Genomic DNA, 288,358 nt, shown 5'->3' with positions numbered 1-288,358 from the left:
AGTATTGTACAATCAGAAATAATTATTTTGAAAGAAATATGAATAGAATACAGGAACGAGGTATAGGTAGGATTTTCTTGGAAATAAATGTTGAGGTAAGAAATGTGTGAACATATAAATACAGAAAGCATGCTTAGATAGAATTTTTTTTGGTGGAAACAAAGGATGAAATAAGAGGAAAGATATATGAAGTTTTGGGTTGGACTGCAGTACCAAATGTTACACTGAAAACGAACCCTGTCCTTTCCTATTGGTGTTATCCCACTATGTGTTTGTGTACCCTTGAGTATTTGTTTTCTTCCTGTCTCTGTGTACTGTTTCATAGAATTTTTTTTCTCTTCTAATACTAAGCTATATTCACTATGAGGAGGAATACTGTTATCCTCAAATATAAGTTGCATTAATAATATGTTATTTTCTTTGTAAAGTTGTTTACAATTCTGTTCTGTTTCAATGTTCATGTGTGAAATTAATGTTTCGAAAACTATTCTCATTATTTTATGTATGTACTTATGTCACTATTTTTGTAACACTCATGTATATGTTTATTTCTATTCTTTTGTAAAGCCTGTACTACAAATGTTATCTGTATTATTATGTTTTTAATGATGTATTTTGTACCTTTGTAATTGTATTCTTATGTTATAAAATTGTAATTGTCACCAGTTCATGACATTATTAACTTGTTAGTTACATTTCACTGCACACGTTTCTGTTGGTCATAGTATGTGGACAATATATGAGAAGTAGGGACTGTTAGTGTTTGCACGTGTGTTAATAACTCAGCAAGGGACTGGATAACAGCATTGCTGGTTCTAAGGACAATTTCAAAAACTTTGTGAGTGCACAAGTGGTGGTTTATGGACTTGCTATATTCTCCACAAGACTCTTCGATGGTGAATGTGCACCTGCACAATCGCAACAGATGGCTGCTGGCCATTTCTACAAGGACTGCAGTGGGTCTGCACCTCTGGTGGCCCACCAATACCACAATCTCTACCAGGACTACAGTGGGTCTGCTCTGTGATGACCTACCTACCAATATTCTTCCAATCTACGACTGACTCTGCTGTGGGTTTGCTCTGTTGTGGCCCATTACCTGCATGCATGTCGAGAGTCAGCACTGTCTTTCCATTGGAAGGACAACACTACTTCTTCAAGACTGCATGGAAATCCACTACTTCTGTGTGCATTTTCTTTTACTGCTCAGACTTTGAGAAAAACACTGCTATTCTCCTGTTATGTACGATTAGGACTGTCTTTATGGACTGTGAGACAATTTTAGCTTTTGACCAACATTGTATCAATAAGTGTGTGCATTTGATTTCTTTGTTATTGTAATTATGAAAAATTTTATCAAATCATTATTGGCCACTGCCCAAAAAAAATTTTGTAAAATTTTTTGTGAGGAGCATGGGGGCTATGTAAGTAGGCTGTTTATGTTTTCTCTATGTAAGTAGGCTGTTTATGTTTTCTTATTGGCAACGTTACGTAGCGCTCAAAATGAAATCACTGGCTGTGCTGTGTGCAGTCTGTGGCTAGTTTGCATTGTTGTAATACTCGCCATTGTAGTGTTAGGCAGCTGGCTGTGAACAGCGGGTAGCGTTGCGCAGTTGGAGGTGAGCCGCCAGCAGTGGTGGATGTGGGGAGAGAGATGGCGGAGGTTTGCAGTTTGTCATGAACTGATATATATATATTATGATTTGTGATGATATTAAGGTAAATACATTGTTTGCTCTCTATTAATATCTTTCATTTGCTAACTACCCCTATCAGTAGTTAGTGCCTTCAGTAGTTTGAATCTTTTATTTAGCTGGCAGTAGTGGCGCTCGCTGTATTGCAGTAGCTTGAGCAGCGAAGATTTTTGTGAGGTAAGTGATTTGTGAAAGGTATAGTTTAATGTTTGTCAGGGCCATTCTTTAGTAGGGAGTTTTGAAAGTCAGATTGCGTTGCGCTAAAAATATTGTGTGTCAGTTTAAGGACAGTCCTATATAAATTGTTCAAAGGGGACGTTTCAGATGTAAAACATCGTGAACGACTAAGATTTTGAGACGACATATCGTTAATATCTAGCTCACTACACCAATATAACCAACGGTTTGTAATATATCTTCCTATCTTTATATCGTTCGGTATCTTTACTGGATTAAGCGAGAGTTAGAAAACATACGCGCTTATTTAGTGTAAATAGCTGACGTTATGCACATAAACGAATTTCCTTTCTTACAAAAGCTTACTAAATCATTCCACACATATTATTATGGAATCGTTAGAAAAATAATGCTGCGTTCGAAATTGTCGTTTTGTCTTCCACTTCTGTGGAAGTGGTGAACTACAAGAATTCACAGTGCAAAAACAAACAAGTATTCACTAAAGAACAGTCATTCTGACGCTTATTAGAAGAACTGTCAATACGTTTCAGCTTGACCATATGTAAAAACGATAACCACTGCTTTATCAGGAATTTCAGATAAACTAGGTCAACTGCACTACTAAATGTGTAAGAATAATACTACAGTTCGTTGAATTGTCAAAATCAATGCCGCGAGAAGTGACCACGCGGTTTGAGGCGCCATGTCACGGCTTGCGCGGCTCCTCCCGCCGGAGCTTCGAGTCCTCCCTTGGGCATGGGTGTGTGTGTTGTTCTTAGCATAAGTCAGTTTAAGTTAGTTTAAGTAGTGTGTAAGTCTAGGGACCGATGACCTCAGCAGTTTGGTCCCTAAGGAATTCACACTCTTGCTTGATTTTAGCTATAAATGAGAGGAACTGTAACTGTAGTTCCACTTCACACAGCGCGTAGTGAAAGGACTCCGCTTTCTGCCCCGAGGCACGTTACTAAGATCTTGGTTTCAAGCGTTAACACGGCAGAGATAGGGATATGCGCGGTCTATGTTATATATGGTCCATGGGTTTGACAGTTCAGCTGTCACATGTTTTCATAACAAAAAAAGTGACATTCACTTGTACAGCTCTGCTGTCACATGTTTTCATAGCAGCAACAAATTTCGCATTAAACATAGAAATTTTGCGAAAAGGAATACATTTGAGAGCGATACTTTAGTGTTTTATCGGTGGTGATCATACCTTTGGTGAGTAGCAAAGTTTGGTTTGTTGTCAGTTCGTGGTAATTTGATGCGTTAAATACTTTCAACTTACTTCAATTCGAGTTAATTTCTTTGGAGAAAAATGCCACGAGTGGGGCGTTGAAATATCGCTCGGCGTACGCACAACTCGGGCCAATACATAATCGTCGAGTCAGTGAGACTAACGGAGAGCGTAGACAACGTCTGGAATAAGAACTTCTCAAGCGCCATCCATTATGACTCCGGAACAACGGATGCATTCTAGTTCGACTCGCTCAATTGGAGTTTACGCACAAAACAAACAGTCAAACATGACAATTCTAAGTTAACGTGTCGCTTTCAGATATGATCCAACAGTTGATTACGCCGCGTATGTAGATTTACGTTTATGTTCATAACCTACAGTTCAGTAAATAATTGTTCTTTGTGTTAACTTTCTTTTGCTTTTCAAAACAAATGACATTTTGAAACGCACAGAGTGAGAGGTCTAGAATGCAGTTGTTTTGTTGTTGGAGGGTGGTACTGGTCCTGTAACAAAAAGTAATTTCCAAATAATAATTTTGAATCTAAAATACTGTGTTTTTGTGGTTAACTGTAGAAGAAGACCAACAACTGGTGACCCCGACGTTACCTAAAGAAGAAACAAATATGATGGCAGATGGAGGGAACGGTAATATTCTCGAAAGTGATATGAAAACTGAAGTGGACAAAGTTAGTGTGAAACTTCCTCCGTTCTGGACTGAAAAGCCTGATATGTGGTTTAGTCAGACTGGAGCACAATTTACAGCACGAGAATACAGAACGAAGCAACAAAATTCAATTATTTGTTAGCACAGTTAGAGCCCCGACTTGTCGAAAATACGTGTATATGGGATCTCATGAACAGTGACGAAAGCAACAAATATTCTTTAGTTAAAGAAACACTGTTAATGAGTAACTTAAAACTAGATATTCTCGGAGTAGTGAAGCAAATTAAATCACTTAATAAAAGCAAGTCTTCTGATCCAGACAGTACAGGTTCGTTTCAGAGTATGCTGATGCAATAGCTCCATACACAAGAGTCATATACGAGGGCTATTCGGAAAGTGAGGAACGATCATCCGCGAAATGGAAATTACTGTGAAAATCCAACGAGGCTTTTCACAGACGTTTTGGGTAGTGTCTCTAGTATGCCTGTCGATCGCATCAAGAGGCTCTTTTCAGTTTTAAGCGCACTGTGAACGAGTAAAGGTGCCTCCCGCCAAGTAGGAGGGCCCGCTGAGAGGCTTCGCCTTAATGAATGCAGCCCACCTAACACATCCGCCACGCACTTCCTTCTTCATGGTAACTCTCAGCCGCGTTCTGAAGGGGCAATGAAGACGCTCCTGCAGCCTTTTCGATGGGAAGAAGTGTTCGATCACCCACGACACAGCCCTAACTGGCTCGTCCTGAGTATCATCTCTGTTCGCATGAAACGCTGGACACGAAGACAACACTTGGGCGCAGGCTACGCGCTATAGACCAGCGTAGAGAATTATCGGAAAGCACAGGCGGCTGCTTCCTATGACGATGGTGTTGAAAATTTGGTATAACGCTCCGAGAAATGTCGGAGTCGGAGCGACGACTAAGTAGAGAAGTACCTGGAAGGTGTTGCTAAATGTGCAAAGAAAACAGTTTTGATTTTCACTGTGGTTTCCATTTCGCGACCGGTCGTTTGTTACTTTCCGAATAACCCTCCTACAACAGCTCGCTCGACGAAAGATCTGTACACAAAGACTGGAGAGCTGCACTGGCCACACCAACATTCAAGGAAGGTACAAGAAGTAATCCACCAAATTACAGGCCCATACCATTAACGTCGATATGCAGCAGGATTATGGAACATATATTGCGTTCGAACATTATGACTTACATCGAAGAGAAGTCTATTGACATACAGTCAACACGGATCAGAAAACATTGTCCCTGCAAAACACAACTAGCTCTTTACACACACTAAGTGTTGAGTGCTATTGACTAGGCAGTACCTTTTGATTCCGTATTTCTAGATTCCCAAAAGGCTTTTGAAACTGTACCACACAACCAGCTTGTAGTGAATTTGCGTGCTTATGCAATATCGTCTCAGTTATGTGACAGGATTCGTGATTTCCTGTCAGGAGGTCTCATTTCGTACTAGCTGACGGAAAGTCATCGAGTAAAACAGAAGTGATTTCTGGCGTTCCCCGAGGTAGTGTTATAGGCCCTTTGCTGTTCCTCATCTATATAAACGGCTTAGGAGACAATCTAAGCAGCGTGTTAGGTTGTTTGCAGATGATGGTGTCGTTTATCGTCTAGTAAACTCATCAAAAGATCAAAAGAAATTGCAAAACGATTTAGAAAAGATATCCGTATAGTGCGAAAGTGTGAGGTCATCCAAATGAGTGCTAAATGGAATCCGTTGAACTTCGGTTATTTGATAAATCAATCAAATCTAAAGGCCGTAATTTCAACTAAATACGTAGGAATTACAATTACGCAAACTTAAATTGGAAGGAACACACAGAAAATGTTGTGGAGAAAGCTAACCTCAGACTGCGTTTTATTGGCAGGTGACTTAGAAAACGTAATATATTTACTAAGGAGACTGCCTACACTACACTTGTCTGTCCTCTTTTAGAATACTGCTGTGCAGTGTGGGATCCTTACCAGATTGGATTGACGGAGTACATCGAAAGAGTTCAAAGAGGGGCAGGACATTTTGTATTATCGCGAAATAAGGGAGAGAGTGTCACTGAAATGACACGGAATTTAGGATAGACATCATTAAAACAAAGGCGTTTGTCGTTGCGGCGGAATCCTCTCACGAAATTCCAGTCACCAACTTTTTCCTCCAAATGCGAAAATATAGGGAGAAACGATCATCATAATACAATAAGGTAAACCAGAGCTCGCACGGAAAGATATAGGTGTTCATTCTTTCCATGCGCTGTTGGAGAGTGGACTCATAGAGAATTACCAGAGGTTGAAAATACCGCTACAGTTGTAAGTTTCTTTTATTTAACACACGACTGGTTTCGGGCTCTTATACGCCCAACTTCAGTTGTCGTAACTTGGTGCTGTGACCCTGAGCGCAGCGGTAGACGTGTACAAGACGCGGTGTGCTACCGACGACCGAAACCGGTCGTCTGTTAATAAAAGAACCTTACAACTGTAGCGGTATTTTCAATCTCTGGTATAATGCTCAGTTGTGGAAGTTCCTCCAACAGGATTGTTTGTAATATAGAATTATTATGAACCCTCTGGCAGGCACTTACGTATGATCTGCAGAGTATCCATGTAGATGTAGGTGTAGAAAAAAAGTTGTTTAGCGAATTAGAAATTGGTGATATGAAACACAGTCAGTTGCTTCGGAAAATGAAAGGCTACGGAGGAACGAACGTTTCAGATAAAATTTTAAAGACTCTCTGGCTAGACAAACTTCCTGTTAGCTTCAGAAGTATTTTAACAATGTCTGAAGAAAATATGGAAAAGCTAGCGCAAACGGCTGATCGGATGACGGAAATGCCAAGCATTCATGAACTTCAGTCATCGTTAAGGGAAACGTCCCGCGTGACACGTGATTCGTCTGTATCAGTGAAAGATTTCCGGTAAGGATTGGAGAGCTGGAAACTGAAGTACGAAAATCTAGATCGAGGGAGCGACAGTATCAATCGCGGCGACGTTTTCGTAGCAGTGGCCGCAGAAAGCCGAGATACACTAATTCAGGCAAGTACTGCTATTTTCATTTTCGTTGCGGCTCAAACTGCAAACCTGAGAAGAGTGTCCAATCTTGTCAAAGGAAACACCAGTCGGCAGACACAGCAGCGGCTGAGCGTTCTGACGCGACGATTACACCAGGCCGCCAACAGTTGTTTGTGAGAGATAAAACTTCAGGGTTGCGTTTTCTGATTGACAGCGATGCTGATGTTTCCGTTACAGCAGCGTGTCCCAAGGATAAGGTTAAAGAAGCTTACTACGAACTTCACGCTGCAAATTGATCTCAAAATTAAAACTTACGGATCAAGGTTATTGAATTTTGATTTAGGTTTAAAACGAAGCTTTGAGTGGCCTTTCATTGTAGCTAACACAATAAAAGGTATAATTAGCGCAGAATTTCCTCATCAGTGTGACTTGCTGATAGACCTGAAAAGAAGATTATTAGTTGACAGCAATACTCAGTTACATGTGGCAGCACTAGTGTGCGGTTAATTTGTCTGATACCATCAGTTGGCCCCATGCAAACCTGAGAAGAGTGTCCAATCTTGTCAAAGGAAACACCAGTCGGCAGACACAGCAGCGGCTGAGCGTTCTGACGCGACGATTACACCAGGCCGCCAACAGTTGTTTGTGAGAGATAAAACTTCAGGGTTGCGTTTTCTGATTGACAGCGATGCTGATGTTTCCGTTACAGCAGCGTGTCCCAAGGATAAGGTTAAAGAAGCTTACTACGAACTTCACGCTGCAAATTGATCTGAAATTAAAACTTACGGATCAAGGTTATTGAATTTTGATTTAGGTTTAAAACGAAGCTTTGAGTGGCCTTTCATTGTAGCTAACACAATAAAAGGTATAATTAGCGCAGAATTTCCTCATCAGTGTGACTTGCTGATAGACCTGAAAAGAAGATTATTAGTTGACAGCAATACTCAGTTACATGTGGCAGCACTAGTGTGCGGTTAATTTGTCTGATACCATCAGTTGGCCCCATGCAAATTGTAAATGCTCTGAACTACTTAAAAAATTTCCTGCCTGTCAGAAACCACCCTTACGATAGGAGAAATTAAGCTGCCGGCCGTGGTGACCGAGCGGTTCTAGGCGCTACAGTCTGGAACCGCGCGACCGCTACGGTCGCAGGTTCGAATCCTGCCTCGGGCATGGATGTGTGTGATGTCCTTAGGTTAGTTAGGTTTACGTAGTTCTGAGTTCTAGGGGACTGATGACCTCAGAAGTTAAGTCCCATAGTACTCAGAACCATTTTGAAAAGAGTGCTCTGATTGCCCCTTTTGGATTTGAACTCAGTTTCATGCTGTTTGGCCTCAGCAATGCGCCCAGTACCTTTCAGAGATTTGTTAATGACGTTCCGAAAGATTTACATTTCTGTTTTGCATATTTAGATGATGTACTGATAGTTTCTAGCTCTCCAGAAGAACATACTTAACATTTAACTATCATGTTTGAACGACTGAACAAATTGCGTTTGAGGATTAATATTGAAAAATCCTTGTTTGGAGTTCAAGAAATTAATATTTTAGGTCATCTGATTGCTCTGAAAGGTACCAGAACAGACCCAAAACGAGTACATGTGATAACTAATTTCAAACTTCCAGGAAATACAGGATTATTACAAATGATTGAAGCGATTTCACAGCTCTACAATAACATTATTATTTGAGATATTTTCACAATGCTTTGCACACACATACAAAAACTCAAAAAGTTTTTTTAGGCATTCACAAATGTTCGACATGTGCCCCTTTAGTGATTCGGCAGACATCAAGCCGATAAGCAAGTTCCTCCCACACTCGGCGCAGCATGTCCCCATCAATGAGTTCGAAAGCATCGTTGATGCGAGCTCGCAGTTCTGGCACGTTTCATGGTAGGAGAGGTTTAAACACTGAATCTTTCACATAACCCCACAGAAAGAAATCGCATGGGGTTAAGTCGGGAGAGCGTGGAGGCCATGACATGCATTGCTGATCATGATCTCCACCACGACCGATCCATCGGTTTTCCAATCTCCTGTTTAAGAAATGCCGAACATCATGATGGAAGTGCGGTGGAGCACCATCCTGTTGAAAGATGAAGTCGGCGCTGTCGGTCTCCAGTTGTGTCATGAGCCAATTTTCCAGCATGTCCAGATACACGTGTCCTGTAACGTTTTTTTCGCAGAAGAAAAAGGGGCCATAAACTTTAAACCGTGAGATTGCACAAAACACATTAACTTTTGGTGAATTGCGAATTTGCTGCACGAATGCGTGAGGAATCTCTACCGCCCAGATTCGCACATTGTGTCTGTTCACTTCACCATTAAGAAAAACTGTTGCTTCATCACTGAAAACAAGTTTCGCACTGAACGCATCCTCTTCCATGAGCTGTTGCAACCGCGCCGAAAATTCAAAGCGTTTGACTTTGTCATCGGGTGTCAGGGCTTGTAGCAATTGTAAAGGGCAAGGCTTCTGCTTTAGCCTTTTCCGTAAGATTTTCCAAACCGTCGGCTGTGGTACGTTTAGCTCCCTGCTTGCTTTATTCGTCGACTTCCGTAGGCTACGCGTGAAACTTGCCCGCACGCGTTCAACCGTTTCTTCGCTCACTGCAGGCCGACCCGTTGATTTCCCCTTACAGAGGCATCCAGAAGCTTTAAACTGCGCATACCATCGCCGAATGGAGTTTACAGTTGGTGGATCTTTGATGAACTTCGTTCTGCAGTATCGTTGCACTGTTATGACTGACTGATGTGAGTGCATTTCAAGCACGACATACGCTTTCTCGGCTCCTGTCGCCATTTTGTCTCACTGCGCTCTCGAGCGCTCTGGCGGCAGAAACCTGAAGTGCGGCTTCAGCCGAACAAAACTTTATGAGTTTTTCTGCGTATCTGTAGTGTGTCGTGACCATATGTCAATGAATGGAGCTACAGTGAATTTATGAAATCGCTTCAATCATTTGTAATAGCCCTGTATATCAGACTTACGTCGCTTCCTTGGCATACTGAATTTTTACCGAAGGCATTTGGAACATGCCTCAGAACATCAAGCCATTCTAAATGATTACTTAAATAGTACCAAGAAAAACGACAAAAAAGCGTATGGTGGACAGAAGACGCAATGAAACAGTTTGACAAGTGCAAAATGCACCTTGTAAACGCACCTCATTTAACATTCTCGGATGTAAACAATGATCTTGCTTTACTTGTAGACGTTTCAGATTTTGCACCCGGTGCAGTACTGCAACAGAATGAAGAAGGAAATAGGGAACTTCTCAGCATATGCATGCCAATAGGTATTTTCAGTACCTCCTCGATGGACGTTCATTTGCAGTGTACAGTGACCATGCTCTGACCATGCTCCTTTGACACTCTCTTTTAAACAACGAAGCAATATATCATATCATAGTTTACCTCAGATATCAGACAAGTTTCTGGAAGAGAAAATAATGTGGCTGGCAACCCATCCAGACTGGAAGAAGCAGTACCAACTGATTAGGAGAAGATAGCAGATGCTCAACTGAGTGATGAGAACACGAGAAACTTCGCTCTAGTTCTCATACCTCAACGAAATTTTAACAGCATGAAACCCCCAGTGGAAGACTGTTATTGTGTGATGTATCAACAAATAACATTCGTCCTTATATTCCTCAACGATTTAGATGTTCAGTTTTTCAACATTAAAACAGTATGGCACATCCTGTTATTAAGTCTTCTGTGAAATTACTCATGTGCAGATTTATTTGGTCAAACATAAAACGAGATATCCAAAACTTGGCTAAATCGTGCATGCCATGACAAAAGAACAAAGTGACTAGGCATACTAAATCTGCTATTGGCCAGTTTCCAAGCACAGATGGATAATTTAATTGGCCCCCTGCCTCCCTCAGATGAATTCATATACTGTTTAACGTGCATCGATCGGTTCAGTAACTGGACAGAAGTCATTACATTACGTGATATTCGATGATAAACTGTGGCACTAGGATTTTATAACTCGTAGATCACTAGCTTTGGAGCACCTAACCAAATAGTGATTGACCAAGGAGCACAGTTCCAGTCAGAGCTGTTCCACGCACTAGCTAAGATTTGTGGTTCTAAATTAACTCACAGTCAAATAGGAAAATATTGAACATTGAAGGAGCCATCAGAACACAGTGTAAAAATAAATGGAGTAACATAATTCCAACAATTCTCCTGGGATTGCGTTGATGTGTGAGAGAAGAAAATAACAGCTCTAACATTGCCTAGTGATTTCATTTTGAGGTCGGGAAACAAACTAGATCTATCAGCATTCACTTCTCAGTTACGCCAAACATGTGGATAAACTACGCTCTTCCGAATCTTCCGACAAGTTGAAGGATACACCCTTTGTTAGTAAAGATTTGCATAATATAACTAATATATTTGTAAGGAATGACAAAGTGAAACCCAAACTAGTGCCTCATAATGAAGGCCCCTATGAAATCCTAGAGCGAAAAACAAAATATTTCACTCTAAAAATTAAGGATGTGCCAATGAACATGTTTGTGAACTCAAACACCAGTCGTCTACAGGAAAACCTACAGAGCACTTCTCCAGTGGATGAGTTACCCACACCTCCAACAGTCTCATCGAGGAATCTTAGCCGATTTGCTCGAGTTGTGAAATTCCCTGGAAAGTTCAAATAATTGACTTACAAACTGAGTGGGGGATGATGTAGGGTTATGTTTACGTACATAGCCTACAGTTCCGCAAATAATTGTTCTTTGCGTTAACTTCTTTTTTCAAAACAAATCACATTTTTAAACGCACAGAGTAAGAGAGCTAGAGATCAGTTGTCTTGTTGTTGGAGTGTGATACTGATTCTGTAACAAATAGAAAGTTTCCATAAAATAATGTTGAATCTAAAATACTGTGCTTTGTGATTAATTGTACAAGAAGACAGTAGCGGATGTATTGGTCGACTTCGGAACAGTGAGCAATGTTTGTCAACATTGCAATGGTTTGAGGTTTCGGCATGAACCGTCAGGATTATGTTGTGCGAGCGAAAGGTCGAATTACCACAATTGACACCGCCACCGAAGATACTGGCGTCATTACTTTCTGATCAAGCACCTCGATCGAAGCATTTCTTGCTTAATATATAAAAGTATAACAGTTCCTTAGAAGTGATCTCATTTGAGGAGAATATTATCGATGAACCGAGTTTTAACCCAACTTTTGAGGTAAATTCTTATTCGACTGCATAGCAAATCAAATACAAAAACGTGTCATACAAACCAACGTTGAACTGCCGCGTTTTACCCATGTGTAGTTGTACTTGGTGTCCTCAAGAGCGGTAAACTATCGGTGCTACTCGTTTTCCCTTCTCAACCAACTGACTGACTGACAAAGACCACATACAGTCTAAACTATTTGAGATATGGACATGTTATACAACAAACAATATAAGTTAAACCATCCGCGAGAAGATAAACAACAAGCTGTGCTGTCAAAATGTGCGTTTTTTCCCTTTCGTAGTTATTTTTAACAGAAAACAGGAAAGTTGTGTTTATAGCTAACTTAATAATGCTACCTGTTCGTAGATTAAAACCGTGTGAAGTACTGTCATTAAAGCTACTATTCTCACAGATCTAGCAGTTGGAAAGGTCTCTCTCATACTCTGCGTACTGATGATTCACACCGATTTACGCTTTCATTTTCACTTCTTTACCCATTCAAGGTTCCATTGGCAATAACAATAAATAATGTCAAAGAGAATGGGGAGGAGGCGATGGACAGAGACGGGGGAGAAAGTGGACATAAAGAACAGGATGGAGGATATGGACAGAGAGATGAGAGAGGAAGAGAGAGTGTGGGATAGGAGACGTACAGGGAGCGGGGGCAGGGTGGTGCACAGCGATATGGGGGAGAAGGAGGTGGATAAAGGGGGAGGAAGAGAAGGTTAAAGAGAGGGGGGAGAGAAGGACGCATATCCCGCTCTCGTGCATATTTAATATGCTCGCTGGTAAATTAATAAAATATGGTACTCATCGCCCACGGTAAAGGAACAGGCGAGAACACTGCTGAAAAACCAACGAAAATGCATGCCAAATTTAAAAGAACGCAAAATCCCCAAGATTAGCGAAGTTTTACAAAAACTCGAAATTTCGCACGAACATTAATGCGTGATGCCTTTAATAGTTTCCGCAACGAAACTTTGTCTTGAAATCTGACTGAAAATCCAAAGAGATTCTGTTTGTACGGGAAGTATGCAAATGACAAGACACAATCAATACCTTCAGCGGGCGAAAGCGAAGCTAATGTTATCCATGACTGTGCACTAAAACGGAGTTTTCCGAAAATCCTTGTCCAAAGAAGATGAAGTAAGTATCGGCCACACCGGCAGGCAGATGGACCTCGCCATGGACGTTGGTAGTGAAGTTGCGCATCATGCAGCCCATTGCGCACAGTCGTAACACGACATCCTGTAGCTGCACGAAAAGCATTATTCAACATGGTGGTGTTGCTGTCAGGGGTCAGGAGCCATAATCCGTAGGTAGCGGTCTTGCACTGCGGTAGTAGCCGTTGAGCGACCTGAGCGAGGCATGTCATTGACAGTTCCTGTCTCTCTTTGTCTCCTCCATGTCCGAACAACATCGCTTTGGTTTATTCCGAGACGCCTGGGCCCTTCCCTTGCTGAGAGCCATTCCTGGCACGAAGTAACAATGCGGACGCCACTGAACAGCGGTATTGACCGTCTAGGCATGATTGAACTACAGACAACACGAGCCGTGTACCTCCTTCCTGGTGAAATGACTGAAACTGATCGGCTGTCGGACCCCCTCCGTCTAATAGAGGCTTCTCATGCATGGTTGTTTACATCTTTGGGCGGGTTTACTGACATCTCTGAACATTCAAAGGGACTGTGTATGTGATGCAATATCCACAGTCAACGTCTTTCTTCAGGAGTTCTGGGAACCGGGGAGATGCAAAACTTTTTTTGATGTGTGTAGATATCCTCCGTGCAGGAAAGCAACTTAAATCACTTAATAAAGGAAAGTCTTCCGGTCCACACTTTATATCAGTTAGGTTCCTTCCAGAGTATGTCTCTATGTGTAGAAATCACACAGTGGGATCTCAAACTAATTCCATGATATTCAGAAGACTATTGACACCATTCCATAAAAGCATCTCATAATCACATCTCTATCATACGACTGGATTGATTTCCTATCAGAGAGGCACACTTAGTAGTAATTCACAGAGTCATCGAGTAAAACAAAAGTGATACCTGACGTTCTCCAAAAAGTGTTATAGGCGCTCTGATGTTTTTAATGTATACAAGCGATTTAGGAGGAACCTAAGTAGCCATTGTTTGTAGACGATGGTGTCTTTTACCATCTGTTAAAGTCATCAGAAGATCAAAATCAATTGTAAAATGATTTAGGCAAGGTATCGGTGTGGTGCAAAAAGTGACAATCGACTCTAAATAATGAAAAGTGTTATGTCATCCACACGGGTACTAAAAGGAATCCGTTAAATTTCTGTTACGCGATGAGTCACACAAACCTAAAGGCTGCCAATTCAACTAAATGTAAAGGAATTACAATTAGTGCCAACTTAAATAGGAAAGGTCATATAGAAAATCTTGGAGGAAAGTTGAACCAAACACTGCTTTTTTTGGCAGGATATCTAGAAGATGCAACAAATCCACTAAAGAGACTTTCTACATGACGCTTGTATCACTTAGTGGTGCCAGAAACACCATCCATCACACACAGGTGGCATGAAAAGTATTGGTGTAGTTGTAGATGTACATTTACATCTCCATACATACGTCGCAGTCACCATAAGGGGCATGGAGGACGTTTCCTGGCGCCATTACTAGTCATTTCCTATCTTTGTACGTTCGTAGATATAGTGGGGGATAAACGATTATCTACGCGCCTTCACAGATATCCTAATTTCTCTATCTTAGTGCTCCTTATCCCAAATGGACGTTGACGACAGTGAAATCGTTCTGCAGATAGCTTCGAAAGTCAGTTCTCTAAATTTCCGCAATAGTGTTCCTCGAAAATAACATCATCTTCCCTACAGGGGTTCCCATTTGGATTCACAGATCATCTCCATAACACTCGCATGTTGATCAAACCTACTGGTAACAAATCTGGAAACACACGTCTGGATTGCTTCGATGTCTTCCTTTAATAGCACCTAGTGCGGATCCAAAACACTGAAGGATCTCTCAAGATTGGGTTGTACTAGTGTCCTATATTCTGTCTCCTCAAATGAGCCATACTTTCCTAAAATTCTCTCAATAAACCAGAGTCGAGCATTCAAGTCCTCTGCTGCAATTCTTAGATGCTCATTCCATTTCATATCGCTTTGCTATGTTACACGAAGATACTTAATCGACGTGACTCTGTCAAGTAGCACACTGCTAATGTTGTGTTCGAATATCACAGGCTTGGTTTTCCTACTCATCTGCACTAACTTACATTTTTCTACATTTAGATCAAGCTACCATTCATCTTACCAACTATAAAATTTTTCTAAGTCATTTTGTATGCTCTTAGAGTCACTCAATGATGACACCTCCCCGTACACCACAGCATCATCAGCAAATATTCAAAGATCTTTGCTCATCCTGTCTGTCACACTGTATCCCGCGGCACCCCTGGCGATACATTTCTCTGAGGAACACTCGCTGTCGAGTACAGTGTAATGGGTTTTATTGTTAAGGACCTTTCGAACCACTCACTTATATAGAAACCTATTCCGTATCCTCATGCCTTTGTTAACAGACTGCAGTGAGGCACCGTAGGACTGGATGGCTGTGGGTTATGAGTCAAATCGCTGACTTAGCATCTGTCAGCAGTGTCATATCATAGTAGACACAATCGCGAAAGTCGCCCTCCCCTCCCCTCACCTCTCTCTTCCCTCCCCTTTCCCTCCACCCAATAGGGATCATTTGAGAACTATATACAGTCGTGGAAAGAACGTCACAAAGTGCTGTAAGCATAGATCGGCCAAAATACAGAAGAAGACTAAAAAGAAGTCTTTACCCATGAATTATTATTGTTATTTTTATTAACATACTAGATTATACCTACATATTTTTTCAGCAGAGCAGTGTATAGAGGAATAACTAGAGAGATGTCACCCAGAGCTTGAGGCAAACAGCAGTCAGCGTTTAAATGTTAATAATGAATTACATATAGTTACAGTAACTCAGTGGTAATGTGTTACTGACTAAACTGCTGTGTCTACACGTAAAATTGTCAATTACTTTTTTTACAGTGAAATTTAATATTGAACTCACTTTATACTGACATGTAAAGGCATCTATTTTTGAAGAAAAGACGTATGTAATGCAATACTTTGTAAATGAGTAGCCACATCTTACAATTTTGTTATAAGGAAATTCTCCTTTTTTATTATTTACATCTGGCTAGTCAGTTCTAGGGATTAAGACCTTTTCTAAAAGATAACAATGATATAACAAAAAATAAGTAATAGTTTTTTATTAACTATCATCTTTTGCAAAAATGATCGATGTGTATTTTTTAATCTATACATTTCCTATAGCATTTAATCATATTCAATATTTTACATTTAATTCCATACACATTTTTAATAAATAACCTGTTTTCTTTCATTTAATTATGAACCATATTTGCATTTAATTCCATGTGCAAATTAATAACTGATAGTAAGGAATCTGTTTCCCCATCAATCATTTTTTTTCTGACTGTTTTTTGTATGTACCGATGACATGGGTAGGCTTGCAGCAGCAGGTGAAGAAAAAACCACACAAATACATATGCTCACACAGATACAATGTACACAAACATACAAATTGTGCAATATATTCTTTGTACAATTTGCATACACGCATAGTGTGCAATCTAGTAACACATACAAAGAGATACACACCTACGGCAAATGCTTCATCTATTTCACACACACACACACACACACACACATACATCACTGTCAAGTGAACAGTGTGAACATGGACGGGTCCTGATACCATCCACACAGCTGAAGCATTTGTTGTCATGGTGCAATGCAACAGCTTTCAGGCTGCAGTGTGTAGCACATGATCCTACAACTGAAGACAGCTTTGTGGACCGTATGTGGAGCCTTGAGGCTGTACAATGCACTCTCTTTGCTCGTCTTTGGGTGGCACCTGCTTCTATTTAGTATGCATACATTTTGAATCTAAGCCCCACAAACTCCATAGTCTTGAACTATTCGCTCCATGTTTCATCAGGCTGATTAACGTTTTCTTCTGGAGTACTATGCAGTAAGGATTATCAGCTGCATATCCGGATCTGTCAATCTTCTTGGAATTGTACGTAATTACTTCATATGGGTCGCAGCCTTTTACCCAGTAGATGAAATGATCTGTATCCATAGAAATAAACTTCCGATCAGCAAAGTGGAATCAGTAAATGTGAAATTTTCAGAGGTCTAGAATGCACGAATGGATATAGACAGGCTTCATAAACACCACTGAAACCTTACAAATCTCCACATGATTAGTCCTTCCTTGAAGATCGTGGTCCACTTAAAATTTAGCCTGGCGATGTGATCTCTTGTGCCATAACGCCCATCCCAGCCGTAAACTAAATGTACACTCCTGGAAATTGAAATAAGAACACCGTGAATTCATTGTCCCAGGAAGGGGAAACTTTATTGACACATTCCTGGGGTCAGATACATCACATGATCACACTGACAGAACCACAGGCACATAGACACAGGCAACAGAGCATGCACAATGTCGACACTAGTACAGTGTATATCCACCTTTCGCAGCAATGCAGGCTGCTATTCTCCCATGGAGACGATCGTAGAGATGCTGGATGTAGTCCTGTGGAACGGCTTGCCATGCCATTTCCACCTGGCGCCTCAGCTGGACCAGCGTTCGTGCTGGACGTGCAGACCGCGTGAGACGACGCTTCATCCAGTCCCAAACATCCTCAATGGGGGACAGATCCGGAGATCTTGCTGGCCAGGGTAGTTGACTTACACCTTCTAGAGCACGTTGGGTGGCACGGGATACATGCGGACGTGCATTGTCCTGTTGGAGCAGCAAGTTCCCTTGCCGGTCTAGGAATGGTAGAACGATGGGTTCGATGACGGTTTGGATGTACCATGCACTATTCAGTGTCCCCTCGACGATCACCAGAGGTGTACGGCCAGTGTAGGAGATCGCTCCCCACACCATGATGCCGGGTGTTGGCCCTGTGTGCCTCGGTCGTATGCAGTCCTGATTGTGGCGCTCACCTGCACGGCGCCAAACACGCATACGACCATCATTGGCACCAAGGCAGAAGCGACTCTCATCGCTGAAGACGACACGTCTCCATTCGTCCCTCCATTCAAGCCTGTCGCGACACCACTGGAGGCGGGCTGCACGATGCTGGGGCGTGAGCGGAAGACGGCCTAACGGTGTGCGGGACCGTAGCCCAGCTTCATGGAGACGGTTGCGAATGGTCCTCGCCGATACCCCAGGAGCAACAGTGTCCCTAATTTGCTGGGAAGTGGCGGTGCGGTCCCCTACGGCACTGCGTAGGATCCTACGGTCTTGGCGTGCATCCGTGCGTCGCTGCGGTCCGGTCCCAGGTCGACGGGCACGTGCACCTTCCGCCGACCACTGGCGACAACATCGATGTACTGTGGAGACCTCACGCCCCACGTGTTGAGCAATTCGGCGGTACGTCCACCCGGCCTCCCGCATGCCCACTATACGCCCTCGCTCAAAGTCCGTCAACTGCACATGCGGTTCACGTCCACGCTGTCGCGGCGTGCAACCAGTGTTAAAGACTGCGATGGAGCTCCGTATGCCACGGCAAACTGGCTGACACTGACGGCGGCGGTGCACAAATGCTGCGCAGCTAGCGCCATTCGACGGCCAACACCGCGGTTCCTGGTGTGTCCGCTGTGTCGTGCGTGTGATCATTGCTTGTACAGCCCTCTCGCAGTGTCCGGAGCAAGTATGGTGGGTCTGACACACCGGTGTCAATGTGTTCTTTTTTCCATTTCCAGGAGTGTATTTCATGCTAGTTTTTAACATTCTCCATACTTTTGCCTAAAACAGAACTATTTACTAATTTACAAAAATCTTTTTCAAAACCACACACGTAAGAGCCCTCTTTTAGATATTAACATCAATGTACTCCTTCAACCGAGGATGCTGGTTAAAGGAGATGCCGCAGGTGATCTAAATAAGTCTCATCCCCAAACTGAGACGTTACTGCTTACTCCCCAGTGTTCTCACCAATTTGGGGGAAGACCAATCTTGCAGGGCTAGGTGCTCTGGATACAGTGGTAAATCGCAGCACGCATCATGCACAAAGGGCGGGATATGCCAGGTTTACCTGCAAGATATACTCCTTGGCAGCATCTACGGCCACACGATGGGTCCCTGTTTCCAGTCTGCCGATTTTCTACTTGCACAGCCATCAACACTCTCTGAATGGCAGAGATAGTTGTATTGCATGCCCATAAAGATTTCTTATATCTTAGTAAAGAATGTAACTGAAATTATTAGATGGCCTGTACTCCTTCTCAGTCACTCACAGGTTATTCACATGGACATAACTTCGCACGTCCTGGTAAATCCCATGTGAGTCCCATATTCTAAAAAAGCAGTATGTCAATATTGGTCCACAGTTCGGTGTTGATACCTGTCTTTTCTAACAACGTGTCCCACAAAAGTCCTGGCATGGTGTAATAGGCGGTGTGATCCAGTGTGTATGTGCCCAGGCATATAATCTGGACATCTGTGTGGTAGTGTTTTGTGTGCTGGTGTGTGAAGCTCATGGTACCTGTTTCCATAATTATTCAGTGATATATCTTTCTCGAACCTCTGAAATGACTGATACAATTTCATTCATGTGAAATGTATTCCCATCTTCAGCTGAAACAGTGAGCAGTTGTAACCATTCTATGATTTTGTTTGGGTCTTCGCAGTAAAACAGTGATTTGATAAGTCTGGTAAAAAACCAATAAAATGTTTGTTTCGTAAGCAACTCACCTTACTTCTCAAAATAGTCTACTTTGAGGGATAAACTCTTGGTCCAGCGATCCTCCAGCATTTTCATCCTATTGGAAAAATAGGTTGTCAAACTCTGCAAAACGCTCATTGACTGCCATTATCATTTTCTAATTTAATGAAAATTTCTTCCCAACAATCCAGTTTTAATGTAATGAACAGGAAGAAGTAACTTGGGGCTAGGTCCGTTCTACAGGAATAATGAGGAGCCAGTTTAAAGCCCCATTCATGCAGATTCGTCTTTGTTATCACTGATGTGTGGGATTGTGCATTATCTTGGTGAAAGAACACTTTTTTGCATGCCACATTTGATCCATTTTTCATCCAATGCAAGTTTCAGACAATCCAGCAATGAAGCATAATAGGGTCCAATTACTATTTTGCGATTTTTCAAGTGATCTATGAGGATTATTCGATGGGAATCCCGAAAAGCAGTGGCCATCATCTTACCAGCTGACAGTGGACTTTCACCAGCCTTTGCCCATTTTTTGGACTGCAGTTTTTACTCTGGTGTGCAATGATGGGTCCAGGTTTCATCAACAGTCACATATTGGTGGAAGAAGTGCTGTAGACCGCAATTGAACATCGCCATGCATTGTGTTGAAATGCTGTGCCGGATGCACTTTTTGTTGACGGTGAGTCACCCATCCCTCAGGCAGCTTCTTCATAATCAATTTTCCATGCAGTATATTATGCACTTGTTCACTTGAGATGCTTACTGTATCAGCAGTCTCACGGATTTTTATTTGGCGCTCTTGCGTTACTATGTCATGTATTTTGTCAACGATTTTCTTTATTGTGACAGTAGGACACCTTCTCTGACCACATTTAAATGCTACAGTCCGAAAGTGAATAGTCTTCAGTAATGATGTAAACTCCACGTGACTTCATCCAATTCTGTTTTCATCTGTGTGGCAGCCATATATTCAAATGAAAACGTTTAATAACAGTACAAACTCGGTTTTCTCCATTTTCAATCCTAGTCAGCATACTGACCAATGCACACGGCCATCAATAATGAACTGCATGCTGTACAGTGTTGAATTTCTGTATATGATTCTTCGCATAATCAAACTTACCAATCACGAGGCACAACAATAATGTTCCATTCTTTCAAAGCAATTTACCAGACTACCCGGACCGTCGTTTTATATACTTGAAGAGCCAAAGAAACTGATAACATCTGCTTAATATCGTGTAGGACGGCTGCAAGCACGCAGAAGTGCCACAGCACGACGTAGTATGGACTCTACTAATGTCTGAAGTAGTGCTGGAGGGAATTGACATCATAAATCCTGCACTGCTGTCCATAAATCCGTAAGAGTATGAGGGGGTGAAGATCTCTTCTGAACAGCACGTTGCAAGGCATCCCAGATAAGCTCAGCAATGTTCATGCCTGGGGGTTTGGTGGCCAGCGGAAGTGTTTAAGAGAAGAGTGTTCCTCGAGCCACTATGTGGCAATTCTGGATAGTGGGGTGTCGCATTGTCCTGCTGGAATTGCGGAAGTCCATCGGCATGCACAATGGACATGAATGGATGCAGCTGATCAGACAGGACGCTTACGTATGCGTCACCTGTCAAAGTCGTATCTAGACGTATCGGCGTCCCATTACTTCATTTGCACACGCCCCACACCATTACAGAGCCTCTACCAGCATGTACAGTCCCCCGCTGTTATGCAGGGTCCATGTATTCATGAGGTTGTCTCAATACCCATACACATCTGTCCGCTGGATACAATCTGAAATGATACTCGTTCGACCAGCCAACGTGTTTCCAGTCATCAACACTCCAGTGTCGGTGTTCACGGGCCCAGGCGAAGCGTAAAGTTTTATGTCGTGCAGTCATGTTGGGTTCACGAGCGGGCCTTTGGCTCCAAAAGCCCATATCGATGATGTTTCGTTGAGTGGCTCGCACGCTGACACTTGTTGATGGCCGAGCACTGAAACCTGCAGCAATCTGCAGGAGGGTTGCACTTCTGCCACGTTGAACGATTCTCTTCAATCATTGCTGGTCCCATTCTTGCAGGATCTTTTTCCGACCGCAGCGATCTCGGAGATCTGATGTTTTACCGGATTCCTGATATTCACGGTACATTCCTGAAATGGTCGTACGGGAAAATCTCCATTTCCTCACTGCTTTCAAAGATGCTGTGTCCAATAGCTCGTGCGCCGACTAAACACCCGTTCAGACTTACTTAAATCGTGATAAGTTGCCGTTGTAGCAGCAGTAACCGATCTAACAACTCCGCAGACACTTTTTGTCTTATTTAGACATTGCCGACCACAGCGCCATGTTCTGCCTGTTTCCGTATCTCTGTATTTGAATATGCATGCCTATATCAGTTTCTTTGGCGCTTCTGTGGGTTCTTCAGAAGTAGTGCATTCAGTCTTTTATGTTGAGCATCAATGCCTTTGCCTGTGCTTTATGCAGCTTTTAAAGCACGTTTAATAATATCATTGCCTTTGTTAGTTCTATACCCTTTTATTCTTCCTTTTGGCTCATTGCCACGTTAGTCATACGCAATATTTTGACTAGCTTTTGCACCTTGTCCTATAGGCACTTTTAAGGACTTGAAATTTTGAAAAATATTAGCTCAAATAAACCAGATGTTGTCTCAAAGTTCTTATTCCCAACCTGTACTGCATATCTGCTTAAATGTAACAGGTGCCTGCCTAACATACGAGGCGTGATTGCAAAGTCTTAAGAATAGACTTGTAATTGTACAATGGTGGTACTTACATGCTACTGTGATGCATCTCCTTCAAAATAGTCCCCTTCTGATTGAACACACCGACTCCAACGGTGTTTCCACTTTTGGAAACATTCCTGGAAATTTTTTTCCTGAAGTTTGTTAAGGACGCTGTCCGTATTTGCCTGGATGTCTTCAATCGAGTCAAATCGCTCCCCTTTCAGTGAAAATTTCAGTTTAGGAAACAGGTAGAAGTCCGAAGAGGCCAAATCATGGGAATATGGCGGTTGTGGAAGCACAGAAATTTTGAATTTGGTCAAAAATTCAACGATGGAGAAGGCACGATGAGCTGGAGCATTGTCATGGTGTAGCACCCACCTCCTGTCTTTCCAAAATGCAGGCCTTTTCTACCGCACATTTTCGCGCAAACGCTCAAGGACACATTAGTAATATTCCTGGTTAATTGTCTGTCATTCAGGGATAAATTCATGATGCACAATACCGGTAGATTCGAAAAAAAATCACCAACATTGTCTACACCTTCGACTGACTTTGTCATGCTTTTTTTGGTCATGGTGAACATGGAGTGTTCCACTGCAAAGACTGCGCTTCGGTTTCAGGATCATATCCATATACCCACTGTATGTCACCTGTAATTACCCTATTCAACAAATCTGGGTCATTTTTTAGTCCGATCAATCAGTTCTTGGCACACTTCAAGTCAGTATAGTCTCTGGTCACTTGACAACTCTTTTGGAATGAATTTTGCGGACACTCGACGCATGTTCAGATCTTCAGTTAAAATTGCCAGAATTGCATAAAAACTTAAATTAAGTTCATCAGCCATCTTCCTAATTGTAAGTCTACGATCAGAGTGCACTAAGTCGCGAACTTCCACAACATTTTCATTCGTTTTTGAGATGGAAGGACGGCCGGACCATGGTTCATCTTCAAATGATTCGTGGCCATTTTTAATTCTGTTGGACCAGACAAAGACATTTGACTAGCTCATACAATTATCTCCAAAAGCTGTTTTTAATAGTTTGTAAGTCTCAGAAACTGATTTCTCGGTTTCAAAACAAAATTTCACACAAACTCGATGCTCCGTTTTTACGTCCATTTTCACGCAGACAGAACTCGGCAACAATCCCTAACAGACCCGCGCTCAACCAGCTGCCACAACAAACTGAATAAAGGAAACGCAGTTTTCTGTCAGAGGGCATTCAAGGACAGGGCAATGACTCACTACCCAACCTCAGTGTACCTGTCCGCCAAACCAGTAAACAGTAGTGGATCCATTCTTAAAACTTTCCAATCACACCTCAAATATGGGTCATTCTTGCTGACCCCATATGTGGTGTCTAATTCTCTATCGATGCGCTTGTCAATGTAATCCGTAAATCGGAAATAGTGTTTCCCTTCCTTTACGTCTTCTGACTCCATCCACAGCTTTTGAGAGCCTTTTCAGACCTTGGCACTGATTTAAACGTTTCTGGGAGAGATTGATCTCGTTGCAACTCTCCTAAATTTAGCAATGGGAATTTCTGTTGAGTTGTTTTCCACACTTCAGTAACTTTACGTTTCTTTGTTGAGATGCTGTGGTATATTAAACCCATTTTGTGATGGCATTCAACTTATATGTACTCTGAGACTACTTCACATTAGCTGCCATGATGAAACTAAGCGTATCTGTTAACATTGCATCGGCATTTTTGTTCTGTCATTGAACATCTCACCTTTTGTATCTACTGCCTCGCTAACACTTCTCAGTTCTGTTTATTTTGGGTTGATTGTTTCAATTTTCTGTCAATGTATGCACATAGGTTTCATCTTTGCTTTGCCCCCTCAAAATGAGTATACGACAGTATACCAATATAGTTGTGTGCTGGCACACTATCTTTTATGCAAAAACTCCCGGCAGTTTTGTCTGTATCGACTATTGTACTGTTTTCCGGTTTTATCAAGCACCAAAAAATCATACTGCATGTGATTTCAGCAATCCTTATATAATCTAAGAAATCCACTGAACGTCGTGTCAGTTCCTCCATGTACCTGGTAAATAGGTTTTAAATTCATATTGCCCTGTTTCACTGCGGTAATAAGGTTTGCATTAGCCCTTACCATCTGCTTTGGATTTCTGGGATCTGTCTGCATCAAATAAAATACATCAACTTTTATATGACAGCCAAAGCAAAAATATTTGTGTATCAGATCCGGGATTCCCACTATGATATAGCCAAATATGAATACACTGTTTGGCTTTACTTTCTCATGTGGTGGAATACACTGCAGAAAAAGATTAGTATTCCCGCAGTCTGGTGGTTCCAACAAACATAGAACATATTGTTGTGTACATAGTTCCGCGTAGTCAGCGCGTACAGAACTTTCCCACTAGAGCGCGCCCCGCTAAGCACAACAGCGAAGGCGCTGCGTTCGTCCGCCTCTGCACTACAAGATGGCGCTGTCTTAGAGACGGACCAAATTCTGCTTCCGCCGATCCGCGTATTAATATGTAACGCAACCGATGAGATTGCTGCTAACGTAGAACCTTTCCTCCTCGCGGATCACACTCGCGCAGTGATACATGAACGCGTGAGGTATTATAACGAGTGTACAGACCTCCGATTAGTCAGTCTGCATTACTGTGCATTAGTCTGTACCAGTCTATAGTCAAGTTTCAGTCTGCGCCTAATAAGATTACCATATTCCTGTACATAGCCATGAAGATAAATGTATAGACACTTTGTCAAGTATCAGAGATATGTGAGAATAAGAGTAACGTACCAAGACCAAAGGAACTTCAGATTGTCAATTGTAAACAACATCCAGAATCAAGTTACGTAATATCTATGATTTTTATTATTTTAATAAATGTGTGTGAAAATTAATCAAGTTCTGTTTAAAGTTAGTCACCGTCAATCTGCTACTCTAAGCGTGCAAGTGGCATTTCTATCGTCTGATCTAACGGCAGAAGATAAACACGCCACGATAAGACCACGTGACATGTTGCTGACACTCGCCTACTTCGTTAGAACGACAAGTCAAATAATCTGGTGGTGTGTGTACCGAAGGTCTTACAGTACGCACACCACACATATATTTTTGGGGAATAGCGAACTATTCCTCTTCTCCTTCTCTCTGTTGCTAGTATCATTGCGCGACCAATCAGTTACTACAATAGACTTGTGACAAGGTTGTTTCATCCACTACCTCATGTTGATGATTATTTGATTACACTAGCATGCAGGGGACTTTTACAAAGAACACTACACTCCTCTGCGCCTAATAAGATTACCATATTCCTGTACATAGCCATGAAGATAAATGTATAGACACTTTGTCAAGTATCAGAGATATGTGAGAATAAGAGTAACGTACCAAGACCAAAGGAACTTCAGATTGTCAATTGTAAACAAGATCCAGAATCAAGTTACGTAATATCTATGATTTTTATTATTTTAATAAATGTATGTGAAAATTAATCAAGTTCTGTTTAAAGTTAGTCACCGTCAATCTGCTACTCTAAGCGTGCAAGTGGCATTTCTAGACTTGTGACAAGGTTGTTTCATCCACTACCTCATGTTGATGATTATTTGATTACACTAGCATGCAGGGGACTTTTACAAAGAACACTACACTCCTCTGTTCATACACTCCTACATGTAGCAGGGATATGAAGGTACCTAAGTAAGATCGTAGTTCTATGCCTACATCTAGTTCATACATTTCTTCTCCTTGTATCGATACACAACATGGATCGTAGAGTTCAGCGATGGTTTCTTCTGATGGGTGAGAGGTTCTGTGCGCCATCTTCAACAGACTGCTAGACATTCTCTCATAGGATCGACAGACATTTGATTGCTAACTTCAGCAATAGTCCAGAGCATGCTGAATTGCATGATTAGGTTCTTAAAAGTGTGCTCCTATAGGTGAGTGCACTGTCTCCTCCAAATTCTTTACCTCTTCATGGGAAGTCTCCTACTGTGATAGAATGGTCAGTTAGTATCACTGAAGGAGAGTGAATGTTTCTGTAGAATAAAGCAGAAACCTACATCGAGACACTACATAGATGATTCCACTCGTCTAGAGATAATATTACTTCAGTGTCATTTAACCATAGATTTTTCCATAAAACTCATGATCCGGCAGCTTTCCCACAATGATGCTTTTACAGGCGCTCTTCTGTAAGCTGCAACTGACCTGAAACTGCATTACTTGCACACTAGGCGGGTGCAGTGAGTCTGCCACACACCTACATCCCATGCACCTAAGGATGCTTAGGCTGTGACCCCTCCCATATGACTGGGTGAGAGATTTATCGTCAGCTGTTGAAATATTTTATTCATTAGGAGCAATGTATGCAACATTTACATGAAAATCTTGTGCGTAACACTATGGTTTCGATGACCTTTTGGTAATGTCCGTTAGTAGAACTATAGAATAATTCTTCTTCTCATGGTAGGTGCCGGAGGAGAGTAGCTGACACACTTGTCTACATGTTTCGAATGTATCAGAGGTGCCACAACACGTGTACTCGGGCTAATGGAGAGTGCTGATACCCCCAGCTGCTATCAAGATTAGAACGGCTACAGCACTCTCTGGCACTTTTTTAACAGCACCTGTCCTCACACATCTACCAGATATCAAAACCAGACTGACCAGAGTACACTCTGGTGTTTGTTTGATATCAGCTGCAGTATCCTTACACACATATCCAGCAGATATTGACCAGATTGGCTAGAGATTCCCTGGGCTACAACAATAGCAAAAATCTAATTGCGTAGGCTTCCACGGCCAGAGTCAGTCGACATAAAAGTTTTCTGGGTACGGTACCGCGTCATAATGTCTCCCAGAAGAAGGCCGCTGCAGTCGTGGCCGAAACGTTGCTTTTTTCTCCAGCAGCATTAGTTTTTACATTATGACGCGGTACCATACCCAGAAAACTTTTATGTCGAATAGCAAAAATCCTTCGCAACTCCCACACATCACACAGCTAGAGGAAGAAAACAATTACTAGTCAGGTATATATTCTTTCTCAATACCCTCATGGTGGCTTGTCGTGTCCTGACATAGGTGGGAGAGGGAAAAACGGGTTGCTGGGCAGTCTGCGCTCCGGAGCAGGTCAGAGCAGAAGGCAGAAGGACAATTCACACTGAAGGCATTTAATTGTTTTCTTCTATCTGAGCCAACACTAGTACAGGCATTCACTAGAAATGCAGGTGGTGAGACTCGGTAGGGAATTCGTTGTGGAGACTCTTGGACAAACAGGGTTTTGAAATAGTAGTTTATTCCTGACGTTGCTGTTCTCAGGGATGGTATCCAGCTGGCTTTATACACTAGTACGTGCCTGTTGGTTCTACGGTGACAACCTACTACAGCGTCTAGACAACATATGAAGTTACATGTTAATTGCTTGAAGAGTAACTAACGCCCCGGCACCGCATCTGGGGGCGTCTGCATTTTCGCAAGGCTCTCCCCTTACTGTTTACTTCATGTAACAATATCTCTCCTAGCTTCGTCTGCCCTCAACATCGTCTCTGCTTCTGCGCCTTGGAACGCCTGTCCTCGTTTCTCACAGCTTCAAGATAACACTACAGTAGCAAGGAATAATCAATATATTACACCTCCCCTAGTGGGAGAAATTTGTTGACAATCACTTGTCAAATTTGTAAACTGGCTTCTGTTGTGCTTAAAACATCTTATCACTAGAAATGATATTAATTATATTCACTTTTTGCTAAATAATTAAGTCTATGAATAGTCCTTATATGTCTTGTCACAACATAAAACACCTTTCGCTGCACACGTAGATCATCACTATAAAGTGGTTCTCTTTTACACGAAAACATCTTTGTCACATATTGTTTTACAAAATGTTCACTTTACAAGTACATCACATATACATATACATCCAAAATTTTATACATTTACTTACTTAATTGCTATCCTTGGTTAATTGTTTTTATTTATTCCATAACTTTTTTTTCGTCACAGGTACACAACAATACAGAAGTTGTATGTTACATTTAATACAAGCAATATCAAAAGAGTATACATGTTTACATTATTCAGTTTATATAGACTGACATGAATTACAAAATTGGTTTCTTATGTACTAAGGGGGGTTTTCTGCAATGTCTTGTTTTATCTTTGATCCCTACGCGGAATTGGCATCGGTAGCGGAATACTTTCTTCATTGCGTGCTGAAGTAGCAGAGTCCTCATTTCGCTCGTCACTACTTCGACCGCTGTTTCGGAGGGGTCGTCTACAACGGATGCGTGTCATTTCTGACCCTTCGCACGTATTTACTATTGTTGTTCGCACACATATTCGGCCACAACAATCATCTCCAATGCCTTTCAACACGTATTTGAAACAATCTCGGAAACATTTGCAATATCGGTACAAACAACATATAAACAAAATAGTTAGTATTACAACTCCTAAGTAAGACCAGAATGAATGATGATACCAGGAGATATCAGAGAAACTGTGCTGTTCTTGGAATGCTATCTCTTCCTCTGTTTCGGCTAATTTATGACCAGCGACCTCGAGGTCGTCTAAATGCTGTACTACATGCTCTAACGGCATGTCTAACTTCAGCTCCGATATGTTTCTTTGATCTTTGTTAATTATGCAACAATCAGTCTGCATGTTTAGAGCGGGCACTATATCCTCACTGGTCACGTTAGTTCTTATGACATGTTCAGACTGTATGAACACTTGTTCCGTATCCCTTGCACCTGCCATAAAAGATCAGTTTTCCTGTAACTTTTACCAGCACATCTGTGGGCTTGTTATTGCTACACAAAACTGTCAACCCTTCCTCTTTCGGGGCAACGAACAACCATTGATCCTGACTGAAGGGAGTCCATATACTATCATTCAATTTTACAAACTTTTTAATGCAGTCGCATGTCGTCCCGAATTAATTGTAAGTATACAACTATTTGAACTAGATTAATTATAAGAGGTCCTAGTATTCCTTTTTGTGCGTTTACGATTGCAGCAATTAACAACTCGTATATCCGTTTTAATTCCATATATATTGATACCAACTGTATCAGTTGTTCATTAACAGTAGTAAGAACAGCTAAGTGTTGTATTTTTTGATCTGTGCTATTAGCATATTCATTCATGTATCTATGAAGTTTCTCCATGTTCTTGACAATAATTTCTTCGTTACGTGCAAAGCTAGATACTGTGTGATTAAAACTTGTCAAAGTGGCTTTGACTACGGTAACTTGCTCTTTTGTAAGCTTAAGCAACTGCCTCTGTTCGCTTTCAATTAAATCAATCTTTGACTTAAAAAACGAGGTATCATGTCCGTCTAAGGTTCCAAACAGGATTTTACTAACTTCTCCCACAAAATTCAAGACACATCTTTTTTCTACGTGTCTCATGCCTTGTTAATTGCCCAATTAGAGCTTGTGCAGTTCGTATCTTTCGGACATGCCATTCTAAAGCCTGTTCCACTGCTATGCATTCCCCATCACCAACTCCCAGACTGGTAAATTTCTGTTTACAATAACTTATAGATAAATGTGCAAATTTCTCTGTTTCATCAGCTTTAGCTTGGAGTTCTCCTAAATGAATATAACTTACGATTTTCCATGTCAGACTGTAGTCTGTACCTTTCCATTGCTGTCATAATACAAGCCTGGGGACGAAGGAAATTTTTCCACACTAAAATCTTGATAGTGCCCGAGGGTGTACACGGCGGCGATACAGCTTACCAGATACAATACTCCCGTCAGTTTCCTCATCTGTAATTTCAAGAAAATCCGGTGAAAATCCGGTTTTAGTAGAATTCCTTTAATCTGTTGGCGTGTACTGTTAAAACTTTGTTTCTTCTTAAACGGATAACTACATTCGGTCCTTTTGTCCTCACTACAGTGAAGGGACCACGTCACTGGGTGTCTAGCTTACGACTTCTACCTCTTTTGACACTTTCATCGTACAACAGAACCTGATCACTTGACTTGAAGTCCTTTGGGTTCTTCGTTCTGTCATAGTATTCCTTATTTTTCTGTTTACACTGTTTGTTATGATCCCTTGCGCACTGGTGCATTTGCCTCTTTTTCTCTTTTAATTCAAGAACATAATCATCGTAATTATACGCAACACCTGTGGGATCTCTTTGCAGTGTTCCAGGTATCTTGCATTCTCTACCCAAAATCAACTCATGTGGTGTATAGTTGGTTGCACTATGGGGTGTGGTGTTGAACACGAAGACAGCGAATTGAAGGCAGTCGTCCCACCGGCCGGTGTGGCCGTGCGGTTCTAGGCGCTTCAGTCTGGAACCGCGTGACCGCTACGGTCGCAGGTTCGAATCCTGCCTCGGGCATGGATGTGTGTGATGTCCTTAGGTTAGTTAGGTTTAATTAGTTCTAAGTTCTAGGCGACTGATGACCTCAGAAGTTAAGTCGCATAGTGCTCAGAGCCATTTGAACCATTTTTGAACCAGTCGTCCCAGTCTGTTTGCTGTCTGTTGATATAGTGTCTTAGGAATTCTGTTACGGTGCGGTGCGACCTTACCAATGCGCCGTTAGACTGCGGATGGTAACAAGAAGTTTGTACTCTGCCAATCCTTAACATTTTGCACACTCTCTTTAGCGTGTCACTCAAGAAGTTGCTGCCATTATCACTGAATGTTACCGAAGGCATTCCAAACTTCAAAATTATTTGTCCCACGAAGACGCGAGTCACAGTGTCTGCGTCCTGTCTTTCTATGGGTTCGGCCACAATGAACTTCGTTAGCGCCTTTTGAAATGTCAGTATATACCTGTTGTTTTTCTCGGTTACCGTTAATGGGCCGACAATGCCAATATCACACCGATCGAATACGCCTTGCGGCGTTGGTGTTATAACCAAAGGCATTTTTGTCTTATTCTGTGTTATTTTGTTTTTCTGACAACTGGGGCATTTTCTAATATAGTCCTCAATGTCCTTCTTCATACCGGGCCATGTTCGGTATTTTCGTATACGATCGTAGGTTCTCACGATCCCTTGATGCCACCTATGGGCACGTCATAGAATTCTCGCAAAATTTTCGCCTTTTCTGCGTCAGTTATTTCCTGTTGTTCGTCTACCTGACCTACCGGTGTTTCCTCACTTTTGTTTATACCTTCCACCGTAATTGACTCCGCTGGTGAACGGTCTCCTTGGGAGTCCGGGACCTGCTGTATGGCTGCCTCTTCGGCCGTACCGTGACCTAAGCTACTGTCGCCGTCCGGGCGGTTATCAGACGCCCTCAACTCTCTCGAGAGCGCGTCAGCAACCTGATTATTCTTTCCCTTTTTATACACAATTTCGTAATCGTATTCTTCTAATTTCAGTCTCATCTTCATTAAACGTGATGACGGATCGCTAATATTTCCGATCCACTGTAATGGCTTATGATCAGTACAGATTGGTGTACTTGCGACCAAACACATACGGTCTGAAATGTTTGACGGCCCAAACCACGGCCAATAATTCCCGTTCAATTGTACTATAATTTCGCTCTGCACTGTTTAGGGTTCTGGATGCAAAGCCCACGGGGAGGTCTTTGCCTAATTCACCTTGTGATAGAACAGATGCTATCGCAAATGAACTCGCATCAGTTGTAATGATAAACTTTTTTGAAAAGTCTGGATACTGTAATATCGGGGGGTTAAGTAGCTTCTCCTTTAGCATTCGGAAAGCATTTTCTGCGCCCCATTCATATTTAACACCCTTTTTCAATAATTCATGGAGTGGTTTTGCCACTTTGCTGAAGTCACTCAAGAAACGCCGATAATACCCTATTCATCCAATAAAAGATTTCAATTCTTTTGCTGTTTGTGTCTGCGGAAACTCCGCCACTGCTTTCAACTTGTTGGGATCCGGTTTTAACCCATCTGCAGTCAAAACATGCCCCAAATATGTGACTTGTTTCCTTAAGAATTCGCATTTATCAACCTGCAACTTCAAATTATATTGTCTTAGTCTCTCGAAGGCTTCACCCAATCGGGAATTGTGCTCTTCCAGAGATGGACCAAAAACTACTATGTTATCTAAATAAATAAGCATCTTGTCACCCTGCAACCCAGTTAATACAGTATTCATCAATTTTTGAAAGGTGGAAGGTGCTGAACGATGTCCCATGGGCATCCTTTTATACATATAATGAGCATATGGTGTACTAAAAGCTGTAAATTCTCTATCTTTTTCTTCTAATAACACCTGATAATATCCTTTGGCCAAATCAAGTGTTGAAAAATATTTCGCTTTGCCTAAGCCATTCAGAATTTCATCAATTAGCGGAAGTGGAAAGACTGTGTTGACAATAATGTCATTTAGCTTGCTGAAGTCCGCAACTACTCGCCGTTTCTTCTTACCTGATGCATCCATCTTTTTTGGAATCATAATAAAAGGAAAGTTGAAAGGACTGGTGGAAGGAACGATTACATCGTCCTCTAACATTTAATTTACCTCTTGTTGCCACGCTTCTTTCTGCGCTTCCGGGATGCGGTATGGGCGGGAACAAATAATTCGCTCCTGTGCCTCAGGAATCAATTGTGTCCTATGTCGAAACGTCTCTGTATATGTCAACTTGTCTCCAGGCAGATGGAAAATGTCATTATACGCAGAACACACCTCTATTATGGACTGTTCTTCTACATCATTTAAATGATCCAATCGTAAATTCTCCTTAAGTAAACTGATTCTAGACTTTTTCTTGCTCGAGACTTCTACGTTACGCACGGTCTGCTGCGGTCTAGTGCTGAACTGTGGAACTCCCTCCACTTTAATCGGAGGCATCTCAAGAGAGATCACCTCCTCTCGTGTATTTAACACACTAATTAAACAAGAGCCCTTTCTTATTCTCACCTACGCTTCTGGGAAGTACACTCCTTCTTGCAATTCTTCCTTTTCCACAATGCCTTCCTCTAGGTTAGTATCTGCAACATCTATCCTCAAAATCCTCTCCCCGCGAGGACCTAACTATATTTTTGCCACGTGGCCTGTCCTAGGCTCGGTAGCGACTTTTTCTTGTCGGCGACACGTCTGTCTACCGCTATACTGTGTACTGCATTCTGTCTCTACGGTTTCATATTCCATCGGTGGCTCCTTAAGCCCTGGCTCTTGTGTACGTGGGCTTGGTGTCTCCACCCCCGTACACAGTTTAACGGATCTGCCCCTAATCCACAACGTTCCTTCTGCATAGTCAATCACTACGCCATACCTCGTAAAGAAGTCTCTTCCAACTAAACCAGCGTAGGGAATATCCAATTCGCCTCCTACCAGATGAAACTTATGTTTCACTCTCAACTCGCAATCTGTTTCAAGATCTAAGACCGCTGTCCCGTACTTGTGCATGGCTGGGTTCTTAACACCTTTAATCTTTATACTTTCCTCAGGTCTATGTCCGACCTGGTCTTGCACATACTTCATATTAAATAAACTAATCTAAGCTCCATTATCTAGAAGCAATTTTAACGGACTTTCTGTACTCTGGGGGAACCTCAATTGTACAAACTCATTTTTACTCTCAGAGTCGACTTTAAATACCTTCCCTAGTTCAGCATAAGGAGACTGTAATCTTATGCTTTCCGGTCGTTTCCCTGCTTCTTACTTTTCACAGGTGACCCTGAGTTCTCAGTACATTCTCTAGCCATTTGTCCTGGCCTATGACACGCAAAACACACAAGTGATTTCGCTTTATTGCAGGGACCTCGACGTCCGAATAAATTGCAACTTTCGCATCTAACTGTTTTTGACGTCTCTGATTCTCGACACGCTCGTGCCGATTCGACTTTGCGAATCGGTTTCTCATGTTGGCAGTCTCGCGCTAAGTGGCCTAATTTCTCACAAGTCTTGCACCTGATATTACACCTGCAATCCTTTGAGGTATGCCCTTCGCGACTACAGGTAAAACACTTGAGAGTACTTTTCCCCATTTTGCCCTGCTGACTTCTGTCATTAAATCCTTTTTCTTGGTGGACATAATTGCTGACTCTTCCGTCAAAGCGACCTCGACCGCTTCAGTCAGAGTAATGTTTTCGCCCCTTGCACGCATAATTGTCTGTATACGCTCATCATAGATCCCCTGGATGAATACTGCTCTGCTTCATTTTCCTACTAACGCCACAGATCCCGCCAGTTCTGACGCTGGCATGGCACCGTGTACAGCTGCACAAAATTGACGTTGAAGCGAATCTACTTTACTAGCCCAATCTGCAATTGATTCTCCCTTTGATTGTCTACTCCAAAACATAGAACAGGCATAGAAATCTAACGTGCGCTTGGATGCGTAATTTTCTAACAAAATGGCTCTTACTTCCGCCCATGTGGAAGATAGTTCGCGTACGAGCAATTTGCTTCGTGCAGGACCCTGGATTCTTGTTTTGACAAATTTCAAAAGGATAGGATGATCTGCTTCACGTACTACTTCAAAGACTGTGTCCATATTATTTATAAATTCATTTAATGTTGACTTAGTGCCATCAAAGGCCTGAGGGACCAACTTTAACGCGTCGCTTATTGAAATACTAGCCGTAGCCAGTCCGCTCTCAGTATCGGCAGAGTTAAGGGTTGTCATGACTCACTGTGCTTGTCGGTAGTCGTGAAAACAGGTTGCCCTGTCCCCATCTTCCAGTGTCCGGCTTCGACGTCCGGCCTCTTCTTCTTTCTTCTGTTCTTCCCGCTCCGTCTGCTCTCACTGGAGTGCCAATGCTGCGTCTAACAGAGTCTCAAAGCCGTCAGTCCAGCCAAAACCTCGGGCTGAGCAGGAACGAAGTGTCTCTACCTATCTCAGATATCAGTTCCACCGAAAACAACCCCACACCTGGCACCAAAATATTGTTCCTATGTTGTGTCCTGACATAGGTGGGAGAGGGAAAAACGGGTTGCTGGGCAGTCTGCGCTCCGGAGCGGGTCAGAGCAGAAGGCAGAAGGACAATTCACGCTGAAGGCATTTAAGTGTATTCTTCTATCTGAGCCAACACTAGTACATGCATTTACTAGAAATGCAGGTGGTGAGAGTCGGTAGGGAACTCGTTGTAAAGACTCTTGGACAAACAGGGTTTTGAAATAGTAGTTTATTCCAGATGGGACTAACTAATACACTGGAGGCTAGTTGTAAGGTTAGAAAATGCATGAATAAAACTGCTACAACAGAAGCCAGTGCAGAAGTCCCAGGAGTGGATGCTAACCACTGTAGCAAACACTAGCAGCATGTTAAGGCAACAACTTAGTTGCAAAACAAAACATACTGAATGTGACACTGTTCACTGAGGCACTCAAAGTGAGAGAGAGCAGGCTTACGCGGAGCTGGACCGAGGCTGGAGCCGACGGACGCGGATTCTGCGCCCAGTTCGTCTTACTGCAAAATGCGGAATCTAGGGGTTTTAAAGAGTCGCGTGGGGGCACTGTTTTTCCCACTTAAGCCATCCAGCCAATCCCGTAGGTCTCTTGCAGGTGCCTGCCAATCATGGTTTAGTTAGGTCCCCTCTACTGCGCCTATGGCAGGGATGTTAATGCAGTTGCACTAACTCAGTCCGTATTTGGTATCAACATTGTTCAGCTGAAAGCTAAACGTAACTTCTCTGCCAAATAAGGCTTGCAACATTATTGATATACGTCATTTAGCCCCTACCCTCGGACTCCCCGGAGTAGGGACTGCTGGGTCAACAGTTTTTGGCGTTTTCTCTCTCTTTCTAACCCTTGTGAGCATACTGACGTTGCTGTTCTCAGGGCTGGTATCAAGCTGGCTTTGTACACTAGTACGTGCCTGTTGGTTCTACGGTGACAACCTACTACAGCGTCTAGACTACATATGAAGTTACATGTTAATTCCTTGAAGAGTAACTAACACCCTGGGACCGCATCTGGGGGCGTCTGCATTTTCGCAAGGCTCTCCCCTTACTGTTTACTTCATGTAACAATATCTCTCCTAGTTTCGTCTGCCCTCAGCATCCTCTCTGCTTCCGCGCCTTGGAACGCCTGTCGTCGTTTCTCACAGCTTCAAGATAACACTATAGTAGCAAGGAATAATCAATATATTACAGGCTGCCTCACATCAGAGGCAGTACATCACATCGACTGCTTCGTAAGTAGTGAAAGTTTGCTATATTTTCTATGGAACCAACACCCCTAATTGTGTTAAAGACAGCCACATACAACTGATTAAAACAAGTTGTTTGAATTACTTTGTTATTTTAACGTCCTGCAGACACTACTTTTCTTGCCTATCCATTTTGCATTTGCTGCATTTTGATCAGTCCAAAGAATTGTATGAAAGTTTCGTCATATATATTAATGGCTTGACCAAAGGCTACTGCTGATTCTAACTTAGTGCAGCTTTTATCTCCGGTTGTGTTTCTCAAACTATATGCCTATTAGTTCCATATATTAATTTTACTAACATGTAGATTGACTGCAACAATGACTGTGTGTCTCTCCTCCCATTTACCTTACAAAGTTATTGTTTTTAGGACATATTGCATCATCACATGTTCAAACTCATGTCATAAGTTGATTGTGCTGTGTGAGTATATTTGTGCTGTAGCATTCGGATCTATTAATAGTTTGTATGAGAGTGATCACATTCTCCGTTAATGTGGTACAGCCGTGAAACTCTACTGAGCCATCACGAGAAGCTGATAGTTAAAAGGCTCTGCTGCAGCACAGTCTTTCTCTGGAATTTTTCAGAGTTCAGCTAGCTATTAACGCGGGCATACGTTTTTGTACTTCAAGTTGTGTATTATAAACTGTAAGTAAGCGCTGTTATTGACTGATAGTGTTGAAAATAAAAAAAATTATGCAACCCATCTATTACATATACATGTATCATCGATTTTCAAGAGACGTTTACAGTAATAGCCACTCACTGCCATGCTACGTTCTTCCCGATTGTTTGGCAGTCCAAACAAGGTGTCATGTCTTAGTGTAGAAGGCTGTGAATATGACTGTTGTTGCAGTTGCTGTGATGATGCATACACCTCCACACACTGATACAGCATCAGACCAGGGGGGGGGGGGGGGGGAGGATCCATTGATTCTGGATTGCTGCAGCTGTTGTGAAGGTTCAGATGATGATGATGATGACTGGTTTGTGGGGAGTTCAACTGCATGGCCGTCAGCGCCCATACACATTCTCAATCTGTACACAGTCCAATCTATTTACTCTCATGAATGATGATGGAATGATGAGGACAACACAAACACCCAATCCTCAGGTAGAGAAAATCCCCAACTCGGCCGGGAATCGAACCCGGGATCCAGAGGTAGCCACGCTAGCCACTAGATCACGAGCTGTAGACGTGAAGGTTCACGATGTAGAGGGTTATGGAATACTTTCACTAGTTCTGCTAACATTGTATTACAATAAACGACAAGTGTACAGACATGCACACATATAACAATAACAATAATTAGAGATGGACAGATACTTAGTAACAGGTATTGCAAGTAAACGTCTTGGAGGATGATAGCAGGTAATACATCATGATGTCATTAATGTAAAAACAAGCGAGTCCTTCACTGAACAGTAGTCCATTCATAGGCCCGGAGTCAAAGTCCACTCCACTTATAATGACAGTGTAATGGTAAGACCAGCACTTCCTTCTAAACAAAGAGGATCGTGGGACGAGAGGAAAACAGAGACAGGGTCTTTGATGGGGACAATGCTATGTCACGAGAAGCCAATGAAAGGCTTAAGACGCAGTGTGTGACCATATCAGGAGAAGCACCTCATCCCCTCCGCCCAGCCTCCGAAGAACTGCTGAAGAAATAACAGAAGCAGAGGCGATACGATGGCGGGAACTTTTCGACGTTAAGTCGGGCGCTAGTTAGCAGGATCCAAAGGGGAATGTGAACAAAATTCGGGAGCTCGTCATTCGCTCTTAAGCCTCCAGGAAGACCATAACACAAGCTCGTTTTTTTTTTTTTTTAACGGGTCCCCTATCATATTATTACGCATCATCAACCGACTTTCGCTGGGTAACGGAACGAGGCCGGTCGTGGAGAATCTGTTGCCGAATGTAATAGGAGCTACCACCACCACAGGGTATGCTGCAGACCAAAACGTATTCATTCCTCGCATTCTGTTGATAGCAGGTGATTGAAATACGCCCTTTGTTAAACCGATTGCAGTTTCTCATCCGAGTTGCATTTGCTATTAATATCAACAATGAACCATGGACCTTGCCGTTGGTGGGGAGGCTTGCGTGCCTCAGCGATGCAGATGGCCGTACCGTAGTGCAACCACAACGGAGGGGTATCTGTTGAGAGGCCAGACAATCATGTGGTTCCTGAAGAGGGGCAGCAGCCTTTTCAGTAGTTGCAGGGGCAACAGTCTGGATGATTGACTGATCTGGCCATGTAACATTAACCAAAACGGCCTTGCTCTGCTGGTACTGCGAACGGCTGAAAGCAAGGGGAAACTACAGCCGCAATTTTTCCCGAGGACATGCAGCTTTACTGTATGATTAAATGATGATGGCGTCCTCTTGGGTAAAATATTCCGGAGGTAAAATAGTCCCCCATTCGGATCTCCTGGCGGGGACTACTCAAGAGGACGTCGTTATCAGGAGAAAGAAAACTGGCATTCTACGGATCGGAGCGTGGAATGTCAGATCCCTTAATCGGGCAGGTAGGTTAGAAAATTTACAAAGGGAAATGGATAGGTTAAAGTTAGATATAGTGGGAATTAGTGAAGTTCCGTGGCAGGAGGAACAAGACATTTGGTCAGGTGATTACAGGGTTATAAATACAAAATCAAATAAGGGTAATGCAGGAGTAGGTTTAATAATGAATAAAAAAATAGGACTGCGGGTTAGCTACTACAAACAGCATAGTGAACGCATTATTGTGGCCAAGATAGACACAAAGCCCATGCCTACTACAGTAGTACAAGTTTATATGCCAACTAGCTCTGCAGATGATGAAGAAATTGATGAAATGTATGACGAGATAAAAGAAATAATTCAGGTAGTGAAGGGAGACGAAAATTTAATAGTCATGGGTGACTGCAATTCGTCAGTAGGAAAAGGGAGAGAAGGAAACATAGTAGGTGAATATGGATTGGGGGGAAGAAATGAAAGAGGAAGCCGCCTGGTAGAATTTTGCTCAGAGCATAACTTAATCATAGCTAACACTTGGTTCAAGAATCATGAAAGAAGGTTGTATACCTGGAAGAATCCTGGAGATACTAAAAGGTATCAGATAGATTACATAATGGTAAGACAGAGATTTAGGAACCAGGTTTTAAATTGTAAGACACTTCCAGGGGCAGATGTGGATTCTGACCACAATCTATTGGTTATGAACTGCAGATTGAAACTGAAGAAACTGCAAAAAGGCGGGAATTTAAGGAGATGGGACTTGGATAAACTGAAAGAACCAGAGGTTGTAGAGAGTTTCAGGGAGAGCATAAGGGAACAATTGACAGGAATGGGGGAAAGAAATACAGTAGAAGAAGAATGGGTAGCTCTGAGGGATGAAGTAGTGAAGGCAGCAGACGATCAAGTAGGTAAAAAGACGAGGGCTAATAGAAATCCTTGGGTAACAGAAGAAATATTGAATTTAATTGATGAAAGGAGAAAATACAAAAACGCAGTAAATGAAGCAGGCAAAAAGGAATACAAACGTCTCAAAAATGAGATTGACAGGAAGTGCAAAATGGATAAGCAGGGATGGCTAGAGTACAAATGTAAGGATGTAGAGGCTTGTCTCACTAGGGGTAAGATAGATACTGCCTACAGGAAAATTAAAGAGGCCTTTGGAGATAAGAGAACCACTTGTATGAATATCAAGAGCTCAGATGGAAACCCAGTTCTAAGCAAAGAAGGGAAGGCAGAAAGGTGGAAGGAGTATATAGAGGGTTTATACAAGGGCGATGTACTTGAGGACAATATTATGGAAATGGAAGAGGATGTAGATGAAGATGAAATGGGAGATAAGATACTGCGTGAAGAGTTTGACAGAGCACTGAAAGACCTGAGTCGAAAAAAGGCCCCGGGAGTAGACAACATTCCATTAGAACTACTGATGGCCGTGGAGAGCCAGTCATGACAAAACTCTACCATCTGGTGAGCAAGATGTATGAGACAGGCGAAATACCCACAGACTTCAAGAAGAATATAATAATTCCAATCCCAAAGAAAGCAGGTGTTGACAGATGTGAAAATTACAGAACTATCAGTTTAATAAGTCACAGCTGCAAAATACTAACGCGAATTCTTTACAGACGAATGGAAAAACTGGTAGAAGCGGACCTCGGGGAGGATCAGTTTGGATTCCGTAGAAATGTTGGAACACGTGAGGCAATACTAACCTTACGACTTATCTTAGAAGAAAGATTAAGAAAAGGCAAACCTACGTTTCTAGCATTTGTAGACTTAGAGAAAGCTTTTGACAACGTTAACTGGAATACTCTCTTTCAAATTCTGAAGGTGGCAGGGGTAAAATACAGGGAGCGAAAGGCTATTTACAATTTGTACAGAAACCAGATGGCAGTTATAAGAGTCGAGGGGCATGAAAGGGAAGCAGTGGTTGGGAAAGGAGTGAGACAGGGTTGTAGCCTCTCCCCGATGTTATTCAATCTGTATATTGAGCAAGCAGTAAAGGAAACAAAAGAAAAATTCGGAGTAGGGATTAAAATTCATGGAGAAGAAGTAAAAACTTTGAGGTTTGCCGATGACATTGTAATTCTGTCAGAGACAGCAAAGGACTTGGAAGAGCAGCTGAACGGAATGGACAGTGTCTTGAAAGGAGGATATAAGATGAACATCAACAAAAGCAAAACGAGGATAATGGAATGTAGTCAAATTAAATCGGGTGATGCTGAGGGGATTAGATTAGGAAATGAGACACTTAAAGTAGTAAAAGAGCTTCGCTATTTAGGGAGTAAAATAACTGATGATGGTCGAAGTAGAGAGGATATAAAATGTAGACTGGCAATGGCAAGGAAATCGTTTCTGAAGAAGAGAAATTTGTTAACATCGAGTATAGATTTAAGTGTCAGGAAGTCGTTTCTGAAAGTATTTGTATGGAGTGTAGCCATGTATGGAAGTGAAACATGGACGATAACCAGTTTGGACAAGAAGAGAATAGAAGCTTTCGAAATGTGGTGCTACAGAAGAATGCTGAAGATACGGTGGGTAGATCACGTGACTAATGAGGAGGTATTGAATAGGATTGGGGAGAAGAGAAGTTTGTGGCACAACTTGACTAGAGGAATGGATCGGTTGGTAGGACATGTTGTGAGGCATCAAGGGATCACAAATTTAGCATTGGAGGGCAGCGTGGAGGGTAAAAATCGTAGAGGGAGACCAAGAGATGAATACACTAAGCAGATTCAGAAGGATGTAGGTTGCAGTAGGTACTGGGAGATGAAGAAGCTTGCACAGGATAGAGTAGCATGGAGAGCTGCATCAAACCAGTCTCGGGACTGAAGACCACAACAACAACATCAACAAAGACAGGCAAATCACTTCATGTGGCAGATATTAAACGTCCTGGGAACACCCGGCACTGAAGCTACTTGGAAATAATCAAACCAACCGTTTCCAGTGTCACGTTATTTCAGGGACTCTATCTCACCAGAAAACGAGGGAAATAGGCTTTCTGTAACTTCGGTGGCATCCCCAATTGCAGGCAACATTGTTTTTGGTACAAGTAACTAAGTATGTATTTTATTTATTTATTTATCGTATCGCAATACATGTACAAAGGTTAGAAAACTACTATACCTCAACATTTAAGTGCAGCTCTCCAGAATAAAGTAACACAAATGACGAGCGCTATATATGGATATCACGGACTTTTATGTGTTCTGTAACATCACTCGTCGCTCTGAGGAAGTCTTTGAAGGGACCCTTACAGGCACGTGTTCATACGACATGAGCAACTGTCTGTCGTTCCGCACCACAGTCACACAATGCTGATGAAGATTTGCCCCACTTGTAGAGTCTGCACATCGTCTGTGGCCGGTTCGGACGCGGTTCAAGGTAGACCAAACAGCCTGAGGCTGGTCGAATCCAGAGGGTTTCCTCTGGATGCAAGGCACTTCAGCCACTGTGGGGAACAGTTTTTTTGCCAACAGTTTTTCCATTCATCGATGGTATTGAATTCAGTTTCCCTGAGTGTCCTCGTTGTGATGAGATTGGGAAGTCTTGATCTCGGTCTTTTTCGCTCCGCAGGGAATACGTCGTCCATTATTGGGAGGTCTGTGTTATTAGCAATCTTTTGGTATTCATGCAGTAGCTCGCTATTCCGCCTCACTTCAGAAGATGGAATGTCATTCAAAATATGTAACCAGTATGTGGGAGTAGATCGTATTGCCCCCTGACAATGCGCATGTCCTTGTTAAGTCGCACATCTATTCTTTTTATGTGTGGACTATTAAGCCAGACAGGCGCACAGTACTCTGCTGCTGAGTATACCAAACCGAGTACTGATACCCGGAGAGCGTCTGCTGACGATCCCCAACGAGAGCCGCAGAGTTTGTGGAGAATGTTGTTTCTCGTTTTGAGCTTCGCAGATGTTCGCGTCAAGTGGTCCTTAAAAGAAAGTGTCCAATGTAACGTGGTCCCAAGGTATTTTGGATGCATGCTATCATGAAGTTTGTCTCCCTCAAAACAGACATCGAGGGCTCTGGGTACCAATTTATTGGACAGATGAAAACAAGAAACTTCTGTTTTATTGGAGTTTTAACTCTATTTACGGAAACAGTGGCTTAAGATTTCTAGATCAGAAGTTAGGATCTCTTCAGTTTCCTATCGTCTGTATTGTCATGTTGCTGGATGGCGTTGGAGGGATATCAGATATGTATGTTACCGGCCAAATGGCTCTGAACACTATGGGACTTAACTTCTGAGGTCATCAGTCCCCTAGAACTTAGAACTACTTAAATCTAACTAACCTAAGGACATCACACACATCCATGCCCGAGGCAGGATTCGAACCTGCGACAGTGGCGGTCGCGCGGTTGCAGACTGTAGCGCCTAGAACCGCTCGGCCACCCTGGCCGGCTATGTTACCGGCCAAACCGGATTTTAGGATGGACTACGAGGACTGGAACTTTAATAGTGGCAATTATTTATTTACAGCTCGTACAAAATAGATACGTGTTTCAAAGTTTTACTGACCTTCAAAGTAGTCACCAGTATTGTGTATAACACTTGAGAGTGATGTGGAAGTCGTAAGATACTCTTAGAAGTGCCAGTTGTGTTGACAGTTCGAGCTGCGCTGTCTATTGCCTGACGAATTTGTAGCAGTTCTGAAGCTAATGGCCGGCTGGTGTGGCCGAGCGGTTCTAGGCGCTTCAGTCTGCAACCGCGTGACCGCTACAGTCGCAGGTTCGAATGCTGCCTCAGGCATGGATGTGTGTGATGTCTTTAGGTTAGTTAGGTTTAAGTAGTTCTAAGTTCTAGGGGATTGATGACCTCAGATGTAAAGTCCCATTGTGCTCGGAGGCATTTGGACCATTTGAAGTGAATGCTGTGAAATGTTTCCTTCAGTTTAGAAATCGAGTTGAACTTACGAGGGTTTAAGCCAGGGGAGTGCAGTAGGTGGACAGTACTTAGCAGCCACATCAGTCAAACAAATCAGTAACAGCTTGCACTGTACATGCTTGAGCATTGTCCTGCAAAATGATGGTCAGGCCCTGCAGAAAGTGTCATCACTTCTGTCTCTACGCTGTTCATTTTTGGAATTCAACCTACGGCTAGCCCATCCCTCAGTAAATCTTGACGGACAGGGCCACAGCCATACAGGGTTGACAGAGCAGCCCCTTGTCGAGATAGGTCTCCAGCAGAACAATGGCGCTAAACCTGCTTTGGCGCCAGCTGAAGGCTGGGCCGTGGGGGACGGACTGAAGGGACGCATCTACACAGTGGAGTTGTAAACCGGACATTGAGTGCAGAGCCATGCGTAATATAAATTGACAGGTTTTCGTGTTTGCCGATACTGCAAATAGGCATGTGACCCACTTGCATCGGCCGCCCCGGTTGTATAAGAAACTCCGGCGTCTGAGAAGATAGAGATAGAATATTTATTACACCTCATAGCTAGGACTGACAAACTCCAAGGCATAGACAATTTAGATAAAAATCTTTAATACTGTATCTGTTCGCTTGTTGCCTCGGGAAGCAACGCGACCGGAGAAAAACATCTTCCCCCACCGCGAAAACTAAAAAAAAAGCCAGTAATTGGCGTTTTATTCATTTTCCAGAGATGCAGGTTTCTTAATTCTTGCCCTGGTTCGACAGGAGTTTGTGCTGTCGTGTGGGAGGGAAGATTTAGCGCCTCTAGAGCCCTATGATGGGCACAAGACGGCGAGAAGGGGGTGTCGTTTGTGCACTTTGCAGGAAAACGGTTTTTTTCTGAAGAGGTGCGACGCTCTCGGGTGCTGTATTTTGGCCTGATAAGAGGAGTTCTGGTCGATGTTCTGGCATGTGTGGCTGGTACTTGGGATCTGCCCTGAGACTGCTGTTTCCACATGTTTTTGTCAGAAAATTACTGTGGCTCTGTTTTCAATATGGCGCCAGCTGGGATTATTCGTACAGATATTGGTGTTGCCATTCAAGTTATGGCATTAGAACTGCACCAAGAATGCAATAAGAAGAGAAACCATAAATTTTGGATTTGGAAGGGTATTTTACGCAGAAATAACACAGTAGCACGAAACAAAGTAGTAATGGAAGTAGCGCTGATACACAAAGACACATTCGTGAAACACTTTCGAATAACAAAAGCCACTATCAGGCACCTCTAGAGCTGTGACTCGAGCGTTATCAAAAAATCTGATACTCAGATTAAAGAAGAGTCCTGGCTCGCTCTAAAGACTCAAGTAAAAGCTAATATTTTCACTCTAGCACTGTACATAGTTAAATAAGACGAAATATTGAAGTTCATCTATACCGAATTTAGGAGTTATGCTCCCTGCAAATGCTACGAATGACAGTGTAAAGATACTACATCTGTAATTATACTGCCAGCGGAAACCTTGTTACTTTCGTTCTCAAAACCACTGGGTAAGTGTTTAAGAGCACCGAAGCTGTCAATACTAGAAACTGAATATACTGACGTTAATTTTCACCTTTTCTACAGTTACATGACCTGCTGTGAAACTACATGTCACCTTTCAGTAACTACTCGATACTATTTGCTTACTTACTCCACGCGTCATACAGGTGGCACACGAAATAATACTACATTTGTTTTGGCATTAATTTTTTAGGTTATTATCCGTTGTTACTGTGAGTTATGTTGTCAGAAGTGAGAGTAGCTCATGGAGATGGTTTCTTTTACTTCCAAGGCACTGTTTGTTTACCGTTCCAAGATCGCTGCAAGATGGGCGGCACAAGAAATCATTCAACATTTTACTTTGACGTTAATTTTTTAGGTTATCCGTTGTCATTCCGCGTGATGTTGGCAGAAGTGAGAGTAGCTCTTGGAGATTAGTTTCATTAATTTCCAAGTGCACTGTTTGGGTATCGTTCCAAGATGGCTCACAAAGGTAGAGTGAATAGCATTGTTATGACACAAATCGACTAAAGGGATGAGAAATGTGTTCATTATGAGATGGATTGTATATATCAGCTGTGTTGACAATGTTTTACGGCACAGATTGTAGTTCAACAAACTCCACGCTGTGCGTGCTTGAGAATTAACGTATCTACGGCAGCGAAGGAAAGGAACTACGAGAATAAGTTCTCTGTAGGCGATGCTACTATTTGCTGATACAGCATCCTTGACACTGTATTGATAATACTTTTCACTATGGCTTTCGACACGGAAAGGATAAGACGTGTTGTCAGAGCGGACCTAATAGTATTGTTGTATGGCAGCCATTACGGAGTTACAGAATTAAGTTTCTTTAAGCGCTGAGGCGTAATATCTTGTGAACAGAAATACGAAAGCGGTTGTCTTGTTAAAGAGAACTATAGTATAAATAGATATTTATTCAAAGGTGAGCAATTTCATCATTTTAACAACTTTGGAATCTTATGCTTTAAGTTTACATATACGCACGATTAGACTTCCGCCTCTGCGGCTTTATGATTGTTAGTTCGAGCCTGCACGCAAACCATTTCCGTCGCAATAGGCCATCCTCGCAATGGAGCTGTAATTTGCTAATATTTTCTGCCCCCAAAACTGAGACGACTGCATTCACATACCCCAGAGTGTGCTACGAGTGTAGATGGCCACGCAGTTCTAACGTGAGAAATAAGCTTAAATAAGCTTTTCAGGAGAGCGGGATGCAACAACAGCAGTGCAGAGTGCAGAGGTTTCAGCTTCATTACGGTGACTGTACGAACCTGCGTCATACGAGTGAACTTATTAAACATAGGCACAGCTGGACAGTCCTGAAAGCTTAGAGCCATTTAAAATCTCTGAATTAAGGGAAAAAACTTCTTTGTGAAGCACATCAATTTAAATTTCTCTCCCTTTATTTTTCTATCGCCATATAAAGGCACGTTAAAACTATGTTATTGTTTCATAAACCAAATAGTGTGGTGCTTTCATTGAGACGGTTTCGCGCATGTTTTAAAACTCGAGGGTCAGCCTCATTTAACACTGTCATGTCCAACATCATTCCCCAGAGACCCAAAACATTTTATTTCGCAAAAACCTCTTAGTGTTGCCTCTTTTCATAATTTCATGTGCAACTTCAACTCTTTTAAAATTTTCCACCCCAAAATTTTAATGTGGCATATTTGTCACACTGAGCAACAGACACTATAAAATACTGGATGGCAGGACATGTTGTTAAGATTTTAATTTAATTTGTAAGTTCTAGTTGCAGAATCTCTTTTATTCTCGTTTTCATGGAAAATTCTTTGTGCAAGAATGAATATATTAATACCATCTTACTTTTAAATGCATTTACTTATAATTAGTCATATAGAATGAAGTAAACGACTATCATCACGCAGCAGCAAGTCACAATATATATCTCAGTACTGCACAGTCAAGTTGCCATATACTTTAAAACAGCAGCTAATTCAGTAAAGAGTGCATTATGCAAAATTGTTAATTTATTTTCACAATAAAGTAGAAAAAAAGCAACAGAAATTATTAGTCAAATCGGTTTGCAAATTTTTATTGTGAAATCTTCTGAAACAATTCCTGTCTTTATTTAAGCACAAAAATATATGACTTTTTCACACCATATATACAGGGTGATTCAAAAAGAATACCACAACTTTAGGAATTTAAAACTCTGCAACGACAAAAGGCAGAGCTAAGCACTATCTGTCGGCGAATTAAGGGAGCTATAAAGTTTCATTTAGTTGTACATTTGTTCGCTTGAGGCGCTGTTGACTAGGCGTCAGCGTCAGTTGATGCTAAGATGGCGACCGCTCAACAGAAAGCTTTTTGTGTTATTGAGTACGGCAGACGTGAATCGACGACAGTTGTTCAGCGTGCATTTCGAACGAAGTATGGTGTTAAACCTCCTGATAGGTGGTGTATTAAACGTTGGTATAAACAGTTTACAGTGGATGGGTGTTTGTGCAAAGGGAAAAGTTCTGGACGGCCGAGAACGAGTGATGAAAATGTAGCACGCATCCAGCAAGCATTTGTTCGCAGCCCAGGAAAATCGACTCGCAGAGCTAGCAGAGAGCTGCAAATTCCACAATCAACTGTATGGAGAGTCCTACGAAAAAGGTTAGTTATGAAACCTTATCATCTGAAATTGGTTCAAGCACTGTCTGCAGCTGATAAGATTAATGGAATCGATTTCTGTGATTTTATCCTTGCTCAAATGGAAACAGATGAATCTTTCGTTTCAAAGATTGTGTTTAGTGATGAAGCAACTTTCCACACTAACGGGAAAGTCAACCGTCACAATGTCTGTATATGGGGCACTGAGAATCCGCGGGAAACAACTCAGTATGAACGTGACTCGCCTAAGGTGAACGTTTTCTGTGCCATTTCAGCCAATAAAGTTTTTGGTCCTTTCTTCTTCGAAGGTGCTGCTGTAACTGGACTACAGTATCTGGAGATGTTAGAGAATTGGCTGTTCCCTCAGCTCGAACAAGAAGCACAACAATTCATATTTCAGCAGGATGGAGCGCCACCACATTGGCACTTATCTGTCCGTAACTACCTGAACGTCTACTACTCGAGGCGATGGATCGGCCACCAGGCAGCCCGTGACAGAGCACTTCATCACTGGCCTCCAAGAAGCCCTGATCTTACCCCATGCGATTTTTTCTTATGGGGGTGTGTTAAGGATATGGTGTTTCGGTCACCTCTCCCAGCCACCATTGATGATTTGTAACGAGAAATAACAGCAGCTATCCAGACTGTTACGCCTGATATGCTACAGAGAGTGTGGAACGAGTTGGAGTATCGGGTTGATATTGCTCAAGTGTCTGGAGGGGGCCATAATGAACATCTCTGAACTTGTTTTTGAGTGAAAAAAAAACCTTTTTAAATATTCTTTGTAATGATGCATAACAGAAGGTTATATTATGTTTCTTTCATTAAATACACATTTTTAAAGTTATGGTATTCTTTTTGAATCACCCTGTATGATACCATCTTGATATATATCTTGCATCATCCTCTTGTTTCCTTCCATATAGGCCAATGATCATATTCGTCCTTTTGGCAATCTTCACCTGCAGCGAACTTTTTTTTGTGATACATGATCTTTACTTACCAACAGCCTTGCCACAGTGATAAAACCGGTTGCTGTCAAATTACAGAAGTTAAGTGCCATCGGGCTGGGCTAGCATTTGAACGAGTGACCATCCGGTCTGCCGAGCGCTGTTGGCAAGCGGGGTGCACTCAGCCCTTGTGAGGCAAACTGAGGAGCTACTTGATTGAGAAGTAGCGGCTCTGGTCTCGGAAACTGACATGCGGCCGGAAGAGCGGTGTGTTGACCACATGCCCCTCCATATCCACATCCAGTGACACCTATTTGTTGGGCCTTCATGGCCTGTTCGGGGGGAGTTTAGTTTTTTTTTATCTTTACTTGGGCGTCCTATGTTTGATTGGTCTTTCGATACCAATACTAGGCCACCATCAATTTCTGCTTGAAATCTGCACAGTGGACTGTGTCATTCTTGAATAAACTTATAGTCCTTGCGGTATTTGAGTCAAATGTTGACTACTGCAACTGTAATTGTCCGCCAGAATATGTATAAATCCTCATTTGTATAGTGATGATAACATGTCAATCGGATCAGTACCACCCATATAGGTGTTGTAAGTTAGTGCTCTTGGAGCTTGCACATGTTCTCTTTGTGATTTGGGCCATCTTCTTACCTTATCCTGGGGCTCCACACCAACAAAAAATGACAGCAGAGTAACAAGTTCGTTGTCATACCATCTCACTCAATGAATCGCCCTGTGTGATGTACTCGTTCATCATTCCTCATATCTCTTTCGTTGGGCAGGTCACAATGTTTCAACCTATTTGCTCTCACTGTTCCAACGAAATACACACTGAACAAGTATATCCCTCATAAAAAAGTTGTCGGCATATACCTTGAAACTGTTTTCTGCCCCAGCTTACAGGTTTGTTTTGCATAAAATGTTTCAAGATGGTCCTGCCTTTACTTCATCGACATCGTGGCGTTCTTCTGGAACTAGTTTCAAACAACTTTTCCTGAATTTTTTCAGCAATGGTTGAATTTTCCAGAGTCAAACCACACACAACTGATGTCTTAAACTTCATGTATGAAACTTTTAAGGCAAATGTCGTTTCAGAACAGATTTCCTTATTGTTTCGTGTCTGGAGAAAACTGGACCCTGAACAGTACTAATGTAAATCCATCTGATTTTCTTCTGTGGGGTTTCTAAAGGAAAAGATTTTTCCCTAAACGCCTTTATATGTTGATGGAACTGCAAATGCTGATAACTGATGTATGCAATGAGATAGCTGAGGATATGTGTTGATGAGTTATTCAAAAGTAGGAGTTCATGTTAAAGAAGTTGGAAGAGGTCAGGGCGGTCATATTGAACTCGTCCTAAACAGAACATAATCTTCAGATATATTATTAACACAGTGTATTTTTCATTTATGCATGCCGATTGAAAAAATTTCTTTTTTTACAGAAACAAATGCTGGATCATTTTGGGCACCACTCTGTGCAACTGAAACATCATATACTCTCACAAAATAAATTAACGATTGTGTGGTCATAACTGCAATGGTAAAACCCTTAGCAACCATCAATATTGAACATAGGGAGTTAACACGTATTATGTTCCATTTCAAATACACATTGTGTTGTCATGGTTCAGGGAATATACCATTTAGAACAAAAAACACACACATCATGCTGTCAGAGTTGGATATAAGCGTCATACATAATGAAATCATCAGTGTTCTGTTTCTAAAAGATAAGAAGGAAGAAAGTATGGGAGACTCTCATACTAGATATAATGCAGCTGCAGTTGCTCAAGTTTTCAATGTAGCTGATTATTTATTTAACTACAAAACTACAATTAATTAAAATTACCTAGCACTTATAACACGTTTCAAACGGACACTAGGGCATGGCTGCTCAGGACCGCCCATACCCAAGGGCAAGGGGAGGAGGGCATACCAGCCCTCCTAGCTCTCAGGGTAAGGAATAAACATAGTGTAGCCAGGTTTTTACTTTCAAGAAAATAATTTAAAAGTCAGTATTAGACAAGTTTTTAACAGATTTGGAACGAACGAACTTTTTATGGCTACTTACAATTCGTCATTCATCTTCTAAAATATTAAAAATACTCCTCGCTCCCAGGTCTGCAACCCCCCTACAAACTATCTATCGTATGGGTGCCCTTATGGCTGACATAAGCTTCACAGCTTTTTACTTTGTTCTTGGTATCTGCAACAAGATGCCTGCTTTTCATAAACCAAAAGTGTACATAAACCATGAATGAAACAGCTGCAGTGGAGGACCAACCAATTTCATGAACATCAGATTGCTGACAGTAGAAAGATCGAATGTGGCTCTTGCAGGTGTGATAATGAGATTCTTTTGAGAAAACCCATGTTCACATTCAGTAGTAGGTATGAAAACAAATTTCACTGCATTGAGAGGAGGAAGGTCGGATGCTGTCATTTTCTTCTCCACAAATAACTCGAAATCCTCTCTCATCACTCTCTCTGGAAGACCAAAACGACGACATAAGGTTTTTATACTTGTATCATCATATGCCAGGATTTTCAGGCCAGGTCGATGGGTCCAACGCTTTGACACATTCAGAGGTAGTAATATCCTCTGTCTGCTGAAGACGATTGTCCATCGGCTGTTTAGACAATCACAAAATCCGCTGCGCTCAAGAAGTCTGCTTTTTGTTCCCCTTTCCAGTGTAATTCCTCTGAAATTCTGCTTTTCTACTGTTTTGAAAGCTTCACAATAATGAGGACCACTGCTCAGTTTCCTTTCTTCGAACATCAACAGCTGATTTACGATCTTCTGTTGGGCAGAATACAATGTAACTCCTCGTCACTGTAGTTGAAGATGTGGTTTTGAAGATGCTTGAAAAGTATCACACATTAAAACTAAGTCGAGAATGAAATCAACTTCAGTGATGCACTTCAATAAACTGTCGCACATATCTCTGTCAGGTAATTCCCTGCTTTGATCACCTTTTGCAGCTGTAAAGCGAGCAACCGAAGTTTTAAATTTTTTCCACACTGCTGACAATCTCGATCTTACCCACCTGGACCCCAAGATTCTACCTGTCTACAGAATTTCAATCTAAGTAGCTCTGCACGCTGCTTTAATTCTCGATCGTTCTTTGGTGACTGGCAGTGCACTGAATATATCTTACCTAAGAAAGACGTGACGTGATTCACATGTGATGGGAAGCCTCCTTTTATTACATTACCAACTGACGATTCAAATCTACGGTTAGCACAATGCCAAAACAGAACGTGAGGGAAATGCTCTTTCATTAATGTAACAACTCCTTTTCTTCTTATACGGATATGGTGTCTGTTGATGACCTGCAGCTGTCTAGAACGAAATTAGATTTATATTAATACCTTCAGCTGCTGACAGGCGTTGATATATATCAACGGGGACAGGTGAAAATGTGTGTCCCAACCGGGACTCGAACCCGGGATCTCCTACTTACATGAGCCACCGAGGGCACAGATAATAGTGCGACTGCAGGGATTATCTCGCGGACGCCTCCCGCGAGACCCACATTCTCACCTTGTATGTCAGCACACTACATTCGCCGTGTCCCACCCCAACACCCTCATTACTCGTGGAAGACATTCTTACCAAGTCCTATAAGAGTTTGGGGAATATATGTGCATCCGCACAGAAGAACAACGTCATGGCCGGTGTTGCCAGAACTATATACTTATGTGGATATGGTGTCTGTTCTTTCGGACATTGATGACATGCAGCTGTCTAGAACGCAATTAGATTTATGTTAATACCTTCAGCTGCTGACGGGCGTCTTCCACGAGTAATGAGTGTGTTGCGGTGAGACACTACAAATGTAGTATGTGGACATACAAGGCGAGAATGTGGGTCTCGCTGGAGGCGTCCGCGAGATAATCCCTGTAGTCGCACTATCCTCTGCGCGCTCGGTGGCTCAGCGTCTGCCACGTAAGTAGGAGATCCCGGGTTCGAGTCATGGTCGGGGCACACATTTTCACCTGTCCCCGTTGATATATATCAACGCCCATCAGCAACTGAAGGTATTAATATAAATCTAATTTCCTTTTTTTCTTCCCATCATCACTACTGCTTCGTCTGTTAGAACCGAAAAACCGTTTTTTTTTTCTTTTTATGGCATTTATAATAAAATCCCCCCCCCCCCCCCCCCCATGAACCATGGACCTTACCGTTGGTGGGGAGGCTTGCGTGCCTCAGCGATACAGATAGCCGTACCGTAGGTGCAACCACAACGGAGGGGTATCTGTTGAGAGGCCAGACAAACGTGTGGTTCCTGAAGAGGGGCAGCAGCCTTTTCAGTAGTTGCAGGGGCAACAGTCTGGATGACTGACTGATCCGGCCTTGTAACACTAACCAAAACGGCCTTGCTGTGCTGGTACTGTGAACGGCTGAAAGCAAGGGAAACTACAGCCGTAATTTTTCCCGAGGGCATGCAGCTTTACTGTATGGTTAAATGATGATGGCGTCCTCTTGGGTAAAATATTCCGGCGGTAAAATAGTCCCCCATTCGGATCTCCGGGCGGGGACTACTCAAGAGGATGTCATTGTCAGGAGAAAGAAAATTGGCGTTCTACGGATCGGGCAGGTAGGTTAGAAAATTTAAAAAGGGAAACGGATAGGTTAAAGTTAGATATAGTGGGAATAAGTGAAGTTCGGTGGCAGGAGGAACAAGACTTCTGGTCAGGTGACTACAGGGTTATAAACACAAAATCAAATAGGGGTAATGTAGGAGTAGGGTTAATAATGAATAGGAAAATAGGAATGTGGGTAAGGTATTACAAACAGCATAGTGAACGCATTATTGTGGCCAAGATAGATACGAAGCCCACGCCTACCACAGTAGTACAAGTTTATATGCCGACTAGCTCTGCAGAAGACGAAGAAATTGAAGAAATGTATGATGAAATAAAACGAATTATTCAGATAGTGAAGGAGGACGAAACTTTAATAGTCATGGGTGACTGGAATTCGTCAGTAGGAAAAATGGAGAGAAGGAAACGTAGTAGGTGAATATGGATTGGGGCTAAGAAATGAAAGAGGAAGCCGCCTGGTAGAATTTTGCACAGAGCACAACTTAATCATAGCTAACACTTGGTTCAAGAATCATAAAAGAAGGTTGTATACATGGAAGAAGCCTGGAGATACTGAAAGGTTTCAGATAGATTATATGTTGGTAAGACAGAGATTTAGGAACCAGGTTTTGAATTGTAAGACATTTCCAGGGGCAGATGTGGACTCTAACCACAATCTATTGCTTATGAACTGTAGATTAAAACTGAAGAAACCGCAAAAAGGCGGTAATTTAAGGAGATGGGACATGGATAAAGTGACTAAACCAGAGGTTGTAGAGAGTTTCAGAGAGAGCATAAGGGAACAATTGACAGGAATGGAGGAAAGAAATACAGTAGAAGAAGAATGGGTAGCTTTGAGAAATGAAGTAGTGAAGGCAGAGGATCTAGTAGGTAAAAAGACGAGGGCTAGCAGAAATCCTTGGGTAACAGAAGTATTGAATTTAATTGATGAAAGGAGAAAATATAAAAATGCAGTAAGTGAAGCAGGCAAAAAAGAATACAAACATCTCAAAAATGAGATCAACAGGAAGTGCAAAATGGCTAAGCAGGGATAGCTAGAGGACAAATGTAAGGATGTAGAGGCTTATCTCACTAGGGGTAAGATAGATACTGCCTACAAGAAAATTAAAGAGACCTTTGGAGAAAAGAGAATGACTTGCATGAATATCAAGAGCTCAGATGAAAACCCAGTACTAAGCAAAGAAGGGAAAGCAGAAATGTGGACGGATTATATAGAGGGTCTATACAAGGGCGATGTTCTTGAGGACAATATTATGGAAATTGAAGAGAATGTAGATGAAGATGAAATGGGAGATATGATACTGCGTGAAGAGTTTGACAGAGTCGAAACAAGGCCCCAGGATTAGACAACATTCCATTAGAACTACTGACAGCCTTGGGAGAGCCAGTCCTGACAAAACTCTACCATCTGGTGAGCAAGATGTATGAGACAGGCAAAATACCCTCAGACGTCAAGAAGAATATAAAAATTCCAATCCCAAAGAAAGCAGATGTTGACAGATGTGAAAATTACCGAACAATCAGTTTAATAAGTCACGGCTGCAAAATACTAGCGCGAATTCTTTACAGACGAATGGAAAAACTAGTAGAAGCCGACCTCGGGGAAGATCAGTTTGGATTCTGTAGAAATGTTGGAACACATGAGGCAATACTGACCCTACGACTTACCTTAGGAGCTAGATTAACGAAAGGCAAACCTACGTTTCTAGCATTTGTAGACTTAGAGAAAGCTTTTGACAATGTTGACTGTAATACTCTCTTTCAAATTCTGAAGGTGGCAGGGGTAAAATACAGGGAGCAAAAAGCTATTTCCAATTTGTACAGAAACCAGATGGCAGTTATGAGAGTGGAGGGATATGAAAGGGAACCAGTGGTTGTAAAGGGAGTGAGACAGGGTTGTAGCCTCTCCCAGATGTTAATCTGTATGTTGAGCAAGCAGTGAAGGAAACAAAAGAAAAATTCGGAGTAGGTACGAGGTGCATTCACGTTCTAAGGCCTCCGATTTTTTTTCTCCGGACTGAAAAGAGATATGAACATGCGCATTGTTTTAAAATGAGGCCGCATTCATTGTCAATACGTCCCAGAGATGGCAGCACCGTATGGCAGATGGAATTTTACCACCAGCGGCGAGAATGAGAACTATTTTAAATACTTCAAATGGCGACGTTTTCCTTACTTGAACAGCGTGCAATCATTCGTTTTCTGAATTTTCGTGGTGTGAAACCAATTGAAATTCAACGACAGTTGAAAGAGACGTGTGGTGATGGAGTTATGGATGTGCCGAAAGTGCGTTCGTGGGTGCGACAGTTTAATGAAGGCAGAACATCGTGTGACAACAAACCGAAACAACCTCAGGCTCGCACAAGATGGTCTGATGACATGACCGAGAAAGTGGAGAGAATTGTTTTGGGGAATCGCCGAATGACTGTTGAACAGATCGCCTCCAGAGTTGGCATTTCTGTGGGTTCTGTGCACGCAATCCTGCATGACGACCTGAAAATGCGAAAAGGGTCATCCAAGTGGGTGCCACGAATGCTGACGGACGACCACATGGCTGCCCGTGTGCCATGTTGCCAAGCAATGTTGACGCGCAACGACAGCGTGAATGGGATTTTCTTTTCGTTCGTTGTGACAATGGATGAGACGTGGATGCCATTTTTCAATCCAGAAACAAAGCGCCAGTCAGCTCAATGGAAGCACACGGATTCACCGCCACCAAAAAAATTTTGGGTAACCGCCAGTGCTGAAAAAATGATGGTGTCCATGTTCTGGGACAGCGAGGGCGTAATCCTTACCCATTGCGTTCCAAAGGGCACTAAGGTAACAGGTGCATCCTACGAAAATGTTTTGAAGAACAAATTCCTTCCTGCACTGCAACAAAAACGTCCGGGAAGGGCTGCGCGTGTGCTGTTTCACCAAGACAACGCACCTGCACATCGAGCTAACGTTACGCAACAGTTTCTTCGTGATAACAACTTTGAAGTGATTCCTCATGCTCCCTACTCACCTGACCTGGCTCCTAGTGACTTTTGGCTTTTTCCAACAATGAAAGACACTCTCTGTGGCTGCACATTCACCAGCCGTGCTGCTATTGCCTCAGTGATTTTCCAGTGGTCAAAACAGACTCCTAAAGAACCCTTCGCCGCTGCCATGGAATCATGGCGTCAGCGTTGTGAAAAATGTGTACGTCTGCAGGGCGATTACGTCGAGAAGTAACGCCAGTTTCATCGATTTCGGGTGAGTAGTTAATTAGAAAAAAAATCGGAGGCCTTAGAACTTGAATGCAGCTCGTATTAACATCCATGGAGAAGAAATAAAAACTTTGAGGTCCGCTGATGACATTGTAATTCTGTCAGAGACAGCAAAGGACTTGGAAGAGCAGTTGAATGGAATGGACAGTGTCTTGAAAGGAGGGTTTAAGATGAACAATTTCAAAAGCAAAACGAGGATAATGGAATGTATTCGAATTAAGTCGGGTGATGCTGAAGTGTCAGGAAGTCGTTTCTGAAAGTATTTGTATGGAGTGTAGCCATGTATGGATGTGAAACATGAACGATAAATAGTTTGGACAAGAAGAGGATAGAAGCTTTCGAAATGTGGTGCAACAGAAGAATGCTTAAGATTAGATGGGTAGATCACATAACTAATGAGTAAGTACTGAGTAGGATTGGGGAGAAGAGAAGTTTGTGGCACAACTTGACTAGAAGATGGGATCGGTTGGTAGGACATGTTCTGAGGCATCAAGGGATCACCATTTAGTATTGGAGGGCAGCGTGGAGGGTTAAAATCGCAGAGGGAGACCAAGAGATGAATACACTAAGCAGATTCAGAAGGATGTAGGTTGCAGTAGGTACTGGGAGATGAAGAAGCTTGCGCAGGATAGAGAAGCATGCAGGGCTGCATCAACCAGTCTCAGGACTGAAGACCACTACAACAAACAACATTATAAAATCTGATGGCTTCCAAACATTTTAACTGTGTATTACAAATACCTTCAGCAGTAGCACTATTCAGATCAACTAAAGCAATTAAAATATTTGTGGGCTTTCTCATGTCAAGTAGTTTGGTTTGTCAATAAATTGTTAAAAATAATAACTGAATAATTAATGTTCTCTAGTGAACAATTAACGAAATGTTTGATCTAGTCTCTAAAATTTTGTTAATCACTGTGTTTTTCATTTGTTGTGCAATGTGATTAATAATGTTAGTTGCTTTGCAAGTTCTGTTTTTTTTTCTTTTAGCTTTTGCAGCTCTTAAATCACAACTATGAACATCTATATACGTGACATTCACAACAGCAAGAAATGCTAGATATCTGCCTTTGTGGCACTAGTCTTTCTGTTTCCATAAACGAGATTGCTCATGGTACAGTTCAACAAGCTGTACAGTTGTTGATAACAAAATCTCTTTGACATTTTCAGGTTCTGCAAAACACAAACACGACAAAATTGCTAACAGAATAACCAAAATATTGTGACATGCTCTGAAATTCAGCCACGAAAACACAGTTGAATGATGTTAATCAGTGATACAGGAACGAAAGTGGTCTCACAAAGTTGAAGCGACTAACTTTTGTGGCGTGGCTAAAAGTTGTATCACCCAAGTGGTACCACAGGAATTTGGGTGTTTTCACATGCAATTTCAGTGACATCACCCAGTGGCTGCCAGGAGGTGTCGCTTTTCAAGCTGAGGTTTCACATGCAACAGAAGTGATGCCACACCAGAAGTTGCTTGTGGAAATACCCAGATTCCTATGGTGATAGTCGAGTGCTGCCACTGTTAGCCAAGACACAAAAGTTAAAGTCCCTATAACTTTGTAATGCCACTATCCTTCCCTCGCTGATGATTACCATGTTTCAAATGCCATCTCACAGGGAAATTTCGAAGCACCTTCTTGATGTTTCGGTTTTCATGTAAACAATTTTGTTGTGTGTGTTTTGTAGTACTTACTGTGTTTGTTAGCAACAATTGCACAGTATATCGTGTCTGTGGGAACACAAAAACCAGTGCAGTCCGAAAGTATCAACTGCACACTGACCAGTGTAGTGCCATGAAATGTCATCAAGAAGGCATTGACCCCTGCGCCAGTGGAAAGAGTGGGTAGCGCCACACCTCCAGACCGACAGAGTTCAGCGCCCCCTGTCAATGCTGACTTAACCAGCCCATCGCTGGTTGGGCCCAATTCGATCACAGACTTCTAGAGCATCAGTACTGAGTAATAGGAAGATGATACTTAGACTGCATTCTGTGAGTAGTAATAGTAGATAAAGTAACTGCATGTTCGAGGGACAGAAAGCACATCAAGCCACTTCATAATGAGAAGGTAGTTTGCTTCCTTTTTAGAAATAAAAGAATCTATTAATCTGCAAGTGTATGTACAGATCATTTTTGATTCCTACCAGCAGCTATCGCAACTTCTCTCCTCCGTTGTTTGTGTTGGTGCTGACCCCCACAGTGTGACACAACACTACAAATATGGTAGTTTGAGAATTCTTGAAAGTTTGGATCAGATGTGGGAACACATCGCCAGTTGTGATTTATTTATTGCAAAAGCTAAAAGAAGCATTTGCAACGCCTACATCAGCAAAAATGACAAAATCTTAAAAGAATGGTGCATTTGCAGATACATCTGGCACCCAAAAAAATTGATTTATGAAAGCTATGTAGAAAATGTAGAGTCATAGACAAAATAAATTTTACTAAACAACATTTAATTATTTTATGTGTCCAGAAAAAATCTGCTGCATTCCATTTAAAATACAACTGATATAGTTTCTGAAAGTTGGATGAAAAAATTTTATTGCTATACTTTGTCAATACAAAAAAATGATCATTTTATGCTGTGACAACAAAATCATATTGTGTAAGATTTCATTCTATATTGTGATTATCAAACATTTGATGTGTCTGTTTTTATTCTAAATGATATTTTCCTAGATCAATGACAACATGGTGTGTGTTTTAACAGGGGTATAATATCACCTTTCCATATTCAATGTTTCTGGAAGTTGTAGGTTCCACCCTTGAAATTACTAGTATAAAATGGTTCATTGATGAGGTTAAAGTATGTGATACTGTTATTATCTGAAGCACAGAGATTGTTTATGTATAAGTAAGTAAGTAAGTACTATTGAGACAAATGATCGAAATTAATGGAATACTGTCAGTATATTCAGTTCTTCTACAGGCAACATAAATGCATTTAAATACCTGTTTAGTGACTTTGAAATGGAAATTACAAGTTTTCTGGTGGCAGTATAACTGCAGCTTGACTGTAACATTTAATAAAGGAACTAGACTATCCAATTACCAACTATACTACAGCATATCAACACTTTAGTTTCGCTGTTTCCCACATTTAAAGAGTTATCTATATCTGTGAACCAAATTTTTATTTAATAAAATAAACAAAAAAATTAAAATTTATTCAAATTCAGTAGCATGAACTGATTTATCTATATTTTGGTTTTTACCTCAATAAATAAATTTTGCTCCAACAGTTTTCTCTTAATTATCATCATCTTCTGAACTGATTTTAGTTTGATGGTCTGAAAGAGGAATTTCATATTTATCATCTAAGACTAATAAAACGTTTTCACTTTCAGCATCTGAAATATTCTAAGATTTTCTTTTTTAAGTTCTGATAATTTAGTGAACATTACTATTCATGTTCATCTTGTTTGGCTTCGATTTATATAGAAAAGTTTAAGTTTTCTAAATTAAAATATTTGCGAAAGTCAAAGGTCCCGAGTTCGAGTCTCGGTCCGGCACACAGTTTTAATCTGCCAGGAAGTTTCATATCAGTGCACACTCCGCTGTAGAGTGAAAATTTCATTCTAGAATTTAATATCACTTTTGTAGTAACTCAGGTTAAATATTTATCTTTGTGACTGTGAATGTTAGGTTTTTTCGATTGAATAAATTTTTCTAAATTTTTGAAACTCTATGATCGACAGGAATTTATATCGTTTCTTCGATAGGGTAAAAATTATTATTTTGGATGTAATATTTGGGATTAAAAAAGTTGAATAAAAACCAACAAGTGAAAAACTTTTTTTAAGTCTCTTTTCTTGGAACAGTTAATTCTTTTAGCACAGATGAATTATTGCTCAGTTGCAATAATAGACTCATCTATATTAGAAAAATTATGTAAATAAATGACTGATCGGGAACCAAAAATAAGAATTTCTGAAAAAATTAAAATATAAACATGGTACAGTTTCACTAATTCCATTTGATGTTCAATAATAGGAGTAAGTGGTTGTGGAAAAACAGTATTAATGATTGATAATTATATTGTACCTGCAGGATGGTTAAATAGGAAAAAATGAATCATTTGTATGTTTATTCTAAAAGTTCATATCAACAAAAACATAAAGACTTTATAAAAAGATTTGAAAAGTTAAAGGTAAAATTAATGAAAAGATTAATGATTTTATAGAAAATAATGATTAAATTATTGTATTAGATGAATGCCAAAATAATACACTTGTAGTTTTTGAAAATTCCATTCCTGAAAATCAAGACTTAGTTAGAGAATATTTTACTTGAGGTAGACATAAAGGAATTGGTGTTTTTGCTTGGCTCAAACTTATTCAAAAATATCAAAACAATTAGTTACAGATAATCTACATATTTAAATATTTTCAGACAAGATAATACAAACTTAAATCATATTAATCATGAATTTGTTGTCATTTTAAAGAGTTGTGTAGTAAATGTTGGATGAAAGATGAATTTGGTTTTATAACAGTAGATATGACTAGAAAAATTAATAATGGTAAATACAGTGAATATATTAAGGATTTTTTAAACATTAAACATAAGAATGTTGAACATAGTGTAAGTAGGCTGTTTATGTTTTCTCTATGTAAGTAGGCTGTTTATGTTTTCTTATTGGCAACGTTACGTAGCGCTCAATATGAAAATCACTGGCTGTGCTGTGTGCAGTCTGTGGCTAGTTTGCATTGTTGTCTGCCATTGTAGTGTTGGGCAGCAGCAGCTGGCTGTGAACAGCGCGTAGCGTTGAGCAGTTGGAGGTGAGCCGCCAGCAGTGGTGGATGTGGGGAGAGAGATGGCGGAGGTTTGTAATTTGTCATGAACTGATATATATATTATGACTTTTGATGATATCAAGGTAAATACATTGTTCGTTCTCTATTAATATCTTTCATTTGCTAACTATCCCTATCAGTAGTTAGTGCCTTCCATAGTTTGAATCTTTTATTTAGCTGGCAGTAGTGGCGCTCGCTGTATTGCAGTAGCTTGAGCAGCGAAGATTTTTGTGAGGTAAGTGATTTGTGAAAGGTATAGTTAAATGTTAGTCAGGGCCATTGTTTTGTAGGGAATTTTGAAAGTCAGATTGCGTTGCGCTAAAAATATTGTGTGTCAGGTTAAGCACAGTCCTATATAAATTGTTCAAAGGGTACGTTTCATATGTCGACCCTTAGCCTAGGATACCTCACTGGAATCTTCTGATTTTTCTTGTAGTTTGTGTATTTAGTGTAGCTTTTGTTTATTGCTAGCGCGTAATTGTAGAGAGAATCTCCTTTGTAGTTGTAGCCTTTCATTGTTGTACAGTAAAACAGTTGTGGCATGCATATAGATTTGCACCAAGTATTTCGCAGCTGTAATTAACTAGATATTATTTTCAGTGTTATGTTAATGTGTTCTCTTATTTTTGCTCTTCAAATTGTGTTTTTCTGTGTTGTCGTGTGAAATACTGTGATAATAATGGCGTGTGAAAAACGTAATACTAGGCTCCAAAGTAAACTGAGAAATGACAGTGAAAATGAGAGCAGTGTGTTAGCGCCACCGAGTAATGAATTAACTGATGTTCAAAGTAGTAATTTGGTAATTGTGCATAGGGAAATGGAGCGGGCGGCAAACAATGGCGTGGACAGTGAAACAATTAGTGAAGAGGGAAGCATTATCGATCGATCGGTCGGCAACAGCTCGCCTCAGGAATCCGAAATGACAGGACACAATTTCGCAAATACTGTAGATTCAGGTTTTGGGTCATCACCGTTTTCTCAAATAAGTCAAGACACATTTTCTGCTTGTCAAAATGTGAATGTTGTCGGTGCAAATGCACTGCCGAAAAGCGTAGAGAAACAGATTCCAGACACTAATACATTATTATTGCAATTAATGCAACAAATGGAACAAAATCAGAGACAAACACAGCAACAGTTAGACACAGTGGAACAAAATCTCAAAAAGTTAGACACAATGGAACAAAATCTTCAAAAGTTAGACACCACACTTGAACAAACACGTGAAGATTTAACTAGTGAGTTACATAACATTGAATCGAAATGTCAAAAAGTCTGTAATGACGTAAAATCACAAATTTGTGAGCATTTCCAACCTATTTTTTCGCGGCATGAAAATGCATTACAGAATCATGAAGCAGCCATAAAAGAACTGCAAACTATTTTTCATGAAAATCACAACACCTTGCAAGCTAAAATTGACTCAGTTGCATCTACCGATTCGGTTACGCAACTTGCAAAAACTCAGGAAAACTTAAAGGTCACAGTAGAGACGATTGCAACACAAATGGACACTCTGAAACTTGGTTCAGAAAAACATACAGAGGAAATGATTTCACTATCGGATAAAGTAGCCGAACTTTCAGATCAGTTCACTAACTTATCTACAAAGGTAGATGATGATCTGAATGACACAACACCTGTAGCCTTCACTGACACAGAAGAGTATGAACAAATTAGAAAATTCAAACAAAATCAAAATCAAATCAATACACAGTACAAAAGAGAAATCCGGGAAGTGCAAGATCAGTTGGCACAAGTAGTACAAGAATTACGTATTTTAGAGGACACTCGCGCCCCAATACGGGAAGAGGGACATACAAATACGGAACAGACACAAAATAACAACACAGGGCACTTCGGAAATTGTGAAAGAAATTGGCAAGGCGCATTGGATTTTGAGATGGAACCGCCGAAACGAAGTAACAATGACCGACATGCGACTCGCCGACATGACGATTTTGACTATAAGCTGTTCATTACTACACGTAAATTCAAAACATTTAAGAATTCTGGCAACGACATTCATCCACAAGCATGGCTCCATCAATTCTCTCATTGTTTTCCTCTCAACTGGTCGTTAGAACACAGATTAGAATTTATGTGTGGCTACTTGGAGAATGAACCAGCTGTAAGAATGCGATCGGTAATTCACGATTGCCACAGTGAAGGAGAGTTTTACCATGCCTTCCTCTCAGCATATTGGTCTCAAGCCACACAAGACCGTGTAAAACATAGCATCATAATGATGAAACGTTTCGAACAATCTGAATTTTCCAGTCTTATGAAATATTTTGAAGACATGTTGCATAAGAATCAGTATCTTTCAAACCCATACAGCCCCTCAGAACTCATCCGCATTTGCTTAATCAAACTGCCTGAACATTTACGACATATTATTTTGGCAGGACGTTGCAAAGACGACATTGAAGCATTTCAGGGACTCTTACAAGAATTAGAAATTGACACTGACAATCGCGGAACGCGAAACCAGGAACACAGCAATTACAGGTCACATCCGTCGCAATTCCGCGATGAAAGAAGTAATAACTTTACACGACAAGGCTATTCTCACAACACAAATCGTGACCAAAACAGACACCACCCGTATGACAACCGTTGGCAGAGTAGTAATAACTACAGGGAAAGATCACCTCTCCGTGGTAATGACTATCACAGAGACAATAAGAGAAACAGACAATATGGGAACCAAAATAAATACTATCAAGGGAGACAGAATAACTTTAGACGCAACGGACCAGCGCGCAGTTACGATTCAGGGAGAAATTCTCCACCATGTGACCGACAAGAAAGAAACTATGGAATCTACCGACATGACGACAGACGATATGATCGTAACGACAGACCTGAATTGCATCAGAACTGGCGGGATTCAAACAGAGCAGGGCCCTCTCGTCACGGTGAATTTGTAGAAGTTAGGTCTCCAAATCCCAATAACGACGCGCGCCAACAAAGAGACAATAGGCAATGACTCATACCGCAGGCAGCCACAAAACGCACGTATGAAACTAACGACGCAGCTGCCGTAGCTAGTAATTACGTAAAAATGGAAGACATTAGGGACATTTTACTCCAAGAACACGACGTAAAACATAACAACATTGCATATCCTGTGATTCACATTACAGTAAATGACGTAAAATTTACGGCAGTACTTGACTCTGGCAGTCCCATTTCAGTAATCAGTGAAACAGCCTTTAGCAAATGCAACAAATCGAACGATTGCCCCACACTTCCGTTACGTAAGATTAAATTACAAGGTGCAATCTTTGGAAAAAGTGTAGATGTACGCCAACAAACCAATTTAGAATTCTTTTGTCAAAGCCACAGCTTCTCTATGAACTTTCTCATTGTTCCATTATTGTCGACGGAAATTATATTGGGAGTAGACTTTTTGAATGAATACAAAGCAATCTTAAACTTTCACGATGCTGAAATAAGTTTAGAAAAAGAAGGTAAGTTAATAGCTTTGAAATTTGAAGATTGGCTCTCAAACCATGACGAGGAAATTAATCGGCTTTACCTTCTGTTAGACAACAGTTCGGACTTTTCTACGGAACTAGACACTAACAATCACTCTGCAAGTACTGACAGGGATGATATCGACGGCGCATTTGACACTAATAAGTTAATTCAGAATAAAATTCAAACAATTGAGAATTGTAATGACAATGATAGGCAAGACCTTTTTGAGATTTTACAAGCACATTCCACAGTTTTTACTCACAAAACAGGAACAATCAAGGGATTTCAATACCAATTTCGTGTTCGTGAGCATACTAAATTTTGTGTTAGACCATACGTAATTCCGGCGCATTATAGGGACCGTGTTAGAACAGAAATACAATCTATGCTTAATGAGGGCATTATTGAGCCTGCAGTAAGCTCATACAACAATCCATTACATGTTGTTGAGAAGAAAAATGGATCGATCAGGCTTGTCTTAGATTCGAGACAAATCAATACGATCATTATTCCTGAAACAGACAGGCCGCAAACGTTAGAAGAACTTCTACAAAATTTTAATGGTGTAAAAGTGTTGTCTTCCATTGATCTCAGATCCAGCTTTTATCAGATCGAACTTCATCCAGAATGTAGAAAATACACAGCTTTCCTTTGTTTCGGCGTTTGTTATCAGTTTCGGAAACTTCCCTTTGGTTTGAACATTTCTTCGGCAGCATTCATTCGCGGGCTAAATTCCATATTACCTGAGTTCTTAAAACGTCACATCACCTTATATGTAGACGATATTCTGATAGCAGAAGCCTCATGGGAACAACACAATCGCATCCTCAACAGCGTGTTACATATTTTTGCAGAATCTGGAATTACAGTTAACTTGGAAAAGTCTGAATTCGGTAGGTCAAAGGTGAGGTTTTTGGGACATATTATTTCTTCTGAAGGCATTCAGCCGGATCCTGAAAAGTTAGAAGCAATCAGAGCCATTCCAGTGCCATCCACAAAAAGACAAGTCCGCAGTTTTCTAGGTCTCGTAAATTTTTACCGTCGTTTTCTGAATATGCAAATTCTAGCTACACCAAAACTTTGTTCTCTCACTGGAAAAAATACTATTTGGAACTGGGACGAACAAGCACAGTTGGATTTCAATTCTTTGAAAGAAGCGTTACTTCACGCGCCAATCTTAGCTCATCCAGATCTGTCACAAGATTTCTGCCTTAGCACGGATTCTTCTAAAGTCGGTCTTGGTGCCCATTTATTTCAAGAAGCCATAGAAAATGACACTACCATTCAGAAAACCATTGCTTTTGCTAGCCGAGTGCTAACAAAATCTGAAAAAAATTATTCCGTTACTGAATTAGAAGCTTTAGCTATCGTTTGGGCATTTAACAAATTCCGTTTCTTTCTTTCTGGTAAGCACGTAAAAGTATACAGTGATCATCGTGCATTACTCTTTCTTATGTCTTCAAAATTAAATCACGACAGGCTAAAACGTTGGGCATTGTTTCTGCAAGAATTCCGCTTCACAATAGTCTACATTCCCGGCAAGGAGAACATTGTTGCGGACGCACTGTCACGCGCACCGGCTGGGCTTGAGAAAAGTACCACAGAAGGCAACCTCCAGAAAAATTTCAGTATTCTTTACATTCAGAAAGTCGCCTTTGAAAACTTCATCACCACATCTTTAAAGGACATTGCTCATGAACAAGATAAAGATCCGATTTGGAAGGACATCAAGAGCAAATGGCATGAAAAGACACACACACAGATTCGGCATTATTACCTGGTTAGAAACAACATACTCTTCAAACGCTGCACTGTTGATGACAAGCTATGGGTACTTTGCATTCCAGACGATTTTGTTAATAAGCTCATTTGGTACATTCATTTCAGCTACGCACATTTTGGCCCACGAAAATGTTATCATATTCTTCGAACGACTTGTTATTTTAACAATATGGAAAAAAGAATTCGAAGAGTCTTGTCTATTTGTAAACTTTGTCAAAAGGCGAAACCATCTACTGTCTCACATCGTGCTCCGTTGTTTCCTATTATTCCTTCTAAATTAAAAGAATTTGCGGCTGTTGATCTCTTGGGACCGCTTGTCAGAACATCTAATGGATTTTCGTACGTTCTAGTCGCTGTTGAACTTACTTCAAAATTTGTTTCTTTCACACCGTTACGTAAAGCCACTGGACGGTCTGTATCCAACGCCTTTGTTAAAAATTTCGTACGTGAAGTTGGACACGTTAGCAAAGTCATTTCAGATAACGGACCGCAATTCAGATCTGCTGTTTGGTCACGTATGCTTCGCAACCATAAAATCAAACCTGTTTTTATTTCATTGTACTCACCACATTGTAACCCCTCCGAACGGATTATGAAAGAAATCAATAAGCTTTGTAGACTGTCACAGAAAGCATCAGCATTGGGACAGATATTTACACTTATTTCAAAACGTGCTGAATGAAATGCCTCACGACTCCACTGCTTTACCACCTACTCTTGTACTGAAGAATGAAGAACCACCGAACAGAATCAGAGAGCTTGTACCTTTCCCGAATACACGTAAATTTCGACACAAAGACATAATTGATTTGGCTCTTAAAAATATAAAATCTGCAGCAGACAAAAGGAGAAAACTACACGGTAAAGCAAATGCAAAGAAGTTGTATATTGGTCAGAAAGTTCTCATTAAAGCTCATTCATTGTCACATAAGAAGAAACACTTGAGTCACAAATTCTTTCTAGTTTACAATGGACCTTACAGAATCCGACGTATACCACATGATAATTGCGTTGAAGTTGAAACTCTGCGTACTAGGAAGAGTAAAGGTTTACACCACATTTCTCATGTAAAACCATTTATTGACAGATAATCTGCCTTTTAACTTTGTCTTTGCCATAAAACGTTTCACTTCACGTTACTAGTATGCTTTAGAAACTGTTACCATGCAACAATGTTTGAAGTTCAATATCCAGCCAAGAACCAAGAGAAATTATTTAAACAGAAATTACGAATGCATTGTTATTGCGAACAGACGACACAGTGTAATTGTGTGTGTACATTCTTGCTTGTTAGTTGTACGATTAGAACATTTACCAGTACTGCTAATGAGATTTTAATGCAACATTTTGGTTTACTTGAAAATACATTCCGGATTTAAAGTACTTTCTGAGAGACACCAGATGACACAGAGGTTAGTTTATGTGACAGCTACACGATTTTTATCACGACGCTACTAATGAGTGACAATTTACAATGTTGCTTTTGCAGTGTATCTGTTTTATATCTGCACAGTTTTCTGAATTCTTCTAGGAAGAAAAACATGTTTTAGTAGTAACTTTTGTGGTATAGCAACAATGAGACAGCCTTTTTCGTGGCATAACAATACGTTACTGTACAGTACTTTCCTCATCACGGCAATAAGCGTAATAACTAAGATATCTATACGTAAAGCATTTCACTTTTGTGTATCATGAGGTAAGTACATTGACTTTAGCAGAACTTTGCTTACAGAGGACGATAACTACGACAGTTCCACAGAATTATCTTACAGCAAGACGCGCATTTAGTGCTACAGGACACGCATTTGAGTGATTAATCTTATACTTAAAACACTTATTTTCAAAGATTTTTTAATTACAAAGAAAGTTTTCCGTGATACATTTCATTCCATTGCTGTAATTTGTAACACCTGAGGGTATAATTACATTAATCCTCAGGGGGGTACATGCCTACTTTGTGTACCATGTGTGTGGCAACCACAAGGAACCCTAGCTAATATGGTATTTGCTTATACAACTTTACACATCGGTACCATATTTCTCTAACACACAAATTACACAGCTATCTGATCATTTAACTGAGAGAGACAAACATTTATTTTACTATATCAGTGACAGATGTTTACGTAATTACACAGTTGGATAACTTCACACTTATGAAACTGTATTTTGTCTGTACTTTGTAAACTGTTCATTTTTTTTTTGGAACCATTGTGATACTATGAGAGCTTTGAATGATGTATTTGGTACGGATTCATGATTTTTAAAGTACGTTTGAGGCAGCTGACACTTTTGACATGAGCAGAGAATTTTTTTAGGCTTGGAAATTATTGGAGGAAGTTACGACGATTTTGAGATTTGACTGAGGTGTTATGATGTTATTATTACGACGACGATGTGTATTATGTTGTTGAGGAATGTTTATTATGCTACGTATTTCTCATGATGAAATATTGAAGAAGTGTCGACGAATATGTTTATGTATAATGAGGTAAGGAATAATGAGTAGTGTTTAGGGACTCTGATTTGTGGAAAAGGTTGTTGGAAACCAAGAATCGTACTTTAAGAGTTATGAAATGTGCGTAAATGCGTGAATGTATTACAATGCAGACGAAAATTTTTTTTTGGACACTGTTATATCAATAGCATTTTGTTTCTACAGATTTGTAACGCAAATTCTTGACCTGTGAAATATCTTTATATGCGACTGTCTCTGTAGCGGAAACGGCTGTCGTAAATATTTCCGTAAGAAAGTTAACGGACCACCTACACATAATGCGTCGTGGGCACCCAGCTGTGTCAGACGCCTGGAGAAAAAGCCATTAGCGCGTGCCTTTCAGAGCACAGGAAAACACCTGGAGAACAAGCCATTAGGGTGTGCCTTTCATCGCTAATGCGACACCCTCGTTACTTGAAAACATATGATTACTCGCACTTTGTGCTAATTGCTGAAATGCTTATGAATTGATGGGAAATATTCGTACATCTGCAAACCTGATAATGACAAGTGTCTTTCTATGAGAGTTGAGAGCTACTGACTTACGAAATGCCACATGACTATTGAATGATGTTTTTATGCTTTGGTTTGCGTAATTGCTTATTTCACTTGATATCTGGTTTCCAGCTGTGTTGCAGCATTGCTTTTATAAAATGAAATGCATTTGCTAATGTGAACACTTTCTGTCAACAGATCTATTAAATAATTATTTTATGATCCACATTCTTTAAAAAAGGAGCACTTGGAAAGGAAAGAACAATAAGAAGGAACTAGTAACTGCATTCATAATTTTCTTTTCAAGTAATTGGTAACTTTTTGGTAGAATAACTTCTTGTGCTGCACCACTTTAATTACATAGACATTAAGATGTGAATATACATTTCCCTTATCTGCATTGTTGTTTTTACTGTAATATTTTTCCTTCTTGAGCTATGTCATGTTTAGATATAAGCTGCTGTTTGCCAGGCATAGTGCTACTGAACTTTAATTTGTGTTACTCTGCTAAGCCAATTTTACTACTCATTGATTTTTCATGTTGCTGCACATTGGCTCATATTAGTTGTAATTTTGCATTTTATCTGTTAATTTAGATTTACGGTAGCTTGCTTTGCAATTTTCCAATTTTTTGGTAATTGCTGTTTATATTAATTGTTATGTGATGCTGCATTGCCTCGTCCCTTAGTTTAGCATCTGAGCTCAGTAGATTTAAGTTAGCTTAAGAGGGGGTAGCCTCTAAGAGAATGAGTTGCGATGAATTGGAAGAAATGCATTGAGAAAACAGGTTCAGGTAGGATTTTCTTGGAAATAAATGTTGAGGTAAGAAATGTGTGAACATATAAATACAGAAAGCATGCTTAGATAGAATTTTTTTTGGTGGAAACAAAGGATGAAATAAGAGGAAAGATATATGAAGTTTTGGGTTGGACTGCAGTACCAAATGTTACACTGAAAACGAACCCTGTCCTTTCCTATTGGTGTTATCCCACTATGTGTTTGTGTACCCTTGTGTATTTGTTTTCTTCCTGTCTCTGTGTACTGTTTCATAGAATTTTTTTCTCTTCTAATACTAAGCTATATTCACTATGAGGAGGAATACTGTTATCCTCAAATATAAGTTGCATTAATAATATGTTATTTTCTTTGTAAAGTTGTTTACAATTCTGTTCTGTTTCAATGTTCATGTGTGAAATTAATGTTTCGAAAACTATTCTCATTATTTTATGTATGTACTTATGTCACTATTTTTGTAACACTCATGTATATGTTTATTTCTATTCTTTTGTAAAGCCTGTACTACAAATGTTATCTGTATTATTATGTTTTTAATGATGTATTTTGTACCTTTGTAATTGTATTCTTATGTTATAAAATTGTAATTGTCACCAGTTCATGACATTATTAACTTGTTAGTTACATTTCACTGCACACGTTTCTGTTGGTCATAGTAGAGGACAATATATGAGAAGTAGGGACTGTTAGTGTTTGCACGTGTGTTAATAACTCAGCAAGGGACTGGATAACAGCATTGCTGGTTCTAAGGACAATTTCAAAAACTTTGTGAGTGCACAAGTGGTGGTTTATGGACTTGCTATATTATCCGCAAGACTCTTCAATGGTAATTGTGCACCTGCACAGTCACAACAGATGGCTGCTGGCCATCTCTTCAAGGACTACAGTGGGTCTACATCTTTGATGATCCATCAATACCATTATTTCTACAAGGACTGCAGTGGGTCTGCACCTCTGGTGGCCCACCAATACCATACTCCCTACCAGGACTACAGTGGGTCCGCTCTGTGATGACTTACCTACCAATACTCTTCAAAACTTCGAATGACTCTGCTGTGGGTTTGCTCCATTGTGGCCCATTACCTGTCTGCATGTCGAGAGTCAGCACTGTCTTTCCGTTGGAAGGTCAACACTACTTCTTCAAGACTGCATGGAAATCCACTACTTCTATGTGCATTTTCTTTTACTGCTTGGACTTTGAGAAAAACTCTGCATTTTTACTGTGATGAACAATGTGGACTGTCTTTATGGACTGTGAGAAATTTTGATCTTTTGACCAACATAATATTAATAAGTGTGTGCATTTTATATCTTTGTTACTGTAATTGTGAAAAATTTTTGTCAAATCTGTATTGGCCAGTGCCCAACACCATTTGTAAAAATTTTTGTGGGGAGCATGGGGGCTATGTAAGTAGGCTGTTTATGTTTTCTCTATGTAAGTAGGCTGTTTATGTTTTCTTATTGGCAACGTTACGTAGCGCTCAATATGAAAATCACTGGCTGTGCTGTGTGCAGTCTGTGGCTAGTTTGCATTGTTGTCTGCCATTGTAGTGTTGGGCAGCGGCAGCTGGCTGTGAACAGCGCGTAGCGTTGAGCAGTTGGAGGTGAGCCGCCAGCAGTGGTGGTTGTGGGGAGAGAGATGGCGGAGGTTTGTAATTTGTCATGAACTGATATATATATTATGACTTTTGATGATATCAAGGTAAATACATTGTTCGTTCTCTATTAATATCTTTCATTTGCTAACTATCCCTATCAGTAGTTAGTGCCTTCCATAGTTTGAATCTTTTATTTAGCTGGCAGTAGTGGCGCTCGCTGTATTGCAGTAGCTTGAGCAGCGAAGATTTTTGTGAGGTAAGTGATTTGTGAAAGGTATAGTTAAATGTTAGTCAGGGCCATTGTTTTGTAGGGAATTTTGAAAGTCAGATTGCGTTGCGCTAAAAATATTGTGTGTCAGGTTAAGCACAGTCCTGTATAAATTGTTCAAAGGGGACGTTTCAATAGAAACATCGAATGTAAAATAAAATAAAATTGTTATTTATCGAGGAAATAGAAAAGTAAAAGAACAATTAAAAGAAGAGTTTAAATATGGAAAAACAACCAAGAATAGATTACGAAAAATTTAAAAAAGATCAACCTGTTCTTTATGCACCTGAGCAAGGTAGCAAGGAAGCGAAGGTTTAGGTGATAATGTTTTGGAAGCTATTGAAGAACTACTCTCCAGCTCTTCTGGAGGAATGAGCTTTATTGCGTCAACAGCATTCCCTCTAGTTGTCATCCCTGTATTGTTACCACAGGTGGTCACACCGCATAATGAGCACGTTAACCAGTTGTCAGAATGTGTGGGCAAATCCGTAAAGTTGGGAGAAACAAACAACAATTTTTGTACATCGTCTTGCAGGTTGCAGTTTTTTTCGTTTCTGTATTCTTTACATTGTTTCAACTCTACTACCATCTGCATATACTGTTATGTAGCAAAATAAATGCAACCTTGAAATATTTCCGGTTGTTTCTTTAATTTTGTACACCAGTGTATATAACAACTCGAAGCATAACTGCAGATCCGTCAGGACCAAAAAAATTTAAAAACGGCTCATGTCAGTCTGTGAGATACTTTCAACAAAAGCTCACACAGATAAAAAATTAACAATTGGGAAGTAATGGCAGAAATGAAGTCAGCACCAGATCAGGGACAAAGCGACCAAAGCAAGAAAAGGAATCCACACAGAAAAAATAAGAGCTGCTTCGAAACTCCAAAGATTGGAATATAATAGCTTTGCACGATCCGACAGAGTTCAGTCACACGTCAAAAAAAGTTTTGCATCACCCCAGTTCCCAGAACTCCTGAAGATTGACGTTGACTGTGGATATTGTATCACAGACACAGTCCCTTTGACTGTTCAGAGATGGCACTAAATCCTCCCAAAGATGTAAACAACCACGCATGACCAGCGCCTATTAGACGGAGGGGGTCCGACAGACGATCAGTTCCAGTCATTACACCAGGAAGGAAGTACACGGCTCGTATTGTCTGTGGTTCAACCATGCTTAGAAGGTCAATATCGCGGTTCGATCGCGCTCACATTATTACTTCGTGCCAGGAAGGACTCTCAACAAGAGAAGTGTACAGGCGTCTCGAAGTGAACCAAAGCGATATTGTTCCGACATGGAGGAGACACAGAGAGACAGGAACTGTCGATGACATGCCTCGCTCAGGCCGCTCAAGGACTACTACTGCAGAGGATGAGCACTACGTATCGATTATGGCTCGGAGGAACCCTGACAGCAACGCCACCAAGTTGAATAATGATTTTCGTGCAGCATGTCGTGTTATGACTCAAACTGTGAGCAATAGGCTGCATGATGCGCAACTTCACACCCGACGTCCATGGAGAGGTCCATCTTTACAACTACCACACCATGCAACGCGGTACAGATGGGTCCAACAATATGCCGAACATGGCATCACGTTCTCTTCACCGACGAGTGTTGCATATGCTTTCAACTAGACAATCGTCAGAGACGTGTTTGGAGATATCCTGGTCAGGCTGAACGCCGTAGACACATTGTCCAGCGAGTGCAGCAAGACGGAGGTTCCCTGCTGTTTTAGGGTGCATTATCTGGGGCCGACGTACGCCCCTGGTGGTCATGGAAGGTGCCGCAACGGCTGTACGATACGTGAATGCCATCCTCCGACCGATAGTGCAACATTATTAGCAGCATACTGGCGAGGCATTTGTCTTCATTGACGACAATTCGCGCCCCCATCGTGCACATCTTGTGTATGACTTTCTTCAGGATAGCGACATCACTCGACTAGAGTGGTGAGCATGTTTTCCAGGCATGAGCCCTAGCGAACATGCCTGGGATAAATTGAAAAGGCCTGTTTACGGACGACGTGACCGACCAACCACTCTGAAGGATCAATGCTGAATCGCCGTTGAGGCTTGGGACAATCTGGACCAACAATGCCTCGATGAACTTGTGGATAGTATGCCACACGAAATACAGGCATGCATCAATGGAAGTGTTACTGGGTATTAGAGGTGCTGGTGTGTATAGCACCTCTGGACCGCCACCTCTGACGGTCTCGTTGTATGGTGGTGCAACACGCAATGTCTGGTTTTCATGAGCAGGACAAGGACGGATATGATTTTTATGTTGACGTCTATTCCAATTTTCAGTAGAGGTTCCAAAACTCGCGGAACCGGAGTGATGCAAAACTTTTTTTGACGTTTGTAGTATGCAATTCAGTGCCGACTCTGGATGCAAATTGACGTGACCTTCGGGTTGCCTCCATTCATGGGGAGGGGTCAATGACCTCTGATGGTGACCACATGTCATAATCACTCCCGACCCCTCTCCTCCCTTCTCACCCTATCGACAGGCAATCATAGTGTCTTCGAGCGTACGGAGACGGCGACTTCGGAGATGACGTCTCGTTACCCGCTGGTGATTTTTAAGCTAGTACGCTGTAAACGTCACCTACTGTGCGTTCAGAGTGGGCAAGCCTCCAACCTCTGCGTTCTATGAAGAGGCGTGGGCGTCCAATACCTCGTCGTCTCTTCGTGGATCCACCGTGCCTCAGCCACTTGCCACTGATGCTCACGACAGTAGCAAGGGAACAGCTTACCAGCATCGAAGCGTCCGAGATGCTCTTTCACAGGCATTGGGCTACAACTATCAGATCAGCCCTTCATCAAAGTCACCTGTGCATTTCCCCATCTGCGGCTCGTGTTGTCGGTACAGTGATTCCCCTTTCGCCTCTACTCGACGTACAGGTTTTCCTTAAGGCACCACGTGCCCGCAACGCGGTTCTCGTGATGGGCAGAGGCGATGCAAGTTTTGTGTGATCAGTGTGTGCATCTGTTACGTGCTCACAGCGGGCAGCCTGCCAGGGAACTTTCCGCAGATCGCGTGCGGAGACGTTGCAAAATCACAGCCCGCCCTCGTCGCACGGACTCTGTTTATCGCGCCCTGCTTGTCAGAAGTGCCGAGTCAGCAAAGGGAACAGTGGCGGCCGAGCCACATCGCGTGTGGAGTTACGCGAGGTCTGGGTCTGGGTGTAGTTCAGCTCGCTGCCAGTGCAGGCGGCGTTCCAGTGCGCGACCAGACATCACGCAGCGAGAGGTCGGTCTCTGCAAACGCTTCTCTTCTATATTAATCCTGATTTCTAGTTTGCGCTGGAAGTCAACTACATTTACTATTTTCAGGGTTCCCTACCTCAATCGGTAAAAATAAAACCCTTATACAATCACGTTGTTGCTGGTCTGTCTGTCTGTCTGTCAGTCCGACTGTTAAGGCCATTTCTTCTCAGAAAGGGGTTGACCTATAAGGTCTATGGTCGCTTAGGCGTGTGTAAAATTTGAGCTACTAAGTTAGTACAATCAAAGGATACGGACTATTATGTCACATATTTCGATACAAGCCCAATCATCAAAATGAGTAGGTGGACTATCTAGCTGCGTGTGGGTGTTTGTGGTCTTTGTGGTAATCTGGTTGAGTGGAAAAGGAGAGATGGTTGCGGGATCGAATCTCGCCAAGGCCACAGATTTTTTCAGTTTTCGTTGTAACCTAGCCTTCAGCCCACAAAGATGTGTGGAGTCGCCAAAAAGGAGACGTGCTTCGGATTTTACGCTAAATTGTTGGCCCCCTGTCAGCAGGTGGTATAACTGGGGCAGGTCAGGGACACAGTCGCAATTCACTGAAGTGGTGTCCAGTAGAAAGACTTTCACCACGCCATCGAGCCACAACAAATTGTTATTATTATTATTATTACGTGCATACATAGTTACAGGATAACAATTATTGAACTACATGAAAAAACGTAAATTATTTACACACTACTTTATTCAACATGTAAACGACGCTAGAGATATTCGGATTTAGATTATGACATGTTCGGCACGCCTACCATCATTGGCGATAATGTGGCGCAGACCAACAGCGAAATTCTGCATGACCCGCTGAAGTGTCAGAACATCGATGCTGTCACTGACCTCCTGAATGGCTGTTTTGAGCTCAGCAATGGTTTTGGGCAATGTCGACGCTTCTAAACCTAAATATAAGACTCCAGTCTGAATTCCGGTGGCGATTACAAACAGTTTGCAGAAATATACTCCTAGCCCGGAGAAGACCTGTCAAGTGGCATTTCCATGGTGTTAAATGTGGATGTTGTCATTCTACGTTCTAGTCGTTACACCTGAGACCTTGCTGCCTTTCACGTGTTCCAGCATTGCTTTGAGCTGATACATAAAAGAGAGTTGCATATTGCGAGTGAATGCTTGAAAAGAATTGTGAACGGTGAACGTAACGTAGCGGTGTAGTTTGTGAGTGATGAAGCTTGGGTGCACCTTTCTGGGCATGCGAATAACCGGAATGGTCCGCCGGGGACTCTAACATTGCGTATCAAAACCCTCTTCAAGGCAAAAAAATTATTTTTGGGGCAAGGTATCTCATAGTCGAATTGGCGACCGTATGTTGTTTGATACCAGTCCAACGTTACGTTTATCCTTAAATTTTTAGAAAACTTCTGGTGTCAATTAAAGCAACATGGAGAAGAGTAAGCCATCGCATCTTTCAGCAACCTGAAGCCGCATTCACGGTGTCGCGTCAGTTGCCGTCTCGTATTCGTGAGGCCTTTGCAAAACAACGCAAAATAAACAAACGTTTGTCGCCGGCTCGTTTGCCGGGATTGTTTCCTTGTGATTTTTATCCACGTTGATATTTAAAACGAAACGTGTCCGAAAAAACATTAAAAGTATGGACCAGAATGACTCAGCTAGGAGTATTTAAACAAGTGATGGTACAGTTCTGCGTGAAATTATAATGTGATTACATGAGCACAGAAGTGAGTAGAGATGCTGAACGACCATTTTCAACATATTTATTATTTTCTCTGTGTTGACAAGTCGGATTATAAAACGTTCCTTCAGAAATGTCTGACACAGTGTGTGCTCGTGCTGTTAGGACTGCTTGTGTGAAATCCCAAACTGCAGTGCTATCTCCTGGTGAGTTATAGCGTTACGATCCTCGACGTTTCAACGACAGCTGTCTGGAACGTCAAAGTGCTACTAGCTTCACTGTAGCTGGCGGCCTGACCCCATATGTAACAGAACGTGTCTGAAACGTGTCGGAAAACAGGCGGTGGAGCAGCGTAGGAAAACAAAAAAGTTTTTTGGGTCTTCAACCGACGAAGTAACCACTGTTCGCGTTTTTGGCCAGCAAATGGATCATAGCCCAGGATCACCCCTCGTATTCGCCGGATTTGGCTCCAGCCGACTACTTGTTCCCCAAATTGAATTTGTCAGTGAAAGGATACAATTACGATGCAACAGAGGACATATAAGAAAACTGTAGTGTAGTACTAGATGCAATACCAAAAAAAGACTGTAGCACTTAAATGTGATTTGCAGAGTATCCGTGTAGATGTAGATGTTTCAAAGCACTTTTAAAACAATTTTAGCTGTGTACTGGCGCGAAACGATTTTGAATAAATACGGTGATTTTGTGAACATAATTCATTATTTTTTCCATAGCCACAGTCGTAATGGAACTGGTCACACTGTGTTTAGTATGAATTGTCATCACAGACATAGTACAGACTTGTTGTGGGAATCAAATAGTGTCAATAATAGGCGACCAATGGTGTACAATTGCAATAAAGTCATGAGATGTTCAGTTGACTCTTTTTTTAGAACATGTTACGCGTTTCGGGATTACACCCATCTTCAGACATCACAAACTTCAACTCCTTCCTATCCAACCAGGCGTACAGCCTTGACAACTCAAAATAACATCGAGATGTTATTGGACACTTTCATTGAGTTGTCATTGGTTGCCAATTATTAACATAAAAATGATCGCAGGCCTCAGACGGGATTTTATGTCCTGAATATCAATCAAATAGTGTATGCGTGTGCACTAGGAAATGTGGACAAGTATGACATATGGAGGTTTCGGATGATTTCGGATGGCGTGTTCGGAGAGCCAAAGTGTGCTGGCATGGTAGCTCAGCCTGTTCGATCAGGGGGTTAGCTGCCTTTTGTCATAATGATATAAAAAACTGAGTGAATGGATGAATCATGAAGTTGAACGGGTGTCATGGGACGTCCATCCCGAACAAGTGCAACGAACGATAAAAAAACAAGAAGTGGTTAAAGCGACCCCTCGCGGTAAGCAGGAGGTCCGGGTTCGAGTCCTGGTCCGGCAAAAATTTTCATGTGTCTCCAATAAATGGTACAGCTGAAGTCAATTTAGATTTGCAATTTGCGAATCAAATTTCTTAATATTCGTAATGTTTTCAATATGTAATTTTTATATTGTAGTAATGCTAGGCTTCATTCTTCAATAGGTAAAAATGGAACCATTATAGGATAACTTTGTTGTCCGTCTGTGTGTGTGTGTGTGTGTGTGTGTGTGTGTATGTGTGTGTGTGAGAGAGAGAGAGAGAGAGAGAGAGAGAGAGAGAGAGAGAGAGCGGGAAGGTGGGTAGGCAATTGGATGTGTGTGTCTGTCCGACTGTTCAAAACTCTTTTTCTCAGGAACGGGTAGATGCATCAAGTTGAAATTTATATCACTTACTGAGGTCTACAGTCCTTTGGTGGTGTAAAAATATTAAGCTTCTAAGTCAAGCCGCGCGGGGTAGCCGCGCGGTCTACGGCGATTTGTCACGGCCGTGCGGCTCCCCCCGTCGGAGGTTCGAGTCCTCCCTCGGGCATGGGTGCGTGTGTTGTCCATAGCGTAAGTTAGTTTAAGTTAGATTAAGTAGTGTGTAGGCTTGGGGACCGATGACCTCAGCAGTTTGGTCCCATAAGACCTTATCACAAATTTCCCAATTTTTCGAAGCCAATCGAATCAAAAGACAAGGCCATTTATGTCACATACTTTGATACTCACAAATTCACTCATTAAAACCTCGTTAAAAAGAAGGTTTCACAGTATATGCAAAAGAAAAAATTCAGAGAAATGGTGATTTGTGATTATGATTATATCACAAGGCCAATTTTTTCTTCTGTTTATTGTTTCCGACTTAGAACTTGAAACTGAAACATTCTCGAAAATCTTGCTATGCCTGGCACCGATATTTTGGCACTATCACTGTCGATAAAAGGCGAAAATCGTCGAAATCCTCGATTCCTGGGATGTATTACAGTTTGTACGGAACGCCCATTGCCCAAGTCCCGCCATTCGCACCAGGCCAGTTCCTTAAAAGTATTTTCTGCTTTCAATACAACACAGTGGTTTTCCGTGACTGAATGTGCTTATTACTGACGAAGGACTGCTTTCAGCTTGGATGCATGTGCAAGTCGAGATGCAATTCATTTTTTCGTCGGAGGTTAGGAGTATTACTACTTATATTATAAGGGGTCGTGCTGAAAAGTAGTGCTTACGAATTTCTTATTTGAAAAATCTTAGAGCTTTTTTGAAATAAAACAGACTTAATTAACATTCTATATCTTAATTGTTGATGTCTATATGGCTGTTTCTCAAAATATTCACCCTGGCGACGAATGCATTTCTCCCCACGAGACACCAGTTTGTTGATACCGTCAGTGTAGAATGTTTCACTTTGTTGACGGAGTCACAGTCTCACCCCTAGTCGCACCGCTTTATCCCAATCAACGTGAAGTCCTCGAAAGTATTCTTTAAATTTAGGAAACAGCCGAAAATCAGATTGTGCCAAGCCGGATTGTATGGAGCTCTACATCTATATGGATACTCTGCAAATCACATTTTAGTGCCCGGCAGAGGTTTCGTCGAACCACCTTCACAATTCTCTATTATTCCAATCTCGTATAGCGCGCGGAAAGATTGAACACCTATATCTTTCCGTACGAGCTCTGATTTCCCATATTTTATCGTAGTGATCATTCCTCCCTATGTAGGTCGGTGTCAACAAAATATTTTCGCATTCGGAGGAGAAAGTTGGTGATTGGAATTTCGTGAGAAGTTTCCGCCGCAACGAAAAAAGCCTTTCTTTTAATGATGTCCAGCCCAAACTCTGTATCATTTCTGTGACACTGTCTCCCATATTTCGCGATAATACACAACGTGCTGCCTTTCATTGAACTTTTTCGATGTACTCCGTCAGTCCTCTCTAGTAAGTATCCCACACCGTGCAGCAGTATTCTAAAAGAGGACGGACAAGCGTTGTGTAGTCAGTCTCCTTAGTAGATCTGTTACATTTTCTAAGGGCCCAGCCAATAAAACGCCGTCTTTGGTTAGCCTTCCCCACAACATTTTCTGTGTGTTCCTTCCAATTTAAGTTGTTCGTAATTGTAATACCTAGGTATTTAGTAGAATTTATGGCTTTTAGATTAGACTGATTTATCGTGTAACCAAAGTTTAACGAGTTCCTTTTAGCACTCATGTGGATGACCTCACACTTTTCGTTATTTAGGGTCAACTGCCACTTTTCGCACCATTCAGATATCTTTTCAAAATCGTTTTGCAGTTTGTTTTGATCTTCTGATGACTTTACTAGTAAATAACGACAGTGTCATCTGCAAACAACCGAAGACAGCTGCTCAGATTGTCTCCCAGATCGTTTAAAGATAAGGAACAGCAAAGGGCCTATAACACCATCTTGGAGAACGCCAGAAATCACTTCTGTTTTATTCGATGACTTTCCGTCAGTCACTACGAATTGTGACCTCTCTGACGGGAAATCACGAATCAAGTCACATAACAGACGATGTTCCATAAGCACGCAATTTCGCTACGAGCCGATTGTGTGGAACCATGTCAAAAGCCTTCCGGAAACCCAGAAATACGAAATAGATCTGAAATCCCTTGTCAACACTTCATGTGAATAAAGAGCTAGTTGTATTTAACAGGAACGATGTTTTCTAAACCCATGTTGACTGTGTGTCAATAGAGCGTTTCCTTCGAGGTAATTCATAATACTCGAACACAATATATGTTCCAAAATCCTGCTGCATATCGACGTTAACGATATGGGCCTGTAATTTAGTGTATGATCGGATTGTCGGCGTCAGATTGTTGCAGATGCCGCAGAGCTCGTGTGCTGTCTGGCATGGTCGTGCTGAGGGAGAGAAATTTCAATTGGAAGTTGTAACCTCCCCACAAACAAAATAATAAAATAAATATTATGGATAGTGATTGTTATTTAAGTGTAACGTCCCCACAAAATTCATTCCTTTCACATTTGTAACATCCCTACAGAAATTTATTGACATTTAACCTCCACACAAAACTTGTTTCCCATTTAATGTAAGCTCGAAACAGAAAAATTCCTAAACTTCGTAATAAAAAATAAATTCAGTAACCTGGTAGAATTTGGACGACAGCAGCGCTGCGTCATGGCCCTGTAAGATCATTCTGAATAAAAAAGCAAAAAATTCTTACCTCAATAAAAACGGCGAATATATCTGCTCTTATATAAAATTTTTCGGGGACAGCTCTGTGCAATGCTGGCCGATAGATTTGTCATTTATGAAAGCAAGCAACTGATTTTTCTTTTGTAACAATAGGAATAATCATGGATTGAAGAAATTAGTAAATTCTTTAAATTGAAATGATTTTTTTTAGAAATTACTTTATATCACAAAGATTATTATTAGGACATTTTTAAAAGATTTACATGGGACTTTACATAACATTATTAGATATGCGCGAGGCTGCTTTTTTACCTTATACAATAATACTTAGGCTCCGGCATCGCTGCACCGCGACCGGCCCAGCCAACATGATACACCAGACCAGAGCAGACAGGCGACTGCTCGCTAGCAACAACTTACTGCTACTGCTACACAGTTCGTACTGCAGTCAACACTGCTCTTTGGTCTCAGATTCTCTTATAGCTTACATATCGCAGGCAGCAAATACCTCTTACAAAGTACGTTTTCTGCGGTTAGAAACTCGATTACAGCTCGCTGTTTCTCACGCACCGGCTCAGTTATGCTAAACACGGCCATGTTACACGCCACAACTCAGAGGCCTCTAATGGCAGAGCGTTGCTACTTGAGTCAGCACGGCGAGAAATTCGACAGAGTAATATTCACGACATGTAATACCCCAACCGATATTGAGAACAGAGTACAACATTCCGAGGCATTACTTTTCAGTATGTCCTCTTACGTAACAAGTTAGAACTCCACCTCGGACCGAAAAACTGACCCTGTTCCGGGCGGATATGGATGCTCTGAAAGCTCCAACTTACCACTAGCCAGACCCCAGTTGTTATATTGTGTAAGAGGTGACGTTGCACTCCTCAAGGTATGATCATCTGTTACAACAGGTCTCATTCATTACAGAGACGCCTTCCTTCCTCTGCTACGCTTGTCGGCGATCAGAATAATACAAATTACTCACTGACGTCCCTTTCTCGTCATTCGTTGCTGCCACCACGAGCAAAAAGTGTGCTCATTTCGTAGAGTAGCCGGCAATTTTCTCCAAATGTCGTCGCCATTACAATAATCACACGTTTCCTGTTTCCACCGCTGTCGGCACACGGATTGTTCATTCGAACGTCAACGCTGAGTGTGACGAGTTCAACGTGCTGCTGAACACTCAGAAAACATGGCGGCTTGTGCACATACGGCACGCGCAGTAACGTACCTACAGCTTTGTCATGGGGGGGGGTCCAACACTATCATTTAGGAAGGTAAACCTGTCTTCGCCCACCACATAAAAAGGTTTTGCTGTTAACACCAATACAGTCAATCAAGCAGAAATTAAAAAAACCACAAATACGTTAGCATCCATATTACATGCGGGTAAAACTGTAGAGAAAGACTAATTGATCCAAGCGTCTTTAAATAAAACACATGTATTGTAGCTGTTGAGGTATTTATTTATGAAAAAGTAACTAATTGTAAGCTAACAGTGGAGGTAATTATACATTTTTGAATATCGTTATTAATCATTTATATCAAGCAATAAAATTATTATATTAGTCTTTGTATTTAAATTGTGACACTTTGACATTTTGCTGTAACTTCAGGTCGTAAGCTAATTTAAAAATAAACATTAATTACTTCAATTTAAAGTATTATATTTAGCCTTTTACGTCTTGCTGCCGACTTACTAATAATTACTTCACAATCTAGTTGCACCGCCAGATCACGATGAACACTCATTAGAGCAAGACCAGTAAGTCTTTCACCTCCCATTTTATTCCTTATGTAAGTTTTTAGCCTCTTCATAGTCGAGAAACATCTTTCAGGGGTCGCCGTTGACACTGGGAGTGTGGCTAATATGAAAAGAAGCTTTTTTATCGAAGGGAAAAACAGTTCAGCACACTGATCAATAACTTCTATTGCAGTGACAGGTTTTTCCTCTACAGATTTCCAGCGATTGTGCCATATCTCGTATTCGCTCAGAATTGTTGTGCCTACATTCTCACCGAGAAATATTTGCGCTGTCTTCTTAAGATTTTCTTTTGTCCTGGAGTCATTATTTGTTTTCTCAGGCAGAAGCATTTGAATTCCTTCGATTGTTTCTTCATGTGGTTTAAAACGAGCACAAAGTTCTGTGATCACATGTTCAATAAATGGGTAAAATACATTTCGACGATAATATTCGTATATTTCAGCAGTTTCTCCTGGTACATTGCTGCGCTGGGTTTGCCTTCCAGTCGTTCTTGAACAGTTATGTCACTTGAGCTCATCTGCTTTGCCTGCTCGAGAAGGACTGAGAACTCACTTTCATTCTGAATATTTTGTAGAGTAGTTTTAACTGTTTTCGCATAACTGCAAGTGTTTATCAGGTCAACATTGACCTTCTGCATTGCTTTATTCAGGTTCGGTGTATATGAAAAAACTTTTCGTAATATAACAAGCGACATGATAAATTGGTTATTTTCCATGGCAGTCTGCAGTTGGTATGCTTCAGTGGCGACATCCATACTAGCAGCGTCTTGAAGGGCCTCAAGTGTTGCGCGTACTACAGGAAGCATTTCTGCAAATCTCTCAACAGCCACATGCTTTTCGGTCCACCGCGTCTCACAAAGGCAGATCAGCGTTGAATGAGATGAGTCAGTTTGATCCGAAATTATCTTCAAAAGGTTGTCCCGAAGTAAAGATTGTCGAAAAACGTTTACTATACTTTTTATTGATCCAATACAGTTCCGTATCATAGGTATTTCACACGAATGCGCAAGAACTAAATTAAGAACATGTGCCACATAGTGTACAAATTGCGCTCTCGGATATTGTCCTGCAATTATTGTTCTCACGCCTCGTAACCGGCCGCTCATTACTGCAGCGCCATCAAAGCCTTGCCCTACCAGTTTGTCTATATCCAAGTTATAAGATAAGAGATGTGTTATGATCGTGTTTGCCAATGCTTGCGCTGAAACATCTTCCACGTAGATAAAGTCAAGAAAATCCTCCCTGATAATCGATTTTCTAGTCTACGTATCGTAAACATAACGCTAATTGTGAAACTTCCTGGCAGATTAAAACTGTGTGCCCGACCGAGACTCGAACTCGGGACCTTTGCCCTTCGCGGGCAAGTGCTCTACCATCTGAGCTACCAAAGCACGACTCACGCTCCTGCGAGAGCTTCTGTAAAGTTTGGAAGGTAGGAGACGAGATACTGGCAGAAGTAAAGCTGTGAGTACCGGCCGTGAGTCGTGCTTCGGTAGCTCAGATGGTAGAGCACTTGCCCGCGAAAGGCAAAGGTCCCGAGTTCGAGTCTCGGTTGGGCACACAGTTTTAATCTGCCAGGAAGTTTCATATCAGCGCACACTCCGCTGCAGAGTGAAAATCTCATTCTCATAACGCTAGTTGTTCTAGGCGTGATATGGCTTTTGTTTCGTCAGCCAGTACAGTAAAAAGAACCTGCCTTCTTGACCCTTTTCAGTACTTGTGCTTGAATAGCATTACCACACAGCATTACCACAGAGGTCAATAACTTCATTCTGAATTCCTGAAGAGGTATACATGGCTCTACTGTGGATGTTTTGCGTAAGTAAGTGATTCTTAAGTGCTTCATCACCGGATCGAGCACGAAAACGAAGTAGCGCTCTAAAATTACCGTCATTATGTGCAGGTTCGTTTATTCCAACTTCTTCAGAATGACGGCATCCTCTTAGGGCAATTTACTGTCTTCCACAGAGAAGAATTGTTTCCACAGTAGCTTTCAATCTTTTTCTGTTCTCTTCAGCAATTTTACTATTTTCCACATTGATGGACTCTGTAACATTAAGAGCTTTTCCCTCCATGACCTTTATAAAATTTGCTGCTCGACAGCAAATTTATGACATTTTGTATCAGCGTGGTGATTAAAGCTGTCTAAAGCTTTTTTCCAGTTAGTGAATGGCTTACTAACAAAGGCTCCTAGTTCCTGATGACCACGGCTGCCTTGCATTTTTTCAAGTAAAACACATATTTGCAAAATGCTCCCTGCATGATGTCTGAATACACAAGCCATGAGTGCCTGGTAGTCCAATGGCGTTGAAAGGTTCTTCATGCCGGTGACTGGAAACTTGAAAGTATCCGGTGGGGTCCAAGGCTCTTTTAATGCTCGCAGCTTTTCCTCATCATTGGCTGGAGGATACCCTACATATCTCCCAATGTCATAATCTATGTATTTAGCTGGAGACAATTCCATGCTAGCTGTAAAAGAGAAGAAGAAAATGAAACACTACCAAAACACGCATCCATTTTCGCTGGTGTACAACTAGCTATAGTAATGGACAGTAAATCACAGCCTGCTACTTTATTTCAGATGTTTTTCTGTCATGGTTATGTCTTTGACACACTTCCTGAAATACCCGTACAGGATAGTGCATACCTGTTACATAGCGGTCAGTGTCAAAACAGATGCTTTTTATTGAGCTGTGACAGACTATAAATGTGACAGTCATAAAAGTCCTCCATTAACATCCAGCATTAGTGCAATTTCTGTTTTATTCAGAATATCGCCCAAAATAACCTCCACAAAACTGATAATACCAAATAATAGCTGTACAGCTCTTCATAAATAACAACGATGGCGGTACTACAGTACATGTATAGTATTATTTGACATCTTTATATAATTAATATTCCATTTTCTGCAAAAGAATCTAAGCAATTTGTTAAAATGAGTCCTAGGAACTTTTTAGAATTTATAAGAAAATAAGTTAATTCCGCTACGAGCACATCCAAATTCCACTACAGTTTCAAATGTAATTTATGCTATAGTCTACATAATTCCTGTCGATATACAGGCTAAATAAATAATTGAAGCTATAGACAAATATATTCCATATCTTTCCAGGAGGGGCATTTAACGATCAGCGACAGCTAGGACGACAGTGTCCAGTGCTGAATATCGTGCTTCATTCAAATAGTTGTTGTTGATATAGTAACTTTAGTTTGATGCGACAGGTAATTTTCCTATTTATATGGAATCTGAACTGGCTAAGGCGTAAGGAATTAATTTACAAGTTTTTTTTAGCATTGTGTGTGTATGAAACGTTTCAATGTTTATTAAAATCACAGTGAAATGTATGAATTTGTTGATGCAGCAATATTTTGATCACCTTCAGTTCTCAGATAATAATTGATACGTTTTTCAAACTTACGGAAATGTTCCTCCGTAATTATGTACGAAATATAATAACGATCAATAACGGTTCTTGTTTTGGATGTCTAGTCATACTTTCAACAAGTCACTTAACGTTTCTGCGAGTAGCTTAATAAGTCTTTTAGTTTTAATGTCTGTCATCATGGAGAAAGACTGTTCGGTATCAGCATTCCCGTACATATGTTACATGTTTTGTACTTGGCAATGAAAATTTACGAGGGTTTTGCATTTCGCCAAAGAAAGTTGAATTCCGCTATCTTTTTAACAATTTCATAATTTCGCCGCTACGCCACGAAGGCCAAAAAACTTTAATACGCGTAGCGAAATTCCGCTACGGATGGCAATATTGCACTCACTTCCGTTGCACACATAGTGAGGGTGGGGGCAGACACCCCGCCGCAGGGCACAGCTATTTTTTGCAGCCTCATTCCTCCACGGCTTGTCACTACGTCAACCAAGCGCAGTGCCCCTGGACACCCCCATTATATACGTCCGTGGGTACGCGCGTCTCAACGTCGTATGCTAAAGCACTGAATGAAGGAAGTTCTGCCAACCCGGCGGTGGCCGCCATTTTGGGCCCTAGAAGCTGCAGCAGCGCTATGGACAGAACTTTCAAATTCTCAGCTATGAGGAAATGAACGGGACTAGAAATGCATATGATATCTTAGTGTGTGAAGTAAACAATGAACTACAGCTTTTAATTGAAGACATGCACCGAAAAACGAACTAACCCTCAAATGTAAAAACTTATAGTGTGTTTTTAAATTAGTTGTGACTTTTGACAATTCAGTACCGACCGAGTGGAGGAAAGCGTAGTTTCCAGCGAGTAACCTGTCAGGTGCGCAAGCTGGCCGGTATACAGTCTTTCTCGAACGATTTTAGAGAAACTATACGGTAATAAACTACGAGTCTCGCACACGTTATAGCTTCATTGGTCAGCTTCATTATCAATTACCTATAATTTCATTAATGGTCATAGTTATTGTGATATTTCGGTATCAGCTAAACTACTCCGAGAAATTCTTAAAGTTTGTAGTGAAAAATAGGGATCGATACGAACTTGCGTTTGGTGTGTATTAGGTCATATGTTGCTGCATTTAAAATTTAGATAACATATTGAATTATTCATTAAACGTCGAACGATATCGCTATCTATCTACAACGTTCAGAAAATGGAATGTGTGTAAAGGTCTCCGTCACGAACGCACACGCCAGTGAAAGAGCCAGAGTGAAATACTAATAAATCCCTCATATCTCATAAACTGTCTCACATACCGAAACAAGGTTTTGGCAAATGATAGCACGCAAAGAGCAGAGTATTTTGCCATACGGTTAATATGCGAAACTTCCATGTCCTCCGCGGTATTCAAGCAATTATAGATGTTTTTAAATGAAATAATGTAATTTTCAAGGACCATCGGTAGCCTATGAAACGAGGATTGCTGCGGGTTTTGCAACAATGTAAATGAAGAAGCTGCACATTTATTTTTATACTGAGAATGCGCTTCCTCATAACTAATATTTCTCGCCCTTAGTTGGTAGTTAATACGCTGTAATAGGATTCTGTCACTATTTCAACTGGAATAGAATGTTAGTCAGATGTACATCTGTAAACTGCTCTGTTTAGGCAAAATAGACAGTTATTAACACAGCAACAAGAGAAGCAACGTATTACTCAAAACTCAAGACAGTTGACAACTTGAGACCAGTCCTGTGATGTAACATTTGCAATGACTTGTTTTGACAGCATTTTAACCTCACTGAGCGTAAATTTCTTGTTTTTGTCACATTACTTTTCACCACATATATTCTCAGTCGGATTTAAATGATCATGATGCGGAGGAAGCCTGATTTAACTATGCCCTTTAGCGTTAGCCATTTCGTCGATCTGGTAGCGTGGAGTTTTTGGCTTGTACAGTACTACAAGCTCCATTAACTTCGCCTTACACAACCTAGGTTCAACTTAATCCAGTCGAACAAATCTTTGTACCCAAACAAAAAGAGTCGCTTTCCTCCATTGCATTGTTGGAGCTTTACCCAGCACAATGGAGTAGTATTGGCCACTGAGCATTGCTTTGTGCAATTCCGAGGAATATTTTTCAGCAGAACATTCTCTTCACAGCCGATGACCGTGTTCTTGAACGAACACTTACTGCGAATCTCGTGTTCAGACGTGCTGCACTGTTATTATTAATGCTATTTTGTCAAAAACTGACATATTGAGCCCGCGGTCTGCAGCGCCAACACGAAAGACTCCTTCACAATACCTGACGACTGTAGACTCTTCAACACCAGAAAGTATCACTTTACTACGAGAGCCAATGAACGCAGGTGCCTCTGAAGCGCGACACCACGTCGTACTGTTTATCCACGGCGTGGCAACAGGAACGTTTCACCAAGCGAATTGCTTGTGGTGTAGTAGGGAAAGACGGCTCGCCATTGGTGTTACCTCTGCGTTATGTCCCCACCGGTGAGCCAAACGTCATAAGTCGCAACTAATATTAAACGCATTATAGAGATAAGTGTTCCCATCTGTTGCTGCATTCGGGAACTATCAAAACTGACATTGGTCTCACCTCTAGATATCCTAATCTGACATTTAGGTGTGAGACCAATGTCAATTTTGATAGTTCCCGTACCCAGCAACAGATGGCAACACTTATCTCTAAGCATCTACATTTGAGCCGAGCCGGCCGCGGTGGTCTAGCGGTTCTAGGCGCGCAGTCCGGAACCGCGCGACTGCTACGGTCGCAGGTTCGAATCCTGCCTCGGGCATGGATGTATGTGATGTCCTTAGGTTAGTTAGGTTTAAGTAGTTCTAAGTTCTCGGGGACTTATGACCACAGATGTTAAGTCCCATAGTGTTCAGAGCCATTTGAACCATTTGAGCCGATTTTTCCACGCATATCTTCAATTGTTTCCTTGTTTCTATCGCAAACATAAAGGGAAAAAAATGACAATTATCGTAAGCTCGTCGCTAAAAACATGGCTTTTATTTTCCTCTTAATGCGGATAAAACTTCCTCGCACTTATTTTTGTGATAAATAATATATGCTCTATATGCAGTAGCATAGCTTACTGTACCCATTCAGTTCGTTTGAGAGATATTTGAGAATTGCAGACCATATTGAAACACAAATCTATACTTCTCTTTAACTTTTTAACGTCTTTAGTGTTTCTGTTTGTTTTGCAGATATAACTCTTTTTACATCTACATAATTAGCCAAAAATATACACGAAATAATTTACATGCCTGGTAACTGCCTCATAAAATAACCTTACCGCATTTATTATGCTTATACTTTTACTGCCACATTTTACAGTGGCACTCATCTCTACCTGGCGGTTACACTTCCTCAAAACAATACACGATCTTTTGTCAAAAATACACTCCTGGAAATGGAAAAAAGAACACATTGACACCGGTGTGTCAGACCCACCATACTTGCTCCGGACACTGCGAGAGGGCTGTACAAGCAATGATCACACGCACGGCACAGCGGAAACACCAGGAACCGCGGTGTTGGCCGTCGAATGGCGCTAGATGCGCAGCATTTGTGCACCGCCGCCGTCAGTGTCAGCCAGTTTGCCGTGGCATACGGAGCTCCATCGCAATCTTTAACACTGGTAACATGCCGCGACAGCGTGGACGTGAACCGTATGTGCAGTTGACGGACTTTGAGCGAGGGCGTATAGTGGGCATGCGGGAGGCCGGGTCGACGTACCGCCGAATTGCTCAACACGTGGGGCGTGAGGTCTCCACAGTACATCGATGTTGTCGCCAGTGGTCGGCGGAAGGTGCACGTGCCCGTCGACCTGGGACCGGACCGCAGCGACGCACGGATGCACGCCAAGACCGTAGGATCCTACGCAGTGCCGTAGGGGACCGCATCGCCACTTCCCAGCAAATTAGGGACACTGTTGCTCCTGGGGTATCGGCGAGGACCATTCGCAACCGTCTCCATGAAGCTGGGCTACGGTCCCGCACACCGTTAGGCCGTCTTCCGCTCACGCCCCAACATCGTGCAGGCCGCCTCCAGTGGTGTGGCGACAGGCGTGAATGGAGGGACGAATGGAGACGTGTCGTCTTCAGCGATGAGAGTCGCTTCTGCCTTGGTGCCAATGATGGTCGTATGCGTGTTTGGCGCCGTGCAGGTGAGCGCCACAATCAGGACTGCATACGACCGAGGCACACAGGGCCAACACCCGGCATCATGGTGTGGGGAGCGATCTCCTACACTGGCCGTACACCACTGGTGATCGTCGAGGGGACACTGAATAGTGCACGGTACATCCAAACCGTCATCGAACCCATCGTTCTACCATTCCTAGACCGGCAAGGGAACTTGCTGTTCCAACAGGACAATGCACGTCCGCATGTATCCCGTGCCACCCAGCGTGCTCTAGAAGGTGTAAGTCAACTACCCTGGCCAGCAAGATCTCCGGATCTGTCCCCCATTGAGCATGTTTGGGACTGGATGAAGCGTCGTCTCACGCGGTCTGCACGTCCAGCACGAACGCTGGTCCAACTGAGGCGCCAGGTGGAAATGGCATGGCAAGCCGTTCCACAGGACTACATCCAGCATCTCTACGATCGTCTCGATGGGAGAATAGCAGCCTGCATTGCTGCGAAAGGTGGATATACACTGTACTAGTGCCGACATTGTGCATGCTCTGTTGCCTGTGTCTATGTGCCTGTGGTTCTGTCAGTGTGATCATGTGATGCATCTGACCCCAGGAATGTGTCAATAAAGTTTCCCCTTCCTGGGACAATGAATTCACGGTGTTCTTATTTCAATTTCCAGGAGTGTATATGTACAGTCTTCTCTGTAACAATTTGACAAAACGGAATATAAGTTTCTTGTCTGCTTCACATCAATCTCCCTTGAGTACCTGAAACAACTTCGAATCCAGAACTTATTTTTCATCGACAGGGGAATCTGGTTTTGCCATTTGAATAATGTTTAACACTGCTTCCGATACACATTCTAAGCTGTCATTGGTCGTGTAATTTTGAATTCGGTTAATCTGCGGACTCTTTCTCATTCGCATTATTCAAATGTTGAAACTGGCTCACGGAACATATCACATAACTTGCATTTCTGCTTAACTTGTTTCACAGTTCTTCCGGCTAGATAATTCAGAGACTGTCTTCATCGTGTGAAATGTCATCTACGTCAGTTAAATCTAAATTTACACTTAAAGGTACGGCTGGATCGTTGCTGCTTTGTGACTCGCTACGAGTACGCTTGTGTTCTGTGTCGTCGATGAGGAAAAATATTTGTTTTCTGTCTGACATTTGTCATGACGACTTGGACGAAAACACTGTTTCGCAGCAATAAACCGCAGAATTGAAACTAAACTGTATTATTTGATCGAACCATGGCGATGAGTTTGTCCAGGAGGTCTTGCGAAAGCCTCCACAATAAAATGCAGTGGAAACTTTTTTCAGGAGAAGTTAATGCTGATTGTTAATTTCAGTGGCTGTTGTCAGAACTACTATCGTTTTCCAGGTACCCCATTTTTTCAATTTTCAAAAAGCGTTGTAACACTCGTGGAGAAACTGCAGTGCGTGATCGTGTTTGTCTTTAACAACTTTAGACACTGCAGTTTTTCTATTCCTCCAGGTAATTAATTTAAAGTGTCTGTTGTTCTACTGCTACTTAATTGCTGGTGAAGCACTGTGATTTAAAAGTGCATATGAAGGTAGTATCTGTTCCATTGATGACCGTGCAGCTTCTCTAGAAAGAAATGATAATTAAATCCCGGGTTCGAGTCCCGGTCGGGGCACACATTTTCAACATGTTCCCAATGTTGTATATCAACGCCTGTTTGCAGCAAAAAAACTGAATTTCAAACATCACTTATTTATAATGGTAGCTATGTAAACATGTAATATCGCTAATCCACTGTTATCCAAGCTGCCAGAAAAGCAGCTTACACGCAAAACCAACTAAAATCAGATATACATCGTGTATATCTAGGAGAAAATAACGTTTCTGGAAAAAGACGGGGCTGGCCGCTGTGGCCGAGCGGTTCTAGGGGCTTCAGTCCGGAACTGCGCTACTGCTACGGTCGCAGGTTCGAATCCTGCCTCGGGTATGGATGTGTGTGATGCCTTTAGTTTAGTTAGGTTTAAGTAGTTCTAAGTCTAGGGGACTGATGCTTCAGATGTTAAGTCCCATAGTGCTCAGAGCCATTTGAACCATTTAAAAAGACAGGACATGACAGCAACGATATTACGCGTAAGGTAAAAACAGCTATCGATGTATTATAGCTTTCCTGATCGTAGTTACAGACCATTAAATTAAGACCATCGCTGACTTACGTATTTACAGAGCACCTGATGATGCCAATATGTCGAAATGGGTCATGGTCTATGGTACGAAATAAAAACAACTTACAGAGCAATGTAGCTGGCTATTATTTATAATAACAACTTAAGAAGACTTTGGTATTAAGCGAAGAGAACAAGAGCGATAAAAAACTTGCGATGCTGGATCCTGCGAATATTGTATTAGACGTCCAGCCCGCCACCAACTACGCTAGAGGTGATGACTTGTAGGTACTACGTAATGGGATATATAAGTTCGTTGTTTAGTACTCCACAGTAATACAAATGTTTACTTATTCCACATAGACTAGCATACTCGCATGGAAACATATCTTTCCTTCCAGTTCGATGCAGCAATATTCTGCATTCTCCTCAATTCTTTCGCCTTGTGGGATTCGGAAAAACCTGCTATTATTCTTTGCCCTCGAACAGCAGTTTACTGCACAGCAACGTGGCATTCTTCATCACAGAAAGGTTGACACGTTTCGTTAGGCTCTTAAATTAATATAAAATGAGTTTATGTGTTTCTCACACCTCTATATAGCAAACAACCGCTAACTAGATCAATTCTCCCACTTATTAGCATCCAAAATGGCTGCCTTGTATCACGCGACTTTCAACTGACTCATGGCAGTGCTCAGTTGTCGGCAAACCGGACATAAAAGGTTATCGCTATTTTCTTCATTTCAGGGCTTACTGGTACATGCGATCGCACCGCGCCCCAGCGGCAATTACCGGTTGGATATGACTCGCAAATCTCACAATTCGTTTACGAAATAGACGGGCGTAAAAATTCTGCATCAGCTCTGATGAAACGCACGTTTCCTTCCTCTTCCATGTGTTAGTCATGTTCTGTCTGTAGGAGACTATACATAAACAAAAACTTTAGTGCCAACGAACATATTATATAGCAACAATCAAAGTTCGATACACAGTCAGTAAGGACATAAGCTTACAAAAATTCCATTACAAATAGTGCGATATAAATTTATAGTAGTCTTCCACATAAGACGAAAATTATTTTATCATTATCACTTTATAATAACACCCTAAGGCAGTGGCAGTCAATCTGCTCCCTGCCGCCCCCTGTTAGGCGCTCCAGCTTTCACTGTATGTTGTAGGTAGTAAAGATTTAAAAAAAAAACATTTCCGTTAGCTTTCATAAAATTTTGACATAAAATATTTGGTAAGTAACTATTTTTATATGTTTTAACTTACTGTAATTCTATTTTATAAATTTTATAAAGTGAAGTTACTTCCCACTTTACAAAAGGTCAATGTTATGTGATCGCTGTTTCTATCCAGTAGCAGAATCTTCAGAATTTACAAGACTACATCTACATCTACATCTACATGACTACTCTGCAATTCACATTTAAGTGTTTGGCAGAGGGTTCGTCGAACCACAATCATGCTATCTCTCTACCATTCCACTCCCGAACAGCGCGCGGGAAAAACGAACACCTAAACCTTTCTGTTCGAGCTCTGATTTCTCTTATTTTATTTTGATGATCATTCCTACCTATGTAGGTTGGGCTCAACAAAATATTTTCGCATTCGGAAGAGAAAGTTGGTGACTGAAATTTCGTAAATAGATTTCGCCGCGACGAAAAACGTCTTTGCTGTAATGACTTCCATCCCAATTCGCGTATCATATCTGCCACACTCTCTCCCCTACTACGTGATAATACAAAACGAGCTGCCCTTTTTTGCACCCTTTCGATGTCCTCCGTCAATCCCACCTGGTAAGGATCCCACACCGCGCCGCAATATTCTAACAGAGGACGAACAAGTGTAGTGTAAGCTGTCTCTTTAGTGGACTTGTTGCATCTTCTAAGTGTCCTGCCAATGAAACGCAACCTTTGGCTCGCCTTCCCCACAATACTATCTATGTGGTCTTTCCAACTGAAGTTGTTCGTAATTTTAACACCCAGGTACTTAGCTGAATTGACAGCCTTGAGAATTGTGCTATTTATCGAGTAATCGAATTCCAACGGATTTCTTTTGGAACTCATGTGGATCACCTCACACTTTTCGTTATTTAGCGTCAACTACCACCTGCCACACCATACAGCAATCTTTTCTAAATCGCTTTGCAACTGATACTGATCTTCGGATGACCTTACTAGACGGTAAATTACAGCATCATCTGCGAATAACCTAAGAGAACTGCTCAGATTGTCACCCAGGTCATTTACATAGATCAGGAAGTGCATAATAAGTTCAGTACTGGAAGTATTACAAGCTGACTTGTAGATAAAGCTCATCGAACACACACCCATTGTTTCGTTTATGTCACATTCCTGCCCACTCTTATTACATCTTTGTTGCTATGTTTTAATGCACAATATAGGAAGATTTTGTAACTGGAGGCTAATGAGTAGTAGGATCACAATGAACACTCATGGTAACGACGCGCCAGATGATCACAGCGCAAGAACGGTTGGGCGGTGAGGGGGCGTGGGGGCGAGATGCCTATCGTCCTTGAGCAGACAGGGAGAGACAGTGAGGATTCACCGACAACGCTGTGAGCCAAGATGCGAATGTTTTTTTATTTATATTTTGACGTTTCTTGCACTGAGAATTGTTAATAATAACTTCAGTGTCACTCAGTTCATCAGGAAATACTAATTACAAACTTTAATTACTGCCAGTGGTTATTGATGGAAAGGATGGACCAAGGACTCCCTGAAAGAGCAGGTGCTGTGGTATCGATAAGTACTATGCCACGGCGTAGGTGCAAGTTCGTAGGTTGGCACTACGACACCGACGCCACCTCTAGCCGGCGCTGTGCAGCTCTACGAGCGCCGCTCCAGATTCTGCCCATTTTGATTCCAAATCGACGACCAAGCAACTTAGCTTCTACTGCATAGGGGGCTCGTCATTACAGACTTCGTTACTTCAGTTACTTCAATGATAGTTTGTCTCACTGCTGGTAGCTCTTAGCGTTGATACCTGTACGGCTTCGCACCTCCGTGCTCATCTCAGCCAAAGTTAAGTAAAACCATTTTTATTTGCAGTACCAACTGTTCTACCTCATCTGCTCCTCCTAGCTTCGTACATTCGGCCTACCCTTCAGTTTTCAGGAGCAGACCCACGCGCCGCCTTCCAGGCGGAATACAAAAGGTGCCAAACTGTTAGATAACTCACAAGGCAGTCTGTGATCGGTTTTCGAGGTGGCAACTCGCGCACTAGTGTGTGAAGTGAAACTCCGCGTCAAGACGGAATTTATTGTTAAAACTGCATCGGAAAACATATTTGTGAGATGTCATGTTGATCCTAAGATCACCTTCCACTCTCCCTATCGACTAACTCTCAACGAACTTCCTTTCCGGAGAAAAATGCGCTCCGAAAGTGATTCGACGCGTTTTTCAGCTCAAAACCACGTGATTTCTACAGTTGCGGAATTGAAAAGTTACCCGAGCTTTGACAGACTTGTAAATAGTGCAGGACAATATATTATTGATGACAAAAGTCTCTCTTATGTGTTTATTAAACTTACGGAAAAACGCTACGAACTTATGCACGAACCTAATAAAAGCCACCAAACATGCTCTTCAACTGAAAGCCAACATGGCGTATCCAGACTCTCTTCTGAAAAGAGGTGACGTGCATCTTGAAAGGATACTGTCCTATTTGCCATGTCAATTTTCAAGAAATTTTGGCCATAAATATTAATAAAGTTGCAAATTTGACAAATTACTCAACCTCCGTAGTATCAATATAATCACAGTCTTTGTAAGTCTGTTCCTGAGACCAGAGATGCTGGTCAGAGAGGTTACTTCTCTTGGAGAGAGTAGTAGGTAGTGTGTGTTAGCTAGTCTGGCAATGTACTTGGTTTGAAAAGCGTGGAAGATGATATGCCGTGCAGTAGAGGCAGCAGCATTCAGAAAGGATTTTGATGAAAAATACTGTGTTATTGGGAGTGTATTAATGGAGGAATTACGTAAGACAGCGAGTAAGGCAATCCAGTTTTGTTATAGTTGTAATTGTGCAGTTTCTTATTGTTAGAACATTGCATACGATTGAAGTTTGGTATAGAAGTTTTATAATGTTACATATCGTTTTGTCTGATGTCTGAAAGCCGGCCGGTATGGCCGACCGGTTCTAGGCGCATCAGACTGGAACCGCGCGACCGCTACGATCACAGGTTCGAATCCTGCCTCGTGCATGGATGTGTGTGATGTCCTTAGGTTAGTTAGGTTTAAGTAGTTCTAAATTCTAGGCGACTGATGAACTCAGATGTTAAGTCCCATATTGCTTAGAGCCATTTGAACTAGCTTTGATAACGAAGAATTATGTGACAAAATTCTAGGTGCAACTCGAAGTGGTCTTAAGTTCCGCCACTCTGATGGACAAATCGGTGACGTAACTGTGGAATATGTGGGACTTGGACTGCGGAAGATCCATGTATTTGAACTCCCTTTCGAGGCGCCTTCAGAAGTAGTGGTATCTGCAATACGCCCATATGGAAAGGTGATTAGTCATACAGCTGAAAAGTGGGTTCAGCTCAGCACATACCCAGTTCTGAATGGAATACGACAGGTCCGCATAGAGCTAAGCAAACATGTTCCGTCCTACTTATATGTTGGTGGCTACCGTGCAATTATAATTTATGATGGCCAGCCGAAGACGTGCTCGGGATGTGGCCAAGGAGGACACCTCCGTTCCAACTGTCTGCAACAGAATCACACAGTTACCACCTGGGGATCTGCAGGCCACGACTGCTCCGACGACACTCCCGCTGACGTTTGTCGAAGTTCTCCGTAACGACCTTCGACCGCGATCACCACTGGCTCCTTCTACTGACACATCGTCGTCTCCAGTAATGCCTCAGGCTGTTGCGAACGGACCGACGCCCTTGCCTCCTCCTCCCATCATGTGCAGTGGCGAGCAACCTCTGGTGCTGGGGATGGCCCTTGACTCCATGGTTGTGCCTACCGATGATTTTGTGCCTGCCCATCCGGCTCCCGAGGCATCTTCGGACACTGAAGATCACGTGCGCAAGCAACGGTCGCCGAAGAGACGTCGAAAAAGGCGGATCGTCCCGTCTGACACCTGCAGGGCGCTCTCTCAAGACGATAAGGAACACAAATCTCACCATGTTCCCTCGATGGACGGTACGTTGAGCAGCAGCTGAGCCAGCACCATTCTTCCACCACTGACGCGACAGGACCTTCGGACTCGGCAGGTACTCCATTGGACGCACACCATCCACGCACCTTTGCGTGGTCTAACGCTGTAGACGACGAAACACCCACCGAAGTGACAGCATCGAATGATTCTGCTCCAACCCACGACTGCTAATCGACAGGTAAATAAATGTCGTGTCACTAGGGCCTCCCGCCGGGTAGACCGTTCGCCGGGAGCAAGTCTTTCGATTTGACGACACTTTGGCGACTTGCGCGTGGATGGAGATGAAATGATGATGATTAGGACAACACAACAGCCAGTCTCTGAGCGGAGAAAATCTCCGACCCAGCCGGGAATCGAACCTGGGCCCTGAGCATTGACATTGTGTCGCTCTGACCACTCAGCTACCGGGGGCGGACATCGACAGGTTATTGGATGGGGATGTGCAGCCTGCTGGGACAACTTTCCTGTTCACTGCTGCTCTTCGTGCCTCCACGAGCGTTCCAGTAGTCCCATTCCGCGACGAGTTTACATAATTGGCGATACATTGTCGTCGCTAGTGATTATGCCGCATGACGTAAATTAACAGATTTGAACACGGAATGGTAGTTGGAACTAGACGCATGGGATGTTCCATTTCTGAAATCTTTAGAGAATGCAGTACTCCGAGGTCCACAGTGTCAAGAGTGTGCCGCGAATGCCAAGTTTCATTCACCACGGACAACGCAGTGGCCGACGGCCATCGCTTAATGACCGAGAGCAGCAGCGTTTGCTAGAGCTGTCAGTGCTAATAGACAAGCAACACTGCGTGAAAAAACCGCAGAAATCAATGTGGCACGTACGACGAACGTATCTGTTAGTACAATGCTGCGAAATTTGGCGTTAACGGGCTATGGCAGCAGACGACCGACGCGAATGCCTTTGCTAACAGCACGACATCGCCTGCAGCGCCTCTCCTGGGCTCGTGACCATGTCGATTGGATCCTAGACGACTGGAAAACCTTGGTATGATGAGGAGATTCCTCGTTTCAGTTGGTACAGTTTGAGTGTGGCGCAGGCCTCGCGAAGTCATTGATCGAAGTTGTCAACAAGTCAGTATGCAAGCTGGTGGCGGCTTCATAATGGTGTGGTCTGTGTTTACATGGAATGGGTTGTGTCCTCTGATTCAACTGACCCGATCATTGACTGGAAGTGATTATGTTCGGCTGCTTGGAGACCATTTGCAGCCATTCATGGACTTCACAAACAACGATGGAACTTTTATGGATGACAATGGGCCATGGGACTGGGCCACAATTGCTTGCGATTGCTTTGAAGAACATTGTGGACAATTCGAGCGAATGATTTGGCCACCCAGACTGATTCCCATCGAACATTTATGGGACATAATCGACAGGTCAGTTCGTGCACAAAATTCTGCCCTGTCAACGCTTTCGCATTACGGGCGGCTATAGAGGCAGCGTGGCTCGATATTTCTGCAGGAGACTTCCAACAACTTGCTGAATCCACGCCACGTCCAGTTGCTGCACTATGCCGGGCAAAACGAGATCCTACACGGTATTAGGAGGTGTCCCATGACTTTTGTCACCTCAGTGTACAGGGTGCTACCAAGTCCTGTTATCAGCTTTTAGGGCTTGTGGAGAGGACATAGTAGTTTTGATTAGCAAGCGCTATCCGGAAATGTACTAATTTGGTTACAAAATAAGTTTGAAAATCGGATCACTTTAAAATCTCCGACCACTCTTCATAAGTACTTTAAGTCCTAAACATTTTTGGAAGGTTGGAGTCAACAGCCGTTAAGTAATGTACAAAATGGATATTTGAACCGTCAGCTGTTTTTATTTTTAACCCAGACATCTACCGGTTTCGGTTTTGGACCATCATCACGGATGGAGAGTTAAAATGGTTTAAGCCATCATATTGCATTAGTCATTACTTAAACAATGTTGTGCATGTCGTGAATGTAAATATGTGACACAGGACTTTAAAAGCAAACAAACGAATAATAAATGTATATAGAGCAGTACTGCTCGTTTGTTTGATGTTAAAGTCCTGTCTCATCTACTTACATTCATGACATGCACAAGACATTTTAAGTAATGACTGGTGCAATACGGTGGCTTAAACTGTCTTAATCCTTCAACCGTGATGATGGTGCAAGACTGAAAGCGGTAGATGTCTGGGATTTAAATAAAAACAGCTCATCGTTCAAATACGGATTTTACACGTTCTTTAAGTCCCTCCAGATCTGGAATGCTACGCTCTCCGCCTCGCCTTACGCATTCAATTACCTTCTCCCATATAGATATTTTACCAACTATTCAAATTCCCACCTCTCGTCACTCACACTCAAAACTTCCGAACAGCCTATACCATCTGTAACCTCGACTCCAATAGTCGTATAGTTCCCCCTCTACTTTCCAATTCTAGTACGCTGACGCTCATCTACCAACACATACCAGCAACCTTCCATTTGCACACACTGCACATACTCTCCCAAAGAAACTTCAACCGTCTCCCTCTCCCAGATCACGAACTTCGTTCCATCATTCACACATCCTACTAACTACAAACCGCCGCACGGAGTGGCCGCGCGGTTTGAAGCGTCATGTCACGGACTGCGCGGCCGTTCCCGCCGGAGGTTCGAGTCCTCTCTCGGACATGGGTGTTTGCGTTGTGCTTAGCATAAGTTAGTTTAAGTAGTTTGTAAGTCTAGGGACCGATGACCTAAGCAGTTTGATCTCTTAGGGATTCACACACATTTGAACATTTTTTAACTACAAACCCACCTCACCTGTTCCACCCCGTCAGGGCTCCCTCTCCCTCCCTTCGCCATATTTCACTAGTTCCCTTTTTTCGCCTTCCACCCTTCCTTCCCGAGCCCCTTTCCACCATGAAATTTAGGCTCACCAGTACCCCCTGTCCTCTGCGCCCACTCGTTCGTCAACAGCCACCCCAATCACATCGATACTCCGCACCAGTCCTTCATCCATATACCACCTCCCTTCTTCTTTCCTCTTCAACGACCAACCTTGTCCTCTTCAGCAATAGACTATCCATCCCAGGGCAGGTCCTTCTAGTTTTAGAGCCAGTGAAGTGCCTCTTTTTAACATCAACGTTCTGCATCATGTTTTTTAAATGTACTCTAACTCTGTTTCTGTTTTTACCTTTTATAACTACTGTTTTTAAGTAAAGCGAAAGAAGACATTTATTCTTATGTATAAAAATTTTCATTGTAGTCTTACCTTTAAAATTTTTTAAATTCATTCTAAATACAATTCTGTTTAGTGTTTTTCACCTCATTTATTGTCAATTGGCTGAAGGGGGGTTGACTATACTGCCCGTCCCCCCCCCTCTCCCCACCCCGTCCATACTGGGCCAGAGGGGTGAAATAACAATAAAGGGAAAAAAACCTGACTACAGCGCTAGTTGGATTACGAGATATTACGATAGAACAGAAAACTGAAATCTTTTATACTTTATGGAGAACGTGGTAGGGTCGTCGATAATGTTGTAACCCTATAGGCTCAGCGTTTTCCAAACGGCGTGTGCCCGCGTTTCTTTTAGTAATGTTATTCGACAGGTCTCCACCGAAGGAACTGTACAACGATGCGAAAGGCAGCTTCGAAGAACATTTGAGTGAGGAAATAGTGAAACTGTGACATTAGCTGTAGTAAATCATAATCCCCATATTAGTACTCTTAAGCCATGAATCAAGAACTAGTCACACCACTGTTTGTCGAATTTTGGAACGTAGGAAATATCATACGTTTCATATTTCCCTCCATCAGAAACTTCATGACAGTGATTTGCAGAACGGAGTAACATTTTACCAGTGGTCGCTTCAACTAATACAGACAGACCCCTATTCCTTTTGTCGAGTATTGTTCTCTGAGGAATCGACCTTCATCAACAGCGGAGAATTAATCGACACAACATGGTTTACTGGAATGTGGAAAACCCACACGTGTTACGCTAAGTTGAACATCAATGTCCGTGGAATATGAATATTCAGTGTGGAATAATTGGTGAGAAACTCTGTGGTCAAGTCTTTATCCAAGGCACCTTAAATGGTGATAAGTATCGAACGTTCTTGGAGGACGATATTCCTGTATTGCTTACAGAACTTCCTTTGGACTTGCGACAAACAATGTGGTTTCTACCCCATGGTTGTCCAATTCGTTATTCTGTAAGAGCGCAGGAAGTATTCGATCGCGTGTACAATCGTCGGTGGATCGGAAGATGCGGTCCAGTGTATTGGCCTGCAAGATCACCAGATTTTACTTCGTCTGACTTTTGTTTGTGCGGATACTTGAAGAGCGAAGTTCACGATGAAATGCAAAAAACGCGCGATAACGCGATTCAGCGAGGACGTCAGCACACTTCTCAGATGTGTCGAGTCATTCCAAGTGCAGATTAATAAGGGCACCGTAGTGGGCGGCTACATTTATGAGCACTTACTGCGACACTATTCTTACAGGGAAGCACCCCGTTGGCGAGAGGTGAGGGGGCGCACCTCAAACAGGCTTTTTTCTCATTTACTGAACACGTCTGGTTTCCTTTTTTTGATCCAGTACATTTTTCTCCGTATAATACCGTTTCGGAATTAAATTGCGTTATTTGTCGATTGCAGTGCCATGTAACGCGCAAAGACAAAAGTGTTAGCTATAAAAGTTATGTGTTTTCGGCCGCAGAATCCGAATGTACAATAACAATAGGATGTTTCTATTTAACATTTAAAATTTGCCTCCCGCCCCAACGACTGGGGATAGGGGAGGGGTACCAGTATAGGTATCGCCGAATAGCTGTTTTGAAAATACCGCCGGCCGAAGTGGCCGTGCGGTTAAAGGCGCTGCAGTCTGGAACCGCAAGACCGCTGCGGTCGCAGGTTCGAATCCTGCCCCGGGCATGGATGTTTGTGATGTCCTTAGGTTAGTTAGGTTTAACCAGTTCTAAGTTCTAGGGGACTAATGACCTCAGCAGTTGAGTCCCATAGTGCTCAGAGCCATTTGAACCATTTTGAAAATACCAAGCACGTATTTTTCATTTTTCTAACTCGGCGCGTAGTTCCTGAGATATTTTGTTGTCTCAAGATGGAAGACTCAACCTGTAAATATATAGCAGTATGTTAGAGGTAAGGCACATGGATGACAATTTTGGTACCTTTTGCAACGAAACCACAAACAGCACATCATTACACACACGAAAAAAGCATCTGAGAATCATGCCATTATACGAAAAATCACAACTTCTCAAAAGTATATTCCAGTTTGCAGGTGCCCTGTAGTCATAAATTTCTAATTCCATAAGTGGATATCATGCTCACCGTTGACATCTATTATCCAGGATTCGAGACAAGGTGCTAGCTGAACAGAAGATTTCTCTATTTAATAGCGGAAACAGTACACTGCGGGAAAAACTCTTCCACTTCTTTGGACGAAATGTCATGTCTGAAACAGGATAGAGGGAAGACAAGGGGTTTAAGGCCAGGCTGCAATTTCCGAGCGGTGAGAAACAAACACAGAAAGACAAATTCCCAGTGAAGGCAGGTTGATGACTTGTACCAGCGCCAAAAACTGTCACAGGGCACCTACGAGAGATGCGGATTCTGGGACTCGAAAGGAAGTTAACACTGTTTATTTGTGATCAGACTAACTACTACACTGAAGGCTAACTCTAAACGTTAGAAACACGAAGGAGGCAACTGGTTGCACAGCAGGACCCAATGTCTGAACCCAGGACGCCAGGTGCTAGCAGAAGTAGCGAACACTAGCAGCGCGTTAAGTACAAAGTTGAGAGTAGCACTCCAAGTGAGAAAAACAGGCATGTCGGAGCTTACCGAGGCTGGCCGCGAGCGACACGGGGTCGGCGCCCCAGCGATTTGACTGAGAACTCCCTCTCAATACAAAAACATGGTTTTTTTAACGAATCGTGGCGGCGCACCATTTGTCCCTTGCTATAGTCGAGCCACCAATCCACCGGCACTTTACAAGCAGTCTGGCGAGTCGTTCTGTACCTCCAGGGCGCCTCTGGACAACCACGTTTAGATTCCAGCCTACTCCTAATCGGTAGGTGGGGCGGCATCTGGATTTCACATTAACAAACTCCAAGTCTGTGCGAATGCTCACAGGTTGCCCTTACTCTTACGGGAATCGACACCTTAGTGTGCGCGAGTAATGAGTGGATGGGCAAATATCTATTACGTATGTAGATTGTGGACAACTGGGAATGTGGGTCTCACGGGAAGCGTACAAGGGATAAGTCCCTGCAGCCGCGCTATTCAACTGTGTCCTCGGTGGCTCAGATGGATAGAGCGTCTGCCCTGTAAGGTGGAGATCCCGGGTTCGAGTCCCGGTCGGGGCACACATTTTCAGCTGTCCCTATCGAGGTATATCAACAACACCTGTCGACAGCTGACGGTTTCAATTAATTATCATTTAAACTCCAAGTCTGGTATCAACAACTGTGAGCTAAACGACACTGCCATTCCTAATACGGCCAGCAATAACAGTGTTTTACGTCACTTGCCCCCGTACTCAGTATGACTCTAACCTGTGTAAACCCACTGACGTTGCAGTTCTCAGGAACAAGTATCAATCTTGCTGCCTCTGCTAAGACGTGACTTCTCGTGGCCATCTTCTACCGTGACGCTTTACAACAGCGTCTAGGCGGTGGAGTTACCAGTTAATTCTCTAAAATGAAACTTCTCCCCTGGGACAGCTGCCCAGGGTGTCTGCAATTTTCAGGGCTCTGGTGTTACTATTTATCTCCGGTAAACTAAACGCAACTTTTGCCTGCTCTCTACATTGTGTCTCTGATTTCCTACCTCAGAGTGCCCTTGATGGCTCTAAGTAGCCTTAAGCGTAACAACGTACAAGTGATTATGTCGTCAGTATTTCACGGGAATACTGCTTGAGAAAGTTACTGTGCCGGAAACTGTACCGGTGGATGGCTGTCCTGTGGAGCTAGCCAGCGCTGAACGAAGTTTCAGCGAGTTGGCCGTGACCTCACGCCATTTGCTGTTATCACACGCCTGTCTCTCATTTTAGACCACAACGGGAAAAAAGAGAAGATAGAATTCCAGCAGCGGTAGACTTCAAAGGGGCCCTTCGTAGTTGCGTGCGTGCATCTTCGCATTCGGAGTCTATAGTCGAACACGTGTGAAATACGGCTAACACTGTTCGCACAAACTCATGCACACACACATTATCTTTAAAGTAATAAGTAATAAATGAATATGAACAGGTGAAGGTACTCATGTCTTTCACCTTTAGGAACAATACAGTCCCCTAGGAATGCTTGCTGTGTGAACTGTGCGAAGATGATTAATTTCTTCATCTGGGTGCCGAGGTGGTTCTAGGCGCTACAGTTTGGAACCGCGCGACCGCTATGGTCGCAGATTAGAATCCTGCCTCGAGCATGGATGTGTGTGACGTCCTTAGGTTAGTTAGGTTTACGTAGTTCTAAGTTCTAGGGGACTGATGACCTGAGAAGTTAAGTCCCATAGTGCTCAGAGCCAGTTGAACCATTTGCCATATTTCCGTATGCTGCTCGATGAGTTGCGCCTTCGTTGTAATGATCGTTTTCTTCAGTCTTTCCTTCACTAGCGCCAATAGACTGTCGATAGGATTCACGTCCGCGCTATTCCTATGCCATGACAAAAATCTCACATCTCAACCAATAAGTGTGTCTCTGATATGACTTAAAGTCATGGTGACCCAACCAGCATGAAAATAGTCACATCAGGAAACATGTTATTGAATGTTCTGAGGGAAACAAACTTTTAACTCAGTTGACGCTGTTGTTTCCTGATGTGGCTTTGTTTCCATGCACGAAGGGACACCGTATCATAAATTCACATCAGTGACACACTTGTTGGCTGAAAATGGTGGGAAATTTTGTCATGGCATGGGAACAGCCCAGACATCAACATGATGGAGAATCTGTGCACAATAGTGCAGCAAAGTTTGAAGAATACCACCATCACGAAAGGTACAATTCTGCGAGGGGCTTATAGAAATTTGTCACTCTGATGAAGAAATTAATCATCTTTTACACAATTCCTATAGAAAGCATATGTAGGGGAGTGAATTGTTAATAAAGCTGAAACACATGCACACTAAATTTTGGCGTACCATAAATAAACAAGTATGCAACACAAAAACCTTCTTTTCGCAAAACTTATGGCAGAGTCTAATATTTTCCACACCTCTCTACTCACAATTTCTTCATATACGACTTTAATCAATAAAAGTGGTGAAGCCATAATCTACGTATACAATAAGATAAAATCGTTTACACAGAATGCTGCTAAACAAGAACGGACAGTGAGAGATATATATCTGTGTGCTGTGTTGTTACTCGACAAGACAACGAAGGAATTCAGAGTCGTTCTGCTTGCTGATGTACTTGTGCCGGATGTGTTGCACACCTTAAGTGTAGCAGAGACATTCAGGGAAGTGAAATGCCTTCTGTAGAGAAAGAGAACAGAACAAGGTGGCGCAGCAGTTATCAAATAAGACACGCGTTTGGGCAGACGATGTTTCAAATCCACTATCGAGCATCCAGATTTAGGTTTACCGCGTTACCCTAAATTATTCTAGGCAAATTCTAGGATGGTTCCTGTGAAAGGGTACGGCCGAGTTCCTTCTCCATTCTTGGAACATTTCAAGCTTGAGCTCCGTCTATAGTGAAGCTTGAGCTCCGTCTATAGTGACCTCGATATCGACGGGACGTTAAACTTTAATCTTCCTTCCTTCCATCTATGAAAAAGAGGTGATTTTGTTTCCCCAAGTCCCTGTGAGTTATGTTTGGAGAACCGATAGTCGATGAATACTGCTCGACAATTGCGTTTCATACGTCGTGTTGGGATCATCAGAATAATATAAGAGAGCTTACGTATCGAGGCATATAGATAGCTGAATGAGATTTTCACTCTGCAGCGGAGTGTGCACTGATATGAAACATCCTAGGAGATTAAAACTGTGTGCCGGACCGAGACTCGAACTCGGGACCTTGCCTTTCGCGGGCAAGTGCTCTACCAACTGAGCTACCCAAGGACGACTCACGCCCCCTCCTCACAGCTCTACTTCCGCCATTACCTCGTCTCCTACCTTCCAAACTTCACAGAAGCTCTCCTTCGAAACTTGCAGAACTAGCACTCCTGGAAGAAAGGATATTGCGGGGACATGGCTTAGCCACAGCCTGGGGGATGTTTCCAGAATGAGATTATCACTCAGCAGTGGAGTGTGCGCTAATATGAAACTTCCTGGCAGATTAAAACTGTGTGCCGGACCGAGACTCGAACTCGGGAGAGCTTCTGTGAAGTTTGGAAATTAGGAGACGAGGTACTGGCGGAATTAAAGCTGTAAGGACGGGGCGTGAGTCGTCCTCGGGTAGCTCAGTTGGTAGAGCACTTGCCCGCGAAAGGCAAAGATCCCGAGTTCGAGTCTCGGTCCGGCACACAGTTTTAATCTGTCAGGAAGTTTCATATAGATAGCTGTTTTTCTTTCCTATCATACGCGACTGACAGAACAGAAAATTGAGTACCTCCGCTACGCCTGCAAAGTGTCTTGTGCAGCAGAGTACATCAAGTACAGAACTGTACATGTGGCAGGGTAAATGAGAGAACGCTCCGCCAAATGAGAGCAGAGAACACCTTTCGGGTACAAAGCGCACTGAAGAAACTTACGGAACGCAGGCCAACACAAACTTACACCTCAATAGCAACTTAGACTCATAACAACTGCTGAAAGCGACGGCCGCTGTCCGCTGTAGAATAAGAAAGACACCTAGGCACTTACCAACCAAGTCCCCCCTGCTTCCACGGAGATTTCATGCACGCCAACAGCCAACAAATCTATGGGAGCGAGAACCAGCGAACTTGCTGACCTTGGGGCAGGTTGACGCTTAACTACTTTATATACAGCTGCCTTACGTCGTTTGAAATATTCATATCTGATCATTCGTTCTTTATCTCAAGATACTCGGTTTTGGACCATCTGTCACCTACATAATTTTGACTCTAAATTTTCGATTACCATATATTGAAATTATGCAGCTCTTCCATAGGTCTGTCATTGTTAGGCTGGAATACTGTGAGCCCCACTTTATGAACACCCTGTGTGAATTAGAAACATATGATTATCCCTCAAGCACGCTTCTTTCCACTGACTGCAGAAGCATCATCTTTGGTGACGACACTCACGACTCCAGAGAGTACTACACCACAATCGATAAGCCGCGCTTCAAACACTCGGGGCGCAGCAGTGTGTTGGCAGTAGGAACTATACCGAGGTCATTTACACTAAAAAAAAAACTAACTCCGTCCGAACAGGCCTTGGAAGGCCCAACGGTACCGACCGGCCACCGTGTCATCCTCACTCACAGGCGTCACTGAATGCGGATATGGAGGGGCATGTGGCCAGCACACCGCTCTCCCGGCCGTATCTCAGTTTACGAGATCGGAGCCGCTACTTCTCGATCAAGTAGCTCCTCAGTTTGCCTCACGAGGGCTGAGTGCACCCCGCTTGCCAACAGCGCTCGGCAGACCGCCGGTCACCCATCCAAGTGCTAGCCCAGCCCGACAGCGCTTAACTTCGGTGATCTTACGGGAACATGTGTTACCACTGCGGCAAGGCCGTTGGCTGAGGTCATTTACACTATTTGATCAAAAGTATCCGGACAGGCGAGCATTAACGTGGGATGTGTCTACCCTCCGCTTTTATGACGGCTTCAACTCTAACGAAGACATTTTCAATGAAATGTCTGAATGTCTACGCAGGAATGGCAGCCCATTTTCCCTCAAGAAGCCGAAACCAGAGAAGGTAGCGATGTTGAACCCTGCGGTGTGAAACAAACTCGACGTTCTAACGCATCCCAAAGATCCACTGGGTTCAGGTTGGGACTCTGGTCAGGCCAATCCAGTTCAGGAATGTTATTATCCAGAAACTATTGCCCCATAGACGCTGCTTTATCACAGGTTGCACTCTAATGCTATGCAATCGTCGTCTCCGAACTGTTTCTCTACTGTAAGCAGTATACAGTGGTTTAAGTGGGGATAGGACGTAAAAAATATAAAAAAATTCGATTATTCAAAGTTATGCCTATTTTGCAGCACACACCTTCCGAAATAGTTTGATGTATAAAACACATACATTTGAGAGATTATAAAGCACGTTATTTGGTCGTAAGTGTACCAAGATGCAGCACACCCCTTTTCGCAGCATTCTTCTGACATACGTAAGTGAAGAGTATCATCACAGTAATTCTCTACCAACTGCTGTAATGCAACCCATCAAACCTATACTGAGGAACCTTACAAATGAGAACTTACTGAAGAAATGTCTTCATGGCGGCACCCAAAATGCAAATGAAAGTTTTAACCAGTGTGCATGGGAAAGATTGCCAAAAACCATTATTGTGGGAAGAAATGCAGTTGCTATTGGTGTTTACGATGCAATTTCATGTTTTAATGGTGGTGTGCAAAGCAGAAAATATGTTTTAGAGAAAATGGGAATTAAGCCCAGAGTGAACTGCATCAAAGCTTTGAATGCGATAGACAGAGAGCATGTAGTGAAAGCAGATAAATCATTTTTGGGGGTGATAAAATGAAGAATAGTGCATCATAGCAATGTGAAAAGGAAGAAAACTGATTTAGAAAATGAAAAAGAACCTGTTCACGGTGGTGGACAGTTCTAAAAGAATGCCAAATACAAGCAGAAACTTTAACTGCGATTTTCCACAAAACACAAATTTCCGTACTTAGGTACATGTAACATCCAAAATAAATATCCCATTGCTTTCAAACCTGATATGCTTATTAAACACAAACTCCTTAACGCAAAACTCTACAATTTTCCAAATCTGTTAAAAATTGTGGTAAAAATTGAGGTAATTAACTATAAAATTTGAGTTTTTTCTAAACATGAAGTTTATAATGTAACAGCTCTTTCATTTTTTTCATAAATTAAATAAATTCTAGAGTTTCATACAGCTGTAAGTATGGTTTGTATGCTGTGCAAAATTCATCGAAGAGTCTCTCTCACTTATCAAGAAAAGTGTACCTATAGCAACAAATGCAGCCAATAGTAAGTGAAAAATTATGAAATTTCACATGTAAAAATTTTTATTTTGTTATGTTTTTGAGCTTCCACTGCTATGACTGTGAATCCTGACTCCTTCCTGGTCATGCTGACAAACTTTTATGGGACCACCCACTAACCACAGAAAACACCCCCATACCGCAACATTACCGCCTCCGTACTTCACTGTTGGCACTACACGTGATGGGAGGTAACTTACTCCAGGCATTTGTCAGACTCACCCCTTCCATCGGATTGCCAGAGGGTACAGCGCGATTCATCACTCCAAGTACCTGTTTTCCAGTCATCCGTTGTCCAGTGGCGCCGCTCATTGTGAAACTTTCCCTTTGTATGTAAAGAATGACAGTGCTGGAAAAACTCTCACATTATTTGATTTTCAAACAGATGAGCAAAACTGAACATACTCAGACAGTTCTCTCTTTACTTATTCTGATCATCACTAAACTGACAAACAATATCTCTAGCGCAACGAAGTCTGACATTCAATAATCCCTACAAAAGAATGTCCCTTACCAACAATAACCTATACCTTTCATGAATCACTTACTTCACAAAAATCTTCGTTACTCGAACTACTGCAATACAGCGAGCGCCAATACCGCCAGCTAAATAAAAGATCCTTTTTCTGACGGACACACGTCCAGATCGTCCGCTCATAGTAACCTCTCAAACCTCTGGCATCTCTCTCCCCACATCCACCACTGCTGGCGGCTGCAAGATCCCCTCGCTTCTAAACTGATACTGTTATTACTCAGTTTAGCCGCGAGTCCGTAGAGGGTGGTATATGTGACGTACAGTATAACTGGTCAGCATTTCCACCCGGAATTTGCGAGTGTAAGTCGGACCTTCCTTGATCCGCCTTAGTGGGTCGTGTCGTCGGATTTCTTCCTACCTGTGCGCGGTGCAGCTCTCGTAAATGTCGTCCCGTGCAGATTCTTCATTGGCGCTTTGGATGTCTCTGTTGATGGAAGCTAATTATCTGAGATTGCTGTCGATCAACTTTGGGGCCGGCCGGTGTGGCCCTGAGATCTAGGCGCTTCAGTCTGTAACCGCGTGACCGCTACGGTCGCAGGTTCGAATCCTGCTTCGGGCATGGATGTGTGTGATGTCCTTAGGTTAGTTAGGTTTAAGTAGTTCTAAGTTCAAGGGGACTGATGACCACAGATGTTAAGTTCCATAGTGCTCAGAGCCGTTTGAACCAACTTTGGGGTATCTATTTACTCGAAATTAATATTCAGAATGCCGTAATATCACTTTTATTCCTATTAGATCAACAATGAAACACTCATGTCACAAACTACTCGTAACCGAGAGCATGGCTACCATCGAACAAGACAGGAAGAGCTGCCGACTTTGGCGCGCAGTCCGTATCTGTTACTAGTTTCGTCACAGTTCGTGGATTTCCTATCAAGTTCTTACTTACTAAGCTATGCATTTGATAATGAACGGGTGTGAATTTTAACGAGGCGGAATTATGATAAATAGTTTTAAACATCCAGAGGCTCCTCCTAGTATTCATGTTGTCGTAAATGACTTTAATTATTAAATATAAATAAACAAAATCGGTGACTTTGGCGCCAGGATGGCGGTACTTCACGTCATGTCTATTTCCCAGGCTGCCGCTTGTTGCGACGGTCCAGCGCCGAGCCGACACTGGACTGCTGGCAGCACTTTCGAACTCACGAGTGCTTCCTTCAGCTGATTTCATGCGGTTGTTTACAACCGCCCTCCGCAGTGCTCTAGGCCCCAGTCTGTCAGCACACGAGATCCGCCTGGTCTTACATTAGCTGTGGTTCTTCCTTCGTGTTTACTCTTCACCGTCACATCACCAGCAATCTATTTTTCAAAATTTAGAAGGTTTGAACTGTTCTTGATGTGTCTGTTACTCAGGTGAGGTGCAATAACTAGTCCGCCTCCGAAGTCACCGAGCTCTTCTGTCACATCCATTTTACTGTCTGTTCTTCTGTGCTGTCGACACAACTTTAAGGACGGGGCCCCTCCATGCCCACACCAACGTGGTGACCAAACCAAAAGTTCTACTGTCACCTCCGTATAACATGTTAGTTTTTGAATCAGGAGTCACAGGATGCGGGCTGTGAGTTATCCATGCGCCTGGGTAAGATTACTCATTAACATGATCCATTAGGAGATAGAAAGTGGTGCTGTGCACAATACGGTTTCCCTACGGTTGCCTGTTTTTCGGCGGGTCGAGCATCTGGGGTTGCCAGTAGTAGCTGTGTTGCAGGGGCTCGCCAGTACTGTCGTGTTAGCGTGTTATGGACCATAGATGTTTAGTTCCTTGCCAAACTGTCTTTGATCTGTTATGCTCCCATCTATGGTTGTGGTTCGTAGGTACACAGAGAAAGGATAAACGGGTTGCGCGAGTGTCTCGTGTTATTGTACAGTCGTGTGGAGAGTTTTTGGAATACCTGCAAGATAGTATCTAGCCGATATTCCCGGTGAACGTCCGCGATGCGTGCGTAACGCGGAGCATTGCTTATGATTTTGAGTACTTTGTTCTGTATGAGCTGCAGACGGTGCAGGCGTGTGGGCGCAGCGTATCCCCAGACAGGGGCTGCGTACGTCATCAGGGGTCGAATAAGTGTCATGTACATGGACCTAGACACCCTCCTATTCAGTGTGCTATGCCTGTTAAGCATAGGGTAGAGTTGGTTGAGCCTCGCGTTTGCTTTGTTGGTCACGTGTTGAATGTGGTCCCCCCAGAGTAGTTTCCGGTCCAGTCAGACACCGAGGTATTTGACCTTCTCGCGGAAACGTATTAGGCGTGCGTGTAGTGTTATTGGGTTGCAGTGCTGATGTTTGCGCCGTAGTTTCGGTCTTCTAGTGAACAGAACGGCTTCGCACTTGTCGACGTTTACTCTAACACGCCATTTCACCAGCCAAGGCTCTGCCGCTCTGAGTGCAGTCTGTAGTCGTGAGTTAATGTTAGACGGCTTCCAATCTTGCGCAAGGATGGCAGTGTCATCCGTGTATATTGCCACCGTCGTGTTGTGTGTAGCTAGGAGGTCGTTAATGTAGAGGTTAAACAGTAAGGGCCCTAGGATGCTTCAACACAAGGCTCCTCGCCTCCTTTTATGCTGGCAGGTCCGCTTCTCGTGACATCTAGCGCTCAGTTCCGCATTAGAACCGGGTGTCCGGATACTGTTGATCTGACAGTGTATGCAGCTTGCGAGTAGTGATTCTTAGGCACAGACGGCTAAAAATTTGATCATCCATGTATTGGAGCAAACACGCCATTTTCATGGCACGAACTTCCACCTGCGACTACAATAACGCTACCAAAGCTGGTGGCAGTCTTAGAGGCGCTGAAACGCGCTGAAGAAGGAGCAGAAGACGCTACTTTGGTAATACCGAACTCTCAGTCACGCTTACTACTAGTCCTGTGCAGGATTCTCCTTCTCCGTGTAACTACTGCAACCTGCAACCATTTGAACCTGCTTACTGTATCCGAACTGTGTTCTCCCCGTACAATATGTACCCTTCTTCACTTCTACCCATTACCGAATTGACGCTTCCTCGTTGCCTCAGAATGTGCCCACACCTTCATTCAGTCAAGTTATGCCATTTTTTTCCTTCACAGTTTTATTGAGTATTGCCGCGTTAGTCACTCGTTCTATCCACGTAATCTTCAGTATTCTTCTGTTGCACCGCATTTCAGTGTTTTCATTCTCTCTTCGCCTGTATTGTTTACTGTCTACGTTTCGCTTAAGTACACAGCCACACTCCAGACAAATGACTTCAGAAAGTGTTTTCTAATATACACTGAAGCGCCAAAGAAACTGGATAGGCATAAGTATTCAAATACAGAGATATGTAGACAGGCAGAATGCGGCGCTGCGCCGCGCGGGGTAGTCGTTCGGTCTATGGCGCCTTGCCACGGTTCGCGCGGGTCCCCACGTCGGAGGTTCGATTCCTCCCTTATGCATGGTTCTGTGTGTTGTCCTTAGCGTAAGTTAGTTTAAGTTAGATTAAGTAGTGTGTAAGCCTAGGCACCGATGACCTCAGCAGTTTGGTCCCATAGGAACTTACCACCACGGCGCTGCGGTCGGCAACGTCTATATAAGACAACAAGTGTCTTTCGCAGTTGTTAGATCGGTTACTGCTGGTAAATTGACAGTTTATCAAGACTTAAGTGAGTTTGAAAGTGGTTTATAGATGGCCGCGCGGTGTGTACGCGTGGTTTGAGGCGCCATGTCACGGATTGCGCGGCCCCTCCTGTAGGAGGTTCGATTCCTCACTCGTGCGTGGGTGTGTGTGTTGTCCTTAGCGTAAGTTAGTGTAGTGTGTAAGTCTAGGGACCGATGACATCAGCAGTTTGGTCCCTTAGGAATTCACACACATCTGAACATTTTGTTATAGTCGGCGCACGAGCGATGGGACACAGCATCTCCGAGATAGCGATGAAGTGGGGATTTTCCCGTACTACCAATTCACGAGTGTACCGTGAATATCAGGAATCCGTTATAACATCAAATCTCCTACATCGCTGCGGCCGGAAAAAGATCCTGCAAGAACGGGACCAACGACGACTGAAGAGGATCGCTCAACGTGACAGAAGCGCAACCCTTCCGCAAATTGCTGCGGATTTCAATGCTGCGCCATCAACGAGTGTCAGTGTGCAAACCATTCAACAAAACATCATCGATATGGGCTTTCGGAGCCGAAGGCCCACTCGTATACCCTTCATGACTGTTCGTCACATAGTTTTACGCCTCGCCTAGGTCCGTCAACATCGACATTGAACTGTTGATGACTGGAAACATGCTACCTGGTTGGACGACTCTCGTTTCAAATTGTATCGAGCGGATGGATGTGTACGTGTATGGAGACAATTTCATGAATCCATGGACCTTGCATTACAGCAGGGGACTGTTCAAGCTGGTGGAGACTCTGTAATGGTGAGGGGCGTGTGCAGTTGGAGTGATGTGGGACCCGTGATACGTGTAGTCATATCTGGGATGCCTTGCAATGTGCTGTTCAGAAGAGATCCCTGCTTCCTCGTACTCCTATGGATTTATGGACAGCCCTACAGGATTCATGTTGTCAATTCCCTCCAGCACTACTTCAGACCTCAGTCGCCTCCATGCCACGTCATGTTGCGACACTTCTGCGTGCTCACTGGGGCCCTACACAATATTAGGCAGGTGTACCAGTTTCTTTGGCTCTTCAGTGCGTCAATATATATTCGGTATTAAAAAATTTTTCCTTTTCAAAAATACTTTTTTCTTACTACCAGTCTGCATATTATATTCTATCAGTTTCCGCCGTCACCACTTATTTTGCTGCCCATGGGACAAAACTAGTCGACTACTTTTAGTGTCTTATTTCCTAATCTGATACTCTCAGTATCGCCTGATTTAATTCTAGTGGAGTCCATTACTCCTGTTTTCCTGTCTTCATCATCATTTCACCCTCCCCCCCCCCCCATCCGGCGCGCAGGTTGCCCAATGTGGCGTCGAATGTAATAAGACCTGCACCAAGGCGGGCGGACCTGCACCGCAAGGGGCTTCCCGGCCAATGACGCCAAACGCTCATTTCTATTTTTTTTGTTGTTGAGATTTTTCCTCTAAGCTGTTCTCAAGACAATAACCATTCCATTTACCATACATATGGAATAATGTTCTGGGGTAACTCATTTTTAAGAAAGAAGTGTTCGTTGCTCGAAAACATGCTAAGAATAATACGAGGTGCGTGAGAACAGTAATGAGACTGATTTTTTATCTACCAAATTTTTTATTTTTTACAAACAACAATATTTTCGCATTCAATTTTGTTCCCCTCGGCAGCTATCTACCAACGGACTCGTCGTTCCCGATCTTGGTAGTACCAAGCTTCAACTGGTAGGGCGTTTAACATCTCGGTCACATTCATCTACAGAGGGTACTTTCGGCACATTCTTTTGAATATTCTCCAGAGTGTCAAAATGAAGTCCTTTTAAGACATTTTTTTTTAAATTTGGAAAAAGGAAAAAGTCACACGGTCTCAGTTCAGGTAAATAGGGGAGCTCTGGAACAACAGGAATGCCTTTTGAGGTCAGAAATTCCGTGACGGTAGTGGCCATGTGACGTGGAACGTTGTCATGACGTAGTATCCACTTGTCTGCAATGCCTAGTCTCACTCGAATCACTCTTTTCCTGAGCCTTTAAACAACAACTTCGTAAAACACTTTGTTGACAACTTTGTCCTGTTGGTTAAACGTTACTCTGATCTGAGAAGAGCACGCACACGTTCGACTTTATCGTTGGTTTCTGAAGTTGAAGGTCTTCCTGAGCCTGGTTCACCCTCCAAAAATTTTGTGCCAACGAAAAACGTGTACTCTTGATAAAGAATGTTGCCCATAGCCATGTTTCAACTTTTCAAAGGGCACACTCGCCGATTTACCACACTTAATGCAAATCGTCGTGGCATAACATTGTTCTAAATTCCGCTGTTCCATTTTCCACACAACAAAAACACAACTTTACTGATGGTGCTCTCAAAAATGACATGATGACTGAAAGGAGCAGGAACTCGCACCGAGTATCTGGAAGGATAGCCCGCCCGGTTAGCCGAGCGATCCAACACACGGCTTGTTACACTGATGATTCGGTAGTATTCACTCCCGTCAGCACCTGCCTTCTTTGAAATTTGAATTATTACATCCTCGTTAAAGACTGACCGTATTTTGCCTGTCTCATATATCATGCACACCAGGTGGAATAGTTTTGTCATGGCAGGCTCTCCCGAGCATCTAAATAGTTCTGAGGGAATGTCGGTTGCTCCGGGGCCTTGTTTCGACTTGGGTATTTCAGTGTTTTGCCGAATTCTCGCAACGGCGTATCTTCCACCTCATCTTCATTTACTTATTTTTTCCTTTGTACAGGGTGAACACTAGTAAAACCGATAAACTGCAGGGACAGTTTTCTGGCTGTAAATGGAGGAAAAAAGGTCCTATGGACCTGTGTCCAGAAATGCATCGTTGGCACGGTAGATAGCGCCGATGAATGAAAGTTCCTCTGACCACGCGCAGTGTGTTCCTTGGGTGGTGTGTGTGTACGGCCAACCAGATGGAAATGATCGAGAAGTCGCATGTCCTGTAGAACCTGGTCCTCCACATCTGGTGTACGCTCAGTCCGCCGCCTCCTTGCACGTTCGTCTGTCTGAAAGGACCCATGATCACGCAGACGCCCAAAAATGGCTTGTCGTGTGATGGCCGGCCGGACTGGCCGAGCGGTTCTAGGCGCTACAGTCTGGAACCGCGTGACCGCTACGGTCGCAGCTTCGAATCCTGCCTCGGGCAGGTTTGAGTAGTTCTAAGTTCTAGGAGACTGATGACCTCAGATGTTGAGTCCCATAGTGCTCAGAGCCATTTGTACCTTTTTTTTTGTCGTGTGATGTGTTTGGTATTTGTGGGGACACTTGTTTTAGTACAGCCGTGCTGCCTCTCGACCGTTTCCATCCGCTTGGCCGTACACACACACATCTCGGATTGTTTCCCATACGAATACCGGACCATTCTGCTGCTTGCAGTACGCTGCGTCAATCTCACATCCTGCAACACCCAAGGAACACACAGCACGCGATCAGAGGAACTTTCATTCGCCAGCGCCATCTACCGTGGCAACGATGCGTTTCTGGACACATGCCCATGGGACTTTTTTCCCTCCAGTTTCAGTCAGGAAACCGTCAATGCAGTTTGTCCGTTTTATTAATTTTCACGCTCTGTAATTCTGTCTTGAAGTTCACTTCCTTCCTATAGCCGTTCGTCTGTACCATGTTTATGACTGATGGGGTAGTCAGTTCTCTTGTCCTTGTTAAAAAAATACTTTCACCATGATCGCATTAACATTTACGTATGGAGTATTTTCAAACTGGAAGTTACAGGAAAAAAGATGTTACTCAAGACGTAATGCTAATGGACAACATCAAAGCCAAAGAGACGGCAGAGCAAGTTACAAAGCATGTGGCAAATAGGTGTCCAGAGTATGATAATGAAATCTGAACATTCTATTTCGTATCACAAAATGAAAACTTAAAGAAAAATGGCCAGGCGAATGGAAAACGTAATGCAGATGAAGTCATGTCAGACTCCAGATACGGCGACAGAAGTGGTAAATGGCGACCGTATATTATATAAGTATTATTACAGCTATTTCAATAGCGACATTTAATAACTGAGGCTATAAGAAAGATTGTTCCAAATAGGTGTGAATAAGCTTTTGAAGTTAAAAGAGTATATAAAACACGAGTTACTTAGGTGCCAAAATTGTCAACGGAAATCAACAAAGTGAGCTAAATTTGTAAACTACCATGTTATACCTGATGAGACGTTTGATTTCCAAAGACTTAGAAAAATTTACAGAATAGCGTATAATAATTTAAGAATATTGGAAGCAACGTATAATGGAGAACACTGAGTGTTGTATGTATACAAGATAAAACAACCACGTGATGTAATTGAAATTGACATCAAAATGAAATGCGATGTTATTTATTGTAATTCTAGGCGTTACTATCTAAGTGTGTGTGTGTGTGTGTGTGTGTGTGTGTGTGTGTGTGTGTGTGTGTGTGTGTGCGTGTGTGTGTGGGGGTTTAAGAAACTATAAAATATCTCAGTGCCACCCTAAACCAGATGCAGTGGTGGAATGGTAACTCCTAAACATTTTAGTCTGCAACGACGTAACAGAAGCTTTGTGTCGATATCAAGAGTTTTGGCGCTCGTGTTCATAACGCTGCTAGACACGATGGTAATCATATCGAACATGCCGTATGTTGTGAACCAAACAAATGACACTGAACATACCAAACGTAGGATCATTTCATGAACCACAATGTACTACGGTGTCTCATTTCTGAGGAAAGAATCTCCCTCTTGAATGCAGTGAATTGTCCACAATGTAACGTGAACCAACATTAGCGAATAAGAACAAACAAAATAAATAACCTTCCGAACATCAGTTCAACTAACAACAAATAAAATTCCAATCGCGAAGGGAAGAGCCTAAATTTGTCCTCACATACACTACTGGCCATTAAAATTGCTACACCAAGAAGGAATGCAGATGATAAACGGGTATTCATTGGACAAATATATGATACTAGAACTGACATGTGATTACATTTTCACGCAATTTGGGTGCATAGATCCTGAGAAATCAGTACCCAGAACAACCACCTATGGCCGTAATAACGGCCTTGATACGCATGGGCATTGAGTCAGACAGAGCTTGGATGACATGTACAGGTAGAGCTGCCCATGCAGCTTCGACACGATACCACAGTGCATCAAGAGTAGTGACTGGCGTATCGTGACGAGCCAGTTGCTCTCGACCACCATTGACCAGACGTTTTCAATTGGCGAGAGATCTGGAGAATATGCTGGCCAGGGCAGCAGTCGAACATTTTCTGTATCCAGAAAGGACCGTACAGGACCTGCAACTTGCGGTCGTGCATTATCCTGCTGAAATGTAGGGTTTCTGAGGGATCGAATGAAGGGTAGAGCCACGGGTCGTAACACATCTGAAATGTAACGTCCACTGTTCAAAGTGCCGTCAATGCGAACAAGAGGTGACAGAGACGTGTAACCAATGGCACTACATACCATCACGCCGGGTGATACGCCAGTATGGCGATGACGAATGTGCGTTCACCGCGATATCGCCAAACACGGATGCGACCATCATGTTGCTGTAAATAGAACCTGGATTTGTGGTGTGCGTACTGTAAGACCTTCGGTACACACACCATCAGGTTATTTGACTTGTCGCTCTAACGAAGTAGGCGAGTGTCAGCAATATGTCTCGTGGTCTTATCGTGGCGTGTTTATCTTCTGCCGTTAGGTCAGACGATAGAAATGCTACTTGCACGCTTAGAGTAGCAGATTGACCTTGACCAACTTTAAACAGAACTTGATTAATTTTCACACACATTTATTAAAATAATAAAAATCATAGATATTACGTAACTGGATTCTGGATGCTGTTTACAATTGACAATCTGAAGTTCCTTTGTTCTTGGTGCGTTAATCTTATACTCACATATCTCTGATACTTGAGAAAGTGTCTATACATTTATCTTCATGGCTATGAACAGGAATATGATAATCTTATTAGGCGCAGACTGAAACTTGAGTATGATGCAGACTAACGCAGACTAAGGCAGACTGGTATGGACTGGTGCAGACAAATGCAGATTGGTGTAGACTAATGCAGACTGACTAATCGGAGGTCTGTACACTCGTTATAATACCTCGAGCGTTCAGGTATCACTGCGCGAGTGAGATCCGCGAGGAGAAGGTTCTACGTTAGCAGCAGTCTCATTGGCTGCGTTACATATTAATACGCGGATCGGCGAAAGCAGAATTTGGTCCGTCTCGAAGACAGCGCCATCTCGTAGTACGGAGACGGACGAGCGCTGCGCCTGCGCTGTTGTGCTTAGCGGGGGGCGCTCTATTGGGAAAGTTGTGTACGCGCTGACTACGCGGAGCTATGTACACAACAGGATTCATCCGAAAAAATGACGTTTTGCCATTCGTACACCCAGGTTCGTCGTTGAGTACACCATCGCAGGCGCTCCTGTCTGTGATGCAGCGTCAAGGGGAACCGCAGCCATGGTCTCGGAGCTGGTAGTCCATGCTGCTGCAAACGCCGTCGAACTGTTCGTGCAGATGGTTGTTGTCATGCAAACGTCCCCATCTGTTGACTCAGGGATCGAGACGTGGCTGCACGATCCGCTACAGCCATGCGGATAAGATGCCTGTCATCTCGACTGCTTGTGATACGAGGCCGTTGAGATCCAGCACGGGCGTTCCGTATTACCCTCCTGAACCCACCGATTACTTATTCTGCTAACAGTCATTGGATCTCGACCAACGCGAGCAGCAATGTCGCGATACGATAAACCGCAATCGCGATAGGCTACAATTCGACCTGTATCAAAGTCGGAATCGTGATGGTTCGCATTTTTCCTCCTTACACGAGGCATCACAACGACGTTTCACCAGGCAACGCCGGTCAACTGCTGTTTGTATATGAGAAATCGGTTCGAAACTTTCCTCACATCAGCACGTTGTAGGTGTCGCCACTGGCGCCAACCTTGTGTGAATGCTCTGAAAAGTTAATCATTTGCGTATCGCAGCATCTTCTTCCTGTCGGTTATTCGCGTCTGTAGCACATCATCTTCGTGGTGTAACAATTTTAATGGCTAGTAGTGTAAGACTACACTGGCAACGGGCATGCCACAGTGGTAGCACCGGTTCCCGCCGGATCACCGAAGTTCAACGCCACCTGGCTTGGCTAGCATTTGTATGGGTGGCCGTCTCCTTGTGAGGCCAATTGAAGAGCTGATTGACTGAGAAAACGTGGGAGAGCGTGTGCTGACCTATGCCCCTCCGTACCCTGAGACGACACGGCTGTCGGTCGGTACCGTTGGGCCTTCCGACGCCTATTCGGACGGAGTTTCGTTAGTTTAGTTTCATAAGACTACATCACTATTTTCTTCCCTTCCTTTAGAGGAGAAGTGTGACACGGCTCAAAAGTAGGAGGAACAGCCGAGTTGAATGATAAAGACTGTTGTTTTCGTCATCGGCCCTAGAAGCAGTTTGCTACAGCTTTGTACTCCTGTTGCTAGTGAGCTGCCCTCTTTTTTTCAGTACATCGCACAACACCACCGATCTGCCTTATACACTGCCTGACAAGAGTAATGAAGCACCAAAGAGAGGAGCAGAAACTTCACATGTTGAGAGGATATATGGCGCTAGTTCTGTGATTACAAAACTGAGTCAAATTTACGAAGAACTTGGCAGTATGAGCCCACAAATCGATACGGCATTGCACCATCTCTGTCCTGGATACGTCAACTGGTTCGCTTGGGAAGACTGTAATAAAGCCGGCGTACCCTCTCCAGAGACAATTAGTCCCACAGCTGTTGTAACTGGTCCTATGTGTTCTGGGTACTAGAACTGCGGCTGAACTGATTCTACACGTGTTCCATCAGTGACAGTTCTGGGGATCTTGCTGACCGCGAGGGAACCTCAACAGCATGCAGACAGTTCGTAGAGGCATGTACCGTATGTGGGTGAACGTTGTCCTGATGAAAAACGACGCCGCGGTACTGTCACGTGAGAGGTAACATGCGAGGAGGCAAGATACCGGAGATTTACTATTGTGTTCCCTCAATCACTTGCAGCCGGGATCTGAAGTCACACATGGGGCTCCCCACACAAGGACTTCAGGAGTAAAACTGCTGTGCCTCTTCAAAGCAATGGAAGAACGGGACCTCTGCTAGGGCAGCAGCGGTTCTTCGCTGAACACAGTGCGGGGCCATTCAACGGCAGTCCACGCTTCCTGCTGATGACATCACTTCAAATACACTCCAAAAATGAACGAAAAATACACCCACTCACAAAAGCCGATAAAAATTCACTTGGCGCCTTCCTGAGAGACAATCGCCACTCCTTCCAAATTAACAATATAAATGTAGATCAGATGTGGCTTGGATTCAAAGAAATAGTATCGGCAGCAATCGAGAGATTTATACCAAATAAATTAACAAACGACGGAGCTGACACTGCTTGGTACACAAAACAGGTCAGAACACTGTTACAGAAACAACGAAACAAACATGCCAAATTTAAACAGACGCAAAACCCCAAGATTGGCCATCTATTACAGAAGCTCGAAATTAGCGCTGACTTCAATGCGAGATGGTTATAATAGTTAGCACAATGAAACTTTGTCTCGAAACCTGGCAGAAAATCCAAAGAAATTCTGATCGTATGTGAAGTACGCTAGCGACAAGACACAATTAATGCCTTCTTTGCGCGATATTATTGGAAATACTAGCGAAAAAAGTGCTGCCAAAGCACAGTTATTAATCACAGCCTTCCGAAATACCTTCACAAAATAAAACGAAGTAAATATTCCAGAATTCGAATCAAGAACATCTGCAACATGGGTAACGTGGTAGTAGATATCCTGTGAGTATTGAAGCAACTTAAGTCAATTAATAAAAGCATGTCTTCTGGTCCAGAGTGTTTACCAATTAGGTTCCTTTCGGAGTATGTAGACGCAATAGCTGCATACTTAACAATCAGATACAATCGCTCGACGAAAGATCCGTACCCAAAGACTGGAAAGCTGCACAGGTTACACCAATATTCAAGAAAGGCATTAGGAGTAATCCACTAAATTACAGACCCATATCAGTAACGTCGATATGCAGCAAGATTTTGGAGCATATATGGAGGAGAGAGGAGGAGAGTAGTGTTTAACGTCCCGTCGACAACGAGGTCATTAGAGACGGAGCGCAAACTCGGGTGAGGGAAGGATGGGGAAGGAAATCGGCCGTGCCCTTTCAAAGGAACCATCCCGGCATTTGCCTGAAGCGATTTAGGGAAATCACGGAAAACCTAAATCAGGATGGCCGGAGACGGGAGTGAACCGTCGTCCTCCCGAATGCGAGTCCAGTGTGCTAACCATTGCGCCACATCGCTCGGTGGAGCATATATGGTGTTCGAACATTATGAATTACCTCAAAGAGAACAGTCTATTGACACACAATCAACACGGATTTAGAAAACATCGTTCTTGTGGAACGCAACTAGCTTTTTACTCACACGAAGTGTGAGTGCTATTGACAAGGGATCTCAAATTGATTCCGTGTTTCTTGATTTTCAGAAGGCTTTTGACACTGTACCACACAAGCGGCTTGTAGTGAAACTGTGTGCTTATGGAATATCGTCTCACTTATGTGACTCGATATGTGATTTCCTGTCAAAGAGGTCGCAGTTCATAGTAATTGGTGGAAAGTCATCGAATAAAACAGAAGTGATTTCTGGCGTTCCCCAAGGTAGTGTTATAGGCCTTTTGCTGTTCTTTATCTACATAAACGATTTGGGAGACACTCTGAACAGCCGTCTTAGGTTGTTTGCAGACGACGCTGTAGTTTATCGACTAGTAAAGTCATCAGAAGATGAAAACAAATTGCAAAACGATTTAGAAAAGATATCTGAATGGTGCGAAAAGTGGCAATTGGCCCAAAATAACGAAAAGTGTGAGGTCATCCACGTGAGTGCTAAAAGGAATCCACTAAACTTCGGTTACACGATAAATCAGTCAAATCTAAAGGCCATAAATTCAACCATATACCTAGGAATAACGATTACGAACAACTTAAATTTGATGGAACACGTAGAATATGTTGTGGGGAAGGCTAACCAAAGACTGTGTTTTATTGGCAGGATACTTAGGAAATGTAACAGATCTACTAAGGAGACTGCCTGCACTACGCTTGTCCGTCCTGTTTTAGAATACTGCTGCGCGGTGTGGGATCCTTACCAGATAAGAGTAGATCGAAAAAGTTCAAAGAAGGGCAGAACGTTTTGTATTATCGGGAGAGAGTGTCACTGAAATGATACAGGATTTGGGATGGACATCATTAAAACAAAGGCGTTTTTCGTTGCGGAGGAAACTTCTCACGATACTCCAAACACCAACTTTCTCTTCTGAATGCAAAAACATTTTGTTGACACCGACCTATATAGGGAGAAACGATCACCATGATAAAATAAGGGAAATCGGAGCTCAAAGAGAAAGATATAGGTATTCGCTTTTTCTGCACGCTATACGAGATTGAAATAATAGAGAATTGTGAAGGTGGTTCATGAACCCTCTGCCAGGCACTTAAATGTGATTTGCAGAGTACCCATATAGATGTAGATGTTTGTGCTGTGGTGTTGCATCAGCCTTGCACGGGATAGTAATTCGCTAGTCTGGCTACTGCTAGGCTCCTACCTATGGTGTGGGATGACACAGAATTTTGCAAGAGATCCAGTACTTGTTTTCGGATGGCAGGCGAAAATGTGAAGACGTCATCGTGTGCTTAGTGGACAATACAGCGGTTATCCCTTGCGATGCTCGATAGTGGTCGACCGAAATCTTGAAGGTGTGTATGTCTGCCCTTGCCTTTCCATGCAGTCCAACATCGGGCCACTGTTACTTATGAAAGGCCCACCAATTTTTTGGACATTGCACGATTCAACTGTCCAGCCAAATGGAGACCCACAATCAGGCTCCATTCAAATTCTGTCAGGTGCTGATAACCCTGTCTCACATGAGTACGTGGCATATCTTGTGTCCTTCACAGTGACTACTCAATATCTGACGCTTTTCACACTCCTTGATAACCCACCAAGCCTGGCAACAACACCAGACACTAACAGTACTGATGCATTCTGGTACCCATTCTACCTGTCACAGAGAATTACAACTCTAATCATTTACATACCCACCGATGGTGTTTATGTGTATGAAGTTAAACTGGCATTGGACCATGTCTTATGGGAGTTTTCCGTTTTCTGTGAAGCAATGTGTACTCATATCAGAGCCTATTCATTCCTTTCTTTTGCAGTCATATAGTATTTTTTTAAAAATAACACACCGCCATTTGACTGTTTTAATGTTTATTGAAATACAACCCAGGTTTTGTCTTTTTATGCCATTTTCCGTATTTTCTAAACGCAAAAATTCCATATAATAACACCGTGTAAAATTTCGAAAGATGTAAAATGTCTTAAATAATGAATGTAAATTGGTTCATAATTACGAAATATATATTTAACATTTTATGTCTTTAACATATATTGCTGGACACTTAATATGTTAAGCTCAAAGTTGGCCATAAATTAAGAAAAATATTGGCTCCCCAAAAATTCCAGATGTAAAATCATATTCTTTTAAAGATCAGTACATAATCATGGGAGAACGTTATAATTAGTAAAAACAGGCTTACGTTGGTAAATAAAAGATGAACACATGCCCTTAAAACGTAATGATGGTGAAATCAGAGAGTACGAGTAATAGAACAACTGAATACTAAAACGACAAAGTGTCATAGATATATTACTGTTAAGTAACTTCAGACTATATACAATTATCTTTAGCGTGGCGCTGTGCATCATCATCTTTCCACTAACCATGTATACGTCAGATCGTCAACAATTGAAAGTGAACCTACATTAAGTTGGATGAGGAACTAAAGTCTAAAAGGAACGAAACGAAATAAAATTCGAACACAGTGAATCACAAATGAGAATATAGTAGGTGCCACTGATAATACAAAACACGAAAATTAACAATAGGAGATAAAATCACAGAGATGGGAGAGAGAAGGGTAAATGGATGTTGGCTGAAGAGGGATGGGGGAGATACAGGAATATACATTGTTAAGCCAAGACTTATAAAATCAAGAAAAGTAAGAAAGTAAACAGTGTAATTACGAGAGAGAGATGGGTTTCGAGTCAAATACAGGATACAGTAAGAGGGGGGCAGCAGCGTCAAAGGACAATAGCAAGATGAAGAAGTGGGAAAAGGAGACTTACAGATGGGTATATCTAGGGGATAGAGAGAGGGGCTGAATAAAGGGATAGTAGGAATATGAATTCATATTTGATTAAATACTGAAGCAGGAAGAATCAAAATAAGAGAGTGAAGAGGTGGGAGAAGGTTGAGGTGATGGATGGGGGGAGGGGGATCTCATTTCGTTTTGTTCCTTTTAGACTTCAGTCCCTCATCCAAATTAATGTAGGTTCACTTACAGCTGTTGATGATCTGACGTATACATGTTTAGTGGAAAGATGATGATGCGCAGTGCCACGCCAAAGATAATGTTAAATAGTCTGAAGATATTCAACATTAATATTCATATATCTATGACACTTCGTCGTTTTAGTGTTCAGTTGTTCTATTACTCATACTCTGATTTCACCATCAGTACGTTTTAAGGACATGTGTTCAACCTTTATTTACCAACGTAAGCCTGTTTTCACTAAATATGACGTGCTCCCACGATTATTTACTGATCTGCTAAAAGATGGTGATTTTGCATCTGACGTGGGGAGCCAATATTTTTCTTAATTTGTGGCCAACTTTGAGCTTGACAACATGCAAGTGTCCAGCAACATACGTTAAACACATAAGATGCAAGTACATATTTCGTAATTATACACCATTTTACATTCATTGTTTAAGACATTTTACATCTTTCGAAATTTTACGTGGTCTTATTGTACGCAACTTTTGCTTTTAGCAAATACTTGAAAATAGCATAAAAGGCCGAAACTTGGGTTGTACTAAAATAAAAAAATACGACAGTCAAGTAGCGGTGTGTTCATTTTAAAAAAATATTCAACTGCGACTAATACCGTGATATAAGCGCAACAATTCTATTTGATTCGTGGTGTTTTTTGCGCACTTTACGCCTTTGAATCATCACAGGACATCTTATTTCCTAAATTCACCTATCCTTGTCTTCAGTTACATCACGTTTGAAAGGCTTCTAACCGTTTCATCTGTGTCTTCCTCATTGTCCACGTTACAGACCAACACAGAGCTTTGCTCCAAAAATAGCCTTCCATTCGTCTTTTTCTTGTCTCGAGTTTTATAGCTACGAATGTTAATTAGTGTTTCTTTTTACAGAAACTTTTTTCAAAATTCTCTGCCTTCATAAGTCTTCTGACTGATATTTGTGGCCTACTACAATTTCTTCGGGGTGCACTCAGCCCTTGTGAGGCAAACTGAGGAGCTACTTCATTGAGAAGTAGCGGCTCCGGTCTCGGAAACTGACACACGGCCGGGAGAGCGGTGTGCTGACCACGTGCCCCTCCATATCCGCATCCAATGATGATGCCTATGAGCTGCGGATGACACAGCGACCCTTGACCCTTCATGGCCTGTTCAGGGTGGAGCTTAGTTTCTAGTTTTTCAGTACTACAGTTTACTTTTCTGTGTCAACCTCTTCATCTCAGACTGACATTAACAACGTATATTCTCAGTTATTTGTTGTACATATGGCTGCCTCTAGCTTCAAGTATCCTCCTGCATCAGCACACACAATGCCACACTCCAGAAATAGTTTACATTCTCAGTATCGTTTTCCTAAAATCCTTTCTTTGATACCAGTAGACTTCGTTTTGATGATGAATGCTCTTTGCTTCTTCTTGTCTACCTCTCATGTCCTCCTTGCTTTCGTTGTTACGCACCTCATTTTCTCGTAAAAGACAAGTGATAGTAAAGAGACTGTCATGTTACCTAGATTTAATGTATGACACTCTGGTTCTCATTCTGTGGAAAAGTCACGGTGTTTCTGTTTGCAGCCTCACGATGGCCATTTTCCTCGACTCGTGGATCGCCGAGCTGGTGGTCGTCTTGTCAGCGGTGGTGCTGGCAGCCTACCTGTGGTTCCAGCGCAGCTATCGCTACTGGGAGACGAAGGGCGTACCCTACGTGGAACCGGCGTTCCCCTTTGGGAACTTTCGGCCCGTCGCCCTGGGGCAAAAGTCCATTGGGGAACTCTTGCACGACATGTACAGACAGTTACCAGGTAAGAATCTCTAAGCAGCAGCAAACGTCAGACACTAAAAGATTAAGTGCAACCTTAATTGCAATCGAAATTTAATTTTGTGTATAGCCCGTCTGTGAGACATCTGTAAATACACAGTTCGCATTTTGTAACCTCCCCACAAAATAAAATAAATAATATAAATAATATCCTCATTTAGTGTAACCTCAAAACAGAAAAACTCCTTAACTTCTCAACGGTAAAAATTATAATTATGTCGTTCACATACAGTGTAACGTCCCAACAAAAAATAAATTCAGTAACCTGGTAATAATACAATGTAACTAACCTCTCAATTAAATTGTCGCTCACTTATAACTTTTCAATAATTGATCAATGAAGTTGCCGGATAACGCATATACAGGATGTTACAAAAAGGTACGGCCAAACTTTCAGGAAAGATTCCTCAGACACAAATAAAGAAAAGATGTTATGTGGACATGTGTCCGGAAACGCTTAATTTCCATGTTAGAGCTCATTTTAGTTTCGTCAGTATGTACTGTACTTCCTCGATTCACCGCGATGATTTGATACAGGATACTCTACCTGTGCTGCTAGAACATGGGCCTTTACAAGTACGACACAACATGTGGTTCATGCACGATGGAGCTCATGCACATTTCAGTCGAAGTGCTCGTACGCTTCTCAACAACAGATTCGGTGACCGATGGATTGGTAGAGGCGGACCAATTCCATGGCCTCCACGCTCTCCTGACCTCAACCCTCTTGACTTTCAATTATGGGGGCATTTGAAAGCTCTTGTCTACGCAATGTAGGGACTCTTCGTGTTCGTATTGTGGACGGCTGTGATACAATACGCCTTTCTCCTGGGCTGCATCAGCGCATCAGGGATTCCATCATGCGACGGAGGGCGGATGCATGTATCCTCGCTAACGGAGGACATTTTGAACATTTCCTGTAACAAAGTGTTTGAAGTCACGCTGGTACGTTCTGTTGCTGTGTGTTTCCATTCCATGATTAATGTGATTTGAAGAGAAGTAATAAAATGAGCTTTAACATGGAAAGTAAGCGTTTCCGGACCCATGTCCACATAACATATTTTCTTTCTTTGTGTGTGAGGAACGTTTCCTGAAAATTTGGCCGTACCTTTTTGTAACACCCTGTATATCTGCTCTTACAATAATTTTTTTTGGCACAGCCCTGTGCAATGCTGGCCGATAGATTTGTCATTTATGAAAGGAAACAACTGATTTTTCTTTTGCAATAATCGGGATGATCATGGATTGGAGAAATTAGTAAATTCTTTAAATTGAAATGAATGGTTGTTAAAAGTTATTTTTTATGAGAAAGATTATTATTAGGAGATTTTTAAAACAGTTACATGGGACTTGAGATAACAATACTACATATGCGCGAGGCTGCTTTTTACCTTATACAATAATGCTCAGGCTCCGGCATCGCTGCACCACGACCGGCCCAGCCAACACGATACACCAGACTAGACTGCTCGCTAGCAACAACTTACTGCTACAGCTACACAGTTCCTACTGCAGTCAACACTGCTCTCCGGTCTGAGATTCTCTTATACCTTACATATCGCAGGCAGCGCGTGAGCAATACATCGAAATTACATCTGCTCGGACCTCTTACAATTTCGCTTTACTTATTTTAGAAGTAACCTCGGCGGCCTGTAATAGAAGGTGGGGGTTAATAGCTACTCGCTTATTCTACTATACGAGCACTCTAATCGACAGAAAGTGAGTGATGCTGATGGCTATTGACTCCTTTCAAGTCACTATTAACTATCGTGGGCAAATAACACTGACTTTAATGGGCCACTAAATAAGATTATTTCAAACTCGATTGGAATTTAATGTGTAACAGGGTTTTCAAAAGTCTTATTTAGTGAGATCGTATGATCTATAGAAGTAACGTAGTTATGGGGCCTCCAGATCACTTAGCACTTAAATGACGAAAAGGGGCAATCCAGAGGACGTTAGGGGAAAGTTTAAAACTACAAAATGGAGGTGCCAGGAAATTTAAAAATCCCAGTGGGCACTGGTGGGAAATTAAAAAAAAAGTATTTTAGCGTCCTTTAAAATTAAACAGTCAATCAAAGTGTAGTATTTTTATCAAACACTAGAATGAAACAAAAATGGCCCTGGTGCGAAATTTTTTAGCATTCATTAAAATGAAACAGCCAATCACAGTACAGTATTTTACTAGACATTGAAATTAAACGACCAGTCAGTATGTAACCTCAATATCCAGATGTAACCAATTATTTATCGTAATACTACGGTATTTCCATATCAAAAATTTTTGTAAGATTCACCTGAAATGCATAAATTGGCGCTATTTTAAAAGTATTATATTATTTATAAAAACTTATATAAGGGCGCACACACACACACACACACACACACACACACACACAAGTTTGTGTCAAATTCTGCAGCCTCATCAGTAAATTCAATTGTTTTATTATGTTATATGCTTATCTCTTTCAATAAAAACCACTAAGTGTGTGTAGTATCATTTTACACAGATTACCTCAAGACTATCAAATTGATTTTTCTGTTGACAATATAATTTGTCCGATTAACAATTACCCTTCTGTTAAAACGAACGAATTTCCAGATGAAATAAAATGCAATTGACGTGTCACTTGTTTTTATTTTCACACAATAAATCAGTGCAAACTGCATGTGATGTGTGATTCTTCAGCTCCGATCGTCAGCTGTTCCCTTACTCGAATTTCAGTAGATTCCTTAGTGACACAGTCTCAGAATTTGGACGCCTGTGCCAGAACCTTCGGGTGGTTACAGTCCATTCCATGTAATTGTGGCAGGTAATATTCTGCAACTGCCGACTTGTTAGACTGCTGCAATCTGGTATGGCGTTGGTGTTCTCAAAAATGATCTTCGACAGTAGTAACTCTTACCACACTGATAGATGACAGATGTAGCCGCCCTCCGTCGATCTGCTGTCATCGACTTCTCTGGCGGAAGATATCGATGTTGTTATCTACTGCATATGCCCGACTGTTCGTTATATCTATACCTCAGATGGAGCAGCCACAAACATCTCCGCTGTAAAGGCGACTAAATTTAGGTTTTTTTGTACTAATAATTAATGCTAACTTTTTGCTCAGTTGATGACTCTTCATTTGTTGCTGCGTTACCGAAGACAAGATAGTTAATAAAGTCTTTGCATGTTACTTATTATTTACTAATAAACACGCTATTGTTGAAATCACTTTAGTTTTTTATTAACAACATTTGATAATAATTAAATGTTCATGAATGATAGCGTTTTGTATATAGGGAAAATGAGAGTTGATCCTACAATTACTCTCAGCTATTACGGCAAGTAAAACGTTCGTGATTTTTACAGTTCGTCATTCAAAGATATTATAGCAAGGACTATGGTCCATTACTATGCTTCGATACAGTCACTCAAACTTCGTACGCTTTTACTTCCACAAAGCTAAGTGTCCAGTTCCGTTGTTGTATTAAATTTAACGTCCCTTCGTATAGTCCACAGATCCTGCTGCCGTTTATTCGGCATGTAATAGAATTTACTACTGAACGCTACTTTTCCTCGCGCACACAATTCCTCATATATTCGTAGTCCGTGACCTTGTGGCAAAAGTCTGTCCCGTATAAATTAACTATAGTCAATTTTCTTGCAGTTTGGCAAAAGCGCCCTGATCCCTTCCGTAGCATATCACACGGAAATGCACGCTACATCGCACGCCGCTGATATATAGACTTCAGAGCGCAGAAAACAGGACAACGGAGCTAACAATAGTCGCGCATGGTTTATATAGTAGAATTTAGAAACAAAAGTAGCCACGTTAAACCCTGCAATCCACCGTACGGCGCGTGGTGGTGGGTAGCCCTTATCAATACATTTCCCTTCCTGTTCCACGCGCAAACAGAGCGAGGGAAAAGCGACTGTCTACATGCCTCGTTATGAGCCACCGTTTCTCGTATCTCATCTTCGTGGTCCTTACGTGCACTGTATGTTGGTGGTAGTAGAACCGTTCTGCAGTCACCTTCAAACGCCGGTTCTATAAATTTTCTCAATAGTGTTCCTAGAAAAGACTGTCGCCTTCCCATTTGAGTTCCTGAAGCATGTCCACAACACTTGCGTTTTATTAGAACCTACCAGTAACAAATCTAGCAGCCCGCCTCAGAATTGCTTCGATGTCGTCCTTTAATCCGACCTGGTACCGGTCCCAAGCACTCGAACAGTACTCTTTGTGTCGCACTAGCATCCTATATGCGATATCCTTTACAGATGAACCACAATAAACCGAAGTCGACATTCGCCTTCCTACCACAGTCCTCACGCGCTAAGACCTGAAACTATGGTAGAATCTTGTTCTCCTTATTTTCCCAGAACTTCTTCATGCATTGGCTGATGGCCTGCCTCTATTCATTTGACATTGCTCACCTCGGTTGTGATTTTATTGTTGCATGGGAAATTTCGCAATATTGATCAGTAGCCTACAATTATCCTTTTCCTGTATGATGTCTTCTCTGACGCTAAGTCTTCTCAAATCCCATCTTATCTCTTCCCCATGGAGTTTTTTATTCTGGAAATTGAGGTGAACATTTTCTTTGTTAGGCTATTTTAATTCATTCTGTGAATATAGGCGAAAAAATTCGATCTCCTCTGCGTTATTGTGTCTGTGATTGTTTCTGTGTTTCTATATAAATCTTCATTTCTCCTCTTTGTCCAGTTCCTGTCTTGATTCTTCTGTAGTCCTAACAATTTTCTGAGTGTATCAATGCTAATTCTATACAATAAGATTAAATTCACTGAATTGTTACAAAAACGCGCCTGCAAAAGAATTACCTAACTGAGTTTCACATTCTTCACCCAGTATATAGAAGGGAACCATTTGTTTTCCAAAACTCTTGTACATCAGAGTTATTCTGGGAACTTTGTACAGTTTTCTAGCTCTTACTGTGGGAATCTCACGTTTTACAGCTTCCCAAGCTTAAAGCGTTTGATTTTCTTCGTACTGGAGAATCTTCTTTTCGTTTTCTTTTCCCACGTCGAGCTACAGTTGGAAAACTGACACAAAATAATATGCTAAGCAGGCAAGAAGAGGTTGTTGACAGTTCCAAACAAATATGGATCGAGACTCGAAACAATATGTTCCCAAATCTGAAAGTAGGTGTCCGCTACTGAATCTTAAATAGCATTCCAACACCAGAAGCTCACAGTGTGTATGTGCACTGGCTGTCAGCTACTGGATCTCGTGGCTATAAGATCACGTAAATTTATTACCAGATCAAGTGTATGTTATGTGATGATGTTCCATCAGGCAAGATGGTGTGTTCGTTGTAAGCAATGTCCATAAATGAAGAAGAAACGAAATCATATAGATGCAGCAAATTCCATTGCGACTGAGTACTGAGTAAACCTATCAGACGAGAGAGAATAGCGTACTGTGTGTACCACCAACATCAAACTAGGACTGTTATGTAACCTTTGTATAATGCTGTTAGTTTACATTTTGTGTTAATAGGTAACTTGTAAAATTACACGTTTATTTTGCGTAGTTATTTCTTGGTAACACGAATGATGAAGTTTGAAATACTCGTACGTCAATGGAGGAAAACTTGTTTTCCATGCATAAGTAGCTGCCATAAAGATCTAAGTATTTTTATCAAAACAGTAAGAACAGCTTTATGTGATGACAAATATAGAGACAAACAGTAACAAATGGTTTATCCTAAAGAGTGTATGTGTATATGTCTGGGATCTCCTCCCAAAACCCCTGAATCGAATGCAACCAAGCTTGGCAGAAAAAAGCAGATCTTACAAGTATCAGCACTATGGGATTTATAAATGGGCAAAAAGATGATTTCCTGACCCCTGGTATGTAGGCTGCCGTGCACCACAGACCCACTGTGTCAGGCACCCGTTCTCGGCTCACACACTTCTACAGAGCGACATGTCAAATATTTTTCTTTCCCTGCGTTTTCATCGTAGTATATTTCCTAAATTTCGTGCATGTTTTCTGTTAAGAGGTTTAATATCGCGTTTTTTTGTAAGTGTACATTCATTCAGTCTATAGCGCGATTTTCATTTGTTCTGAACATGCAGCTACATGGCACATTAAAGCATCAGCGCCCATTGATGACACATCAAGAGGGCAGCAAGTTGCATATCTAGGATTATATCTGCTTTTATAGTTTACTTCTTCAGTCAGACTTGCTAGATCGATAGGATGTATGCATACTTTGTGTGGACACAGGAGGAGCCGGCCGCAGTTTGCGAGCATCTGAATGCGCATTTGGCTACGGTCAGTCACCTTTAGGCTGCTGCCTCAGGGTGTGGAGGTGGTCAAGAATCTGGCCCATCACATGGAGTGATCCCGTGTCACTTGTTCTGCCCAGGAGTTCTGCTGCTGAGGCACCTCCTAGAGTACTCGATGCAATGGATCTGCCTTCACAACAGGGTGAGAGGTGGGCGGTAACACGTTCACCTTGCTCAAGATGGAGGGCTGATGTGGAGCCTGGCCATCTGTCCCTGCCCATTCACCCTGTGAGTGGACATGTGGCAGCTGTTTCAGCAGGATCCGAACAGGCACACAGGGGAACAGGTTTACGAGTTATTGAGAGCTCCAACAATAGACGTGTTATGGAGCCCCTAGGACAGGTACCGTTCAGGGCTGGAAAGAAAGCCAATGTTAACTATATACGTGTGCCAGGGGTCTCATCCGAGATGTGGAAGCGACCCGACCTACGACTATCGAGTGTACAGGGTGCAGCCGTCTGCAATTGTGGCTCATGTCGGCACCAACGACACCTCTTGCATGGGTTCTGAACGCCATTCCCAATTCATAAAGGCGGCTGGCGGAAGTGGTGAAGACTATTGGTCTCACACATGGAGTGCCAACAGAGCTCGTAATTTGCAGCCTTATTCTCAGAGATAATTGGGGTCCTTTGGTTTGAAGCTGAGTGGAGGGTCTCAACCAAAGGCCTGTCGACTGTGCTACGGTCTTGGCTGCAGATTTCCAGGCCTGCGTTATCAGGTGGGGATTTGTAGGACTCTCCTTGATAGGTCGCATGCACTACACAAAGGAAGCAGCTACTCGGGTAGCAGGGTATTTGTGGAGTGCACATGAAGGTTTTTTAGGCTAGAAGGTAGTTTGAGGTACTCTGGTGAAAACTCGCCAGTCGATATGCAACGAGAGTAGCCAGACCACGTTTAGAGTAAAGACACTTCGACTGCCAAAATTTTATCAGTAAGTTGTCGAACTATTCGTTACAAAGTTCCCGAATTTACTGCCCTACAGGAAAGTTCTTGTGCTCAAATGATTCTTGAGACCGTGAGCTAACTGAAACTTGAAGTGGAAAGCTCTGAGATATTTCGCGAGTTGTAGAACATACTTGTATATCGGAGACACAGACTAGAGACCATAGAAGGGGGATTGTTTACTTTCGCATCAAAAATACTGCCTCAAGTGAGGTCGAAGTTGAATGTGAGAGTGAAGTTATCTGGTTGCGTGTAACAGGTGTATATGAAACAAAGTTATTTGTACGATTTTTTACCGACCATCCTATTCCTCTGTGACAGTACTAGTTATTCAAGGGAAGTCATCGGTCAATAGCGTATCAATACCCAGACCATGCAATACTAGTTAGAGGCGACTTAAACCTACGGAGTATAGACTGGGATGTCTATGGATTCATTCCATGAGGTGGAGATACAGACAGACCATCGTGCAAAGCACTTTTGAACACGATTTCTAAAATCTGTCTTGAGCAGCTAGTTCTACAGCCCATACGCAATGGAAATATCTTAGAACTCGTAGCTACAAATAAACCAGACCTTATCGACAATGTCAGTATAGAAACGCAGATTAGCGACCATGCTGTCATTATAGCAACTATGGTTACGAAAGTTAATAAATCAGTCAAGAAGGCTAGGCGCAGATAAACATTTGTTAGCATCACACTTAGGCAGTGAGTTGGCATCATTTAGTTCCAGTAATATGGACATAGAGGAATTACGGGCAAAGTTTATGGAGATTGTAAACCATAGTCTGGAGAGTTATGTGCCTAGTAAGTGGATTAAGGATGCAAAAAACCCATCACGGTTTAATAACAAAATTCGGATGATGCTGAAGAAGCAGATGCTGTTGCTCTCTCGGTTCAAAAGGGACCGCACAAATGACTACAATCAAAGGCTAGCAGAGATTCGTGCGCCTGTGAAAAGAGCTACGCGTGAAGTATACAACAACTACTATCGTCACACCTAAGCAAAAGATCTTGCAGAGAACCCGAGAAAATTCTAGTCCCATTTAAAATCCCTTAGCGGGTCTAAGGCTTCCATACAGTCCCTTGTTGACGAGTGTGGTGTGGCAGTTGAGGACAGCAAAACGAAAGGCGAAGCTTTAAATTTCAGGTTAAAGAAACCGGTCACACAGGAGAATCGTACAAACGTACTGTCATTTGATCATCGGATAGACTCCCGTATGGACGACGTAGTAATAAGCATTCCTGGCGTAGAGAAACAACTGAAAGATTTGAAAGCAAATAAGTCACCAGATCCCGACGGATTCCCAGTTGGATTTTACATAGAGCGGACCTAGAAAATTACAGACCAGTATCCCTAATTTCGGTTTGCTGCAGAATCTTTCAACATACCCTCATTCCGAATATAATAAATTTTCTTGGGGATGAGAAGCTTCTGTGCACGAATCAGCATTGTTTTAGAAAGCATCGCTCCCGCGAAACTCAGCTTGCCATTTTCTCACATGATGTACTGCGAAATATGGATGAAGGGCAACAAGCATTTCCACATTTCCGGAAATCATTTGACACGGTGCGGTGCAGGCTGTTAACCAAGGTACGAGCGTGTGGAATAGGTCAGTGACTCGAAAGCTTTTAAGTTATAGAGCACAGTACGTTGTACTCGACCCCGAGTGTTCATCAGACACAAGTGTATTGTCAGATGTGCTACACGGAAGTGTGATAGGACCGCAGTTGTTCTCTATACATGTAAATTGGCTGGTTCAAATGGCTCTGAGCACTATGGGACGTAACTTCTGAGGTCATCAGTCCGCTAGAACTTAGAACTATTTATACCTAACTAACCTAAGGACATCACACACATCCATGCCCGAGGCAGTATTCGAACCCGCGACCGTAGCGGTCGCGCGGTTTCAAACTGTAGCGCCTAGAACCGCTCAGCCACCCCAGCCGGCTCATGTAAATTATTTAACCGACAGGGTGGCCAGCAATCTGCTGTTGTTTGCTGACGATGCTGTGGTGTACAGTGAGGTGTCGATGTTTAGTGACTGTAAGAGGATACAAGATTCCTTAGACAAAAATTCTAAATGGTGTGATGAATGGCTGATAGCTCTAAATGCGGAGGATTAGGAAAAACAAACCCGTAGTGTTTGGATACAGCATCAGTAGTGTCCGGCTTGACACAGTCACGCCATTTAAATATCTGGGCATAACGTTGCAAAGCGATATCAAATAGTACGAGCATGTGAGAACTGTGGTTTTGAAGACGAATTGTCGACTTCGGTTTATTGGGAGAATTTTAGGAAAGTGTGGTTCATCTGTAACAGAGACCCGATGTAGGACACTGGAGTGACCTATTCTTGAGTATTGATGGAATGTTTGAGATCGGTAATAGGTCGGATTGAAAGAAGACATCGAAGCAATTCAGATTGGGAGATGCTTTAGGAACTCAAATGATAAACCCTGCGGAAAGGAGACGATCTTTTTTAGGAACATTATTAAGAAAATTTAGAGAACTGACGTTATTTTATGCTGACTGGCGAACGATTCTACTGCCACCTACATACAATGTTTGTAAGGAGCATGGAGATAAGATACGACAAATTATGATGGAGGCACATAGATAGTCTTTTTCCTTAGCTCTATTTGTGAGTGGAACAGGAAAGGAAATGACTAGCAGTGGTGCAGGGTACCCTCTGCCACGAGCCGTATGGTGGCTTGCAGAGTATCTATGTAGAAGTAGATGTAGAATAGCATATGTTGGCTTTATAGACCTCCTTTGCAGGGCAGCCTATATGTAAGGGCACGACGCAATTTTCCAACCCCAGTCTTATAAGCTGCCCTGCACAGTAGGTGCTTTGTATGCCACCCTACATGTCAGTAGGAAAAGTTTTCAAGCCTCTGACAGTAGGCTGCCCTGCATGGCAGGCATATTGTGGGAGTAGTATCGATCTGATTCATCGACCTGTTAGGTAGAGGCTACAGCTATGAGAAGGCTGATGGGTAGAGGAAGGGATAGAAAGGGAGAGGGGCCTGAAGGGAACAGACAGGAAGAAGGGGAAAGGATGGGAGGACAGAGAAGGTTGTAGGAAGAGATGGATAGGGACAAGGGGCAGGAGAAGACAAATAAGGTGAGCTGTGGAGGAGCAGTTGTAGGGAGAGAGGGCAAAACGAGATGGACACAGAGAGAGGTGGAAGGAGTGATAGATACAGTGATGTGGAGGAGAAAATGGACAGAGAGGATGACAGAGAGAGAGTGGAGGATATGGACAAATTCGGTGAGAGGATGACATGGACAGAGGGGAGGGGGAAATGGCCAGAGAGGTGGGAAGAAAGAGATTGGCAGGGAGGAGGCAGAGATGGGGGCAAGGAGGAGATGGTGAGAGGGAGATACAAGTTAGTGATGGTCAGAGATGGGAGAAGGATATGGAGAGAGAGTGAGATTGGGGATGAAGGAGATGATCAGTCAGAAAGAAGGGAAGGAGGAGATAGGAATAAGGGTGAGCAGGAGACAGATCCCAGGAGGGGGAGGAGGTGGTGTGTCAAATATATGTGGTGAACACTAATGTGGGCAATGCCATGAGGGAAAAGGCTATTGTGTGTGTGTGTGTGTGTGTGTGTGTGTGTGTGTACAATTCCAGTGCAGCTTACTTCATTTTCTTTGTGTCACTACTGTCATGCTGTGACAATTGGATACTGTGGCTGTTACTTTTAAATGTGAGGTACAATACTGTGCTGTGATTGGCTGGTTCATTTGCATGAAAGCTGAAATTATTTTTAAAAACTCTCTCACCAGTGCAATCTTCGTCTCCTTTAAAGTCCGAGAAAAATACTGCACTACGATTGGCGGTTTCATTTCTCTGGATGCTATAAACTGTTTTTAAAAATTTTTCCCACAAAGGCCATTTTGTTTTGTTTTAATGTCTGGTAAAAATACTGCACTGAGATAAGCTGTTTCATTTTAATGGATTGTAAAAAAAAAATTTAAAATATCACTCCAGTGCTATCTTGCGTTTAATAAATTTTCCACCACCACCATTTTGTATAGTTTTACATTTTCTGCCGGTGCCATTTTCGATTTTTAAATTTCATGCCACCAGCCACTTGTATTTTTAAATTTTCCACCAGTGTCATCTTGATGTCGTGGTTTTTTCCCTGGCACATATGCAAACTGCACTTTTCCACGTTATTTAAGTGCAAATTGAGCTATGCTCCGTGCTAGCTATACTGCTTGTGGCTATTTTGGAATGCTGGAAGAGTGATGTTGTCACCCTCCTTCCAGCTCACCTCAACACTGATGGTCAGCATTATCACTTTGCCTCCAAAAAATTTAGAAGACTGTATTAGGTTAAGAATGTTGAAATTACACATCACTTGGTATGTGGGGTGACCACAGCTGTAGTAATCGATTTCAACTATTAAAACCGCAACAATTACAAGATATTGAATTATAAATCACTCAAACACAACTTGTTTAGCGACAATAAAGTTACCTCATGAGGTGGAAAAACAGGTGAACCTTCAGTTGTGATTAGATCTTCGTGACGATAAATAATAGACATCCACTTCCTTCCTTCTTGAAACTGCCGTACAAAAGCACACCTGTCTTCCATAAAACGACAAAGGACATGAGGCACGGCGGAACCCAACAAGTGGAGTGAGCAAAGTTTTTCTAGTCAAGCTGTGTCATAAAGCGATTTTCTCCTTTATTTTATTCAGCACTCCTTTATTAGTTATTCAATCTAACCATCTAATCTTCAGCATTCTTATCAATAGGAATTAATTAGCAGCTGCGGACAAAATTTGAGTTTTGACCATCAGGTTCCCTATATCCATGGGCAGGGGCTAACATGACATCATCATGCCCCACCCCTTTCCTAAGTGATGCCCCCTTTTTCAGCCACACCGGTCCCCTCCCCTAACATTTCCTAAGCCAGTAACCTTCGCCTGTCCCCTGTCCAAAACCACACCACTTTTTAGGAGTTAGGCCAATCAAAGAGGTTCTAAGCTATTTGAGTTCCGTATTTTTAGGTAGGCATTTTCTGCCGTTTCAGCTTGTTCAATTACATTTTTCATTTCTTCCTCAAGCCACGCCTACTTTTGGTAATAGACCAACAGCGGAGCTTCTAAGCGAACGTACAACCACATATTAGTATTTTGCTGCCACGTCACCTCGTCCAGTAACATTTTACAACTACATCTAAAGCCGTGCCTCTTTCATGGAAGTAGGCCACACACAGAGCTTCCTTCGGTAAGGCTGGGCCAACCTAATACCATTCTCATCTCGTGATTCAGGTTTTGCACAATTTACTCGTGAAATTGAACAAATGCACGCCACGGCCAAAGTTACTTCGTTTTTCACACTCTAGGAGCCTAAAACGGTGAAAAATAATACTATCAGACATTTGCAATGATATTATTAGCTTATTTTGTTAGATGTTCCGTTTTTGGTATAGCTATTGTGAGCAGTATGTGCATAAACATGTTAACCTTGTAGGCCTCGCAAACAGATGGTGACTTTATTTTGTATTTTATCGTTTTGTGATAAATAAGATTTGGAGTTACAGCCATTTCCATAGTGAAATGAACAACATATTTTTGTTTTACTATATTTGAATGGGTGTCTTCGATATTTACGAGTAAAATTCAGAACGGTTTGTTTACTTAATGCACACTACAGTTTTGCACTGTTGAGTCGCTATATTTCAAGTCAAACGTAATGAATTTTGATGATAGTGTTGTCTGCGATGTTGGGTAACATCTGCCACTGTAAATAATGTTCACGCAGCGGTGGGTACAATAGCAAACAATCGTCACTTTACGGTCTTAGTTTTTCAGTAACTAAAAACCATTTTAGAAGAGAAGATGACAATGCATAACGTTCCAGACAAAAAAATGCAACTGAAGTGTTCCATTGGAGCTGATACCATTTGTTTTTATCTCCATGATAACCATAGTTGAAATAACAACTGAGGATGGCTGCAAATATTCACAATATTATTACTGCCTGTCAAATATTTCCGTCACAGACTTGTAACACATCCAATACATACGACTCCACAGGATAACAGACAATTTGAAATTCAACAAAAAGTGTAATCATTATCATTTAATTCAAAATTACATTTCTGTAGAGTGTAGTGATTATCATGTAACCCACAAAGCTAAGTTAAGAGCATTAAGATCTTGTTACAATAATGGCATTAGCTAACTGTATTCCAAAGTTTGCACCTAATGATAGCAGCTTAGCTAAACAGACCAACATTTCGAAGGCACATGATTACATAAAGCGCAACAGACAACTAAGGAAGGATCAATGGAATAGCACAAAACACAAAAAGGCATTAAATGTGGTCATGAGAACACAACAGTAGGAGAACTATGTCTCTCTCTCTCTCTCTCTCTCTCACACACACACACACACACACACACACACACACACACACACATAGACACACACACACACAATTACGCAAACAAAGAAAATCTACAGGTAAGGTGGGTAACAGCTACAAAAGTCTCACCCTAGTGTTCATGGATGTACACGTATATATGAATAAACAAAATCTTTTATAAAAATAAAGCTGAAGAACCAGAGCGTGATCAAGCTGTTACATTCCAAATGAAACTCATTATAATCAGGTATTCTCTGTAACGAACACGCAGTGCTTCTTTTCTGATAACTCCATAGTATGTGAAACAGTCATATGAACGAATTAATAATTTAAAAAACTATTAATAATTATTATAAAAATGAAATGACACAAACAACAGAAAGGGAGGCTTGCCAAGGTAATCTGTGCAGTTGTGTGAACTGCTGTGCCAAGGTGACTCATTGGATAGCGCACCTGCCTCGTAAGCAGGAGAGCCAAATTCGATTCCTGGCCTTGGTACAAATTTTCACTTGTTGCTTCAGTCTGTATGCATAAAATTATTATAAGTTGTGTTATTCTAGAAGAGGGCTGGTAATTAACAAATGCTGCTTGTTTATTCTACGACAAATGTATCACAATCTCATAGTCCTTCTTAACATTTGAGTGGTTCCATGCCCTCTTTTGCATGTCTCCCCTCATTTTCATCAATTTTATTAATGTTCTATGTCATTGCACGGTAGTAACAGACCGAATAAGGTTGTTGTAATGAGAGTATTTGTACTGAGAGCTCAAAAATACTTCTCACTCGATTCCCAAACATGTTGTTTTACTTCCCTCGGTGGCTTGTGTGAGGCGAGCATCGGAGGACGCGGCACACTGCGTTTCCGGTTGGGGGCTGCAATTCCCTGAATTCTGAGGGGTTTGTACAATGGTCTTAAGCACCTGTCGGAACATTCCCATTATATGCAGGGCGAAACGACCTGCAAGACGTCTGACTGTCGCTGCAGTTTATGTGTTTACGGTTCCGGCGCGTCCGGAACGAACATTCCTGGCACCGACTGACTGCATTGTCCTCTTGATTCGGAGAAAACTTGTGCACTGTGCCCTGTTGGGTGCGACTGTCTGGCACCGGATGGCCGGTGGTCTAGGCAGGTTGTTTTCGTAGCCCGTCAAATGGCAAGTTTAGTGCCCTCAGCTGAATAGCAGAGGCATGATTGGTCAACTTAAACTGACACTAGTTGACGTCATAAAGCCCTGTTCGAAACTGGGGGGAACAGTCGCTATTGGCGCGGATGATGTTCTGAGACAGGTGGGGGAATTTTGGAATCAGAACTGAATGCTGATTCGCAGTTTTCGAGGAGAGTAGGGAGTAGAGGAATGTTGGCTTCGCGCTTGCGTTGCGCGGGCAGTAGATTCAGGATCTGATCTTCCTCGGAGTCGGACGGTCTTGCGGCTTGGTCGCTCGTTTTCGGAAGAACTTAGAATTCTCGGACAGCCTTCGCGGCCAGGGGTTGACACAGAGTTGCTGCACGGCAGAAGTCGGCGCCTACATCATCAGGACGCTGCCTACCGATGACGTGCTGCAGATTTCAGTACTGGTACAGTATTTTGCGGCTCGGGCATTGTGGGACCTTATCAATATCATACTGAATCCCTCAGCAGCACGTGCGCTCGCTTTGCTACAAGTCCACCTTGCTTGTTTTTCCACGTGATCCCATTTGAGCTCTCACTACTAATTGTGATACTACTATATAGTCGGGAGATGAATATTTGATTCATTAGGACCTCCAGTCGTTATCGTCAATCTATTGCATCACAGAGAGTAAGAGCCCCTTGATCTCGAGCCAACTCTTATTCTCATAATATTTCAGTATACCCTATCCTTTAACCTTCTGTGTGTGTCAACAATCATGTGCATTTATGTTCTGACATATAATAAATCTCATTGTAATATTTAATCCGCATATCATTTCGTAGATATAGGCAGAATCCCATTTCCTGTTGTTTATTATGATAAAGTTCTCTTTTTTGAGTAGATTACGATTTTTATTAAATTTTTGTGAGTGTGCACTCCTTATTTTACCAACTAGCAGGGTCCACCATCATTTCCTTCCGTTACCGTTGTGCGCATAATTAATTAGCTGGTAGACAAGGAGGGGGTGGAGTGCATGTCTCGTTCTCATGCAAGATTCGTCGGAATTAAAGAGGTACAAACTATTCTCCACCCCAGCACCTCGCAGATTTGTTACCAGTGGCATTAGCGAAGGAAGGAAAAAAACTGACATTAAGTGCACTACCTCCTCATCGAGTTTCTAATGCATGGCTACAACTGCATTAACTTCAGGAAATGTGCACTGAAGTAAATACCTTCCCACACATGCAGCACTGGCTAAGCCAGAGAGAGAGAGGCAAATTGCTTGCTTAGTGTGAGATAAGAGGGGTTGTATTTTACATGCAAAATTACGTGTAGTAGTCAAAAAATTAAAATTTTAATTCATTACCAATGTCACTTAAGACTTGTTTAAATGTTTCATCGGGATGACAAGAAATTGTGAAATGAATACCGGGATAATTCTGTGCCTCTTGGGGAAACAAGCTGATCCTCACAGGGTTGCCAACGTATTGCCAGTTTCAGCGGTTCCAGCAACAGGAACAATTTCTGCGACAGACTCTGAACATCTTGCACAGTTTCTGCTATCTGAAGCCTGCACCAACCGGCCCTCGGCTATTCTGGGATATACGTTTTAGGAATCTTGAGCATAACGTGACACCAGGTTTTTATCATAGTTCCCAGTAAAAAAGTTGCAGACGTATGCTTTCAACAGTGATTATCACTTGCTAAGGCACTTTACAAAATTTGCGATCAGCAGAAAATAGTCAGACCAGTTTGGACCAGCCGCGACTCTCCACACTGTGACGATACTGTGCCCCTCCGCAGAGTGGGACCTCTCACTGACGATAACCATCTGGGGTTGAGCGGAGCTGCGATTCATCGCTCAACACACTGCGACGCCTTTCATTACCAGCCCACGCTTCCCGGTTATGGTACCACTCCAAACGCACACGTTTCTGTTGTGGTGTTAATGGCCGCCTACAAATGGGACGGTAATTCTCTAGTTCGGCTGCTGCTAGACTACAACCAATGCAGGGACTCCATTGCTCGTTCTCGGATGTCAGCCGGCCAGTGTGGCCGAGCGGTTCTAGGCGCTTCAGTCTGGAACCACGCGACCGCTACGATCGCGGGTTCGAATCCTTTCTCGGGCATGGATGTGTGTGATGTTGTTAGGTTAGTTAGGTTTAAGTAGTTCTAATTTCTAGGGGACTGATGACCTCACATGTTAAGTCCCTTAGTGCTCAGAGCCATTTGAACCATTTTTCGGAAGTCAGGTGTGGTCTAGAGGAGATATGATGTGTTTAGCGGACAAAATGGCGATCGTCCCTTGTCCTGGTCAGACGTGGTTGACCAAAACGTCTACGACGAGTGTGTCTCCTTTCGCCTTCCCGTGTAGTCAAACAGTGGGCTACTGTCGCATCCGAATGTCCCACAAATATGAATATTGCGTGCTTATGTCAGGCAGCCAAATGCAACCTCAAAATGAGACATCTTTCAAACTACGTCAGACGCTAATAACGCTATCTCACACAGATACATGGCATCTCCGTGTCCTTCACAGTGATTAATCAGAATCTGATGCCGTTCATGGCCCCTATACAACCTACAAAGCCTGGTAACAACACTGAATACGAAGAACGCTAGTGCACTCTGGTGGCCGTTTTAACTGTCACAGATAACTGTAACTCTAATAGTTCGCATACCCTACAACGGTATATAAGTGTGTGTAGTTACATTGAGATTCGACCGTATCTCACGTATGCTTCACTTTTTTTGTCAGGCAGGCAGGCTGTGAAGCACATATTTTACTTTAATAAGGCGTCCTACAGGGTGACTAGTGAATAATAGAAGCTCTACACATCACCTCACTATTAATTCATGAGAAATTGAAAATAAAATTTCTGTGATGCCTTTGCAATGGTTTACTGGTAGAAAATAATGTTAAATTTGTTTTGAGGAGCTGCAATACGTATTTATAGAATAGTGAAGAACATACAATTTTCATGAAATGAGTAATTACTGCAGGTAGCGCTACTCAGCACTGCTTGCTTCACACTTTGTCACCAGTTTTAGAACGTTTTTGCACACGTAATGAATTCTTTGTACACATCGAACACAAATAATATTTTTACGTATTACATGACTCGTTAAACACGGTTGACAATGCAGTAAAATCATCCATTGCTTTCCGCAAAATACACCTGAAATCAATTTGAAAGTGATGTCTCGTGCAGTTGGCATTAATTTGACTAATCAGACTTAACGAGTCCTCAATACTTGAGCTGCTAATGGTACAAAGTGGCAACAAAGTTCATTCTTCTGATAATTACTTTAACTCTGCACACAGTTTCAAAACAAATATTATCGTTCGTTACGCAACTGAAACAGCAGTCACTACACAGGTTCAACATGTTACAATTAGTATAGTAATCAGCTTACTGCAATCCTGCTTTCACTGTTCTGAAATTTACTGGTCATTAGTGATTTGAATAAATATGCGCTGTCCTCTGAATCGCCTGTATTTGCCATGGACTAGTGCTGTCATAAAACAATGACTACAGAAAGGATAGTGTTGGGGTGCTATTACGCAGATAGCGCGACAGATGGTTGCAAATCACTTGTCTAAAAGAATGTGCCATCCATTGGACTATTATTCAGTGTGCTTTTACTAAGATGAGGCGGTTTGCATCTAGTGATGCAGTATGGTGGTTGATATGGCTTCTCAACCATTCCTGAGTAACAAACTGTGTATTGCATTCGCTGTGGTGTGCTTATCAAAAGTTATAACAGAATTTTGTAGATTCCTTCCGAATAACATCTCACTTCTGGAGCACTAACTTGACTTCACAAGACGCACATCTTACCAGAAACTGAAAGAAACTGTCAAAAGGCGAAATGCTAACTATTCTTTGATGATTTATGATAGTACAAGAATGTCTAAGCTGTCCTTACCTTCAGAATGACTCAGTGACGAGATTTCACACAAGAGCTTTTATGGTTGATATTTTTCATGATACAATTATGTATTTTTATGACGGAGTAATGCACAGAAAGACACAAAAGTGGAGAAACCTAAAGTACAGGGCATTTTGCTAGTACGTTTTTAAAAATTTGTTCAGTATTATACACTTTTAAAAATATTATGAGGTAGAACTGAAGTAGAACTCGGTGGAATATTGTGCAGATGTGTGAAACCTGCCCTCAGGTCAGTGTCTGACGGCGAGAAAGTGCAGGCTTCGTATAACAGCACGCATGCGCTTTGAGACACAAACTGTCTGGCAGAAAGGTTGTGTTCCGAATGGCGTAAATGACAGGAGCTTGGTGCAGCGTGCGGGCGAGATACATATTAATAGACCGTCGGGATTTCTGATTAATTCCCCATCCAGTTCAAACCATGGGAAGGCATTGACTACATCCCTACTTGCAAAATGACTCTGAGCACTATGCGACTTAACTTCTGAGGTCATCAGTCGCCTAGAACTTAGAACTAATTAAACCTAACTAACACAAGGACATCACACACACCCATGCCCGAGTCAGGATTCGAACCTGCGACCGTAGCGGTCGCTCGGCTCCAGACTGTAGCGCCCAGAACCGCACGGCCACCTCGGCCGGCTCCCTACTTGCAGCTGGCCAATGATTTCTATGAATACCGGGGGAGAAGCTGGTAGGAATCGTAACATTAATATAACAAAAGATTTAAAAAATAAAACTCAGCTATACAGAGGTGTCCAGAAAATTGTATCCACTGTTTAAAAGTCCATAACTGGCAAAATAACTGACGGAGTTGTCTCATCTTTGGTAGTGTAGTAGTTTGTAGTTCCGGCAATCGCCACACAAGCGTTGTATTGCGTTGTTTTGTTTTGTCCTATGACAGTCGCCAGATAGTTAGTGTTTTGTTCTTAGTTGCACCTAGTTACTCGAGTAAACATGGCTGGCGCAAGGCTTACATTCGATGAAAGGAAGTCAGTTTTGAAGTGGTATTTTAAGTACCAAAACATTAATGAGGTTCAACGGCAATGGCGAAATGAGTATCAAACAGAGCTACAGACATGTTTAACTATTCGTCGCTTTCGAGACAAATTTGAAGCCGATGACTGTGTTAAAGATGTACACAAACAATGATCTGGACGACCTGTAACAGTAACAAGTCCAGCTAACCCCCGTCGTGTGTTACAACGATTCACTCGCTGACCACAGAAGTCTGTGAGACAGTATGCCCGTGAAACTGGAGCGAGTCGCTCAAGTGTTCGGCGAATTTTGAAGACACCAAAGTGGAAGTGCTACATCCCACGATTGCTACACGCAATGAACGAGGACGATCCAGATCGTAGAATGGAGTACTGCAAGTGGTTTACTAACATGGTGCGCAACGATGAAGAGTTTGCAGAGATGATTGTGTAGTCTGATGAGACACAGTTCAAACTCAATGGTACAGTAAATCGCCCCAATTGCATCTACTGCACCTCCAAAAATCCGAGCGTCCATGTAGACAAAGCCGTGAATTTGCCAGGAGTGAATGTGTAGTGTGGATTGTCTTACCGGGGTTTGATTGGGCCATTCTTCTTTGACGGCACAGTTACCGGTGAGGTGTGCCTTCAGAAGCTTCAGACACCCAATTTACCAGCCATCCGAGACTTGTATGGAGACGGAAGAGTTTACTTTCAACAAGATGGTGCCCCAGCGCACTACCAAAATCGTGTTAGGCCGTATCCCGACGAAAATCTACCAAGAAGATGGATAGACCGTAGAGGTGCTGTGGAGTATACACCACGTTCCCCAGACCTAACTCCTCTGGACTTTTACCTGTGGGGAACACTAAAGGACGTCGTTTATCGACAAAAGCCACGCACATTGGATGAACTACGAGAATCCATCGTACATTCATGTGCAAGTATCCAACTGAACACGTCGCGGACAGTAGTTCGTGCTGCAGTTCGGCGGCATCGTTTGTGTGTGGATGTTAATGGTGACCATTTCGAAAACCTATAGTGCTATGTTTAAGTTGGACTTTAAGCTACACTTTTACAAAAAATGAGACAGCTCTGTCAATTAGTTTGCAAGTTATGGACTTTTAAACAGTGGATACATTTTTTTGGAGCCCTCTGTATTCTGAAATCATAAGAGAACTAGCAACTGATTAGGCGAGAGCAGCCTCCGCTGACATAAGCACAATCTCCAAACGACGTAGAGAATGAGTAGTGAACTTGAGACTCAAACACATAACTGAGAATGTGTCAGAGGAAAGATGAGGGAACATGAGAACAAGATTTAGGCAATAAAAGGGGGCACGTTTTTGGTGATTCCCACGCCATGGCCTTTGCTGCTGCTGTCCTGTTGTATAACGAAATACTCGCAGTCACCCGGCTAGCGAAATGGAGGTCGAACTCGGGCAACATTACTGATGGCTGTTGGAAGTAATGTAACAGCTGAACTTTGCTGCAGCGAAGACCGCTGGCGGACGACGCGGGTGCTCTAAGGTCTCACCTAATCAGCTGGCCTCTCGCGAGCGGATTGCCGCCGTGGGCCAGAACTGCGGTCCAGTTCAGCGGGTATCTCTGACGGATCCGGTCCGATCTGAGGCCTAAGGTTTCCCACTAACGGATCTAGCTCTTCAGTCTTCCTGGAGGCAGGGTCTGTTCGTGAGTGGGGGGTAAATGGTGGCGGGTTTTTGTGATTCATATTCATCCACGGGTCCAAGACAGCATTGCACGCACGACGTGCCGGAGGACATGGGTGACGGATTTCGCGAATTTCCACTGTGTCTCTCCACAATTACTTTGTAGAGGGCGGCGGTTTGTAGACTTTTCCTTATTGTAGTGCCCGAGGGAGGACTCAAACCTCCGGGGGGGGGGGGGGGGGGGGGGGGAAGCCGCGCGAACCGTGTTTGGCAAGGCGTCCGCCGAGATCACGCGGCTACCCCGCGCAGCGCGAATTTCAACTATAATCTACATTCGTCTGCTTGTCATGTTAAAATTTGCTTGTTTTGCCAAAACGAAATGTAGCTAATACAGTGCAACCTCGCTAACATTCTAATGCGGTTGCAATTACGATAGAATATTGAAACACTGATGCATTAAAAGAGCAACTGGGGACAAATGAAGTCGAAAGATTACGAAAAACCACATTCTCAGTATAAAAATAAGAGTGTAATTTCTTCACTTATCCTGTTGTAAAGTCACATTTATTCACATTTAATAGCTATCGATGACTGTATAATTACGTAGTTCAATTGTAAAAGTCCGCTGGTACTCGTATACCGCGGTAGATAAGGAAGTTTCACTTGTTTACCTTATGGTAAAATGCTGTTCTCTTTGTGTGCTATCGTAAGTGTGATATAAGGGATATTATGAGTATTTCATTACAGCCTTATTGCTGGTGTCCACGGTCGCAGATGCTTGTGATGCATAACATTAATTTTCTGGAGATCTGTGACAGAGAGTTTCTCCCAGGTTTGAAAAAAAAAAATAAGTATGTGGGTTAAAATTCGTACGCAAAAATCACGAAACACTAATTCATAGGAACCCATATTTTCCAAAGACAACTTTTCGAATTTTACGCAGTGTTACTTATATGCGAAGGATCGCAATAACTATGACGATTAGCGAAACGACAGGCACCTCATCTTCGCAGAAACCCGCCCGCGTGTGTGTGTACCCGCTGCGAGGAGGGATCGGTAGTTCCTAGAACTGCAGGTAACGGTCTCAGGGCTGTGCCTCCACTAACGCACAGGCGGGGCTGCAGGTCTTCAAGAACCCGCCAGAAATGTCCGTGGCCCGTCGTTAAAATCCGATCGTGCGTGGCCAGCTGAAATCTGGGTAGCATGGCGATGGTTAGGATTTTTGTTAGCTGACCAGTGCTTTACCCTAGTGAGCGTACGGCTGAAAAAAGTTAGCTTGGTGCCAACTTGCTGGATGGTCAAGCGGCTTGTCTCACCTGTTGGGCTGTATAAACTGGCCCAAGGCTTCACTGCCCTGTCGCCGTTGTAACTGTCAGAACGGCAAACCTTTTTGTATCCCTGCGTGCCACACTACCAAGAAGACACTCCTTCCGAAATGGACTCTTTTTAATGGTTGCCATCAAATTATTACTTCCTACGTTTAAAGATTTTTGTTCCTCTGTATGTCAGGAATTACGAGGGTCACTCCAAAAGAAATGCACACTATTTTTGTAAAAATACAGTTTTCATTTTGCATGTGTGAAAGTTTTGTAGTGTCTAGATACATCCTTCCCGCTTGTTTTCAAACTTAGTTTAAGCTGTTCCCTTGAGTGGCACCGTCACAGCATGCCTTCAAGATGGCTGCTACATGATGTTCGTCAGAAGCAACGTGCTGTCATACAATTCCTGTGCCGTGAAAACGAGACAGTGGGAAACATCCACAAGAGGTTGAAAAAGGTGTATGGAGATGCTGCTGTACATTGCTGTACAGTTAGTCGGTGGGCAAGCAGGTTACGTGATGAAAGCGGGCACGGCAATATTGAGGATTGTCCTCGCAGAGGCAGGCCTCGTACTGCACACACTCCAGAGAATGCGCAGAGAGTTGACGAATTGGTGACTGCTGACAGACGCATCACAGTGAACGAATTGTCACCCTACGTTGGGATAGGGGAAGGAAGTGTTTGCAGAATACTGAAAGTGTTGGCGTTAAAAAAAGTTTGTGACAGGTGTGCTCCCAGGATGTTGACAGTGGCTCACAAAGAAACAAGAAAAACGGTATGCAGCTAACTTTTGGAACAGTACGAGAATGCCGGAGATGAATTTCTTGGAAGAATTGTGACAGGTGATGAAACATGGCTCCATCATTTTTCACCAGAGACGAAGAGGCAATCAATGGAGTGGCATCATGCAAATTCACCCAAGAAAAAAAAATTCAAAACAACACCTTCTGCTGGAAAAGTTATGGCTATGGTGTTTTTCGACACTGAAGAAACTTCAAGCTCGACTGAGTCGTATTCGACCACATCGGCAAAAGCAGGATGTTTTGCTGTTGCACGACAATGCACGGCCACACGTCAGTCGAAAACCATGGAAGCGATCACAAAACTCGGATGGACAACACTGAAACACCCACCTTACAGTCCTCACCTGGCTCCATGTGACTATCATCTCTTTGGAAAACTGAAAGACTCCCTTCGTGGAACAAGGTTTGCAGATGATGACTCCATTGTGCACGCTGCCAAACAGTGGCTCCAGAATTTTACCGTGCAGGCATACAGGCGCTGGTTCCAAGATGGCGTAAGGCAGTTCAGAGGGATGGAAATTATGTGGAGAAATGAAAATATTGTCCCTAAAGGATGTATCTACACACTGTAAAACTTTCAAACATGTAGAATAAAAGATGTATTTAAAAAAAAATAGTCTGCATTTCTTTTGGAGTGACCCTCGTATTATGATGAGCACTGGTCTGTTCATCATCGCCAGCCGTTGAGGCCAAGCGGTTCTAGGCGCATCAGTCTGGCACCGCGATGCTGCTACGATCGCAGGCTCGAATCCTGCCTAGGTCATGGATGTGTGTGATGTCCTTAGGTTAGTTAGGTTTAAGTAATTCTAAGTCTAAGGGACTATGACCTCAGATGTTACACCCCATAGTGCTCAGAGCCAATTGAACCATTTCTTCATCATCAAAACATCCAGGATATGTCACCTGATTAAACATTTATTCATTATTTCTCTACTCATCCTTCGTGTTCGACTTTGCTTGGCTGCGCACTCTCTCATCACGGCACAAAGGGTTCTTAGGATGGTTTGGTGGGAAGGAGTAAAATGTCTTTAGTAAACAATACAGCGATCCTTCCTTGTGCAATACGTTTAGGGCCCATCCCTAAACCTGTTCCTGTTGCTGGAGCAGCTGAAAATGACAGCAACTCAGAATATGTTTGCAACTTCGCGATCGTACCCTACTTCTCTAGTCACACAGTATTTTACTACTAAATTCACTTGAGTTTTTCTTTTGTTACTTTGATGAAATATTCTGAACAATTCTTACGTCAGATGTGACAATCTTACAATTTTTTAATTTTTCGAATGCTAGGACGTAATTTTATACTGAAATTACAATTTCGTTTATTTCTCACTACGCAAGAAATTTTCGTCTCTCTCTCTCTGGCTTAGCCACTGCTACATGAATGCACACACTCACTACTAGTATGCCAGGGCGCTCATTTTCTGAGGTTAATGCAGCTATATCTGTAGGTTCGAAACTTGATGAATAGATGGATTTTACTTCCTTCCCTAATGCAAATGAAAATGACCACAATAGCATTTCGTAACAAAATCCCAAGTACAACTCTGATTTCATGTGGTATTTATTGTAGAATAAACAAGTAGCAGTTAATAACTATCAGCCTGTGCTAGAATGTCACAACTTAAGAAATAATTAACACTTCATTTTTATTATCAATTCATTCATATCAGTTTCTCTGTCACGGAGTTTTACACATAGAAGCACTGGATGTTCGCTACAAAGAATACCTGATTATGAGTTTCATTTGGAATCTAAAAGTTGGATTGGGCTATGGTTCTGCAACATTATTTTTTTTTTTATAAAAAGCCTTTGTCTTATTCAGATACACCTGTGCATCCAGGAGCGCTAAAGTCTTGGTGTTGTCTGATTTTGTAGCTATTAACCCTCCCTCCCACTTTTACCAGTGATATTTTCTTTATTGGCCTTATTTTTGTTTAGTGATTTTCAGTTATCTTCCTGACTCTTTCTAATTGTTCCTCTTTTTCATTGAAGCCATTTACTTGTTTACTATAATTCCCCCTCCTCCCAATTGGTCCCTTCTGCTCCCAGTAAGTCCTGTATTTATAACATTTTCTTGTTTTTTTCCTTCTCATGCAACAATATTCTCTGTTTCTAACATGATGTCCCTAATGTATGCATTTGTTAATTTGCTCTTATTAGTGTTATTTCTCAGATATTTCTGTAACAACTACCTTTCTGCTTCCGTTTGTCTGTGAGATTCATTATTCTTGGTCAAAATGGGGTTTGCAAGGCTTAGCTATGTGAACCTGTGTGTGTGTGTGTGTGTGTGTGTGTGTGTGTGTATGTGTGTGTGTATGTGAGTGAGTGCGTTCTTCTGCTGTCTTTTTCTCATGAGCACATTTAATTCCTTTTCTGTGTTTTGTGCTGTTCTGTTGGCATTTTCCTAACTACCTGTTCTGCTTTATCTATCATGTGCCATAGGACTATGATTCTGATAAGTTGCTATCTGCAGGTGCAAACTGTATATTTTTTTGTTTAGTTCAGCTCTTTTTGCACTCTGTTACCTAATTTCACTATTTTATCAAAGCGTCAGTGGTTAACTTGGCTTTTGTTTGTTACGTGAGAATCTCTGCTTAACTCTACATAAATGTAACTTGGAGCCAAATGATAATGATCACACGTTTTGTTGAATTTCATGTTGTTTCTTATCCTGTGGAGCTGGATGAGAGTCTTCTTGTATGTTCCTGTTCTGCGATGCAAGCAGTAATAATACTGTGAAAATTTGCAACCATTCTTTCTCAGTTGCTACTCCGATTATGTTTATCACATAGATGACAACAAATGTTATCCACCTCTGTGGAACGTAGCCTCAACTAGTCCTAAATCGAAACTAATAAAAAGCTATATTAGCCAGTCAATAACATCAATTTCATTTTTCTAGTGTAGAGCATTATACATCATCATCATCTCCCCTAAAGTGGTGTTTTGTGAAGTGAACCTTTACTGAGAAACTTCTAAAAACATCCGCTAATAATCGTTCGTTTTTTGTACCCACGGTTCCTTGAACATTATTTTGAATAACATGCTGTCCCCTCATCGCGGAAAACACCATAATCTAAATTCAACTCGTTTAAATTGGAAAATAATGCCTTAATAGTGCAAAACTGTAGTCTGTAATAAGAAAACAAACCGTTTTTTTTTTAATTTACCTCGTAAATATTTAAGACTCAGTTTCAAATACAGCAAAATACACGAAGTTTGTTGATGTCCCTGTGGAAACGGCTGTAGCTTTCGTGCAAAATTTTTAAGTGTGTAATACTGCTACCACATGCTTGCGACGCCTGCAAGAGCAACGCACATTTTTTAGGCACATACTGCTCACAAACTCTACATCAAAAACACGAAATTAAACAAAATGAGGCAAAAATATCCTTTCAAACTGACTGTGTGATGCTTCACAGTTTTTAGCCACTGTGGTACGGAAAAACGAAGTAACTTTGGCACGGGGCGCGAATACGTCCGACGCCAGGCATAGATTATACAATAACCAACACTGCTGTACGAGAATAATGCCCATACTTGGTGAAGGAAGAAGCCCTGTGACTGGCCTGTTTCCAAGAAGAGGGCGTGGCTTCAGAAGGAGTTGAGAAATGCAATTGGGTTACCTATTCTAATTGTTTTTCTGCTAAGGCAGGTTCAGGCCTTATGATTTGTTCGAGAAACACTATCTCTTCCTCAGCCTTCCCACACTACTTCTTGAATTAGGATTATATACCATCACTTACAGAGGGATTTTTGAGGTGTTTTGCACAATACATGCTCTCTCCAATCCTACTTTCGTTGGATAAATTTTTCAGGTAATTGCTGAGCCCCCCAGTTCTTTCCTAATTTCTTCAATTCTCAAGTTGTTTTCTCTTGTGGAGCCTTCCACAGTCTAAGAAACTACATTTCTGCTGTTTCAAGACGTGTAAGGTCTTTTCGTATTAATGTCCAACTATCTGCTCCTGTGGGTAGTGCCATGATCTTATAACATTTCCTTTGGATTTCCCTTCTTGTCTTATCGCTTAATGTTGTTTCAAATGGCTCTGAGCACTATGGGACTTAACATCTATGGTCATCAGTCCCCTAGAACTAAGAACTACTTAAACCTAACTAACCTAAGGACATCACACAACACCCAGTCATCACGAGGCAGAGAAAATCCCTGACCCCGCCGGGAATCGAACCCGGGAACCCGGGCGCTTGAAGCGAGGACGCTACCGCACGACCACGAGCTGCGGACTCGCTTAATGTTTTCTGACTATTCCACATATATGTTGATATGTGTTAATTTTCTTATTTATGTCTTCCTTTTCTTCAAAAATTATCTCATATCCGATACAGTAAATGGGACATCTGTTCCATTATTACATTACTAATGATTATCTTAGTTCTTACGGGGTATTTTCCTAAAACAGCCATTGTTTTTCTTTCTAGTGTTTACATCTTCTGGTTATAATTTAAGCTTATGCTGTTTAACCCATACATCGCTTCTTTTATAATTACTTCCTCATCAGCAAAAAGCATCGTAATTCTTATAACTTGACGTATTCTGTCCTTCTTCCATTTCCTGACCAGCCTGTCAATGTAGATAACCAATAATCTGTGGTCTCGTAGAGACAATGAGTATTTATATATATATATATCTTTGTTTTTTAAAAAAATGTATTAGTTAGTTTCAGTTCATTGAACATAAGAAACTTTATCACTATAATACCACTGTTATTATTGGTATCTTCTTCATTGTTGCTGATCAACTGTTGAATGGATTCTTTATCATTTCTTGAATTTAGGTCTACTGCCAAAATGACATGGTCGCTGTTGCTTACCTAATTGAGGTGTTTCTGTAATTCGACATAGTTGTTCCTTTCCTTACTCACGTGCATATGTTCCTAAAACTGTTGGATGTCCAGTGTCACTGTCTCGTTTACTAATGCATACAATTATCTTCTCATTTTCTCAGTACTGTGACTCCACTACATGCTCTTTCCTTAGGTTCTAGTCCACTGTATAGGCCTAACTTAAGGTAGCCTGTCCCCAGACCCTGTATGTTCCATGTGACAACACTGGCTATGTATACAATTAAACTTTTCCTTGCCTGGTTCTTCGGTTTTTATCTGCGGATTATTTTCAGGCTCGTGAGTAGACAATAAAATATGCGTCTGGATTAGAAACTCACTGATTGGCCTATTTTCAAAAAGAGGCGTGGCTTAAAAAGAAGTTGAAAATTGTGACTGAATGAGCTTAGAAGCTCTCTAATTGACCTACTTCACAAAAAGTGGTGTAGTGTAGGAAAGGGAACGGAAGGGGCAGTGTTGTGGCTTAAGAATGGGGTGAGGGGAGGGAAAGACGGAGTGTGTGGGGGGTACAAGAAGTGTGTGGCTTAGGAAGGGGGTGTCCTTCGGAGAGGAGAGGTGCATGATGACGTCAAGTGTTTGCCCCTTCATGTAGACAACCTGACAGTCAGTGGTCACATTTGGTCCAAAGTTGGAGCTGCATTCCTACTCTCCTAAACCACAAAATATCAAAATGTTTTGTTTTCTTCAAGTCTGTCACATCTGTGTATGAATGTTCAGTATGTTTCTACATCATCTGCTGGCTTCATAGTTGTAACGGTATTTTCGTTTTCAGGGGCGCGACTTGTAGGACACTACGGATTCCGTCGTCCTCTACTTCTGGTCCGCGACCCTGACATAATCAGACAAATACTCGTGAAGGACTTCGGAACGTTCCACGACAGGGGCCTGTTCTTTAATGAAGAAGAACCGCTCAACAGGCACCTGTTCGCCCTGAATGGAAGCAAGTGGCGCCATCTGAGAACGAAGCTGACCCCAGTATTCACATCGGGAAAACTCAAGGGCATGTTCAAGGTGAGCGTCTACTACTGGTCAATTATCAGCTCGTGTGCGTGTATCAATTAGGTGTACATGAGTGTAAGGCATAGGCCTATTATCGTTTCGAGCTTTTCGAGGCTTAGCGTTTAAGTACTTCATTTTTTGCGGTATAGTCTCGAGACCTGAGATAATTGTCTGCAAAAAAGTTCATTTTATTTTTATCCATATGTTTGATCGCTTATTAGCAAACAGAAAAAAAGTAATTTTCGCAGGTTCATGTTTGTCAACTTTTCAGAAATTAAGCAGTTTCATTTTTGGAGTTCGCTTCACCTGACATTCGAACATACAACATTAGAACGAAAAATGATCTGCATTGTCCTTCAATGAATATAATTACGACACCAAAAAGAGCAAAATATGCATATATAAAATTCTTTGTCAATCTACCGTGGAAATAAAATGTCTGACAGACAACACAAGTGTTTTGGACTATACATAAAAGATGTTCCTCCTTAAAAACTCCTTATGTGGCTACAGGAATTCCTGAACAATGATCGTTGGTTATTTATGGATGAAGAGCCACTGGGGGTCTGGAGCGAAGTCGACTTTCTAATTCATTCCAAAGGTATTATGTTGGGTTCACATTGGAACTCTGGGCAGCCCAGTCCGTTTCAGGAATGTTAGTGTCCACAAACGATTGCCTCAGAGATGCTGCTTCATGACAAAATGTGTTGTCATGCTGACGCAAACAATCATCGCGTCAGAACTATTACTTTACTGTACACACTACACAATGACGTACTGTGTGTTCGTATCCTTACCCACTTTCTTAAGCGCAATGAGGGAACCATGCACTAATCACGAAAAGCGCCCCCACACCGCAACACCACCGCCTCCGCAATTCACTATTAGCACCACGCCTCATGGCAGGTAATGTTTTCCAGGCATTCATCAAACCCAACCCCCCCTTTAGATTACCACAGAGCATAGTGTGATTCATAACTCCAAACCACAAGTTTCCAGTCATCCATTGACCAGTGGCGTCATCCTTTACACCATCTCAGGCGTCGCTTAGGGCTGACAGCAAAAACGCGTAGTTTATGAGGATCTGCTCGACTATTATACCTCATTATTTTTACCTCCATGTCAGCAGCCATTGTGCCTGCCGGACGTCTGGTAGCACTTTAGAAGCCACGAGTGATTCCTTCTGCTACAATGCTCGACCATCCGTGTCTACCAGTATATGAGTTCTGGCTGGTGATGGTTTAGCTATTGTTGTACCTTCATGTTTCCACTTCACAGTCACTATACCAACAGTCGTCTGGCACAGATTTAGAAGGGTCGAACTGTCTCTGCTGGATTTGCTACTCAGGTGACATCAGCAGACCAGTCCACCTTCAAAGTCACTCAGCCCTCTTGACCGTTCCGTTCTGCTGTTTCTGCCTCTCTTCTGGCAACACTGTAACATCCCACCCGTCACTTATCTGGTTTTGGTGTGTGTTCACCCCAGGTAATTGACTAACAGATCAACAGAGAGTGCAAAACTGCCGCAATGTCGGATAACGCAAAGTAAGTAATAAGGCCCTGTGACTCCTGATTGAACTGCGGTGGCAGTGTTGACATTAATTGATTCAGAATTGATCCCTTTTAATTAAAAAGGGGTGCACATTAATGTTATATTCAGCTATTGTACACCAGATGCAAATGTTGAACACAAAATTAATTAAGAAAGTGACTTGGGATTTCAACTACTTGATTGAAAACAGATGCAGTCGATTAGCACAGATTTATTTTAACTCACGACCTTCAATCATCACTTTACATGACTCTCCTAACAGGCAGTGGTAATAAATTGCGTTTGCGTGGAGTAAAGCGCGATAAATCAAAAGTGATTCCTATCGACTGACCCAGGCGTAATGCGAAGTGCGAGAAGAATTCTACAATGCACAGCCCATGAAACCCTCGTGGAAACTTTGCCGACATGATCCAACAAATTAATCAGTGGCCGGAGCGGGCGCAATATCACCGTGGCGGAGTGGCGTCGTTGTGTGGACGTCGGCCGACCTTGTGGTGCTGCAAGGCTGCGCTCATCTATTCACTCCTAGCTATCTTGCTCAGTACATAGCTGAGCCAAAACTTTCCATCTCCAAGCTCAATTGTTCTGTTTGCTAAGTCGTAAACTGCAGAGAAGCTCACTCTCTCTCAGGCAAGCTGAGTAAAGAACGCCACGTCCGCACTCTAGGCAAGCTGGGAACGGAAGACCTCCCAGTCCGCTCTTCGCCTCGGTTTCCCCTCCAGCAAAATCACTTACGCTAATTGCAGCGGAAGTCGCGTTAATTATGCGTCGCTTCCCAGCGCCGACCAATGCCTGGTCTTGGAAGTGAACAAATTCCCACAAAATTCCCTTCCTCTCAACTTCTGCTATTTAGCCCCTCCCAGGCCACCCATAGGTTAGCGTCTGCACATAACACCAATTTTTCCGGAATTCTGACTCCCAGGAGAGTACTTCAAACTCCTTGGTCCTATGTTCCCATCAGAGGCCGGCGTATTTCATTCTGTCGCTCTTCACCTGAGTTACTTCAGACTCTGCAGACCGTGAATTCAGCGTGAAGTTGCTATAGTCACGAACACGCATATTTTGGCCTCTGTTGACCGCTCCACCGTAGCTTTACGCAGCTTACTCACATGTTTCATTGAAAATGGGACGACGGACATTTATCAACAGGTGTACAAGTTCTCTGTCTGCTTCCTGGTACACCAGCATGGGGTCAACCACCCACTCACTGTCACTCATCTTAAGGCAGCTGGAGGCCGCACCCCATTACTGCTTTCTCAGAGCTTGAGCCACCCTAAGCTGCCTATTGTCGCTTCCCTTCGCCGCTCCCTAGCCGGCCACGGTCAATTCTCAATACTTCCCTGGCAAAAACTAGCCTCCAGTAAATTGACGCGTTTCCCCAAAGTTTTCATGTCGTGTGAATTACTTTAAAACCATCACCCGACATTAATTATTTCAATATGCCCCTACTATACCCTCTACAAGATGCATTGTGCCTTGTCAGTCACTTTTGTTCAGCCCTACTGTTCGCTCAACGTGAGTTAGGTGATCTTTAATAACTTCATGTAAGGGGCATAGTTCTTGCCATCTTACAACACAATACTCCGTGCCTCCTTTTCCACAGGCTGATCCGTCTCTGGTGACACCTAGTGGTCAGTTCGACATTTTGTGGAGATGTCTGGATACTTTTGATTGATACTCTGTGTTTGGGTCGACAGTCTCACACCAACCAAATTCAATGTGGACGACCTGTGGCTCGTTCTATGAAATGTGAGGGGACTGTCAACTGGGAATCAGCCACAATAAAACATGCGAGCGGCATTCGGAAAGTAAAGAACGTGTTTTCCTACAGAAATTTTTATTTATATAATTAAATGAAATTGTATTTTACGTACAATTTGAAACATGTACTTTTGTAGTAACGAAACTGACAGTAGCGTGTAATTCATCTGTTAGAATGTGAATGGCATGCGAGCGTGCATTTTATCTCGTCGCTTATGCGCTTTGCCCTGCACTGAACTTCTCTGACTGCGAGAAAATAAACTGTCAATAACCTTAAACCAAAGCAAAACTGCATGAATCTACATAACACAAAAACTGAATCTGATGCACCACTGTTGATATGAAATTGCCCCTGGTAATAAAACAAAACTTGATCAGTTTGAAAATAATGGTCCCTGTGCTTAATGAGTGCTATCCCTGAAATAATAAAATTTCTTACCTTTATCTGCGTAATGGTAACACTCTTCAGAATTCTCTCTGTTAGTACACTAAGTACTGTAGTTAGCAAACAGCTGTTGTGCAAGGCTATTGCGTAGCTTACATTTTAATTAAATCGAATATGATTGAGACAATAACTTCTTGAGCAAAATCGTTAATCAAAAACGACATGGATCTGGAAACTGGTACTGACTTGTGGTAAGTAACAATATGGTACCAACTTTAAAACTTGTATTTTGACTCTTTGAAAATTAATAACGTCAACAATGAACACACAATAAACTGATTATATATTAACAATTAGCTTTACAGAATCATTGGGTGTGAGTGCTATACATTGACTCAGTCATTACATGAATGCGCGCATTGCATTGGTAACAAAACAACTTTCTTTACCATAATTATGTCCAGTATGGTATCTTGCAAATAAAAAAGCATTACTGCTCGTAGACAGTAAGTATATATCCAGCACACTCAGATACAACACGTCTTTACACTTAAGAGTCCTCCATACACCAGTGGCGGATAGAGAAAAACCTCAAGGAGGGGGCGCAAAAGATATCTTGAGCTACCTTTACTTTTACTATAATAAAAAATAATCAGCACACATGCAAAGTTTGAGAAAGTTTTACTTAAACTGATTATACACGTATACAAGACAATCCCATCTTATGATATTAAAAAGTTACAGTTGTGGTTCTCTTCCTTAAACGAGAACGAAGTCTTTCGCGACGACACTTATATGTAAAACATTCTCGGCTTTCTAGCCGCGTCAATTCGGCATAAAATCTCAAGCTTTCGACGATTACCCCCATCGTCATCGTCGGGAGCAGCTGACTGTCTTCACTGCTGCTGTGGTAGCCTTTTTTATAGCCCGTGAACGGCTTCTTATTGGTCGGCTTATGATTGGTCGGCGATTACGTACTGCTGTCGCAGACGGTGTCATTGTGTGCGCCGGTGGCGCCACCGCTTCCGTTGGATCGTAAACCTTGCAAGGAACGTCTCTGCTGCTTCTCTGCATCAAGCGCTCGTTTCCATGCACAGCTCAGGTGGTTCTTTTGTCTCATTCTTATTTCAACAGCCTCCTTAATAACAGAATCCCAGTACGTGGAGGCATGGGACAGAATTTTTGTTTCATCCAACAATATTTTATGTTTGTTCTTGAAGCTGTGCTCCGCAGTTGCCGATTTCTCCAGTTCTCTATTTTTAATATGGCGTTGGTGTTCTGCACAGCGGTCGGAAACGGTACGAATGGTCTGACCTATATAATTGCTTCCACACTCACAGGGGATATTATAAACTCCAGGGACCCTGAGGCCGAGATTGTCCTTAACAGGGCGCATCGTCTCCTTAATTTTCTAAGGAGGACGAAAAATCGGTCTTATAACCCGTCTACGCAGGACTCTTCCTACTTTTCTGGAAATAGCGTCACAAAAAGGAAGAACCGCAATCGGTGTTTCATCCTGTGAGTGTGCAGCATTTTCACGTTTCCTTTTTTTGGAGAACGCTGCCTTTATAACTTATGCACCGTAGTCGTTCTTTCGGAACACGTACTTCAGATGGTTAATCTCGGACCTTAACTGGTCCTCGTCAGAAACAGTTTTTGCTCTATATACACTCCTGGAAATGGAAAAAAGAACACATTGACACCGGTGTGTCAGACCCACCATACTTGCTCCGGACACTGCGAGAGGGCTGTACAAGCAATGATCACACGCACGGCACAGCGGACACACCAGGAACCGCGGTGTTGGCCGTCGAATGGCGCTAGCTGCGCAGCATTTGTGCACCGCCGCCGTCAGTGTCAGCCAGTTTGCCGTGGCATACGGAGCTCCATCGCAGTCTTTAACACTGGTAGCATGCCGCGACAGCGTGGACGTGAACCGTATGTGCAGTTGACGGACTTTGAGCGAGGGCGTATAGTGGGCATGCGGGAGGCCGGGTGGACGTACCGCCGAATTGCTCAACACGTGGGGCGTGAGGTCTCCACAGTACATCGATGTTGTCGCCAGTGGTCGGCGGAAGGTGCACGTGCCCGTCAATCTGGGACCGGACCGAAGCGACGCACGGATGCACGCCAAGACCGTAGGATCCTACGCAGTGCCGTAGGGGACCGCACCGCCACTTCCCAGCAAATTAGGGACACTGTTGCTCCTGGGGTATCGGCGAGGACCATTCGCAACCGTCTCCATGAAACTGGGCTACGGTCCCGCACACCGTTAGGCCGTCTTCTGCTCACGCCCCAACATCGTGCAGCCCGCCTCCAGTGGTGTCGCGACAGGCGTGAATGGAGGGACGAATGGAGACGTGTCGTCTTCAGCGATGAGAGTCGCTTCTGCCTTGGTGCCAATGATGGTCGTATGCGTGTTTGGCGCCGTGCAGGGGAGCGCCACAATCAGGACTGCATACGACCGAGGCACACAGGGCCAACACCCGGCATCATGATGTGGGGAGCGATCTCCTACACTGGCCGTACACCACTGGTGATCGTCGAGGGGACACTGAATAGTGCACGGTACATCCAAACCGTCATCGAACCCATCGTTCTACCATTCCTAGACCGGCAAGGGAACTTGCTGTTCCAACAGGACAATGCACGTCCGCATGTATCCCGTGCCACCCAACGCGCTCTAGAAGGTGTAAGTCAACTACCCTGGCCAGCAAGATCTCCGGATCTGTCCCCCATTGAGCATGTTTGGGACTGGATGAAGCGTCGTCTCACACGGTCTGCACGTCCAGCACGAACGCTGGTCCAACTGAGGCGCCAGGTGGAAATGGCATGGCAAGCCATTCCACAGGACTACATCCAGCTTCTCTACGATCGTCTCCATGGGAGAATAGCAGCCTGCATTGCTGCGAAAGGTGGATATACACTGTACTAGTGCCGACATTGTGCATGCTCTGTTGCCTGTGTCTATGTGCCTGTGGTTCTGTCAGTGTGATCATGTGATGTATCTGACCCCAGGAATGTGTCAATAAAGTTTCCCCTTCCTGGGACAATGAATTCACGGTGTTCTTATTTCAATTTCCAGGAGTGTATAATCCAATTTTCTGTACAGATTCCGGAACTCTCGGAACCGAGGTGATACAAACTTTTTTTGATATGTGTAGTTGGAATTCAGTGCCGATGCTGGATGCAAATTGACGTTGACCTTCGGGTTGCCTACACTCAAGGGGAGGGGTCAATGACCTCAGACTGTCACATGTCATAAAAACGACCGATCCCTCTCCTCCCGTCTCACCCTCACTGCAGGCAATGATAGTGCAGTACTAAAAATGAGTGTGCTGTTGTCACGATGACGCCTCTTCGCTTCTAAGGAGGTGACCCCAGCAGCGTCCACGTGCTGTCCACACGTTTACACTTATCACTCGCCAGGAGAAGTAGTGGACTTCTGTGGGCGGTTGTACAGACAATCGATCGGTTGTACAGACAATCGATTCAGTGTGCGGCATGGTGCTACTTGTTTAAGCGCCAAGCACTCCACATTAATAGTTCTGCTATTACTCGTTGGAGATATTTCCAGAAATGAAGCGTTATTAACACTCCTGGGACAATGAATTCACGGTGTTCTTATTTCAATTTCCAGAAGTGTATTAACGTGTTCAAAACGGCTCCCTTCTGAGCAGGATGATGGAAACTCTGTGCATTTAGGTATACATCAGTATGCGTCGGCTTAAGGGTATACAGAGTGGCCAAGACGCCCGTCCGCCTGTCGTACTAAAACGTCTAAGAAAGGCAGTCTCCCTTCCTTTTCCATCTCGACAGTGGATTGGACGTTCGACTGTATGCTGTTCATGTGTTCCATGAATTGTTCGAGAGCTTCTGCGCTGTGTGGCCAGATCATAAATGCATCGCCAACATAACTATAAAATAAGGATGGACGGAGGGGAGCCGAATTTAATGCACGTTCCTCAAAATTCCCCATAAAAAAGTTAGCCAGTGATGGAGACAACGGAGAGCCCATCGCCATATCATCCGTCATTTCATAAAATTTATTACCGTACAAGAAGTTGGTGGTCGTCATCACGTGCCGGAACAACTTTGTAGTTTCAAGAGGAAAAAGATCCGCCAGCATTTTCAAAGTGTCCTCCACAGAAACTTTTGTGAACAGCGATACCACATCCAGGCTGACTAAATTGTCATTTGGACCAACTCTAACCTGTTTGATTTTCTCAATGAACATCTGGGAGTTTTTGATGTGATGTTCACACCAGCCGACTATAGGAGTCGTCAACTTTGTCAGGTATTTGGCCAGCTTGTAAGTAGGAGAACCAATTGCACTGACACTACGTCTCATGAGAACATTATCCTTGTAGATCTTCGGTAGTCCGTATAACTTGGGCGATCTAGGAGCTCGGACTCTATTTCTTCTTTTTTTAACATCGTCTGGCAGCCTGGAATTCACAGTAACTTCATGGTTCTTCTGCTGTACGTCAAAGTTGGGTCCCGTTTAAGACATTTATACGTACTGTCCAACAGTGATGTCATTTTACTATGATATTCGGTAGTAATAAGGACCACGGTGGCATTTCCTTTGTCAGCTGGTAATATGGCAAGATTTTCATCTCTCCGAAGTAAATGGAGCCCTCCCTCTCCTCTCTACTGATATTAGATCTGGGAGGCTTAGCTGAGGCCAAAAAGCGACTGGTAACAAGTCTCACTTCGTCGGCGTCGTCCTGTGCAAGATGCCGCACCGCCTGTTCTACTCCACTGATAAAGGTTTGAATTTTGTTCCTACACCACGTACTATACCCATCGTGGTAAAAACTCTTGTCCTGTAGGCGTAGCGATGTTTTCACTGGGTGACTGACAATCTCGTCATCTTCAAAGTGTGTTCCCTGTAAATAATCTTTAAGCGACCCAAAGAGACGGAATTCAGATCATTGGCCTTTCTTTGAATCTTGTGGTCCGCTGTGAGCATTCATGGAACCCATTGTGAGGACCTCTTCGAATGTCCGAGAGTCTCGATCATTGGAGACGCAATTCCAATGCTGACCGACAGCTGTAGAGCTAATTGTCGAGTTTTTTTTTGTTGATGATGATGATGTTTGGTTTGTAGGGGGGGTTGTGGTCATCAGCACCCGTACAAATTCCCAATTTTTACACAGTCTAATTTTTTTACCCAATCCAATCTGGCCACAGTCACAAATGATGAGGACAATACAGACACCCAGATCACGGGCAGAGAAAATCCCCAATCGGCCAGGAATCGAACCCGGGACCCCGTGATCCAGAGGCAGCAACACACGCCACTAGACCACGAGCTGCGGACGTCGAGTTTTGATGCAGCGATCGGCACGAATAATAGCATCCGCACGATTCAGCATGTCTGGAGCAGTGTCTGTGACAGGACGTCCAGAGCGTGGCTGATCATGGAGCTCAGTTTCTGCATTTCCAGAGGCTGTAACTTTCTCTATCCATCACATCACACATCTGTACTCCTATCAACTACAGCATCGCCATACACTGCACACAAACGTTTATGCATGTTCACCACGGTATCTTTTTCTGCACACAAGAATTCAATAACAGCACGCTGCTTGTAATGTGAGTTGTATGTAGATGCCATTTTGACGCTATGCTACGGCTCTGCCATCTGCCAGAACGGTTCGAAACTTCACCGACGCACAGAACAAGCATCGAATGTGAAGCACCAACAAGGGCCTTTGTCTATGTACGTTAATGGTTTTTTTTTTTTTTTTTAATGTGGGACATTGCTGCTGAACGACCCTCTTACATTACTCTTGTGGTCTGGCACTTGTGACTTACTATATTACTTAGTATGAATAAGGAAAAATGTCATTCGCATCATTATTTATCGAGGTTTGAGTTGGGCTTTCCAAACCTGTCCCACGTCCTTGAAAATTTAATTACACATAGCAAATAGTCAAATGAAATTCCCTACAGCTTCATGAAAATGCACGAGATTTTTTTCATTATATTACCTCTCAAATGTCATATAAATTAAATAATGTGACTAGTGAAGAAAAGATATACACTACTGGCCATTAAAATTGCTACACGACGAAGATGACGTGCTACAGACGCGAAATTTAACCAACAGGAAGAAGATTCTGTGATATGCAAATGATTAGCTTTTCAGAGCATTCACACAAGGTTGGCGCCGGTGGCGACACCTACAACGTGTTGATATGAGGAAAGTTTCCAACCGATTTCTCATACACAAAGAGCAGTTGACCGGCGTTGCTTGGTGAAACGTTGTTGTGATGCCTCGTGTAAGGAGGAGAAATGCGTACCATCACGTTCCCGACTTTGATAAACGTCGGATTGTAGCCTATCGCGATAGCGGTTTATCGGATCGCGACATTGCTGCTCGCGTTGGTCGAGATCCAATGACTGTTAGCAGAATATGGAATCGGTAGGTTCAGGAGGGTAATACGGAACGCCGTGCTGGATCCCAACGGCCTCGTATCACTAGCAGTCGAGATGACAGGCATATTATCCGCACGGCTGTAACGGATCGTGCAGCCACGTCTCGATCCCTGAATCAGCAGATGGGGACGTTTGCAAGACAACAACCATCTGCACGAACAGTTCGACGACGTTTGCAGCAGCATGGACTATCAGCTCGGAGGCCATGGCTGCGGTTACCCTGGCGCTACATCACAGACAGGAGCGACTGCGATGGCGTACTCAACGACGAACCTTGGTGCACGAATGGCAAAACGTCATTTTTTCGAATGAATCCAGGTTCTGTTTACAGCTTCAGGATGGTCGCATCCGTGTTTGGCGACATCACGGTGAACGCACATTGGAAGCGTGTATTCGTCATCGCCATACTGGCGTATCACCTGGCGTGATGGCATGGGGTGCCATTGGTTACACGTCTCGGTCACGTCTTGTTCGAAATGACGGCACATTGAACAGTGGACGTTACATTTCAGATGTGTTACGATCCGAGGCTCTGCCCTTCATTCGATCCCTGCGAAACCCTACATTTCAGCAGGATAATGCACGACCGCATGTTTCAGGTCCTGTACGGGCCTTTCTGGATACAGAAAATGTTCGACTGCTGCCCTGGCCAGCATATTCCCCAGATATCTCACCAATTGAAAACGTCTGGTTAATGGTGGCCGAGCAACTGGTCCGTCACAATACGCCAGTCACTACACTTGATGAACTGTGGTATCGTATTTAAGATGCATGGGCAGCTGTTCCTGTACACGCCATCATGCTCTGTTTGACTCAATGCCCAGTCGTATCAAGGCCGTTATTACGGCCAGAGGTGGTTGTTCTGGGTACTGATTTCTCAGGATCTATGCACCCAAATTGCGTGAAAATGTAATCACATATCAGTTGTGCATTCAAGTTCTAAGGCCTCCGATTTTCTTTTTTTTTTCTAATTAACTACTCACCCAAAATCAATGAAACTGGCGTTACTTCTCGGCGTAATCGCCCTGCAGACGTACACATTTTTCACAACACTGACGCCATGATTCCATGGCAGCGGCGAAGGCTTCTTTAGGAGTCTGTTTTGACCACTGGAAAATCGCTGAGGCAATGGCAGCATGGCTGGTGAATGTGCGGCCACGGAGAGTGTCTTTCATTGTTGGAAAAAGCCAAAAGGCACTAGGAGCCAGGTCAGGTGAGTAGGGAGCATGAGGAATCACTTCAAAGTTGTTATCACGAAGAAACTGTTGCGTAACGTTAGCTCGATGTGTGGGTGCGTTGTCTAGGTGAATTTTGTTGCAGTGCAGGAAGGAATTTGTTCTTCAAAACATTTTCGTAGGATGCACCTGTTATCGTAGTGCCCTTTGGAACGCAATGGGTAAGGATTACGCTCTCGCTGTCCCAGAACATGGACACCATCATTTTTTCAGCACTGGCGGTTACCCGAAATTTTTTTGGTGGTGGTGAATCTGTGTGCTTCCATTGAGCTGACTGGCGCTTTGCTTCTGGATTGAAAAATGGCATCCACGTCTCATCCATTGTCACAACCGACGAAAAGAAAGTCCCATTCATGCTGTCGTTGCACGTCAACATTGCTTGGCAACATGCCACACGGACAGCCATGTGGTCGTCCGTCAGCATTCGTGGCACCCACCTGGATGACACTTTTCGCATTTTCAGGTCGTCATGCAGGATTGTGTGCACAGAACCCACAGAAATGCCAACTCTGGAGGCGATCTGTTCAACAGTCATCTGGCGATCCCCCAAAACAATTCTCTCCACTTTCTCGATCATGTTGTCAGACCGGCTTGTGCGAGCCCAAGGTTGTTTCGGTTTGTTGTCACACAATGTTCTGCCTTCACTAAACTGTCGCACCCACGAACGCACTTTCGACACATCCATAATTCCATCACCACGTCTCCTACAACTGTCGATGAATTTCAATTGGTTTCACACCATACAAATTCAGAAAACGAATGATTGGACGCTGTTCAAGTAAGGAAAATGTAGCCATTTTAAGTATTTAAAACAGTTCTCATTCTCGCCACTGGCGGTAAAATTCCATCTGCCGTACGGTGCTGCCATCTCTGGGACGTATTGACAATGAATGCGGCCTCATTTTAAAACAATGCGCATGTTTCTATCTCTTATCAGTCCGGAGAAAAAAAAATCGTTGGCCTTAGAACTTGAATGCACCTCGTATATTTGTCCAATGAATGCCCGTTTATCATATTCTTTGTGTAGCAATTTTAATGGCCAGTAGTGTAGATTAAAAAGAAAGTAGAAGCAGAATTCGCACCATCGCCTCGATCACATTCCGCTTGCAAAGCGCAAATGCTGGCCGTTTCTTTTTTCTTCTCATTTTGTTCGTTAACGTTCATTGTATTTGTTCGGGACGGGCGTACCATGACACATGTTCAAGTTCATCGTTGATCCAAGCACTCAGTTTATTATTATTATTATTATTATTATTATTACAGAGGGCAGCTAATCCCCTCACTGAATACGCTGAGTTACCGTGCCGGCATAAATGCTAATTAATGCCTTAATAAATGTGCACTTAAGCCTCATAAATTGCGTGTCATGTGGAGGAGGAGGAAATTAGTGTTTAACGTCCCATCTAAACAAGGTCATTAGAGGAGGAGCACAAGCTCGGATTATGGAAGGATAGGGAAGGAAATCGGCAGTGCCCTTTCCAAGGAACCATCCCAGCGTTTGCCTGAAGCGATATGGGGAAATTACAGAACACCTAGATCAGGATAGCCGGACGCTGGTTTGAACCATTGTCCTCCCGAATGCGAGTCCAGTGTGCTAACCATTGCGCCATCTCGCTCGGTATTTACTCAAATTAACCCTTTCTCGAGAAAACTGAAAAAGCAAAATTGTCGCGTTGTCGATACATCAGTTACGTAATAGACGCGTAAAACTCTTGCTATTTTCTCGGAATTACTAGAGTAGTGCGCATTACTGCTTGCACATTATGTTGTTTTAATGGCCCACAAAAGGCGTACAAAGTAAATCTACACTCCTGGAAATGGAAAAAAGAACACATTGACACCGGTGTGTCAGGCCCACCATACTTGCTCCGGACACTGCGAGAGGGCTGTACAAGCAATGATCACACGCACGGCACAGCGGACACACCAGGAACCGCGGTGTTGGCCGTCGAATGGCGCTAGCTGCGCAGCATTTGTGCACCGCCGCCGTCAGTGTCAGCCAGTTTGCCGTAGCATACGGAGCTCCATCGCAGTCTTTAACACTGGTAGCATGCCGCGACAGCGTGGACGTGAACCGTATGTGCAGTTGACGGACTTTGAGCGAGGGCGTATAGTGGGCATGCGGGAGGCCGGGTGGACGTACCGCCGAATTGCTCAACACGTGGGGCGTGAGGTCTCCACAGTACATCGATGTTGTCGCCAGTGGTCGGCGGAAGGTGCACATGCCCGTCGACCTGGGACCGGACCGCAGCGACGCACGGATGCACGCCAAGACCGTAGGATCCTACGCAGTGCCGTAGGGGACCGCACCGCCACTTCCCAGCAAATTAGGGACACTGTTGCTCCTGGGGTATCGGCGAGGACCATTCGCAACCGTCTCCATGAAGCTGGGCTACGGTCCCGCACACCTTTAGGCCGTCTTCCGCTCACGCCCCAACATCGTGCAGCCCGCTTCCAGTGGTGTCGCGACAGGCGTGAATGGAGGGACGAATGGAGACGTGTCGTCTTCAGCGATGAGAGTCGCTTCTGCCTTGGTGCCAATGATGGTCGTATGCGTGTTTGGCGCCGTGCAGGTGAGCGCCACAATCAGGACTGCATACGACCGAGGCACACAGGGCCAACACCCGGCATCATGGTGTGGGGAGTGATCTCCTACACTGGCTGTACACCACTGGTGATCGTCGAGGGGACACTGAATAGTGCACGGTACATCCAAACCGTCATCGAACCCATCGTTCTACCATTCCTAGACCGGCAAGGGAACTTGCTGTTCCAACAGGACAATGCACGTCCGCATGTATCCCGTGCCACCCAACGTGCTCTAGAAGGTGTAAGTCAACTACCCTGGCCAGCAAGATCTCCGGATCTGTCCCCCATTGAGCATGTTTGGGACTGGATGAAGCGTCGTCTCACGTGGTCTGCACGTCCAGCACGAACGCTGGTCCAACTGAGGCGCCAGGTGGAAATGGCATGGCAAGCCGTTCCACAGGACTACATCCAGCATCTCTACGATCGTCTCCATGGGAGAATAGCAGCCTGCATTGCTGCGACAGGTGGATATACACTGTACTAGTGCCGACATTGTGCATGCTCTGTTGCCTGTGTCTATGTGCCTGTGGTTCTGTCAGTGTGATCATATGATGTATCTGACCCCAGGAATGTGTCAATAAAGTTTCCCCTTCCTGGGACAATGAATTCACGGTGTTCTTATTTCAATTTCCAGGAGTGTATGATGCCAACGTCGTGGCCTTCCCTTGTCAGGTGGTGTGCTCTTTTCACACCCTCCAGCTTTTTCTGCGGTGCGTTTCTACCTCCGTAACTAAGAGAGGTTTCCCTCCAGCTTTCCCTTTTGCATAGTTACAAATCGAATTATCGACCACATACACCGACCAGTACAGTGTTACAGCTCCAGCACGATCCCGGGGACTGAGTGTTTGTGTTGTCCCCATCATTTCATCATCATCATTCGTGAACGTAGCTAAAATTGGAAAGCGCAAAGATTGGGACATTGTACGGGCGCTGATGACCGCGCGGTTGAGCGCCCCACAAACCAAGCATCATCATCATCATCATCATCATCCAGCACGATTTCGAGATTCTTTTTTGCCGAACTTTCTGATTAACTGCGAGAAGTGCTGAATGTAATACCTGCTGTACTGACAGACGCTCCAGGACTGCGGCCGCGAAATGGCGGAGGTGCTGGAGAGCACGGCAGACCGCGGGCAAGTGGTCGAGATGCGCGAGCTGGTGGCCAGGTACTCCACTGACGTCATCGCGTCCGTCGCCTTCGGCATCGAGGTCGACTGCCAGCGAGAGCCGGACAACGAGTTCCGCCAATGGGGGCGCAAGATCTTCCAGCCGTCACTCCAGGCCGGGATCAACTTCATGCTCGCCGTCGTCAGCCCGACGCTGGGAAAACTTCTGAAGTGAGTGTCGCTGGCACATATCTAAGGTTCCGCTCATGATTATCGACATCAACACGTCACCATCATCGTCATCGCCATCGTCGTCGTCATCGTCATCATCATCATCATCATCGTCATCATCATCACCATCATCATATTAGGTGAGTGTATAACTCACTCAATGGAAAAGAGGCACAGCCTGACCCACAATCACCAGGTCATTACTGATTAACTAGTATCTTATTCGCTGCATCCAACACACGACTATCCTGGCTATTCATGCAAACGGAGAGGTGAAACCACGCCCCATCAGTGAAAAACGTCGTGTCAAGGATCATCTCACCATTGTCCTGCAGAAAGGACAGAAACCAGATGCAAAAGTTCACACGCGCCAGATGATTGCTGTCTCTCAGTTCATGCACGACCGACATTTTGCAGGGATACATGGAGAGCGACTTCTGAAGAACTTTGTGAGCGGAACTCACGGACACGTGGGCCTGCTGAGCTAGTCGTCTAACCTTGCACCTGCGCCACCTTCTGTTCAGATCTGGATGTGGATGGCCTGCCTAAATTTGGAACATTATGCACGCGTTCGGTCTTTCTAAACTTGGGGATTAGCTTCCGTACAGCATTGCGGTTAGGCGTCTTCACTCCTGGGAACTATGCTGCAAATGCAGCTTCTACTGCTGAGGTAAACTTGTGTCCACTGCGGAACACATGCTCCAAAAGAAACAATCTTTGTTCAATCGTCAGCATGATGACCTGGATCACAATGCTATCACACAAGGCGTTGGGGCCGGCCAGAGTGGCCGAGCGGTTCTAGGCGCTACGGTCGCAGGTTCGAATCCTGCCTCGGGATTGGATGTGTGTGATGTCCTTAGGTTAGTTAGGTTTAAGTAGTTCTAAGTTCTAGGGGACTGATGACCTCAGCAGTTAAGTCCCATAGTGCTCAGAGCCATTCAAACCATTTTGAACAAGACGTTGGTCTTCAATCAAACAAGACCTGTGAACAAATACAAATACCAGGCCGAATATAGTTCAAATATGTTAAACAATGGAAAATGTTGTATTAATAATTGACAATCATCTCAGTCACTACTTACAAGGGAACCTCCCCATCGCACCCCCCTCAGATTTAGTTATAAGTTGGCACAGTGGATAGGCCTTGAAAAACTGAACACAGATCAATCGAGAAAACAGGAAGAAGTTGTGTGGAACTATGAAAAAAATTTGTAAAATATACAAACTGAGTAGTCCATTTGAAGATAGGCAACGTCAAGGACAATGGGAGTCAAGGAGCGCTGTGGTCCTGTGGTTAGCGACAGCAGCTACGGAAAGAGAGGTCGTAGGTTCAAGCCTTCCCTCGAGTGAAAAGTTTAATTTTTTATTTTCAGTTTATGTGACAAACTCTTATGTTTTCATCACTTTTTTGTGAGTGATTATCACATCCACAAGAAAACCCAAATCGGGCAAGGTAGAAGAATCTTTTTACCCATTCGCTAAGTGTACAAGTTAGGTGGGCCGACAACATATTCCTGTCATGTGACGCACATGCCGTCACCAGTGTCGTATAGAATATATCGGACGCGTTTTCCTGTAGAGGAATCGGTTGACCTATGACCTTGCGATCAAATGTTTTCGGTTCCCATTGAGGAGGCACGTCCTTTCGTCTACTAATCGCACGATTTTGCGGTGCGGTCGTAAAACACAGACACTAAACTTATTACAGTGAACAGAGACGTCAATGAACGAACGACAGATCATCACTTTGCGAAAATAAACAAAGTAAAATTTACACGCGAGGGGAAATTTGAACCCAGGACCTCTCGTTCCGCAGTAGTCGCGTTAACCACGGGACCACGGTGCTCCTCAGTTCGTAATGTCCTTGATGTTGCCTATCTTGCACATGAACTACTCAGTTCGTATATTTTGTTTATTTTTTTCATAGTTCCACACAACTTCTTCCAGTTTTCTCGATTGATGGATGTTCAGTTTTTCAAGGCCTATCCACTGTGCCAACTTATAACTAAATCTGAGGGGGGTGCGATGGGGAGGTTCCCTTGTTAGGACACCACAACATGGCACTGCATAGTTACTTTCTGAATATCCAGTACGTGGAGGTGACAATAGTAATGGGATACCTCTTAATATCATGCCGGACCTCGTTTTGGCCGCTGTAGGACAGCAACTCGACATGACATGGACTCAACATGTCCCTGGAAACACTGAGCCACGCTGCGTCTATAGCCGCCCATTATAGCGAAAGTGTTGCTGGTGCAGGATTTTGTGCACGAACTGGCCTCTCGATTATGTTGCGTTATACAGGGTGGTCCATTGATCGTGACCGGGCCAAATATCTCACGAAATAAGCGTCAAACGAAAAAACTACAAAGAACGGAACTCATCTAGCTTGAAGGGGGAAACCAGATGGCCCTATAGTTGGCCCGCTAGATGGCGCTGCCATAGGTCACACGGATATCAACTACGTTTTTTTTAAATTTGGAACCCCCTACATATTCGTGTAGAACGTAAACAAATATGAATGTTTTAGTTGGACCACTTTTTTCCCTTTGTGATAGATGGCGCTGTTATAGTCACAAACACAAAGCACACAATTTTAGACGACCAGTTGGTAACAGGTAAGTTTTTTAAAATTAAAATACAGAACGTAGGTACGTTTGAACATTTTATTTCGGTTGTTCCAATGTGATACATGCACCTTTGTGAACGAATGCTGTTACAGCGTGATTACCTGTAAATACCACATTAATGCAATAAATGCTCAAAATGATGTCCGTCAACCTCAATGCATTTGGCAATACGTGTAACGACATTCCTCTCAACAGCGAGTAGTTCGCCTTCCGTAATGTTCGCACATGCATTGACAATGCGCTGACGCATGTTGTCAGGCATTGTCGGTGGATCACGATAGCAAATATCCTTCAACTTTCCCCACAGAAAGAAATCCGGGGACGTCAGATCCGGTGAACGTTCTGGCCATGGTATGGTGCTTCGACGACCAATACACCTGTCATGAAATATACTATTCAATACCGCTTCAACCGGACGCGAGCTATGTGCCGGACATCCATCATGTTGGAAGTACATCGCCATTCTGTCACGCACTGAAACATCTTGTAGTAACATCGGTAGAACATTACGTAGGAAATCGGCATACATTGCAGCATTTACATTGCCATCGGTAAAATGGGGGCCAATTATCCTTCCTCCCATAATGCCGCAACATACATTAACCCACCAAGTTCGCTGATGTTCCACTTGTCGCAGCCATCGTGGATTTTCCGTTGCCCAATAGTGCATATTACGCCGGTTTACGTTGCCGCTGTTGGTGAATGACGCTTCGTCACTAAATAGAACGCGTGCAAAAAATCTGTCATCGTCCCGTAATTTCTCTTGTGCCCAGTAGCAGAACTGTACACGACGTTCAAAGTCGTCGCCATCCAATTCCTAGTGCATAGAAATATGGCACGGGTGCAATCGATGTTGATGTAGCATTCTCAACACCGACGTTTTTGAGATTCCCGATTCTCACGCAGTTTGTCTGTTACTGATGTGCGGATTAGCCGAGACAGCAGCTACGACACCTACTTGGGCATCATCATTTGTTTCAAGTCGTGGTTGACGTTTCACATGTGGCTGAACATTTCTTGTTTCCTTAAATAACGTAACTATCCGGCGAACAGTCCGGACACTTGGATGATGTCGTCCAGGATACCGAGCAGCATACATAGCAAACACGATATCGACCTTTTCCGCAATTGGTAAACGGTCCATTTTAACACGGGTAATGTATCACGAAGCAAATACCGTCCGCACTGGCGGAATGTTACGTGACACCACGTACTTATACGTTAGTGACTATTACAGCGCCATCTATCACAAAGGGAAAAAAGTGGTCCAAGTAAAACATTCATATTTCTTCGCGTACTGCGCAAATATGTAATAAAAAATGGGGGTTCCTGTTTAGAAAAACGCAGTTGATATCCGTTTGACCTATGACAGCGCCATCTAGCGGGTCAACCATAGCGCCATCTGGTTTCCCCCTTCTAGCTAGATGAGTTCCGTTCTTTGTAGTTTTTTCGTTTGACGCTTATTTCGTGAGCTATTTGGCCCGGTCACGATCAATGAACCACCCTGTATATTGGATGGGATTTATGTCAGGCGATCTAGGCAGCAAATCATTCGCACGAATCGTCCAGAATGTTCTTCAAACCAATTGCTAACAATTGTGGCCCGGGTCAAAATCGTTAGCGATTGGTTTGAAGAACATTCCGGACGATTCGTGCGAATGATTTGCCACCTAGATCGCCTGACATAAGTCCCATCGAACACATTTGGGACATAATCGAGAGGTCAGTTCGTGCAAAAAATTCCTTACCAGCAAGACTTTCGCAATTATGGACAGCTGTAGAGGCAGTACGTCTCAATATTTCTGCAGGGGACTTCTAGGGACTTTTTGACTCCATGCCATGTTGAGCTGCTGCATTACACGCTCATTTCGTGAGATATTTGGCCCGGTCATTATCAATGAACCACCCTGTATATTGGATGGGATTTATGTCAGGCGATCTAGGCAGCAAATCATTCGCACGAATCGTCCAGAATGTTCTTCAAACCAATTGCTAACAATTGTGGCCCGGGTCAAAATCGTTCGCGATTGGTTTGAAGAACATTCCGGACGATTCGTGCGAATGATTTGCCACCTAGATCGCCTGACATAAGTCCCATCGAACACATTTGGGACATAATCGAGAGGTCAGTTCGTGCAAAAAATTCCTTACCAACAAGACTTTCGCAATTGTGGACAGCTGTAGAGGCAGTACGTCTCAATATTTCTGCAGGGGACTTCTAGAGACTTTTTGAATCCATGCCATGTTGAGCTGCTGCATTACACCGGTCAAAAGGAGCTCCGACACGATATTAGGAAGCATCCCGTGACTTTTGCCAGCACAATGTACAGTCAGTTCCTCCGAGAACGCCACAGCACATCACTCATTACGGCGCCCACCTATGGACTCCCGCGGTCTGGTGGCTCTGGACTGCTGCCAGAGCCGCAGCAATCACGCGCACACCAGTCGCCCACATCAGAGCCGCAAAGGTATCTGACAACCACCGAGCACCTGTTGCCATCCCATCGTTTAGTAATTACCACAGCGCATTTTTTAAACAAGAAATGTTGTTCAAAAAAGTTATGGGCATTCACCCGCGTGACGTCGTCGACTACTGCTGATATTTCAAGTGCACATCCTGTCACGCTGAAGGCGAAACTGCTCCAAAGTAAGCACTGTGCAAGGGGATTTATAATCTCGGTTTACAGACGAATTCCTGAAAGATAACACGCACACAGATACACTAGCACCATCACACAACCAAAGATAACCAGTATCAGAAGTTATCCAGAGTGAAAATTAATAACCAAGGGGGAAGGAGCATTAAATCTGCCCCTCTGTTTCTTCACAAAGGAGAGAGCAGGATCCCATGTAGAATTTAAACCAGAACCCTCCGTGGCTATTTATCAAGTTACTTTTATCTCAACTGTTGCTTTAATATCCTAATAGCTGGAACGCATGCCAGAATCTCCACGTTGTTACATTTCATAGGATGACTGGTGCCAAGACAATGTTTTCCTGTAACAGATTTTATCCATTTTTGTAAACATATGTGACGCTTATGCTCAGTACACGGTCCTGATAATCTGACCACTGCATGAAATACCACAACTGCGAGGAATACGCCGGCCGGAGTGGCCGTGCGGTTCTAGGCGCTACAGTCTGAGCCGAGCGACCGCTACGGTCGCAGGTTCGAATCCTGCCTCGGGCATGGATGTGTGTGATGTCCTTAGGTTAGTTAGGTTTAATTAGTTCTAAGTTCTAGGCGACTGATGACCTCAGAAGCTCAGAGCCATTTTTTTGCGAGGAATACGGTAAACAACCGCCTTATCCAATCCAAGATCATCCTTCACTGAACGTAAAAGGACGCTGATCTTAGATAGCAGTCGAAGAACAGACTCCACAATATATTTCTGCAAGAAGTGGTGACTACTTGGAGATAGGGGGGAAGAAAGGGGAGGTAAGAGGAAGGGAAAGGGAGCACGGTATATCACCAATAAGGGTGATGACATCACAGATAAGATTGCCCCTGCATGTAGGAAATTTGCTCGAACATTTGCAGTTTTCAAGGTCATTGTGGTTCATAATCCCCACTTAATGCCGGCCGCTGGTGGCCGAGCGGAGCTAGACGCTTCAGTCTGGAACCGCGCGACCGCTACGGTCGCAGGTTCGAATCCTGCCTCGGGCATGGATGTGTTTGATGTCCTTAGGTTACTTAGGTTTAAGTAGTTCTAAGTTTTAGGGGATTGATGATGACCTCAGCAGTTAAGTCCCATAGTGCTCAGAGCCATTTTTAGCCCACTTAATACCTACTTCTACAGGGCGTTCCCGTAAGCGCGTGCAAAAATGTAACAGGACGTAGAGAATGGTCCACTGAACAATTTGAGATAGGGAATGTGGGGTCGGAGAAGCCAGCTTAAGGATATAGGGAAGTAATCTTGTCTGCCGCTTTGTTTAGCATTACTGTTTTCCAGCTTATTTACAACTAACATGCATACCAGTTTACACGTACTGTGCTGGTAATTACATGTACGTTCTTTATTTCCTGCAAGGAAGACGGGCTTGATTACTAGTAGGTCATGATGCAGGTTGTGTTTAATTTACTGGATTGGAATGGGAGGTCCTATTCCATGGCCTGTGAGGTCACGTGACCTGAATCCCCTTGATTATTTCCTACGGGGATATCTCATGTCAGTTGTCTATGAGACGCCAGTGGATATGGAAATGGAAATATTTGCCAGAATTATAGCTGCCTGTGATGTGATTCGAAACACACAAGGGGCCGGCCGCTGTGGCCGAGCGGTTCTAGGCGCTTCAGTCCGGAGCAGCGCTGTTGCTGCGGCCGCAGGATCGAATCCTGCCTCGGGCATGGATGTGTGTGATGTCCTTAGGTTAGTTAGGTTTAAGTAGTTCTGAGTCTAGGGGACTGATGACCTCAGATGCTAAGTCCCATAGTGCTCACAGCCATTTGAACCATTCGAAACACACCAGGGATATTTGTCAGGATGCGTCAGAATCTTGTTCGCCGATGTTATGCTTGCATTGAGGTTAATGGCCTCATTTTCAGTACATTTTGTAAAATACAGTACAAATGGAACGTCCATATTGTCAGTGATGGTATTTTCAGTTAACACTAACAAATGTAAATAAAAAAGTACAGAGCTGACTTCTCTGACCCCAGGTTCCCTACTTCAAATTGTTCAGTGGAGCATCCTCTATGTCCTGTTAAATTTTTGCACGCTTTTACCTAAACACCCTGTATAAACGTAGGTGTTTACCTCCTTAACCTATCTCTTAAGATAGGGTGTAGGCTCTTTATGCATTGTGTGTTCTTACACTTCCCCGGAACCAAAACTGATCTTCTCCGAGCTCAGCTTCTACCGGTCTTCCCATTCTTTTGTAAATAATTCGTGTCAATATTTTGCGATCAGAGCTTACTAAATAGATAGTGCAGTAACATTCACACCTGTCGGCACTTGCTTTCTCTGCTGCTGGTATTACTACGTTCTTCGTGGTGTTTAAGGATGTTTCGTCTGTCTTATACATTTTTGGTACCAGATGGAACAGCTTTGTCATGGCTGTCTTTCCCAAGGATCTCAGTTGTTCTGTGAAGTTTCATCTGCTCCAGGGGCCTTGTTTCAATTTAAATCTTTCAGTGCTCTGTCAGTCCTTGTCGCAACATCATGTCTCCCACCACATCTTTCTCTAATTCCTCTTCCCTTTCTATAATATTCCCTTCAAACTCATTTCCTTTGTAAAGGCTCTCTATATATTTCTTCCACCTTTCAGTTTTCTCTTCGTAACTTAATTCTAGTTTTCCACCTGAGCTCTTGCTGTTTATGTAGCTGTTTCTCTTTTCTCTAAAGGTCTTTAATTTTCCTTTCAGCAGTATCTGTCTTTTCCCTACTTATCCACGCCTTTACAGCCTTTTATTTCTCCTCTAGCCATTACAGCTCAGCCATTTTTCACTTTTTGGATACTATTATTAAATTAAACTCGTGTGACAAATGTAGGTCTGGCTTTTGTAAACACCATAGCACACAAACACCACTAATTAACGTGACTGATGACCTGAAATACGCCAGACACAACACTGAGGCCACAATTGACACTGCTGGACTTTAGCAAAGTGTTAGATACCCCCTACTGTAACATAAAACTCCGAATTCACCGACAGCTGAAATTTTCAGATAGTACATGCTTGTGATTTGAAAGCAACCTCATAGGCCTCAGTCCTTGACACTCTATTGCTCTCTTTTATCATCAACTGTATCTCGTCGGTTTTGAACTCCAGGAATTATCATTTCTATGTTGTCAACTTCCAGCTTCGCCAAAGGGCCAGAACTGAAGATATCAGCACTGCCAACGTCCAGATCAATAACAGTCCGTCTTCTGTGTTCAGATGGATGCTAAATCTAGGACATGAATTAACACCAAAAACTCCCACGTAATTTTTGTATCCCATAAGAAATTAAATATTTCTCGTCGGTATCACAGTACCGTAGCAGAAAACAGTGAAGAGATCTGACATAGCCGCGGATGAGCACTTCAATTGGTTGGAAAATATTGTCACTACATGCGAAAGATTTCTGCTTGCCTCTGCTACCCCTATATTCCACGGGATGTGAAACGTCAACTTTCGCAATCACTTGATCTAACAAAGCCCGCTATTATGATGTAATCTAACACAGCTCAAGTAGTAATAATAATGTCGTGTGACGAGGGCCTCCCGTCGGGTAGACCGTTCGCCTGGTGCAAGTCTTTCGATTTGACGCCACTTCGGCGACTTGCGCGTCGATGGGGATGAAATGATGATAATTAGGACAACACAACACCCAGTCCCTGAGCGGATAAAATCTCCGACCCAGCCGGGAATCGAACTCGGGCCCTTAGGATTGACATTCTGTCGCGCTGACCACTTTTTTTTTATCGTTGTGTTTGGTCGTTGCAGACGTCGCAAGACATCCTATTCAAGTTCGGTGGTTGATCCTTCCACTCAGTTTTTTTATTACAAAGGCCACCCGGCTCTCTGATTGAACACGCTGAGCTACCGTGCCAGCTAACCACTCAGCTACCGGGGGCGGACAGCTCAAGTAGTGAGAAAGCTAGATGGTAAGTGTGGTGTCACCGCCAGACACCACACTTGCTAGGTGGTAGCCTTTAAATTGGCCGCGGTCCGTTAGTATACGTCGGACCCGCGTGTCGCCACTATCAGTGATTGCAGACCGAGCGCCGCCACACGGCAGGTCTAGAGAGACTTCCTAGCACTCGCCCCAGTTGTACAACCGACTTTGCTAGCGATGGTTCACTGACAAATTACGCCCTCAATTGCCGAGACGATAGTTAGCATAGCCTTCAGCTACGTCATCTGCTACGACCTAGCAAGGCGCCATTATCATTTGCTATTAATCTTGTGATGCATGTACCGTCAGACCGATGTTCACCAATTATGGATTAAAGTTAAGTATTCCAGAAGCTACGTACTTATTTTACTAGTCTCAACTCCTTTAACTGTTCCAGACCTCACGCCAGCCTGCGTGAGCTTAAACGCGTGCCTTTCGGCTTCACCTCATAGTGGCTTGGCTGTCTTGCCAAGTCACAACAGTAAGAACTAACTGTGATTTCTTATGTGCGTTATATCTGCAACATTTGTCTGGTTCACAGTGTCAGTGTTTAATATGTCCAATCAGACTGCTTGCGGTCACATAAGTTATGTGACTACCCTACTTTATATCAATAGGGTGACTTTTTCCAGGCGTGTACAAACTCATGGGATTGATCAGGGAGAGGACTAGGAATAAAAAAGGTCTAATTAACTTATGTCCGGAAATGCAAGGATTCCATGCTAGAGACCATTTATTCAATCATACAGTGTTACAGATACTGCGGTCTAATACGCGCTGTACCATGCAGCCACAGGTACCCTCTCAGAGGGTGTTACTGTCCCCCGTACGTCACGCCCAAGCGCCCTCTCCTGCCATAGTAATCAGTAATGTTTTGCCCGATTCACTTCTCTGGCTGACTCACCTCGTAGTGAATGTGATACAGCGTGGTATACAGTGGTTCCGCATTCCAATCGACAGCTTGCCGACATGGTATTTACTTACGGAGAGACAAATGGGCAAGGGCGGCGGGCAGCAAGGTTGTATCAGGAGACCCATCCCCGCCGACAACAGCCACACCATTCAATGTTTGTGACAGTTTTTCGCCGTTTGTCTGAGAGAGGTTCGTTTCAGGAAGCAGGAAATCATGAAGGACGAAAAAAAAAGTTCAAATGGCTCTAAGCACTGTGGAACATAACTCCTGAGGCCATCAGTTCCCTAGACTTAAACTACTTAAACCTAACTAATCTAAGGACATCACACACATCTATGCTCGAGGCAGGATTCGAACCTGCGACCGTGGCAGCAGCGCGGTTCCGGACTGAAGTGCCTAGAACCGCTTGGCCACAACGGCCGGCAGTTACTACCCTTATCGCTTTCAGCGTGTGCAGGGCTTACTAGCGACAGTCCAGGTGGTGTTGCTCTGCTACGCTATGTTCAGTGCAGGTTTAAGGCCGATGCAGCACAAGCTGCCAGTTGTGGGAGGGGTGGGGGGCAAGGGGCAAGATGTGAGGGCCACCAGAGGCGCCATAGTTGTGAGATTCCCATACAGTAAGTATCTCTATTAGAAGCGACCGCTTGGGGCACCAAACTGAGTGGGATGCCCGAGTGTAACACTTCAAAGTGTATGATGAGAAAGAATTCCCTTCTCCAGTTCATCTTTCTCAGAGATGCGTCTTAAACCTCCGTTGTGTTTCGGTTCACAGGAGAAAAATAAACTGCAGATGGGAACCCCATGTTCGAAACCGTTATTCACCAAGGCAACAGAGCATCACATTCATTAGAAACATGGTCTGCCTAAGCAGCAGAGCTCTATCTTCTCCACTGGTGATCGAAGCAATGAGTCACGATCATGGAATAAGAAAAAGAACATTCCGAGACGTTCCACCTAGGGTCTGTAAGCGTACAGCGTCACGTTTTCTGCCGAATGGGTAGCCTAGTGGCAGGCGCTCGTACCTATGACTTCCAAAGCTCTGTAGTATAGTTGGATGACGTTTCTGGACACGGGTTCCTATCCATGATTTGTTCCTCGAGACACCCTATACAACCCCTCGACGTTTGTCATAACACTTGTGGGACGTCCTGCACATTCCTTGTGGTCTAGCGGTAAAGTGCATACCTGGAAACCCAAAGACTGCAGGACCGGATCCCATTCGCACCACGTATTCTTTAGTCTGCATTTTACCCTACCATTCTACTTTCAGTGATGTGGAGATTCGCTAGAAACGACACATGGATCAGATTTCACGTTAAATTGCAGCTCCCTATTCACTGGTTGGATAACTGGCGTGGCTTAAGGACACACAACTCGATGAAGTGACATCCAATCGAAAGGCTTGCACTTCGTCATTGATAGACACTAAATTATAATTATAATATATTTAACATTTCTTTCTTGTGTTTATCTGTGTTTTCCCGTGACTGAAGCACAAACATTATCAGAAAAAAAACAATTTGTTTGTTGATAACACATATTTGAAAGAACGAACTATTTTTAAATTTGTAGTACGTTCCTTTGGGACCAAACTGCTGAGGTCATTTGTCCCTAGACCTATACACTACTTAATCTAACTTAAACTAACTACGCTAAAGCAACACACACACGCATGCGCGAAGGAGGATCTGCGATACAGAGTAGTTACATTAAAAGTGTTACGAAAAACTTTGTAGAGTTGGATGAATGAAGTGGAGTCATATCCAGTTATATCTAAGACAGTTGCTAGCAGTCTATTGAAGAGAAATTTGCACTGTTCTTCTTTACAGTTTAATAGAAGTTCCTATGAATTACTGCTGCGGCATCCTGCAACTACTGAATTCACTATGGGCGCTGGCTAAAATATTCTGTGCTGTAATGCGATAGGATTAAGCGGCAAATTATGGTTGCCAACACACGAAGAATCATGAACTAAATTATGTGCAGAGGTTTCATCATTTTTTCATCACTATGCACATCATACTGTAGAATGCCAAAAATGTTCTGTTTTCCTCCAGTGTGTGTCATCAATTCACGATTATCATTTCCTTGCAGACTCAAAGACGGAGCAGCTGCTGTCAGCACTTATTTTAGACGTATGGTAGCGGAGACAGTTGCATACAGGGAGGAGAACAACGTTTGCAGGAAAGATTTCATGGATCTTATGATCCAACTCAAAAACAAGGGATATCTCGAAGGCGAAAAGCCAGAGAATGGAGAGGGCGGTACCAAGGAAGTGTCCCCTACGAGTAAGTATGTTATATGAAGTAGAAACGACATATTATCTCTTGACAACCTCGTTTAACGTTACAATCCATAGAATAGGTCCACCTGCGTTGCTGTAACCTACTCTATTATTAGACATTGCTTTCACATGCCTTCATTAGCAACCTATAAAACAACAGTGGTATCAATGGGAGACATGAATTATTACTTTTTAATCACAGATACTAAACAATCTTCCCATCACAGTCTTAATAAGAAACAAGATCGACTAATCTGGGGGTACAGGTACAATGAATACAAAAATGCATACCACGCAAACAATTATTCTAAATTAGCAATTGCCATACGAACTACGAACATGTGGCGGTCATTTCATGACATAAGAAATTATCATCAAGAATAAAATTAAAACAAGAGGGAAATTTAGTCAGTAATTAAACTGCTTAAGACTCTCATGAATATCGTTGGGTATCTAGCAGGAGATTAAAGCACTGTGCTGCAGATGTTAGCCCAGAATTTAGTTACATCTGTTATTTTTCCTTTAGTAATTGTTAGTTTCCTGAACGATTAGAATACTCACTAACGAAACCACCTTATAAAAAAAGGAAAAGGTATAATTCGGACAATTTTAGAGCCCTTTCTTTGCCATCGGTAATCGCAAAAATTGTTGAAAAGACTGTGTATATAAGGTTAAGTGATCTTTTTAGTTTACATAATTTGGGCAAACATACATTCCGGTTTCAAAAGTGTTTTAACAATTATAAATGCTACATTCTCTTTTGTGCGACAGGCATTGGACAGATTAAGCAAAAAGTTAAGAATACTAGGTGTCTTCTTTTGTCTAACTAAAGCCTTTGATTGTATTAATCACAAAATATTACTGCAGAAATCGGACCATTATGGAATAAGAGGAGTAACTTTAAGAACAGATAGCAAAACGTCGTTCTCCACAGTAATAAGACTGACTCTGGAGTGGTGTCTGATTGGGGAGGTGCCTCATGGGCCAATGTTGAGACCACTACAATATGAAGGGATAATTTTTAAATATTTGTCTTTGGTGATGACACTAGCTTGACAGCGAAGGGTATTGAAAGCAAAATAGATAATGTCAAATAATGCAGATCAAGATATATGTCCATAGCTTGTAAAAAATTAATTTATGCTAAATCATACTACGATTCTATTAAACACCATTCAGTCAAAGCTGAAATGCTGATTACACAGAATGAGTCTGAATAACACATATTCCTAGGTGTTCAGACACATGATAAGCTATCATGGAACGTACATGTTCAAAATCTCATTCAAAAACTGTATGCTGCTATTTTACCCTTAGAACAGTATGTGCAATAAATAAATGAGGGTCCAACAAGAAAGTTAGTCTGCCTATTTTCATTTGCGTCTGACATACGGCGTTATATTCTGGGTAACTCTTCCCATTCACAAAGGACACCTTCGGCTCAGAAACGGGCAGTTCTGATAATATGTGGTGTAAGTTCGCCAACTCCCTGTTCAGGAGTCTGGGAATTCTGAAATTGGCCCCTAAAACCTATTTTCTTTAATGTCGCTTGTTGTTAAAAATATAAGCTTATTCGGAATAATTTGCAGCTTTCACTTGGTGAATACTAGGCAGAAATCCAATCTGCATTTGGACCGTACCTCCTTGACTCCTGTGCAAATGGGTGTGCAGTATTTTGCTCCATCCATTTTCAATAAGCTACCATAAGAATTTAAAAAAAAGTTAGCAGTAATCTTCGCACTTTAAAATTTAAACAGTAGAATTTCCTCATGTCTCACTCCTTCTATTCTGCTGGGGACTTCGTGGGAAAAAATTAAGCAAATTTTTGTATTATAAAGTTGATTGTGCATATATCTCCACAGCAGCTTACAGTCTGCAGAGGATTCGTATAAATTTTATCTGTTATTAATTTTTCTGTGGTTAAATTTCATATACTGACTCGTTCCATGATCATGGAGGTTTACTCCTGAGTCTGGTCCTACAGAGCTAGAAATATTAAACGTAAAATAAAAGTAAATTGAATTACGTTCCTAAACATAGCTCCTTGCTACTTTTGGATGCATTCAAGAGATTGGAACAATAAAATATTTTAAAATATAGGTAACCATAATAATAATTTTATGGTGGTCCCATAGCTTTTCTAGATAAAATTCATTGAAAAATGATTAATAAAGTCCCTCTTATGTTTCTACAGTATCTTGCTGTGTTGCAAATGTAAATTTCATAGAAGACTTGATCTTCACTGTGATGTTAATGCGACGTGAAGGTTACACTGGATTTTATATGAGTACATGTAACTAGATCTAAACATTATAATAGGACATACAGAGAATTTTAAATTTGTCATTTATGTTTGAACGTTGAGGAGTTTTGCATAAGACATGCTATTGCAAAGACAAGTTTTGGGAAGGCAAAAGGTGAACTTTCATCATTAATTTTCTAATAACAATAATAATAATATATAGCATGTGCTATTTATGTGACAATACCATAGATTCCAAATAATTTGCCTGATTTTGGTGTCTGTGATCTTGTAAGTTTGAGCATTACGTTGATATTTCCACAGAGCTCACAATAGAAGACGTGGCTGCACAGGCCTTTATCTTCTTTGGAGCGGGCTTTGAAACATCTTCATCAACTATGAGCTTCGCTCTCCATGAACTGGCACTCCACCCTCATTTCCAAACGAAGTTGCAACATGAAATCGATTCTGTTCTTAAGGAAACTGGTAGTGATATCACTTATGATGCTCTCTCCAAAATGCCTTACCTTGATAAAGTTGTATCTGGTAAGTATGTCAACACTAATACTTGTTTCTATACTCAAATTGTCACCCACAATCTAATTAATAGTTAGTTTCTTGCTCTTGTCTTGACCTTGAGGCAGAGCAGGCACTGTACTTTGCCTAGCAGGCTCATAGTCATAACTGTTTGTTTAAACTCCGTCTTACGCAAAGCACAATTTGCTTTTTGTTTTTAATCCAGACATGTATCGATATCTAAGTGTCATCTTCTGTGGATCAAATTTATTTTCGTAAAATGCAATACGAAGTTCATGGTCATTTATCTATTTTAGAACTAAAAATGATACTGCATGTATTTTGTTTTGTTTGTTGGGGTTGTTCACCTCAATATTACATTGCGAGTAAAAATGTACTTTTACATGTCGGCTTTTTTGTGTCCTGCTCTTATCGTTTTGTCAGCATATCATCTGGAAACTTGTCAAAGAGAATTCTGTGCATTTTTCAAATACCGTTTCGCGGGTAATGGTTATTTACATTACCATACTTACATTTTCCGTTCTGTTGTGTATCTCTGATGGATATGTCTTTCTATTGCTATTGTGCACACTGTTATCCTACCGTTTTAATATGATATCACTCTCAGTTTTACTTCACGTGTATCACAAAACATGATATGAGCAGATGCTTATCTCTCCATACTCAATGAGAGACGCTCTGTTACTGAAACTTCCTGGCAGATTAGAACTGTGTGCCGGACCGAGACTCGAACTCGGGACCTTTGCCTTTCGCGGGCAAGTGCTCTACCAACTGAGCTACCCAAGCGCGACTGACGAGCCTTCTCACAGCTTTAATTCCGCGAGTACCTCGTCTCCTACCTTCCAAACTTCACAGAAGCTCTCCTGGAAGAAAGGATATTGCGCGGACATGGCTTAGCCACAGCCTGGGGGATGTTTCCAGAATGAGAATCTGTTATTGTTGCTCTTCAAGTGTTCATTGTTTGAATTATGTTTCATGTGACGCTAATTTTGAATGTCCTGTGAGAACTGTTGTGGTGTATCTGCCGAGGGAAGAACTTATGTGACGTCATGTTATTGTATATGTGTGTGTGTGTGTGTGTGTGTGTGTGTGTGTGTTTGTGTCTGTAAAATGAGAGAGAGAGAGAAGAGAGACAGAGCTGGAAATGTTTTCATATATGGAAGGGCTTTTGTATATTTCACTGAGTGTTCAGAACAGTGTTTTTTTACACAGTGTTGTATTTTCATTAAAGATTTCTTTCCTTGTATTATTGCTTTTTGTATGTGATAATTCTCCTCTGTTGTCAATTTTTGATAGAGACTATTGCTTTCTCTGAGAATTTAATCAGTTTCAGTGTTGTTTGGCTGGTGGTTTTCTTGTATGAAATGATCTGCAAAAGTGGAGTTTGTACTGCCAGTTCTTAAGGCACTCAGTTGTGTAGAATATCTCGTTTTAAAATTTCTGCGTGTTTGGGCTATGTAGACAGATTGCTGTGAACTATAGATTAACATATAGTCTCCACTTTGAGAGAATTTGTCCGTGGAGGCGTTTCTTGTGTTTAACTTTTTCTGTACTGAATGCGGAATGATATTCATAGTCACTATTTCTTCAGAATATTCCCCACCCTGTGGAGGTTTTTGTTGCTGTGTGGCAGTATGTGCCACGCTATGTTCTTCGCAAAGTTTCCTGGATCCTTGTGTTTGTCATGTGTTTGTGTTCCTGGTTCTGTTGTGTGGCTGGTAATTTGTTCATGATTTTTCTTTTATAATTTGTTTCTCATTTTGTTGTTCAGCATTTTTATTATTTGTGTCTTGGGCCATTTGCTCTGGTTATCTAGAGGATTGTACTTCGTTCATGAGTGTACCTGAGATTGTCCAGTGGAGTTACGTTGAGCCTGTGTAGAATGTCTCTGAATTGAGAGTTTGTGTGCCTGGGGTGATTTGAAAGGTTGTGAATAGTTGTACCTGTGGCTGTAGGTTTCCTGAATATTCCACAATTACATTTTTTTCTGTGTATAGTGATCTCTAAGAAATTAAGTTTCGTCTTTGCTTTGTCTCAATTGTGAATTTTCGTTTAATGTGAACTGTGTTTATGTAGCGCGTAATTGTTTTGTCTAGGTGACTGTTTGTCTATCAGGAAAATGCTGTCTACACGTCAGTATCAGTATATAACCTTGTATTTTTCTGCATTCATTGAATACTCGTATTTTGTTTTCGATGTGATTCAGAAATATGTTTGAAAGTAGACCAATGATGGGTGAGCCCATTGGTAGGCTTTCTTTTTGTAGATAAAACTCCTTGTAGTTCTGTTCTATTACGATCTTTAAGATGGCCTAAATTTCATCTATGTTTGTATTTGTTGTGTTCTCTCGTTTCCGCAGTCCTTTGGTAAAGTTGATTGTTTCCCCTACTGGCACAATTATGTACATGAATGTGATGTCAAAAGAAGTAAGGTTTAAATTGGATGGTATATTTACATCTTTTATTTTTTCTATCAGTTCATTGGTTTTTTTGTACGTTTCCGTTTTATGTGAAAGTGTACTATTTCTCTGGTACAGTAATGCACACATGTGTCTAGATAGGTGGTAAGACAGTGATTCAGTTTTTTGTTTTGTGTTTCTTTCTTCCTTAATGTTAGTGTTTCTGTGTATTATTTTATTTCTTGTCTGATGTCATCGAAATGGGCTGGCGTTTTTATGAAATAAATTAATTCAGGTTGTGTTTTATGTAACTCAACATTGACCTGCTATTTTTTACAGCACAGAGGAAGCGAATTTCTTCTTTTAACCAAATAATTTCTTTTGGCTACTTCTGGTGCAGCTAAGTTGCTGTTTACATTGACTTTTACAAAATCAAGAATTATATTATTACTGAGGCATGTTTTGTTAAACCTAATGTTGAGGACAGTTTTGTGCAACTGTTATATTCTTTAATTTCTTGTAGAGCTTCGTGGGAAATGTTTGGCATTACACTGAAAGAATTACCTTGCTGGGTTAGAACCTCCTGTTCACGTTTTTTCCACTTTTTTTGCGGTTAGAAACTAGGTTTTTTTTTAACTCCACCTTATTGAAAACACAATTTATTTTTTTACTCACAAGTCATCTTCCAACATCTATACAACATCTTCTGTGGGTCAACATTTATTTCCGTATTTATTTCTGCAAACATAGTAGCAAGGTTACGCTTTTACTCGTAAAAATTATCGCATGTGCATTTTGTTTGGTTTTTTTCGGTTATTCACCTGAAGAAAGGAGAACAAAAAAGCATATCAATAAAAATGTATTTTCACTAGCAATATAATTTTCAGCTGAGTAATCTTAACAAACCGAATAAAATGCACATTATAATTTTTAGGCAAAAATAGATGAACAGAAATGGACTTTGTGTTATGTTTTATAGAATAAAATTTGACCCACAGAAGATAACATATATTGGTCTCGAAAGATTTCTGCTGTGTAACACAAAATAAACTGTGTTTTGCATAAGGCAGAGTTTAAAAAAACCCTGACTTTGAATCGTAAATACCGAATAAAATGTCAACAGGAGCTTCCAACTCGAGCAAGATGATTCACTTAGAGCCATGCCAAACATTTCCGACGCGCAAGTCGCCCAATGCGGCGTCGAATGCAATAAGAACTTGCCCTCGGCGGGCGAACTTCCCGCAATGGGCGCCTCCCGGCTTACAGTGCCGTACGCTCATTTCCAATGATTCAGCGAAAGAAAGTCTTCAATGAAAATACAATTATGAAAACGAAGATACTGAGAAAGAGAGGCCGTGATTTTTTTCAGTGCTACCACACTTGGTGTTTAAAATGAACGATTGGTCTGAAAGACCGATGCTTCGAGTTAAGGGTTAAGAAAAGAAAACTGTGACGGAAAATTTGATTCCACAACAGTTACGAAACGTTCGTAGCCAACTTGACAACAATACTCGCAAAAGCCCTTATCCTCAATATACAGCAGCGTGCTCATTCTTCTGGAAGGCAGAGCGTATTACTGACCAATGGAGCCAACGCTCCATAAACGAATGTCTTGTCTTAGACTTTCTAAGAATAAGATAGTAAGTTCCATTGTATTATCTCACTGCAATCAGCCACATAATGCTGCAACTAGTTTTTATGAAATGGTAGATCAAATTTGGCAAAAGTTTGCGCAGAGTCCAGGGAAGACTACTCGCTGTACAAGCAGAGAACTTGCAGTTCCTCATATAACTAACTAACTGTTGGACGAGTGTCAAAGTGACGTTTTGAGTACAAATCATGAGGACTGCGATTAGTGCAAGCTCTTGGAGTTGGTGGTTTAGGGAAACTTGTTGACCTTCAATAATGATCTACTGGAAGACATGGAAGATGATAGATGTTTATTACACAGTTAGCTGTCACTGATAAAGCTGCATTTCATCTGAGCAGTAAAATGAACCGACGGATTGTGTGCATGTAGGGACTTCAGACCCTCCACGCAATTGTTGAGCATGAAACTATTTTGTGTCGTTTCTTATGAAAAAGTGTATGGCTTTTTTTTTTTGAGAAAAAGTCAGTGAGTGGAATGAGGAATCTTCGAAAACCGCAGATTTGGCTTTTCCCTTAATCTGAAGGGGCTCTAATGACTTCACATTCCAACAGAATGGAGCTCCGGCGTACAACACTGTACGAGAATTCCTCAATGGCGCGCTGCCTCAGTGTTAGATAGGGCGCACCGGGCTCCGAGACACTGCACTACATTCTTGGAGTCCAAAATCTCCGGACATGACCCAGTATAATTTTTTCTTGTGACGAATCGTGAAGGAGAGGTTTTCATCCACCGTTTACCTCGTGGGCTGGATGAAGTTAAGAACAAAGTGAGAGCTGAAGTGACTTGTGTCAATGTATATGTGTTACATACAGTTTATGATGAATTTACCTGTCATCTAGATGTGGTCCATGCTGCTCCCGGTGGGCACTCAGAGGATTAGTAATAACATAACTAAAAGCTTTAAAATTTTGTGATTATTTCGCAGGTGGTATCTCTTTTACAAAGTGTTTCCGTCAATACATACGAAGGTTTTCAATCAGGTCACTCTTTTTGATACCCACTACAATGCCTCTCATCCTGTAACGGCCTTGTCAGGCGGCACCCATTTGCCTTTCAGATGGGAAAGTGCCCATAAAGACGGAAGAATGAGGAATAACCAGAAACAAGATGATGCAGACGACAATAAGAGCCATAATATTAAAGATACAAATGCATGTGCACAGAGAATATGGACCTTTACTGAAAAAATGTTATGAAAAATTTGCCAATAGTAAAAGATTCCAGATTTGAGCCCCATTCAGATCACTGGGAAGGGACTGCAAATTGGAAGGTGACCTAAGGCAAAAGACAAAACTCCAACGAAATCGGTATGTGGAATGTCGTAACTCTAAGCATGGTAAGGAAGTTAGGAAATCTAAAAGAGAAATATCGGCCAAATTTAGAAATAGTAACGCTCTGTGAAGTGAAATGGAAAGAAGATACATATTGCTGGTCAAACGAGTACAGGGTAATGCCAACAGCATTTGAAAATCGTAAAACGTTACTAAGATTCGTTATGCGTTGGAAGGTGAGGTGAAGGGTGAATTATGTTTAATAGTTGCACGACAGGATTATTCACATCAACATCGATACAAAAAGTCGCCAAGTCAGGTTTGGATGACGACATCGCAAGCAAAATATGATGAGATAGAGAGAGCACTTGAGGAAAATGAAAGAATAACTCATTGTATAAAATAAGATGAAAGTCTAATAATCATGTTGATTCTGAACTATACAGGGTCCGGGGTGGAAGGCTGATATGAGGGTGAATATGTGATAGGTCAATAGGAATGAGAGAGGAGAAAGACTCCTCGAGTTCTGCAATGAATTTCATTTCTCAATGGTAAATATAATATTTAAAAATCACAAAAGGAGATATAAATCGAAGATCCAAGAGTAACTGGAAGATAACAGCTGAATTACCTCATGGTGTAACTCAGATGCCGAAATCGGGAATTCGACTACAAAACATACCCAGCATCAGCAATAGAGTACTGATGAAGAGTGCGCCCTAGTTTAATTCAAAATGGTTCAAATGGTTCTAAGGATTATGGGACTTAACATCTGAGGTCATCAGTCCCCTGTACTTAGAATTACCTAAACCTAACTAACCTAAGGACATCAGCCACACCCATACTCGAGGCAGGATTCGAACCTGCGACCATAGCAGCAGCGCGGTTCCGGACTGAAGCGCCTAGAACCGCTCGGCCACAGCGGCCGGCCCTAATTAAATTAATAGTTAAGAGTGTGTGTACAGAGTCCTCTGAAGCTTTAGGTACTGTGATACTGAGCAACAGAATGAGCGTCTCCGGACTCAAGGAGAACTGCTCGCTATAGCTGACAAACTTCAGGCGACACTGAACCATCAATGAAAAAAGCTGTGACCCTTTTGGCGTCGTTGGAATTAGCCGGAAAGCCCACTGTCAATGCGTCTTTTGATGTGCAATATCTAGTACTTTTTATGTGCAATATCTAGTACTCACTCAGAGATGAGTGGCAGATGGTAACAGGTTTGCATATCTCTAAGCAGAGCGTGAACATGGGACCTGGACACACAAATGTCTGCTTACGCCTTAGCAACATGTATGAGGTGCTGTCCTGTGTTGGTAGCTCATCTGAGCCACCATGGGATGCCTTATCTGTTTAACCAGTGGCTGATTGTTTTGCTGTGTATGGAGAAGCGCAGAGAGTGGGTATTCTGGCCATTGGGAGTTACAACGTTAGGTGGGTAATGGGGCTCCTCAGGGAAATGGCAGGCAGGACGCGGAAGAAGGCCAGTGTGCACTTGACACGTTTGCTTGGAGGTCGTATCCGAGATGTGGAGGAGGCTCTGCTGGTGGCTGGTGAACGCAATGGATGTAGCCAGCTGAAAACTGTAGCAAGTTTCGGTGGAATGTCGCCATCCTCGGTGATTTTAGGCCGTTGCCTAGGTCGCGAAGGGTGCTATCATCACACGTGGGATGCAAGCACAGTTCAGTATTTGCCAGAGTCGATTGCGGCCCTCCAACTTGGAACCGAGTATGAGATCTGAATCAGAGGCTACGAGTTTCCTGACCTCCGCTATTGGCTGGAGAGTTGTGGAGGTCCCCTCAATAACGAAAGCGTAAACTACACAAAGGAAGCGGCTGCTTGGGTGGCAAAATACTTGTAGCATGCGTTGTGTATAACTTCATACTCAAGGGTAAGGAGAGATGGGCTGTACAGAGTGGTATGGCAACCGTCGTCGTAGGAAAGCTGGACAGGAGCACAAATGATCAGTGAACAAGTTGACACAGTAAACAGGAGATTTACTTAACTTGTATTTGTCCAAGTGTACGAAGACTCGTTACAAATAAAGTAGCAAGGAACCGAGTCTAGCTCATACAATAGCAACAAGGATGAACCTCTCTGAACTGAGCACGAACAATGGAATCAGAGCCACGAGTAGGCGGCTTCTGCTTGACATCACCTAGCGAAGAGGCTCCGAGTGCGAGTGGGCTGTCTGGCTGCCACTGGCCATCCTATATTGCGGGGGCAGATTTCGCTCGTGTTAAGGGGATGCTAGAGGCATGGCTCAGAGGGTGCCCTCCATTGGATCTGCCGGATCCCGCACAACCTCTATCGGCATCTGACGAAAACTTACAATTCCACTGCCAACTTAAAGATATCTGTCGGGTGGTATCAATACGTGATACCACAACATGCTCATGGTTTATTTCTTAGGCTACAGAAATCCTTGCTTCAAGTCTATGAAGAATTTCTTGCTGAAACAGTAGATCAGGCACAGACTCACAGGGAACTATCATCTTTGCAATTCAGAATAGATAAAATGTTGATGTGCCGTTAGCAAACTGCAGGGCTAACAGTCTAGGCTGTAGTCTAGTGACACTGTCTTTGATTTACAATCAGAAATTCCTGGTTGTCAGGTTCGAAGGAAGCCACTTCTTAAATTCTGAATAAAAACTATCAGCTATAATGGCTAAAGACTTTCAGCATGAGGTGTCACGCTCATTCTGCGAACGGTCTTGTGAAAGAGGGTGGAGGTATGGACTGTGTTACGGGTACTATCGTGGTCCTGGGATGGGAAAGTCAGTACTGATCAACGGCATGAAGATGGGAAAGATAGTGGAAACCACTACATTAAAGACGCTCAGTATGTATCAACAGGACTTGTGACCTGTGATTGGAAAAGTGTCATGATGATCTCTCCATTGGGTAAATTTTCCAGATTATTTCAGCATTCAGATCTCGACGAGCCGACTGCCAAGAAGGAGTTAAGCATGAGAACATTTCTGAATAATCAAAGGAAGGATAACGTTCTATGAGAAGGAGCTTGGAATGTCAGAAGTCTGATTCTGATAAGGAAACTGAGCTAAAAAGAGAAATACAAAGGCTCAGGCTAGACTCTAGACTCTAACTATAGCGGTGGCCAGTGAGGTGAAAAGGAAAGAGGATGAGGATCTGTAATCCTTAAATATATGCAGCAGCAGAAAATGGTGTACTGGGAGTAGGATTTGACAGAGAGTGAGTTACTATGAAAAGTTCAGTGACAGAATTATTCTCAACAGAGTCGACAGCAAACCGTCGCCAAAAACTGTAGTTCAGATACACACGTCTTTGTCAGAAGGAGAAGAAGAAGAAATGGAGGAAGTATATGACGATAATGAACGTATAATTTACATATAAAGGGAAGTGAAAATTTAACAATCATGGGTGTTTGAAACGCTGTGATAAAGGAAGGTATAACAGATAGAGTTACAGGAAATTTTGGATTACTTAGCAGAATGAGACATAAGAAAAATTAATGGAGTTTTGCATTAAGTTTCAGTTGTTCAAACACAACAAGATCAGGAGGTATTCTTGGAAAACGTCTGGGGACGCGGAAATATTCCATTTGGATTACATCATTATCAGACAAGGATTCCGAAATCAGATATTAGATAATATGGCATGTTTGAGGGAAGATATAGACTGAGATAACTATTTTGTAATGATGAAGAGTATATTGACGTTTAAGAGGATTGTGTGGCAGAAACAATGTGGAAAGATTCTGCTACTGAAATACTGAGGTATAGTAGGGATCTCTTCTAGGGCTGTAGATATCATGATAATGAGTACGACAATAGACAGTTCAATTGAAGAGGAATATATATTTCTTATGAGAGCAATCGCTGAAGGTGGATAGACAAATATAGGTACAAGGAAAGTAAAGTGAAGGAACCCTGGGTTTCAGAAGAAATACACTCATGCTCATAAATCAAGGATAATTGCAGAATGTTGTGCCACACAACGTGGCACTACACAAAACTGGCGATAATAGCATAGGCACATAGGGAACACACATACGACACAGATCTGTAAGTCCACGGTATTGGTGATAAGTTGAGAAAATCGTCCTGAAACACATGTGCTACAAAACTCCACTGTTTCCTGCTCATTGAATATGATAACTATGCACACGTACACAGGCCGCACAACGAGTTGGCATACTCTGGATCAGGTGGTCGAGCAGGGGTATAGCCTCCCATTCTAGCACTAGTGCCTGTCGGAGCTCCTGTAGTGTCCTAGGGGTTTGAAGAAATGCAGCGATACGTCGACCGAGAGCATCCCAGACGTGCTCGATGGGCTTTAGGTCTGGAGAACAAGCAGGCCACTCCATTCGCCTGATATCTTCTGTTTCAAGGTACTCCTCCACGATGGCAGCTCGGTGGGGCCCTGCGTTATCATCCATCAGGAGGAAGGTGGGACCCACTGCACCCCTGAAAAGGTGGATACTGGTGCAAAATGACGTCCCGATACACTGACCTGTTACAGTTCCTCTGTCAAAGATATGCAGGGATGTACGTGCACCAATCATAATCCCACCCCACACAATCAAACCACGATTTCCATACAGGTCTCTTTAAAGGACATTAAGGAGTTGGTATGTGGTACCTGGTTCACGCCAGATGAAAACCCCGCGAGAATTACTGTTCAGACTATAACTGGACTCCTCCGTGAACACAACCTGAGACCACTGTTCCAATGACCTTGTACTGTGTTCTTGACACTAGGCTTTACGGGCTCTCCTGTGACCAGGGGTCAGCGGAATGCACCTTGCAGGTCTCCAGGCGAATAAACCGTGTCTGTTCAGTCGTCTGTAGACTGTGTGTCTGGAGACAACTGTTCCAGTGGCTGCGGTAAGGTCCCGAGCAAGACTACCTGCAGTACTCCGTGGCCGTGTGCAGGCACTGGTGTTGAGATATCGGTCCTCTTGTGGTGTTGTACACTGTGGACGTCCCGTACTGTAGCTCCTGAATACGTTTCCCGTCTGCTGGGATCATCGCCATAATCTTGAGATCACACTCTGTGGCACACAGAGGGCCCGTACTACGACCTGCTGTGTTTGACCAGTCTCCAGTCGCCCTAGTATTCTATCCCTCATAACGTCATCAATATGTGTTCTTTGAGCCATTTTCAAAACACAGTCAGCATTAGCACGTCTGAAAACGTCTGCACACTACTCGCTGCACCGTACTCTGACATGCAGCAACACACCTCTGCGTATGTGAACTGCTGCCAGCACCACCGTGCGACGACCGCAGGTCAAATGCACCGCATGGTCATACCCCGAGGAGATTTAAACCCGTAAACCACCCACCAGAGCGTTGTTACACTATGTATCAGCATTATCCTTAATTTATGAGCATGAGTGTACTTCAGCTGATCGATTAACGAAGAAAGTACAAAAATATTTAGGAGAAGAAAGGATAACAGCAATAACATTGAATTAGGAATAAAATAAATAGGAAATACAGGAAGCTAAGTCAAAATGACTGCAGGAAACACGCAAAGAAATAGAAAACAAAGTTCTTCATAAGGGCTGTTCAGTATATAGAGACGTTATAACAACCTTATGTGAAATTAAAAGTGAAGACATCAACATTAAGAGTGCAAGAGGAATTCCATTGTTGACCGCAGACGAGGGCAGATAGATGGAGAGAGTATTTAGAATGCTTCTACGAGAGAAGAAACTGTCTGACGTGGTATAATAAAAAATGGGACTCGATAGGGAAGCCATAGGGGATCCAATATTAGAGTTTAACAGAGCTTTGGACGACTTGCTATCAACTGAGGTGGAATTCGTTAAAATTACTTCGAAATTTCTAAAATGATTGGAATAAGTGGCATGCAAACGTATACTGATATTAGTTTGTAGAATCTGACTATCGAGACATACAATCTGAATTCAGAAAAAATATCATCCACACCATCCCGAAGACAACCAGTGCAAATAAGTGAGAGAAGTATCACACAAACAGCTTAACTGCTGATTTTCTATCCTCAATCAAAGCGAGGAACAATTACAGGGTATACTGAATTTAAATAACTGTCTTGAGCACAGAATATGGATTAAGAGTAAACCGAAGAAAGACGAAAGTAGTGAAGAGTGGCAGAAATGAGATTAGCGAGAAAGTTACCATCAAAATTTGATACCGCGAAGTATACTACATAAAGGAATTGTGCTATCTTGGAAGCAAAATGACACATGACGGACGAAGCAAGTAGGACAAAGAAATCAAACTAGCACACGTAAAGAAAGTTTCCCTGCCCAAGTGAAACCTGTTAATATCAAATATAGGCCTCCATTTGAGGAAGAAATTTCTGAGAATGTGCGTTTAGATAATACCACTGTATGAATTGAAGCGTCTGAGGTATGCTGCTACGGAAAGATGATGGAAATTAGGTGGACTGTTAAATTAAGAAATGAGGACATTCTATGCAGAATCGCTGAGGAGAGGAACATATGGGAAACATTGACAAGAAGAAAGGGCAGTATGATAGGACTTGTGTTAAGATATCAAGTATGGCACAAGAGAAAAATGTAGAGGGTAAATACTGCAGAGGAAGACATAAATTGGAATACATGCAGCAAATAACTGAGGACGGCGGTTGTAAGTGTACTCTGAGATTAAGAGATTGATACAGAAGAGGAATTCGTCGTGTGACATATCGATCACTCAGAAGATTGATGACAAAAAAATTAAAGGTAATAATGCCCAGACAGCGTTCGGAACAAAAAGTTGGATGAGACTGAATATAAGAGAAATCCGAAACTCAGATGCCAATGGCGGCACGCTAAGCCATTTGCTCCTGTACCACCAACAGCATTCCTCCCTGTACTCAGTTCTAATATCTACAGGGACTGGGAAAGGGCACAAGTATTCGTAAACAGAAATATGTGTATAACTCAATCTGATGTCCCTTACCATGCCTGCGATTTTATTGCTCACAACGCAATGACTGTTAACTCATCCTCTCGAGGATACACCTCAACACACTACTTTACAACCATAACTCTTGTTTTCAACAGCCACGTTTGCGCTGCAAGATGGAGCGTAATACCCATACGGGCAGCAGGCAGCGGTATGACTAAACACTTACAAGGCGTAATAGAAAGTATAGGAATGTTAAGTTGAATTTATATGATGGCAATATTGCACAGTTTAACAGACTCTGAGAAAGCACAGTATAGATATACTTCCAGATCTAGGTTTGCATTCGCCTCTTTAAGTCGTGGATCATCGCTTTCTATATATATTTCTTTCTTTCTGTTCAGAACCAACAGCTCAGTTCCTCGAATAAATGTTAGAACTGAGAATAATCTTCACAAAATTTTAAATATACACATCAAAAAAAGTTTTGCATCACCCCAGTTCCCAGAACTCCTGAATATAGACTTTGAATGTGTGTACTGTATCACAGACACAGTCCCTTTGACTATTTAGAGATGTCACTAAACCTGCCCAAAGATGTAAACAACCATGCATGAGCAGCGCCTATTAACGGAGGGGGTCCGACAGCCGATCAGTTCCAGTCATTCCACCAGGAAGGAGGTACACGGCTCGTGTTGTCTGTAGTTTAACCATGCCCAGACGGTCAATACTGAAGTTCGATCGCGTCCGCATTGTTACTTTGTGCCAGGAAGGGCTCTCAACAAGGGAGGTCTCCAGTCGTTTCGGAGCGAACCAAAGCGATGTTGTTCGGACATGGAGGAGACGCAGAGAGGCAGGAACTCTCGATGACATGCCTCGCGCAGGCCGCCCAAGGACTACTAGAGCGGCGGGCGACCGCTACTTACGGATTATGGCTCGGTGGAACCCTGACAGCAACGCCACCATGTTGAATAATGCTTTTCGAGTAGCCACAGGACGCCACGTCGTGTTACGACTCAAACTGTGCGCAACAGGCTACATGATGCGCAACTTCACTCCCGACGTCCATGGCGAGGTTCATCTTTGCAACCACGACACCATACAGCGCGGTACAGATGGGCCCAACAACATGCCGAGTGGACCGCTCGGGATTGACATCACGTTCTCTTCACCGATGAGTGTCGCATATGCTTTCAACCAATCATCAGAGACGTGTTTGCAGGCAACCCAATCAGGCTGAACGCCTTAGACACACTGCTCAGCGAGTGCAGCAAGGTGGAGGCTCCCTGCTGTTTTGGGGTGGCATTATTTGGGGCCGACGTACGCCGCTGGTGGTCCGTGAATGCCATCCTCCGACCGGCAGTGTAACCACATCGGCAGAATATTGGCGACTCATTCGTCGTCATGGACGACAATTCACGCTCTGATTGTGCACATCTTGTGAATGACTTCCTTCAGGATAACGACATCGCCTGACTAGAGTAGCCAGCATGTTCTCCAGACATGAACCCTATCGAACATTCCTGGGATTGCTTGAAAAGGAGCGTTTATGGACGACGTGACCCACCAACCACTCTGAGGAATCTACACCGAATCGCCATTGAGGACGGGGACAATCTGGACGAACAGTGCTTGATGAACTTGTGAATACTATGCCACGACGAATACAAGCATGCATCAATGCAAGAGGACGTGCTACTGGGTATTAGAGGTACCTGTGTGTACAGCAGTCTGGACCACCACCTCTGAAGGTCTCGCTGTATGGTGGTACAACATGCAATGTGTGGTTTTGAGGAGCAATAAGAAGGGCGGAAATGATATTTACGTTGATTTATATTCCAATTTTCTGTACAGGTTCCGGAAATCTCGGAACCGACGTGATAACAAAACCTTTTTTTGATGTGTGTAGTTGGAATTCAGTGCCGATGCTGGATGCAAACTGACGTTGACCTTCGGGCTGCCTACATTCAAGGGGAGGGGTCAATGACCTCAGACTGTGACATGTCATAATAACGACCGATCCCTCTCCTCCCCGCTCACCCTCTCTGCAGGCAATGATAGTGCAGTACTACAAATGAGTGTGCTGTTGTCACGATGACGCCTCTTCGCTTCTAAGGAGGTGACCCCAGCAGCGTCCACGTGCTGGCCACACGTTTACACTTATCACTTGGCAGGAGAAGCAATGGACTTCTGTGGGCGGTTGTACAGACAGTCGATCGGTTGTACAGACAATCGATTCAGTGTGCGGCATGGTGCTACTTGTTTAAGCGCCAAGCACTCCACATTAATAGTTCTGCTATTAGTCGTTTGAGATATTTCCAGAAATGAAGCGTTATTAACATTCCTTCGTCTGACATATTTTTTCTGTTGCAGGACCTGTACAGCAATCATTTTTATATGGGAGGTAATTGACACTAAAACTCGTCATCCTCTGATGGTACACACCGTCCGATTAGAAGGGTCCTGACACCTAACAGCGAACATTAGATGACAGACTGCCGAGGATATGATGTGACACTCGATACAACATGCTTTCCAGTGTTTCCTCGTATGGTGCTGGAGAAAGGCAATGTTGACATATAAGCAGATTTACCAAAGTCTTTATTTGCAAGTTCAGTCACGTGATATGTACGGTAGGCAATGATGTCTCTATCAACAAAACTTTCAAGTCCACCAACAGATGGAACACCACTACCTCCACGTACAGTAGCTACAGTAAGCCAGCCATTACCATAGGAAAATGTATCATTACAGTCAATACTAAAATTAATTCTACATCCACAAAACACACATGGGCCGTCGACAAGTGCAGTAGCAGCAACACTCTTCACTGGAATGCGATTCTTCTTGTCTCCGGCTGTTGTAGCAAATTCTATGTTCTCAATTGTTTTATAAACAGTATTTCTGGTCCTTCCGACAGCCGTTCTTCCCGCGACCCGTACGCGACTGGAACGGAAAGGGAGGTAACGACATGGCACGTAAAGTGCCCTCCGCCACACACCGTTGGGTGGCTTGCGGAGTATAAATGTAGATGTAGATGTAGATGTTTGCTTTCCTCTCGCTGCGAAACATTGTCCCTCTCGTGTATTACTGATGCCATGTTTCATATATACTAGGCAAACAACTGCACTTGGCGCTAAGTACTGACATTTCACTATTATGCAACGTAGCCATCCAAAAGACATGTGCAGATCACTGTAAGTAGGACATATTTTGGGATTCTTTTGTTTTGGCAATGTAGCGAATAAGAACGCAAATATAATGGTACAAAAACTTTATTAATTTTTATGTATACAGTTATATCCAGAAAACAACTCTTTCTTTATGTTTGCATGATGTAGTTTTAACAACAGCGAACTTAATTTTTTAGTTATATTTTAAAGCTACATACTAATCACCTAATATTTTCTCCAAGGAGTAGGCTGATAAAACAGCACATGGATATTTTCTAGTTCTAATACTTAACTAAATTTTTTTCTGTATAATATCTCTTTTACCAAATTCTGTCCCTTCTTGCAGTTCTTACAGCCAAGAGCATTCAGGAATTTTTAATGTTAACTCTTATTTTCTACATTACACTATTTTTGAAACCTTTCACGCTTCCTGGGTTGTGTTGGCAGCTCTTTTGGTCCACATTATTTTGGAATTCCCATTGAAAACATTAAGTTCTCAACTTTTCCAAATGAATAGTTTTTCTATCACTTTCTCAAAGACACTTCTATTGCATGATACACATCATGCAGTAGGCCACATTCAGATTCAATATAACCATTCTTCTTAAACCGATACTAATGGGGGTGGATGTTTATTTACAAAAATTTCCCGTATCCTTTAATACAGGAAACATCTAATGATTCATTGATTTATGTGAGAACTCGAACATATGACTACTTTGCATCACTATTTAAGTAAACGCCGATATTTTGTATACCCTATTCATATTCAGTTTTTTCCATATGTATCTGTGCCTAGCCTACACATTAGCAATAGCTTCTTCTTTTTCAAATAATAGTTTATATTCCTCCTTCGCAGGAACTGATTTCGCCACATACTTCAGTTTTCGTTTTTTAAATTAGGGTATGGTTTAAGTCTGTCGATACATTTTTTTTTTCCTAACATTTGTGGAATAACATGAATCAGCCACAATTTGCCAACTTTTATATTTCATGGTATTGTGGAGAACAATGTCCTAGATTGAGAAAAATACGTTTCTCCAGTTTTAATACGCAACAATTCTTTACAATACATGTATCGTCTTTATGGGAGGCTGTACTAACAACCTCTACGTGGTTTACATGTAGGGAATTAAAATTATGGGGAGACAGAACATAGTTTATAACCTTTCTCTCAAGCTTGGTCATTGGAAGGTGTACCTACTTTTACAACACTCAACTTTCGTGCGTCCTTATTACCCTAACCATAGGCAAACTGCAGAAGAAAGTCTTTTTTAGGGAATGGTTTCAGTCAGAGGCACATCGGTTCCTTTAGGTACAATCTGTGCCCATACAGAATTATGGTAGTTGTAAGTCACTTTAACATGGTCACGTATTGAGAGAAACATGTTCCACCAGCTTCAGTATACCATTATGTATAATGATCATCTTTGTTGGAGTCTATATTTGTAGTTTACAGTTAGAGAAATAAAACCATAGACAGACAGAACGTAGTTCATAAACCTTTCTCAGTCTTGATTGTATGGGAGGTGTACTTCTTCTACATTTGTCGACTTTCATGTGTCCCTTCCAGCCCCCTAGTAGACAAATTTCAGCACGAAATCCTTAGTAAAGAATACTTTATATCTGCTCGACCCAATGGTTCATATAGATATTATCTATGTTCATGTAAAATCTTGATCTGTGATATATCACTTTAACAAATTTATGGGCTGAGTAAATTATCCTTCCCCAACTTTAATATAGCACTTATGTGTAATATCTATGTCATCTCTGTCGGAGTCTATGTTAACAAAATTGTCTACACTACGCTTATCAGGCCCTTATTTTAGTAGAGTATTGCTGTGAGGTACTGTCCACCACAGTAAACAAAATGTTCCATTAAACTACAGTTTTATCTGGTATATAGCCCACAACTTCCATTATCGTGATTTCGAAATACAATTTGCTTGCAAAGAATAGCCAACACTCAAGCAGAGCAGTGGAACTCGATGTGGACCATAGATTTACGTATGGTTTACAAATAAATAATTAAAACTTTACGCAGACAGAGCATCGTTTATAACTTTTGCTTAGTCGTGACTGTGTGGAAGGTGTACTACCATACAGATCAACCTATGTGTATTTGTATTGCCCTTGTAGACAAAGTGCAAAATAACAGTGGTGCTACGTATACGTTTTGTGCCGAAATGTTTAATATGGAATGCTTTAATTGGTCTATTTTTCTTAAGACCCACAGAATAACGTTGTTTGTAAGACCAGTCCTAATTTGGTAATATCTGTATTTGATAGTATTATGGAGAACAATATCCTCACTTGAAAAAATATATTTCTCCAGCTTTAATATGACTCTTTTGTACAATACATGTCTCACCTTTCTCAACTTTATTGGAGTCTGCATTATAATTTACGCCAACAAATGAGGGATGACTGGTATCAAATATCGTAAGCAGACTTTGAAGAAATATAGTTCTTGGTATGTAGTACATTTAAGCAGGTTTCTAAAGAGCCAAACACACAGTCGATTCCATAGTTAGAAATCGTAGCTTCTAGTATGATAATACCATGATATTTATCGAAAGAAGATGTCACAGTCTCATCATTCTTTGCATCATTACTACTCCCTTGGTAGTTTTCCTCTTGCACACAGAAGTCATCGTTTAATGTTAGGCAGTCACACATCTCCATTTTCTCAAAGATCACAGCAGTCTTGCGTTATGCCCACATCCATAAGGTGATAATTATCTATATGAAGCTGATAGATTAGTCCAGGCATTTGACCCATAAGAAAATGTATTTTAACGACGGCCAACACTACTTTATGTGACATAACTATAGGATTTTTATATTTCCACGAAATGATTGTCAGTGGCACACTACTAAATTTTTTTCCAATATGCCTATTGAAAAAGCAGTATTGCCCACATAGGGGTATATGGATGTTTCGCCTTGACACCATGCCTCTAGCAAAGTCTTTCCTTTATTAAAACACATCCCTCTCGTAAGTCCAGTACTTACATTAAAGTTCTATAACTGCTACTATTGATCCACTCATTCCTATTACTCCCTCTGTTAATACTTTTTTCTAAGTGTATGTGTGGTTTCATCCCTCTACTGTTACTGGTGTTTACATTAAAGTAATACTGCTTATGCCGTAAATTTCAATTGCTTCTTCTGAATAATGCTTTTTTCTAAGTGTATCAGTATATCAACGTAGTAAAGGAAATATATTTGGTACGTTAGAGACGGTTTGTGTGGTTACACAATCAGATGCAGTACACGCTAATACAGGAGCAAGTCGCTACTATTGTAGATCAGCGTGCAGTACAAGCTGCCCCTGGCAGGCTGTTCCACAACGCAAACCACTTGTTAACAGCTAATACAGTCCTCAACGTTTTACCTATCTTGCTGTGTGAGGATTACAGTTTGTGTCTTTTTAACGCTGCGAAGAAACTTCCGCATCGACAAATCGTGGTGTTGTCCGTTAGTTTTACAGTTTGGCACTAAAGTCATGATTCCTTAATGTGGGCTGTTTTTCTCCAAGGAATGCTAGGATCATGATATAATTATACTGACCTATCTAGATATTATCCATCTCTAAGACTGTCAATGTGTGATGTCTCATTTTAAAAAACAGCAATCATTCTTTGGGTGTATATACACTGAAGCGCTAAAAAAACTGATACATGCCTGCGTATTCAGATACAGACACATGTAAACAGGCAGAATACTGCGCAGGGGTCGGCAACGCCTATGTTAGACAACAAGTGTCTGGCGCAGTTGTTGGTGGTGGTGGTTAGTGTTTAACGTCCCGTCGACAACGAGGTCATTAGAGACGGAGCGCAGTTGTTAGATCGATTACTGCTTCTACATTGGCAGGTTGTCAAGATTTAAGTAAGTTTGAATGTCGTGTTATCGTCTACGCATGAGCGATGGGACACAGCATCTCCGAGGTAGCGATGAAGTGGGGATTTTGCCGTTCGACCATTTCACGAGTGTATAGTGAATGTAGAATTAAGGCTTTCACGACCGGGTGACATGGCTGTTGATATACTTTCCGGGATGTGAGGTCGTGGTCCAAGAACTTTTCTGCTCCTTACGTTTCGTCCAGCGCAGTCCTGGACGAAACGTAAGGAGCAGAAAAGTTCTTGGACCATGACCTCACATCCCAAAATCTATAGTGAATACCAGGAATCCGGTAAAACATGAAATCTCCAACATCGCTGAGGCCGGAAAAGGATCCTGCAAGAACGGGACCAACGACGACTGAAGAGAATCGTTCAACGTGACGGAAGTGCAACCCTTCCGCAAAATGCAGCAGATTTCAATGTTGGGTCATTCAACGAAACATCGTCGATATGGGCTTTTGGAGCCGAAGACCCACTCGTGGACCCACGAGACAAAGCACTGCACGATACACAGGATAACGCCTCACCTGGGCCCGTTAATGACATTGGACTGCTGATGACTGGAAACATGTTGCCTGGTCGGGCGAGTGTCGTTTCAAATTGTATCGAGCAGATGGACGTGTACGGGTATGGAGACAACCTTGTGAATCCATGGACCCTGCATGTCAGTGGGGGACTGTTCAAGCTGGTGAAGGCTCTGTAATGGTGTGGGGCGAGTACAGTTGCAGTGATATTGAACCCCTGATACGTGTAGATACGACTCTGACAGGTGACACGTACGTAAGCATCCTGTCTAATCATCCATTCATGTCCATTGTGCATTCCGACGGACTTGGGCATTTCCAGCAGGACAATGCGACACCCCACACGCCCCGAATTGCTACAGAGTGGCTCCAGTAACACTCTTCTGAGTGAATGGTGGGCTCCATGTGGTTCCCTTTATGTTTGACCTCTGCTTAAGACAGTGTTACTACTCAGGCCACATATTCGTTGAAAGCACCGATGATGGCTGTTATCAGTTGAAATCGATTTGCAAAAGTAAATAAAGAAAACATGATTTTGCGACTGGTATGAAACTTCCTGGCAGATTAGAACAGTGTGCCCGACCGAGACTAGAACTCGGGACCTTTGCCTTTCGCAGGTAAGTGCTCTACCGGCTGAGCTACCCAAGCACGACTCACGCCCCATCCTCACAGCTTTACTTCTGCCAGTACCTCGTCTCCTACCTTCCAAACTTAACAGAAGCTCTCCTGCGAACCTTGCAAAACTAGCACTCCTGAAAGAAAGGATATTGCGGAGACATGGCTTAGCCACAGCCTGGGGGATGTTTCCAGAATGAGATTTTCACTCTGCAGCGGAGTGTGCGCTGATATGAAACTTCCTGGCAGATTAAAACTGTGCGCCCGACCGAGACTCGAACTCGGGACCTTTGCCTTTCGCGGGCAAGTGCTCTACCAACTTTTTTTTTTTTTTACCAACTGAGATACCGAAGCACGACTCACGCTCGGTCTCACAGCTTTATTTCTGCCAGTATCTCGTCTCCTACCTTCCAAACTGGTTGCTGCTTATTTGGTAATTTTACTCTTCTGAGTGTAAACACTTCGCTGGCCACCAGACTCCCCAGACTTGAACATTATTGAGCATCGACTTGAAAAGAGATCTCCACCTCCTCGTACGCTTACGGATGTATGGTCAGCCCTGCAGGGTTCGTGGCGTCAATTCCCTCCAGCACTACTTCAGACATTAATCGTCCTGTTGCGGCACTTCTGCGTGCTCGCAGGGGCCCTACAGGATAACAGGCAGGTGTATCAGTTACTTTGGCTCTTCAGTGCGTAACTGGCGAGCCAGGCAGTGCTGCACAGTTGGACGTACATCATAAACTACTTCCGTTCCCCTCTCTCCCTACCCAGCTCTTCCCCGCCCCTCCCCCCTAGTCTTTTTCCATCTCCTCCTTCCCTTTCTGAATCACCTCCTGGCTCACGTTTTCTCCATGCGTGCTCCCCACAGCCTATGTCCGTTTCCTCCACCTTTCTATGTCCTCTTTCCCCTCTCTCTGAGTGTGAGGCCTGTTTATTGTAATTGCAAACGTAATCTTGATTGGAAACTGAAGTCGCTTAATATGAATGGGTAATCAGTTGGGATCATTGGTATACGGGGTGTGAGCAAGACCTGTCCAGCTGCTAGGCCTCTGATGATAATAACTTCAGAGGCAGTGTTCTGCTCAGTTTTAGTATGCAAATGGGTAGGATTACAAGGTTTCGAACGATTCAGATTCTGTAGTGACATTCTAATCATAAACCGATAAACCATAAATACGGTTTCCGTGTTTTCTGTAACATCGACAGCGTGGGAGAAAACAAAATAGCACAGTCTCATGTATATAATTTTTGATTGAAATTGTATATAAGGAATAAGAATGTACGGGAGTTTCAAAAAATGGTTCAAATGGCTCTGAGCACTATGGGACTTAACTGCTGAGGTCATCAGTCCCCTAGAACTTAGAACTACTTTAACCAAACTAACCTAAGGACATCACGCACATCCATGCCCGAGGCAGGATTCGAACCTGCGACCGTAGCGGTCGCGCGGCTCCAGACTGTAGCGCGTAGAACCGCTCGGCCACACCGGCCGGCACGGAAGTTTCAGAACTCGACAAGATGAAGAAAGAAAAGCTTATTAAACGTAGGCTCTAAAATGCTTTAAGAACTATGAGCACTTGTTTGTCTTCGATACTGTAAAGCACAGCGCTTCTACTACAAGCTCTTTGCTTTCAGTATTTGGGGAGGACGTGATATGAACCAAAACAAGAAAATAATGTCCATTAAACGTTGGCTCTAAAACGCGTACATTGAGAGCTGTGAGTACTTGTTCAATAGAAGAGTGTATTTTACAGTAGCAAAAATCAGCCAGCGCACATAGCTATTAAGTTACGCATTTTTGAGCATATGTTTACTGAACATCTGTTTCTTGTTTCGGTCCACACTACCTCCTCTCAAAATACGGAAAGCAAAGAGCTTGCTTGCTTCACAGCATCGAAAATGAAGAGATGCTGATAGCACTTGAGATATGCATTTTAGAGCCCATGCTTGCCAGATTTTTTTCCTTCTTGTTATATGAGGAATCTATTCCTGAAGTTTTGCTGTAGAGTTTTGGAACACCCTGTACAAGGGAGAAACAATTAGTCCCTCCAATTATAATTGAAGCTGACTGCGAGAAAGAAATACCGCTCATTTTCTCAGCACAGCATAGCATTTTCTTTGTCGCAGTCAGTTTTAACAGAAAACCTGTATATTGCAGCACAAAACGATATAGTATGTGTCAGTCTGAACGTTCGTTAGTGTAAGGCGTAAAAATTTGAAGTAAATTGATCAGTTTAATTCAGATTTTAACGACATTCACAGAAAGCCTGTATATTGTAGCATAAAACGATATAGTATGTGTCAGTCTGAATGTTTATTCGTGTAAAGCGTATAAATTGAAACGTTGTTATCAAAAATTTCAAAAAGTTATTGGCCAATAAACATTCAGACTGACACAGGTTATATACTTTTATACGATAATGTACAGGTTTTCTAATATATATCGTTGCACTGACGAGTATATTTTCGTCCAGTACTACATAATAGTATAACTGAGGAACAGTGTTACCAAAATTTTTACAAGATACTCTAATGAACATTCAGGCAGACACAGGATATATATTTTTTAAATATGTATAATGTATATGTAAATTTTAAAGGGGAAACTTTGTTACCAAAGTCTCGAAAAGTTCTTGACTGATGTACCTCGAATTCTTATACTATACGCTAATAAACATTCAGACGTACGTAAGCTACATGTTTTTTAAATATATATGATATATAAATATATAATCTCCAAATATTGTTGCGTTGTCGTCCTGGGGGAAGGTCAACGTGCGAATGGCTGGCTTCTTCTCACAGCCTTCTCTGCTTTGTCCTTGCCGACTGCCGTGCCGGTGCTTGACTATACGCCATAACAGATGTTGTAACAGCTACATTGCCTTCCTCCAGCACGTTACAAGGAAACACTGCAAAGTATGTTGTCGTACCGAGTCTCATATCCCTGGCAGTCCCTCATCTAATGTTCGCTATTAGGTATCAGGACACTTCTGATCGGATAGTGTGCGAGTATGCCGTAAGAGAATGACGAGTTTTTAGTACATAGTACAGCTGACGTAAAAATTATTACTGGACAGGTCCTGCTACAGAAAAAAAAGTCAGGGTGAAGAAATGTTAATAAAGCTCCATTTGTCAAAATGTCCCCAATGTCTAATACCAGAGTTATAAAATTTATTAGAGTCGCGCCCTGTAGAGTACTTGGCACTTAAACAAGTAGCACGATGCTGCACCTGAATCGATTGTCTGTACAACAGCCGACAGAATTCCGCTGCTTCTCCTCCCGAGCGAGTGATAAGTGAACACACGTGTGGCCAGCAAGTGGATGCTGCTGGGTCGCCTCCCTAGAAGCAACCGAGACCACAGCTATCTGGAGCATGGTGTGGTCCTGGCAGCCGCGACTGACATCTGGAAGAGGCGAGCGGGATCACGGACACGATGACACATGTGGTCTCCTCCTCACATTTTTTGTTTGTTTTAAACAAAAACGTTATTCTGTAAACTGATGTCAGCTGAATCGGAACTTTATGCAAAATCAGCAGCGATCAGTGAAAATGTGTGCTGGACCAGGATTCGAACCTGGAATCTCCCGTTTACTAGTTGCGTTAACCACTACTTCACCCAGGCACAGTGTTTATCGCAGTTGCACAGACTGTCTCGGCACGCCTGCCAGACGACCCACATTCCCACCCAACGCCACCTACCAACATTGCCTGTCCGTACCCTCCATGCTCGCTACTTTGTGATTCCCACTGGAGATAGAATGTAATTGTGCGTCCACACAGATGGTGATGAGGTCCCATACTCCGAGGAGCGTAGGGGACGATGCGGGAGTCCCGCACCGCTGTACTACGCAAGGTGCCTTCCTCCGACCGTAATGGAGATGACGATGAAGACGACACAACACCCAGTCATCTCGAGACAGGAAAAATCACTGACCCCGTCAGAAATCGAACCCGTGACCCCGTGCGCGGGAAGCGAGAATGCTACCGCAAGACCACGGGCTGCGGACATCCACACAGAAGGTGTGGCGAATCAGTTATACGAATGCATGGTGTCTGTTCTTTCGTACGTTCATACAACTGATCCGCCTCGATGGGTAATGAATCCAATACCTCCAGTGCGGATGCACAGTGACGTCCGACCTGCATAAATATCAAAGTAGCTTGCATGGAGGATATGTATGGGGACTGTGGATAGGTGGCGCTGGGTGGGAATATGGGTCGGCTGGGAGGCATACCGAGACAGTCTGTGCAACTGGGATAAACACTGTGTCCTGTTGACAGTGATTAACACAACTTCCTAGTAAACAGGAGATCCAGGTTCGAACCCCAGTCGAGCAATTATTTTCACTCTGCGCTGATGATTCCGCATAAAGTCCTGATGCAGCTGACATTAATACTTCTATCTCTTTCCCTTCCTTTCCTTTCCTTTCCTTTCTTCTCCCTCCACCCTCAATTTACACATACGTATCACAGCTGCGGAATCAGTGAAGTATCTGTTCCTTTGGACATGTCCAGAAGAGCGGACACCACACATTCACATAAAGACCTTATTGTTCGGGTCCTAACCCAGTGGGCTAACAACTGGGTGGTGGGGAGTTGTTTGGATGTGGAAACATGGGATGTCTGTATACTTTGTTTACAGTGCAACTGATGGCTCAAATGGCTCTGAGTACTATGGGACTTAACATTTGAGGTCATCAGTCCCCGAGAACTTAGAAATACTTAAAGCTAACTAACGTAAGGACATCACACACATCCATGCCCGAACAGGATTCGAACCTGCGACCGTAGCAGTCGCGCGGTTCCGGACTGAAGCGCCTAGAACCGCTCGGCCACCATGGTCAGCTAGTGCAACTGATACTCATTAAGTGTGCGCTAAATGATCCCCAATGTCCACACTGTGTAACTGGTACGTAATGAGAGTGTATTTGTTTAAATATTGTTCTGTGATGTCTTTTAAGCATGGCACATCTGTGTAATTTGTTTATAATAAATCTGTTTCATGGCAAACGTGAGCCGGCCGCAGTGGCCGAGAGGTTCTAGGTGCTTCAGTCTAGAACCGCGCGACCGGTACGGCCGCTGGTTCGAATCCTGCCTCGGGCATGGATGTGTGTGATGTTTAAGTAGTTCTAAGTTCTAGGGGACTGAAGACGACAGATGTTAAGTTCCATAGTGCCCTAGCCATTTGACCCAGCCGGCCGCGATGGTCTCGCGGTTCTAGGCGCTCAGTCCGGAGCCGCACGACTGCTACGGTCGCAGGTTCGAATCCTGCCTCGGGCATGGATGTGTGTGATGTCCTTAGGTTAGTTAGGTTTAAGTAGTTCTAAGTTCTAGGGGACTGATGACTTGAGATCTTAAGTCCCATAGTGCTCAGAGCCATCTGACCCTTTTTTTTTTTTTTTTTTTTTTTTTTTTTTTTTTTTTTTTTTTTTTTTTTTTTTTGGAAAACGTGACTAATTCTTGAAAAGCTGTTGAAAGTGGGTATTTGTAATTGTGGCAGATAATCACATAGGTTTCAGCAAAAATTGTAACAAATTACATCATGGCTGGCTGGCTTGGTTGGCAATAACGGAAGACTAGGGGAAGAGGACAGGTTTTTAGTTTCCAACTGACACAACTGGGCTGTTACCAACATCTTGGATGTTTTGATGTGTCGTTTCAGTTTTAGTATTACGCTACGAGGGCAGTGGGAGGAAGGTGGAAGGGAGGGGTATGGTTATGCCATGAAGTCGATATCAAGGTCAAAGTCAAAGTTTGTAAGTCATTAATCTGTGGCCACGAATGTGGGAAACCTGAGGGTCAAAGGTCAACTACTATGCAGAGTTGTCACTGAATGTCTACTCTAAAGTCATACATTTTCGTCCAGAAATTATTCGAGAACACATATTTTCAATAATTTGGCAACAACCAAAAAAAGTTGAAGTACTGATAATTAGTTTCAGAGAAGCCTAAAGGATTGATTTGAAGCCAACTCCTTCGACTTCTTTGACGAATTTCTTAGCAGAACTGATAGATGTTTATGGATTACTAAGAATGTCAAATAAAACGAGTGTTACATAAAAATATTATTTGTGCAAGTCTTCAGTGGCATAATATGGTGTGCGTAAATGATTTTTGTGAACTGGTTTTCTCTTTGATTATTGCCTAAGATTCATCATATTCACTTCAGTCATATTTTGTGACAAGTTTATTATTACTTCTTAAATGAGAATATATTTAACAATTTTCGATTTATTCCATATTTGTCAGTGGAAGAGATTTTAACAATCTCTTTTTTTCGGTAAATATCTGTTATGTAGTTTTGTTTTGTGACATGTTCGACGTCTTTGTAGATTTCCTCAGTATTGATTTATGGAACAAAAAATACGTCTAATCTAATCTATAGTAGACTTAAATATTTTATGAAATTGCAGAGACGCTACGGAAGTATCCGGCGCTGCCACTCTTGAATCGGGAGTGCAACCAGGAGTACAAAATTCCAGACAGCGACATTGTTCTGGAGAAAGGAACACCGATCTCCATATCGGTCCTGGGCCTCCACCACGACCCCAAGTACTTCCCGGAACCCGAGCGATTTGACCCTGAGAGGTTCTGCGAAGAGCAGAAGGCCAAGAGACATCCTTATGTCTACTTACCTTTCGGAGAAGGACCACGCAACTGCATAGGTCAGTATCTACTTGACGTTTTATTGCATGCAGTTGTTTTGTAAAATATGGCGTTTCAGTCTTCGATCGCTATTCTTTATTTTCAATTACCGGTTTCGGGGTAGCTGCCCATCTTCAGATCATATGTTGCAGTTACAGAGTAACTTGTCCGTACAGAACAAGCATATGATCTGAAGATGGGCAGCTAGCCCGGAACCGGTAATTGAAAATAAAGAATAGCGATCGAAGACTGAAACGCCATATTTTATTTAATGAACGATCGTGGAATTCCCATTGAGACAATCATGTCTAGTTTTGATATACAGTTGTTTTTTTCTTGTCTGTTTATCTTACATGCATGACACATTCTCGAACAGAAGTATACATATTTCTGGTATAACAATATTTCTTTTTGTATGACAATATTTACCGAAGGAACAAAGAATTCTCGATAACAAGTATACATATTTCTGGTATAACAATATTTTCTTCTTTGGTACAACAATATGTACCGATGGAACAATGAATTAAACGAGTTTTCCGTCCGCCTACGAAACTCAGTGCTCTTTGAGGTTCGCTTAAGGACAATTTTCCCTCAGAAGGACAAGCGTTTATAATATTTGTAGAAGCTGCGGCACGTGGTAACGTCAAATATACTTGCATCGTGGGAGACAGATATGTTGGACATCGATGATGCATGTGCCTGAATCAACCGAAGAAAGCAGCAGAGACAAATCATTGTCTCTGCACATGATTACTAAAATTCTTCGGTCCAGACTTTTTTACTGGTGCAATGTAATTAACGAAATTGACAATTGACAATTGAACAAACCTTGTAAACAGAGATACAGGTTCCTTGTTTGGTACACCAAATGAATACGGTAAACTTGGTGCAGCCAGGAACTAGACAACTAATCTCCTTTCACGCAAAGGTACGATGATTTAAGAATCTCTCTATTGTGTACCTAGAAGATTTTGTGTAATGACCTAGCAATTAGACTACGAGGAGCAAATGAGATTCTTTCACTATCTGTACTCTCCAGTCTAAGACAATAGCAGTCAAATTACAAATCTCAAATTAAGTTTCCTAATCGTCCTGTCCTTTATTCATAGACTATAGGACGGATAGCACTGAGAGATTTAATATACACATGATTTCATTACTTATAATAATTAGTCAATGGTATAAAACAAACAAAGCACACTATGAAATAAAGCAGCTCATTAATACACCCTACTTCAATTCATTGCTGTCATTAGTATGTTTAGTTGTGGAGGAAGTAGTAACCACAATAGTTATACCGTCTTTTCAAAACGCAACACTGTTAGAAGAAAATAAGAATAGATTTTGAAATTCTCCATAAGGTATATCTCAACGCACAGTCTTTTTGAGTGAGTTATTATACACAATTACACCAAAAGACGAATTTAAACTGAGGGTTGCACTTGTAGTATCTGACTTTTAGAAGCTATTTCAAAACAGTTAATAGCACGGCAGATATCACCTGATAACAGTTGTGTTGGAGATCGCGCCATTTTCCTACGTCGTAAATCAATCATTCCAACTTTAGCCTGCTGTTCTGCTCTTCATCCCTTTTCATTGTCACTGTACGTAATACCAGGAATTTTCCAGTAGTGATACATGTATTGCAATACTTCAAGAAACCCATATTAAGTTACCACATACGAAACAAAAATAAATAATGCAATTACTCAGAAATATATTTTACATATTAATAGGAAGTTAACAGTTTTCTCTACAGGGAGCAGCACAGACTAGACGCTACTTTATTTAATTCTACTAAGACTACAAATTTCGTTGCTAATACAGATGAACATAAAGTACTTTAAGTATGGTAATGTATGTAACACAAAAACAAAATTACTATGTGTAGAAATGGGATTCTGTATCATCACGGAATGACGCGTTGGTGGCAAGTTAACTTTTCGGGTGACAGTGGCGAGGATGGCCACACGCAACCGCAGATGCATACTGTATTTTGCCATGTGGCTCCCAATAGTGGCGGCTGTTGCGCCTTGGTGACAGTAGTATACATTAACGCAGAATTACACCACTTCCGTTTAGGGCCACAGACCGTTACACCGTACTGGTACTGTCTTTGGCTTGATCACACCGACGCCATATCCATTTCGGCGTAATTAGCTGTTCTGTATTATGACTAGTAGTATGCCACTTCAAGCAATGGCGCATTGAAGATTTTTCGCAAGCTCGTAACCCTTATCAGTAAATGTCAATTAATGACGCATCTATGATATATGCCTTCAAGAGATTCTGTGATAACAGAGACAAAGGACGAAAAATCCATGACTTTGGCGTAGCGTAGTGAATATGGATTACAGAGTCGAGTGAAGTAGGTTAGTGTCTGGTTATTCCCCAGTTTCTTTTTTTTCATCTTGGATTTGTTAACATTTTTTGCCACTTTCTTATGAATGTAGCGAATATTGTCTGCAATATTCGACGTTATTTACGTTATCGTTAAAAAAAATGGTTCGGATGGCTCTAAGCACTATGGGACGTAACAGCTGAGGTCATCAGTCCCCTAGACTTAGAACTACTTAAACCGAACTAACCTAAGGACATCACACACATCCATGCCCGAGGCAGGATTCGAACCTGCGACCGTAGCAGCGGCGCGGTTCCGGACTGATACGTTTTTGTCTGATTTGGAAACGAAGGATAAAATAAATATACTGACGTGACAAAATTAATGGGACAGTAGCATGCACATATCGATGGTAGCCAATGAAAACCTCGTTTTACAAGAGAAGCTAAAACGATTTCTCCAAAAATTTTGAAGGGATAAAGACAAAATTTCTACATGTGTAATTAAACAGTGGAAGCCAAGTTATTGACGGATTACAGAAGTCCACGCCTTTTGAAATCTATCTTTGATAATGGATTTACTAGTTACCGGAATTACGAGGTGTTCACGCAGATGGAGTTACGTGGTTTTCATTGGCTACCATCGATATACAGACGGCGGTAGTGTCGCGTATACACGCTATAAAAGGACAGTGCATTGGCGGAGCTGCCATTTGTAGTCAAGTGAGTTACGTGAAAAGCTTACCGACGTGATAATGGTCACACGACGGCAATTAAAAGACTTTGAACACAGGGTGGTAGTTGGAGCTAGGCGCATGGGACATTCCATTTAGGAGATCATTGGTGAATTAAATATACCGCGATCCGCAGTGTGAAGAGTGAGCCGAGAATACCAAACTTCAAGCATTATCTCTTATCATGGACAACGCGGTGGCCGACGGCTTTCACTTAAGGACCAAGACCCACGGCGTTTTCGTGCAGTTGTCAGTACTAACACAATAGCAACACTACGTGAAATAACAGCAGAAATGGTTCAAATGGCTCTAAGCAGTATGGGACTTAACATCTGAGGTCATCAGTTCCCTAGAACTTAGATCTACTTAAACCTAACTAACCTACGGACATCACGCACATCCATGCCCGAGACAGGATTCGAACCTGCGACCGTAGCAGTCGCGCGGTTCCGGACTGAAGCGCCTAGAACCGCTCGGCCACAGCGGCCGGCAACAGCAGGAATCAGCGTGGGACGTACGACGAACGTATGCGTGAGGACAGTGCGGCAAAACGTGGCGTTAATGGACTGTGGCATCAGACGACCGATGCGACTGTCTTTGATAACAGCACGACATCGCCTGCAACGCCTCTCCATGGTTCGTAACCATATCAGCTGGACCATAGACGACTTGAAAACCGTGGTCTCGTAGGATGAGTCCCGATTTCAGTTGGTAAGAGCTGATGGCAGGATTCGAATGTGGAGCAGACAACACGAAGCCATGGACCCAAATTGTCAACAAGGCACTGGGCAAGCTGGTGGTGGCTCCATAATGTTATGGTCTGTGCTTACAAGGAATCTACTTGGTCCTTTGGCCCAACTGAACATATCATTGACAGGAAATAGTTATGTTTGGCTACCTGGAGACCATTTACAGCCATTCATGGACTTCATGTTCCCCAGCAACGATGGAATTTTTATGGATGAAAATACACCATGCCGCCGGACCATAATTGTTCGCAGTTGGTTTGAAGAACATTCTGGACAGTTCAAGCGAATAGTTCGCCCGACATGGATCCAATCGAACGTTTATGGGACATAATCGAAAGCTCAGTTCGAACACAAAAACCTGCACTGCCAACACTGTCGCAGTTATGGACGGCTGTAGAGGCAGCAAGCTAAATGTTTCTACAGGGGCTTGTTGAGTCCATGGCATGTCGAGTTGCTGCACTACTGCGAGCAAAAGGAAGTCCGACACTATATTAGGATGTATAGAGTGACTTTTGTACCTCACTGTATTTGGCTGTTTCTTTTCGAATATGTGGCGATTTCCGAGTGTATCGTAAGGCAGGAAATTAGAGAACAGCTTAAATTGTTGCGAGTGATTCTAGAAGCAATAACCTTCATCTCTTCCGTGTCACAAATATTTGAATTCATTCGCAGTGTACGTAAAAATCACGGAAGAGACAGATACTTTTCATGTTGTAACGACTGGCGCTTCGGTTGGTATACTCCGGCCGCTGACGACATGTGGCGCCAGTGCATAGCAGGAACGGCCTTCCCGCACGCGACAAAGGCTGCGGTTTAATGCCAGTCTGGTGGCACAGCGGTGTTGCAGTTACCGATGAAGAATCCTATGCTATTGGTCGCCGAATTTGGTGCCTTCACGCCTGCACGTTTTCTACATAGACTGGCATAAACGGGAGGCTGCAATAATTACTCACTAGTGTGTTTGCCCTACAGGACACCAAAATAAACAATCCGCAAGGCCCGCGTTAGGGCTCTGTCCTCTCCCCTCTCCTCTACCTCCTGTACACGGCAGATATGCCCCAACCCCCCCCCCCCCCTCACCAGTACACCTCTTGCAATATGCTGATGACACCGCATTCCTCGCCCTCGCTCCTACCCTCCAATGGTCCCAACGCCTTCTCCAGAATCACCTTGACCTTTTTGCTGCATGGCTCCAGTGGCTCCTGAAAATCAATCCTTCCAAGACCCAGGCAATCATCGTAGGTCGTACCACTCGCTCCTTCCGGCTCCTGGATTTCTCCCTTACTGTCTGCGCCCGTCCTGTCCGCCTCACCCCCACCCTCACCTACCTTGGCCTCACCATTGACCGTCACCTCACCTGGATCCCTCATCTCCGCTCCATCCAATCCAAAGCCCACAACTGCCTCCGACTCCTCAAACTCCTCTCTGGCCAGACATGAGGGTTGCACCCCTCTACCATCCTCCACACCTACAATTCCTTAATCCATCCCATCCTCTGTTATGCCAGTCCTGCCTGGATATCTGCCCCCCCCCCAAATTCTGTAAGTCCCTCCAGATCCTCGAGCGTCATGCACTCCGTCTCGCCTTCCGTATACGCCTCCCGTCCCCCACGCGGATCCTCTATGATCTCATTCCTTTCTCCCATCTGCTCCTCTTCCTCGAACATATCCGCATCCTCTACACCTCCCACCGCCTTGCGCCTTGAACCCCCTGGTTGCTCCTCTCCTCTCCCATCCCCCCCCCTGCCACGTCTTCACTGTTGTATCCCCCCTACCCTCCATCTCTACACCCTACATCTCCTTTCCCAAGGTGGCTTCCATCAACTCCTCCTCCCAGATGGTGCCCTCTCTCCCTCCATTTATCCCTCCTATCAACTCTGATCCTCACCCCCCTCCTTTCCTCTGTCCTTTCCCTGGGCTCCCTCTTCCTCCCCCCTTCCATCCTGTGTTTTCTCCCTGCCTACCCTCTCCCTTCTCCCCCCCCCCCCCCCGAGTCCTTTTGTCCTGCCTTCCCCACTCCCTGGCACGTCTGCTCAGCACGCCCCACCCCTCTTCTGGATCCTCCTCTTCCATTGGCTCCTTTCCCCCCCTCCCACTTCACTTTTCCTCTCCTTCCCCCCCCCCCCTTTTTCCTCGTCATCTGACAAGTCTCCCCCACTTGCTCTCGGGTGTGGTATGTCATATTTGTGCCAACTTTTTAGTGCAGTGTTTAAGTGAGTGTTCAGTGTTGTGCATCTTTCCACAGTGTTGCGAACGGAAATCATGCTGTCGCTGGGTGTGCATTTTATATCTCTTGCGAACAGAACCCAGACTGTCACCGTGTTTTTTAACTGTCTGTCTATTATTTTTCTGCTTCCTGTGTATTTTATTAGCATCATCAACCCTGTGTTTTATGTTTTAAGCTCCAGCATTTTCTGCCACTTTACCTGTAAGTCACCGATTTTATCGCCAACTGTTATTATTTTTTCTTATCTTCATCTTTTTAAAACAAATTCTGTAGGCTGAAGAGCGGCGTAATAAGCTGCTGCCAGCCCGCCCCCTTTAGGGAAAAAAAAAGGCCCGCGTTACGATATGGAAGCAGGTAACGACAGTAGCGCTTCTAGTGGTCTGGCAGTGAATTTTGAATACGAGAACACATGCTGCGAAAGTCCGTATTTCAAATTGGAAGTATGCCATTTAGATGACAATATTTTTCATTTGCAAATTATGGCTGGGTCTCGTACTCTAGTAGTAAAGTGTGTGCCTGCAAATTGAAAGGTTTTTGACTTGGAAAAGTAATATATTCGAGAAATCTCAATCAATAGCTTTTTTTTTTTTTAATTTGTGATAAGTTCCTGTGGGAGGAAACTGCTGAGGTCCTCGGCCCCTAAGCTTACGCACTACATAATCTATCTTAAACTAACTTACGCTAAGGACAGTACACACACCCATGCCCGAGGAAGGATTCGAACCTCCGATGGGGGGAGCCGCGCGAACCATGGCAAGGCGCCTCAAACAGCGGGGCTCAATAACTAGGATTAACTTCTTGCAGCTGAGATTAAGAGACACGTAAAATTTTATAAATGATTTCGTGGTATCCTTTTAGCTGTATAATTATTTAATTGTAAAACCATTTATTGCATTTCCGACCGTGTGGCCGTTGTCAAGCTGAAATATCTGCTCCTTAGCACATGTGAAAATCGTCTGGCATGATATCACACAGAAGCTGGTCTCATCGCATTCTGCTCCTGATTACGACTTCTTGTGTGTATTACACTCTTCCAATTACCTTTGAATATGTTGCTCGTATTCTGCTATATATTTGCTGGAATCCATGTTATTGGGTGAAGTAAGTTTTTCCATATTCGTTGTTGTTTCGTGTGAAACAGGAACTGGTTTAGCCACTTAGTGTCCTATGAACTTCTTGCTTAAAAATTCGTGTGTGAGCTGCTCGACTTAAATGTGTCCTAAGTATATCGTTCGTATTTTACTTTATTTTAGTCCGCATCCGCTTTTTGCACTTTCTCACATTTAATGGAGAAGTCCTTGTTAGCAGTTTTTAACAGAATTAGTATTCAGCTTTATTACATCATGTCACGGAATGAGTGTGTATTTCTGCTTTAAATGGTGTTACTTCTCGCTACGGAATGTGCTTTATAATCTTAATGTCAAAGCCATTCTTTCTCGTGAATGCTAAGAACGCAACAAATATGTTTACATGTTATTAACAGGTACTACAAACAATACATTTTAACAGAAATCAGTGTACCACAATCGTTCTCCCATTCAAATGAAAATTTAGAAGCAAATAATACACACTCTCATGCTTTCGTCATTGTAGCTACTACTGAATTCTTTATAACTAGCGTTTAATAAATGCAGTAGCGATCAGTACCGTGGAAGTACTTTCACACTACACCACACAGTTCAGTGTACAACTATGCACTTCAAGGCAGAATATTTTGGATGCATAATAGTACCCGGTAAAATAACTAAGTACTCTGTCATTAATAAAATGGTTCAAATGGCTCTAAGCACTATGGGACTTAACATCTGAGGTCATCAGTCCCCTAGACTTAGAACTACTGAAACCTAACGAGTCTAAGGACATCACACATATCCACGCCCTACGCAGGATTTGAACCTGCGACCGTAGCAGCAGCGCGGTTTCGGACTGAAGTGCCTAGAACCGCTCGGCCACAGAGGCCGGCTCTGCCACTAATACTCCGTACTACTAAGCATAGTCGGTAGCAAGAGGCAACACCATTCAAAGCATAAATACACACTCATTTAGTGACAACATGTAATAAAATTGAATACCAATTCTGCAAAAACCTGCTAACTTGGAGTTCTTCATTCAAAGCGAGACAGTACAAAAAAAAAAGGTGCGAAATAAAATAAAGTAGAACAGGAACCATATAATTACAACGCATTTGAGATGGGCATTAACATACGCTGATTCGTATGAAGGATTAAATGTCCAGCGAACATTATGCGACAAAACAAGCTTCTGTTTTATACGCTACTGGCCATTAAAATTGCTACACCAAGAAGAAATGCAGATGATAAACGGATATTCATTGGACAAACATGTTACACTAGAACTGACATGTGATTACATTTTCACGCAATTTGGGTGCATAGATCCTGAGAAATCAGTACCCAGAACAACCACTTCTGGCTGTAATAACGGCCTTGATACGCCTGGGCATTGAGCCAGAGCTTGGATGGCGTGTACAGGTACAGCTACCCATGAAGCTTCAACACGATACCATAGTTCATCAAGAGCAATGACTGGCGTATTGTGACGAGCCAGTTGCTCGGCCACCATTGACCAGACGTTTTCAATTGGTGGGAGATCTGGAGAATGTGCTGGCCAGGGCAGCAGTCGAACATTTTCTGTATCCAGAAAGGCCAGTACAGGACCTGCAACATGCGGTCGTGTAATATCCGGTTGAAATGTAGGGTTTAGCAGGGATCGAATGAAGGGTGGAGCCACGGGTCGTAACACATCTGAAATGAAACGTCCACTGTTCAAAGTGCCGTCAATGTGGACAAGAGGTGACCGAGACGTGTAACCAATGGCACCCCATACCATCACGCCGGGTGATACGCCAGTATGGCGATGACGAATACACGCTTCCAATGTGCGTTCACCGCGATGTCGCCAAACACGGTTGTGACCATCATGATGCTATAAACAGAGCCTGGATTCATCCGAAAAAATGACGTTTTGCTATTCGTGCACCCAGGTTCGTCGTTGAGTACACCATCGCACGCGCTCCTGCCTGTGATGCAGCGTCAATGGTAACCGCAGCCATGCTCTCCGAGCTAATAGTCCATGCTGCTGCAAACGTCGTCGAACTGTTCGTGCAGATGGTTGTTGTCTTGCAAACGTCCCCATCTGTCGACTCAGGAATCGAGACGTGGCTGCAAGATCCGTTACAGCCATGCGGATAAGATGCCTGTCATCTCGACTGCTAGTGATACGAGGCCGTTGGGATCCAGCACGGCGTTCCGTATTACCCTCCTGAACCCACCGATTCCATATTCTGCAAACAGTCATTGGATCTCGACCAACGCGAGCAGCAATGTCGCGATACGATAAACTGCAATCGCGATAGGCTACAATCCGACCTTTATCAAAGTCAGAAACGTGATGGTACGCATTTATCCTCCTTACACGATGCATCACGACAACGTTTCACCTGGCAACGCCGGTCAACTGCTGTTTGTGTATGAGAAATCGGTTGGAAACTTTCCTCATGCCAGCACGTTGTAGGTGTCGCCACCAGCGCCAACCTTGTGTGAATGCTCTGAAAAGCTAATCATTTGCATATCACAGCATCTTCTTCCTGTCAGTTAAATTTCGTGTCTGTAGCACGTCATCTTCGTGGTGTAGCAATTTTAATGGCCAGTAGTGTATGAAACAAAACTAATATGGAATCATTTCCTCCACCCAATGTTGCAGGTGCGATAAATACAATGCAGAATACGAGCATCATTTTCACAATACAATACAAAGAGCGCGATACGCACAGGAAGTCGTAATCAGGAACACAACGTAATGAAACCAGCTTCTGTTTATTACTAAACGAAAACAAATATGTAACACTTTAAATCAGCCAGTAAGACATTGAGATAATGTATTGATAAACTTTCAACACCACAGGTGGCCTTGCAGTGAAACAAGGTCTTGTTAGCGGATGCCCGTACGTGATTTTCACCTCCCTAAAGATTTCAGTTAATTGTGCTGATGAAATGCTTTGGGGATTTCGTGATGACAGTTAATGTTTCACTCGAGATCCATTCCTTCAATATCGTCAGAAAAGTCTCAAGAAACACAGTATTTATGGATTTGACTAGCATTTATAATTACAGAGCGTATGTAATTTCTTTCTTCCTCTCTTTTCTATTCCTCTGTAACTTTTCAGAAATATTCTGCTACCTCCGTTAATTAGTTACTGCAATTATTGAACAATATGAAAAAAAAGAAAATTAGTTACAAACTACGGCGTGCACACACTTTACTCAACATGTAAACTTCACTACTGATATTCGGATTTAGATTATAATATGTTCGATATGCCTGCCGTCATTGACGATGATGTGGCGCAGACGGATAGCGAAATTCTGCATGACTCGTTGACGTGTTGGAACATCAATGCTGTCGATGAGCTTCTGAATGGCTGTTTACAGTTCAGCAATGGTTTTGGGTTTATTGCTTTACACCTTGTCTTTAATACAGCCTGACAAAAGGAGTCGCATGTGTTCAGATCCGGAGAATATGGCGGCCAATCGAGGCCCATGCCAGTGGCCTCTTGGTACCTCAGAGCCAGAATTCTGTCCCCAAAGTGCTTCTCCAGGACATCAAACACTCTCCTCCGATGCGGTCGAACTTCGTCTTGCATGAACCACATCTTGTCGAAATCAGGTTCACTTTGGATAACGGGGATGAAATCATCTACCAAAACCTTCACGTACTATTCGGTAGACAGTGTGCCATCAAGGAATATCGCGCCGATTATTAAATGACGGGACACTGCGCGCCCCACAGTCACCCGTTGAGGGTGAAAAGACTTCTCGATCGCGAAATGCAGATTCTCAGTTCTCCAAATGCGCGAGATTTGCATATTGACGATTCCATCCAAATGAAAGTGGGCTTCGTCGCTAAACCAAAACACACTAATTGTCGTCATGCTCGGCGGCTAACCGTGCAGTTTGAACCTCCTGGCCGGGCGGAGTGGCCGAGCGGTTCTAGGCGCAACAGTCTGGAACTGCGAGACCGCTACGGTCGCAGGTTCGAATCCTGCCTCGGGCATGGATGTGTGTGATGTCCTTAGGTTAGTTACGTTTAAGTGCTTCTAAGTTCTAGGGGACTGATGATCTCAGAAGTTAAGTCCCATAGTGCTCACAGCCATTTGAAACTTCTTTTTTTATCTTCCTGAGACAAACCGTTCAGAAGTTATGACGACTTTATTTCATATAGTTCAATAATTGTCACCCTATGCATGTTCTGCGGGTCACTTTGTGCCATATTTCGTAATGACGTGGAACGAGTCGGCTTACAGAATGTAAACGCAACTGGTATTTAAATACGTCTGCATGTTATTGGTTTGCTGATGAGGTCCCATAACAGAAAACAATATTTAGCCTAAAAACACACGTAAGCATGTAACACTTGTGGCGCCTGCTAAACTTCTGTTTTTTTTTTTTTTTTTTTTAAAGAAAACTCTTCAGTGGTATAGAAAGGGTTGCTCGGAAGGAACTTTTGCAACTCACGGTCTAATGTATCAGACATAATATCAGCGAGTAAGTAATAAAAGGTTTTGGTAACAGTGGTATTCACGCCTTTCTGACCTGATATCTGTATGACTAAAGGTCATTTTTTTCTTCTAGTAGTGAAATTATGGCCGTCATTATTTCTTTTGAGCACTAATCGATTATTACAACAAATTTCATGAGACAAAATAGGTGCTGTGTTGCTGTAGTTAAAAGTACCTAATTCTTAAACAAAAACCTCTGCAAGTAGGTGTGAGGCGGTTGCCGTTTTTTCTGCTTCCATCTAATAACCAGTCCAGGAAACATGTTTGAAGCCTTGCATTCTCTTGGCATGCCCACACTACTGTAGTTCATTCTAGTGAATAAAATCAATTTTGTAAATCAAAAGCACAAAAATGTGTGTGTTCTACGACACTGATTTATTTAGTTAACCAGTTTCCGCCTTACTAGGACACCTTCAGACTGTAGTTATGCACTCTTCTTGATGATGAGTTGTGACCACTATGGCAGATTTGCAGTGGAGACATAAGTGAACATTAACGACACCTGTTGGCAGATCTACAGACTTCTGTTGCTGGTATGAATGAATTCCATGCGTAAGACCATGTAAAATACACTCCTGGAAATTGAAATAAGAACACCGTGAATTCATTGTCCCAGGAAGCGGAAACTTTATTGACACATTCCTGGGAGTCAGATACATCACATGACAGAACCACAGGCACATAGACACAGGCAACAGAGCATGCACAATGTCGGCACTAGTACAGTGCATATCCACCTTTCGCAGCAATGCAGGCTGCTATTCTCCCATGGAGACGATCGTAGAGATGCTGGATGTAGTCCTGTGGAACGGCTTGCGATGCCATTTCCACCTGGCGCCTCAGTTGGACCAGCGTTCGTGCTGGACGTGCAGACCGCGTGAGACGACGCTTCATCCAGTCCCAAACATGCTCAATGGGGGACAGATCCGGAGATCTTCCTGGCCAGGGTAGTTGACTTACACCTTCTAGAGCACGTTGGGTGGCACGGTATACATGCGGATGTGCATTGTCCTGTTGGAACAGCAAGTTCCCTTGCCGGTCTAGGAATGGTAGAACGATGGGTTCGATGACGGTTTGGATGTACCGTGCACTATTCAGTGTCCCCTCGACGATCACCAGTGGTGTACGGCCAGTGTAGGAGATCGCTCCCCACACCATGATGCCGGGTGTTGGTCCTGTGTGCCTCGGTCGTATGCAGTCCTGATTGTGGCGCTCACCTGCACGGCGCCAAACACGCATACGACCATCATTGGCACCAAGGCAGAAGCGACTCTCATCGCTGAAGACGACACGTCTCCATTCGTCCCTCCATTCACGCCTGTCGCGACACCACTGGAGGCGGGCTGCACGATGTTGGGGCGTGAGCGGAAGACGGCCTAACGGTGTGCGGGACCGTAGCCCAGCTTCATGGAGACGGTTGCGAATGGTCCTCGCCGATACCCCAGGAGCAACAGTGTCCCTAATTTGCTGGGAAGTGGCGGTGCGGTCCCCTACGGCACTGCGTAGGATCCTACGGTCTTGGCGTGCATCCGTGCATCGCTGCGGTCCGGTCCCAGGTCGACGGGCACGTGCACCTTCCGCCGACCACTGGCGACAACATCGATGTACTGTGGAGACCTCACGCCCCACGTGTTGAGCAATTCGGCGGTACGTCCACCCGGCCTCCCGCATGCCCACTATACGCCCTCGCTCAAAGTCCGTCAACTGCACATACGGTTCACGTCCACGCTGTCGCGGCATGCTACCAGTGTTAAAGACTGCGATGGAGCTCCGTATGCCACGGCAAACTGACTGACACTGACGGCGGCGGTGCACAAATGCTGCGCAGCTAGCGCCATTCGACGGCCAACACCGCGGTTCCTGGTGTGTCCGCTGTGCCGTGCGTGTGATCATTGCTTGTACAGCCCTCTCGCAGTGTCCGGAGCAAGTATGGTGGGTCTGACACACCGGTGTCAATGTGTTCTTTTTTCCATTTCCAGGAGTGTAGCTCGATATTGGTTCCCAGTATTTTCTTTAATCTTGTACGCTATTTGGCAAGTATGAAATCTTCCTTGCCCTCTTTCTGTTATCGTCTTATCTACATTGCTGACATTCTATTTGAGACGCCATTTGCTTCTTCCAGCACCTCGCGAAGGTGCTGGCTGATAAGTAATAAAATCATTCTGCAGTGAAACACGTTTTGCACATTTGAATAACATGAAACAATAAGGAAAGATCGAGCTGGTGGAATTACGATTTCCTGCCGGCCGCGGTGGTCTAGCGGTTCAGGCGCTCAGTCCGGAACTGCGGGACTGCTACGGTCGCAGGTTCGAATCCTGCCTCGGGCATGGATGTATGTGATGTCCTTAGGTTAGTTAGGTTTAAGTAGTTCTAAGTTCTAGGGGACTGATGACCACAGATGTTAAGTCCCATAGTGCTCAGAGCCATTTGAACCATTTGAATTACGATTTCCTTGAGACATGTCAGTCTCAGCTTTATCTTAGATAATGATAGAAGCTTAAGAAATGAATTAAAATTTGTGCTACAACTGGGACTTGACCGGGGTCTCCTGGTTACTAGACAGATATGCTAAGCATTAAGTAGGTGTGAACTGAGGTTTGTGTTAGGGAGGGCATTGGACTGAGGTAATTTATGCAGCTGTGTTAGCCCTACTGTTATGGTGGTGTAATGGTTAGCAAATTTATAGTATTACAGGTAACTCTAAAATATTTCGTTTGCTGATGACACTAGCTTGGTAGAAAAGGTGTTGTGTGCAACGTTGGCACTGTTTCAAATAGTGCAATTCAAGACATAATTTCATGGCATGTAGAAAATAAACTAACGCTAAATAAAGGCAAGTCTCAGTTTATGCAGTGTCTAACACACAATTCAACAAAACTCGACATTTTAATATCACGGAATGGGCATATGATTAGTAAAACTGAACAGTTCAAATTTCTGCGTGTTCATATAGATGGTGAACTGTCGTGGAAAGCCCACATTCAGGATCTTGTTCAAAGACTGAATGCCGTCATTCGAACGGTATCTGAAGTAAGTGATAGTTCGACACGAAAAGTAGTCTACAATGCTTATTTTCGTTGGCTTATGACGTATGGTATTATATTTTGCGGTAACTCTTCCCATTCTCAAAGGATATTTTTGGCTCTGAAACGATCGGTCGGGTAATAAGTGACGTAAGTTAACGAACATCTTGTCGACCCCTGTTCATTAATCTGGGTATTCTGACATTGGCCTCTCAAGTTTTGCATCACCCCGGTTCCCAGAACTCCTGAAGATAGATGTTGACTGTATATATTGTATCACAGACACAGTCCCTTTGACTGTTCAGAGATGTCACTAAACCCACGCAAAGATGTAAACAATCATGCATGAGCACCGCCTATTAGACGGAGAGGGTCCATCAGCCGATCAGTTTCAGTCATTCCACCAAGAAGGAGGTACACGGCTCGTGTTGTCTGTAGTTCAACCATGCCTAGACGGTCAGTACCACGGTTGGATCACGTCCGCATTGTGCCAGCAAGGGCTCTCAAGAAGGGAAGTCTGCAGACGTCTAGGAACGAACCAAAGCGATGTTGTTCGGACATGGAGGAGATACAGAGAGACAGGAACTGTCCATGACATGCCTCGCTCGTGCCGCCCAAGGGCTACTGCAGTGGACGACCGCTACCTACGGATTATAGTTCGGAGGAACCCTGACAGTAACGCCATCATGTTGAACAATGCTTTTCGTGCAGCCACAGGACGTCGTGTTACGACTCAAACTGTCCCCAACAGGCTGCATGTCGCGCAGCTTCGCTCCCGACGTCCATGGCGAGGTAAATATTTGCAACCACGACAACATGCAGCGCGATACAGATGAGCCCAACATACCGAATGGATCGCTCAGGATTGGCATCACGTTCTCTTCACCGATGAGTGTCGCATATGCCTTCACCTAGACAACCGTCGGAGACGTGTTTGGAGGCAACCCGGTCAGGCTGAACGCCTTAGACACACTTCCCAGCGAGTGTTGCAAGGTGGAGGCTCCCTGCTGTTTTGGGGTGGCATTTTGTGGGGCCGACGTACGCCGCTGGTGGTCATGGAAGTCGCCGTAACGGCTGTAAGGTACATGAATGCCATCCTCCGACCGATAATGCAATCATACCGGCAGCATATTGGCGAGGCATTCGTCTTCATGGACCAAAAATCGCGCCCCCATCGTGCACATCTTGTGAATGACGTACTTCAGGATAACGACATTGCTCGACTAGAGTAGTCAGCATGTTCTCCACACATGAACCCTATCGAACATGCCTTGGAGAGATTGAAAAGGGCTGTTTATGGACGACGCGATCCACCAACCACTCTGAGGGATCTACACCGAATCGCCGTTGAGGAGTGGGGCAATCTGGACCAACAGTGCCTTGATGAACTTGTGGATAGTATGTCACGACGAATACAGGCATGCATCAATGCAAGAGGACTTGCTACTAGGTATTAGAGGTACCGGTGTGAACAGCAATCTGGACCACCACCTCTGAATGTCGCGGCGTGTAGTGGAACAATATGCAATGTGTGGTTCTCATGAGCAATAAAAAGGGCGGAAATGATGTTGATCTCTATTCCATTCAGAACCGAGGTGAAGCAAAACTTTTTTCATGTGCGTATATATTCTTTACTGTCGTTTCTTGCTAACACTATTAGGTTATTCCCAAGAATTACTAGCTTTCACTCAGTTAATTCTAGGCAGAGATCCAATCTGGATTTGAATCGGACTTCCTTGACTCTTGGCACAGAAGGACGTGCAGCGTCCATTTTCAGTAAGTTACCGCAAGAATTCAAAAGTCTGAGCAGTAACCTATCCGCTTTCAAATTGAATTTGAAGAATTTCCTCATGGGTCACTCCTGCTATTCTGTCGAAGAGTTCCTAGAAAAATTAAGCTGATTCCTGTGTCGTATGGTCGACTGCATTTCCATAAACTTCTGTCTTGTCTTTTTTTGGGTTCATAAGCATTTTATTTTATCTGCTAGTAATTTCACGTTGTAATTTCATGTTCTGACACGTTCCATAACCTTGGAGACTTCCTCCTCAGTTTGGTCCTACAGAAATAGACGCATAAAATAAAATAAAAAAAAAAAACAAATAAACTGCCTAGTATGCAAGAGACCCTGGTTCAAATCCTGGCCATGGCACAAATTTTTTGTCCATTTCTTCAGTTTCTATCATTATAGGAAGTACGACATTAATTTTGTTTTAGAAATTATCCACAGTTGATAATTTAACAAATCATTAATAAAAATGGTCACTTCACAATACCGTTAAAACATGTTGAGGTACTATTAGGATATAGCGGTGATGCTGGTAATATATGTAAAACTTTTCAATTTGCTATGGTGATGAAACGACATTTGCAGGGGGAGCAGGTAGAACTGTGAATGAGTGATAGAATACTTTAGGATTTGCTGGCATGGAGAGTTGTAAACTATACTTGACGCTGCTGTGGTCTTCAGTCTGGAACTGGTCTTGAGGCAGCCCCCCCCACGCTGGTCTATCCTGTGCAGTTCACCCCTGAGTAATCAGTGCAACCTACAGTCATCTAATTGGTTCGAATGGCTCTAAGCGCTATGGGACTTAACATCTGAGGTCATCAGTCCGCTAGACTTAGAACTACTTAAACCTATCTAACCTAAGGACATCGCACACATCCATGCCCGAGGCAGGATTCGAACCTGCGACCATAGGAGCAGCGAGGTTCCGGACTGAAGCGCCTAGAACCGCTCGGTCACAAAGGCCGGCTATAGTCATTTGGACCTGGCTTACTAGGTGCAAGTCTGGATACCTTTCTACGAGTTTTTCCCCCACGCTACCCTCCATTACCAAATTAACGATTCCTTGATGTTTAAAGATGTGTCCTGGCGATATGCCCATTCATTTAGTCTAGTTCTGCCACTAAGCTATATTATCGTACATTCCATTAAGCGCCTCTGTACTACTACATCTCAGTGCCATTTTGATCTTGAACATTCTTCTGTAACACCATATTTCAAAACTTTCTATTGTCGTTTGTACTATTTGAGGACCTTGGCAATAAACAACGATAACGGAAAAGTTAGTTGTTCTAAGAAACTGCAAGTTAAGTGTCAATAACATCTCATAAGATATTTGAAGTACATAGGAAATTGGAAATTTGTGGTAGGTTCGTATGTGACGAAACCGCTGAGGTCATCGGTCCCTACGCTTCACACTACTTAATCTAACTTAAACTAACTTACGCTAAGGACAACACACACACCCATGCCCGAGGGAGGACTCGAAGCTCCGACGGGGGGAGCCACGTGAACCGTGGGAAGGGGCCTGAGACCGCGCGGCTACCCCGCCCGGCCTTTGAAGTATATGGGATGTGCTTTTTTTTATTCAGATAAAAAATTATGTCATCGTATTGCTCTTTTATGGCACGCACATTGGTCTACACTTCCCAATAATAAATTGCGGGACGTGAAAGCTCTTCCCTGTGCTTGGACCTCTTCCTCCCGAACTCGTCGTCAGGAGGAGGTAATTTTAACTAGATTCCGGATAGCACTCCGTCGTCAGGCCACAAGTGGCCCATCGGGACCATCCGACCGCCGTGTCATCTTCAGTTGAGGATGCGGGTAGGAGGGGCGTGTGGTCAGCACACCGCTCTCCCGGTCATCATGATGGTTTTCTTTGACCGGAGCCGCTACTATTCGGCCGAGTAGCTCCTCAATTGCCATCACGAGGCTGAGTGCACCCCGAAAAATGGCAACAGCACATGGCTGCCTGAATGGTGACCCATCCAAGTGCCGGCCATGCCCGACAGCGCTTTACTTCGGTGATCTCACGGGAACCGGTGTACCCAGATAGGGCACTGTCTTTTTACCCATCGACATCTTTTAAGTGGCGATCCTCCCCCGCTTTGTCCCCATTGCTCTCAACTGTGGACGGTGAGAGACCTTTTACTTGAGTTCCCCTATTTTACTCCGCTACGCGCCCGTCTACAGCTGTCGCCTGATATATCTTCCATTTTAGCAAATGACACGCGCTCAGCCGATCGCGTCCTCGAGTTTAGCAGTGCAGTGAGATAACGTCGGTCATTTGAAGATCTTTTGGGGAAACCAACCTCCCCTTCTATAGTGGATTTCTAAACTTTCCTTCTGTTTTTTAATTTCCCCACTTTTTGAGTTTCGCTTCCATTGCTGCTGATTTCCAATATCCCCCCCCCCCCCCTACGCGACAGACCGGGCGCTAATTACCGTAGCAGTCCGCAGCTCGTGGTCGTGCGGTAGCGTTCTCGCTTCCCGCACCGGGTTCGATTCCCGGCGGGGTCAGGGATTTTCTCTGCCTCGTGATGACTGGGTGTTGTGTGATGTCCTTAGGTTAGTTGGGTTTAAGTAGTTCTAAGTTCTAGGGGACTGATGACCATAGATGTTAAGTCCCATAGTGCTCAGAACCATTTGAACCATTTTTGACCGTAGCAGTTTTGCGCCCTAGAACCATAACAAAAAAAGTTTATAGGATTTAGCAATGATTACTTAACATTGCCTCCTTCCAAACTGAGTGCACTTGACACGGGCTAGCAGTGCGTTACCACTGTTTACTCGCTGGTCGAATTAACAAATCGCTACTGCGAAAGTTGCTAAAACTACAAAACTGTCTGAATTGTTTCAGTTTTTTGACATAGTGATTACATTAACAATATTCGAAATAATAAAATGTAACAACTACACAAATTAGTCTATGATTCAGCACAACATACAATTAATTTTAGTGAAGAACTTACTATAGCACGTGAGCACTATTAATTATGGCCCTAAGTATTGCCAACACCGCCATTTTCATGTAAATTCGCATCAAGTCTGATAAAGGACGTTACTTAATATTGATCGAACAGTCGATAGTTGTACCGCCAGTCCAAAGTGTCCAGAGGGCACAATATTTCGACCATCAGGCATGTCGCCATCGTCAGGTGCGAGGACGAACTGAGGTTATGGGGGTGCGCGGCTAACTTATATTAGCCCCTCGCCCTGCGAACCGTTCCCTGAGCCGTCGTCTGCATCCGAGGGCGCGTGTCGGCGGCTGCGGAGGGGAGGCGTCGACGTCGGCGGTAGTAGCGCCAGCGCCGCACTAGTCACCAGATCGTTGTGTTAGCTGAGTGTCTTCTTCATTAGACACAGTGCTGATTCCCAAATGTTGCTCAGACGATAGCCGCAGTCCCAGCTGATGAAACTGTTCCTGGAGCGAATTTCGATGGCCTCTGTAACGATACTGTCCTAGTATTTCGAAGTTTGTGCAAAAATCCTGGTATATCCGTATTCCGTCGCATGATTCTCAGGCAAACAGACTAGGGATACATTAGTTGAGTGTGCCGCTGGTGTTCTCGGCATCGATCTTCGACGGTGCGCACTGTTTGTCTAACATATATCTTGCCATATGGTCACAAAATCTCCTGCAAACTGAGGTCATCTTTGGGGCTCCCGAACAACGCCCGTGTTTTATATATAATTACGAAATATTAAATTTCGTAATATGATGCTATGAAACAGACTAACACAGTCTCATCTATTAATAAATAGAAGTATTTTTTTTAGTTTGATGAGATACAACTGCACCTATTTTACGTCAGAAACATTTGTTCATTTTACATTGGAATTAAATAAAAACAACTGAATAAATGTCATTTATTTTATAGGTTTATTGTGTTGCATACTGGCTTTTATTTAACTATGTATTAGACATTTACTACAGTCATCACAACCTTATCTCTCTGCGGTAAGTGAAATTACCGTAATATCAGATCACACATTGGAAGTGGTTAAAATGGAATACGACGCGAACTGGCGAAGACAGCTGAATTTAAAAGGCCAGTCAGAGTGATTTCTCTCGAGGTTTTAAAGGAATTTGAAAATTTAGGAGGGACGGAAACGCAGCCTTTGGTTTTGAGGACTAGGAATCGTCATAAGATAAATGAGTCTGAGGCAGTTTCCATTTGGTTTAAAGGTGATTTAAATTGTAAAAGTATTAAGATTCTTGCTGATGTATCATTTAATTACTGTAAGTGAATAATAAAGGATAATAAAACTAGACATTGATCTTGCCAAAAGCTGAGAAGTAACTTGTTTTCTTTCGTAGCACCTTTGGGCCCCTAGGTTCTCTAGGTCGCACAGTACTCATCACAGTATCCTGATGACGCAGAGTATCTATTGTCAAATGTTTTATGGCGGTTTAATTAGCGGGAGCTGTGGGTGGCGAATCCGTGCTGTACATTCTGTCAGCATTGGCCTCGGAGGCGATTACAGCGTATTACGTAATGTTTGTAAACAGCGCGTGACCTTGAGCGCTCTTATCTCGTCCTTGCGCTCGCTTATTTACATGTGAGAGTATTGCTAGACGTATGTAAACACCATGTGCATTGTAGTAGTTGTAGCTGATTTTAGGCTTCATGTTGGTAAGGAAGTGTGCACTCCACGTTAGTTTTCCCTCAAACGTTCATTCAAAGTATTTTACTGTGTTAGTAAGAGGTTGAGATTACAGAGATTGGATATGGCCCAACAGACGGGTCGAGTGGAACGGTCAGTGGTGCATGGCTCTACTTCCCCTTACTAATTTTCTCGCCGTTATAAGGCTCTCGACGAAACTCACATTTAACACTTGAGAAAATCTCTTGCTGCAAAGCCAGAAGAAACCATAATCCGTTCATCATAAGAATAAACCTGATGCAAACAAACATAAAGGCGCTGATTGGTCAGAAGCCGCAGCACACGTACACTGGTGTTGTCGCGCTCTTGGAAGTAGGATGTACTTATGTATGAGATATACTAAGTTACGTTAAATGAAACTTTAACGTATTCAAATGTATTAATAGTCATCAAGGTTTTTCCTAATCACGCTTTAGCTACGTAGTTTTATTTCAAAAGTCGTGTACAGTCACAGCCTCTGCAGCGTTGTGCTCTGATTGTCTCGCTATTAATGCGTAGTATGAAAATGGTTGAGGCTGCTTTCTGTTGTGTAGTGAAACACGCGTGAGGAATACGGTTAAAAAGAGCCGAGAAATAGGCTGTTCTTAATGTTTGTCATAAACTTACGGAGATAATCAGGTTTGGAAGTTTTTCCAAGCTAGCATATGCAATATAGTTGATACGTATGTTAATATTGTAAGTGTGGCGCAGTCGGTTGCGTAATGGAATCTTATACACAAACGGACGCCGGCACGGTAGCTCAGCGTGTTCGGTCAGAGGGTTAACTGCCCTCTGTAAAAAAAAAAAAAAAAAACTGAGTCAACGGCTCAACACTGAACTTCAACTGGTGTCATGGTGCACCGAACAAAAAAAGAAAAAAAAGCGGTTTAAGATTCGAATCTCCACCGTCTCATTTTTTTTTTTCCTCGTTCAATTTGAAATACCTGCCTCTCGTAATTATAAAGTTCATCATCATTTTTTATGAATAACGCACGTCTTCTTGTTTCTAATTACACATTGGACGCGAAATTCCTGTTTTCATTTCAAATACAAATTCTTAATTATCGATGCTTTATGAAAGACTGTTCATAAAAGTTGCTTAAATTAAGAAAACATAACAATTTTTAAGGCAAAAATGAAAAACCAAATCCTCCTTATTTGGACTATGCCCATCGTTTTATACCACAGAGGTCGATAAGTATCGTAGAAACATGAAAAACGAACATTTTCACAGAATCGAGCACATCATACTAATGTTGCATTTTTGCATTTGCTACTGTGCCATTACAATATGAACCCAACAGAACTGATCTGGGGCCAAGTTGCGGGGTTTGGCACGAGAAGTAACAAGACTGTTAAGCTGCCAGACATACTGGACTACAGTACGCAGCTTTTTCAAATGTTACTGCCGAACGCTGGCGGGATATCGAACGGCTCGTCATAAAAGAGGAAGAGAAAATGCGGCGCGTGGTTGGCTTCGTGGCTTCTGTTGTTGATACGCTCGTTATCAACATAGCAGGTGACAGTTCCAGAACTCAAATGTATTTCCGGATTCGGACAAGGAAGGAGCTAAGAGATTACCAGACGACTGACTGTAATTAATACATTCAGTGGTTCAAATGGTTCAAATGGCTCTGAGCACTATGCGACTTAACTTCTGAGGTCATCAGTCGCCTAGAACTTAGAACTAATTAAACCTAACTAACCTAAGGACATCACACACATCCATGCCCGAGGCAGAATTCGAACCTGCGACCGTAGCGGTCGCTCGGTTCCAGACTGTAGCGTCTAGAACCTCACGGCCACTCTGGCCGGCAGTACATTCAGTGGCTTCAGTATTCAACAGTACGGTGAAGACCCTGCAGTATGCTTTTGTATTACAGACAGCTCGCTAAAAAAATTACCCTTGGTTTAAGTTAGAAATTTTCATCACTCTTGTTTGTTATGAAAATACTATGTGAACTGAGAACGAGTGCATTTTATGCTTTCCCACTGCTCACCTAAGAAGCGCGCTGGAGTTTCTCCGCATATTATTTCATTCTCCCTAAAAATTAAATGACATTCGAAGATATATTGTTTCTTTGCTCGTCTCTTTTTACGTCTGAACTGCAACTACTCACACCATTGCAGGTTAGTTGGACCACCTGACTGGCCTGTGCTGCTAAAGTTTAATGCGCCGGTGAAGGTGTTGTCCCGCATTATCGCTCAGTCTATGCGCGTGTAACACAGCATGAAACGTGTCCTTATGATCGTACTTGACTGTACTGGTCATAGCTTTGCTTCCGCTACACATGAAAAGAAATCCAATGATATTCAAGCAAATACGGTAGAATACATGGCGTAATGTTTACATCAAGTTTATTCTTATGGTGAACAGAGTATAATGCTCGAAGATAACTTTTATTGACTAATCTGGGCAGGGAGAAACCAGTTGTCGCCAAAAATATTGGGAGGAAATATTTATTAAGAACTTTTTGTGTCAACAGGGGAATGGATTTTATTTGGATTTCTCTAATTATGTTGCAGGTATGAGACTGGGCCTGCTGCAGACCAAGGTTGGCCTGGTGTACATCTTGTCCAAGTACAGCGTGCGGACGACAGAGGCCACGCAGGTGGACCTGGACTTCAACGCCAGGAGCATCATACTCGTACCTAACGGCGGCATTCAGCTCCGACTGGAGAAGAGGTGCTAGCAACAAGGACACACAAGCTGTTTTACTGGAGTCTCATATTGTCCTGAAATTAACGCTTGTGTTTGTGAACTTGCTGTAATTTGTGATACTTCTATATGAATCATTTGCGCGGAAGACCTAAACCAGAACATTGTCAGACTGTGCAATACTTTACTATACTTTCAAAGAGCACCTCAAGATTGAATTTGAGTCGACTCACACTGTTGTTGTGATCTGACAAATTGTATCAGGTTAGAATTAACAATATTTAACAATGTGTATATTCTGCGCTGTCAAGGCAGTCAAAATACTAAAAACACTTTTTATGCATGATAGCTATGTATTATAGACATGTACTCAAATTCATTACGGTCAGATAGACAAAAGAAATCTATAGACTGTTTGTATTTGTTTATAAATAAAGGTTGCAAACAATTTGTAATGTACTCTTATGCGAAAGAAAGAGTATGCATAGACTTCAGTTTCTTCCATAATACATCGACATGAGGATATGCGTTAGAAGTGTGCTCCATCTCTAGGTTGAAATTTTAATTTTTGTTCTGTTTTAAGTCTGATATCTACATCGACATCTACATACATACTCCGCAATCCACCATACGGTGCGTGGCGGAGGGTACCTCGTACCACAACTAGCATCGTCTCTCCCTGTTCCACTCCCAAACAGAACGAGAGAAAAATGACTGCCTATATGCCTCTGTACGAGCCCTAATCTCTCTTATCTTATCTTTGTGGTCTTTCCGCGAAATGTAAGTTGGCGGCAGTAAAATTGTACTGCAGTCAGCCTCAAATGCTGGTTCTCTAAATTTCCTCAGTAGCGATTCACGAAAAGAACGCCTCCTTTCCTCTAGATACTCCCACCCGAGTTCCTGAAGCATTTCCGTAACACTGGCGTGATGATCAAACCTACCAGTAACAAATCTAGCAGCCCGCCTCTGAACTGCTTCTATGTCCTCCCTCAATCAGACCTGATAGGGATCCCAAACGCTCGAGCAGTACTCAAGAATAGGTTGTATTAGTGTTTTATAAGCGGTCTCCTTTACAGATGAACTACGTCTTCCCAAAGTTCTACCAATGAACCGAAGACGACTATCCGCCTTCCCCACAACTGTCATTACATGCTTGTCCCACTTCATATCGCTCTGGAATGTTACTACCAAATATTTAATCGACGTGGCTGTGTCAAGCGCTACACTAATAATGGAGTATTCAAACATTACGGGATTCTTTTTCCTATTCATCTGCATTAATTTACATTTATCTATATTTAGAGTTACCTGCCATTCCTTACACCAATCACAAATCCTGTCCAAGTCATCTTGTATCCTCCAACAGTCACTCAACGACGACACCTTCCCGTAAACCACAGCATCATCAGCAAACAGCCGCACATTGCTATCCACCCTATCCAAAAGATCATTTATGTAGATAGAAAACAATAGCGGACCTACCACACTTCCCTGGGGCACTCCAGATGATACCCTCACCTCCGATGAACACTCACACTCGAGGACAACGTACTGGGTTCTATTACTTAAGAAGTCTTCGAGGCACTCACATACTTGGGAACTAATCCCATATGCTCATACCTTAGTTAGGAGTCTGCAGTGGGTAACCGAGTCAAACGCTTTCCGGAAGTCAAGCAATATAGCATCCGTCTGATACCCTTCATCCATGGTTCGCAAGATATCACGTGAAAAAAGTGCTAGTTGCGTTTCGCAGGAGAGAGTGAATTAGAATTGGATGTTATCACATGCAACCAGTAGTGGAAAGCTCGTTTTAGAATTTTAGCATTCTCTGCCTTTTCGGAGCTGAAACCTTGAGGTATGGATACGTTCAAATTACTATTTTCAGAATTAGCAGTTTCGAATTTCGTGTTACATCGATATTTAACCAGACGTAAAAAGTCAGGAGTGGCATGCAATAAAACGTGAAATACAGACTTCTCATTCCTACAAAAATGGTAAGTGTAGAGGTATATACGAGGGTGAGTCAAATGAAAACCTTGAATATTTTTTTAAACATTATTTATTGTGCAGAAGTGGTTCAAAGATGTATCACTTTTCGACGTAATCTCCCCGACGCTCGATGCAAGTCCTCCAGCGCTTACAAAGTGCATAAATTCCTTTAGAAAAAAATTCTTTTGGTTGTCCGTGCAACCACTCATCCACCGCGTGGCGTACCTCTTCATCAGAACTAATCTGTGAACATGCTGCAATATCATTCAGTGTCACTCGGCGGTTTTCCTTCACTATGGCTTCAACTGCTGCCGTGTTCTGTGGAGTCACAACTCGTTGTGCCTGACCTGGACGAGGAGCGTCTTCCACTGAAGTCACGCCATTTGCGAACTTCCTACTCCATTCGCAGACTTGCTGCTGTGACAAACATGCATCACCGTACTGAACCTTCATTCGTCGATGATTTCAATAGGTTTCACGTCTTCACTGCGCAAAAACCGAATAACAGAACGCTGTTCTTCCCTGGTGAAAGTCGCAAGTGGGGCAGCCATCTTTATACTGATACTGCGACGGTATGTGTGCATCTGCACTATGCTGCCACCTACAGGCCATTATGCACGCTGTTTGTAGCACGCTTACCAACTTACAGGATAACAGCGCGAAATTTCGATTTGTTATTACAAATTTAAGGTTTTCATTTGGCTCACCCTCGTATAAAGGGCAGTCAAATGCAAAACGAGGGCCTGCCGCAACAGGACCATGGAATCGTGCATTCAAAAGTAATCACCACTCGTGTTAAGAAATTTATCGCACTGGAAGATGAGACGACCAATTCCTGCTTCGTAGAACGCAGTTGGCCGCTTACGGATACACAACCGCATCCACTCTTGCACCTGCTCGTCAGATTGAAACCAAAGTCCACACTTGTCTTTATTCATGTATAAATCACACTGTGAACGATCTGGACTGTAGGGATGATGTTGTAGTGTTTCCCAAGCAAATCACTCATTCATCTGGTTGGCAGTGTGCAGCCGGCCGTTATATTGCTACAGGATGATTCCTGCACTCGTTACGTCCCTCGAGTGTGGGACCACAACCAGTGTGCAGCGCTATGAAGACACTTTGCAAAAACTGCGACGTGCCATAGAATGAAAACGCTCAGGAATGCTGTCGGGCGGAATCATCTTCTTGCACGATAACGCCTGCCCCCGTACTGCCAATCGGATGAGGGCTAAGCTTCAGCAATTTGTTTGGGAAACGCTGCAACATCGCCCGCACGTTCCGGATCTTTCACCGAGCGATTTTCACGTCTTTGGCAGCCTCAAGAAAGCTGCTTGCATATTACACGATTTCGCCCGTACAGGAAAAAACCGTACGGGCAAATTTTCTTAGTCCACTATTGAAGAGCGTGAGACCCTTCACACTGTACGGCTACAACATGGGCACGATTTTTAGTCGTGTTGCAGCCGTCCAGTGCCACTGCCGCCACACGGCACCGTGCCGTACTCTCGGCCCAGTGGCCCACGTGACCAAGTGCTCGCTTCCACACTACACGATTTCAGTCGTACAGAGGCCGTCCGCAGTGTTATTTCTACTGCGTTCATTTTGGTTTCAGGTTGCGATTTTCCGTGTTTTCAGTTTGTAGGTGTCGCTGGCTTATTTTCACATTATGGAAGGAATTGACGCTGACATTTTGATATAGCTAGTTGAATCAAAACCTCTGTTATGGGACAAAACTTTAGATATTTATAAGGATAGAAACGCAACAAGAAAAGCCTGGGAAGAGGTATGTTCAGCACTCAACCCAGATTTTGGGAGCATTAGTTATACAAAAAAAAATGCATTTGGTAAGTACTACCTATTACGCAAAGTAAATACTTATTTGCAAATACTTATTTTTATTATAGCCGTATAACATTTTACTTTTCCTTATAAGCAATTACGGCCGTGTGAATTTGGTGTACCCAGAATTTTACCATCTAGTCGTTAATTCCGTAAATTTTCTTAAGTAAATAATTAAAAACATGGGGTATTTATTTCCTCAATATAAGGTGATCAAGGTACAACTAGGGTAACTAAATAAAACAGTATTGAAAGTTTAAAAAAGCAATTTATTTCACGAAGGCTACAGAACACTGATTTTCTATCTGCAGAAGAGACACTTCATACAGTCTTCTGTTTCAAATTTGACAAATTATATTTTAGACATTATTTAGCTTCAATGGCATATTTGTTCAAATACCTGTAATAACAAAGCTGTATTTAAAAACTTACCTTAAAGTCATAGCCAGCATTTCAATAGACTGTATACAGTTTCTGAATTGAGTGTTTTGGCGTTGTAGAACATTCTTCAGTCTCCTGTGCAATACATCGAAGGAGCCATACGAAAATAGTTAAAAAACGTTCGGTCGTCGTTTCTCAGGTCTGCATATAATGTGTAGAAAACCCCGACTTCCTCACGTCTCAGGTTAATTGGATGAACCCAGTGAAGGCGATTGCGCCTTCGTCTTCTCCGACGTCGATATAGTATCCATAACGCAATGACTTGTTCGCGATCCATAGTAAGAACTATACCAGGTCACAATTTGAAGGGAACTGATGTTGCCGGCCGGAGTGGCCGAGCGGTTCTAGGCCCTACAGTCTGGAACCGCGCGACCGCTACGTCGCAGGTTCGAATCCTGCCTCGAGCATGGATGTGTGTGATTGTCCTTAGGTTCGTTAGGTTTAAGTAGTTCTAAGATCTAGGGGACTGATGACCTGAGAAGTTAAGTCCCATAGTGCTCAGAGCCATTTGAACCATTTTTTTGAACTGATGTTCTCCTTTGACGTTTAAAAATCGTTCAGTGTGAAAATCAACCGACTACGATTTAAACACGTACGGTTTTTCCCCGTGCGGCCGAAATCGTGTAATGTGCAAGCAGCCTAAAAAGCGGTTGACCGCGTGCTACGAAACAGATATTCATCTTCTCGTCTCCCGGTGGAATAAATGTCTTAAGGCGTGTTGCGATTACTTTTGAATGTGGTGGGTGTTACGTTTTAGTATGAGCTCGTGTCACAGATACAGAATGTCTCTCCTAAGAGGCGGCAGGTACATTTTCTCTGGTGTTACGGCATATGCTCTCAATTTTGTTTTTGCAATGTGTAGCTGCTAACTAGGCCCGAACAAATACTGCCCTTCAAATCTTTTATGAGACATTGTCGAGGGCAAGCGTCGGTTTGTTTCCAGTTACAAACAAAACGATTATTAAAGCGGAATGTTACGTGACCAATAGATAGAGCAGTCCAAAATTAGTCTAGTGCGTTATTCGTTTTATCGGTATGCTTTAATGGGGATAGAAAAACGCGAAGCATAATCAGTACTCCAGCAAGGAATAAGCAGCGCTGCTGCATACCAGTAGCAGTGCGAGTCTGGGTCGTTCTGTCGCTGATGGAGTACTGGTTATCCTTCGTGTTTTACTATCCCCGTTAATACGGGGTGTCCAAAAAGTCTCTCCGCAGTGCCGTATGATTGTTAGCCGCGCGTGCCGTATGCCGCAGTGTATATACCGAAATGAAGCTCAGTGAAATACAAGTTATTAACTTATTGAATATTCATTTTTACCCTCAATTTTTTACATTAAATGTTGAATGTGTCCCCCCCCCCCTCCCTGTTGTTGAATACACAATTCAATTCGTCTAATCGTGTTTCCAAACACAAGCTGTAACATTTCTTCTGTAACAGAATCGCTCACCGATAGATCTGTACCTACAGATTGGAAAATTGCGCAGGTCGCACCAGTGTTTAAGAAGGTTAGTAGGAGTAATCCATCGAACTACAGACCTATATCATTGACGTCGGTTTGCAGTAGGGTTTTGGAGCATATACTGTATTCAAACATTATGAATCACCTCGAAGGGAACGATCTATTGATACGTAATCAGCATGGTTTCAGAAAACAACGTTCTTGTGCAACGCAGCTATCTCTTTATTCGCACGAAGTAATGGCCGCTATCGACAGGGGATCTCAAGTTGATTCCGTATTTCTAGATTTCCGGAAAGCTTTTGACACCGTTCCTCACAAGCGACTTCTAAGCAAGCTGCGGGCCTATGGGGTATCGTCTCAGTTGTGCGACTGGATTCGTGATTTCCTGTCAGGAAGGTCGCAGTTCGTAGTAAGACGGCAAATCATCAAGTAAAACTGAAGTGATATCAGGTGTTCCCCAGGGAAGCGTCCTGGAACCTCTGCTGTTCCTGATCTATATAAATGACCTGGGTGACAATCTGAGCAGTTCTCTTAGGTTGTTCGCAGATGATGCTGTAATTTACGGTCTAGTAAGGTCATCCGAAGACCAGTATCAGTTACAAAGCGATTTAGAAAAGATTGCTGTATGGTGTGGCAGGTGGCAGTTGACGCTAAATAACGAAAAGTGTGAGGTGATCCCTACGATTTCCAAAAGAAATCCGTTGGAATTCGATTACTCGATAAATAGTACAATTCTCATGGCTGTCAATTCAACTAAGTACTTGGGTGTTAAAATTACGAACAACTTCAGTTGGGAAGACCACATAGATAATACTGTGGGGAAAGCGAGCCAAAGGTTGCGTTTCATTGGCAGGACACTTAGAAGATGCAACAAGTCTACTAAAGAGACAGCTTACACTACACTCGTTCGTCTTCTGTTAGAATATTGCTGCGCGGTGTGGGATCCTTACCAGGTGGGATTGACGAAGGACATCGAAAGGATGCAAAAAAGCGCAGCTCGTTTTGTATTATCACGTAATAGGGGAGAGAGTGTGGCAGATATGATACTCGAGTTGGGATGGAAGTCACTAAAGCAAAGACGTTTTTCGTCGCGGCGAGATCTATTTACGAAATTTCAGTCACCAACTTTCTCTTCCGAATGCGAAAATATTTTGTTGAGCACAACCTACATAGGTAGGAATGATCATCAAAATAAAATAAGAGAAATCAGGGCTCGAACAGAAAGGTTTAGGTGTTCGTTTTTCCCGCGCGCTGTTCGGGAGTGGAATGGTAGGGAGATAGTATGATTGTGGTTCGATGAACCCTCTTCCAAGCACTTAAATGTGAATTGCGGAGTAATAATGTAGATGTAGATGTAGATGTAGATGTACATGAAAGTGGATATTGCAGTTTTCAATTCATCGATGGATTTGGACGGTTTTTATAGACAGTTGCTTTGGCTGCACCCCAGAAGAAAAAGTCAGGTGGTGTTATGTCAGGTGATCGTGGAGGCCAAAGTCCCTGTGAAATTACGCGATCACCAAAAACATCAGCTAGCTGTGACACTGAAACGCGAGCTCTATTCGCGGTTGCACCATCTTTTTGAAAATAACCGTTAAGCATTTGACTTAACACAAGTTCTCCTATGAATGGGTACAGAATATCACTGCAGTATCGTTGTGCGCGTATTGTTTCGCTGAATAATATGGGACCCACAATCCGACGTCTAGAAAATGCAATCCAAACTCCAATTTTCACAGAATGAAGTGGTTCCTCATGAATACACAATGGATTTGCAGTACTGCACATAGGAGAATTTTGCGAGTTCATGTACCCGGATAAATGAAACCACGCCTCATCAGTGAAAAACGTTTCATTAAGAATATCCCTTCTGTTTTGTTGAACGAAATTTTTGAACCACTGACAATAATGCAATCTCTTGCCATGATCATTATTTTTCAGTTCTTGCACGACTATCACTTTGTATGGGAAAACTTCTAATTATTTCCTTACAGCTGTGTGGGCCGTTCCGACACTAACATCGACTACCCGAGCGAGTTGTCTGACTGACTTGTTCGGACTCATGGAGATTTTATCGGAAAAATCGAGTAGTTTATCCTCAGACAAAACGTTAGGACGACTGCTTCTCGGTGCATCTGTCATTGAGTATCGCGATGCGGGAGTGTTGTCTCCGGGAAAACTGAATTAAATGTTTGACGAACTGAAAATGTGTATTTACCGCCAGTTTTGAACACTTGTTCGACTACAAACACACGTCCTTCAATGGTTAGCATTTTAACAGTGACAAAAACGAAGCAAACGAACAAAGGAACTAAACATAAACGTTCACGTCAACACATAACGACACACACCAACTATACTACTGACTCTGGATGAGAAAGACGAAACAGTGGAATGTTGGGAGAGTCCACTTGAAGGGAAGTAACCCAGGCTGGCGAACAACCACACGGCACGCGCGGCTAACAATCATACGGCACTACGGAGAGACTTTTTGAACACCCCGTACATATCCATAAAACGAATAACGCACTAGACTAATTTTGGACTGCTCTATCGATTGGGTACATAAAATTGCTCTTTTAAAACTAATTTCGTTTGCAACAGGAAACAAACCGACGCTTTCCGTCGACACGGTATTTGGTTGCGCTGCCTCCAGGTACACGTTGGAAAAACGAAATTGGAAATATCCGCCGAAACACAAAAATCGGCTGGCGACTCTTTGGGGAGACACACCCTTAATACTCCTCAATGTCGTGCTCACTTCCAAAAACGAGGACAAACAAGCCGAATAAATGTTCACTGAAATTAAACATCTGAATAGAAAGTGTCTTACCGGTGTAACATACAATCCATCCAAAAGTGAACAGTTTTCTAGCTTTGCATCTGCATTCTCAGGTCTTGAATCTTTGTACGAACACGTAATCTCAGCCAGTGATATGAACATACATTTTGTAAGCAACAGTCCTGCAATTTCAAAATTCAGTCGTATACTTCCCAGCTCAAATCCTACACTGCTTCCACTTGCCGACTCATCATACAGCAGATACTCACAACTCTATCGATATTTTCGCAACCAACTCTCCAAACAGAGTAATTAGAACTAATCAAATTTCTATACCTTACTTATCTTCTCATGATGTAATATTCATGAATTATTCGTTGCAATGTCCAAAGAACAAACTACAGTTGGCCATTTTTAGAGATTTTAAGCATATAAATATGTCTGAGCTTAAGCCGACGCCTATGATACCTCTTGGCAGCAAACGGCACGAAATAAATTTGACCTAAATTAATGAAGTACCTAATTTCACTGAGAGACTCAGCAATTAATATGATAAACACACTCAGATAAAAACTATGAGTCAGAGGAAAACCTGCACTATATCTCAACTCAAACACCCTATGAGTATCAGACACTCAGCACACCCGACCTCCGAGAATCATCTCGCCTACAAGCGACTACTTTCACAGGCCTTCCGTCTTGTGGAAAAATCTAGAAGGGCCAGGAATATGCAAACCTCGATCTGCAGCTGAACCTCTCGTTCCTATTGCAGATCTAAACGAATATTCCGCCACAAGGACGCAAACTATCGAATCCCTTGCAGTATCTACGCTCGGTACAAATCAAAATTTTTTCTACACCCGGTAACCCTTAACACGGGCAGAAAGTCAATTGCATGAATTCATTCTGCAGGCGCAGGACACGACAATATTACAATACAAATGATTCCTTTCCTCGTCGATCCATTACTGCCGATAATAACGTATATTCTTGACAATTCTCTGGCCTCCAGCCTATTCCCAATAGCTTCAAAAAAGGGGCTCATAAAACCTCCATCCAAAACGAAATCTGCCGAAGAACCTTCCGACTATAGGCCCATTTGCATTCTAAGGCTTTAGAGTACGTAGTTCCTGACGAGCTTACCAGTTACTTAACATCTTATAACCTTCCGGATGAATACCAAACCGGTTTCAGGAAAAATCATAGCACGACGGCAGCACTCATAAAAGTAACTAACGAATTGAAATAAGCTGTGGATAAACAATGGGCGACTGTTGTGTGCTTTTTGGATTTCAGCAAAGCTTTCGACACTATCGTCTTTGATATTCTACGTGCTAAAATCGAAAGTCAAAACTTTGCTTCAAATGCTGTACAGTGGTTCCACTAATACCTTAAATACCGCCAACAGTGTGTAATGAGCGAAACAAAGAAGTCACAATAGAAGAATGTGGTATCTGAGGCCCCATAACCACCAACATTGGACCCATTATTTTTCTCATTATGTATTAATATGTGCCCACTATTGTCCCCAACTGAAAATTCATTTATACGCTGATGACCTTCAGTTATAGCTAATTACAAGCCCAGTAAATCTGAACGTAGCCGTCCAGAATGAAAACACTAACTTACTTGCTTTATCAGCATGGGAGCAGGACATAGGTTTGAAACTTACCCATATAAAACTCAAGCAATCTTCATTGCTCACAAAAAAATTATTACTCCTTATTTCAAAGAATCTCTTCTACCATTAATCCTAAACACCGCAGAAATCACCTTTCCTTCTTTTGTGAGGAATTTGGGGATATTACTGGAGCATCACCTACACTGGACTGAACACACAACAGCCGGCCGGTGTGGCCGAGCGGTTCTAGGCGCTTCAGTCTGGAACCGCGAGACCGCTACGGTCGCAGGTTCGAATCCTGCCTCGGCATGGATGTGTGTAATGTCCTTAGGTTCGTTAGGTTTAAGTAGTTCTAAGTTCTTGGGGACTGATGACCTCAGATGTTAAGTCCCATAGTGCTCAGAGCCATTTGAACCATTTTTTGAACACGCAACTACACTCTATGGATGTTGTGAGCATCACTTCATCCCTTACAGAAATATGAAAAAGGTTTCCTCTCCAGCTTAAAATGAAACTTGTAGAGTCACTAACACTCTCCATTCTCGAATATTGTGCTCCTATTCTCCTAGGGCTTTGACATGAGAGCTCACATTGGCTGTAACTGACGATGAATGTTTGTGTATGATACATTTGTGATGTACGCTATTTAGACTATACCACTACTGCCACAGAATAATTATCATGGATACATGCCGACAAGCGTAGAGATCATCACACCCTGTGTTTGCTGTTCAGTCTTTTCAATCATCGCACTCCTTCCTATTTATCGTCAATCCTGACACTACTATCTGAACAACACAGCAGAAATATTTGTTCTCAAAACAGAAAAATCTTCTCTGTACCACTAAACAACACTACCATGTTCTCTAAATCAGGTTCTGTATCAGGAACCCAACTCTGGAACAATATTTCTCAAAATATTAGAGAAAATAAAATCCTTTCAAACTTCAAAAGACGACTAATGGCACACCTTATATGCCAACAGCTACCTCTTCTTGCAGCTCACTCTCATCAAACTCTCACTCTCATCAAACCTCCCCCCCCCATCACTTTTCCCTACCTATGTCTAAAAAATATCTGTTGAAATTCTCTTCTTTCCTAGCAGCCATTGTCACTTTAATTTCAGCCGTCTCATATTCCTTTATCCCTTCCACTTCTAATACCAAACAAGGCTTAAAAAGTGCTAAACTAATTAATATCATTCTTAATTTCTCCATTATTTTGTCATCATTATTAGTGTTACAATCATTATGATTGCCAGTTATTATTTTTATTAATAAAGTAAATTATTATTATTGTAATTGTTATATAATATTTTGTTGTATGTGTTGTTCCTGGCCAGATATGAGAGAGGGCCTTAAGGCCCTAATATGGTCGGGCTAAATAAGGTATATATACATATAGTTGAAAAGATAGGTGTCGAGTAAATTGGTGAGGGGACGAGCAGTGGCATATTGCCACTTAACAGCCTTGATTCAAACAGTTAAATACATAAAATGGTTCATTTGTAGCAATAACTGAAATGAGATGGTATGTGGGGTATTACGAAGAGTCAGAAGACTGGATTTAGGTGACAGAAGACAGCTAGTGTTCCATTTATGCAGACAATGTGTGATTTGGAGGCTTCATTTGGCAAAGATAGAGGTTCGACACAGTTGGTAGGATGGATAGCTCTCAGGAATGATTTCATGGTCTGCGAGGGGAAGCGGTTGAAATTAGCGTGGAAAAGCACTTGGGGCGTGTGAGGAAGGTGGAACATGATGGAAGATGTACGTCAGCAGGGCAGAGTTCTTAATGACTGGGGATACAGTGCGAGGTTGAAATTCTGATTTTGTGGGAGAGACATAACAGGAGAAGGTGTTCCGGGAGTCTGAACGGATATTGGGAGTTAATCAGCTAATAAAGAACACAAGTGATGGGAGGGTAAATGGATATGGAAAGCAATGTCTTGCTTGCGGCATTCAGGTATTCAGATATCCAGAGTTCGTGAAGCTTGAAATTTTCAGGGAGTGCTAAACACTTGGAAAGAACAACAGTGATTTGAGGTCCACGTAGTAGTCTAAGGCTTTTTAGTATTTTAGGTAGCTCAATATTCTTTAGTGCCTTGCCTGATATGTGACACACACTCCTGAAAATATTTTCATTGAGTTCGTTCTTTCCTGTGGCTGCGTGTGTCGATAGTCATACACAATAGTTCGTCAAGTTCTAAAATGTTATATCTAATTTCCACAATCTTTTATCATTGATACGTGCTGTAGGCGTAAGATTCGAATAGTGAATCAGAGTTGCAGCTGTGGACACCAATAAGATGTGGGTGCATAAATATGTGTGTAGTGACACATCATCTCATTTGTTATTGTTTCATATAGAATGTTCTGTATTAGGTCGGGTTTCGTGAGGATTTTTGGCTGAGTTAAAGTTTCACTGTGAAAAAAGGCAATTTGTGACAGATATGTGGTTTTCAGACATTATGTGTTTCCAATACTCGTTTTCGTGGAACAAATGAGAAAACCAAACGTAAATGTCTATTCCAAATTACAGCCTTTTTGTCTGCATAAACGTATAATTTTCGTTGAAAAATATCACAATATTATGAAAGCAATATACTGGGTGATCAAAAAGTCAGTATAAATTTGAAAACTGAATAAATCACGGAATAATGTAGATAGAGAGGTATAAATTGACACACATGGGGTATTATTAGAACCAAAAAAATACAAAAGGTCAAAAAATGTGCGACAGATGGCGCTTCATCTGATTAGAATGGCAATAATTAGCATAACAAAGTAAGACAAAGAAAAGATGATATTCTTTACAGGAATTGTTCAATATGCCCACCATCATTCCTCAACAATAGCTGTAGTCGAGGAATAACGTTGTGAACAGCACTGTAAAGCATGTCCGGAGTTATGGTGAGGCATTGGCGTCGGATGTTGTCTTTCAGCATCCCTAGAGATATCGGTCGATCACGATACACTTGCGACTTCAGGTAACCCAAAAGCCAATAATCGCACGGACTGAGTCATGGGCAGTCACTGACGTTTTGCTGTCCAGCGCCATCTGTCGGACATTTTGTGAACTTTTTTTTGTTCTAATAAAACCCCATGTCATTCCGAGCATGTGTGTCAATTTTTACCTCTCTATCTACATTATTCCGCGGTTTATTAAGTTTCCATACTGACTTTTTGATCACCCGGTAGTTATATTCAGCAAAATATGGACTTTACCCTGCAGTTTGAGAAAGGCCAAAGTAGGGTTGAAACTGTAGAAGACCAACGTGACATTGCCCTTTCGGCGGAATTGTTATAAGGTCTCGCAAGAGTTTTGTCTTCTACATTTTCCAAGCCGGCAGAGACAGATATCAAAGAAGAGAGTATTCAGTGCAGAGGTGCTTCAATTGCATTGCGCAAACAGCAGCGGGATTTTCATGAGGCATTATAAATTGCTTATCAGCCGGAATAGCATTGGCAACCTTAAAGTGATTGGAGAAGGGGGGGATTCCCCTTATCCCAAACGGCGTCAATCATGTGAAAGGTTTCAATATCTGGTGAGTGATTTCTCAAGGCATTGCAGCTCAGTAGCCTTAATCAGTATACGAGTAGTTCCCACAGGGTGGTAGCATCGAGTAGAGTTTTCTTGTAAGCTATAGGGGAGGCGGGACAGATGAGAACGCCGATGGATGGGAAAGAATCCAATCACTTTGCAGCCCCAGTGACAAATGCCTAAGAGGCCTAAATAGTTGTAACTTAGCAACCTGTTTCATGTCCTCTGCCTCACTGAATTTCTACTTTAATCTGCTCTGTGTTGTTACTAATTGTGATGAACTGGAATTAAATATTGAACACAACACTGCTTAACTTACTTTTTCATTCCCCTGCAAAGTTATTCACACACAGTTCCGTTCAAGATCAGCTGTCTTAGAATCTTGAGCGTCCATGCCTTAACATACATCAGTAAGCTACAGCAACCCCAAGTTTCAAATCTTTCACAAGTGGCAATGATCAGCAAAATAACTATACAGGGTGGAGAAAAGTTATGTCACGAAATTTTAGCCGGACGGGTTCCAGGCGCTACAGTCCGGAACCGCGAGACTGCTACGGTCGCAGGTTCGAATCCTCCCTCGGGCATGGATGTGTGTGATGTCCTTAGGTTAGTTAGGTTTAAGTAGTTCTAATTCTAGGGAACGGATGACCTCAGAAGTTAAGTCCCATAGTGCTCAGAGACATTTGAACCATTTGAACGAAATTTTAACGCTGGATAACTGATGCCAGTAGGAACCAAAATTGCTAATATTGTGTAGGTCGACAACGCACCGTTTTTAAACTACGGAAACTTGGCACCACGCGCTCCGATTCGCCGTGGGATTGCTCTGTTGCCGTTCGTAGGTTGACGGGCAGCGCTATGGTTGTTAGCTCACACATACAAACGTCCCTCGCCCCGTCACTGCCCCAGCATGATACACACACGTGTCAAATAGGTCTTGTCTCCACCCCAAGTCAGAGGCATTAGCACGTAAACTTCGCTTCGAAGCAAATACGCGTCACCTGCGATTTAGTCATACAGTAAGCATGGCGGCACAGTATTCGTTTGAAGAACAACGAGATATGGTTTTTGTTTATGGACTAACCGTCGGTAATACGCATGAAGCTTGACGGTTGGATGAGGAACGGTACCCAGTAAGACGCCACTCACACCTGCAAACGTTTACAGCAATTCACCGGCGACTTGGCGAAATACACTCGTCAGCGGGATATTATGGTGATGCTGGAAGACCTCGAACAAGACAGGATGCTGCATTTGAAGAGACTGTTCTCGAGCGCTTCGAGGAAGCACGTACGACAAGAATTCGAGCGGTTGGACACGACAGTGGGGTCACTCATCGGTTAGTCTGGGAGGTTTCGAGGAATGACAGCCAACATCCATTTAGTTTCCAGCCTGTCTAAGGCCTAAACCCTGTGGCGGACTGTGGACATAGGCTAGGGTTTTGCCGGTGGTTTCTGCGACGTGTTGCACGAGATCCCAACTTCCCCGCCATTGTATTGTTTACTGACGAGTGCACCTTCCATCGGGATGGCCTTTACAACACTCGAAACATTGATTACTGTGCAAGGGGAAATCCTCACGTCACGTACGTCCATGGACACCAGGAACGATTTTCGCTCAACATTTGGGCAGGCATTATGGGTGACCATCCGATTGGGCCGGTCCGTCTACCTCCTCGACTTACCGAGGCAAATTACCTTCACTTTTTGCAAGAAACTCAACCCAGCTTGCTGGAAGATGTTCCCCTGGACATACGGCTACGCATGTGGTTGCAGCATGATGGAGCTTCCGCACATAACAGTCGTGCTGTGCGCGGATATTTAAATGAACTTTTGGACGGCCGGGTAATTGCCAGAGGTGCTCGTAGGACATGGCCACCGCCATCACCAGACCTCACGACACCGAACTTTTTCCTGTGGGAATTCTTCAAGGTTCTAGTTCACTCACCCAGACGCGAACCACCTAGAAATGAAGAGGAATTTATGGATCGCATTCAACATGCCGCCAATCACATCAGGGCAATGCCAGGAATCTTTGAAAGAGTTCAGTAAAACACCGTTCGACGTTACCAAGCTTGTGTCGCGTCAGAGGATCACAGTTTGAGCACCTGCTTTAAGTAAAGAATGTCCTAGCTATCAAAAAAAGCCCTTTCCAGGGCCGACACAATTTGTAAAAGACTTCCTGTACGTGAACTAACAGCTGTTGACGGGTTCGTTCCCAACATGTCTTGTCATGAAACAACAATGGATGTGTCGGGACCCCGACGGATTCGCCCCAGGCTCCCAGAGTGGAAGGCTGGGGCGCTACCACCAATCCTGTGGGCCCCCTTGGATACATCGCGATCTCTTGCTGGCAACGCATTCGCTGTCATGCGTTGCCCAGAGCATCCGGCAACAGGGCAATCCCGCGGTCAATCGGAGCGCGTGGCGCCAAGTTGCCGTAGTTTAAAAATTGTGCGTTGCCGACCTACACAACATTAGTAATTTTGTGATTTTCACGGGTTTGCAGCCGGGTTCCATCGTCCTGACGACAACACGATATTTCGGCGGACCATCTGGCCGCCATCTTCAGGTGAGATTGAGTACACAATCACGTCGGAACTGAAGAGACCTCATTTTTTTTATTATTTTTTTCCTTATTGTTATTTTAATCACCTTTTACAAGGCGGGCTGTCAGCAGCATATTACGCTGCTCTTCAGCCGTGAGTGGTACAAGAATATGACATATAGGTGGCACAGATAATATAATAAAAACGGCGGGCAAAAACTGTAGACACGAAAAACAAGAAACATGAAGCCATTCACGCTGGACGAGAAAAAACACCAACACTTGTTGACACGGCGCACATAACACGGATGACTGCGATGGCACACGTGAACACTAAACAGAAAACGAAGGCACACACACGAGACACTGATGGCGATGATCTCCGGCGCGCGAATGTCCACTGAGCGTGTACGAGTCCGGGGACCTGCCAAGAGAGGAGGAGGGGGAGGGGGGTGGGAGAGGGAGAAGGGAGAGCAGAGATGCCACGGGCAGGGGAGATAGGGGGAAGGGAGGAAGGGGAAGGGGAAGCCCGGGGGAAGAGGGGTGGAGGAAGGGGGGGAAGGGAGAGAGAAGGGAGGGAAGGTGCCCAAAGGAAAAGACACAGGATGTGGGAGGGGAGGATCAAAGTTGATAGGAGGGGTAGATGGAGCGGAGGAGGACATCATCAGGGAGGGGGAGCTGGTGGAAGCCATCTTGGGAGAGGGTAAGGAGGGTGGAGAGATGGAGACCGGGTGGAACGTGGGAATAGAGGCGCGGCAGTGGGCGGGGGTGGGAGAGGATGGGTGAGACAAGTGGGTGAGGAGGACTGAGTTTACAGGAGGTGTACAGGATCCGTACCCTTTCGAGGAAAAGGAGGTGGGGGAATGGAATGAGCTCGTACAGGATCCGCATGGGGGAGGGGAGACGGATGTGATAGGCGAGGTGGAGAGCATTGCGTTCAAGGATCTGAAGGGATTTATAAAAGGTAGGGGGGGCCAGAGATCCAGGCCGGATGGGTATAACAAAGGATAGGGCGGATGAGGAATTTATAGGTGTGGAGTATGGTGGAGGGGTCCAGACCCCACGTACGGCCAGAAAGGAGCTTGAGGAGATGGAGTTGGGAGCGTGCCTTGGCTTGGATTGTCTGGGGTGGGGGGTCCATGAGAGGCGACAGTCGAGGGTGACGCCAAGGTACTTAAGGGTGGGGTGAGGGCGATAGGATGGCCCTAGATGGTTAGATAGAAATCGAGGAGGCGGAAGGTTCAAAATGGTTCAAATGGCTCTGAGCACTATGGGACTTAACATCTATGGTCCTCAGTCCCCTAGAACTTAGAACTACTCAAACCTAACTAACCTAAGGACGGCACACAACACCCAGCCATCACGAGGCAGAGAAAATCCCTGACCCCGCCGGGAATCGAACCCGGGAAAGGCGGAAGGAAGGGGTAGTTTTGCCTACAATGATGGCCTGGGTTTTGGAGGGATTGACCTTGAGCGACCACTGGTTGCACCAAGCGGTGAACTGGTCAAGATGGGATTGGAGAAGGTGTTGGGAGCGCTGCAGGGTGGGGGCGAGGCCAAGGAAGGCGGTGTCATCGGCAAACTGGAGCAGGTGGACGGGGGGTGACGGCGGCGGCATGTCCGCCGTATACAAAAGGTACAGAAGGGGGGAGAGGACGGAGCCTTGGGGCACAGCGGCGGAGGGAAAAAAGGTGTAGGAATCCGTGTTATGGATGGTGACGTAGGGAGGACGGTGGGAGAGAAAGGAGCCGATCAGACGGACGTAGTTAATGGGAAGGGCGAAGGTTTGGAGCTTGAATAGGAGACTGGAATGCCATATGTGGTCATAGGCACGTTCGAGGTCCAGGGAGAGGAAGATTGCAGAGCGACGGGAATTAAGCTGCTCGGAAAGGAGATGAGAGAGGTGAAGGAGGAGGTCATCGGAAGAGAAGGACAGCCGAAAGCCACACTGGATAATGGGAAGGAGGCGGTGCTGGCGGAGATGTTGGTGGATGTGTCGGGTGAGGACGGATTCCAGGACCTTGCTGAAGACCGAGGTAAGGCTGATGGAATGGTAGGAGGAGACAGAGGACGGGGGTTTACCAGGTTTAAGGAACATCAGGATACAGGAGGTTTTCGACAGGTCGGGGTAGTAGCCGGTGGACAGGACTACATTGTAGAGCCTGGCCAAGGTGGAGAGGAAAGAGACAGGAGCTTCACGAAGGTGGCGGTAGGTGACACGATCGTCACCAGGAGTGGTGTTGCGTTTCGTGCGGAGTGTAGCAATGAGATCCTGTGTAGTGATAGGGGCATTGAGTTCCATGTGAGCAATGTTGTCCAAGTACTGGAAACCAGGAGCGAGGGGAGGGACAGAGGTGTCAGTTCGATCGCGGACATCCGGGAAGAGGGAGTAATCGAACTGGGGATCATCGGGGATGGTAAAGACATCGGAGAGGTAGGAGGCAAAGTGATTGGCCTTACTGAGGGTGTCAGGGAAGGGGTGATCATCATGGAAAGAGACCTCAGATTCGGCGGCTCCTTTATACCGCGGGTACTGGCCGTTGCGCGTGCGCGAGCAACGGAAGAGCTGCCCTCTGTGAGGTGAAGAGTTACAGCGGCGCCAGCGGTGAAAACTGTCAAAAGCGAGGAATCGCAAAATTAAAATGCAGCCGTCGGAAACCAGACCGTTGTTGTTTTATCTGTGATAAAATAGGATTCCATGCCTTGCTTAAAGGAAAACCTTTGTCTCTATTAATAATATCATCAGACAGACGTATTTAAATTGATTCTTTCAATACACAATCCCAGTGACGGGAAGCCGAGGCAATAATTTGCGTCTCTTTGAAGGACATATTGTGCACTTCATTAAGACAGTGTTCGGCAACGGCTGATTTTTCCGGCTGGAGCAGACGTGTATGCCGTTGATGTTCCACACATCGATCTTGAACTGTACGAATAGTCTGTCCAATGTAGGCCTTGCCGCAGTGACAGGGAATCTTGTATACCCCAGGCTTCCTCAGTCCCAAATCATCTTTCACCGATCCAAGAAGGGATCTAATTTTGGCCAAAGGCATAAGGACGTTTTTAATATCAAATTTCCTGAGGATTCTTGAAATTTTCGAAGAATAATATCGACTTTGGCGCGAATTGTGTCTCCGCCAAACACCACTTGGTGGCTAGCGGATTATATATGTAGATGTAGAAACAAAAAAAAAAAGAGATGGCAACTAGACCGAAGTCAAGGCATTAGAAGATACGAATATGGACCAAAAACCGTTTAACAAAAAGGCCCATTTCTTGAACCATAGGAGGTGAAACTAAAATAGTCATCTACGAGCACCAATGTTCTCCGAGACGCGCGATGTTTTGAGTATGTGACGTGGATCTCGTAAACAGATACACTAACAGATCTGCATTTTTTTCCACGGCGGTTTAAGCCATTCACGAGTGACGCATGTTCTCCTACATCTCAGTCACGGTAGTCTGAGTGAACGGAGGCAGCAATAAGACTTGGGATGCTACAGGTCAGACAAATTACTTCATATTTCTGACGCAGTATACACCACATGGAATTCCGTGAATTAGATTGCGGATAGCAAACTGTCGAGAGCAGCGAGTACTTCAAGTGTCTCTCTCCTTGATCACACCACAGTGAGTAGATGGACGTTTGGTGTGTCACTAAGATACAGATAACAACACTTCAGAGAATGATGAGACGTAAACTGCTGTAGGCATATTTCTATATCCGTATTAACATGATTTTATGTCTGTATGTTAATCAGGTTATGTCTAAAGGTAGCACATGTGGCTCCACTAAGATAAATATTTTTTCTGGTGCTCCTGACAGTCAAATTTTTAATTGAAACGGAAGCTGTTAACCAGCTGGATCAGTACTAACAAATCTTTTTCGTAGTCAGGACACACAAGACGGACCCTAATTTACAACCTTTGTTACCAGCCAATAGAGGTCACAGGGCCTAACAATTTTCGGAGTGCTTCGTGTCAGTTTGCTCTCACTGGCTCAAACAGATGCTAGGATTGCACGATTTCTAGACAACAGAACGCAGCATGTCATTCTCAATGGAGAGAAGTCTTCCGAAGTAAGAGTGATTTCAGGTGTGCCGCAGGGTAGTGTCGTAGGACCGTTGCTATTCACAATATACATAAATGACCTTCTGGATAACATCGGAAGTTCAGTGAGGCTTTTTGCGAATTATGCTGTAGTATATCGAGTGGTTGTAACAATGGAAAATTGTACTGAAATGCAGGAGGATCTGCAACGAATTGACGCATGGTGCAAGGAATGGCAATTGAATGTCAATGTAGACAAGTGTAACGTGCTGCGAATAGATAGAAAGAAAGATCCCATATCATTTAGCTACAATATAGCAGGTCACCAACTGGAAGCAGTTAATTCCATAAATTATCTGGGAGTACGCATTAGGAGTGATTTAAAATGGAATGATCATATAAAGTTGATGGTCGGTAAAGCAGATGCCAGACTGAGATTCATTGGAAGAATCCTAAGGAAATGCAGTCCGAAAACAAAGGAAGTAGGTTACAGTACACTTGTTCGCCCACTGCTTGAATACTGCTCAACGGTGTGGGATCCGTACCAGACAGGGTTGATAGAAGAGATAGAGAAGACCCAACGGAGAGGAGCGCGCTTCGTTACAGGATCATTTAGTAATCGCGAAAGCGTTACGGAGATGATAGATAAACTCCAGTGGAAGACTCTGCAATGGAGACGCTCAGTAGCTCGGTACGGGCTCTTGTTGAAGTTTCGAGAACATACCTTCACCGAGGTGTCAAGCAGTTTATTGCTCCCACCTACGTATATCTCGCGAAGGGACCATGAGGATAAAATCAGAGAGATCAGAGAACACACAGAGGCATACCGACAATCTTTCTTTCCGCGAACAATACGAGACTGGAATACAAGGGAGAACCGATAGAGGTACTCAAGGTACCCTCCGCCACACACCGTCAGGTGGCTTGCGGAGTATAGTTGTAGATGTGGATGTAGATTATCGTCTCCACTAGTCTTTAATACTTACAGTAGACATAACAACTAAAATATTAATTTAAGTGTAAGCCAAATATAAACTAGCTGTGATGTGATTGCTGACAATTGCCTTTATAGATACATCATTAACACCATAACCTACCAGGTGTCATGGATCACTGTGAAAACAATCGCTCTAACGGTATCCAAAGAAAAATGAGGAACCGACTTCAGATCACACCAAGCTCGAACTCTTGCGGGAATCTTCGAGGTGCCCCGAGCAATGAGGCTAATGAGCAAGGTCAAGACATCAGTAGTGCATGGTATAAGTTGAGAATATGGGTCTGACAGGAGGCTTGCTTGGGTAGTCTGTGCAGTTGTGGTGACTGCTGTGTCCGGATGGTGTAGTGGTCAGTACTTCTGCCTGGTGAGTGGGGGACCCGGGTTAGAATCCCGGTCTGGGAGAAATTTTCAACTTGCCCCACTGATATAAATCAGTGCCCTCGACCAGCTAATCTTTGAGTCACAGATTACAGAATTTATTAGTTTATTAAAAGCTCCTCTACAGAGTACAAGTAATAGAGAAACGAATTTTCTAATTTCTGAAAAGGGAGTAAAAGCTTTCAGCCCGCAACTTGTGTAATACTATAAATTAATATCAACGACTAAAAATGTTGACAATTGATTGTGAACCTTTATAGCAGCACCTAATTGATCCAAAATCGGCATTTTATTAAAATGATCAATGCTAATTATATGATAGCTTATTTGGGCCAAATTCTTACAGAAACGATTAACTGAAATGACAGCTCAGAGCTTATCCTGGTCGAAAGATAAGCTTGTTTACTAATTCAGACCAGCCGACGTAACATCGGTCAACAAACTCAACCTTTGATGGTTCGCGACCTGCCCTTATCAAGTGTTTGTTGCATTTCTCTACCCTTCTCGTTGGATTTTGGTCCTACAAAGAAAAATGGATATGTAATTACGGTAATACCGAAGCATCGCAAACAATGCAGAGAAATTATTGTGGTCATTCCCCTTCTTATTCTGTAATCTTGAAAGAATCTGAATACCAAGACAAGAAACAGAATTGCATAGCACCATACGAATCTCTTTAGATAATGATTTTTTAAAGTTCCTTATTTTTCAGTAATGACATAAGAATTAAGTTCCCTCTGAAGGAGTTTCCATTTGCTGCAACACGCACCTCTGTCATGGTGTAACCTAAACCGACTTAACTCTCGGCAGCAGGAAGACACGATGTTCAAATGGGATTATGAACAACGAGCCCGGCGTTCTTCACTTGGCTTTGCCAGAGGTAAAGGATATCCTTTGATAAGTGTTAAAATTTGTTACTCGGGTGAGATTCGAACACGACTCCTTCAGAATACTGTGTAAGATCAAGTCTATCCGAACCGCCCGAATTCGCAATACTGATGTTCAGAAACACAGACTTGTCGCCGAAAGACTTACATGGAAATTAGTTCAGCTGTGAAATCACATTTCGCCTACTCATAGCATCTGTCCAGGTCATCGCGGTGCTTCGTGCAACGCGCCTGTGGTCTTCCGTGTACGTCGTAGTTATCAATTGGCAAGCATAAAATTATTTGTTATCGTTGTTCCGTTCCGCGTGCATTTGTAATAGTTATATTACTCACTCACCTTGTTGGTTTAAACTAACAAGAAAAAATTACAGTCACTGTTACTTTAGTAATTTGTAATTTAATCGTTCCTTTCTGTGTTGATTTTGTAGATATTATAGCTATTTTTTTCTGCTGGTAGTACAGACCTCGTAACTCATCCACTTCTCTTTTCCCATCCTGAACGGTACGATACACTAACTACAAGGTTGGTCGATAAGTTCGTAGCGTTTTTGTATTGCGTGGTGATATTACGGTTGCTAAGGGTTTATTTATCGATATCATTTTTTATTTCCAATTGACTGTCGCCATTCCTGTTTAGTATATTGACATTTTGTCGCTTGGAGATAGTGAGTGGAGCTGTGGACGCTAGAAAATGGAGTGCCAAGTGTAGAAATGTGAACATTTCCGCCATATTCGTCCGTTTGAGTCCGATAGAGGGGTGACAACAACGGAGCCAGCCACGGACACTACTGCCGTATTTGGGGATAATGCCACCTGGCACAACACGGAAAGAAAATAGTTTTCTCGTTTTCAAAAATGGTTCAAAATGGCTCTGAGCACTATGGGACTCAACTTCTGAGGTCATTAGTACCCTAGAACTTAGAACTAGTGAAACCTAACTAACCTAAGGACATCACACACATCCATGCCCGTGGCAGGATTCGAACCTGCGACCGTAGCGGTCTCGCGGTTCCAAACTGCAGCGCCTAGAACCGCACGGCCACTTCGGCCGGCTTTCTCGTTTTAAGGAGGACCGTTTTGACATTAGAGACTCTTTACTTTGAGGAAGACGTTCGGGATTTGATGAAGCTTGTTTAAACACATTAATCCACAATGATCCACTTCACTATACTCGAGAACTAGCAAATGTGATGACCTGTGACCATTCCACCGTCGCGCGACATTTTCAGGCAATGCGGAAGCTTCGTAAGTACGGGTAATGGATTCTCTAAGGCAAAAACACAAAAAACAGCTGGTGACGATATGTACATCTCTCGATATGCACATCTCTGCTCGCTCTTCACCAACTGGCTCGCGAACAACACCGACCATTCATGTCATGTTCAGTTACTGGTGTCTTTATGCTAACATAAGGAAAAGAAAGGAACTAACTCCCCGTACAAGGACCTGCACGGAGCGAGTTGGCGCGGTGGTTAGCACACTGGACTCTGATTCGAGAGGAAGACTGTGTCCGGCCATCCGGATTAAAATTTTTCGTGGTTTCCCTATGTCGCTTCAGGCAAATGCTAGGATGATTTCTTTGAAAGGACACGGCCGACTTACTTCCCCAACCTTCCCTAATCCGATGGGACCAATGCTTTCGCTGTTTAGTCCCCTCCAGATATCATCTGTGGTGTACACCACTTCTAACAAACACCGAACAACGCGCTCCAGTACGCGGCCGCCAAATACATCGCTGGCCGCACTTCTCTGGGCGGCCCGCTGCTTCCATCGCTGGCCGTCTTCACACGCACGCTCCCTTATGTGGCCGAGAAATACATCGCTGGCCGCACTTCTCCGGGCGGCTCGCGGCTAACATCGCCGGCCGCCTTCGCGCGCGCGCGTTTGTCAGCACACAGCAATTGGCTACGCCAGGAAACATTGCGATTGGTTTTCCCTGGAAAACAGCGACCCCAGCCTACGGCTCCATTAACTAGCAAGCCTTACATAAACCCGGCCGCCGCCGCAAACGACAGTCTCATCGGGAAGTGCATTACGCCGTGTTCCAGCTGCTTGTGGATGACTCGCCGCACCACTCGAGGTTACCTGGCTGCTCGGCGGAAATCTAGCGACTTCACTTGGAGATACTGAACTTCACTGGACTTGGGAATAATTAGGGACGTGCACCCCACTATGCACATTTGGACATTGGTATAACCAAACTTTAATTATGCATTACTTCTGAGTGTGAGCCTGGGTAGACGCTTGGCTAACATAATTGTTAAAAAGTGATTTGTGATTTAATAAACCAGACTGACGAGGTTATTCCTGGTTATAACATCATCCAACCAGCAAAGACCTGCACGCATCCACAAAAGATAATGTCATCCGTCCCGTGAAAAAGCGACATTGTAGTGCGCTATGAATTGCTTCCCCGAGGTTTAACCATCACTGTTGACATTTGTTGTCAACAACCGAGACGTCTTGCAGACGAAATCCAAGAATAACGACCAGGAAGACTGCGTGAGGTGACGCTAGTCCAAGATAAAGCCCGTCCGCATTCTGCTACACTGACAAGAAACTCTGTACAGGAGATGGGCTGGGAAGTCGTTCAGCACCCACCTTACTCACGTGGTTTTGCGCCAACAGTTCTCATTTTTTTCTGCCCTCTATCGAACATCTTTCAAGGAAGTTCCTTTCTGGATCAGAAAAATGGTTCAAATGGCTCTGAGCACTATGGGACTTAACATCTGAGGTCATCAGTCCCCTAGAACTTAGAACTACTTAAACTAACCTAAGGACAACACACACATCCATGCCCGAGGCAGGATTCGAACCTGCGACCGTAGTAGTCGCGCGGTTCCGGACTGAAGCGGCTAGAACCGCTCGGCCACCACGGCCGGCTTTCCGGATGAAAACGTGCCCCGAACGTGGTTCGAAGCGTTCTTCGCCTCAATACCACGTGTTTTGTACATTCGCAGATATGAAGAGACACCTCAGCGTTGGCAGACTGTTGTAAATAGTGAAGGAGAATGTATTATTGACGTCTGTAGTTATGTGTAAACGCTACGGACTTATGCATCGACCTAATCCTTTTTCTTACTTTAGTACAGAGTGTTTATTGTTTTCACAGTCGTCACTACACTCAGCCACACCTCCACACATCTTACTTCTCTTCTGGACTCATACTGCATTCCACGCCTTCTCCTAGGGAAGGTACCCGGTTTTGAACAGCCCTCCTTTCTCCATCCCCTTAGATACCTACTTCATCCTGTGCCCCCACCCCCACCCCTCCATCCCTCACATCCTCCCACATACCGCAGGCCACTGGCCCTCGGGCCAGGGCAGCTGCTGCCCCTACCGGCAACGTTACAGCGGAAAAGATTCGCGACACAGCTCGCCTGTGCAAACAGACGGTCGTTACCAGCCCACGTGACTGACTTACGATGCACATTCCAGGGCCACAGCTTTCATGCCATACTACCGCCGGAGAGGTGGTTGAAGCCGACCATTACCTTCCGGCTCTCGAAGTCTCGATAGCTGCGCGTTTCAGAGACAGGTATAACAATAGACAAGGCGATGGTGTAACAGCATATATGGGAATGCGTGCAATCTTATTCCCCCAGGTCGTGCTCACGTTCGAAAACGAGGGCAAACAGCCCAAATATATGTTCATTGACAGTAAACCTCTCATCAGAGAGTGTCTTGTCTGTGTAATATACAATCCCCCCGAAGTTGGACAGCTGTCTAGGTCTGAATCCGCATTCTCAGGGCTTGAATCTTTGTATGAACATATAATTGTAGCCACAAGTATGAACACAAATTTTCTGAACCAGCTTTTCTCAAATTTTCAGTATTTGCGGCCCAATTTTCAGTGCAAATTGCGCGGTGACGGGCAGCGTTTGTGCTGAGGTGGGGAGCCGAGCAGCGTGTGCGAGCGTCGTCTACTACGTTTGTTTGGTGTAAAACTGTTGTCAGTACGAAGTCGACAGTTAACAGAGCCAACAGCGTTCAGTGAGTCTTCTATCGCGCTGCTTTGAGGCCGACAGCGTTTGAGATTCACGAGTGGATTTTTGAAGATTTCAAATTGTCTGAAGGTACAGACGACACGTTTCAGTTAGACTATGTGCAGTACTCGTTATTTGTCAACTTTATTTCGAGTGGCGCTTACGAAAAATTTATTGAGAAGCATGCTGGTGTGAGACAATTTCGTCTCACTGATGGTATTAGTAATGTCCAGATCGTCCCATCAGGATACGGAGTGAGAACCGTCAGGGTATTTCATGTGCCACCTGAGTGCCCTAACGAGCTCACTGCACATTTTGGGTCAAAAAAACGTTCAAATGTGTGTGAAATCTTATGGGACTTTACTGCTAAGGTCATCAGTCCTTAAGCTTACACACCACGTAACTTAAATTATCCTAAGGACAAACACACACACACCCATGCCCGAGGGAGGACTCGAAGCTCCACCGGGACCAGCCGCACAGTCCGTGACTGCAGCGCCTTAGACCGATTCTGGGTCACTGTACGGCGTTGTCTTGTCGGTCACCAACGAAAAATCGTCAGGCGCATATTGTTACCAAGTAAACAGCAGAAGGAGAAGTGTACGTGTAGACTTAAAAATGCCTATACCTTCGTATGTTGTCATTGGTGGTTGTCGTGCGCAGGTGACTTACACTGGTCAACCTCCTACCTGTTCGATCTGCCATTCAACAGAACATTTGCGGATGAACTCTACACGTCGACGTCCATTTCAACTTGCACGGAAACGTCCTGCAGGTGGTAGGGGGAGACTTGTTCCATTATTGCGTGAGGTAGTCACGGGGGCTGTACCACAACCACGGCAGCTGGAACATGTTTACGAAGCGGAAATACCAGTTCAGGTGGAAAGCAGTGCCAAAGACATTCAAGACAGGATGGACGCCACTTCAGCCCCGTCATCCGCGCCGGGACAGTTACCGCTGGATACCGTCGATGCCCCGACCACATCAGGAACTAAGCCATGTGAGACACAGGATCGGATGCAGATCAGTTTGCCTGAACCACCACTACCGGCAAAGACTCCAGGAGAAACGAAGGAAGAACGTCAAAGGAGAAGCACAGGGAACAGTGACAAACATGGAAACGCGCGGGAACGGAACAACGATAACAAATAATTTTATGCTTGCCAATGGTACGCAGAAGAACAGAGGCACGTTGAACGAAGCACCGCGATCACCTGGACAGATGCTATTAGTAGGCGAAATGTGATTGAACAGCTGTTTTGCCTTAGAGAAGTCGGGTGATTTGACAACCGTACCCATGTCAGAAAGTGGCAGCGATACTGAATCTCAGTCTTCTTGCTCAGTGCGCTGCGAGAACACCGAGAGGCAAGAACGCATTCGTGAACCTGAAGGCGCTACTGAGCGCCGAGAGGGAACAGAGCGCCGTACCAGCTTAGACGAAGAGCGAGCAGAGCAGCGAGCAGCTGCAGCAGCGCCCCCGCAGCAATTCGCTGACGTCAGTCGCAGCCCCACGTGGCTGGCAGGTGGACGCGGCCAAGTTGACAGACTCAGTCGGCGGTGGCGGGCAGGGCGGCGCGTGCAACGCACATCACCCCGACAGCAATGAGCCGTGGTGGCAGCAGGACGAGGAGATGCAGCAGTAGCGGCGCTCGCGCGTGAAAACCGCGCTGCGAGCCTCTGCCATTCCCTGACACGTTATCGCTTTGACGTTCCGGCTCATACACCAGACGTTTCAAAACGAGCTCGGTTCGAAGCCGTCGAGATGGACGATTCTAACACTCTGAGCCAATCGACCTATGTGCCAGCATGTGCGATAACCAAACCTACAACATTACCACACTTGACATCAATAGGATTCAAAGTGCGGTGAAAGTTCACTGACCGATTTCTTGTATGGTACCAGCGTTGACATTGCCCTGCTACAGGAGGTAGTCACAGTCTTAGAAGTGCCCAGTTACGTACTCATTGATGTAAATGTCGTGTGACTAGGGCCTCCCGTCGGGTAGACCGTTCGCCGGGTGCAAGTCTTTCGATTTCACGCCACTTCGGCGACTTGCATGTCGTTGGGGATGAAATGATGATGATTAGGACAACACAACACCCAGTCCCTGAGCGGAGAAAATCTACGAACCAGCCGGGGATCGAATCCAGGCCCTTAGGATTGACATTCTGTTGCGCAGACCACTTTTTTTTCATAAGGGCCTGAGAGAAGGGTCGGGGGCAAAGAGGGCAGGGGTCGTCTTCCGAGACCTGGCCTCAGTGTCCCGTTCCCACCCTCCAAACGCCAAGGAAAGGAAAGGGGTTCGATATGATCTAGAGAAATTTATTGGATCAAATTCACTTACATATTTCCCAAGGGGTCCAAAAAAATGTATCCACTGTTTAAAAGTCCATAACTTGCAAACTGATTGACGGAGTTGCCTCATTTTTGGTGAAAGTGTAGCTTAAAGTCCAACTTGAAGATATCACTGTAGGTGTTCGAAATGGTCACCATCAACATCCACACACAAACGATGCCGCCAAACTGCAGCACGAACTACTGACTGCAACGTGTTCAGTTGGATATTTGCACATGAATGTACGATGGATTGTCGAAGTTCATCCAATGTGCGTGGCTTTTGTCGATAACCAACGCCCTTTAGTGTTCCTCACAGGTCTAACATTCTGCGTGGTGTCTGTTTGTTCTAAGTCGTGTCTCCCTACCACTTTCGCGCAACGACGTTCTGAGTGTGTTTTTTAGGGAGTTGACTAGTTTGAACCTGGGACCTGTTACTGGTAAGGAGACGCCAGACCACACATGACATGTAGAGTTCAGAAGAGTTCAGTGAGAGTAGCGATGATATAACCAAATACTTAATGATTTCAGCGTCAGCTCCACTGCACTCCCTGTAAAAGAATCTTAATACTAACTAAATTTAGTGGAAGGGGTTCAAGGCTTTCCTATTTTTAGTTAGCTGGTAAAATAACGTCGAAAAAGCAGTTAAGTTTACCATTGGAATTTTTATTCTACTCACAAAACATTGTTTATAAATTGCACTATTGATAAAAGGAAATATTTTAATAAGGACGATAAAAACCAACTGTGTTCAACAAAAATGTGAACGAATATTCCCTGAATGGGTTTTGTAGTGTCGGTAGCTGGACCGACACTGTGGAGTTGACTGCTGCAAAAGAAAGCTAAACTAACGCTGTGGCCGATAGTGCACGAACGGCAATAAACATACGGGCGTGAAGTCTGGAACACAAAAACTTATGAATGAATAAGACGAAAAGTATGTAGATGCTTTTTACTTAACTTTTATTTATCCTTGGAATACAAATGGCTCCTTGCTAGTTCGTAGCCCTTAACTTCTGATGGCTATTGTGTCTCTCGGCTAATGAGAGAGAAAGGCTTCGTACCACTGGGCGATAGCTAGGTTCGCGTACAACTGGCCGGTAGCTTGGTTCTCGTACAACTGGGGCCGAGTCCACTCTCGTATCACGAGACCTGCCTAGGTGGTGGCGCTAGGTCTGCGATCACAGTGGCGACACGCGGGTCCGACATGTACTACATGGACCGCGGCCGATTTAAGTTACCACCTAACAAGTGTGGTGTCTGGCGGTGACACCACATTCCTCCCCCGCAAATCGGCGAACGGTCGTGAGATAAGGCTTCCGCCCGCCGTGGGGAGGACCACATGTTGACGTATGCGAGGAGGTGGGGAGCCTAACAACAGGCGAGGCTGTGCCACCCGCACCCGGCCATCCCATCCTCGTCGCCATAATTGTAGTGTCGGTAGCTGGACCGACACTGTGGAGTTGACTGCTGCAAAAGAAAGCTAAACTAACGCTGTGGCCGATAGTGCACGAACGGCAATAAACATACGGGCGTGAAGTCTGGAACACAAAAACTTATGAATGAATAAGACGAAAAGTATGTAGATGCTTTTTACTTAACTTTTATTTATCCTTGGAATACAAATGGCTCCTTGCTAGTTCGTAGCCCTTAACTTCTGATGGCTATTGTGTCTCTCGGCTAATGAGAGAGAAAGGCTTCGTACCACTGGGCGATAGCTAGGTTCGCGTACAACTGGCCGGTAGCTTGGTTCTCGTACAACTGGGGCCGAGTCCACTCTCGTATCACGAGACCTGCCTAGGTGGTGGCGCTAGGTCTGCGATCACAGTGGCGACACGCGGGTCCGACATGTACTACATGGACCGCGGCCGATTTAAGTTACCACCTAACAAGTGTGGTGTCTGGCGGTGACACCACATTCCTCCCCCGCAAATCGGCGAACGGTCGTGAGATAAGGCTTCCGCCCGCCGTGGGGAGGACCACATGTTGACGTATGCGAGGAGGTGGGGAGCCTAACAACAGGCGAGGCTGTGCCACCCGCACCCGGCCATCCCATCCTCGTCGCCATAATTGTAGTGTCGGTAGCTGGACCGACACTGTGGAGTTGACTGCTGCAAAAGAAAGCTAAACTAACGCTGTGGCCGATAGTGCACGAACGGCAATAAACATACGGGCGTGAAGTCTGGAACACAAAAACTTATGAATGAATAAGACGAAAAGTATGTAGATGCTTTTTACTTAACTTTTATTTATCCTTGGAATACAAATGGCTCCTTGCTAGTTCGTAGCCCTTAACTTCTGATGGCTATTGTGTCTCTCGGCTAATGAGAGAGAAAGGCTTCGTACCACTGGGCGATAGCTAGGTTCGCGTACAACTGGCCGGTAGCTTGGTTCTCGTACAACTGGGGCCGAGTCCACTCTCGTATCACGAGACCTGCCTAGGTGGTGGCGCTAGGTCTGCGATCACAGTGGCGACACGCGGGTCCGACATGTACTACATGGACCGCGGCCGATTTAAGTTACCACCTAACAAGTGTGGTGTCTGGCGGTGACACCACAGGTTTCCAAGTTCTATCATGGATCGAAGGATGACCTATGCCATTTCACATCTATAATCTAGGTTTGAATTAAGTTTCATAAAAGAGAAAACTATCAAAAATGGTCTACAGTGACCCTCAATTGTCTTTAATTATTTATTTAACTTGTTGTAAATTACAGTGGCTGATGTGGCTTCTCAATAATTATATAACAGAAAAATCATCGCATTTCAGATTTTAACTTCAAGTAGCAAATGTCAAATGTGAATACTACGAAGTTTAATTGACGATCAACACTAGTATTACGTAAAAAGGGGATGTAACAGATGAGACTTCTACAGTTCTGAGTGAAGCCTTATGCGCTCTTATGTGACATCGCGTGCGTTCATTACCTTGTCGGTGGTTAGGCAGCGTCAGGAGGCAGCGGGCGGCGCAGCTCCGCTCACCTCGCTGTCTCTGTAGCAACTCTCTCTAACCTCTCCTTACTACAATTGCCCGAAGTGGGTTTAAGAAAAAGGTATCTGGCTGTATTTACAACTGACCAATCAGGGTCTCAACGTTAACCTTAAGCTCTACCTACAAAAATTCTGTCTATCCAATGAGAAACGTTATACTTTTTGTGGTGGGGCAATGTTTTTAATGTTTGCTACGTAACAGAGACGCGTATAGTCTCACGCTAAAACTTGCAGCTGGTGTGGCCCTTTTAGTGTTATCATAAGATCTGTTGTTCTGGAGGGCTCTATCTTTTAACATGGGCTGGGGCCTGCTCTTGGCGGATGGCCAGCGATGTGGGTGTCCTTTATCGTAGGGCCTTCTAGCCTACACGGCTCTGCTCTCGGCTTCAGTTCTCGTTTCTGCCCCCAGAACTGCATCTGTTTCACGGTGGGAAGGTATGACATGCATTTAGGCGTTCTTGTGTTAGTCTGTGGTATTCCATTTGCTCACTCGTTGGTCATATTACTTTGGTTAATTTAATGTCAGGATTTATTCGGAGCTATGTGACATACTGGCGGATTTGCTATCATGTCAGGGTTTTCATGGAAGGTGTTGTATTTGCCTGACACCTTACACAGGTAAAAGTCCAGAGGTGTTAGGTCTGGGGAACGTGGTGTATACACCACAGCACCTCTACAGCCCATCTATCTTCCTGGTAGATTTTCGTCGAGATACACCCTAACACGAATTTGGTAGTGGGCTGGGGCACCATCTTGTTGAAAGTAAACTCTTCCGTTTCCGTACAAGTCTCGGATGGCAGGTAAAATCGATGTCTGAAGCGTCTAAAGGTACACCTCACTGGTAACTGTGCCGTCAAAGAAGAATGGCCCAATCAAGCCCCGAAAATTGTCTCGAATGCGACGAATCGTTAAACGTGTCGGTGGCTCTGTTTGATACTCATTTCGCTATTGCCGTTCAACCTCATTAATGTTTTCGTACTTAAAATACCACTTCAAAACTGACTTTTTTTCATCAAATGTAAGCCTTGCGCCAGCCATGTTTACTCGAGTAACTAGGTGCAACTAAGAACAAAACACTGGCTATGTGGTGACTGTCATCTGACAAGTTTGCCAGTTATGGACTTTTAAACAGGGGATGCATTATATATATATATATATATATATATATATATATATATATATATATATATATATATAACTCCGCCTAAGCCGGTCCCAAGCCCGGTTGTAAAAGGAGGAGGGGGAGGAGTAACACCTCGTAAAAAAACCTTGGTTCACCTGGCCCGGGTGATAGTACCTTGTGAGGGTCCCTTGCCAGGGATACGGCGAAGACCTCAACGGTAGTGAAGACGGAGATGAAGATCATCGGTACGGCGGAACTGGCGGAAGAGGCAAGCATTATCAACAAGATAAAGCATATTGAAAAGCCCAGACACGTCTGTGTGGCAACCACCGGTACTCTGGCCAGCGTCTGTTCACCATGTGAGGTGCGGCTGAACACCAAGCTCCAGGAACTAACAATCCCTGGTTCTAACTACCCAGCATTAGCTGGAACTTAATTACAAGCAGTATGATTCGTACAAGTAAAATTAATATTACCCCAGGTGGCCAATCCACTCGCCCTGTGGCGACAACCAAGCTATCGGATTCTGGGGAGCTTGGGCTCGTACGACAGAGAAAGTCGGAGTTCTCTAGTAAACGTCCACGAAAGTCCCATACATTTATTGGCACTTTTAACATTCAGACACTAATTCAGACAGGCAAACTTCATAATCTTACAACAGAACTCAACAAACAGAAAATTCAAATCCTTGCTCTCCAAGAGACCAGATTCACTGATTCAGAAACAATAGACTACAACAATTACCGTATCTTTAAAAGTAAAACAGACAAGAAAATTGGCAAAGGAGCTGCAATATTTGGCATGGCTTTTATTGTAAATAAGGACACCCTTGACTCTGTTATAGACATGAATCAAATCAGTAACAGACTAATGACCATGCAAATCAAGCACACCAACAAAATATATACATTTATTAATGTTCATGCACCTACCAACATTGCCAACAAAAAAGAACCGGAGAAGACAGAAAAATTTTGGGAAAAACTCGAAACTGAAATGTCCAAAATTCCAAAGGAGGATGTAAAAATTCTTCTAGGGGATTTCAACGCGCAAATTGGCAAAGAGAGGAAATATAAAAAAACAGTCGGTAATTACCCTGCACACAAATTCACAAACAAGAACGGCATGAGACTCATCGAGTTATGTCAGCAAAACAACCTAAAAATCGTGACAACATCACTTCGAAAAGACCCCAAGAAACAAAAAACATGGAGATCACCAAACCTTCAGCTTGGTGAATTTCAAATAGACCATGTTGCGATCTCCTATGACTTCCAGAAAGAAATACACGACGTTCAAGTCCGCAGAGGGGCAAATATAAATTCTGACCACTACCTTACCAGAGTTAAAATTAAATTCACTCCAAAAAGGAAACGCCAAAGGAAATCACCACTAATTCCCAAATTTGACTTGAAAAATATCAAGGAATCAGAAATTACAGAAGCATGGGATAAACAACCAACAAACAACTGGAAAGATTTCCGAACGAAAATTATACAGAAAGCAAGAGATTTGATTCCGTTAAAGAAAATATCCAAGCATCCATGGTGGAATTCGAATTGTGATAACGCATTAGAAGAGAGACAACAAGCCTTTTTAAATTACAATTGTGACAAATCAGAAACCACACAACAAACATTTTTCAAAGTGAGAAAACAAACAGCTAAAATACTTAGACAAACTAAAAGAAAATACCTTAATGAACAGCTAAACACAATTGAAGAAAACTTTAAGAACCACAACACTCAAGATTTTTATAAAATATTCGCAAATCAAATCAAAGGATACACTCCACAAAATCTCTGCTTCCGGAAACAGAATGGAAAATTGGCACTAACTAACAAAGAAAATTGCCAAGAACTAGCTAAATATTTCTCACAACTCCTAAATTGCCCACAACCAAGTACAAGATTCCCCAGATTACAACCAGAACACACGAATGAGACTTCACTACCACCATCTCAAGAAGAAATTTATAGTCACATTAGAAAACTCAAAAATAATAAATCATCGGGAGAAGATGGAATTGTAGCTGAACTACTGAGAAACCTTGGTCCAAATTCGTTAAAAGAGATCACTAGCATCATCAAAGAAATTTGGCAGACAGAAAATATCCCAGAGGAGTGGAAGTGTGCACTAATTCACCCATTGCACAAAAAGGGAGAAAGATCAGACGTAAACAACTACAGAGGCATTTCACTTTTACCAGTTACCTACAAAATTCTATCTGCATGTCTCCTAAAGAGGGCACAAGAACAACTAGAACATACAATTTCAGACTACCAAGCAGGCTTTCGTCCTAATAGATCATGCCCGGAACAGATATTCAACCTTAAAACTATTTTAAAGATTAAAGCAATCAGGTCAAAACCAATAATCTGCACATTCGTTGATTTCAAAAAGGCATACGATTCCATAGACAGACAGTCTCTATGTCACATTCTCGAAGAACGAGGCCTAGACACTAAAACCCGAAAACTAATTGAACAAACACTAACAGAAACCAAATCAAAAATTAAATTCAGAGGGGAAATTTCGGAACCATTCTCAATTAAAACAGGAGTAAGACAAGGAGATGGGATCTCACCACTATTATTCAATATAGTTTTGGACAAAGTTATGAAAGAGTGGGAAGTAACACTAAGGAAACAAAGCTTTTGGAAGCCAATTGAACTAGGAAGAGGTAAAGGAAAATTGAACATCCCTTATTTAGCGTTTGCAGATGACTTGGCAATTATAACTGACAGTGAAGAAACAGCAGTAAAACAAATTGAGACACTTAAAGAATGTGCTGAGAAGGTTGGCCTGCAAATCTCCTTTGAGAAGACAGAATTCATCTGCTCAAAATTAGATATTTCGAAACTAAAAACAAAGTATGGTGAAATAACTAGAGTCAAGCACTTTAAGTATCTCGGTGAAGTTATTGAACCAACAGGACTTGAGAAAATAGCACAAAAAAACCGATTACAGAAAATCAAGAAAGTATTCGGACTTATTCAAAATATATATAACAAGAAATGTCTATCAAAAGGCACTAAAATCAGACACTACAACACAGTCATCAAACCAACAGTCACATATGCAAGTGAAACACTCTCCCTGAATAGAAAATTAGATTTACACGAAATTAAGAAAGTAGAGAGAAAAATTATTAGAAAAATCCTAGGACCACGATACACACAAGATGGATACAGGCTGCAGACTACCGAGACAACCGAAAAAATATCAAACATCGAGGCAGATATCAGGAAGAGGCGGATGAAGTTTTATGGACATATAGACAGATTACCTGGAAACAGGTTAACTAAACGTCTATTGGACTATATGACATCACTTAAGGCAACAATACCCTGGGTAACTGAAGTTAAGAAGGATTTGAAAAAGGCAAAAATTGACATAACAAACACATCAGACCGGGATACATTCAGAAGAAAAATCGACAAGTGGAAGTTTACTCCAGAGACGGAATCTAAACCTTTCCGACCAAAGTGGACCGAAGAAAGGAAGAAGGCCTTTGGGGAGGCAATGAAGAAATACTGGGGAAATAAGAAGAACATTAAGAAATGTTAATCACCTGCTTATCGTTCTCCCATGGGGACATTCGCTAATAATTATATATATATATATATATATATATATATATATATATATATATATATATATATAAAACAGTATCTTACTACCGCCACCAGAAACTCCCGAGTTGTCTTCACGTAATGAATGTAAGTGGGACTCCCTCTAAACCGTTTGCACTGTGGATCAATCGTGTGCTGTGGATCATTTTTAAGTGTGCCTTCTAGTACTCGGAAGACACCAATGGGCAGGAGGATCTCAGCTACCAGGAGCGGACTACTCATTGATAACATCAATATGCAGGATGCTGTAGACACTGCCATACTTTTGCGCAATGGTATACCCTTTATGGATGTGCAGCGGCTGCCTAGTGGTCGTGACATTTCTCTTCGAGTGAATGGTGTGCAGATTGTAAACGTCTACGCCCCTTCAGGCAGCATTCATAAGAGAGAACGTTCAAATTTTTATGAAAACGAGGTTTCCATACTTCTTAGTGCTTATCATGCACATCTCATTCTCGGTGGTGACTTCAATTGTGTACTTAACACAGAAACCAAACTCCTAACACGAACAGATGTGTAGAACTTCAACACTTAATTTAGGCATGTGTCTTCACGGTATGTGAGAAAAACTGCTCGGTGAACGAGTAGCGTACATCTTCATAACCAATCATTCTGCCAATCGGCTGGATAGGATCTATATGTCCGATGCCCTTCGGGGACACACTGTGTACTGTGACATAGCTCCTGTCAACATCTCCGACCATTGCACATATCAGTGTTACCTTAACCTACAATGTCAGTAAATTGACCACAGCAGAGTCTACTGGAAATTAAATGTCAGCCTTCTGCAGGGTGCCCAACTTGAAGAGGAGGTGAACATAACGTGGCAACAGCTCCAGTGGCACCAACGTCGTTACGCTAGCGTTCTACAGTGCTGGATTCAGTGTGCCAAGCCCAAATTACGCCTCACCATCATGACATACGCCCGACAAAAAAGCTTTTGGCAGAAACAGACTATTGAATTCTATTACTGCTGTTTGAGAGAACTGTACAGTCACACTAACAATCCTTCTCGCGATGTCGATGTAGAGATCAAATGATATAAAGCGAAAGTCACAGCGATTCAATGCTAACGAATGGAAGGAATCATCATGCAAGCCCACCCAAATGACATTACCGCCGAAGAACGGTCCCCTCTGTACCACATTCTGAGAACGACGAAGCGATGTAAAGCCATGTTGATTGAACCTATCGCTGGTGACGTCGAGAATGCCATCACGAAGCAATGTGACATCATCTCGCACGTTTGACACTATTACAGTCAACTGTATAAGAAGCAACCAGTTGATGAATAGTCTTGCGAAGATTTTCTGAGAACTTTGAGCTGCAGCTTGTCACGTGAGGATAATGCAAATCTAGAACGTTTTTTCACAGAGGACGAAATCCAACTAGCGGTCCACAGTACAAAGCAAGGGGCATCACCAGGAGCCGACGACCTCAGCGGTGAGTTTACCCAGCGTTACTGGAGCCTCCTCGGCCCGACACTCCTCGAGATAGCGAATGAAATCTGGCATCTGGAAGTAATATTCAAGGCATTCAAGGAAGGTATCATCTTGCCCTTACCGAAAAAATGTAACAGCATGAAGATAGAAAACATGCGGCCCATCACACTCTTGAACGCCAATTTCAAAATTATTACCAGATCAATTAAGATACAGATGCAAACCGTTATGCACAAGATTTAGCCAGTGACCAATACAATGCAGTGCAAGCCGAAGTGCAGTCTCAGCTGCCTGTGATTCGAGGGACATCATCTGTTCATATGCTGAAACCAAAGGACATGGCACTCTGATTTTTCTAGATTTTGAGAAGGCATATGATCGTGTACGTCATGACTTACTCTTTAAAAGCATGGCGAAACTAGTTTTTGGATCTCATCTCATAGAATTAATACGTAAACTTACTACAAACGTCTCTTCCCGCGTTCTAATTAATGGCCATTTTACAAAGGAAGTTTCCATTGGGCAGTCCATCCGACAAGGATGTCCTCTGCCAATGATTTTATACATCATTGCAGTGGAGGCGCTACTGAACAACTTAGTGCATATTGGGATTGGGCTTAGCATCGATTCTGTTACTATTCCATGCATTGCGTATGCTGACGATATATGGGTAGCTGTCTCACCCTCACAGCAAATTACGCCAGCAGAAACTCTACAGACATTCACGATTCTTTCAGGAGCAATATTAAACAGAACTAATACCACAGCTTTGCACATCGGAGGTGGTATCGGAGACATATCCCATGTTTCCTGGTGCACGGTAAAGGATTCTCACAAAACTCTCGGTGTTACCTTTGAAACCATACCGGACAAATAACTGGCGAAGAACTGCTCACAAACGCTTGAAAATTAACTGCTGCTTTAATACTCCACTCCGACCATGACTTGAACATACTACAGAAAGTTAAGACCATAGAGATCGTCATTACAAGCAAGATGAATTATTTGACGCAACCTTCCTATATCCGACTATCTAGCAAAGAGTATACAACAAGCGCAATGCTGGATTCTTTTTAGAGGACACATTCTCAAATTTGATACATTAATTTTACGTCCTAAGGTGGCCTTAACCTTATTAAGGTACACAAAAGATGTGTAACCTTACTTGTAAATCGCATCAGGAAGGAAATTCGTACCTGGAGGACCAGTATCATCACAAAACTCATCAAGCGGTGGAAGCCTCAAAGTCTTGACCCACCCGCTGATATCGCCGGAATTCCGCTTTATTACCGACATGTGCGACTGTATTTCTTGGGAATTAGCTAATTCGACACAGCATCGTCGAAGCCGGAAATCTGACCAACAGGAAACATTATGACCTTCTCATGACAACAAAGCACAGAAATAGTCTCGAAGAGAAACATCCACATACAAAATGGAGTATAGTTAGGCGGAATGTGCACAGCGACATGTTACTGTGACACGTCGTAGCCGACTGGTATCTAACAGTAAACGATAAAGCAGCAACGAATGAAAAGCTACATAAGATAGGCCGTCACCAAACGCCCAACTGTGACGCATGCGGGAGAGTAGATACACTAATTCATAGGAAGAAATTACATTTCCTTGTCATAGATTGTCCGTGACAGACCGTACGACGCCCAATAGTGCAGACCTTTTAGAGATCCTTCAACCACAAAAACTGAGGTATCCACGAGCAAAAAACAACGTTGAACGTGGATCATGGGTCACACAGCATCGTTTATCACGCAGAATAGGCATGCTACTTTCATAAATTATTACTCTTATATCGAAAATGAACATCTTAAAATAAGCCAACATCGTGAGTACAGGAGGTGTTTCGGAAATATGCTGAACATCATAATCAACGGTTAAATACTTCAAATCCAGTATTTCGGATTGTAGAGATTGACATTGATATGTATGTATTAAGCCTAGTTGCTTCCTGAGACTTTAGTTATACTCGAAACTTTAAAGACTTTATTCCAGGCGCTTAACAATGCAGAAGGCAGTTTTATTTCCCGTTTTGTATTCGTACATTTGTTTTCTTTCGCAGAACAGGAGAGCCACTTTCCTTCAATATTGAACTGATAGTTATTCATGAACCATATGTTTTTCTAGAATGAGATTTTCACTCTGCAGCGGAGTGTGCGCTGATATGAAACTTCCTGGCAGATTAAAACTGTGTGCCCGACCGAGACTCGAACTCGGGACCTTTGCCTTTCGCGCGCAAGTGCTCTACCAACTGAGCTACCGAAGCACGACTCACGTCCGGTACTCACAGCTTTACTTCTGCCAGTACCTCGTCTCCTACCTTCCAAACTTTACAGAAGCTCTCCTGCGAACCTTGCAGAACTAGCACTCCTGAAAGAAAGGATATTGCGGAGACATGGCTTAGCCACAGCCTGGGGGATGTTTCCAGAATGAGATTTTCACTCTGCAGCGGAGTGTGCGCTGATATGAAACTTCCTGGCAGATTAAAACTGTGTGCCCGACCGAGACTCGAACTCGGGACCTTTGCCTTTCGCGCGCAAGTGCTCTACCAACTGAGCTACCGAAGCACGACTCACGTCCGGTACTCACAGCTTTACTTCTGCCAGTACCTCGTCTCCTACCTTCCTGCGAACCAGGAGAGCTTCTGTAAAGTTTGGAAGGTAGGAGACGAGGTACTGGCAGAAGTAAAGCTGTGAGTACCGGACGTGAGTCGTGCTTCGGTAGCTCAGTTGGTAGAGCACTTGCGCGCGAAAGGCAAAGGTCCCGAGTTCGAGTCTCGGTCGGGCACACAGTTTTAATCTGCCAGGAAGTTTCATATGTTTTTCTGTTTACTACTTTGAACAGAAGAAATATCAGAAGAAATTTCCTTCCATGTATTTCGCAACGGAAGACTACAAATAATGCATATATTTGTTAATATACTCACCTCACAAATATGGAGAAAATGTCTATTTTACCTTTCTCATCAATGAACTTCTATCTTTTTTTCCCAAATAGAAAGTAATAATTTACTTGCAAATACAGCTTACAAGCTAGATAATAAAGGCAACACAGGTGAGAGAATGGTTGGACTGTAAGGGGAGAATGGAGGAACAAAAACAAAAAAACTAAAGTTATGTTTATCTGTTGTGTTTATTAAACTTATGGAAAAACGCTATGAACTTGTGTGTCAACCTAATCCTGTTTCTTACTTTAATACAGAGTGTTTATTGTTTTCACAGTCGTCACCATTCTCATCCGTACCTCCCCACAACTTCCTACTCCTCGGCACTCACACTGCATCCCACACCTTGTGCTAGGGAAGCGCGTACTCGGCCTTTAACAGCCCTCCTTTTTGCAGCCCCTTAGATTCCTACATCGCTCTCTCGACCCCCCTTCCCCCCCCCCCCCGTCACTCAAATCCCCCCCCCCCGTCCCACGCATCTGTCCACACACCCCAAGCCACTGGCTCTGCTGCTGTCCAGGCATCTGCTGTCCCTACTTGTTGTAGCACTACAGTAGAAATGATTAGCAACACAGCTCACTTGTGTAAACATGCAGTCTTTACCAGGCCACATGACTGAGTTCTGATGCATATTTCAGGACCACAGTTTTCATGCCATAGTACGTCAGAGGGGTGGTTGAAGCTGACTGTCCCTCCAGCTCTCGAAATCTCCATGGCTATGCCTTTTGGAGGCAGATGTAATAGATGAGGCGGTGGTGTGATAGCATATGTGGGAATACGTGCAGTCTTATTCCCCAAGGTCGTGCTCACGTCCAAAAAGAAGGGAAAACAGCCCGAGTATATGTTCATTGACATTAAACCTCTCATCAAAGAGTGTCTTGTCTGTGTAATATACAATTCACCCAAAGTTGGGCAGCTCACTAGTTTTGAATCTGCTCTCTCAGGGCTCGATTCTTTGTATGAACATATAACTGTAGCCACAAGTATGGACATAAATTTTCTAAACAAGCGTTTCTCAAACTTTCAGTGTTAGCGACCCAATTTTCAATAATAACTCTCATCGCGATCCCGCCAGAAAAGGTACGTGTTTTGGTGGGTGACAGCATTAGTGATTCTGAACAAAAAGCTTGATGTGGACATATGCCCTATTCCAAATGGTTTCTGATATAAAAACTTTTAATGTACATTTCTATTTATTTTTTGTATTATTTATTGTCATTTTTGGAACATAACCTACGACCAGCTTAGAGACAGAAGTGATGACGCTTTCTGTAGGACCTGACCATCATTTTGCAGGACAATGCTCAAGCACGTACAGTGCAAGATATTACTGATTTGTTTGACTGATGGGGCTGCTAAGTACTATACCACCCACTGCACTGCCCTGACTTAAGCCCTATTGAGCTAAACTCGATTTCTAAACTGAAGGAAACACTTCACGGCATTCGCTTCAGAACTGCTTCAAATTCGTCAGGCAATAGACCGCACCCATTGGAACTGTCAGCACTTTGGCACTGCTAAAAGTATCCTACGACTTCCACATCGCTGGCAACGAGTTATACACAATGCTGGTGACTAGTCTGAAGGTCAGTAAAACCTTCAAATACGTATCTATTTTGTATGAGCTGTAAATAAATAGTTGCCACTTTTAAAGTTCCAACCCTCTTATATAGAGGAAAGGGAGGCACTAATAATTCCTAAACTTGTTTTCCGTTTAATATTGAGAAGTTAATTATTAAATGCATTGCACTGTATTGATATAGTTCTACCTATAAGTGCGTTATATAAGTAAATATTAATTTTAATTTTTTATTATGTCAGAAAATATTTCGCTTTGCTCTTCTTTAAGTGATTATTTAGTTTTAGAAATCATCTTTTTTTTCTTTTGAATGAGCTAGGGCAACCCTAGGGGGGCGCCCCCCACATGTTGAGAACCGCTGTTCTAAACAACAGTCCTTCCATATCAGAATTCTTGCACACATCTTCCTACTCAAACCTTACACTGCTTCCAATTGGGCCAACTTGCCCTACTGCAGACACTCATACCTCTATCGATACATTCACAACCAAGTCTCCAAATAGAACAAATCGCACTGATCATATCTTCATCCGCCTTGTCTGCTCATGATGTAATATTCATGACTTATTCATCGCAATGCCCAAAAAAACAGATGGCAATGGGCGACTTTTAGAGATCTTATTCACTTGAATATATCTGAGCTTACTGTTGACGATATAAAAACTGTAAGGGTCGTGAGAAAATCTGCACCATGGCATACCGATCAACTCAGGCGCCTAATGAGTGTAAGAGGCGCAGCACACAGGAAATATAAACTGCGCCTGAATTCTGAGAACCACCTAGCCTACGAGCAGCAACGCAACCCTGAGAAGTTCAGGACTCAATACATCTACTAGTCAAATGGGCCCTCCATCTTGTGGAAAAATCGATGAGGTCTAGGAATCAGCAAATCCAATCCACAGCTGAACATCTAGTTAAAAAAAAAAAAAATGGTTCAAATGGCTCTGAGCACTATGGGACTTAACATCTGTGGTCATCAGTCCCCTAGAACTTAGAACTACTTAAACCTAACTAACCTAAGGACATCACACACATCCATGCCCGAGGCAGGATTCGAACCTGCGACCGTAGCGGTCACGCGGTTCCAGACTGAAGCGCCTAGAACCGCACGGCCACACCGGCCGGCTCCTCTAGTTCCTATTGAGTATCTAACTGCGTATTCTGCCCCATCGACTTCTTTACTGGACCAAAGCACAAGAGTGCCAACCATACATTCCCTTAAAGAATTAGCTGTAGGTACAAAAGATTTTTTTTTTCTGCAGCCAGGAAAGTTTAATGCGGCCAGGAAGTCAGTGGCATGAATTTGTTCGACAGCTGCAAGAAACGACAATATTACAGTGCAAACGATCAGTTTCCCCGTCGATCCACTACTTATCATAATATTAGACATTTTTAACCTCTCTCTGACCCCCAGCATCTTCCCAATAATCTGGAAGCAGGTGGGACGCACAAAACCTTTACCCCAAACTGGAATTTGCGAAAGAACCCTCTGATTTCAGGCACTTTTGCATTCTACCATCAGTATCTAAGACTTTACAACACGTAGATCACGAACAGTTTACTAATTACAAAACGTCAAATAACATTTGAGATTAATATCACTCTGGCCCCCGGAAAAATCGCAGCAAGACGAATACTCTTACAAAAGTGACTGGCGAAGTGAAGAAAGTTATGGACAAACAAAAGGCGACTGTTACGAGCTTTTTGGGTTTTGGCAAAGCTTTCGACACTGCTGACTTTGATATTTTACTTGGTAAACTTAAAAGTAAAAATTTTTCTTGAAGTTCTGTACAGCAGTTTCCCTCATACCTTACATCCCTCCAACAGTGGGTAATGATCGGAAAGGTAAGGTCACAATAGAAGAATGTGGTATCAGGGGTCCTCTAGGAATCTGTACTGGGCCCGTTACTTTCCTCATTATATTTTAATGATCTATTGATTACTGTTTCTAATCGCAAATATCATTTATACGCTGATGACCTTCAGCTATACTTAAGAGCAAGTCCAACAAATGTGCACACAGTCATCCAGCACTTAAATACTGACTTACTTACTTCATCAGAGTGGACACAAAACATACGTTCGAAACTTAACTCGTCTAAAATGCAAGCAGTCTTAGTGGGTCGCAAAAGGCGTATTACCCCTCAGTTCAGGGAAAGTCTTTCAATCTTCCTCTTCCTGAACAACATACTATTAGCATTTCCTTCTTCTACAAATAACTTGCATATAATTGTACACCATCAATTAGCCTGGACTGAGCACCCAACTGCAGTTTGTAAGAAGCTATCAACATTATTTCTTCAATGCAGAAGTAGAAAAAGTATGTTCCCTCCTAGAAACTCGTAGAGTCACTGACATTCTCTATCCTTTAATATGGTGGTCCTATCCTAGAAAGACTTCCATATGATAGTTCGCACTGGCTGGAGCTGTCGGCGAATACTCCTGTGCGATACATTTGCGATGTACGCTATTTCGACCATATCATCCCACCTATTAACAGTTATCACAGCTACATGCTGGTAGGCGTAGAGATTATCATAGCTTCTGTTTGCTCTATCGTCTTCTCAATCATTGCACTCCCTCTGATTTATCTTGAACCCTTACACAACTGAGCAGAACAACAGAAATACATGTGCTCAACGAAGCAAAATCCTCAGTGTACCACTAAGCATACTGTTATGTTCTCTAAATCATTTTCGGTATCAGGAACCCAACTTTTGAACAACGTTCTACAAAATATTAGAGAAATTAATCTGATAATATGGTGTCTGTTTGGCCAGACATGACAGATAGAACGGACACTACTGGCAGTACATCAGCCGAAAAGAAATTATATAAAGAGAAATGAGGACTTCAGCCGCCTAAGGGTATCGAAATAAATCAATGGTAAAGATCGGAAATTTGTGCTGGACCGGGAGTCGAACCGAGATGCTCTTATTCTGTTGAACAGATACCTTAACTGCCTCAGCTATCTGGATGTGCATATCAGGCAACTCAAATTCTCAATGTCTCAGGCACAAGTAGCATCCTCATTCATTAGCCCCACTGTTTGTAGCATTCATTAAGTCCTACAGGGGTTTGGAAGGTATGGCGCATCCACACTGAAAGTACCTAGAGCCGTCCTCACTCATATTTACATTGATATGTTGTGTCTGTTCTCTCCATTGGTGGTACAGCAGTCATAAAGTAACTATTATAGGGGACCCATCCCACATTCCTACAGTTGTCAGGAGACGGTCGGATGGGAAGTGGTGATGAGGACCTAGTTACTCTCGAAAGTGCCAAGAAAACATCGTTGGCAGTAACACATTTATTAGGCAGTAATACATGTCTGTCTTCCAAAGTCCAACATCATAGCCAGGCCAGCGGAACAGTCCCTCGTCAGTGGAGCAAAGCCAATGTGCGCTTGACTCACAGCAATAAGGCCAGTGAAGCGAAGCCTCAGATGGCGGCTACTACGTCACAGGTTGGCCATCGACCTGCAAACACCAGCAGCCTCCAGCTCTACAAATGAATCTCCAAAGTGTACTCGTTGGCGTCGATGTTTTGTATACAGAAGTAATGCCACAGGTCCACCTGAAGGGGTTGGTCCTCAGCCCCATTTGGGAGACAGGAGCCAGCAGCATCGGTGTCTACCACAATAATGGGATGGACAACAGCACTGTCCTCCCACTCGAAGGCAGATGATGACGATCAGTGTCCAGGTCACGCAGATCAAATACCCAGCAGAACTGCAGTCTGATGGTGGCCTCCATGCCACATCAGTGCAGCCTCAGAAGTTGGCAATGCAGCTGGCAACAGCAGCGTCCTTCCAGCTGGACTCATTACTCCATAGCGATCGAAGACAGCTGGGTGTGTCGAGGGTCAACGTCCCGTCCGTAGCCTCCCCTCTCAGTGGATATCTTCAGCAGACACAAGGGCTAAAAATACACACTGGGCACTCGACTAACAGCACTCATCAATCCGACAGTTGTTGAGGAGTGTGGGGTATACGTGTTGGCGCTTCCTCCGCACTCTGCGCCAGTGGGAGAGGTTACGACATCATGTGTCTTCATTGTCCCCCCCTCACTGTCAGCTCTAGTAGTAACTTCAGACATTCGCAGCTTCATCTCACAGAGGCTCTTTTCTGCTGGCTCTACACCTGAGTTCGTAAAGTTGCGTTGTACCTAGCCTTTCTTATGAGACTCTGCTTTGTCACTAGTATGATGGTATCTCTTGGCTTCCATGGTGCCATTATGCTTCGCCTGCAGACTTGGGCGCTTGGTCGTTCCTCCGTGTTGTGATGGCTTTCGCCATTGCCGAAACTCGCTCAGCATTTCCCCCAAGAGGGCAGTCTTTTGGTCATTCACACAGGCAGGTTGGGTTCCATGAGCTGTCAAAGTAGAACTTGGACGAAGTTTTAATGTCCGTCCGGAATACTATCTGGGGGTGGAACACCATATTACGAGAAATCAGGAATTCAGCCACCTACAGGCATTGAAAGAAACTGGTGGAAAAGGGTGAAAATTTGTACCGGATCAGGACTCGAACCCAGACGCTATGCTTCTCTAGAACGGTTGCCTTAACTGCCTTTGCCATCCAGACACACTTGTTGTACAACTCAAATTCTCAACATGACGTGTGCAAGTAGCGCCCCCACCCATTAGCCCCATGGCTCGTAGCATTCTCTAAGTCCTGCATGTTCGACAGAACAGACCACGTATCAATATGAATGTCAGCGAGGACAGCTCTAAGTACTTTCAGTGTGGATGCGCCACGTCTTCTGATCCCCTGTGGGACTCAACGAATGCTATGAGCAGTGGAGATAATGGATGGGGGCGCTACTTGCACGTGACATGTTGAGAATTTGAGTTGCCTGGGACGCTCGTCCTGATAGTTGAGGTGGCAGTCGTCTTTTGGCTGTGGTGAGGCGAGCACGCCTTGTTTTGTATCTCGCCTGTTGTGCTGCTTGCGAACGAGCGCGCGTTTGCTTACTTCCTAAACATTAAGGCTGTTTCGAACTCACTTTTGAGGTACTGTCGGACATTGTGGTGGCCAGTTTTGAACCTGACGCCAACATCGTTAGCCACGTCACTGAAACGTGAAAAACATTCAAAACCTACCATGTCCTCAATGATGTCCATTACATAAAAACTGAACTACGAACTCGTGCCTTCCTACTTGGTTATTTCCGGCTGCATGGCTGTCGTCACGTATGATGACCAGCTGCGCACTTGTTCAAGTTGTGGCCAGGAAGGCCATGTCCCCCACGTAGAGTGGTTCAGACGCCGATCAGAGACGTCGCTCTTCCGGTGGCGCCCATTGTGTTACCTCTATGTCACGCATCCGTCATGGGGCTGCTTCCAAACTAATGGGTACTGGCACCGACACCTCTCACCTATGCTATGGACGTTTTGGGTGTCTCCCCTACATTGCTGCCAGAGGCAGTACACATGGGCAATGACCGTCAGCAGGCGCAAGCTGTCTGTCCTGTCCCCATGGTTGCTGATCATGGAGCTCCGCTTTTCTGCCGTCTGGCCACGTGCAGGACGACAGTCCCCAACTACACGACATGGTACAGCATGTTAGGAAGCAGAGGTCGCCGAGAAAACGGAAGAGACAACGCCTTACACCTTCTGATGACTTCCTCCATTGGATGTGTGTACAGGATGATGACCCTGCTACTGATGGTCCAATGTCGTCCGACGCCCTGGCACCTGACGACGCAACGTCTTTCCTCGCCTCCATCTCCGGTCAGCATCCATTTCCAGACACCGACCTTCACCCGACTGCATCTGATGAGCTGGT

General features: G+C 43.1%; 1 protein-coding gene across 1 annotated transcript; it reads left to right on the top strand.

Moving 5' to 3' along the window:
- The first annotated feature begins 75,685 nt into the window (after positions 1-75,685).
- On the top strand, positions 75,686-240,400 carry LOC124798210 (cytochrome P450 6k1-like). Its single transcript, XM_047261513.1, has 8 exons — positions 75,686-75,951; positions 129,083-129,309; positions 158,432-158,670; positions 173,702-173,964; positions 186,204-186,397; positions 188,960-189,181; positions 216,010-216,261; positions 239,851-240,400. Exons 2-8 carry the CDS (start codon positions 129,090-129,092, stop codon positions 240,015-240,017), a joined length of 1,557 nt encoding a protein of 518 aa, XP_047117469.1. The 5' UTR covers positions 75,686-75,951; positions 129,083-129,089; the 3' UTR covers positions 240,018-240,400.
- The last annotated feature ends 47,958 nt before the right edge of the window (positions 240,401-288,358 follow it).

Source organism: Schistocerca piceifrons, chromosome 5 (assembly GCF_021461385.2).
Source record: "Schistocerca piceifrons isolate TAMUIC-IGC-003096 chromosome 5, iqSchPice1.1, whole genome shotgun sequence".
In the NCBI taxonomy this organism is placed as follows: Eukaryota; Metazoa; Arthropoda; class Insecta; order Orthoptera; family Acrididae; genus Schistocerca; species Schistocerca piceifrons.
Note: the sequence above shows the minus strand (reverse complement) of the source record. Positions and strands in the feature narration are given on the sequence as shown.

What these genes read in the sequence shown, in the direction of transcription:
- LOC124798210 (XM_047261513.1), top strand. Translation starts at nt 129,090, where the DNA reads ATGGCCATTTTCCTCGACTCGTGGATCGCCGAGCTGGTGGTCGTCTTG. An exon ending in CATGTACAGACAGTTACCAG is followed by an intron (nt 129,310 to 158,431) that starts GTAAGAATCTCT and finishes TTTCGTTTTCAG; the next exon opens with GGGCGCGACTTGTAGGACAC. An exon ending in CCTTGATAAAGTTGTATCTG is followed by an intron (nt 189,182 to 216,009) that starts GTAAGTATGTCA and finishes ATGAAATTGCAG; the next exon opens with AGACGCTACGGAAGTATCCG.